The 223,490-nt window shown below is 43.6% G+C and overlaps 1 protein-coding gene and 1 long non-coding RNA gene across 5 annotated transcripts; one reads left to right on the top strand and one right to left on the bottom strand.

Moving 5' to 3' along the window:
• Positions 1–62,821: 62,821 nt before the first annotated feature.
• Positions 62,822–65,859, bottom strand: LOC140591008 (uncharacterized). Of its 2 annotated transcripts, none has more exons than XR_011991893.1 (5): positions 65,328–65,859; positions 65,134–65,175; positions 64,690–64,827; positions 63,714–63,777; positions 62,822–63,306 (listed from the first exon to the last, which is right to left on the bottom strand). It is a non-coding gene; the product is annotated as an uncharacterized lncRNA (long non-coding RNA). The 2 variants fall into 2 exon arrangements; XR_011991894.1 differs by having other exon boundaries at positions 64,690–64,762.
• Positions 65,860–97,378: 31,519 nt separating this feature from the next.
• On the top strand, positions 97,379–222,792 carry plxdc1 (plexin domain containing 1). 3 transcript variants are annotated; one of them, XM_023800365.2, is made up of 15 exons: positions 97,380–97,807; positions 168,915–169,057; positions 179,415–179,584; positions 190,493–190,636; positions 195,168–195,237; positions 197,280–197,402; positions 197,506–197,624; positions 198,978–199,077; positions 199,165–199,260; positions 199,427–199,508; positions 217,376–217,433; positions 217,514–217,640; positions 218,673–218,708; positions 220,930–221,090; positions 221,415–222,792. In XM_023800365.2, exons 2-15 carry the CDS (start codon positions 168,937–168,939, stop codon positions 221,535–221,537), a joined length of 1,530 nt encoding a protein of 509 aa, XP_023656133.1. In that variant the 5' UTR covers positions 97,380–97,807; positions 168,915–168,936; the 3' UTR covers positions 221,538–222,792. The 3 variants fall into 3 exon arrangements, with proteins under 3 accessions (XP_023656134.1, XP_023656133.1, XP_023656135.1); XM_023800366.2 differs by lacking the exon at positions 218,673–218,708 and having other exon boundaries at positions 97,379–97,807; XM_023800367.2 differs by lacking the exon at positions 168,915–169,057 and having other exon boundaries at positions 97,381–97,807.
• Positions 222,793–223,490: the final 698 nt, after the last annotated feature.

Here is a 223,490-nt window from a genome sequence, read left to right as displayed (position 1 = left end):
TCTGCTGGCCAAACTTAATATTGTGTTACGAGCAGAGGTGGATTGTTCAAGTCCAGAAAGTAAAAATCCAAGATTTTGTTTCAACGAACCATCTGAACACTCTGTGCCAATAGCTCTTTATACTCATCTGGTTAGTTGAAATAAAATCTTAGTCTGGATTTTTATTTTCTAGACCTGCACGATCCACCTCTGATTACGAGCATGTTGCTTGACAGTAAATGACAACTCTTAAGTGGTGAATGAGCTGACAAAGTCCTTTGTCCACCAATACAGAACTTCTTCATGAAGACAGTATGTAATCCGAAATAACAATAATAATAATAATAATAATGAGAGTAATGTATTGCTCAGCAGTTGTGACAGAAAACCACAATCTTGATTCTGGTTGAACAAACCATTATTCATATTTTACTCAGAATCGTGCAGTAAGTCCTACTGGACTGCATCTAGTGTCTACCCTTGGCCAGCTCAGTCAGTATTTAACCCTATGGAGTGAACCAGGGGCCCCTTGCATGGGGGGGCATTTCTTCCCTCTTTGGAATAATTACCTTATAACTTCAGATATAAAAGTCACAGACACATGCCTGATACCTAAAATCAAAGTTGACCCCTTTACAATTGATTGTAGGAAGTTCAATAACGAAATGAATAACCTGTGTATAATTTATGGACATGCGAATATAACAAAAACAGCTGGAAAAATACAAAATCTGTCTTTGTGTCTTGGATTTTTCTAAATATTTCAAAAACTACATGATGGAATAGGTCCAATTTGAAAAATCTGGTTCCCAAACTTGTTTTCTACATGTGTGCCCAATTTCATATCATTTGATGCAGCCCAACAGGTTTTACGGAGGAAAGAGCAAATGGTGCAACTGGGAGCCTTTCCTATCCAAAACCTAACCCAAACTAATCTGAAACCTATCCAAAATGGCAATAGTGTAACTAGCAGTGTTTTTTGAGGTAGCAACTTTCTTTCTAAATGCATTACCACTTATAGGTCATAAGTAACAATTTGTCACACATCATCAAATCTATATTTTATTCACACGACTTGTGCCAAACCTATCCAAAACCTATCCAAACTGGCCACAGTGTAACTAGCATTGTTTTTGGGGTAGCGTCTTTCTTTCTAAATGCATTACCACTTATGGGTCATAAGAAACATTTTGTTTCTAACCCTAACCCTGCATAACTGTGCCCAAACAAAGCCCGACAAGTGCCCCGCATAACTGTGCCCAAACAAAGCCCGACAAGTGCCCCGCATAACTGTGCCCAAACAAAGCCCGACAAGTGCCCCGCATAACTGTGCCCAAACAAAGCCCGACAAGTGCCCCACCTAACTGTGCCCAAACAAAGCCCGACAAGTGCCCCGCCTAACTGTGCCCAAACAAAGCCCGACAAGTGCCCCGCATAACTTTGCCCAAACAAAGCCGACAAGTGCCCCGCATAACTTTGCCCAAACAAAGCCGACAAGTACCGTACATAATGTTGCCCAAACAAAGCCGACAAGTACTGTACTGTACATAACTTTGCTCAAACAAGGCCGACAAGTGCCCCGCATAACTTTGCCCAAACAAAGCCCCGCGTAACTTTGCCCAAGTGAAAGCCAAAAGCGCTACATTACTTTGCACACTTCAAAGCTTGACAAAGGCGATGCGGAACTTTTCCCAATGTACCACAATACAAGTGTTACCAAAGCAAATGTTAATTGTAATTTGCTGAATCACGGAATTATAAAAATCTATAGAATAAAAGAGTAAAATGTAAACTGTAAATAAATGTACTTATGTCGAGCGTTGCATCCTCTCCGCGCAAAAAAGCGTCCTCCTCCATCGAATCAATGGATAAAAGCGACACTTTCTTCCCCCGAACCACTCTTCAAAATCATCTTCTGTGCTTTCTCAACAGTGAAAGTCATCCGAGCCATTTTTCTTCAGTCAAAAAAGTTATTGTCCGAAAATAACTGGGTAAACTCACGGAGACTATTCGTGCATTCCATTTGCCTCGGATTCCGATTTTCGGAATCCGAGATTACGTCATATCCGGTAAAAACTCGGAAAAACCGAGTTGGATACATTCCATTTGCCAAAGAAGTAGCAATACCATCGACCCATATGAAAAAGCAAGATTTTTTGCTTAGCCGGACAACTTGTCGGATTTAAGGTACCTCAGTTTAAATGGCCTTTATTTTCGTTCACTTACAATTAGCCCGAACTACCTTAAATCCGACAAATAATCCGACTAATCATGAAATCCAATTCTAGACCGGTTAATTGGTAGCCATTGTTAGCCATATCACTTGATAACACATTACGCGCGGTGCTTCACGTATAAAACTCCGTAGCAACACGTCCACAGATAAGTTGGACGGTATAGTGTGTGCGACCGATTTAATGAGCCAGAAATGAGAAGTAGTGCTTAAACAGGATAAAACTACAACTTTCCCTTCTGTTGATAAAGGGCGCAGCCATCTTCGATTCTGAACTCGGGATCCTCTGCGTTATCCGAGATCATTCTCGGATCTCCGAGAAACGGGAGCGCGCATGTCGTCACTTCCGGCTTTGAAACTCGGAATCCAACTCGGAATCCGAGTTCCCAGGGCAAATGGAACGCACCATATGTGCGCAATGCGTACTCGAGACACTCCCACAAATACTGCACCTGCAGAGAATAAGTTGCGCATTCACGTCCCCAGCGCGAAAAACAATGCCCAATCAGCACATCCCATACCATTTTCCAAACCTTAGACACACCTCTATTGGATGAAGCAAATGACACTGTAATTTGATGTTCATGTAAAAAGTTTATTATGGTGAAACATAACCATGGGCAAAGGTTCAGTGCGTAAAAAATAATGTGCTAGCAGGGAAGCAGAGCATATATCTGAAAAAATACTTGACAATGAAGGATTACAGTGATTGATTTATGTACATAAGAGATTAAGCTTTCAAATTTTATTCTAAAACTCCGAAGATAAAAAACATTGCACGAATGTACAGAATGCCGACTTACGTACATTTTTCCGCGATGAGTGAGCAAGCTATTTGAGAGCATTACAGTCATATTTATGGAAAAATGCGTGTTTTGTCTTAATACTGAGCGACGCGTAGCAGTGACGATATTCTCAATGGATTACGTTCCTCGCGATTGGACCTGCCGTTTTGCAAGCGAACCACTTAGCGGGCTAATTTCGTCGTTACCGCCCATTTCTATGGACGTGGCGAATTTGCATATGTTCTCAACATTTAGAGGCTACATTTAACATTTATATTTAACATTTAGATATAAGTTAACATTTATATTTAACATTTACATTTAACATTTAGATTTATATTTACATTTAACTTTTACATTTAACATTTAGATTTATATTTACATTTAACATTTAGATTTATATTTACATTTAACTTTTACATTTAACATTTAGATATGTTAACATTTAACATTTATATTTAACATTTATATTTACATTTAACTTTAATATTTACATTTAACTTTTATATTTACGTTTACATTTAACATTTATATTTGAAATTTACTTTTAATATTTATATATAGACATACCATTTATATTTACATATGATGAACAATTGTGAAAATAATCTACACAGCAAAAAATATGATGATCCACAACACCATTGACTTCTAGCTAAATGTCAGAAAATTGCACTAAATGTTGAAAAAGTGGCAAGTACAAAAATGTTTCGTAACTTTACAAACGGCACCCCATACACTGACAGGTACATAGCAGATAAGACAGTGAGACATTTCAGGAGAGTACAAAGATTTCATTAAGGCTGGTAATAAGCTGACAATTTGAGATTTTGATGGGCTGTTTATCTGATATTGTACTGAATACTGAGGCATTGTTATAGTTTTATTTCATAGGATTTTTTTATATAGAAGATTATCACACCTCCATCAGTCTGGCAATCTGAAAATCTTCATCAGGTCATTTCATTTTTTCTATTCTGCTACCTTGGAGAACAGGAGAGCTCAAGATCAACCTGGAAATCCTTATTTGCCAACCCAGACCTGTTTTTTGAGGTCTGACTGGTTCTTGGTGTGCTTGTGTAATTTTCTGGCAGTTTTCTAGGTCGATTATATTTGAGTCTACTGCCATCCCTGCCAACAGCAACACTTTCCTGTGTATCTCTGTGGAGAGAGCACAGACTCTACCATTAACATCCACCTCAATTCTTGAAAGCCAATCTTTTCTCTGTGCTGACAATAGGTATCAGCAAAATAGCCAGCTAGCTAGCACGTGTGATTGGCCCTACAGTGTCTCATATAGCCTAAAACACACTGGGTTTCTAGCACTATAAACAGACTATTCCTAAGTGAGCAAATAAAAAAGAAAGTGAGATTAGCACTACATATGCACCTGATTCCAAGGCTGACACTGGTGCGCAGTGCTTCACTCAATAAAACTATTAATGTGGCTCACTATGAAGCTGCCAAAAACACCCCAAGGAGCACTTATCCAGGAACACTTACAAGCATTCATATTCATGTCTATACAAACAGAGACATTCTTATGTCTTTGGACACTTATGAGTTCATCAATAGGGCAGCAGATACCTGTGACTTCCTAAAGAGGCTACACTTGTTTTAGGTACATATATTTGATATTCTTAAGTTTTCATGACAACACAGTACCAATACTGATTATCATATTAGTAAGGAACATACATTTTCAGTTGATTTGGAAATTGTGTGCAGTTAAGGATGCTTAAAGGATAATTAATTAAAGGATTCTTTTACTGGACGTTTCCATGATTTGCTACCAATAGGAATCTGTGGTGTAATTTAATATTTTGAATTCCATTTTCTGGAACTAAAATACATTTTCAGCTTATTTAGTAGTGTCTGCATCATGTCACTTCGGGGCCCTTGCTCTCATCCTTGTCCCTATTATTGGTGTTCCCCTTTTCACTCCACCCCAACTAAGCTACAGCATTTTCACCATATAAAGCAACCAATAGGACTGACAGGATGTAAATAATCATGTTAAATGTTAAACAGTGCTGTTGCTCTTTTAATCCAGGGGAAACTCCACAAAATACTGGTCACTACCTTCCAAAATCTAAGGATGCCCAACCTGTGAACCAGCAACAAGGTCATAGGTGCTGAGGTTCACTGATGCACATGGAGAACGAAGGTTAGCCCATTAAGTCCAATCCCACTGGTGAGGTATTTTAGCACAAACTGCTGAAAAAGGTAATGCTGGCTATCGTATAAAGCTGTCAGTATACACAGTGCATCGCAGTTTGCTGTGTATGGGGCTGCACAGCTGCAGACCAGTGAGAGTCCCCATGCTGACCCCTGTCCACTGCCATAAGCGTCAGAGACCATGGAGCAATGGAAGAAGGTGGCCTGGTCTGATGAGTAGGGTTGGGTACCGAAAACCGGTGCCAATACGGCAGTGGTACCTATATAACCGGTATGTACCGGACCGAAACAAAACGCGAATTTCGGTGCCACTTAGATGCCTGAACTGTCGATTGAAATATTTGTTCTCTGGGGCTTTGATGACACAGTTGTAATAAGCATAAGATTCATCAACACACACGTGACATCATCAGGAAATGAGACCATCCGAGATGTGCGTGAATGCAGCAACTAACGTTACACTTGCTCTGACGGCAGCAGGTGGTCTACTGCTATCTTAGCTTGCTAAATTAAACAACTTTTGTTAAAATGCCTAAAACTAAACGGTCGAAAGTGTGGCTATATTTCACAAGAAAGGATTCCAACACCGCGGCGTGCAGCAAATGTTTTACAGCAGTTGCGTGTAAAGGGGGAAACACGTCAAATCTAATGAAACATTTGAGGGTACACGGAATAAACTTAAAAGCAGAGGGATGCACCGTGCTTGACAGCTTGCGGACAACAGCTGGCACGATCGGTGTGGATAACCCCAGCCCCAGTCATACCAACCGTAGCAAAAAGGAGTCCACCGATTATGATGACGACAGCAACCTTTCCGCAGGTTAGTAGTAGGCTAATGTAATGTTAAATTAACATTACATAGGTGGCTTATGTTTTGTTGTTGTTTTTTGTATTTACATATATATTCATATATACTTTAAACTTTTAAGATATTGTTAAATTTTAAGCATTCAATTTTTTGTTCAATAAAAATGTATTTTGAGTCATCCACAATCATTTTGTGGCTTTTGTAAAGTATCGGTTCAGGCACCGTTTTGGCATCGGTACCGTTTTAAAAGTATCGATTTGGCACCGGTATCGAAAAAAACCCAAACGATACCCAACCCTACTGATGAGTCACCTTTTCTGTTACATCACATGGATGGCTCGGTGTGTGTGAGTCATTTACCTCGGGCAGAGATGGGACCAGGATTCACTATGGGATGAAGGTAAGCTGGTGGAGGCAGAGTGATGCTCTGGGAAATGTTCTGCTGGGAAACCTTGGGTCCTGGCATTCATGTGGATGTTATTTTGACACATACCATCTACCTAAATATTGTTGCAGACCATGTACTCCTTATTTCCCAATTGCAGTGGCCTCATTCAGCAAGATAATGTGCCCTGTCATACTGCAAAAATTGTGCAGCAATGGTTTGAGGAACATGAAAAAGAGTTCAAGGTGTTGACTTGGCCTCCAAATTCCCCAGATCTCAATCTGATCAAGTATCTCTGGGATGTGCTGACAACAAGTTCGATCATGGAAGCCCCACCTCATGGCTTAAAGGATCTGCTACTAATTTCTTGGTGCCAGATACCACAGGACACTTTGAGAGGTCTTGTGAAGTCCATGTCTTGATGAGTCAGGGCTGTGTTTGTGGCACAATGGGAACTTATACAATATTAAGTAGGTGATTTTAATTTTATGGCTGAACAATAAGCATTATCAACCCTCACATAAGCCCAAGGGAATGGGGGAGATCTAACAAAAACACTGGTTCATTTTTTATCTCCTGATCCCCATATATGCTGAACACATAGTCCATACACAGGTGCTTCTCTGGCCACAGGAAAACCAGCCTGTGATATGATGCGTCCCCTGATCCTCAAAGTCATCCTGTCACGGGGCTTCCTGAAAACTCTCTTCTTCCAAAGCAATTGCAAAACTACTTTCTAAAGAATTCAAGGAGATGCATTGAAAGTTAAACTTCTGTTTACAATATTTCTGGCAAAGTTCCACATTGCAAAATGTGTACAGCACAAAGGCAAAATTCTCAAAACAAAAAAAATGATGAAAACTCCTGCACATCTAACACAGTCCTGGAGGTACAAAAACTTAATCTAATTCCCCCAAGACAACTTAAGTAGGGAAACTAAGCATAGTGTTACGCACTCTTTATTAATTAGGCAATCAAATTGGTATGCTGGTAAACCGAAACAACAAAATCTGAAGTTGCTTTCCAGCACACATCCCTACACACATCAGGGGGCACACCTTAGACCTGGTCATCACAAACTCTGCTTCTCTCACCAACCTGCAGGTGTATGACCTAGGTGTCTCCGACCACAAGGTCATTTCTATGGAGTTGCTATCCCCTTCTAGCCTCTCCAAGCCTAAACGCAATATCTGCTTTAGAAACGTCAAAAACATGAATCCAGAACACTTGGCAGCAGACTTTCAGCATCTTTCCACACATTTCTCATCAGCCGATGACGTATGTGGACTACTACAACAGCCATCTGAGTAGCCTCCTGGACCACCATGCCCCTGTTTAAACCAGAGCTGTGACCTTCTCACACTCAGTGTCCTGGTTCACAGATGGGCATCAGAAAATGAAGACAGCAGGTCGGGTCTGTCACGATTGGCCGGTAGGCGAACCAGGAAGCAGGCGAGCTGAGCCAAACTTACGGGTAGAAGGGAGTTTATTTAGCGAAAGACAGACAGGCACGGACATCTACGGACAATACAATGACAAGTCTGGGGAAGACTGACTCAGACGAGGACTAAATACACAAGACAAGCTAGACTTAACAGGACACAGGTGATCACAATTAGGGCTGAACACGAGGTAACGAGGTGGGTGTGGCACACATCGGGAGCGGACGGAGCGGGGCGTGACATAACCCCCCCCCAAAGGCGCGCACACCGGGCGCGCCCGAGAGGAGGCGACGGACGAGACGGAACCGGGGAACAGGACCTGGAAGACAAAGCAAAACATCAACCAGAAACAGGGAACAAGACAGAGACACAAAACAGGAACAGGGACGAGACGAAGGACAGAACCCGACAAAGAACAGGGAAAGCGGACAGACAGACCTGGAAGGGAGAGACAGAAGGGGAGAAAGGCGGAACAAAAGGGCCAGGAGTGAACGGAGGAGGAACAAAGGGACGAGGAGCAGAGACAGGCGGGACAAAGGGAAAGGGAGGAGGAAAAAGGGGAGCACGAGGGAGCCCAGGCGGGCGACGGGCAGCGGCCGGAGGGGCCGCAGGGGAGAGGGAGGAGGGAGCAGGAGGGGACCACCCAGGGGCCAAGGGAACGGGACGAGGGAGTGACGGAGGGGACACGGAGGGAGCAGGAGGGAACACCAGCGAAGGCAGGCAGGAGGGGGAAGCCGCGGCAGGCGGAGGCACAGCCGGAGCCGGCGAAGGCGCCGTCCGACGCCCAGCCGGAGCAGGGGGGCCCGGAGGCGGCCGACACGGACCCGGAGGCGGGACCGAGGACCGGCACCGAGGATCCAGGGGGGGACCCGGAGGCGACCACCGACCCCGAGCCGGAGGACCCGCAGGCAGCCACCGAGCCACAGCCAGGGGCCGAACGGGCGAGCCAGGGGGCAGGGCGGGCGGGACCCGGGCCCGACGCCTATGTCCCCGTCCCTTACGGGACACCAAAAGGCGGGGTCCTGGGGGGCGTCGGCCTTGCCGGGGTAAGGGCGAGGGAGTCAGGAGGGAGGCAACTGCAGGCGTGCGACCAGCAGGGGCCGCCTGGGCAGGCGCCTCAGGCGTACGGTCAGCAGAGGGCGCCTCAGCGAGCGCCGCCAGCACGCGACCAGCAGGGAGCGCCACAGCGGGCGCCGCCATCATGCGGCCAGCAGGGGGCGCCACCGCGGCCACCCCAGGCAGTTCAGGAGCCGGCAGGACAGGCGAGACAGGCAGTTCAGGAGCCGGCAGGACAGGCAGGTCAAGAGCCGGCAGGACAGGCAGGTCAAGAGCCGGCAGGACAGGCGAGACAGGTAGGTCAAGAGCCGGCAGGACAGGCGAGACAGGCAGGTCAAGAGCCGGCAGGATGGGCGCCGCCATCACGTGGCCAGCAGGGGGCGCCGTCGCGGGCACCTCCATCGTGCGACCAGCAGGGGGCGCCGTCGCGGGCGCCGCCATCGTGCGGCCAGCAGGGGGCGCCGTCGCGGGCGCCGCCATCACGCGGCCAGCAGGGGGCGCCGCGGCGGGTGCCGCAGCCAGAGTGGTGGCAGCTGCAGGGACTGCAGGCAGAGCAGGCAGGACAGGCAGAGCAGGCAGGACAGGCGGGTCAGGCGGTGCTGCTGGCATCGCGGCAGCAGCAACAGGCGGTGCCGCGGGCAGAGCGGCGGTGGCAGCAGGCAGCGCAGCCGCGGGCAGAGTGGCGGCAGCAGCAGGCAGCGCAGCCGCGGGCAGATCGGCGGCGGCAGCAGGCAGCGCAGCCGTGGGCAGATTGGCGGCGGCAGCAGCAGGCGGTGCCGCGGGCAGATCGGCGGCAGCAGCAGGCAGCGCAGCCGCGGGCAGATCCGGAACATGCAGGTAGGTCAAGAGCCGGCAGGACAGGCGAGACAGGCAGGTCAAGAGCCGGCAGGACAGGCGAGACAGGCAGGTCAAGAGCCGGCAGGATGGGCACCTCCATCGTGCGACCAGCAGGGGGCGCCGTCGCGGGCGCCGCCATCGTGCGGCCAGCAGGGGGCGCCGTCGCGGGCGCCGCCATCACGCGGCCAGCAGGGGGCGCCGCGGCGGGTGCCGCAGCCAGAGTGGTGGCAGCTGCAGGGACTGCAGGCAGAGCAGGCAGGACAGGCAGAGCAGGCAGGACAGGCGGGTCAGGCGGTGCTGCTGGCATCGCGGCAGCAGCAACAGGCGGTGCCGCGGGCAGAGCGGCGGTGGCAGCAGGCAGCGCAGCCGCGGGCAGAGTGGCGGCAGCAGCAGGCAGCGCAGCCGCGGGCAGATCGGCGGCGGCAGCAGGCAGCGCAGCCGCGGGCAGATTGGCGGCGGCAGCAGCAGGCGGTGCCGCGGGCAGATCGGCGGCAGCAGCAGGCAGCGCAGCCGCGGGCAGATCCGGAACATGCAGGTCCGGAGCAGGCAGTGCGGCCGGTAGGTTCTGCACGGGCGGCAGGAGGGGCGCTTGAAGCTCAGTCTTGCGCTGGTTAGTGGAGGTTGGAGCCCTTGCCGTCTGGCTAGCGACGGGGAAGGAGGCAGGTGGCGAGTCGGGGGGCGGCTCCCAGGAGGCGTATCCCAGGGGGGACAGCCAGGCTGCCGCTCTCTCCCTCAGCTGCTGTAGGCATCTTCCCACCTTCACCTGCAGCTGCTCCTCACCGATCTCGTCCCTCTTTCTCAGGAGCCTCCAACATTTCTCCACTAACGGGCGGGCCACTGGATCCCCCTGAAGTTCCAGCATGTTGGTCCAGTGGATCACCTCTTTGTCGGTCGAGAGGTCCCTCCCGACAGCGCTGAGCTTGGTTGGGAGACTTGTCATTCTGTCACGATTGGCCGGTAGGCGAACCAGGAAGCAGGCGAGCTGAGCCAAACTTACGGGTAGAAGGGAGTTTATTTAGCGAAAGACAGACAGGCACGGACATCTACGGACAATACAATGACAAGTCTGGGGAAGACTGACTCAGACGAGGACTAAATACACAAGACAAGCTAGACTTAACAGGACACAGGCGATCACAATTAGGGCTGAACACGAGGTAACGAGGTGGGTGTGGCACACATCGGGAGCGGATGGAGTGGGGCGTGACAGGGTCCTTGAGCGGCGCTATAAAACATCTGGCCTTACTGTTCACAAGCAAGCCTACCGGGAGCATCAACAAAAATATTCAAAGTCTCTTATCCTCCTGAGACCCAAGGAAAAAAGTGTCCTTCAATTTTAGGTTATTTGTCTTTGGAGGAAATAAGACATCTTAAAATTTAGATTTTTTAAAATTTATTGTTATTTTTAATTTTACAGCATGTCCTCTTTAGTGTACAACAGGAATAAATACGTTTCCTTACATCAGTGAAAAGATAGATGCAAAAATAAAATGTCCACTACAATGGACATAAATGAATGGATGGGGTCTCAGGAGGTTATAAAGGCAAGGTCGCAATTTTTCTCTGATGCCATCAGAAATAGTTTGGAAAATTCCAAACAGCTTTTCTCTACTGTTAACCATCTTCTCAGACCACAACCCCTCCTCCCACTTACTGGCACCACAGCAGAGCAGTGCAATCGTTTCATGGATTATTTCACATCCAAGATTACACACATTCGCTCTGCCCTTTTTCTGGTCCTCAGATCCAAACCGTTACCTCAACATGTGCTATCTCTCAGCCCCTAAACTGCTTTTCTCTGGCTTCATCAGAAGAGGTGCAGAACATCATCAGGAAGATGAAACCCTCCACCTTTTCCAACCTCCTTGATGCAGACCCATATCACTATCTTAAGTCCCCTTATAGTTATAAATCACTCTCTTCAAACTGGTCACAGCCCTTCTGTCTTAAAGAAAGCCATTATGACCACTTCTAAAAAAACACAACCTTGACCCAGAAGTCCTTTCCTATTATAGGCCCATCTCCAATCTCCCCTTCATATCCAATGTGCTTGAGAAAGTAGTTGCCATCCAGTTGCAGAACCACCTAAAACTCAACAACCTCTGTGAAAAATTCCAGTCTGGTTTCCGGTCAACTCACAGCACAGAAACTGCACTCATAAGAGTCACAAATGATCTCCTGATGTCATCCAATGCTGGGTCTCCCTCCTTGCTTATCCTCCTGGACATATGTGCTGCATTTGATACAGTTTACCATGACATCTTATTAAACTGGCTCCATTTCACCTTTGGACTCACTGATGTTGCCCCGAGTTGGTTCCAGTCATACCTCACAAACCGGATAGAATACATTTCTATGGGTGACTCCACCTCAAATCCACACACAGGCTCCAGTGGCGTTCCCCAGGGGTCAGTTCTTGGCCCCATGCTCTTCATCCTCTACCTTACTCCGCTCGGTCAGGTCATCAGCCGCCATGGATTTTTCTTCCACTGCTACACTGATGACACACAGCTCTATGTAAATGCCACAGCTGGAACACCATTCTCATCATCCCCATCATCCCCGTCTCAACTCACCATCTGTCTGGAGGAGATAAAGGCATGGATGAAACACAATTTCCTTCAACTCAACAGCTCCAAAACCGATGCCATCCTGGTCGGCACTCCTCATCAGACCAAATCATCACCCATAACCAGCATCATCATTTCTGGCTCCAATATCTCTCTCTCATCAATAGTCATCAATAGGTGTAAAAATGGATACCTAACTCACCTTTGAATCCCATATCAACCACCTCTTTAAGACCTCCTTCTACCACCTCCGGAACATTTCCAAACTCTGCCCCATTCTTTCCCTATCAGATACCGAAAAGCTGGTCCATGTCTTTATCTCCTCTAGACTGGACTACTGTACTGCACTTCTCTTTGGGATTCCTAGCAAGAGCCTGCAGAGGCTCCAATACATACAAAACAGCAGCTAGGATCCTGATGAGAGTGCGAAAACATGAGAACATCACTCCCATCCTCCACTCACTTTATTAGCTTCCCGTCTCCGCCATGATTGAATATAAGGTTTCCCTACTTACATATCATTGCATCCATGGACATGCCTCACCCCTTCCTCAAAGAACTTATCAACCCACAATGCACAAACCGCTCCGTCCGTTCTACGCACTCAAACCTCCTCCACATACCCAGAACCAATCTGAAGACTATGGGAGATGGGGCTCTCTGTGTTGCTGCTCCGCGCCTGTGGAATGCCCTCCCTGCCTTCCTGAGGGCACCACAACCCACTGACTGTTTTAAAAAGCGTCTTAAGACATTTCTTTTTAACAAAACCTTTGGTTCCCCCACTTAGAGGTTTTAAATTTGTTTACTTTTAAATTGTTTGCTTTGTTTCTTTTTAATGTGTAGCCCTGTAGATCCTGTGATGTAAAGGGCACTATAAATAAAATGTATTATTATTATTATAACACCCTCTGGTGGCCATGTTGGGACAAGGACACTACCACATGGAGGTTTCTCACAGCAGGGGGAGGCTTGGTATAATTTGCTGACCCAGGTTATAGTATACTGCTGCAAATTTTACGTGATAAAAGCAGTGGGGGGTGGGTAGCTTGGTAAGTTTGGCAGTGGACCCCCTACTGTTAATGAGTCCGGGGATGGTTGGATGCCCCTCCACCCCATTCCAACCCCACCTCCTCTGCTACTAGTCTGCACATCATCTTAGAAGGTAATTCATTATATAATCCTTCTTCCATAACTTCAAAGCAGAACCAGTAGGTATGAGGTTATACTGCTACCCACTGAGCCACTCTTGCAATGATTTTCCATCCATCCATCCATCCACTGATTTATCTATCAATAATTCATCCAGGACAGAGTTTGTGGAGGCGGCCTATTTAATGATATTATAGATGTTATTTCCTGGATGCTCTGTAGGCTTCATGTTTCTGTGCCTATTAAGGAGGAGTTGATGCGTAATTAGTAAAAATTAGACCAATAACTGTCAGCTTTTACCAACTTCTATAAAGAAGCTTATAGTAGCATATATGGCTGCCCTCTCTGCCCCCCCCTGCCAGCAACAAAACTAATATATCAGAAACCTGTCGCTTATTTGAGAAATTAAGTGCCAAAGTAGAGCAAATATCCTGGATCTTACACACATACACCTAATTACATTTGATTAATCACAACCAATGCAGACATCCGAGAAAACGATTAATAATTAAATCAACAACAATATATTCATGTTGGGGTGCAGTTAATACATTAACTGAACTAATTTCAAATTCTAGTGCACAACAAATTGCACAAGTAATTATAAAAACCTTGTAAGAATTTGCTATTAATTATAATATTTTTCTTTGTAAAGAGTAATTCATCATGTTTATATCTGATTTCACTTCTCTCTGCCTGACCTGGGTGCTGAAAAGGATCCATCAGCACAGATAATAATAAGGGTAATACTAAGGCATTGTTTTCAATACTCAACAATATCACCCGACCCCAGGATTTTTTACCATCCCATCTTTATTCAACAGATTTTTGTTCCCTTATGTCCTTCTTTAACGAAAAAATACAGAGGATCCATTGGGACCTTGGGTCAGCCTCCATTAGTAGCTCATTTGAACTCTACTCCCCTACTCTTACATTTTCATCCTTTCAGCTTCCCACCCTTTCAGAAATTTCAGATATTATATGTAAGTCCAAGTCATCCACCTGTCAGTTAGACCCTCTACCCACAGATCTGTTAAAAGCCTGTCTCCCTTCTCTGGTTCCCCTCATTTCTTCTATCATTTACTCATCTCTCACCACTGGAACTGTTCCTCCATCGTTCAAAACTGCTGTAATAACTCCAATACTGAAACAACCCGGTGCTGATCCAACCGACTTCAATAACTTCCGTCCAATATCAAACTTACCATTTATATCTAAAATTCTTGAAAAAATAGTAGCTATTCAACTTCATTCTCACTTATCACACAATCATTTGTATGAACAGTTCCAGTCTGGCTTTCGCCCTCTTCATAGCACAGAAACAGCACTCATAAAAATCACTAATGACCTACTTATGGCAGCTGACTCTGGTTTACTAACTATTCTCATTCTTCTTGACCTGAGTGTGGCCTTTGATACCATTTGTCACAACACTCTCATAGATAGATTATCCTCCATTGGTATCAGGCACACTCCGTTACACTGGATCAAATCTTATCTCTCCGGCCGTACTCAGTTCATTCAGCTCAAATCCTTCACATCTCAGCTTTCCACTGTCACTTCAGGTGTGCCACAGGGCTCTGTCCTGGGGCCCCTCCTCTTTATTATCTACCTCCTTCCCCTTGGCAATATCTTTCGCAAGTACAGTATCAATTTCCACTGTTATGCGGATGATACCCAGCTCTACTTCAGTAGCAAACCCAATTCATCCAGTTTAACTTCCACCCTCACTGATTGTTTTGCAGAAATTAAGTCCTGGTTCTCTTTAAATTTTCTCAAATTAAATAAAGACAAAACTGAGGTTCTTCTAGTTGGAACTAAATCAGCACTGTCCATCACTGACAGTATTTCTCTAGTAATTGATAACTCATCTGTCCTCCCCTCCCCCCAGGTTAAGAGTCTGGGTGTCATCCTCGACAGCACCTTATCCTTCCTGTCACGATCCGCTCCGTCCGATCCCGATGTGTGCCACGCCCCCTCATTATCCACGTGTGCTTCCCCGATCGTGCCCAGCTGTTCCTTGTTATTTTGGCTTGTCTTCTGTATTTAGTCCGTGTCTGAGTACGTTACCCCAGATCCGTCATTGACGTTTGTTTGATGTGCTTTCCCCAGTCCTGTCCTCCGAATAAACCCCTGTTTTATTCGACTTCCTGGTCAGCTTGTCTGCTTTCCTGCTCGCCTGCAGCACTGATCGAAACACTTCCAGTATCACATTTTTTTTTTTTTTTTTTTTTAAATGTGTCCTGTCCGGCAGCTTTAGCAAGAAGAATAATGGTCTGAATGCACTGCTGTGTCAGACATATTTGCTTTGCCATGAGGGGCTCTATAGACTCTGTATAGGCCCTTCATGTTGGTCAATTTCTTTTTATTTGTATATTTATTGTATTTTATTTTTAACACATGTAAAATATTCCAGTTGCCGAGCTGTCCGGAAGGGAGTGATAGTGAAGAAAAGGGGTAGGGAGAGAGATTAAAAAGGATGCGAGAGAGGAGAAGAAAAAAAAAAAAAAACAAAACACGGACAAAGGGGGAGACAACAGTGGGAGAGAGGCTAAGAAAGACAAGAGTAACGTAAAAAGCACATATCAAGGAAAAAAAAAAAAAACCAGCATTTGAAATACAACCAAAAATGGACAAATACAAAGACACAACCAGAATTAAAGAAAATAAAACAGATATACAGACATCCAAAATTGTTGCATGTGCTTGGAAGGGAGTGTGGAAGTGGGTTTGCATGTGTGTTCTTCTGTGTGGGGGATGTGTGTGAACATGTATACGTGTGTTGGGTGCGTGTGAATTTCTCCATGGAATGTACTTGATAGCAAGGGCGGGGGGCCGCAACCCCACCCCACAAGAGCCAGAGGCCAGCGGAGACAGGCCCAGGAGACCCAAGGCGTCCACAGCCCCCCAAGAGCACAGAAGAGCCAAGGTCCCACGTTCCCACGACAGCCGCGTCCCCACCCTAGCAGGAGGAGGAGGGGGGAGACCCCAGGCGCAGCCCCCCGCAGCCAAAAGGGCACGAGCCCCAGAGAACCAGAGGCAACAGGCAGCCGACCCCGCGAGGTGGACGGCCGCTCCCGCACGGGTCAGAGCCAGGGCCCCAGGACCCCAGGCGGCCGGGAGCCGACCGGCCCCCGGTAGAGAGCCCCACCCACGCCGGAGAGGCCCGAGCCCCCCCCAGGCCACCACCCGGGGAGGAGGGCCAGCAACCATGCCAAGGAGGCAGCCGCGGCCAGGAAGGAGCAGCTAGCCTCGGACCCAGACCCACACTGCCCACACAGACACCTCGCAGACACACCTCTCAGCCATACACATAGACCATACACCCACTCACACAACAGACACATACACAGAGACAAAAAGACATAAGCCCATCCACTCCGGACCGCCCTCCGCCATGCGAGGGAACAGACGCCACCCCCCAGCGCCAGCCGCAACCCCAGGGCACCGCCAGCCGGACAACCGCCCGAGTGCCCCCCCACCATCGCGGGCAGGGAGCGGGGGTGTAGGAAGACCCGCCCACTCTCCTCCCCCACGCACCTGTGTGAGAGGTGGAGTGTTGGATGCATGTGTTGGTGAGTGTATCTGGTGTAAGGAGTGAGTGAGTATGACTGTTGAGAAAGTTAAGATGGAGTTAAAATTGACGGGGGGAAGCGCGGAGGAAAACTGCTTGCAAACAACTCTCCTCCTCATCACCCCCCCACCAAAACCCTCAATGTATACGGTGTAAGTAAAATTGAGGGGCGGGCAGCAGTGAAGAGGTGAGTGAGACCACCTCAGCGGCCCCACCCACCAACCTCTAGGTAGTGCCCCCACCCCCCAAGGCCCTGTGTGTATACTGATATGTGATGACTAAAGTGCAATTAAAACAAGGGGAGGCAGAGGGCCGCGCAGCACAGCGAGTTAGGCCATATGCATGGCCCCCCTCACTGCAGCGTGCGCGGCACATTCCCACCCCGAGATCCTACATGTGTGCGTAGCATGTTATGTGAGTGAGGGGGGAGAGGGGCTGGGATTCATGATACCAGGGGGGAGATCACTACCCCCTGGCAGAAGAGAGCAAGCTGACTCATTAGGCACCCCAGCTCCCCACCGCGGCACGGGATGGAGCGGACCCGGGGGGCCCCCGGCGACAACACCCCGGGGCAGTGCCGACGCCAAGAGCTAGCCCCCACCCCCCCCCCCCCTCCCCGAAGGACAGTCCGCACTCAGTCACCCACTCATTCGACGACAAAAAGTGGCAGACTAGCCCGGGCTCGAGACACGCCACCCCCCAAACAGCGCAGGCCGGCCCCCCAGACATGGACCGTCCCACCCCCCCCAGCGGCGCCCAGGCCACCCCCGCGCAAGAAGGCGCCCACCGAGGAAACGGCCAGGCCCCGGGCACCAGAGCCCCAGACCCCCACCCAAGCCCGCACCGAAGAGGCCAACCACCCATCCCAGGGCCAGCCCCCGCCACCACCGGCACCCTAGACCCCACACCCCATGACCGCCAGGCAGCACCTGCCCAAGGCCCACCCCACCACCACCAGCCAGGGCAGACACCCAGACATCACAGGACGGCAGCCACAGCCCCCCCCAGCTCCAAGAGGCCACTAGTCGCCCACAGCCCGGGGGCCCAACCCCGCCACCCGCCAGAACCCCAAGGGGACGAGACCACAGCCGACCACCCCCCCCACGTAATGGAATTGGCCAGAATGGACCAGAGAGGATCCAATCTGCCCAATTGATTTTTTTGGAGGGAATTAGACATTCTCTCCAGAGAATTAAATTTCTATACTGAGTAATACATAAATTATTTTTTGATTTCCAGTTCATGAAGATAGTTTTCTTTGCAATGCCTAAGGCAGTAAGGATCATGTGCGCTTTATTTTCTTCCATATCTAATATACTTGCATCACCTAAAATGCACAATGTAGGTGAGGTTGGGATATAGCAATTAAACCAAATTGATAGATCCTCACAAATCCTTTGCCAGAACTTCTGAACTGGGGTGCAGTACCATATGGCGTGCATGTAGTTCTCTACAAAGTCACCTGAGCAGTGGGTGCATAGGTTGAGTGGATAAGGCCCATTTGGAACATCCTTTGTCCTGTATAATGAGTTCTATGCAGAGTTTTGTATTGTATAAGCTGTAAGTTCGGGTTTTTAGTCATTTTGAAGATGTTTAAACATATTTTTTTCCAAAAGTTTTGATCTGAATCAATGGATAGATCTTGCTCCCATTTTGAGATTGGAAGGGAAATTGAGTCATCCATTTTTGACAATACCTTATACATTTTTGACAGTAATTTGGGGCTAGAAAGATTTAAAAATTCTAGCACACATGGAGGTATTTCCAAGTTAAACTTTTTAAGATTGAACCTTGCCTGAATAATGGACTTCAGTTTCTGGTACTCAAGAAATTTACTGTTGCTAATTCCGTATTTTGAGACTAGTTCGTCAAACGAAATAAATTTCCTGTTTTGAATAACATGTTCAAGATTTCTAATCCCTTTGTCATGCCATAAGGGAAAGTTCAATGTTATCTTTTTTCGGCAAATATCTGGATTGTTCCAAATGGGTGTCAATTCACAAGGGATAAGTGGAGACAACAATAATTTCCAGTATCACATTAATAACATCACCCGGTCTTCATATTTCCACCTACGTAATATTAATCGCCTACGTCCTTCCCTTACCCCACATTCCACTGCTATTCTTGTTAACATGTAACAGTCTTGTTACCACTCGCTTGGATTATTGCAATTCTCTTCTCTTTGGTCTCTCTAAGAAATCCCTTTATAAGCTACAAATGGTACAAAATTCCGCTGCCCGTATTATCACCCGAACCCCCTCCGTCCACCACATCACTCCCATTTTGCAGGAGCTTCACTGGCTGCCAATTAGGTTCCGTATTGACTTTAAGATCTTGCTGTTAACATTTAAGGCCATCCACAACCTTGCCCCTCCATACCTGTCTGACCTACAAGTTGCCACTCCCGCTCGCACCCTCAGATCGTCGTCCTCCATCCATTTCACTATCCCCTTCGCTCGTCTGGCTACCATGGGGAACAGAGCTTTCAGTCACTCAGCACCTCGACTCTGGAATGCATTACCATCGGAGCTCAGAAACATTGACTCACTTCCATTGTTCAAATCGAAACTTAAAACCCACCTGTTCAAGCTGGCTTTCTCTCTGTGAATTCAGTTGCTTTGTTTAATTTAACTTGTGTTTTTAATCTTGTATTTTGCATTATCATGGTTTTATATTGTTCTTTGCATTCACTGTACGGTGTCCTTGAGTGTTTAGAAAGGCGCCTATAAATAAAATGTATTATTATTATTATTATTAGAAACATCCACTGCCATTTTTTTGCATTTTTTTAAATGTCTGTAATAATTTATTTACATAAAGACATTAAAACCTTTTTTTTCTAACTGAAACTACAAATCCCTTACTGTACTTAACCCCACATACATACATAGACACTCATATATTATTTTTAAGACCTCAATGGCAAAAAAAGTACCTAGTTTTATCTCTGTAATAGTACATAGACAGTAGAGTAAACAAGACAATTCAAATATGTTGCATTACGAAAGAAATTTTGTAATATAAATATGCTTTGTATGTACTTTTAATAAACTGTGAATGGACTGAAATGGGACTGATTATGCTTGAAGGAACAGAAAATGATTTATGTAAAGAGATTATTTTCCCTAGCTTTACTAACATACAGACAAGCGAAAACAGTAGGTGGTGCCATTGTAAGCACTGGTATGTAGTAATAAGGAGACCTTTTACAGAGCCAACAAAGTGATAGTTATTAATCACTAGCTTTTTGTGTTTCTTTTAGGAAATTACTGTCCATGTTTTTATTGTTACTGGGAAATTACAAGCTCCCTGCCATATTTTTCACATAATTTATTGAAAGAAGCTGGAACTTATGCTCTGGAAGTTTCCACAAGTGGAAAATCTGAAGCCAGTCATGATTATACTAAAATATATATACAAATGACAAATGTTACATATTTACAAATTCAATATCAAAAGGTACTGTATATACATCCTGCTCATGGGACATATAGACAAATATAACCTTTATCAAAAATTATGCTACCATTTTTACTGAGATATTTTCAAATGTACATCCTATTTACAGAATAAAGATAGATCACTAAGCAACTTTTTAAGGCTGGCATATCCATCTTGTGGGGTTTTGATGGTATGCAAACTTCTTCCTAAAACAAAATGTCAGAAGTTAGTAATACAGTCAAACACAAATACTTTATGGATGACACAAGCCAGACACAAACACTCATTATATGATGTTGTAGGTAATTGTCATGAAGGTATGAATGCTTCCACATTGTTTATGCTCATTGCAAGCTATATTCTACATTACATTTTTCAATGTTTGTAGACCCTCATGATCATACCAATGTTAAAATGCAAAAGATACGGTCTGATAAGACCTACATTTTGCATTTTAACGTTGATATGGTCATGAAGGTCTACATTTTGCATTTCAACCCTGATATGACCATGAAGGTCTACATTGTCCATGGAGGTCTACATGATTCCTGAAGGTCTGCCTCATTCACCAAGGTAGTAAGGTAATGGAGTCACTCACTGTCTGTGCTGTTGGCCAGCATCGCTGCGGCACAGCAGTCCCTCCTCACAGGGGCAGATCTGGTTGATGCTGAAGGCCAGGCCCCCATCGGGCACGAAGCAGAGCTCTCCCTCTGCCAGGCGGCGCTTGCAGACATGCTCGCCATGGTGACGCGCACAGCACATGGAGGGGTTGCAGTCCCTGTCTGCCCTGCACCTGGCACCTGCAGGCGGACAGGCCACACATGCGTTGCTCACCTTGCTTAGTGTCAAACGTCCCAAAACCTGAAGGCAGTCTGATCATAAACTCAGTATTGCTCTAATAAAGTGTAAAGACTATGAGATATGTCTTTAAAAATATCTTTAAAAAGAGTTACACTTTCACATGAAAAGGTGTTTGATTTTTTAACTCATCCCTCTTCTACAGAGGTAGTAAAACCCAGGCCTCTTTACCTTCCTGTCCCTCGGGGGCCCTGTGGTGACACTTCCCAAACATGCAGCTGAGGCCGTGCATACACTGCGCGTCCTGCCGGCAGTACTGGCCGAACTGCCTGAGGGGCACACACAGCCCGAAGTGCTGGTCACAGGAGAATCCCTCTGCACAGGCACCGTCATGGACACATGCCATCTGGGTTCAGGAAAGACAAGGCCCACGTCAGCTGTGGCACATTCCATTTCACTGGTGCAATCTGCAGGCTGCCACACCCCCTTTATTTTTGGTGATATGGAGCACAAGGGGGCACTGTCTGCTGGAGTCACTGGGGCAGACAAATGGCCACAATTAATCCTGCACTGTTTATTCTGTGTAATGTCTTACACTTTTAATGTTTATCTCCTCTGCTTGGCTGTTGATTATGGGGATGGTTAAATTTGCACCTTGAGCTGAGTAAACAAAAGTTTCAAAACTTGTTTCCTGAAAAAAAAAATGTTTTCATACTGTTTCTACTGGGTCAAACCCTTGCAGTAATTAGCAAAGACTCACTACTATAACTTAAGAGTGTGAGAGGTGTGAGCAAATATACACGATATTGTAATCTGAGTCGTCATTAACTTGATAAACTGACTGCCTTATTTCAAAACTGGACAACGTTAACTCTGGGTAGCAGGCAGGATGGTGGCACGGGCTGTGGACTTCACCAGTTCAATTTCCTGGAGATACTTTTTAAAGTATCCACTTATTCAAACTGATTAAATAGTGATGCACCACTTTAGATTAAAGGGTCAAACTATGCAGTGAGGTAATTGAAGTTGTTAACACAGAATACCATAAATCGGACCTGGAGGATCAAGTAAGTAAATTCAGGTAAATTTAATATGCAAGTAAAGGAATGTGAAGTTGGTTTCTTGCATAAGGTATTAATAAACACAGAAGGACTATTATTAACAGAGATAGAGTATTAATAAACTCACCTTGGATCCTGGTGCTTTGTCGGGGGCTGCTGTATTTCGGTGCTCCATGGTGCCCTCTTCAGAAGAACTATAAGGAATAGAGAGCATCCAGGCCCAGATATGGGCCTGAGCATGTGGCAGGGCCAGACCCAGACAGAACAGTGCCAGGGTCCTACTCATTTCGGACAATTCCATACACAAATCTAAAAAAGAAATCTGCAAGAGGCAAGGGGATTCTACCCAGAAGAGGACAGGTGAAGGACACAGAATGTGGCCAGAGCTCAATCAAATGCAGCCCTGGACAGAAATCTAGGAAAGCGTGCAAGGAAACCTACAACAGGAAAGCTGATGAGGGAAGAAAACCGGCAGCAGCAAGTTCTGGCTGAAGAAAATGGCTCGTGTGAAGGTCTCTTCGCATATCCTGTCTTTTATATATGGGCTTGGCTTCTCCCTTTTCCACAGTGCTGTTTGCCTAAGCCGTGGTGTAGGAGGAGACAATTAGTGGTTAATGGATTATCTTAATTGGACGTTCTACCCCCTGGGAGAAAATTGAGGGATTGGGGGAGACCTAGGCTTGCGTAAGTTGTGGGCAAACAAGTCTGTCTTAATGAGAAACAAAGGCAGGGTAACAGGTTGCTTGTATTGGCAGGTTAGGAGCATCCATGGTCCAAGGTGGCTGACCCACCAACTTTCATGAAAGAATTGTCATGATCAATTTCTTTGCCTTCCTTGTTTTTGAATTATTGTGTGCAATGGATGTACTGATGGTATTGCACCCATATATAGCACCTTGTGGCGACTCTGTTGTGAAAGGCACTATATTAAAATAAACTGAATTGTACAAAATTGAATCCTGCCTCATACTGCGGGGTGCTCCCTGTGTGATTGTAGGCTCTCACTAAACATACAGTGGGGAAAATAAGTATTTGATATACTGACAATTTTTCAAGTTTTCCCACTTACAAAGAAGGGAGAGATCTGTCATTTTCATTTTCATAATTTTCACCTCAACTGTGAGAGACAGAATCTTAAAAAAAATCCAGAAAATCACATTGTATGATTTTTAAATAATTAATTTGCATTTTATTGCATGAAATAAATATTTGATAGAAAAATAGAACTTATAATTTTGGTACAGAAACCTTTGTTTACAATTACAGAGGTCAGACATTTCCTGTAGTTCTTGACCAGGTTTAGCACACACTGCAGCAGGGATTTTTTTTAGATTCTGTCTCTCACAGTTGAGGTGTACGTATACGATGAAAATTATAGCTCTCTCCATTCTTTGTAAGTTGGAAAACTTGAACAATCGGCAGTGTATCAAATACTTATTTTCCCCACTGTAGTTATCATGAATTATCTCCCAGTGGATACAGACAAATGGAGGTGGGCGGTGATACTGACAGATAGTTATGAAGTAATGGATGAGTCCTTTTTACTCATCCGCTGAAACTGAGTAGACGTCTTTCAAGATGTTATTGCATATGTGAGATATTGGTCCACTGGACCAATCTCACGGGACAACATGTGAACATGTGAAAAATAACCAGTGACATCAAACACAACCCATTAGACCTTACTGAGTCTGTGTCCCTAAAGTAGAATTCTATTTCAGGGATTAATCACGCTAATAAGAATTAATGCCTGTGCAGGTCACATTATTAACCATAAATCTCATAAATCTCGTAGTTTAAAAATCATACCAAACATGAGACTGATTTGCTTAATGACAAGATCCCCTGTGCAATCAAAAGCAAAATGTACATAATAAAAAAAAAGATTCAATTATATGCCTCAGCTCTGGATCGAGACATTTTCTTTTATATCTGAAGCAGCTGGGAGTCAGACAGATGAATGGAAGCCATTTAGGATTCGCTACATACTGTAATGGTTTCATTGTTGGTATCTTCAATAAAGTATGACAAGAAAGCCCTGATGTGCGAGAAGGGCCAGGCTGGCAGGTCCTGAGACGGGCATCTCATGGGTTTGTGTCTCACCAGGTGAGAACCTCTGCTTGTCAGCTTCCTTCAGCAACTAGAAGGGATGATCAGACTGCATCAGTCCACATAAGAACATAAGAACTATACAAACGAGAGGAGGCCATTCGGCCCATCGAGCTCGCTTGGGGAGAACTTAACTAATAGCTCAGAGTTGTTAAAATCTTATCTAGCTCTGATTTAAAGGAACCCAAGGATTCAGCTTGCACTACGTTATCAGGAAGACTATTCCATACTCTGACTACACGCTGTGTAAAGAAGTGCTTCCTTAAATCCAGTTTGAAATGTTCTCCCGCTAATTTCCACCTATGGCCACGAGTTCTTGTATTTGAACTAATGCTGAAGTAACTATTCGGTTGAACAGCATCCAAACCTGTTAGAATCTTATAGACCTGGATCATGTCCCCCCTCAGTCTCCTGGCATGAACATCTATTTGTACTGTGCTGCACTCTCTCTTTTAAGAGACAGCTAATTTATCAGTTGCAAGAATTTGTTATTAGTTGTGTCCAACCTGCTTGCCACACTGCCACCATCACTCTCACCAGGAGAAGTGGTGTGAAGATGAGATGCGATGAGCTGTGGAATAAAGCTACCCTTATTTAGGTTGTCTGCTGTACTGACACACAAAAAAAGGTTTATCTTGTAACAGCAAACATATAACATACTGGTCTACTAAACACAAAGAGGTACATTACCTGAAAAAGATGCCAATACATGATAAATAATAAAAATATACATAAAAGTATAATATAAAATTATTTGCAAAAAATGTTCCTTAAAAATGAGCTCATTGGAACTAAAGATATTTGGTGTAATCTCACAATGTAATCTTTTTAGGATGTGACAACTCTAATGGACTGGCCTTGTTTGGGGATGTTAATTAAGCCTAGGGTAATTACACCAGAATGCATAACACCTGCAGATCCTTGACACTGTTTGTTCACAGAGATAACATGACAAAGATAATGCTAATGTAACATCCATCCATTATCTGCACCTGCTTATCTTGTGCAGGGTAAGCCTATCCTAGAAGCTATAGGCACAAGGCAGGGAATAAGCCAGCCAACCCACTGGAGGGCGAACGCACACAATTCACTAGTCAACTCCAATTAATTTCACCTTAGCATGGTAGACTGTAAGGGGGCCCAGAGAACCCAAAGAAAACTCTACACACATGGAGCCAGGTCAGAGACTTGAACCCTAGTCTTCAAGGCGCGAGGCAACAGGGCTAAACACTGCACTATCACACCGCCCCCCTAATGTAACATCTATGTAGTAAATAACAAATATCCAGCAGCCCACCCTCCCCCCTCCATTCACAAAGCTGTATACAGCAAGACCCTGGAAGCACCTTCATCATGAACAACAAGCAGATAGCGTTTTGAAATTACATGCAGCTAAGTGCAAGGTATCAGCTCTGAGATGCTTCCTGCATAGTAGAGTGAAGTGGCATAGGACAGCCCACATCATATCTGTCTGTCGCCCGTCCCCATCGAGATTCAATTAAGCCCATAATCTGTTGCCAGCACAGAGATGATAATGTGGTGAGAGAAAGGGGGCAGAGAGCATCAGAAAACTTTTGGGACCTGCTAGGCCAATACCCCAAAGGCACTACTGCTCCCCTGGATGCCTCATCCTATGGAAACACTCGGCTAGAAGTGAAATAAGGACCAACTTGTGTGCTTGTTCTTTTGATGACTTCATCACCAATGTCCCACACTTTTCAAACTATGGAAGGTCACCCAGTTTCAGCTCTCATGGGAGTTCAACTTTCACAAGAAAACAGGATTTACAAGCAGTCGTTGCTACTTTGGGGAAATCGGGATGCACATGCACACTGGTTTTATTCATTTACAGGAACAGCAGGGCACAGTGGCTTTACTGCATTGCACCACCAGAGCTGTAGACTTGAATCCTTTCTGTGGACACTCTGGTTCTGCTTTCCCTCAATCCAAAGACATGTGGCTAGGTGAATAGGTGTTTCTAAACTGCCTTGTTTACCTGTGATGCTTTAATAGCCTGTCCTGGGTGTGCCCTATGCTACCTGGAATTTGGAATTTTGGGTGCTTTTGCATTCTAGCGACTGTCACCATCACTCTCATCATCACTTTGTTTGGGCATTTAATGATTCTTAGATAACATGCAAGAAATCCTTAACACAAATCTTGTAAACACTAAGAAGCATAAATCTGGTTATTAATAATTATCTGTTATTCTCCTGACAACACTATGGCACCCACTGTTGCTATTAATGGTAAGAAAACACATTGTCCTACCATTGTTGATTCAACAGAACAGGACCCCTTGAGGCAATGTATAAACTTTCCAACAGAGTACAAATTGGAGTGACTGTGTTGTGATAACAGGCACTATCACACCCCTGACATGTTCCCCCATTATAACGGCTTGTCTACATAGTGAGATAGGAAAGTCACATCCACAGTTGAACCTTCTAGTTAAGTATCTATAAATTAGATTTTTTGGAGCTGAGAAGTTCCTGGTTTAAAATAGGAACGACCTCAAGCAAAGAGTTCCTGATACCAGGCCTGATTCCAGCTCTCTGTAACTGGGTGGGCCGAGAAGAGTTTAGGGGGTTGGAAATTATATAAATATATATTAAGAAGAATATAGATTCTGAGGTTGTATACACAAATACACACGTGTGTGTGTGTGTGTGTGTCAGATATACATTACATTGTGGGGACCAAATGCCCCCACAGTGTGGTAAAAACCTGTTATTTTGACATTGTGGGGACCAATTTTTTGGTCCCCAGAAGGGGAAATTCAATTTTATAAATTGCCAAATTGCCAAAAGACTTTGTTTAGGTTACTTATGGTTAAGGTTAAGGCTGGGTAGGGGTTAATGTTGTCATAGCTGGCATTAGGGTTTTGCCCATAAAGATGAATGCACATTCCCCACAAAGATATGAGTACAGGCCTCTGTGTGTGTGTATGTATGTGTGTGTGTGTGTGTGTGTGTGTGTGTACACACACGTAATAACAGATAATTATTATTATTATTATTATTTTTTTTTTATTGCCCACCACCACCCCACCTCTTCGGAGGACAACTTTATTTTACATTACATTCAAGAGCAAAGAGTGTGGCCGCTCCGAACTCACCCGTCCCGTGGAAAAAGGAAAAAAAAAGAAAAAAGAAAAACAGGGGGGGATACAGGTAACAGATAATTATTAATGACCATATTATATATATGACATATATTGTCACAATGATGATATATATATATATATATACACACTCACCTAAAGGATTATTAGGAACACCATACTAATACAGTGTTTGACCACCTTTCGCCTTCAGAACTGCCTTAATTCTACATGGCATTGATTTGTGACTCTTATGAGTGCAGTTTCTGTGCTGTGAGTTGACTGGAAACCAGACTGGAATTTTTCACAGAGGTTGTTGAGTTTTAGGTGGTTCTGCAACTGGATGGCAACTACTTTCTCAAGCACTTTGGATATGAAGGGGAGATTGGAGATGGGCCTATAATAGTAAAGGACTTCTGGGTCAAGGTTGTGTTTTTTTAGAAGTGGTCATAATGGCTTTCTTTAAGACAGAAGGGCTGTGACCAGTTTGAAGAGAGTGATTTATAACTATAAGGGGACTTAAGATAGTGATATGGGTCTGCATCAAGGAGGTTGGAAAAGGTGGAGGGTTTCATCTTCCTGATGATGTTCTGCACCTCTTCTGATGAAGCCAGAGAAAAGCAGTTTAGGGGCTGAGAGATAGCACATGTTGAGGTAACGGTTTGGATCTGAGGACCAGAAAAAGGGCAGAGCGAATGTGTGTAATCTTGGAAGTGAAATAATCCATGAAACGATTGCACTGCTCTGCTGTGGTGCCAGTAAGTGGGAGGAGGGGTTGTGGTCTGAGAAGATGGTTAACAGTAGAGAAAAGCTGTTTGGAATTTTCCAAACTATTTCTGATGGCATCAGAGAAAAATTGTGACCTTGCCTTTATAACCTCCTGAGACCCCATCCATTCATTTATGTCCATTGTAGTGGACATTTTATTTTTGCATCTATCTTTTCACTGATGTAAGGAAACGTATTTATTCCTGTTGTACACTAAAGAGGACATGCTGTGAAATTAAAAATAACAATAAATTTTAAAAAATCTAAATTGTAAGATGTCTTATTTCCTCCAAAGACAAATAACCTAAAATTGAAGGACACTTTTTTCCTTGGGTCTCAGGAGGATAAGAGACTTTGAATATTTTTGTTGATGATCCCGGTAGGCTTGCTTGTGAACAGTAAGGCCAGATGTTTTATAGCGCCGCTCAAGGACCCGCCCTGCTGTCTTCATTTTCTGATGCCCATCTGTGAACCAGGACACTGAGCGTGAGAAGGTCACAGCTCTGGTTTAAACAGGGGCATGGTGGTCCAGGAGGCTACTCAGATGGCTGTTGTAGTAGTCCACATACTTCATCGGCTGATGAGAAAGTCTGCTGCCAAGTGTTCTGGATTCATGTTTTTGACGTTTCTAAAGCAGATATTGCGTTTAGGCTTGGAGAGGCTAGAAGGGGATGGCAACTCCATAGAAATGACCTTGTGGTCGGAGACACCTAGGTCATACACCTGCAGGTTGGTGAGAGAAGCAGAGTTTGTGATGACCAGGTCTAAGGTGTGCCCCCTGATGTGTGTAGGGATGTGTGCTGGAAAGCAACTTCAGATTTTGTTGTTTCGGTTTACCAGCATACCAATTTGATTGCCTAAGCAGCACTGGACTGTTGCTCAGTGGTCCAAAGTACTTTTTTCGGATGAAAGCAAATTTTGCATGTCATTCGGAAATCAAGGTGCCAGAGTCTGGAGGAAGACTGGGGAGAGGGAAATGCCAAAATGCCTGAAGTCCAGTGTCAAGTACCCACAGTCAGTGATGGTCTGGGGTGCCATGTCAGCTGCTGGTGTTGGTCCACTGTGTTTTATCAAGGGCAGGGTCAATGCAGCTAGCTATCAGGAGATTTTGGAGCACTTCATGCTTCCATCTGCTGAAAAGCTTTATGGAGATGAAGATTTCATTTTTCAGCACGACCTGGCACCTGCTCACAGTGCCAAAACCACTGGTAAATGGTTTACTGACCATGGTATTACTGTGCTCAATTGGCCTGCCAACTCTCCTGACCTGAACCCCATAGAGAATCTGTGGGATATTGTGAAGAGAAAGTTGAGAGACGCAAGACCCAACACTCTGGATGAGCTTAAGGCCGCTATCGAAGCATCCTGGGCCTCCATAACACCTCAGCAGTGCCACAGGCTGATTGCCTCCATGCCACGCCGCATTGAAGCAGTCATTTCTGCAAAAGGATTCCCGATCAAGTATTGAGTGCATAACTGAACATAATTATTTGAAGGTTGACTTTTTTTGTATTAAAAACACTTTCCTTTTATTGGTCGGATGAAATATGCTAATTTTTTTTTTGCCAAAATCATCAATATTAAAACAATAAAAGGCTTGAACTACTTCAGTTGTGTGTAATGAATCTAACATATATGAAAGTCTAATGTTTATCAGTCCATTACAGAAAATAATGAACTTTATCACAATATGCTAATTTTTTGAGAAGGACCTGTATGTCCAAAAATGTTACAGCCTGTAAATTCTGGCAGACTTACAGTACTATGAATCCTTCTTTAAAGTCTTAAAAATGTTCTCAAGCAGAAATAAAATCAGTTTTCCTAAACTAAACTTTAATATACTCATGCATTCTTATTAAAGTATCAATATAGCCTGAAAATGACATCTCTCAAATATTTTGGGTGGTAGCAAAATTCTGAGTGTATTTCCGAAATCATAGTTTAAAAGTACATGGAAGACTGATCTGTGGCAAAATCTTTGTTGACCAGTGTTATGTTATCTTTAAAATAAAGGAACAGACAGAGAGCATCCATAGATGGTATGTCATAACCCACAATATGGTTTCCATTGCTCAAGTAGTTTTTCCATGCAACATGCCAGTGGCTTCTTACATTGTACTTAGAACCAGCCTGATATGTGTTATCACTTCCAAGGTAGATCCACATTTCCAGGCAAATTGATTTAGTTGATGGTTGGCTATTCTATGTTGTTTAGGTTAATATAATGAATTGTTAGAAAAACAATGAATGCATTTACCCATTGTTAAACATAGGGCTCCCTGGTGTGCCCTCTAGCACTTTGTATTTAACAATGTGCACATTTGCATTGACCATTATTTACTGAGGTGAGAAAAGGCCATTGTTGACATTGTGGTCTGAGTTATAATCTCAATTTGTAGGCCTTCATCCATTGAAAGTTATACTCACTTTACAACATCATCACCATAGAACCAGTCCAGCTTCCAAGGCAGGGACATTCCAGGAAAAGTTAATGAATTATTATCTTTGTCAGTGAACACAAACCTCAGATGTCCATGTCAAAATTAGATATATGCATCCAAATTCCAAACCATTAATTGTTCCATCATAATCAGACTTTGCCTCAATGAAACATGCAGGAACTCAAAGTCATAGACAATGATGATTAATCATAACCCATTAGAAAGAAAAATACACAACAGTACAACAAAATCATCTGACACAAGTATTGGTTTTCACAATGTTTGCCACTTCAGTGTTTGTAGATCTTTTTGTCAGATGTTTCTATGGTATACTGAAGCATAATTACAAACATTTCATACGTGTTAAAAGCATTACTGACAATTACATAAAATTTATGGAAAGAGTCAATATTTGCAGTATTGGCCATTCTTTTTCAAGACCTCTGCAATTCACCCTGGCATACTGTCAATCAACTTATGGGCCAAATCAAACTGATGGCAGCCCGTTCTTGCATAATCAACGCTTGGAGTTTGTCAGAATTTTTGGGTTTTTGTTTGTCCACCTGTCTCTTGAGGATTGAGTACAAGTTCTTAATGGGATTAAGGTCTGGGGAGTTTCCTGGCCATGGACCCAATATGTCGATGTTTTGTTCCCCGAGCCACTTAGTTATTACTTTTGCCTTATGGCACGGTGCTCCATCATGCTGGAAAAGGCATTGTTCATCACGAAACTCTTCTTCGATGGTTAGGAGAATTTGCTCTCAGAAGATGTTTTGGTATCATCCCTTATTCATGGCTGTGTTCTTAGGCAAAAATGTGAGTGGGCCCTCTCCCTTGACTGAGAAGCAACCCCACACGAATGGTCTCAGAATACTTTACTGTTTACATGACACTGGACTGTTGATAGCACTCACTTTTTCTTCTCCAGACAATCTTTCTTCTTTCAAACAATTGAAAAGGGGATGCATCAGAGAAATTGACTTTACCCCAGTCCTCAGCAGTCCAATCTCTGTACGTTTTGCAGAATATCAGTCTGCCTGATGTTTTTCTTGGAGAGAAGTGGCTTCTTTGCTGCCCTTACACTTCCAGGGTTCTCAGACTGAGCAGAGGCTCCCTGCAGGGCTGTGTGCTTAGCCCACTGCTGTTCACTCTGCTGACACATGGCTGTGCTGCTCAGTACAGTTCAGATCACATCATAAAGTTTGCAGATGACACAGCAGTAGTAGGTCTCATCACCAATAATGATGAGTCTGCATACAGAGAGGAGGTAAAACACCTGGTGGACTTGTGTCAAAATAACAACCTGTCTCTTAATGTTCAGAACACTAAAGAGATGGTTGTTAACTTCAGGAAGAGCCCGGCAGCCGACAACGATTCCGCTGTCGAAATATTCAGCAGTGTGAAGGCCCTGGGTGAGCACATGGCAGACGACCTTTCCTGGAACCTGAACACCACCACCATCACAAAGAAAGTCCAACAACGTCTTCACATCCTTCAAAAGCTGAAGAAGGCCAGCCTCCCTCCTCCCATCCTCACGTCATTCTACCAGGGGACCATCGAGAGTGTTCTCTGCTGCTACATCACTGTCTGGTATGGAAACTGCACCGCCACTGAAAAGAAGTCCCTGCAGCAGATAGTGAGGACAGCAGAGAGTATCATCGGGTTTCCTCTCCCAGCCATCTCCCACCTGTACGAAAAGCACATCATCCGTTGTGCAAACAGCATAGGGAAGGACACTTCCCACCCCTTCCGTCTGGTAGACGGTTCCGCAGCATCAGAACTGTAACTGCTAGACACTGCAAAAGCTTCTTTCCTCAAGCAGTCAGAGCACTCAACTCACTGCCACCAAAGGAATGTGTTGAAACCCACAACACAAACACTACAAACTAGACTTTCACACTATACCAAATTTGCACTTGTTATAACGGCACATCTTTGTCTTGTCTTGACAAAAATATCCTGACCATACTTGAACCTGGTATTTTAAATGCTACCTGCACACTTGACTCTAATTGCACATGACCACTTTGTACTGTCTCTGTCCTGTTTACTGTACATAGATAGTTAGTTAGAACTAGTTTCTATTCTTAAAAATTTAGTTAGATTTATGTGAAATTTCTGTTTTATATTTTTTTGGTATATTTTTTATCTTTATAATGCACCGTGGGGGACCTGTGTGGAACAACATTTCAATACACTGTATACTGTGTATATTGTTGTATTGACAATAAACCAATCACAATTTTATCTTAATCTTAATCTTCTTGACACCAGGCCATCCTCCAAAAGTCTTTGCTTCACTGTGCGTGCAGATGCACTCACACCAGCCTGCTGCCATTCCTGAACAAGCTCTGTACTGGTGGTGCCCCGATTCCGCAGCTGAATCAACTGGAGACTGCACTGCTGCTTGCTGGACTTTCTTGGGCGCCCCGAAGCCTTCATCACAACAACTGAACCTCTCTCCTCAAAGTTCTTGATGATCCAATAAATGGTTGATTGATCTTACTAGAAGCTATATCCTTGCCTGTGAAGCACTTTTTGTGCAACGCAATGATGACTGCATGTTTTTCCTGCAGGTAACCATAGCTAACAGAGGAAGAACAATAATTTCAAGCACCACCCTCCTTTTAAAGCATCCAGGCTGCTATTCTAACTCAATTAGCATGACAGAGTGATCCCCAGCTTTGTCCTCTTCAACATTCTCAGCTGCGTTAATGAGAGAATCACTGAAATGATGTCAGCAGGTCCTTTTGTGGCAGTGGAGAAATGCAGTGCAAATGGGTTTTTTGGGATTAAGTTCATATACACATACACACACACACACACACACATCCACATCATTGTTTCAAAATGAAGTATAGTCAGTATGATAATATACAGTAATTACCGTAAATAACCTTTTAGGTTATATCTGACATCACTTTCAGCCTCAACAGCCTCTCTGGGTCCTATTTTCCACCCTCACAAAGTGCAATTCAAATTGGTTTTGATAGTTTCCTAATAGCTCATTGTTAATTTTCACACCATGCGTCCCATTGTCAAAATAGTAAATGATTTTGGCCTGCTTTACACTCGGAGGAGTGCTATTTTTTAAATGAGGCGTGGCTGGGTTCATTGTTGGTGCATTGCTTTTTTAAGTCAGCAAAATGATGTTGCGCTTTTGACCAACAAAAACCACACAAATGTCATCTGTATCACATAAAACATTTGCCCTTACTAGACAGCGTAACGCTGTCTAGTATGCCAGGAGCTTCACCCTCAAAAAGAATAAAACAGATGGCAGCAGTGTTGACAGTACTGAAAGTTGTGGTTTAATAGTTCAGTAATCAAGCATCTGGCATGCATACATCCATCCATTTTCCAAACCACTTATACTTCTGGGTCGTGGGGTGTCTGGAACCTATCCTGGAAGCTACGGGCATGAAGCGGGGAACAACCCAGGACGGGGAGCCAGCCCATTGCAGGGCATACATACATATAATACCTAAATGCTGGATAATTCAGGGACTAGCTCAGTCTGTAGTGTCACTGTTAACGGAGTTACATACAAAGTGTTGTTACATACAAAGTGTACAACCCCTAAAACTTGTTCACTTTGGCATATGTGCCTTCTCCAAGTCCCACTTCTTCTCTTACAGTTTTTTACAAGTACTGAAACAAATCTGTAATTACATCACCGTTTCTGAACACCTTGAACATCCATCTAAAACCTTGATTTCCTCCAAAATGCATCTGTCAGTGAAAACCCAGCAGATCGATTTGGAACACGGTTAACATTGCACAAATTGAAACTTTGTTGTCAAAACACACACATACACTATATTTCCAAAAGTATTGGGACAACTGGGAACAACAGCAACTCAGCCACGAAGTGGCAGACCACATAAAATCACAAAGTGGGGACAACACATGCTGAGGCGCAAAGAGTGCAGAAGTCACCAACTATCTGCAGAGTCAATAGCTACAGACCTTCGTGTGGCCTTCAGATTGGCTCAAGAACAGTGTGTATCAGAATCAGAATCAGAATCAGAAAAACTTTATTTATCCCGGAGGAAATTGCTCATGTTACTACAGACGGTCACACAGAGACACAGGACAAGAACATAAAAGAAAAGAATATCAGATATAAGAATAAGAACTAAAAATAAAGTTATAAGAGACTCTGCGCTATGTACACCATGATAAATACAGAAGCAGAAATACAATATATATAAATAGAATAAATACTGTTAAGTGGTAATTTACACAGGTAAATTACTGTGTGAACATTGCACATCCGAATAGCAGCAGGTTTCTTGCCCAGGCTGTGGTATGGTATGTAAGGTAGGTATGGTGTGTGGCGGGATGGAGTTTATTTATTTATTTTAGCGTCTGAGGCTGGGTGTGAGATCATTTTAACGAGTTATATAGTCTGATGGCCGTAGGTAGGAAAGATCTTCTGTAGCGTTCAGTGGAGCACTTAAAGCTAGTCAGCCTGTAGCTAAAAGTGCTTCTCTGATCAGCCACCACATTGTGGAGCGGGTGATCAGCATTGTCCATGATAGACTGAAGTTGGAACAATATCCTCCGTTCAGCCACCATTTCCAAGCTGTCAAGTTCCTCACCCACTACAGAAGCCGCTTTCCTAATAAGCTTGTTCAGCCTCTTGGCCTCTGCCACTTTCATGCTGCCACCCCAGCTTGCTACAGAGAAGAAAATGGCGCTGGCCACCACAGCCTCATAAAACATCCGCAGCATGGTGTTGCAGACTCTAAAAGACCTGAGTCTCCTTAGGAAGTACATCCTACTTTGACCCTTCTTGTAGGTAGCCAGTGAATGCTTTGACCAGTCCAGCTTATTGTCCAGGTGGACGCCGAGGTACTTGTAGTCCTGAACGATCTCCACATCCACCCCCTTAATGGACAGGGGAGTAGCAGGAGACCGTAATCTTTTTAAATCAACCACCAGTTCCTTGGTCTTGTTGATGTTGAGTTGCAGTTGGCTCAGCTCACACCATTCCACAAACCTGTCCACCGCCTTCCTGTATTCCGAGTCGTCTCCATTCCTGATGCATCCAACTATAGCTGAGTCATCTGAGAATTTCTGCAGATGGCAGCCCTCCGTGTTGTATTTGAAGTCGGATGTATACATGGTGAAGAGAAACGGTGACAGAACTGTTCCCTGAGGAGCTCCAGTGCTACACATTACTGTGTCTGAGACACAGCCCTGCAGCCTCACGTATTGTGGCCTTCCTGTTAGATAGTCCATAATCCATGAGACTAAGGGGGAGGGAACCTGCATAGCAGACAACTTACTCCCCAGTCGGGCAGGCTGAATGGTGTTAAAGGCACTGGTGAAATCAAAGAATGTGATCCTCAGGGATCTTCCAGGTTTCTCCAGGTGGCTGTAGGCACGGTGCAGCAGGTAAATAATGGCATCACCCACTCCAACCTTTGTCCGATAAGCAAATTGAAGTTGATCGAGTGCTGGTAGAACTACTGGGTGGAGTGAGACGAGGACCAGTTTCTCAAAGACTTTCATGCAGTGAGAAGTGAGTGCAACTGGCCTGTAGTCTGATGGGGCACAGGGTCGTGCCTTTTTCGGGACAGGGACTAGACATGATGTCTTCCACAGCACCGGAACCTTCATGATATTAAACGGGAGTGTAGAGAACTTCATGGAATGGCTTTCCATGGCTGAGCAGCTGCAATCAAGCCTTACATCACCAAGTGCGATGCAAAGCATTGGATGAAGTGGTGTGAAGTAGAGACCTGCGCGGGACGGATTTTTCAGTCCCGCTCCTGCCCGCTCCCGCAATATTCTGTCTCGCTCCCGCCCGCTCCCGCAAAAAAATATATATTATTCAGTATTCAAGTTTTGTCCCGCTCCCGCCCGCAAAATCCCGCAGGTAAACATATAAGTAGTTTTATTTTTACCGCTTTTTCCCGCTACTCTGTTATTTGTCACTTGCTTTCCTTTTGAGTATATATAAAAAAGAAACGGAAAATAAACAAATATGTTTATTTGAGTTTAATTAAATGGAATGATGAACATGGACACGAACGAGGAGCTTTTCAGAAAATGCCATCCCGTCCAAGCACCAGGCTGATTCCTTCTTAGGGTGTCCGGTTACGTCCCCCGGCACTCAGACCGCGGCAATTGTAGTTTCTGTAGACGATTCGCCTGTAAATTGTTATTATTTTAATTTAGTCGTTCTTGTTGCTTTTGTGCAGTAGATAAATTATTGTTTTTAATAAATTAATTTTAAGATAATTCCATTTTGCGGGAGTCCCGCGATTAATTCTATTCTTCCGCAACCCGCACGTACATGAGGACCTTACCGCCCGCACCCGCATCCACCCATCAAATCTTGTCCTGCGCCGCACTCGGTGCGTTGGGTCCCGCGGTACTCCCGTGGGAGTGCAGGTCTCTAGTGTGAAGCATGCCACCACTGGATTCTAGAGCAGTGGAGACGTGTTCTCTGGAGTGAGAAATCACGTTTCTCTGTCTGGCAATCCGATGGTCGAGTCTGGGTTTGATGGTTGCCAGAAGGGTATTTGCCTGAATGCATTGTGCCAAGTGTAAAGTTTGGTGGAGGGGGGATTATGGTGTGGGGTTGTTTTTCATGGGTTGGCCCCTTAGTTCCAGTGAAAGCAACTCTTAATGCTGCAGCATTCAAAGCCATTTTGGACAATTTCATGCTCCTAACTTTGTAGGAACAGTTTGGGGATGGCCCCTTCCTGTTTCAACATGACTGCACACCAGTGCACAATGCAAGGTCCATAAGGACAAGGATGAGCGAGTCTGGTGTGGAGGAACTTGAGCCAGACCTTCTCATCCAACATCAGTGCCTGACCTCACAAATGCTCTCCGGGAAGAATGGTCAAAAATTCCCATAAACACACTCCTGAACCTTGTGGACAGCCTTCCCAGAAGAGTTGAAGCTGTTATAGCTGCAACGGGTGGGCCAACTCCATATTGAAGCATATGTATTAAGAATGGAATGTCATTAAAATTCATGTGTTTGTAAAGGCAGTTGTCCCAATACTTTTGGCAATATAGTTTATCAAATATATATACACTATTTCTGTCACTATAACAATGGCACAATCAGCTGAAAACAATGTGGCAAAGCAACGATGCTGATGAATTGATTAAACCTGTACAAGGAAGTCTACATGTGTACAGTATGTCTATTGTGAATGTAGAAGGAATGCAAATAAGCCAAATCTTGCTTCAGTCAGTTATGAGTTTTCTTGAACACATACAGAACTAAACTTCCCAAAAAAAAAATACATGCCATAAAACAAAGACTGTGAAATGGTTATACATTTACTACTACAAAATAATAGCACAAAGAATTCACTCTACATTCTGTTGCTGGGCTTGCTCAGGCCAAAGGGCTTCATCAACATCATATGCTATGCCTGCCTATCTAGATGTCAGATGCCTTATTGTCATTGTTGTTTCCACAGCAACAACATTTAAAAGTTCATCCTCTCCAGTGTCACAACATCAAAACAATAGACAAATTAATAACAATAAAACAAAATAAATACAATAAATAAGCATTAAACAAACAAACAAACAGACCTGGGGGGTGTTTTTCGTATGTGGATTACTCGTTTAGCCTGATGAAATTGTTAACGATTTGACATGATCCAGGTTTTGTCACTTTTTTCTAAACTCTTGCTAGATGTGTTGTCATAGCAGCACATCCTAATCGTCAAACCTACTCGGAGCAGGTTTCGCAAATAAGGATTAGCTCACACACTTAATCAGCCTCTAAAAGGTGATTTTGAAATACGTTCTATAACAGGGTGTAGTTCTATCATAAGCACAAATAGCAGACTTAAGCTGCAGATATAAGAAGAATGATGTACCAGGTATATGAAAGTGTTGACATACTGTAGCTCCTGAAAGCTTGCAATGCCATTAGGACCCCAAATGTCACCCAGTGTAAAGATACCTTTAGAGGACCAAGATTATTGATTATGCCATAGACATATGTGAATATGCCTGGGCTGCTTATATTTAATATTCTTAAATTAGCCAGAGTGTAGGAAATAATTGGACCAAACCTAAGCCTTGATTTACTAATAGAAATATTAAAAAATAATAAATCTTGCATCCTCATTGGAGTTAAAATACCTTCATCTATCTCTCACCAAGAAGTTAGTGCCATTTGATTCATCCATGTTGAAAGAGACTGAAGTTGAAAACACTGATGGTATAATTTAAAATTTGGCAGTGAAAGTTGCAGGGCTGTGGAGTCGGTAGATAAATGCTCCGACTCCGACTCCTCAGTTTCTAAATCTTCCGACTCCGACTCCCCGACTCCGACTCCTCTGTATGTATATACTATGCTAATGTATTTTCTACATCCATTGAAGGAAAGGAAGGCAACATACATGTCATTTCACCACAGAACTACTGGCTAGGAAGCCAACACTCTACTATAATGCCAGATTAAAGACAAACACAATGAAAACAAGGTTTCAAGGGTAGCGCATAGCGAAGGGGAGCCGACGGAGCTGAGAACACACCAGGTGATTTTTCAGGCGTTTGACGCATGATGACTCGTTAAACGGCCAAAAAATCGGCAGTGCATCTGTAAATGTATGGGGGGCTTTAGGCTAGGTTCACAGTTCCCTGTAACAGTGGAACACGACACAATGGAAATCGGTGCCGCACCTTACCTGTGCATTACATCCCATATACAGGGCTAGACATAAGGATTTAGGAGGGCACAGCCACTTTGGCCTTGGCTATTCATATTTTTTCTAGGGCACAAGGCCATTAAGCCTGGGCACAAGGCCAAAATCTGGAGTAAATCCAGGGCACCAAGGCCACATATCCGAGGCTCGCAGACTATGTAGTAATTTGACAATTTCCAAAGCTTACATTAATTAAGTATTTGGACCATCTAATTTCTTGGTACAAAGAAATATGATGAAATTCTAGACCCCACCTAGAATACTGTGTGCAGGTTTGGTCACCATACCTCAAGAAGGACATTGCTGCCTTAGAAAAGGTGCAACGAAGAGCTACGAGAATGATTCCTGGTCTTAGAGGAATGTCTTACGAGGAGAGGTTAGCGGAACTGAATCTGTTCAGCCTTGAGCAAAGGAGACTAAGGGGGAATATGATTCAGGTCTATAAGATTCTAACGGGTCTGGATGCTGTTTCACCAAATGACTATTTCAATATTAGTCTAAATACTAGAACTCGTGGCCATAAGTGGAAATTAGCGAAAGAACATTTTAAAACAAATTTGAGGAAGCACTTCTTTACACAGCGTGTAGTCAGAGTATGGAATAGTCTTCCTGCTATTGTAGTGGAAGCTAAAACCATGGGTTCCTTTAAATCAGAGCTAGATAAGATTTTAACAACTCTGAGCTATTAGCTAAGTTCTCCCCAAACGAGCTTGATGGGCCGAATGGCCTCCTCTCGTTTGTAAATTTCTTATGTTCTTATGAGTCACTGGGTATCTTTTCCTAGTGCACTGCACCACCAATTCAAATTAGAGCTTTGGTCATAAATCTTTTTCTCGAATTTTGATCATAAATTTTATTAGCTAGTGTGCAGTGGTATTGTTTTTTGTGAAGTCATTGACAAATTAAAAATTTTAATTTGAAAAAATGTTTTTTTCATTTATTTAAATTTCATAGGACACCTCGGGCCTTGTGGAGGAATTTTATTTCCATAAAGGATGCATTTTTTTATTTTCAAAAAAGCAGAAACTTTCCAAAAAGGCATTGGGCCAATACTGAGTCACTAATTACCAATTACTGTAATTACCAAGTTTAGACAACCTACGCAATACGACCTTCGATTTGAGACAGAATATATATATATATATATATATATATATATATATATATATATATATATATATATATATATATATATAGATATATATAGCTTTATTTCAAAAAACAAAATCCAACAATAAAGGAGCCGTCAATATTTTTGTATTTGTTTGCTCAGAACACCCGTATTCTTTTAGTGTACATGACAATTGACTTGACGTTCGTTTTTTGCACACTGCACGCTACCAGTCCTATATCCTCCCAGCAGAGCTTGGTACTTCTCTGAGTGAAATCTTCTCTGCCTCGGCAAATGTTTTTTTACAACACCATCTGACACTTACCTGAACAAAGTAGATAATTTGCAACATTTTGCGGCAGTAGCTGCGAGTTCAGCTTGCTTTCTTTTACGTTCTCGATCTTTGCGAGGCATGGTGACAGCATAAGCAGCAGACGACAACTACACGATACTTACCGAAGAGGACCTATCTGTTATTCGGGGATGGCGACGGACGAGACGAGGGAACAGGACCTGGAAGACAAAACCAAAACATGAATGGGGCACCGGAAACAGAACAGACAAGCATATTGAACACAAAAGCCAGGACAGGACCTGACACAAGACAGGGAACACGGACAGACAGAACAGGAAGGGTGACACAGGGGGAACACCGACAGGCGGAACAAAAGGGCCAGGAGTGAACGGAGGGACAACAGGGGGAGCAGGAGCAGGAACTGGAGGAACAAAGGGACGAGGAGCAGACAAGGGAGACCAGACAGGAACGGACGGGGGACAAAAGGGAAACCGAGGGAGCCCAGATGGGCGACAGGCGGTGGCCGGAGGGGCAGCAGGCTAGAGGGAGGCAGGAACAGCAGGGGACCACACAGGGGCCAAGGAGATGGGCTGAGGGAGTGACGGAGGGGACACTGAGGGAGTCGGAGGGACCACCGTCGCAGGCTGGCAGGAGGGGGAAGCCGCGCCGAGGGCGAGCCAGGGGGCAGGGCGGGGCGGGACCCGACCCCTGTGCATGTGTCCTCTTCCCTTTCGGGACACCAAAAGGTGGGGACCTGGTCGGGATCCACCGTGCTGGGGCAATGGTGGAGGTTACTCCCCTGTTGGAGTCCATTGGGGCCATCAGTGAAATCCCTGAGGGATCCCATTCGAGCTCCTTCTCCCCCAAGGGGGAAGGAGCGGTGTTCTGACAGTCTGGGACCTGATGGTGCGGGCCGGGGCTGGGACATCGGGCATGGGCGGAGCCTGGGGCGCAGCACAGGCAGGGCAGCACAGGCAGGGCAGGCTTGGTGGGCAGAACAGGCAGGTCAGGCACACAAAGAATAGGTTCCCTGGAGGGAGGCGCATAGACCGGCAGTGCAGCAGGGACCTCGGGAGGCGGTGTAGGAACCGCCAGCTCAGGACCAGCAGGGGGAGCCGCAGGAACCGCCGGCTCTGGACCAGCAGGGGGCGCCGCAGCTGCCAGAACAGGGACCCAGCTGGGAGATGGAGATGGAGCTAGGTTGAGTCTGACTTTTTCGGGAAAGTCTGCTTTTCTTTAGCTACTTTCATGGAATACCCCCCAGGATCAGGTATTTAAATTGCAGAGGGCTAACAAGCTAATGCAGAACAGATGAGAACAATCAACAAGGGCTGGCACAAGAAAACTGGCAACAGGTGGAATTAATAATAATTAAACACGGAAAGTAGAAAGCTTAACAAATACCAAAAACTAGAAAACATGAACTGGAAATAAAACACTAGGGACAGAAAACAAGGACAATTAAACTGAACCAGAAAGGAAGAAAACGGAACATAAGCAGGGAAAAACCTAGGACAAGAAATTTAATAAATACAAAACAGAGGAGACTGGACTTGAACACATGGCTAAAAGATTAGTAGCCACAGCCATAGCACCATGCAGCAATTCAGGGAGCTGGGGAAACACATGAAGGAGAGAACAGGATGGCCAGCAACACCTGCTGGCCAAATGTGTAGGAGATATGAAGGCTGGGACAGATGGGTGCTGACCCTGACAATAAGATTCTAACAGTCTGGATGCTGATCAGCTAAATAGTTACTTCAATATTAATACTAGAACTCGTGGCCATAGGTGGAAATTAGCAGGAGAGCATTCTAAAATGGATTTGAGAAAGCACTTCTTTACACAGTGTGTAGTTAGAGTATGATATACAGTAGGCTGTTAGTGTAGTGCAAGCTAAAACCTTGGGTTCCTTTTAATCAGAGCTAGATAAGATTTTAACAACTCCGAGCTATTAGTTCTCCCCAAATGAGCTTGATGGGCCGAATGGCCTATCGTTTGTAAATTTCTTGTGTTTTTATGTAAAGACTCCTCACAAACTGCTAATGTACTGTTCATCCCCCTCCCCTCAGGAAGAAGGCTGTGCAGAATTAGAGGCAGATCAACTAGACTGGTGCTGCCTCCCCTGATGGCATTAGATGCCAGCATATCCAATGACAAATCAGGTCACACCTACACTTGCACATGCATACAAGAATGGTTGAGCGATCAATTAATATCATTATTATTATTACTTTTTAGGGTATGTTATAGATTGAAATATACATATATAACGGTACGATCACGTGTGTGTATGCTACATATATATTATACCGATTTGTCACATTATTAATTATTATTATTATCACTGATGTTGTTTTCTTGTTGTTTGACGAGTGTTATGTTTCTTATGGTTGTTTGTATTCTGTATTCCCCTATACTTAATTTTTTTTCCATCCCACCTACATTATTAGTGTTATTATTTCTGTATACTTTTTTTTTTTTTTCTTCTCTCTCCCCCTCTCCCCATGTTGATTGATGCCTGTTATTGTTACGCTTGTTGTTTCTGTATCCCCCCGTTTTTCTTTTTTTTTTTTTTCCTTTTTCCACGGTACTGGTGAGTTCGGAGCGGCCACACTCTTTGCTCTTGAATGTAATGTAAAATAAAGTTGTCCTCCGAAGAGGGGGGGTGGTGGTGGGCAATAAAAATAAATAAATAAAAAAATGTTCACCTGCACTTTAAATCATTTGTAACCATTTTTTCCCCTAGAAGTGAATGTCTATTTTAAACTATAGTGCGGTACCTAATATTGTTCCCTAACATGCTACCCCTATGTCCTCAGAATGACAATACATCTTCTTGACTTTTGAATCTTGAACAAAGCACTGACCTGCAATGTTATTCCTGAACAGGTCTCATTTGGACCTTCTCAAGCTGAATGTGCAGCAGCTTGTCCAGAATAAACAATTTCAGGAAATCATTGGAAAGCCTGTTACGGATTTGATTGTGGGAGATGATGCATTTATATTTGGCTACCAAGGTGACAAATGGGAATTTAGATGGATACTCACAAACACAGGTCCTTCGACATATACAGTGGATGTAGGAGATCATGTCTGCAGATGTCATGTTGACCACATTGTCAGGGGAAAGGTGCAGAAGACTCCTACTTGTATTTCATGGGATATCTGATGTCTCTGATACGCCTGTCATCACTGACCAGTCGGAAATGCAAGTTACAATTGCTGTGGCTATACCATCGACGACAGCTCAGTCTAATGTTCCTCATAATTTTCGAGAACGGCATAGACGCTACTCTAAAAAAAGGGGTTCCCACACAATGATTGGACCTGTAGTAGGTTTCACCCCTGCATATGTCTGGCTGCAGCAGTTCATGGGGTGGTAGCCCTCAGAGGCAGCGGTGGATGGTCACCCCACAACAGTCATATTTTATTGGTTTCACCTTTGTCCTGGCCAGTGTTAATTTTCTTGACAAATTTTTTTTGTCATAGTTATAGTCAACGACCTTTATTTTCAGACTAAAATGAGACAATAACTAAGTAAAAATGATTTCACTAGGTCTAAGACTGAGAGGAGGACAGGCGGAATAATCAGCAGTTGCTGTTGAGGCTGCTGGGATTGCTGTACTGTGCGGGAGTGGTGTAGTCGCTGTGTGCACTTGTGTTGTGTTGTGCGCCTGTTGAAGCGGTTGATTTGATTTGAATTATACTTTAAAGCATATTTGAGTGTTTGTGTGCCAGCACGGTTACGTGGGTGGTTGTTGTTTCATTTTTAACTTTTATTTTTACGTGAGTACTTGTCTGTCCTTGTTAATTGACAGCGTGAGTGTTACCGACAGCTGCGGGTGCGAGCGGCGTTTCTGTCTGCGTCCTTCGCATCAAACACCCACGGGTAATATTATCGAACATCGGTAACATTAACTCTAAAAGGACAGTTGCTCCGGAGCTTTGCTCGGTCTCCGGTCGGGGCCGGGAGGACATTTTCCACTTTTTTTTCCTGATCCGGCAGTAGCCAGCTTTGAGAGGGTTTTTTGTGGTTTTTTGGCCTCCCTAGAGCAACTTCGCTTTAGTTTAGCTAAACGTGGTTCAGCAGGAAGTTAATCTCGGGTAAGTAATTGTTAATTTGGTTATTTTAAAAGTTTAATTTAAAGGTTGTTATCGCTGACGCTGCCGGATAATTTATAATAAAGTACCGATTTAACGCAAGTGATAATTTAGTGTTTTAGTGTACTCGGCACTTTGTTTTAACTATACGTTAATTAGATCAACTAAAAGTTTAAATACTCTATATTAATATACTGGGCTGGGAGTAAAGGACGGGGACATAGTGAGTTAGGTAATTATGGGGCCAGCTCAGTGTTGTGTTTGCAAGATGTTTGCCCTTCTGGATGCTTGCGTCCAGTCGGACTTCGTCTGCGAGCGATGTAGGTTAGTTGACTCACTCATGGTCCAGGTTCGTGACCTAGAGGAGCGACTGGCTCTCATCCAACATAACAATGAGTTAAAGGAGAGAGTTAATACGCCTTCTAGGGAGACTGTGTGTACGTCACAAGCGGGGAGGGGGGAGAATGATGAACAGGTAGGTCGAGAGAGCTGGGTGAACGTAGGTCGTAGACGTAGAAAAGGGCGTACACAATTCACAGAGGCGGCATCACCTGAAGTAACGGTGTCTAACCGCTTTCAGGTGCTTCCAGCTTTAGAGCCGGAAGAGACTGGGGAGGCAGGTGGGCCCTTGGGCACCAAGGAGCCACCTAACCCCAGTAGGAGGGAGGTTGTGGTAATAGGGGATTCAATTATAAGAGGTGTAGATAGTTATGTGTGCACCCGTGATAGAGGGTCCCGTACGGTTTCTTGCCTGCCTGGTGCCCAGGTAGGGCACCTTCCAGATCGAGTGGACAGGCTTTTGGCCCCAGCCGGGGTGGATCCAGTGGTCGTGGTGCATGTTGGTACCAATGACATATAGCAATAATGCATATATAATGCAAGTTACGGAACTCGCGAAGTCGCGGATAAGCTTAGAAGCAGAACATCCACGATGGTATTCTCTGGAATACTTCCCGTGCCACGTGCAAGTCAGGCAAAGTTAGCTGAGATAAGGGGATTAAATGCGTGGCTGAAATAGTGGTGTAGGAAAGAGGGGTTCAGGTTTATGGGGCACTGGAAGACCTTCTGGAACAGATGGGACCTGTTCAAGCCGGACGAGTTGCATCTGAACCATAGGGGAACCAGTGTATTGGGGAGGCGTATTTGCAGAATAGTTGAGGAATGTTTAAACTAGGGACTGGGGGGGCAGGGAGGTCAGTTAAGAATTTATGTGGGGAGAGATGGAAAGCCCAAATAAATATTAAAATTAGACACTGTAAAAGGCCTACCATTAGTGGTCTGTATTTGAATGCTAGGAGTATTAGAAACAAAATTAATGACTTAGAGGCTTTAATTTCTTCAGACAATTACGACATTATAGGAATAACTGAAACATGGATGAGTGACAATGATGGTGATGAATATAATATGGATGGTTATACGTTGTTCCGTAGAGACCGGATAGGCAAGAAGGGAGGTGGTGTTGCAGTATACGTAAAAGAAAACTTGCAGGCAAGGGATCTCACTGATAAAAATAAAAATTCAGAAGCTGTATGGATAAAACTTGATGCTAAAGATTCAAATGGCCTAATTGTCGGGGTTTGTTATAGAGCACCTAATGTAGCTGTAGAGGAAAGCAGAATGTTATATGATGATATCAGGATTATGAGTAATAAAAATGATGTGGTGGTTATGGGTGATTTTAATTTACCTGGGATACAGTGGGACACAGTCTCTGGCTCTTCTGTAAATGAACTTGAGATGGTGGAATTAGTACAGGATTGTTTTTTTACTCAGTTTGTTAATACTCCTACCAGGGGAGAAGCCCTTCTTGATCTGGTTTTCTGTAATAACCAGGATAGGATTGGAAAATTAGAGGTTTTAGACCCATTGTACGGTAGTGATCATAACATGGTTAAATTCAAGGTTAATTTTAGTGTCCGAAGAGCAAAGTCGAAATTAAAAGTGTACAATGTTAGGAAGGCTAACTTTAATGGTATGAGACAGAAATTAGAAACTGCAAACTGGACAGAGTTAAATAGCAAAACAGTTGAAGAGGCATGGGAATTTTTCAAAAGCACATTGTTGCAAGTGCAAGAGGACTTCATACCTGTTTCCAGCAAAACTAAATCTAGGAAACGACAACCAAGGTGGTTTACTAAGGAAATTAAGGATAAAGTCAGGAGGAAAAGGGCTCTGTTCCACAATTGGAAAATAACTAATGATTTCAAAATTAAGCAGGAGTATCTAAGTCTACAGGCAGAGTTAAAAAATGACATTAGGCTTTCCAAGAGGGATGTAGAAAGAAAAATTGCATTGGAGGCTAAGCATGACAGTAAAGGTTTCTTCCAATATTTTAACTCCAAGAGAGCACTAAAAGCTGAAATCACTAATTTGCAAGATAGTGAGGGACTTATAATTGATAACGAAATTGATATAGTAAATGAGTTTAATGATTATTTTTCAAGGGTGTTCACAATAGAGAACACAAGTAACTTACCACCAATTAATACGAATACAGCATCATCTATGACCAATATATGTGTAACTGAGGTTGATGTGATACTAAGCCTAGCTAAACTCAAAATAAATCAATCGCAGGGGCCTGATGGCATCTTACCTATAGTTTTAAAAGAGATGAGGGATATTATTAGCCAACCTTTAACTTTAATATTCCAGAAATCGTTATCTGCGGGTGTGGTACCATCAGATTGGAAGCATGCTAATATAACACCCATATTCAAAAAAGGGGATAGAAGTAATCCAGCAAACTATAGGCCAATCAGTTTAACTAGCATTACTGGAAAAATAATGGAAGCTATAATTCAAGTGAAAATGGTAGATTACCTAGATGCAAATAACATTATAAAGGATAGCCAACATGGATTTAGGAGAGGTAGATCCTGCTTAACGAATCTACTTGAGTTCTTTGAGGAAGCTACAAGTGAAACTGATCACAACAAGGCCTATGATGTGATTTACTTAGATTTCCAGAAGGCCTTTAATGTTGTCCCCCACAAACGGCTCTTGCTAAAGCTTAAAGCTGCAGGGATTTTAGGAACTGTGGCAGCTTGGATCAGAAACTGGCTAACTGACAGGAAGCAGCGAGTAGTTATTAGAGGCACAATGTCACAGTGGGCCTCCGTTCATAGTGGGGTACCGCAGGGTTCAATTTTAGGACCACTATTGTTCCTAATTTACATGAATGATATTGACACAAATACATACAGTAAACTGGTTAAATTTGCAGATGACACCAAGGTGGGTGGTGTAGCAGATACTGATCTAGCAGCAGAGAGGCTTCAACGGGATCTGGATTTAATTAGCGAATGGGCTGATACTTGGCAGATGAAATTTAACACAGATAAATGTAAGGTAATCCATGCAGGGAGCAGAAATATAAAGTACAGATATTTTATGGGTTCCACTGAAATAAAGGTAGCTGATTACGAGAAAGATCTCGGTATGTATGTTGATGCTTCCATGTCCCACTCTCGCCAGTGTGGGAAGCAATAAAAAAGGCGAACAAAATGTTGGGTTATATCTCTAGGTGTGTGGAGTTTAAGTCAAGGGAGGTGATGTTACACTTATACAATTCCTTGGTAAGACCCCACCTAGAATACTGTGTTCAGGTTTGGTCACCATACCTCAAGAAGGACATTGCTGCCTTAGAAAAGGTGCAACGAAGAGCTACGAGAATGATTCCTGGTCTTAGAGGAATGTCTTATGAGGAGAGGTTAGCGGAACTGAATCTGTTTAGCCTTGAGCAAAGGAGACTAAGGGGGGATATGATTCAGGTCTATAAGATTCTAATGGGTCTGGATGCTGTTCACCCAAATGACTATTTCAATATTAGTCTAAATACTAGAACTCGTGGCCATAAGTGGAAATTAGCGGGAGAACATTTTAAAACAAATTTGAGGAAGCACTTCTTTACACAGCGTGTAGTTAGAGTGTGGAATAGTCTTCCTGCTAGTGTAGTGGAAGCTAAAACCATGGGTTCCTTTAAATCAGAGCTAGATAAGATTTTAACAACTCTGAGCTATTTGTTAAGTTCTCCCCAAACGAGCTTGATGGGCCGAATGGCCTCCTCTCGTTTGTAAATTTCTTATGTTTTTAAGACTATGACAAAATGTATTGACAAATTTTATCAACGAATAAAAACGAGACGAAAATGAGACGAGATCCAATCAGAACTAATGTAGTTCGCGTCAGGGGTATTCAACTAAAATTTAAGTTAGAAATAATTTCTTGAAGCAAAGGTCCAGAAGATCATAATATCTTGTAACTATTTAGTGTGATATACACTCACCTAAAGGATTATTAGGTACACCTGTTCAATTTCTCATTAATGCAATTATCTAATCAACCAATCACATGGCAGTTGCTTCAATGCATTTAGGGGTGTGGTCCTGGTCAAGACAATCTCCTGAACTCCAAACTGAATGTCAGAATGGGAAAGAAAGGTGATTTAAGCAATTTTGAGCGTGGCATGGTTGTTGGTGCCAGACGGGCCGGTCTGAGTATTTCACAATCTGCTCAGTTACTGGGATTTTCACACACAACCATTTCTAGGGTTTACAGAGAATGGTGTGCAAAGGGAAAAACATCCAGTATGCGGCAGTCCTGTGGGCGAAAATGCCTTGTTGATGCTAGAGGTCAGAGGAGAATGGGCCGACTGATTCAAGCTGATAGAAGAGCAACTTTGACTGAAATAACCACTCGTTACAACCGAGGTATGCAGCAAAGCATTTGTGAAGCCACAACACGCACAACCTTGAGGCGGATGGGCTACAACAGCAGAAGACCCCACCGGGTACCACTCATCTCCACTACAAATAGGAAAAAGAGGCTACAATTTGCACGAGCTCACCAAAATTGGACAGTTGAAGACTGGAAAAATGTTGCCTGGTCTGATGAGTCTCGATTTCTGTTGAGACATTCAAATGGTAGAGTCAGAATTTGGCGTAAACAGAATGAGAACATGGATCCATCATGCCTTGTTACCACTGTGCAGGCTGGTGGTGGTGGTGTAATGGTGTGGGGATGTTTTCTTGGCACACTTTAGGCCCCTTAGTGCCAATTGGGCATCGTTTAAATGCCACGGCCTACCTGAGCATTGTTTCTGACCATGTCCATCCCTTTATGACCACCATGTACCCATCCTCTGATGGCTACTTCCAGCAGGATAATGCACCATGTCACAAAACTCGAATCATTTCAAATTGGTTTCTTGAACATGACAATGAGTTCACTGTACTACAATGGCCCCCACAGTCACCAGATCTCAACCCAATAGAGCATCTTTGGGATGTGGTGGAACGGGAGCTTCGTGCCCTGGATGTGCATCCCACAAATCTCCATCAATTGCAAGATGCTATCCTATCAATATGGGCCAACATTTCTAAAGAATGCTTTCAGCATCTTGTTCAATCAATGCCACGTAGAATTAAGGCAGTTCTGAAGGCGAAAGGGGGTCAAACACCGTATTAGTATGGTGTTACTAATAATCCTTTAGGTGAGTGTATATTTAAGTAGCCTATTTGTCATCACCTGCTCGTCCGAGCCTCCTGTGTGCCACGCCCCCCTCGTTACCTCTTGTTAATTCCCGATTGTGATCACCTGTTGCCTGTTATTTTCGGCTTGTCCTGTGTATTTAGTCCGCGTCTGAGTCCGTTTTCCCCAGGTCTGTCAATAATGTGAGTTTGTCGTGTGCTTCCCAGTGTCCTGCCTGCCTTGAATAAACCCCGTTCTACCCGCATTTATGGCTCTCTCGCCTGCTTCTCCGTTCGCCGCACGACCAGTCATCACACAGTTCACACTATTAGTTGTATCAACATTGCATGTAATCAATACCTGACTGTCAAATCAAATTAATTCAGTACAATTCAAAAACTTTTTGAGTATATTTATTGTCACGTGACAGAACTGAACATATATGTACGACTGCTGATATATAATGATTTCTCATTTACTAAATAAAAGTAGGGCTGCATTTCAAAATAAGAGAAAATAAATAAAATGTGAAAATTGTGCATGTTTAAATAAAGTGCTTAACTTAAGTCGTAAAATAATACAGTCGTGTTTATGTCATGTATTTTAGTGCTCATGGATTTAAGTATTGGTTTCAATAATCCCACATCGGTAATAAAATTAAAGTCTCGTTTTAATATAAATACATACGAACCTGGTTCCATGAGTCACTTTAATCGCTATTAGAGTAGGATATGGGTGGTCTTATTATTTTGAAAACATAAAACGTGACATGTTGTGTTTTTCTCATATTCATTTTATATTTGTCAGAGTAACAACGCAAACGGAACACTGTAAAAATTTTTTTGTGAATTTACAATAAATAATTGGATAAATTTTGCATGACTTTCACAGTAAGGATTACAGCAATGTAATGTGAAATATACTCACAGTAATTTACTTTAATTTTATATCTGTGATATTACAATGCATTGTTGTAAAAGCACAACTGTATACTGTAACTCCACAGCTTCAATGACAAAGCAATTACTGTGATATTACAGTATATTACTGGGGAATTACAACCTTTTGCTGTACATCATTACAACAAGGCCCTGTACTTTTACAGTGTGCACTGTGAAAGTAATGTACAAGTTGACAATAATTTACTGTGAATTTACAATGTACACTGTGGAAGTCATGCTAAAATTGTCCAGTAACTTACTGTAAAAGTAATGCAGATGAAGCTTCCATTTACTGTGAATTTACAATCATTGTACAATTAACCCCCTCCCCCCAAAAAACAACTCTGAGGTAAAGTCAATGTTAGCCCAATGGCATATTTATTAAAAAATACATATTTTTCAATGTACAGGTACATTACAGTACACGTACTTAAAATGCAGAAAATGCAGAGAAATTGTGCAAACTTGCAATTCAACTACCTGTGTCACAATAACAGTAATGGACAGGATGGGAATGAGGCCTTCATGGCAAGATAAGAGAGCAAGGGAGAGAGCGATGAAGGAATGTCGTAAAGGGGTCAGGCGCTCCTCTCAGTCTCAAACATTATAATGAGTCCACACGCAACAGCATTGTGTAAAAATCTTGTAGTGCAAAGTTGTCTTGAAAAATTACAAAAAGAACAAGGCTACTCAAAACTGAGCCTGACAACTACCGCTGCAAAAAAAAAAAAAAACTATGAAACCACTCAAAGTCAATAACTTTCCTCAAAAGGGTGCTCACATGAGGATTCATTGTTGTCCGCTTCTCGGTCTTACTCTCACCATACTTTTTTTTAGCCAAGGTGCCTCAGGTTAGGTTTGCCTGAGGCAAAGTGGTTGATTTTCTACTATGAGAGGCTATATCAACGTGCAACGCCACTGAAATGCGTCTTCACGCAATTGGCCAGTTGATAAATTAAAACCAAACCCTGTTGAAACTATGACAAACATCCTTTTCAATTAAGGGCCTGAGAGCATTTTGTTCTGCTTTTAAAGAAAATTTCATCTACTTCATTCAATACATTCGCATTTCGCAATAGACGTTTCAAAATCATCATCACATCAATCATCATACAACAGCCTAGAAACCCAGACTGATCTGCAGAGCGAAATTGAATGAGTTCGCGAGATCAGGATGGTCTCACCAGGCTAACCTCAGGTACCTCGTTTGTCAGCATTTTAAACCTCAAGACAATCATTGAGTTGGAAGCCTGTACTATAATGTGAATTACAAGATTAAATGTGATCTTTATAAAATACCTTTGAATGAACTCCAGCGTTGACGATCCAGCGGCAGGATACTCAAGGTTGAAGACGTAATAGCTGCTGAAGAAAGCAGCTACTCCGTGTAAAAAGAAAGGGTGTGGGCCCATCACGACATGTCCCTCGATGGATAAAAGCCATCCAGAGGGCTTCATCATGTCACCTGAAATGAACAGATACAACATTATGTGTTATGAGCACTTTGTGATCTGCTTAAGATACAAAGGGCTATACAAATGTAATTCTTATTATAATTATAATTATTTATTGTGGTCATATAGATTTCTAGAATGAAAACAAAATAATGAGTTAGAAATGTCGATACTAGATCAAAGTAACATTACCTTGAATGATCAAGCAGGGGGTGCTGGGGAGTTCTGCAGTATTGACGTCCACAGCAGTGGCACATGGCTGTAACATAGTAAATAGCATGGATAAAGGATAAATATTGTTCATTGGTCAGAGGTAGTAATTCATGCAAGGTAAATGTTAATAATGCAATCACTCATTTTGCATTTTAAATATTTGAATAAAAATCTTACATCAACTTCAAGCATCAAACTCTCTTTTGGCTCTTTGAAGTACAACATTAGGAGCAGCAGGATGCAGGCAACCTTGTCAGAGTCTGGATCATAGCAGGCCAGAACATCACGGATCTTGGGGTTGTCCAGTGTTGCACAGTAATCCAGGATGGTCTGTCCTCGTTGACTAATTGCCTCCTGTAGCTTCTGAAGGACATCGACGTCCATCAGGAGGCCAAAGTGTGAGAAAAGGCATTTCTGAGAGAAGAGAAGGCCATTCCTGTTTGATCTCAGACATCGCTGCAGCAGGCACTTTGTTAAGGTATTTCCGCAGGATGACGTATGTCTTTTCCATCATTGGTTCTGCTCTCTCTGCCCCACTCATTCCTTCCTCTGTGTTTACAGACATACAAATGTATTGTTAGTGCCCAAGTAACAATTTGGTCTTGTAGCCACCCAACACACACAGATCTTGACCAATTACTAAAGTCTAAACAAAATTACTTAAAAAGACAGTAGATGGCATGCCTGAGTAGATGTTCAGCAGATCCCTCTTCATATTCTCCAACGTTGCCTCGGTCTCCCCCTCTGGCAAATCTGCTGGGCCCCACCGGATACACCTAGGAGCGGGCATCACAGGGTAACAATACTATTGGGGACGGTTATAGCTCAGAAGATGGAGCAAGTCGTCTCATGACTGAAGGGTCAGCAGTTTGATTCCCTGTTGTGACTGTTTAAATAGTCCCATTCCACAGAAGTTATGTTACAGTGTAATAGTGTTGTAAACACAGGTGTATTTTATCAAACTAATTAAGGTCAAGGTATTTAGTGTACCACAACCATGCATGCCAGAGAGCCACTATGCACAATATCAGCGCCCTGTCTCAGCTAAATCCTAAATGGAACAAGGCCATAATCACAGTTAATTACACCTGTGTTTACTACACTATTAACATCGCAACATGCTTGCTGTGAAAAGGGTCCATGTCAAAGTGTCAATAAAGTAGTCAAGAGAAAAGTATGTTTTGTCCTGTTTCAGGGTTATTCATGGTCATATACAATGCTTTTGAACAAATATTGACAGACTTTACATGTATATTGTCACATACCCCTATTGGTCAACAGGGCCTCTTGCCAGTCTGGCCTCTCCTGCCATTCCCGTGTGCGGTCTTCTTTCTCTGCGGCGTTGAGCAAGAGTGTTATTCCTATTTTTGTACTCCACTCTTGTTTTTACTTGTTGCAGAAGAGAGTGACATCCATCTCCAGCAATATCACCGTGCTTGCCAATGTCGCTTCTAAATATACATATATCGCTTCTAAATTAAACACATGAAACAAATAAAATGTCATTTCTATGACATTACATGTCACTTACGCTAACACGGTTATGTTATTAGTTTTTAACACCAGCTCACCTGTAGAAAAATACAAAATAGTAGATGACAACGAACATTCACGGCTTACCTCAACAAAAAACTCAGTTAATCTACTACGTCCCTGCTAAGATTCTCGTGAATACAGACTGATTCCACAGCGCGCGGCTGGTGTACTCAATAACTAAATACAACCAGAGAATGTCTAATGATACAACCCAAACTCTTGAACAAACACCACATCCCTGTTATCTTTCTTCTCAAATCACTTACATCGAACTGAGGGCACTACATATGCAGCAAAACACTTACATGTACCGCCGCAGGCTCTCACTCTAGAGCAGACTAGACCCCGCAAACAAACATGAATACAACAGGTAGTACTGAGTCCGGAACGAGAACACATCCAGCGGCTAACTGACCAGCATCCTCCAGTTCAGCTTCAAATCAAACAGGGGCTACATGGCCTAACCATATAACACATTGAAAAATACACGTCGCGACAATAAACACTAGCTCAGTCATGTTGTAACTAGGATATCCGCTGGAATTTTTTTTTATGGACCGTTTGAATCACTAAGTTATTAAAGTTAAACCGGTAACGGTTAGCCCTGCTAATCTATGATAACCTTGACTAATTACAGAAATGTGCACACATAAATAGTAATGTTTGTCCCATCATTGGTTTTATAAACTTTACAAACACCAGATTTGTCTAAACGGTGATAGTCAGTGACATGAAAAATTATTAGCGAAACTGTCGTCATTACTAACTACTATTAGCAAATGCTGTGAGAGAACTTTCAACAATTCCGGGCACTTGCTAACAAAATGTGAACTGTGTCATGCGATAAACGTTCATTTGAAAGTAAATTATCATATTAAAATAGCATGGGTGTAAGTGCTGCAAACATGCATGCTTCTCACCTTCTCCATTCAGCCCAGAAGAGAAGAGGGACACGACGGCGCCTTCAGTTTAAAACAGTTCGGTTATGTCATGTGACTTCCCAGGGCATATTTCTATACAATATTTCACTGTAATAATACTGTTTAATGCTGTGAAATCCTTAATTTTTTTCATTGTGTTGCTGTGATATTACCGACCTTGTTGTGATATAACAGCAAGTTATTGCAAGATTTTACTGTAAAATAAGAGTTAAATGCTGTAAAATCCAAGGATACTGTAGTTTTTACAGGTATTCATTGGGATATTACAGGGAAATTTAATTACAACAAGTTACTGTAAAATAATACTGTTTTATTGTGAATTATTGTGAAATGCTGGTAATTTCTAACAGTGAATGACAAGACATTTCAGGTAAAACAGTGCATTTTACTTTTCATTTCAAACAAAACGCGGGGTTGCCAACTTCGGCCAGCTGGCTGGAGTGAGATTTTCAGTTTGAGATGTCTGCACACATATGTAGCAGTTCTTACCTTGTAAATAGTCTGCTTTTGTATTTAATCGTGTAAATACACTTTTGGCGTAGCTAATTTTAGATTTATAATGGTATAATATAGATTTGCCATAGGATTTCCTGCGTGAGTCTGAAAGCGTGAGTTTAATTTGTAACACTGAGTTTGTCATGTTATGTAGCCCAGATGGAGAACGGTGTGGTGCTAATAACACAATGTAACACAATTTTTGTTCCTGGCTTCCAAGTGTTATATTTCAACTGCTTATGTCTAAAGCCTATCGAAAAATTACTACATTCAGCACAAACTTTGATTTTATGACCACAGCCCAGAAAAATGTATTTATTGTGACAAAACAAGGAAATTTTTATATTTGCGTTCATGTGGTCTGGAAAAAAAAAAACACTTGCATGATAAATAGACAAAGAAAAAGGTTCAGAAATTAGTAGGTTTTCTAGATTTGCGAGTGTACTGCAAATCGCTTTCTCAAAGAAGCCCCCAAATGTAGTCCCCCATCATGTTTTCGTTATACTGTCCATGGTAACGACGTTCAAAGTCCAATATATCTTGATGAAAGCGCTCGCCTTGCTCCTCTGAGTAAGCTCCCATGTTCTCCTTGAATTTGTCAAGATGAGCGTCAAGGACATGGACTTTGAGAGACATTCTTCATCCCATTTTGGTGTAATTCTTTATGAGAGTCTGAACGAACTGCACATAGTTCTCAGCCTTGTGATTTCCCAGGAAGCCATGAACAACTGCAACGAAACTGTTCCAAGCCATTTTCTCCGTCCTGTTTAGCAGCTTGGCGAACTCGTCACATTGTATGATCTTCTTGATCTGCGGTCCGACAAAGATACCAGCATTGACCTTAGCTTCGGACAGCTTTGGAAAAAGATCTTGGAGGTACTTGAAAGCTGCTGACTCTTTGTCAAGAGCAGTGACAAATTGCTTGATGAGGCCTAACCTGATGTGCAGTGGCGGCATCAGCACCTTCTGAGGTTCTATCAGCGGCTCCCACTTGACGTTGCTCTTCCCCACAGAGAACTCGGTCCGTTGTGGCCAGTCCTTTCTGTGATAGTGCGCCTTAGTGTCACGGCTGTCCCAGAGGCAAAGGAAACAAGGAAATTTCGTGAAACCGCCTTGAAGGAGCATCAGGAATGACACCATTTTGAAGTCTCCGATGACCTCCCATCCATAGTCGTAATACTTCAAGGCACTCAGCAACATCTTGACACTGGTGTAGTCCTCTTTGAGATGCACAGAGTGAGCCATAGGGAGAGACGGGTAGTTGTTTCCATTGTGAAGCAGCACAGCTTTGAGGCTCTGGGATGAACTGTCTATGAATAGGCGCCATTCACTCGGGTTACAGGTAACTATGATTCGTTATTCTCTTACTCAGCAATAACATAAACCGAAATGTTGGTTCGAGTCACCTGTGCTTTTATACTTGTATGACTACTATTGGACAGTCCAAGAACATTCTAGAAAGTTCTAAAAGTTTCTTGAAAGTTCTAGATAATTCTGGACACTTCTAGCAGTTCAAGAATATTCTAGAAGACTACTCAGTATTAATGCGAATCGAGAATTTTCTCGAAAACAGACGAATTTCAAAATATCATTATCCTGATCACAGAAGCAAAGTTTTTGTGGAACAATAGCTATTTTCTGTTTGTTTTAGGCATAACGGGTTAGGAAAACACACTTTGTACCCAGGAACAAAATAAAAATAAAAATTTGTTACATAGTGTAATGCACGGGAGATGAGAAGATGGCGTACTTTCCCGAGTTTTATAAACCGCCTCAAGCGCTGGCACACTCGTCCACATACATGGGGAGTGAGTGAGGAGAAGGGGAAAAAGAATGTACATAAACACTCCGCTCAGGTCACAAACAGAAGAACCAAATAAAAGAAAGGGTACAGAAAATAATGTTGTCGGTAGAGCAAGTTATCTCGTCACCTCGTACTGACTCGCAGTATGCCCGGCCCAGTTGTCAATCATTCACAAAATTACCATAAATGCCCTAGTGGCCGTTACAGAGTCCCCCCTGGAAGAAACTGGCTGTCCTCAGCCGACAACATTGTGAAAACCTAGGACATAAACAACCTCATACATGAATAGTTGTAAATACTCCCTTCAAAAAGAAAAGCAATGGTACATGATGAGAAAGTCCATCATACATGATAGTTTTTACCTCACCAAACCCATTTTGTTCGAAAATATATAAAGGAAATATTAGAAGCAAACAGAAAAGAAAATAGGCATTTTAAAACCCGTGGTAAAATACATTTTACAGGATACAGTTTGTTTTTATACGAACAAAGCATAACAGCGTTGGTTAACCTAGAAACAGTCAACAAAACCCAATTTTAATGTAAACATTTACAGTAAGGACATCTGTCTCTAAGCAGAAAAAAACAGATCCAAGAATAAGCATTCACTGGGGAAAAAACAATTCCTATCAACGGAAAGACGTGAACTATCTGAGGGATCGGTCTGAAGCCACCTGCAAAAGGGCGCGGTAGGACAGGGGCCTAAAAGCGGTCACAACCAAGGCAGGAAAAAACAAAAACACCGCGTACCCTAGACCCCCCGGCAGAACATCTAAAAGACGCGGTACCCCCCATAATGCGCTCCTGATTGTCAGATGGCAAAAAAAACCTTAAAAAAAAAAAATCGCAAAACTGGGCCCATGTGGAAACATGAGAACTCAAGACAACGAACCATTCCTTTGGTTCATTGGAAAGGAAACGCGGGAGCTCCAGTAAAATCTGGGAGTCAGTAAGATCTAGGGAAGACCTGTATATATCGACAGACTGAAGCCAGTCATCTGGACTCACCGTTCCTTCACCATCAAAGATGAGAGGTTCAAGGCGTGATTGATGAAGGACAGAAGCCAAGACCCTAGACGTAACTGACAAATCAGCTGAGGCCGTTTGAGCCGCCCCGGGCACACATACATTAGGCAAATTTGTGGAACCTGACCTTGTAACGCCTGGAGGAGGCTGCCCTCAAACAAACGGCGTAGAAGTGGCCAAAGGGTTAGATTGTGGTCGAGGCCTAACAGGAACTGTACCATCACCAGGACCCATACAATCAATCACACTCCTTTGCAGGTCCAGCGAGTCACGGAGACACCGCTGCAGTACAGCAACCTCATCCTGCAGGAGCCGCAGCCGAGACCGCAAGTCTCTATCCCCACTTGAAGATGTATCCTGTCCAGTCAAAGAACGTGTCAGTAAATCAAGCAGTTCACGATTTGTGGCCATCTTATCCCCCCTTTAGTAGAACAATTTAGAAATATCAAAACAAATATAAAACAAAATTATTCACAGATATACCCAATTTACAATTGGTTAACCAGTAAATAAGCAAAATAAACAACAACCCTGCTTGTTCCCTTTAAAATATGTACAGGCTTCCCACTGTATACTAAAATACAAACAAACTAGAGTAGATAATTTGCACAAAAAAACAAATACAACCTGAAAAAGAAAAGAAAAAAATAAAAATAATATATATATTTTTTTGTTCTCCTATAATCTGCGTTCCCTTTTCAAATGGCAATCCACGTGAAATGAGTTGAAAAACGCCGCTACAACTAGTACTACATCATTGAATCAAAAATGTCCAATCTGGCAAAAAACAAATATCCGTTTGTAATCCAAAGAGAAAGAAGAGACAAAAACAACAATATCTTCCAAGTGTCCTTTCCTTCTTAGTTTGTCTCAATGTGTCCTTTCCCCCCCCCCCCCAAAGTTCAATAGTTATAGAACAACGAACTGCTTCCCTTAATGAAAAAAAAGAGGAAAAAAAAATAAAAATCAGTCCAACTAGATGAAACAACACAAAATTCACCTTCACTATGCTGTCCACGCACCTCCCGTCGATCCAGAACAAGTCGTCGAAAAAACAGCAGAAAATCCACAGAACACCATACACAGCTCCTTTCCGGGATCCGCGCGGCCTCTCTAACCTGCTAGCGATCTTTCTTTAATCACGTTACCCTGCAGTACCACGATCACGATCGCCGATAACCAGCAGCCATCAGGAGGGACAGAGAAAAGAGATAACCTTGGTAGATCCAAACTGTTTGGGCGACACTTTGTAACACTGAGTTTGTAATGTTATGTAGCCCAGATGGAGAACGGTGTGGTGCTAATAATGCACGGGAGACGAGAAGATGGCGTACTTTCCCGAGTTTTATAAACCGCCTCAAGCGCTGGCACACTCGTCCACATACATGGGGAGTGAGTGAGGAGAAGGGGAAAAAGAATGTACATAAACACTCCGCTCAGGTCACAAACAGAAAAGAACCAAATAAAAGAAAGGGTACAGAAAATTTATTGATTTATACCATTTATTGATACTGAAATGCATGTAAAACTACATTAAAAAAAAAACAGAATTAGTAACACTAAGTTAAACACTGTTCAGTCTTTGATTATGTAAAACTTCTCAAAGTGTAAATGAGCAGCTGTGACAAAAACCATGACACTTTTCTCCCTTTTTCTATGACAAAAAAATAAAGCAAGCAATTGTAAACAAAACTAAGCAGCGATAAGTCAAATATTAATAAAAGATTGTTCTTAACAACCTTGTTAAACTGGAGGTAGATAGATAAACCTAAATAAGCAAATAATGGAACTCTAATGCAGCATATCTCTCCACGAATGAGGTAGATGCCCATTGTTGTTCCTGCAATTCCTGACAGCCTCTGCACATTCACAGTCCTAGAGCAAAAGTAAAGAACAATGAGCTGTGCTGATGTGCAAGGCACAGTTTTGCAAACACTGATATTTCAGATACATAGAATAATTGAAATGCAAACAATACTATATGTAAACAAATACATGATTTGAACAAACAAAAAAGAAACACCCTTAAACTGAACAGCCATTTCTATTTAACCAAAAATGCCAATCGAGTTCACATGCACGTGGATAGTTCAAAAATATATTTTGTCGATCTCAACTCACCCCTGATGCCTACTAAGTTGCCAGCAGTAAGAAGGGGAATTTTGCCCACAATTAGTTAATACTTTGGTAAATTATGAAACAAACAATGGACAGTGCTATTTTAGATTTAACCCTTTGAAGTAATTTACAAATTTCACATTAATTTTGGTACTGGAACATCCTACACAAAAAGTTAAACTGTAAAGTCATTTTATCACTCAGAAACAAGTATCATATCATTTTCTTCAGGAGAACTTCAGTTTTCTTTCATTTTAAATTATTAGGAGGCATCCTCTTGGTGTGGCATCCTATGATTTAGTAAAAATCTTTGATCCTTACCATGTATTCTTTGACAATTGTATCCATGTCTTCATTGAGGTAGACACTTATGCTCTTCAGGATACAGTCATGTTTGAGATCCATCCATCCATTGTCCAACCCGCTTATCCTACTGGGTCGCGGGGGGTCCGGAGCCTATCCCGGAAGCAATGGGCACGAGGCAGGGAACAACCCTGGATGGGGGGCCAGCCCATCGCAGGGCACACTCACACACCATTCACTCACACATGCACACCTAAGGGCAATTTAGCAATGTCAATTAACCTCAGCATGTCTTTAGACTGTGGGGGGAAACCGGAGTACCCGGAGGAAACCCCACGACGACACGGGGAGAACATGCAAACTCCACACACATGTAACCCAGGTCCCAGAGGTGCGAGGCAACATTGCTAACCACTGCACCACCATGCCGCCCCTTGTTTGAGATTTATATCTTCATTCTAATACAGACATGCCAAAAACATTCACTTTACTCAGTTAAGTAATGCGGAAATAAAATGTATAAAGCAGTAATAACCTGTCTCTAGAAACCAGGCATGTACTTGATGGAAATATTTGTAACCACATTATCCTGTGCTCCATGAAATTACTGTAAGCCTGCAAATCTAACTTTTACTAAAGAAAGGAGACAAAATGAGGAGAAGGAGAAAAAAGTCATAGGAATTCCATCAGCTTGCTACTTGACACATTAAATAAATAATAAATTCAAACATACTTACTATAGCTGTCAATGCCATTATTGAGTGGATTTTCTGTCCTGCAGATTCTCCTTTGGCATGAAAAACCTTTAACAGGCTGTTAGTAAATTTATCCAACTGCCCAAAGAATTTTGAAATTAAGGGAACAGTTGTTATACGCATGAACTCCATATTGATCTGAGTCATTCCATGAGAATGGTTAAAATTGGACTTGGATATTTTCACATTTTTTACCAAAATGTATTATTTGTATGTATATCCCACATCATTAAGGATATATTTAACTATCAGAAAAATGCATTTTCCCATCTCAGGCATTAGTTTTCTTTTATTATTGATCATATTTTCAAGATGTGGTGACTGTAATTCTTCAACCCCATTATGGACACTTTGGAGGCTCTCTGAATATTATCATAAAATGTATTTCTAAAGAAATCAATATGTTTACATTAATTAGATGTCCCCCATACTAATTCAATAATTTTAATAGAAAAATGACATAAAATCACACATTTTTACTCTTAAATCCTGAAATGTAACTAATAAGTGAAAGCAATCTTGTCATTTTTCATCAAAAATTTAATTTAACTAAGAATTGTAATCAAAATCAATGATCATATGATAGCGCTCAATATTTTAGACACAAATCAGCAAACATGAAATAATATTTTCAACATTTTAAGAAAATAATATATGAAAATGTAGGTGTGACGGGGTTGAGACTAGCATAACAGGGTTGAAGATGGTAACGGGGTTGAAGAGACAAATACAGCTTTACATATAAACAGTTGTTTACTCTCAAATTCAATGTATAGGACTTTCCATTAGCATTATATCTCACTTTGTAACCATAGGAAGGACACCAGATACAAATTGCAGTAGAATTAAGTTTTATTAATCTAAAGTAAAAACAACCACAACAGCATTTTAACAACTAACAAACATTGTAAAGTGAATTGCTCAAATGTAACATAATGTGTGTGTGTGTGTGTGAGGGTGGGTGGGTGTGTGTGTCTAGGCATGAGAGCCTCATGAGGTGTGCTAAAAGTCACCTCATCCTTGCTCCGATAACATACAATTAAACTTGATGAACTGGTTGAGCTAATAACAATAATAATCAGTTAACGATTTCAATGTGCCTGTCTGTATCTGTGCCTGTGTCCATGTCAGAGTGTTTTTGCATGTGTGTGCCTGCATCAGTGTGTGTGTCTGTATATATGCAGTTCATTAATTGCTTTCTTCTACCCTGCCTCTACATTCTTTCTCCATCTCTCCCTTCTTTCAGGATCAGCTTTAAGGCATTCCCGATACTTCCTTTGCCTTTCTGCTGCTGTTGTTGGTGCCATCTTACTCGCATTCTTAACATGGAACATAAATCACATTCAGCATGCATGCAGTATAAGAATGTTGATTGAATATAATAATAATTAATTTAAATAATTGGATAACTTAACCAAAGTATTAAAATCTCAACCCCATCACAATCTCACAACCCCGTTACAATCAAAAACATAACGGGTTGAGTGTGACGGGGTTGAGATTTTTGCACAAACTGGCCACTGCTCAATGTAGTGAATACCAGACAGAGAGCACATGGCATGCATGAAATTCAAAATCACCATATATTCATGAAATAACAAAAAACTTTCATAAGTAATAGTTTTCTATCTTTTTTTCATGTTACGGTGTTGAGTCATTGAGTTTGACGACCACAATATCACAAGATAAAATGACTAAAATAAAGGAAAAGATGGGAGCAACTTGCTTGTCTCTGTGGTCCTGTTGTCCAAAAGACTTCAGTGATGTCACTTCCTGATGTATATGGAATTCTGGATCACACCATTGTATTTATGGGGGTGGGATCATTCATGTAACGGGGTTGAGGGGTTACTCAGGTACAGAAATAATTGTGATTTTAATTAATAATTAACAATTACATTTGAAAAAAAGAAACATTACCAGCAAAAGAGCACAAATAGATGTTTAGGTTGATATCAAAATTTATTGACTTTTTAAATAGTTTTATTTGGTATTTTCAAAGTAAACTTTCATCAAGGCCATGAGGGACATGACAAAATAGGTGGTGTCAAATGAAAAAACTGTATTATTTCTCATAAAAAGATAAGTTCAGTTTTTTAACACTGTATTAAAGGGTGCATTTCAATATATATGTAAAGCTGTTTAAATATAAAGTTTGGTGACCCAATAGATGAAATACACCATAAGAGGTGAGAGGGACTCAAATTGTGCCATTTTCATGGAATGACAGGAGAGAAAAGACATACTTTTCTATAATAAACATTACATTTAACACTGAACGTAATTAGCATCAAGATTGGCATCTATATTTCAAACTATTCTCTAACTAAACTGGACGGCACATTTGTGTAAGTGTTAGCACTCATGCCACTCATTGCAGTTGCTGGATGAAATCCCATCTGGGTAGAATTTCAATGTGCTTGTGTAGGTTTACTCTGGGTACTGCTGTTTCCTCATCCCATATTTTCTTCCACAGTCTCAGGTCTACATACATAGAGATCAGGTGCATTGGCTATGTGAAATTGTGTCTGTGTGTATGATGTACAGCTGTTGAACTTGTCTATCTGTATTTGTACCCTATGATGTGTTTGTGCCTTGTCCAGGGTGTCACCCTTCCCGGCACTGGAAACGGGCACCAGTTCGCTGTGACCCAGAAATCTGAAATAAGCTGGTAGTGAAAATGTGAAAGTTACTAAACTTACTTCACCAACTTCAAACATTGCAGGCCATCCGTTTCGAATCTCTGAAACCATTGGCTCCTGAAGAACTTGTCTTCTGTAGGAGAAAGTTCTGTGCATCTTTTCCTTGATCAGTGCCTCCTTACTTCTTTTTACAATATGCTTAAGAAATACGATACTTTTTAACTTGACATAAAAAGATTTGATGGCAATGAATAGTTTTAGAAAATGCTATTTCCCTTACTTTTTATATCACGCACATTTTAATATGGAAAAACACGCTGTACACGCAGTTGTACCGTTTGAAAAACATATTCGAATAAAACCGAAACTGCCGCTTGTGACTTCATTGTTAAAACTTTGCATATGAACAACATAGTTATTTTATGTAAAACAGACAGAATCGTAATTCAACGTAAAGACGATTATTTAACACACCTCTTGTATGAACAACATTAACTGACTTACCGGTGATCTGAAAATGGCGTGGTCAAGTGAAACCTACGAAACCTTCGAAGGGCGAAAAAACAACTGAATTATATAGACAATGGAAACCCCCAAACACTAAAACAATTTAAATCTTAAATATAGTTCACATATAGTAAACGTATGAATTACGATAAATACACACAATATATAAAAGGTAAATAAATTATTTATACCGTAGTTTAGGGTGACCAGATAATCCATGTCAGGGAGGACACTTTGAGCTACTTCAGGTTTTACAAACTACTTTCAAATTGAAAGGCTCCTGTGCTCGGCTAAATAGTTCAGCTCTTCTTGTGCTTTGACTGGTTTGTTTCGTTGACTGAAAGACTCATCCAGCTGTTTCACATTAGCATTAGTGACACATGCATGATTATAGGAGACTGACCAATCAGCACAAAGCAAGAGCTCAGTGCTCAAGTGAAATTCGGGTCCTTTTAATTGAAATGGTAATTTACAATTCCTGTCCTAGCTCAGAGTGTCCTCCCTGACATGGATTATCTGGTCACCCTACCGTAGTTCGATGCTTACTAGGATCTGCACTCTTGCTGGTTGGATGAACGATGCCTTAACGGCTCACTGCGAAAATCAAAGCGAAACTTGAAATTGTCAATTTATGTTGATTAAGAAAAATTTATAACTGCAATTTCAGTAAATCACAGACAGATAAGTAAAGGAACACGATAATAAGTGTGCTATATATTTTTGTGTGTGCCATTCTGATATCTACCGTTTCGGCGGTGCATACCCAAACGACTTTTTCCGTCATGAAACTTTACAATATCTTCTGGTTGATCGGAAGTAACCCATTCAAACGACAAAAGAACAAATATTGCATTCGGGAATTTTATGTGTGCAGAATAGAAATGACAGAGTAACAATACGAAACCTCCTAATTATAGACCTCCAATTACTCAACGTTAAAACTGTTGTAGGAAGGGGACAGTAAAAAAAAGTTCTACCTGTTGATGCCAGGGAGGGTCAGCACTGTATGTTTTATTCTTTAACTGCTTCTGAAAAGCCTGCATGTGCATGAATCACACACTGCTTGTCAGAAGTCAAAAAGCCTGGTTATCGATAGTTATATCGATACAGTTATCAGATTCGTTTTCTCTTGCAAATCGATCTTTAATGCACTCGATAGTTTCTCTACAAGTCATTCAATATACTGTACCGAAAAGCACCACATTACTTGCATCCAACGCCATAAACAGTTTTTAATTAGTCATTAACAATCTGATTTTTCTGCCCCGCAAAAATGTGGCGCATATGGTAAAAATAGTTGACATTATCTTGACGCGGAAACTCCGCTGTCTATTTCATTACTTACTTGTTTATTACTTAATTATTACTCGTTATAAATTATAATACGTGTAGTGTTGGTAATTAAAAATAACGAAATGTTTAACGATAGCTGATGTATTAGAACTGTGTGACGAATAGACAAAAATCTTCATATATTAAATTTAAGAGTAAGCACATTGATATAAGTATTACATCCTAAATTAACTGCACGAAAACATACATGTACAAATAATAATCTATTAAATACGAGAGAGATAGATAGATAGATAAATAAATAGATAGATAGGGCTGAAATCTGCCGATCACTCTAATGTGAGATGGCAGGAAGAATTCTGACGACATTTCCGCTTTGAAACGTGTCAATTTCCAAAATATAAACACTCACCTAAAGGATTATTAGGAACACCTGTTCAATTTCTCATTAATGCAATTATCTAATCAACCAATCACATGGCAGTTGCTTCAATGCATTTAGGGGTGTGGTCCTGGTCAAGACAATCTCTTGAACTCCAAACTGAATGTCAGAATGGGAAAGAAAGGTGATTTAAGCAATTTTGAGCGTGGCATGGTTGTTGGTGCTAGACGGGCCGGTCTGAGTATTTCACAATCTGCTCAGTTACTGGGATTTTCACGCACAACCATTTCTAGGGTTTACAAAGAATGGTGTGCAAAGGGAAAAACATCCAGTATGCGGCAGTCCTATGGGCGAAAATGCCTTGTTGATGCTAGAGGTCAGAGGAGAATGGGTCGACTGATTCAAGCTGATAGAAGAGCAACTTTGACTGAAATAACCACTCGTTACAACCGAGGTATGCAGCAAAGCATTTGTGAAGCCACAACACGCACAACCTTGAGGCGGATGGGCTACAACAGCAGAAGACCCCACCGGGTACCACTCATCTCCACTACAAATAGGAAAAAGAGGCTACAATTTGCACGAGCTCACCAAAATTGGACAGTTGAAGACTAGAAAAATGTCGCCTGGTCTGATGAGTCTCGATTTCTGTTGAGACATTCAAATGGTAGAGTCAGAATTTGGCGTAAACAGAATGAGAACATGGATCCATCATGCCTTGTTACCACTGTGCAGGCTGGTGGTGGTGGTGTAATGGTGTGGGGGATGTTTTCTTGGCACACTTTAGGCCCCTTAGTGCCAATTGGGCATCGTTTAAATGCCACGGCCTACCTGAGCATTGTTTCTGACCATGTCCATCCCTTTATGACCACCGTGTACCCATCCTCTGATGGCTACTTCCAGCAGGATAATGCACCATGTCACAAAGCTCGAATCATTTCAAATTGGTTTCTTGAACATGACAATGAGTTCACTGTACTAAAATGGCCCCCACAGTCACCAGATCTCAACCCAATAGAGCATCTTTGGGATGTGGTGGAACGGGAGCTTCGTGCCCTGGATGTGCATCCCACAAATCTCCATCAACTGCAAGATGCTATCCTATCAATAAGGGCCAACATTTCTAAAGAATGCTTTCAGCACCTTGTTGAATCAATGCCACGTAGAATTAAGGCAGTTCTGAAGGCGAAAGGGAGTCAAACACCGTATTAGTATGGTGTTCCTAATAATCCTTTAGGTGAGTGTATGCAATCCAATCTCATGCATTTCATTAAACTTAATCTTCAGTTATAACTACTTGCAATATTTAAACCATTTACATGAGTTTTAATTGATTAAATTGAATTGTTCACAGAGTAAAGAGATTTATGTTTATTCTAATGAATTTTAATAATATGATGTTTAAATAAAATCAAATAGATGCAAATACTTAATAATAAATTATGCCACTGTGGAAGTAAAATTGGACATTAGTAGGCCCGGGAGGGGAGGCATATTGGGTCTGTTATGTCTTAGGCCTTAGGCCAGAAGAGATTGTTTTGAATACTATGTGACCTCGCTTTGTGATAGCTGCCTGCAGTTGGCTCCGCAGAAGCTCGGACCTTGGAGGTGCAGACAGTGGAGCAAAGGGGGGGAGAAACCACTTGCAGGAAGAGACTCGAAGCCACCCCAACTGGTGCACAAAGAGTTATAGCTTAATAGAATAGTAGTAGTCAATATATATGTTAATCATACTAATCATATGTTAACCATGTATTTTCAGTGATTCAGGGACAATATGTCAATGTGTTAATCATTAATCAATGGAACACCCAAACATTAAAAGTGATTCAATGTCATATAATTAATATCTATATACATATCACATGTAGAGTCTAGAAGCCGAGGCTGTCTCCAGTAAGTTCTGTACAATGGGTGGATTTTACCTTGCTACCAAAGTGAACCAATAGAGCGGGAGAATCGTGTTTGTTATACGTTTCAGCTTAGTTTGTTGATGTTTCATGACCAATCAGGCCTTAGAAGGCCTGGTAGTTATGTTTTATCTACTGGTTGCTGTGAGGGTGTCGGTAGGGAACCAAGATGGACACTGGCGCGGGACACTGGCGCGGAATCCGGTGCGAGGAATTTTAATAAAGCAAGACAAAGGCAAAGTCCAAAAACCGAGAGGTCTGCCGGCGAACGAATCGCTCGGAAACGAGGCAAGGAGCAGGCTGAATCGATGTCGTGGGACGGGCTGGGGTCGGGCGATGTGCGGAATCGGTCTTGGGGCTGGGCTGGTCTCGAAGTCGGTGAACAGGCGAAGGTCAGGCGATCGGCGTCGGGCATCCAGGGGTTAGGGCAGAAACTCGGGGTCTAAAAGGCAGAGCAACAATGGTCAGGAAACACGGAGAAGCAGAAAACCGGTAAACGCTTGAACTCTGGAATATTCCTAGAAGATCTCGCATCAGGGTGCAAGAGCGGACGGCTGATATAGTCCCTCCTTTCCAGACATAAGCAGCCACAGCTGGTGGTGGGTGGACGTATCGAGGACCGGGGAAACCGGACTGTCCGGTATAGTGGCATCTGACAGAAAGATCGAAACAACGGGGAGGGCAGGAGTGAGGAATCCCCTACGGCGTGGCTGTCGTGACGTCAGTTGGGAATTCCCCGGGGTTGATCCGTGACAGGTTGCTCTGTGTGCCGGGTGTGACTTGGTACCAAGTGCCAGAGTGTGATGGAAGCGCTTTGCTGAACTTGCTGGAATAAAAGAGATTTTCTTTACTCACCAAACTAAGAGGTCCAGACTTTTATTCTAAGTCCTTGATTTATAATTTTTCTACCACAGTTTGGCGCCCAACGTGGGGCAGCTGAGTTCTTTGTTTGTTCCAGACGATGGGATCCTGCGAGAGAAGTAGGTAAGGCGTAGAGCCTGATGGGATCAGATCCAGATGAGATTGAGGATTGGCCCAGTCCCTCGTCAAGGAATAACGGAGACCACGCTGTCCCAGACCTGAACATTCCTGAGACTGATTTGGCCGGACCTGTTTTGGTGAGATAGAGGCTTCTCTGTTTATTCATTCTTGCTGCTGCTTTGCTTGTTGCTGAAGGTTATGTGTTTGGTAGTGTTTGAGTGTGTTATGTGAAAGTCCGCCGTGACTGAGGGGATCCAAGCACGGGGAAGCGCTGACCACGATTAGAAAGGCCGGTGGGAGAGCGCTCATCCACCTGTAGTAGGGAAAGGGTGCTGTCCAAGTGGAGACCTGAGTGACCTATTACGTGGAAGAGGTGGATGCATGAGACCTTTGGGAAAGTCTGTGATTTTGGTGGCGCCACTGTATATTTGTGTGACGGGGCACAAGGAAGGCGGCAGGGAAGTCGTCACCCGCAGGGGGTCCAGACACGACGGTGATAAGGCTTGGTGCAGCAGGGGCTGAGGGCAGGGTGGTGTGTGCTCTGCGTGGTGCGGCATTGTGTGGTGAAGGCTGGACAGTGAATGCATTGCATGCAGTAGCACAGCACTGCATAACAGGCCAAGGACGGGTAAGATTCCTGTGTGAGGACAGGAACAACCTAAGACAGGCGCTGTCGTAGACCCCTGGCACTGGGCTGAGGCACTGTTCGGGGTTTGGCCCACTCTCGGTCCCACGGGAGTATAAAGGTGTTTGTTGATAGGGTATATGGGTTTTGGAGAATGCGTACGTGGTAAAGGGTGTGGGGTCTCCCAGGTGCAGTATCCTCAGTGGGATAAACAATACATGAAGTTGATTTGCTCCACACTGTCGCATGCAGGTGCTAACATTTAATGGAATGGTGGAATAGCCCTGTGGACTAATACAGCAAAAAGTGTCTGGGGAATCATGTTGGACCTGAGATATACTGGGATAGGCTTGTTAATTTGCTTTTAGGACACTAAATGTTTGGAATAACACTTAGTTCTTTTTGATTCTGTCGTCACCCAGTAACAAAATGTCTTGTTTAGTTTAGTGACCACCCAGCAGCTGCCTTGAGAAGGGGAGTTTGTAGGATATCAGGGTCAGAACAGATATTTCATAGGTCTTATGTTCAACGCCATTTGTTAAAGGGTAGATATGGGGAGTGCGTCAAGTAAACATTCGCACCCTCCTGAAAGGGACTCAGAGATCGAGGGAGAGATAATGAGGAAATGTAATAAAGGGGATAAGGGGAAACAGTCCCCAAGGCAGATAATGGAACGGGTTACTGGCCTGAGACTAAAGAAGGCTTGTAGAAATTGGAACTGTCAGACTGGGGGTAGATGGCCAAAGGAGGGCACTCTAAACATATGGGAAATAGAATGTTGTGAAACATTGCTGGAAAGGAGAGGACATGGTTGTTGTAACAGGGGAATGTACAGGCCAGAATATTATTTTCGGTGGAAGTCTGTGGCCTTGTTGAGAGCTAGGAAACCTAGGGAACAGTTAAGTGTTAAGGAAAGCCGTGTAATGTTTAGCAGAGAGGAAAGGGGGGGCGATCCGACTGCTGCTGTTTCTCCGCCTGAAGCTGGTGCTGAGAAGAGGAAAAAGCCTAATTCAGATATCTGGTCCTGCCTGAAGTGTCCCCTCCTCCACTGCCATCACCTGCACCTCGTCCTCCTGCCTATGTTCCTCCTCCTTTTTGGAGAGCTGAGCCTTCTGCCCCTGATGCTGAAGAAGGGGGGGCAGTGGGACTGATGCCACAGCATTCTGTGAAACAGGAAGACTTTCTCTACGCCGAGAATGAAGGTGGAAATGGGGGAAGACGGTTTCACAGTGACCTCAGAGGTTTTGGGTCTGTTTTGCTTATCGGAGAAGGATAACTTTGCCACTTGGTGGCTAGTGGATGATACAATCCTAAGAGACTGTATCCCTGAAGGACAAGATCAGCCTGACAGATTGCATTGCACTGCTCAGTTTTCTGGACAAGGAGGATTTTGAGACTGTTGTGCTTGATTACCTCTATGTGGCAGAAGACAGGTCTGCTGCATCTGTCCGTTTGTCAGTCGGCCAGGAACAGTGGTACGTGGGAGGTTCGGTCCCCCATGTATCATATGGGAAAAAGGGGTCGCTAGAATGGAAGGATTTAGGACCCTGGGTCGCTGAGTGTGAGAAAAGGACTGAGTGGGTACGTGTGAAGGAAGGTAGGTGGATGAGTGGAGATGGTCAGGTGCAAAGGTATAAAATAGACCAGTGCGTAGAGGTACAGAGAAAAGGGGATGTAGAAGAAGATAAGGAGAAAGGTGTTGATCCTCTGCCATACTGGTTAGGGGATGTACCAGATTGCTTGTGGGCAAAAGGGAAAAATTATGGTCGAGTGGTGTCAGCTGAGCCTTTGGTGGTCCACCCCAAGTCTGACTTTCGGCCTCACAAGGCCCAGTATCCCTTATCTAGAGAAGCAGAGGAGGGAGTGAGAGAAGTGCATGCGGATCTGGTGAAAAGGGGGGCTATTAAGGAAATAGCCTATTCTCCATTTAATTCTCCTATCTTACCTGTGAAAAAGGCAAATGGTACTTGGAGATTTGTACAGGATTTGAGGGGTGTCAATGCAGCCATACACCCCAGAGCTCCTATCGTACCTAATCCAATCACGATTCTGGCTTCCATACCAGCGGAGGCTAAATGGTTCTCTATCATTGACTTAGCTAATGCTTTCTTTTCTATCCCAGTAGATCCAGATTCCTAGTACTGGTTCGCCTTCACCTTTCAGAGGAAGAGGTGAACTTGGACAGTGATGCCCCAGGGCTACACAGAGGCACCTAGTGTGTATGGGCAGGAGCTGGGAAAAAATTTGGAGGGGTTTACTGTGCCTGGGGGTAGCACACTGGTACAGTATGTGGATGATTTGTTGCTTTGCTCTCACACTCGTGAGTCCTGTAAACAGGACACCATAGCTATGTTAGACTTCCTGGCAATAAAAAATGGGCACAAAGCCTCAAAAGAAAAGCTGCAGCTGGTGTCACAAAGGGTTAAATACCTTGGACACGTGTTAACAAGCGAGGGAAGGTCATTAGGACCGGACCGAGTGGCATCCATACAGGAGATGCCCAAACCAAAGACTAAACAGCAATTGCTTTCAGTCCTAGGCATGATTGCACAGAGGTCACAGCCCTTGGTTGATTTTACAATTGGACTAGGACTGACAGACAGACTGACGTGGACGCCTGAAGCCGAAGACGCCCTAATTGACTTAAAGCAGGCATTAATGTCAGCCCCAGCTTTGGGGGTGCCTGACTATCAAAAGCCATTTGTGCAATATGTGGACGAAAAAAAAGGGTTCATGACTTCAGCCCTGACTCAGTATCACAGGGGGAGGTGCAAACCGGTTGCATATTACTCAAATCGTTTGGACTCGGTGGCTCGACCATTACCACCTTGCCTTCGAGCGGTGGCTGCAGCAGCTGAGGCAGTGATGGCAAGCGCAGATCAAGTGCAGCTGCATCCACTGACACTTTGAGTTCCCCATGCGGTGCATGCGATCCTGACACAGGCCAGGACATCTCATTTGACGCCGGCGCAATCAGTGCATTATCTGAATGTTTTGCTAACACTGGAAAATGTGACTGTGGAAAGGTGCTCTACTTTGAATCCAGCGACCCTCCTTCCCACAGGGGTGGACGGGGGATTGTTTGCAGGTCATCAACTGTGGGTGCAGACCTAGGCCAGGTCTGACTGACATCCCACTGGAAGGAGGAAACGTCCTGTTTGTTGATGGGAGTTCTTTGTGGCTGGAGGATGGATCGCCAGCGACCTCCTATGCTGTGGTGCAAGATGGATCACTTGTGGACAGAGGGCAGCTGCCTAGACATTGGTCCGCACAGGCGGCTGAGCTGTTTGCACTGCAACAGGCCTGCAAACTGGCTGAAAAACAGAAAGTCACTATCTACACAGACTCAAGATACGCCTTCGGGGTGTGTCACAATCATGGTGCATTGTGGAAGCAGAGAGGTTTTCGCACCAGCACTGGAAAACCCATTTAGCATCATCAATTAGTGGAGCAATTGTTGGACGCTCTCATGCTACCCGAACAGGTGGCAATAGTGAAGTGCCTGGCCCACACAAAGCGGACTGATGAAATCAGTCAGGGGAATGATCTCGCAGACCAGTGGGCTAAAAGTTTAGCTAAAGACTCCACTGGGTTTGGGAATAAGGTTTTGCTAGCAAAGGATGTTGATAAACTATGCACTGATAATGACCTTGTTTTGATTCAAACAGGTGCTACAGAGGGTGAGCTCCGCGGATGGAAACGTAGCAGTGCACGGTGTGATGGGAAAGGGACTAACCGACTAACCGACCTTATCTTCCTAGATCTGCATATCCAGGAATGGCCAAAGCCGTTCATGGCCTGGATCATGTGTTTCGTGACGGGATGGTGGCAGCTGTGACTCGGGTGTGGCATGCCCCTGGGTTTGCCGCAGCTACTGCCCAATTCTGTGGGAAGTGTATGGTGTGCATGAAATTCAATGTGGGGAAGGGCATTCCAACCGACCCGGCAGTGACCCCGAGGCCCCAAAGCCCGTTCGATCACCTGCAGATGGATTTCATTGAGCTAACGCCTTGTAGGGGATACAAGTATTGTTTGGTGATTGTAGATCTGTTTTCCAGGTGGGTGGAGGCATTCCCTTTGCCGTCGCCCTGATGCTCTGAGTGTGGCTAAATGTCTGCTAAAGAGGTGATTCCGCGGTGGGGCATCCCATCTAAAATCACCACAGACAATGGTCCTGCGTTTGTTGCAGAGACCCTGGCTAAATTGTCCCATTGGATGCAAGTCGATTTGAAACATTATTGCGCCTATCACCCCTTGAGTGGGGGGATGGTGGAGAGGGCGAATCAAACTCTGAAACTGAAATTGGCAAAAATTTCAGAGACGACTGGCCTGCCCTGGGTTGATGCCCTGCCCCTGGCTTTGTTATTCATGAGAGCCAGGACACACCGCCAAACAGGGTTGGCTCCTTTTGAAGTGTTGACAGGAAGGCCAATGCGTGTTTTGTCTCCCTCGCGATATGTCACACTGGAAACTGTGGATGGGGACTTGCTGACTTATCTTACAGGTTTGCGGCAAGCGATAGGTGCAGCCTGGGACCAGGTTCGTGCCCATTGGAGGACTCCAGAGGGAGAACCACTACGAGCTGTGACACTGCTTGACCCAGGGAGCTGGGTATTGGTTCGTGACCTGAGGAGAAAGAGATGGAACACGCCGAGATGGAGGGGACCACATCAGGTGCTGATGGTGACCCCTCACGCAGTGAAAGTGGAGGGAATCGACGCCTGGGTCCATCGGGTCCAGGCGTGTTAACTTCTCTGTCCTTGGTGATGTCTTGCTAGTGGCACCACCATGTTCAGTGTTTGTCTGTGGTCGCAAGGACTCTTAAGGGTTACATTGTTTTGTCTCTTTCGACAGCGAAGGTTGGTTGGTATTGTTATCTGGCTTATCTTGTTCCTCCTATTCGCGTGGTGCCCAAGGAGCAGATGTCTTTGGCTGTGCGTGCATATTCACGCAGCAAGCGGTCGCTGAGTCGGACTGAACAATGGTTTGGGATGTTTATTCCATCCCATGGAGTGTCAGACCTTCAGACTGAGGTGGCTGCCCTGCAGACTGCAGTAGAGAAGGTGGCCAATCAGACACTTGAAACTGTACAGGCCGTGCAGGGTGAATTGTCTGCGGTTAAGCAGGTGGCTCTGCAAAACCGTATGGCGTTGGATATTCTGTTAGCTGAGAAAGGTGGTGTTTGTGCTATAGTGGGGAGAGAATGTTGCACGTACATCCCTGATTCCTCTCAGGCTGTGCAGAATCTGGAAGATGTGGTGCACAAACAGATGTCCGCGATACATAAGGAGCATGGCCTGTTTGAGTACAGCTGGGACAATTGGTTCTCCTCACTCATTCCGGGTTTATCTAGGGTGTTCAGACCTTTAGTTTTTGGTATATTGCTTTTGCTTGTAGTGTTGCTGCTAATCATTTTGCTGTTTAGGTGTTGCTCTAGTGTTCTGTCTTCCCAGGTGAGCTCTGTCATGTTCCAGCAAACTTCCCCTTATCCATACGGGGATGATCCTCTCCTCCCGGCCTGGATCTTCGACCCACAGCCCCAGGTCGTCATCAATATGACCAGCAACGCCAACTCTGCTGGTGACTCGTGGTCCAGCCAACCGCCGCCAGCGCCCATCGCCCCGCTGCGCTATTGTCTGGAGTTTTACTTTGCTGTGAACTGATTCTGTGTGAACAGCGCGGATTTCGCGTGTTCAAAAGGGGGGAGTGTGGAAGTAAAATTGGACATTAGTAGGCCTGGGAGGGGAGGCATATTGGGTCTGTTATGTCTTAGGCCTTAGGCCAGAAGAGATTGTTTTGAATACTATGTGACCTCGCTTTGTGATAGCTGCCTGCAGATGGCTCCGCAGAAGCTCGGACCTTGGAGGGGCAGACAGTGGAGCAAAGGGGGGGAGAAACCACTTGCAGGAAGAGACTCGAAGCCACCCCAACTGGTGCACAAAGAGTTATAGCTTAATAGAATAGTAGTAGTCAATATATATGTTAATCATACTAATCATATGTTAACCATGTATTTTCAGTGATTCAGGGACAATATGTCAATGTGTTAATCATTAATCAATGGAACACCCAAACATTAAAAGTGATTCAATGTCATATAATTAATATCTATATACATATCACATGTAGAGTCTAGAAGCCGAGGCTGTCTCCAGTAAGTTCCGTACAATGGGTGGATTTTACCTTGCTACCAAAGTGAACCAATGGAGCGGGAGAATCGTGTTTGTTATACGTTTCAGCTTAGTTTGTTGATGTTTCATGACCAATCAGGCCTTAGAAGGCCTGGTAGTTATGTTTTATCTACTGGTTGCTCTGTGTGCCGGGTGTGACTTGGTACCAAGTGCCAGAGTGTAATGGGAGCGCTTTGCTGAACTTGCTGGAATAAAAGAGATTTTCTTTACTCACCAAACTAAGAGGTCCAGACTTTTATTGTAAGTCCTTGATTTATAATTTTTCTACCACACCACAATTCATTTTTTTGAGTGTATTGGTGACAGAGCATGTGAGCGGAGCGGAGCGTGAGCGAGGAGCGGAGCGTGAGCGAGGAGCGGAGCGTGAGCGAGGAGCGGAGCGTGAGCGAGGAGCGGAGCGGTTTTTTAATTAAGGCTGGAGCGGTCGCTTTGTCTCGCTCCAATTTCGCTCCGATACCGCTCACACTACAATTCTGAGGCGTGCCCAAATCTACCCAGAATTCATCTGTACAATTATCAAGACTGTTACACAAATTGGCCGAGATGGAATTCGCAAAGTATTTCACAAAGGAAACTGATAAATCATACAAGTGTACTATTCTTATCAAACGTATAGATGACAAGAATGTACAGCAAGAACAACAATGTGGTGAAACTGTTTCAGTCAGTAAAGATTCACTTTGGAATCACTTTTCTCAGAAACATGAGTGTGCTACGCGAACAAGCGGAAGCCAGAGCAAAACGCGTGCAAGTTTTATATGGTTGTAGCATATCAAGTCTATAAAGTAAATTAAAGTATAAAAGCCTATAAAGTAAATATTGGTAATCAAATAAATTCGTTTTGTCATTCAAAGTAGGTCTAATAAGATTTTTTTTAATTTCACGTAACGTAAAATTTTATTTTAGAGAAATAACAGAAAAATGAGGAATTTAAAACGTGTCTGTATATTCTTTAGGCTATTAAACCCACTGATTCCTTTATTTTTAAGCCTATTTTTGTGTGGAATGCCATTTCCAAACCTGTCCGTTGTTGCCGATAGGTTGCTTAAAAATAAATATTTTCTGTTCTGACTGGCAATGTTGCCGTTGCTCATATTTCTTTATGACATAAGGCTTCGGTTTAAGGTGACATTTGTTAGGCATGCAGATTATTTGTCCCTCTTTTAAATTGGAGCGAGCGTGGAGCGATTTGACTGGAGCGGGAGGACATTTTAGTGGAGCGAGGAGCGGTGTTGAGCGGAGCGGCTTAGTGCGAATTAGAGCGGAGGAGCGGGCTGAGCCAACAGCCTCGTGAGCGAGGAGCGGAAATTCTCACCGCTCCGCTCCGCTTACATGCTCTGATTGGTGACAGTGTTGTTGTGCTTTCTTAAGTTGATGCACACTCTAAGTGTTCCAAGTTTTTTGAGAGCCTTTTGCAGAGCTGTGATGCTGTTTTAGGAAATGCATTAACTGTTTTGAGAAATGCTTTCTCAGTTGTGAGAATGGTGTTTTTGATGTGATAAATATGTAATTTGAGAAAATCTGTAATTGGTTTCGGTGAATTACGGAATTTTGCGCCTTGACGATACTGTGCTATATGAGTAAACTGTTTTGAGAAATTCTCTTATAGTCGTAAGGATCCTAAGTTTCATTAAATGCGCCAAGGCAATTGATAAAAACTGTAAATTGTTATTATATTGATAAAAAGGTCAATGCAATTAAGATTGAGGCAATTATGTATCAAACACATGCACTGCAATTTCTTCTAACTTTTAATAGGAGCCACTAAATGGATTTGCCAGCTGTAGTCATCAGTGATGATTATGGTAATACTGGCCATAATCAGGTAAAATCAGTCTAGCAGATTAGTAGTAGTACCTAGTGCTGTCCATGTTTAATCTGTATCAGTGTGACTGAGAGGGGTGCATAAGGAGCAATTAAAAGCTGGTCCATTGAACCATGGACGGTTTATGGGTGAAACAAAGGGAAGTCATTGCAAACGTCTCCATTTCTGGATACCCACTAAGGTTATGTGTGGTTGATCCAGTTGCATGTTAAGCACTTTTTGATTCGGAACAGTGAACCCAGCACGCCGCATTCACTTCCAGCATGACCTGATGATGACTGAAGAACTTGAGGACCAGTTGTTACTGTGAGGGATTTGCAATGGTCCGAAAAATGAGGTAAATTGCTGGTGTACAGCAAATGTGAATGGCCTTTCTGGTAATCCAATTAGGTAAAACTGAAAAGAGGGAAAGCTTAAGGGAAAGAGCCTTAAAGCTTAAAATGCCCAGAGTAAAAAAAGAGTAAAATGTTCAGAACTTGGGCTTTGCTGGAAGATCTAAGAACGGTCTGGTCAAAAAGTTTAACTGTTCCAGTGAATCTTATTCAGCATGTAGAGCCTGGGGCCTGGAGCAATTTGTTACCTTCCAGCCCCATATGTCACCTGGTCAATCTGGCTTTTTTCCTCTGTTCAAGACAGCAGATCTTCCTGTCATACACCTTTCACACACATTTCTCAAGAAGCTCAGGATTTCAGTGGTACCAGACCTGTTCAGAGTTCATTGCTCTTTTGTCTGTAGAATTAGTCTCACCCAGAGTCTTTTCTTCAGTATTTATGTCTCAGTGCAGGGTTGGACCATTTTCCTGGTGCCTGGTGGTAAAGTGTGTTGGCTAATAGGTCCACCAATGGTCAGGCCTTATCTCTATCTAAAGATTCCTCCAGACTAGGGCTGTCAAAATTAACGGGTTAACGCGGATTAATCCATCATCATGATTAATCTGATAAAATTTTTTAACGCAATTAACCCATCTGCAGCGCAGAATGATTCAAAATTCCTGAAATGTCTCTGTCAACCCATTTCGGGCAGTTTTAGTGCGTTCCATTTGCCCTCAGAACTCATATTCCGAGTCGGATTCCAGAGTTTTGAAGCCGGAAGTGACGACATGCGCTCCCGTTTCTCGGAGATCCGAGAAATATCTCGGAGCAGCACAGAGGATCCCGAGTTCAGAATCCAAGATGGCTGCGCCCTTTATCAACAGAAGGGAAAGTTGTAGTTTTATACTGTTTAAGCACTACTTCTCATTTGTGGCTCATTAAATCGGTCGCACACGCTATACCGTCCAACTTATCTGTGGATGTGTTGCTACGGAGTTTTATATGTAAAGCACTGCACGTAATGTGTTATCAACTGATATTACTAACAATGGCAATTAACCGGGCTAGAATTGAACTTCATGATTAGTTGGATTATTTGTCGGATTTACGGTAGTTCGTGCTAATTGTAAGCGAACGAAGATAAAGACCATTTAAACTGAGGTACCTTAAATCCGACAAGTTGTCCGGCTAAGCAAAAAATCTTGCTTTTTGATATGGGTCCATGGTATTGCACTTCTGTGGCAGATGGAATGCATCCGACTCATGTTCAAGATGTTCAATAAACATGTTAAGTGCATATATATTTCCTTTTTTCTTGAGTCTGTTTGCTCATGTAAAATTAAATGTGATTAATATAGATTAAAAATGAATTATATTTAATCGTGATTAATCGAAATTAATCCACAGCAACCCTGTGATTAATCTGATTAAAAATTTTAATCGTTTGACAGCACTACTCCAGACCTACAGTATATCCTAACCCAGCCCCTTGGCTTGGAGCTCCCTCCACCACGAGAGAAGTGCCACTGCAGATGGTTCTCGTGTGGTTCCCCAGTGGTGGAATGAGCTGCTGAACCACATCTGGTCATCAGATTCTCTCTCTCCACCATCAAGAACCAAATAAGACTCATCTGTTTCATGAATTTCTCTACTAGCCTGATGTCCCTTTTATGTTTTATGTTCCTAAATGTTTCTATGTTGCACTTCTAGTCCTTGAATCTTCTCATTAGGGGGTGGTGTGTGGCTCAGCAGGCTAAGCCTCTGTGTCTGTGAAGGGAAGGTCACCCGTTAAAGCCCAGTCTCATCAGAACCATTACATGTCTGAGGGCCCTTGAGCAAGACCGTTAACCCCCAGCTTCCTGGGTACCAGAAGGTGGCTGACCCTAAGCTTGCTCCCACTTGTAGATATGTCTGTGTCTCATGGAGTGCAAGATGGGGTAAAGTGAAATTCCCCACACTGGCACATGTTTTGTTCTGCTTCCCATTTATAAATCTGGACTGCAGTCTGGTTCTAAGTTTATCCCAGAAAACACAAAAAAGCAGGGAACAACAGGGACAGGACACAGGACAGAGACACATACACCATGTACAACACACAAGAATCAATTAACTGGACCCCATTTTTCAGATTACATGAGGAAACCCATACCAAAAAGAACATCCAAAATCTGCACAGAGAACTGCGTGCTGGAGTTAAACTCCCAGCACTGGAATTGTGAGGTAACAGTGGTGCCCACAGTGCCCCTACACCATAAGCAGAAATGCAGCTTTCATTCTTACCACAGCTCTCCATTTCTGTGAAAGATACCTGCTCAATCCAAACCATACCGATCTGAGTTCAGTCAGTTCAACATTTTTATGTCATGGTGTCAGAAAAAGTGAATGAATGACAAATATGTGCAACAAATCCAAATATCTACTTTATGGTTACTGGATCATTATTTCTGTCATTTTCTGTATGCTGAGCTTCCTGAGCCCCTCAGTCGTATAAATCATGAATGCAGTTGTTAAACTGATGTAATATCAAAATAAGAAATTTATATGAATATTTCAAGAAATCTCAGAGTGCTACAGCTGCAGATATAATCTACTGTTAATCTCTCTATGTGATCCACATATAATCACATCCAAAAGTCCTGCAATCTTCTCATAGTGCAATTCTTCTCCAGATTTTTTTAGTTGCGATAGAAAGTACATGGTAGCAGAAATGTAGTTTAAATGTGAAAACCTCCTGTGTATTTATGCCACTGGCATTATTTGCCTTGCTTTTAAAGTTCAGGCTGTTTCATTGGCTTCCTACCCCTTTGTTTAACTACACTATTTCTCACAGGACCCATAGGTACCCTGAGCAAGGTACCGTCCCCAAGCACTGTTCCCCGGGCGCTGAATTACTGTAGCTGCCCCCTGCTATGTCACGAAAGTCACATATGGGTCAAATGCAGAGGCCACATTTCGTTGTTGCGCACTGTGTGCTGTGGTGTGTTGACAATGACCACTGATAACTTAATTCTAAATTAATTCTAAATTCTAATGATGGCTTCAATTTAACTTAAAGAAAAAAATTCCTTGTCACCACATCCACAATTGAGGGAAGTTGGGATGAAGATAAAATATCAGGGAGGACACTCATTTCTAAAAAAGGGAAAGGAAGTGAAAAAAGAAAGGGAGGGAATGAGAGAGAGTTAAGGAGAAAACAGCTCAGTTCTGAGGGAGATCAAGTGGTATGGTGGGTTGTGGCCTGTATTGGCACAAGGAGGGTAAGTACATTACAGCGATTCCAGCCACATCAGAAATAAACCAAAACAGCCCGGAAGAAGGCATATGAATCCAAAACTTTTTTAAAATCTGTGAAATGTCTCTTAATTTCTTACCAGACATATTGTTGTTTATAACACTTGTCCACATGGACACAGGTATTATTAAATGTGTATCTTTTTCTATGCATTTTGGCCTTTGGTCCACACGTAAATCTTGTTTTACATTACTGAAAACTGAGGTTTTGTAAATCCCCGTCCAGGGAGAAGATTTTCAGAAACTCCATTTTCAGTGTTGACATGTAGACAAGGAAAACTGAGTTTTTGGCTTGTAACGGCACACTGATAAAAATGATGCAGGGGATTTGTAAAGTCAACTAAGAAACAATATGTGATTTAAACAAACAAATTTTAAGTTTCTAGTCTACATCATTATGTTATTAGCACTGGTAAATCTATTTTGTTCACCTTATGTGATTTAAGAAATATCTTTTCATAACACACAAAACTGCCTAATATTAACGTAATTTTATTGTTGTTACCATGTTAGGTATATCTGTTACGTTGCGCTTGAACCACGCTCTCATCAGAACAACCACTATTTTCACAACGACTGATGTGCAGACCTGCTTTACACTCCACCAGAAACTGACGGTTCTATCCAACTTAGCTGTTAAGTTTTAATCAGTTGCTGAAACAAAGCCAATTGTTTTATTGGTTGGAGATACGTATAAACATAACGCAGTACGATATTGTGTGTTTTGTCCTTGTAAATAATCTTTTATATTTGTCGTGTATGCTACCAACCGATCAATAGCAAAAAAATTTAATGCGTTCATTTTTTTTCAACAGTTGCTGTGCCGTTTGAGAGCTGTTGCAGTGTAAAGGTAAGGTGAATTATTAGCCTAACTTACGTAACTTAGCAAAATTAGCAAAAGTAGGAATAACCGTTAGAGTACTAGAAACGTTTCTTTACGTTTTCCGGTGTTACGCAATGGACTGGAGAAGTAAAGTGTGCAGCACAATTACTTCTAAAAGGACATCTTTATTGAAGCACTACAGGAAAAAGCATGGACACAATAAGGTGTTTCCCTGCGTGCACTTCACTTGCCCGTGCTCTTTTAAAACCTGGAGTGCCCTATAATCTCATTTGTCTAGACATCATGCAGTGGATAGTTCAGCAAGGACTGGTGAAATTCTTTCTTTTAGTTGTGATCTCTGTAGTACTTGCAGTTTTTCTTGTGAAAAGAGTTTTTTTCAACATCTTGGAGTCCATCTAAAAAAACATGAGCGAGTAGTCTGTGTGTATGAAAACTGCGATTTTAGCACTAATGTATATGGAACATTTGCTGCTCATAGGACCCGAAAACATGTTCACATTTTAAACCAGCAGTACACTAAGAAAATTTGTGGGTCAGATAGATGATGCTTTACAGGAAGAGGATATTGATGTAGAAAAGGAAGCTGAACCTTTGGGGGAAGTGATTTTACAGAAATTGGGGCACCTTTTATTAAAACTGGAGAGTATTTATAATGTTCCAAGTAAGTGCATAACAGAAGTTGTGGAGGAACTCCATTTCATATTGTCCTCAGCTTCAGGTCCAGTCATTGCAGATATTATTACATCATGTTTAAAGAAGCATGACTGTGTTCTTCATGATGATGCCATTAAAGATTTGGTCAAAGAAATCAGTAAGTCAAACCCAATAAGTTCATCTTTAAGCACAGACGGACCGCTTAGTACACATTATAAAAGACAGGAGTATTTAAAGAGAAACTTTAACATTGTTCAACCAGTGGAATACTTACTTGATGAAAAAGAAGGAAGAACATTCCAATATGTTCCTATTTTGCCATCACTATAGCACATTTTAAGTAGAAAGGAAATTCAGGAGAAGGCACTTATGTCTACCCATTGTGTCGTTTTATGATGGGGCATATTACAAAGCAAATCAGTGTTTATCTGTGAACAAGAACTCACTCTCTCTAATTTTGTACACTGATGAATTTGAAGTTTGTAATCCATTAGGAACATCACGCACTAAGCACAAGATAACTGCTATATATTGGGTACTAGGCAACATACCACCACAGTTTCGGTCTACATTACCATCAATTTACTTGCCAATTCTTTGTAAGGCTGTAGATGTGAAAAACTATGGGTACAGTGCAGTGTTAGAGCCTCTCTTGAAAGATTTGGCACAGTTGGAAGACGAAGGACTTTTCATCCCTTCCTTGGGAGAAAGTCTAAGAGGAACTGTGTTTTGTGTATCAGCTGATAATTTAGGAGCCCATTCCATTGGTGGGTTTATGGAGAGCTTTTCAGCATCCCATATCTGCAGATTCTGCTTAATTCAACACAGTGAGATTTAGTTAAAAGAAGTGATATCTGAACAGATTTTACCAAGAACAAAAGAAGTGCATTCTTTACACATTCAGCAAGCTCTGGAAAATCCTTCCCACTCACATTGTTTTGGTGTGAAAAGGCTGTGTGCAATTACAGAGAAACTCAAATATTTTCATGTTTTGTCTGGATATCCTCCAGATTTGCTTCATGATTTATTTGAAGGAATTAGCACTCTGCTTAAATGTGTTCATCCAGAAGAGCTACCTCAAGCTAGCACAATTTAACAACATAATCAGAACATTTCCTTTTAAGTGGAGTGACAAAACAGACAGCCCACAACCAGTGCCTGTGAATTTTGCCACTCGAAAGAGTGTAGGAGGAAATGCACATGAAAACTGGTGCCTTCTACGCATGCTTCCATTCTTGATTGGAACAAAGGTACCACCTAATGAGCCTACATGGCAGCTTCTTATGGATCTCAAAGATCTAGTTGAGCTTGTTGTGTCCCCATGTCATACAGAAGAAACAATTTGTTACCTTGATTCCAAAATATCTGAACACAGGCACAGGTTCCTGCAGGCTTTTCCTCAAGAAAGGCTCATCCCAAAGCACCACTGTGTTGAACATTATCCACAGCTCATCAGAGCATTTGGACCACTTGTAGCTTTGTGGACTATGCGGTTTGAAGCGAAACACCGTTTTTTAAGCGTGTAGTTCGTCAGACAAATAGCTTCTGAAACATTTTACGAACTCTGGCTCTAAAGCATCAGTTGATGCTTGCATACCATCTATACAGTACAGACATTGTGAAACCTGCCTTATCAGTCACAAAACTCTCAGCTGTGCTATTAGAGGTGCTAAAATGTGATGTGCAAGAGACAGTTAATCAAAAGTATCCTGCTGAAACATGTGTTCATGTAACAAACACTGTTACTTGTTATGGGACCATCTATGCACCTATGGATCTACTGGAGGACTTCCAGATTTTGTAGAGATAAAGCTCATCATTATTATTCAGGGCAGGCCTGCATTCATAGTCAAGTGTCTAAATGCTTGGTATGATGAGCATTTTCGCAGTTTTGAAGTTGTACCTTCTGGAAGAACTTTGGTTCTTGAGCAGCACGAACTTGCAGACCCTTATCCTCTTGCAGCTTACACCATTGGGTCCAGACAGACGGTCACACTAAAGCATTACATTCTTTGTACTAATTAGCTGTTATGATATTAGAATATATAAACCAATTTTTTTATACTTTTTCACTTTTTATTTTCCTTGTGTATTTTGGACATTACAAAACAGATTTTAAAACATGTAAGACAGTAGCTGTTCTCTAGGCAGGTGGGCAAAACATTAATTACTTTTTTAAATTTAAATTTATCATTGTACAGAATCTTCACATTTAAATCATAAGCATATGTTATAATTGTTTCAATCATTTTCCTTGGATTTTACAGAAAATGTCTGCCAAGCTACGAGTCATCATTGATGAGAGAATTTGCAAGCTTGCCTTGCCGTCAGGAATACCTGGAACAGTTGAGGAACTAAAAAGAGTCATACAAGAAACATTTAGACTTGACAGAGATTTCAGTCTTCAATACATGGATGCAGAATTTGATGGGCAGTTTTTCACTTTGCTAGCAACCTCTGACATTAATGACAAAGACACTGTTAAAGTAGTTTTTGTAGACCCAGTCCCCCATATGACCATAACCCTACAAGAATGCCTCAGTACACATGGGACAGATGTCTCTGAACTTTATGAAAGTAGTGGTAGTTTGCAGTCAGAATTGGCATCAGTTGAATCTTGTGATACAGTGCTGGTTTCCTCATCAGACAGTTCCTCTTCCCTCCGCTGTCATCCTTGGCCATCCAAATTTGAGATACCATGCTTTTCCTATGACACCGAGCTAATTATTGCAGCAGGCAATGAAGCTTTTAAAAGAGACGGAACACTGCTGAATAATCCTTCTGTAAAGTCAGACATTTTAGAAAAACTGGCAGACAATATCTTTGAATACACAGCTGGCCAAAGAGAACAGGTGGCTGAAGCCTTAGTAGAGAAACACCCCTGTTTGAGGGAGCCTGGATCCTTCAATGGTTTGTATGGATGGCACAACAGTCTGAAATACAAGATGGGAAATTTCAGAGCAAAGGTGAGAACTATTTGATGCCCAGAACTTGACATAAATAGTCTAAAGAGGAAATCTGCTGATGAGAGAGCACCAGCCAAGAATGTGAAAAAGCCTAAGAAGGCAGAAGTCAACTACCTTCCACCTAACCCTTGAGGTGAAACAGATGAGTCATTGGAAAAGGATCGTGTTGAGCTTCTTTATGAGGAGAAAAAGAGGGCCAACAGTCAACTTGTCAATTAGAAAAAGACAAAGACTTTCTCATATCGTCGAAAAGACATCATTCTTCGAAGTCCTCCTGTTACTGAGCTCAAAGCTTGATGGCCTGGTCTTTTCAATCCCTCCCAGGTATGTGCACATTTTGAGTCAGTTCTGTATGTCTCTCTTTTCTTTTACTCCTTGTAATCTAATGCTGACTATTATTCACCCAGATTGAGGAAGAATTTAGAAGGATAACCACCATTAAGCTGCTGTCAACATTCATGGACAAGTTGGACCACTTTACACCACAGTTACTAAGTCTTTTCAAAAAGAAAGGAGGTGCTGCCGGTGTAAAATATCTCAGGATCTGGAAAGACTCTATGAGGTAAATATTTATTATCTACAAACAGCACAGGCATCATGCATCTTGTAGTGATTATGCCAGACTTTATTTGCCTTTTTTGGCATTTATTGAACATACAGAAACAAGTGATAGTCACTAAAATATTAGATGGTAAGTCTTGTATACAAGAGCATACAGTATATTAGTGGGCAAAGGTGACAGACAGGAAACACAAAAGAATTCTCACTAGTAGCACAAATCATAATCACACTGACAGTGAGATTGCTAACTAGACACAGACATACAGACATTAACTAAGCAGGAGAATGAGGGATTACATGGCTATGCATACATTTTTGCATAGTCACTATGTATGAATATGTAAAAAAATGGCTATGTGTGACATATTCACTGATACTACAGTATTTTTTTAATGTACTGCAACATGTGTTGTTGTCTCATGACAGAACAACACCAGTGAAAGCAAAAGGGACACAGTGATCCAAGTAGCTAAATATAGTTCTGGTTTCATTCTTTAGGTTGTTGATGATGACGATCTCCCGCTCATCAAAGATGATCTCTCCACATTGACCATAAAGATATTTGTGATGAATAAAGTCACAGAAAGCAGCACTACAGTTGGCATTGTCATTGATGGGGAAGATATCCTCACTGGTATGTGCAGTATAGCAGAGGCATGTGCAATTCTTATGGGACTCATGTATGCCTTAAACTTAAGCTATCCCAAACAATTAAAATATACAATTGAGGTGTTTCAAAAGCTGTTTTTGGAACTGGATGTGGGCAAGACCTCCTCTAAAGTCCAAGCTCTCAAGATCAAGTTGCTTGCTAAATAATGTCCAGTTTAAGAAAATGATCCTTTGCGATTACGATTCTAGAAAATGCACATTTTCTGAACTGTAGCACTTGTATTTCTAGTTAACTCAGGTATCAGTCATTAGATCACCCTTTTGCCTCATCTTTTTGGGCCAAGCATTTGTTGTCAAATGTCATCACTCTGTGTATTGGTAATATTTAATATGTAGTTGGCTGTATCTTTTAACAATTTTATTTTATTTTATTCACATTAAAAATTCCAAATTTGATTACACTTCTGTTGATCTTGTTTTAACCTTTATCTGTGTTTATTTTCACATATTTGTTGTAAGTTGATCATTGAGAATTTACTTATCACAGTCCAGATCTATTCAATCTTGAGCTTGCTCTTTTCGACCTGTTGCTTAATCCTAAGCATTTATATGAGAAAAATATATTTTATTTATGTTTTTGTAACAAAAATATTTTTGAAATAATTTTTTTTGTAAAGAGAAAAAGTGTTGATGTGTTTGAAAGCAAAAACAATTTTCTTAAATTTGACTATTTTTGTTAGTCTATTTTTGGTGGATGTAAGTCATGTGAGCACACAATAAAGTTTGATTTGGTGGACTCCATCTTGTGTACTAAATGTTTATTTAATAGATTTTAGACATTTAATGGTTTAAGTATGCTTTAAGTAACAAAATCATTTTTCAGCTTAAATAATTTTCTTAAAGTGAACTAATATATAACACTTCACTGATAATTAAAATTAGGTAAATCACACCTAAAAATGTTATTTATTCAATTAAAAAATCAAGTAGATTCAACTAAAATCTTGACAGTTGACAAAAAAATGTAATTAAGTTGGCACAGCTGCTTTAATTTAATATTGAACAGAAATAATTGAGTATGTGATGAAAAGAAACAATAATGCTAGAGATACTTACAAGGCTGATGCAAATAGTTGCCTCATTTTTTTTTAAGTAGAGCAGGCTTAAATTTTTTACAGTGCAGATTGTGCGCTTTTGTCCTCTTTGTTGGATGGGAGAGTGTGCACCATTTGCTGTTTACATTAGCTGTTTTCAGCCTAGCAGAACTGGTAATAAGGCTTCTGATTGGCCAATATGGTAGTAGCACAAATCATAATCACACTGACAGTGAGATTGCTAACTAGACACAGACATACAGACATTAACTAAGCAGGAGAATACTGTCTTCATTAGTCCAAAAAAGTTACATAGGTTTGCGCATAACACAAATTTTTTTAAGTACTCTGCAAAAAAACCTTAAAGGCTGTATCTTTTCAAAGATAAAAAAAACTGTTAATTTTAATTCATTTGAAGATGAAATCAAAAGAACTGAAAAAAATAATTGATAAAATGAAATGTTAGTTCTACTCAAGGCAAATGGCAAATGGCAAAGAGGAAGGGGAATGAGAATGAAAATGGTTAGAGAACAGGAGCTCAAAAGAAACACAGAAAAGAAAAATAAGCATCAAATCAAGGAATCAAGGAAAAGACTACAATAATAGATGAAACAGAATACAATCCTTGGAATAAGGCATAGCTGAAGTGAATGAACAGGCTCATCATCATGACCGCACCCTGCCCTGGGGAGTCCATCCAAACCATTCAATGATAAAGAACAAAGAATCTAGCTGTAAGTGCAAGGTAATGCTTGAAAGTTAGTAAATCCTTTAACAACTCTGAGCTATTAGTTAAGTTCTCCCCAAACGAGCTTGATGGACCGAATGGCCTCCTCTCGTTTGTAAATTTCTTATGTTCTTATGTTCTAAGGCTATTGCAACAGGTCTTCAGCTAGCTTTCAAGTAACTTGAGGTTCTGAGTGTGGCAATGCCAACTCGTTTACAGAAAAATGGTGAATTCCTCATAATCCTGCCTGAAAAAGAAGCTAGGCCCCCAAGAGATGCATAAATGATAAATAATTTGGCTGTCATATGGATGAGCCAAACGGGAGCATGATGAACACCATTCTACACTGCTCAAAAAAATTAAAGGAACAGTTTTTAATCAGAGTGTTATGAAGTTAATTAAACTTCTTGGATATTGATCTGGTCAGTTAAGTACCAGAAGAGGTTGTTAATCAGTTTCGGCTGCTTTGGTGTTAATGAAATTAACAACAGGTGCACTAGAGGGGCAGAAATGAGACGACCCCCAAAACAAGAATGAGCACATGTTATTGATGTGAAAGGGTCTGGAGAAGCTGTGGAGAACATTATGCTGCTTTTAACATTGTTCAGCATGACCAGGTTGCTGGTGGGTCAATGATGGTCTGGGGAGGCATATCCATGGAGGGACGCACAGACCTCTACAGGCTAGACAATGGCACCTTGACTGCCATTAGATATCAGATGAAATCCTTGGACTCATTGTCAGACCCTACGCTGGTGCAGTGGGACCTTGGTTCCTCCTGGTACACGACTATGCCTGGACTCATGTGGTGAGAGTATGCAGGCAGTTCCTGTAGGATGAAGGAACTAATAGCATTGACTGGCCCCCACGCTCGCCTGACCTAAATCCAACAGAACACCTCTGGGATATTATGTTTTGGTCCATCTGACGCTGCCATGTTGCACCTCTGTCTGTCTGTCTGACTGTCCAGGAGCTTGGTGATGCCCTGGTCCAGATCTGGGAGGAGATGCCACAGGACACCATCTGTCATCTCATTAGGAGCATGCCCTGATGTTGTCAGGCATGCATACAAGCATGTGGGGGCCATACAAACTACTGAGTACGAGTTGCTGCAATGAAATTTCGGCAAAATGGACTAGCCTGCCACATCAGTTTTTCACTTTGATTTTTGGGGTGTTTTTGAATTCAGCCCTCTGTTGGTTGACCATTTTTATTTCCATCAAAAGATGTGGCATCCTTTCATTCCTAACACATTACCCAGTCCATATCAGTATACATATCCAGCATGATTTTTTTTCCCATTGAGATCTGATGTGTTTTCAAAGTGTTCCTTTTATTTTGTTAAGCAATGTAGTAGAATAGCATGGTGTTGGCATCAGGGTTTGGATGGAGTTTGCCAACAGAGGGCAATCTCACTCTTCCTTCTCACCTCCACCCGCTTTGAATCAAGGGGTTTCTCAGCCCCCCTAGCTGCCTGACCCCTCCTCAACCCTCCCACTTCTCATCTGTGCTCTTTTATCACTGTGCTTCTGTTGCATCAGAAAGAATGATTATGTTCTGATGGGGTAGCACCACAGACACATGGTCTCCATATGAGGGCTAGGACATCAGGCAGTGTCTGTGCTGCCAAAGAGCTCTGCACACACATCTTCTAGCTGTGATATTCTGTGATTTATCAACAAAGCAGTTGTTTTGGAAGGGTTTTGCAAAGAGTCATTGACACACCAGAAGACAGCCATTTTCCTGTCCTATTGCCCAGAAAACAGAGACATTAATCTTGGCTTATCACATGCCATGCCCTGTGATATATGTATAGCATTGGACTCAGAGACACCCATTTGCTTCCTTTTGTTCCAATACTTTTATGCAGAGACATTTGATCTAAACCTGTTTCCAATTGGAATGAATGAGTTAAGTGCAGTTCCTGCTTTAATTGGAAGCAGTTAGAGTCTCATCTGCTGCCAGGTGGGGGGAGCAGAGTGGGAAAGGGTCTGGAGCAAAGATCATAAAGCCCACTCACCATAGAGGTCATGCAGTGTACAAGCAAGCTTCCCACATGTTATGGAAAGTCTGACCTTCTCCCTCAGAATACTGAGTGTGGAGTTTTGCTTGGACAGTGGAGAGATTCTGTGTGTAACTCAGGGATCCAGGTGTGGGGCAGGCAAAAAACCCATACACAAAGCCAAAGTCACCATCAGGAGCAAAAACAGGGAGTGAATAGGCAGAAGATCTGTCTGTGGGTGCAGTGTATGGCAGGCACACCTGTGGACATGGAGGAAGCTGGGAACAAGACTGACACTTATGGGGAGCTAGGCAGATGTAGTACACCTATGGAAAAAACCACATTCTTTACTAACTCTTTTTCAGCAAATTAGCTGTAGCTTTTTTATTTCCTACCTCATCATCCTACCTCATCTAAGGCAAATACATAGTATTTGGCTTACACAAATAAATGTAATCTCAGTAGAATAGAATAAATGGAATTAATAAAAATAATAATTAAATTGCATCCCATTTAACATTTTTAGATTTCTTTTCCCACATCAAGCCACAGGTTGACGGTATTAATTATTGGCATCCTTGTGGTCATTTTGGTATGCTACCTGCAGTTCCCTGCTTTACAGTGGATGTTGCCTTTTCCCAATTTGTCCAAAATGTTGCGTGTTGTCCTGGGTATGTGCCAGGGTCAGTTCCTGTTGTCAGTCTTTGTGTTTTCCTCAGCTCCTTGTCGGCCACAAGGTGCAACTTGTTGAGCATGTGGTTGTCTGTGAACCCCTCTGTCTTGTGCTCAAATCCCACCCCCTCTGTTTTTGTATTGTTTCATTGGTTTCATCAGGGGGGTATTTTCCGTACCTCACTTAAATCATCCGAGATCAGATGCCTCATCCTGGATGAGTTAATGCCAGTGAGACTCATAAGTCGGTTTTTCAAACGCAGCTGTGTAGTAGATTAGTCTAGCTGGATCCAGTCATCAGAGATGATTGCGCGCGCCCGTGCTGCTTGAAAAGCCCATATGTATCGAGTCTAGAAAACATGAGCGGCAAGTCTTTCATAGGCTGGTAGAAAATAACGAAAGAACGTGCGCATTTTCCCACCCCAGCAGCGCAGGACCTTTTGCTCGAAGAATACGAAGAATTACAAGATTTAATACGCACAAGGGGTAACACGTCAAAAGCAGCCCTAACCAGAAAAGACGGCTGCCAAAAAGTGGCCGACAAATTAAACCCGGAAATAGTGTTCATTGTGTTTCCTGAAAGCAGCGTTTCATTTCCTATGTGTCAGATTAATTATTATTTAATACAGTAAAATCCAGCTATAATGGACTTCAAGCGACCTGGCAAAACAATCCGTTATATCCAAAGTCCGTTATATCCAGAGTTGCTGTATGCCCAGAATACAACTACAGGACACCATTAACTCATGCCACACCCCAGCAGACACACTTGTGGTATAGATTATTATATTATACATGTAGTAAACCAATGTTACCTGACCAGATACGTGACTATTAATCCCAACTACGTATCTGTGCTGGATATCACCGGCAGGTCACGCGCCTTGTAGGCGGAGCCTGCATGTCTGTTATAGCCGAACAAAACTACAGCTAAATGCGGCCCTGGGTACCAAATTGTTTGTTCGTTATAAGCGAAATTCTGTTATATGCGAGTACACTATAACAGGATTTTACTGTATGTCATAATTCCAGATCAAACATAAGCACAATGAGAACATGGGAACAGGTTAAAGTACAAGAATATACTTCAAACTGGTAAATAACTATTTAAAGAATTGTTGACATAAAAAAATCATATACAGTGGTACCTCAGAACTCGAACTTAATCCGCTCAGAACTCCGGATCGAATCCTAAAAATTTCGAGTTCTGATCGAATTTTCCCCATAAGAAATAATGGAAAACCAATTAATTAATTGGTTCCCGGCCCCAAAAAATTACACCGAAATATGTTTTTTTTAGCATTTAAACACAAAATGAACTGGATAAAACAAGAAGAGCATATACTGTACTAAACACATCTAAGCACATTTTTCAAAACAGTAATTTTTAAAGTAAGAAAATAAATGTATCCAAACAATGTGTCCTGCCCTGATCGTCCGCTCCTTCCGTGTGCCACGCCCCCTCGTTTACCGCGTGTGTAATCCCCGTGTGATCAGCTGTTTCTGGTTGTTGATATTAGTCCTTTGCATTTAGTCCGCGTCTCAGTTTGTTTCCCCAGTCCGGTCATTGTATTGTCCATCTGCGTTTTGCCTGCCTTACCTGTAATTAAACCCCGTATTCCCCGATACCCTGACGTCTGTGCCTTTGTCTCCATTCCGTCCCCGCTGGGTACGACAATATTATTATAATTAAATGTATTAATGGTTTATTATTAGTATTAAAATAATGAATAAGAAATCTTTATTTTTAAAATGTATTTTATTATAAGTTATCTTAGGTCGGCGTTCACGGTTTGACTTCTGAGATTCAGATCGAGCTCTAGGTAATTTTTTTTCGATCAGTCTCAAAACTGATCCGAGCAGTTTTTGTTCTTGGCTAAGTTGAGGTTTCTGTGTAAGCCAGCCATATATGAGCACCGCCCCTCCAACTACAATTTCTCCTCAGACAATGCCGGTATACCAGGATAATCCGTAGGACATTGGCGCGCGAATCGTGAGGGGCTCTCTCTGTTAATATGTATGAAATGAAGCAATGGCATATAATATGCATACAATGTATTAATTAATAACTGTTACAGAGAAAGTTATTCTGAAAACCCAAGGGGTGTGCATAGTTCCCTGTTGTCCACTGATCAAAGCACACTTCACTAGAAGTGCCTGTCTTGTCTAGTTTAAAAGTTATTAACCCATTCATGTATTGTCCCATTGCACAGTATACGGATACATTCGAACATTCAAAAATTAATTAAAATTCATATGTAAAGCAATCTGGGAAACAAAGCGGTGTGCAACAGTCGCCATGAGCCCAAAATACTAAACCACCATGTCATTACAGCTGACAGCACCTATAATAATAGCTATTAACACGATTTTGCACAAATCACGAAATGGTTTGAAGCGCAAATATAATTGGTGTGCATCGTTGCCTGTGTACTGGACAACACGATTCTGTCATTAAAAACGCCCCACCTTACTTCCGTGAAAAGTTATTAAAGCTAGAAAAATGAATATTGAATATCAGGCTAACTTGACTCACAACTTCTCTTGGTGGTTGATGGGTGCCAGCGGGGTGACTCTGCTTATGAGTGACTTCAGTCAGACCACTAGCACTGACAGGGCTTGTTATGAGGATTGTGTTGGTCGCCATGGGTCTGGAGACCGGGGAAGAGTGGGTCCATGATCCTTGACTTTGTGAAAGATCAGGGGCTGTGGGTCGCTGGATCCTGGTTCCAATGCCCTGAGCCGCAACATTGGAATTGGTACTCCGGTACTGGTAGTGCGGCAAAGGAGATTAATCGCATCCTTGGGAACAGATTCTGAGAGTTTTGTTTGTGTTGCCAGTGTTCCCAGAAGGAGGTTTTTCATCTCGCAGGGCACCATGGATATTATCGAGAGGAGTCACAGCACAAGACTTGGTGGCAACTTCAGTCTGTAGTGGGAACGTAAGAGCACGGCTGTGAGGGCTCTGAGGGCAGATAAGGAGGTGTTTGTTAAATGAATCTGTGAGCATTTGACACACCATCTGTGGTCTAGTGACCCACGTCCTGCTTACAGAGGAATCAAAACATTATGTACATCTGAATCTGTTCCTCTGAGACTTGCAGTCTGGGCAGGTGATTGAACATCCCTTACAGATGACACTATTGTTCTGACCCACTGGGCCGACTCCTTTGAGCAGTTGTTTATAGCTCTGGCTAGGACATTGGACATCTCTTGGTCCATGGTTCTTGAGGCTGATCCTCCAAGCAGCTGCAAACCACCCAATCTCACTAAGATTGCATGGGTGGGTTAACTTCTCCAGGCTGGTGGTAAGGCTGTCCTCCTGGCATTGCAGGCAAACTCTGCTTCCATTTGGGAGTCAGGCATCATCCCAACAGACTGGAAAATGGGACTTGTAATCCCTATCTGGAAAGGTAAGAGTGATCGCCTTGCGACAACTACAGGGGGATTACACTGCTCTCAGTGCTGGGTAAGGTCCTTGCTAGGGTCATCCTTATCATGATCCATGATCATTTGCTTGCCTACCAGTGACCAGAGCAATCTGGTTTTATGCCTAAGAAGTCTACCATCGAGTTCATCCTGGAACTGAGGGTTCTTATTGAGTGCCAAGTAGAGGGAGAACCTATGCATTCTTCCCAGTTGATTCTAGGGTTTGCCAGGGGTGTGTTCTTGCTCCTACTCTGTTCAATGCTTGCATGGCCTGGATGTTGAGCAAGGTCATGGGGTCCAGCAGCTGTGGGGCATCTGTTGATGAAGAAAGATTTACTTATCTTGACTTTGCTGATGATACTGTGATCTTCACAGAGTCAATACAAGCTCTGCTCAGGGCTCTCAAGAGACTGAGCGAGGGATTGCAAGTGGCTTGGATAAAAACCAAGATCCAGGCATTTAATGACTTCTTAGGCACAGCCATCAGTAGTGTGCCCGTCTGCGGAGAGAATGTCCACTTCATCAAGATATTTGTTTACCTTTGGCAGTGACATGTCTCTAAGATACAGATAAAATTAATCAGCATGACTCTGACCACCTAACATGGTTAAAGGCCACATCTCCTCATACAGTATATGCATTAGTGTCCTCTGGTTTCTGTATCTATTATTTACAAGCAGTGTTTGGTGTCTATAGGTGCATACACAAGATGGTGCTTTAAGCAAGAAGGCCCAGTAAAGACTTTCAGTTGTGTGGATGCAGTGCTGGTAAAAGCCAGCGTGTGGTGCTCTAGCAAGCTTCTCTATTAATTGCCCCCCCCTCAGTAAATGTCACCTCTCAGTTTCACTTTGTCTTGGATTGTGTTTGCTAGGATGGATACATGGATATGGATATTGTTTCTTTGTACCTTTGTTGTGTTGAGAGCCATAAACTGTTTACGTTTTGATAATTAAGGTCAAAAACACTGAAGTTAATGTAAATTCCATTTAAAACTCTGTTTACTGCTTGAACTCCAGTCTGCTCGGTAGTGATGTGACTATGACAGACATGCAGATTTTTTTCTCTTTTTTCAACTATTGATTCTTATTATAGTGTTTGTGCCTGCTTTGTTACCCTTTGTTAGCCCCTATGAATCATTTAATTGTGTTCAAAACATTGAAAATCACCACCACTATAAATCATTATAGTAATTCAGAAATGATCATATATGCAACTTCAAGAACTGAAAATTGTTTCACTTTGGAAATATCGATTGGCTTAAGAAAAAAATGGCTGAATTGTTCAACATCTGTTGCTGGAAAGACATTTAATTGTCCATTGTTGATGTCAGTTAACATTCAGCCCAACTGTTGCTTAAGGGGTTTTCATGTTTGCTTCCAGACTGTTTGTATGTTCCTTCTTCTGAAATTATGCCTGTATACAGACAAATGAGTGCATATGTGAGCAAAAAACTGAATCAGCAAGGAATAAGTGGGGCACTTTAGGGGTAAATGGGGCAATTTAGCCCTGGGGTGTTGCCCCCTGTAGCTCAGACCCCTAGTCACCCCCCCCCCCCCGTATTTGCTTAGGATGCCCTGGTACATCTCAGCCCCGAAAAAGGAAAAAAAAAAAAAAAAAACCTGATTGTGCTGCAGTTTCCGGGCATTAAAAGTAAATGTTTTGTTAATTATTGATCGTTGTCATCCAGCTCTTTATAACATTTGGTACTAATTATATCCCTGCAACATTGTTCGGACAGCATTCAGCACTTAGCCTCATGTTAACTTTGAATCCCCTTTGTAAATTCATATCCACAGGGGGGCACCATATCATCTCCTTACTACAAAAGGAGAAGTTGTGAGGAAAAAGAGGAGAAATATATAAATATATCTAAGTCTCAGCCTTCATTCGATTCTACAGCAAGGCACCAAAGACCCTGGAGAAAAAGAGAGGAAGACTAGAAGAGAGAGAGTGTGTGGCAGAAGCTGAGAGAGAGAGGACCGAAGTAAGTGGGACGAGACAAAAGCTGCGATATGAGAGGGGAGCGACTTTCATTTCAGCCTCATTGCCACATCAGCTGTTCCTAAAGTCTTGCATTGCCATGGAAACAAAAGAACATCACTGAAAAACAAGAAGAAGAAAAAGAAAGCAGAACAAAGAAAGAGAGTGGAAGAGAGGGTGGGTTACCACAAGAAACCACTGACTTTGAGAAGTGAAGGAAGAAGAGGGCAGAACCTGGCTCCTGAACATGGGTCTTTGTGCTGTTCTGCTACTCTGTCTCTCTCAAGCAGAGCTGGGGAGAGTTTGGGCTCGGGAGCAGACAGGTAAAAAATCGATGTGCAGCCCTGGATGCAGAATGGGGATCTCTGGGCTGGGCCATCACTTTGCATGCTAGTATCTACATGCAGTCATGATATATCTGCCAGAGCTCTGCAACTGTGTGCTAAGTATCTGCTCTTTATACTATGCATGAAATAAATAGTAAGTATCAGTTAAGTGTTGCATTTCCCACTTCTTACACCATTTCTACTTTTAATCTTGAATATTTATGGAGCTTTTATTTTTGGGGAGTGTTGTGCTTCTAGGTGGGTTCATGCACACTTCTGTGCAAAGAGAGACTTGTGGTGTTGATCATTCCCGGGTTGCCCCACCTGGCCTGGAAATGTTTCCCACAGAATTCGATTGAAATGGGGTCAGGCTGTGGGGGTGGGGGTAGGATGTGTGATGGTTTTAACAGTCTCATTCAGTTGAATCTTGATATGGGCAGGAATGACTTTAGAAGCCCAAGTCATATCCTGACTGAATTGTATGGTTTTCAGATGAGGTACTTCAGTCATTTTAAACTCTGGCAAGATTGATATTTTACAGCCGAGGTCAGATAATAAATGGGATTGGATTTGTTTTGAAATAACATAAGAACATAAGAAAAGTTTCTTTTATATATACCTGTAAAACCTTTCTGGTGACTCAGACAAAGCTGCCTCACAGGACTGAGTGTGTTTTGTTTGCATTTTAGCCATACAGGAAGACACAACTGCTTTTCCTCCAGAAGTGGTGTGTCTGCTGCATGGTGCACAGCTCGTACAAGAAATGTGTGTGTGCTTATGCATGTGTGTCTGCGGGTGTGTATGTGCAGGTGTGTTTATCTGGGAGCTCATACCTGGAAAATTAGGGTGTGCATTTTTAAGTCGTGTTTGGGTACATCAGAGTCTAGTCCAGAATCTAGTAGGCTATGTCCCTTGTGGTAGGACAGCCTTCCATATGCAAACTTTGCCCAGTGACAGTGAGATCTGCAGCATGCAGTTGTCTCTGCAGTGTCGTGGTTCAGAATAAACAACGTGGTATTCAGACAGGATGGAAAGCTCCTCCCAATCCGTCTCCAAGTTCCAAGCAGTTCCCATGTGGCATATGAATCCTGAACTTGGATTGCTAGCAGTACTAAACACATTAATGCAGCTTACCACCTCTCAGGATCCAGCATAGTAAGGTCTACTGCAGGGAAGATGGACGGGGTCTTTGAGATGGTGGAGAAATTCCTTCTAGATCCACATAAACAGAGCAGAGAAGAACATCCCCTCCACATCCTTAGTAGCCATGCTGAGGCCAACACCTGTTTTCCATCGACATGTGTTGTTTAAGCTCAGTGATATCTGAGGCGTTACCATAAAAATAGTTAGCTAACAAGTTCACAACAAAGAGCACAGTGAGAATAGGAGTGGGCAAACTTCTATCCCAGTTTGTAATCATTCATCTCTGATTTGAAGCTGACTCAAGAAAGAAGACAGATTCCCTGCCTATTAAAGAACGTGGACTACGTCCACCCTGGACCTCAGTATCAGCACCAAAGCTGACCTTCTTGTGAGAACATTGGTGAACACTACAGCTTTATCTGGCACTGGTGAAGCACATCATTGTCCTAGATAGATCCTGACGGATTCTTCTCTATGATGATGCTGGCTGGCCGCTGGGAGCTGGAGGGATTACAGGCACATTGGAGAGCTCATGGCCCCGTCTCGTCGCTCCAGAGATCTCCCAGATTGGAAAAACACATTAAAGAGGGACTCTAATTTTGGCAGCAGCAGCCCTTGACAGCTTCCTCTGCGTACAGCTCTGGCCTCTTTGTCCCACATCTGCCTGCTTTGCTGGTGTGATGCTGCTGAAGGAAGAACTTAATCTATCAGCTGCTGGTGGATTGTCCATTGGGACTAGGCTGGTCTGAATAGAAAATATGAGTTTAATAGAATCATGCTGCATACCCCACAAGACTGCTGTAGACGGCTTCTTATTTGTTTTCATGCTTTTAATTCCATTTGGGTAATTATGAGGGTTCTCTGTCTATCTAAGTCACCAGTGACTTACTGCATTGATAGAGAAATAATGTGAAGGATTCTGAGAAAACACAGCTGCATATTCCAAGATGAAGTTCAATGATGTTTTGTGTCAGTGCTGCAAATTTATCCTGTGTTTTGTATCACCACTCTCTGAGTACTGCTATTAAGTGGGAATACACCAACAGCTTCTTTAACTTTTGGCAAATTAAAAAAGGGCCAGTATAACAGGGTGAGTATTGAGCAGACATGGGCCTGGTGGTGCGTGTTGGTTGTAAGCTCATACCTGCTTTCTTAAATTTGAAAGCAGTGGTAGAACAGCTGCCAGACTGGGGGGAAGCTGACTAAGTGGATGGGTTCTTTTGTTGCCCCCACACAGATGTTCCTATGATAAGAGAGATTAGGCCTCTGCTGTTAGTCTACCTAAATACACTATTCTAATCTGGGACATATTTGTAGGGGCAGCTGATGGCAGTTTATAGACACCCAAAAATGTTCTATTTCACTATTTCACAATTATTTTCTCTCCATAGTGATGATGTTTTTTGCACAGGGATGCCATAATACACGGTGTTCTGCCATGCAGACTAACAGCATGTGTACGTCAAAGGCGCTGACCTCATGGCTCTGGAGCGGTACCCCGTTGTAATAGCTACTACACTCTTTCCATTCTGACGAAACATATAAAGGAATTATTTAATGAGGACATATTTGTTATGCAGTTCCTTTTTACTTTTTTCAAGCAAAGAAATATTGCCATATTTCAGAACTTTAAAAAGTCATTTATGTTAATTTACAAGTAAAAAAACACCTCATTAAAAAGAATGTCAGATTGAATCATATCTGCCTAAACTATACTTTTTGATGCTTTACTAGTACTGTAGCTAAAGAACTGGCACCATTGGAATAATCTCTATTTCCTCCATGGAGGTGACTTCAGAGTAATGTGGCCTCTTCTTAAAAAGATGTAGCACACATCCATGTACCTCCATTTCACCAGAATAAGTGAGTAATTTAAGAGATTTGCCGGATTGTAATTCCTTGGGCCACACATAAGGAAAGTGCTTATTTTGCTCACAGAGGTGGACTAACTTCTCTAGGGCCCTAGGCTGACATGGGTAGGGTGCCCCCTAAGTGGGCCACCTGAACTATTTTTTGGAGTGAAAAGAAAAACAAGAGGGAATTACAAATGATGGAACATCACTAATATGCTAATCAAAGCACGATGTGCTAGTAGTAAAACTTGCTGATTACGATGAGGGTGGGAGTGCTGTCAGTAAAATTCACTGATCCGGAATGGGGGTTTCGCACTGGTGGTCTGATCGGTCAAATTTAAAAAGTTTAACCATTTGCTCTTTTGCCATGGTCCTAGGTTGTAACCTAGGATAGCTTATGCATTACTCCGCCCCTTAGGCTAAGGTTGGTGTTGAATTTTTGCATGTCTGTTTAATTGTGTTTTCTCCACATATTTTCACAGTGTTTATACTGCTCTAGTAGGTTTTGCTGCTTATTGGGCATTGGTTTATAGGCTACTTACTTTTAATGTGAAACATGGGCTTGTTTGGTTACACATAATGAAGGGATTCTGGCTGGTACTGATGAGAGGCAAACCTGGAGTTCCACTTCCATGGTTCTCAGTTTCTCTTTTTGCTTTCAATAAGCAAAAGGCTTGAAATGCTTAGCTTGCACAAGTAGGTAGTAGAAAAGGGGATGAAAATTGCAACTGCTCTGTCTGAGATGACTGGATATTCAGCTGTGCTTAACCAAAAACTATCTACGGGGCTGTCACTGAAAAGCAATTTCATACTATGGTCCTCAATGGGCTTTCAGTGAGCTGTTCTTGCCTTTGCAAAGATAAGTCTTTTCAAGTGTTTGTCCATTGTCGATTACTTTTAGCTAGGAATGTCAGTACGCTAATAGCAGACAACTGTAGGCTATATTTGTTGTTACTTTTGAATGCATTTATGTTGTGCTTTGTGTAATTTGCTGTTAGTTGGACACAATTGCAATAGGCTGTCTGATGATTGTCTGATAAAGATGGTGTCAGATTAATGAAAGTGCAACAGTTTTTTCGGTAACACTTTACTTGATGAGCAGTCATCATAATGCATTATAGATACCATCACAATAACTTATAATGCTTCTAAAGTATTATAAACACGGCTAACTATTTATAAGGCATCACATATTATAGCCATGTGTATTATGTATTATGAATGCTCTATGAAGCTCTCATTTATAACTACAGATACCCACGTAATGCATCAGAATGGTCAGTATAAGCCATGATAATGCAATAGGAACGTATTTATAGTGCTCATTTTATTTTATATCCAGAAATGTAACTCCTGGAAATTCTGTCTTCATGGGGTCTACCCTTGCCTGATCAGTAAGTGGCCAAGACACAGGGAGAGCAGCAGTTGCTCCTAGTGAGGGTTTCATTGCAATAAGAGCTATGGGTTGTGCTGTAGCTGAATTGTTTGGGGCATTACTTGTGGTGTTCCCACTGCAGGAACCGCCATTCATACATCCCCCATACCCAGTGTATCCTTGCATAGCTTTCATTCTGAAATGATCAGTACACAAATATTGCTGGTCCTAATATCATGAGCAATTTGCTGCTGTACCTTTAAGAAACTGACTGAAAGATACCTAAAATAGCTATTTAAGTGGGTAATGTATTTGAGGGGCTGACGGGTATGGCTGTCTCGGGGGGGCGGTCAGGTGATCGCGGCTATTCCTGTTGATTTGTTCCGCCTTTCACTTGTTCAGTAGATGTAAAAATTGGTGTGCTCTCCTGTGTCTTGCATCTAGTAAACTAAGGCAGGCCCAGATGCTAGACCTGATTCTCATGGTTTATTTTGTTTTCCTCAATGCATATGGCTGAGTTATTTTTTTCTCCTTGTCTTTTCACATTTTCTCTCTGTATTTGCAACCCTGAAATGCCCAGTCACTACATCACATGCTTCTGCTTGGGGCAATTCTGACACATATTAACAACTTTGACAATCATGTTGTCAAGCACCTGAAAGCACCTACCTACTATGAAGATGGCAGACTAACCCTCCCATTAAGGCAGCTGGTGCAGATGCAGGACATTCCTCCTGTATGTCTACTCAGGCTGCCTTCATAAGCGCAGTCTGCACCAGGCAACCACACTAGACTTCCGCTCCAAAAATATCTGTGCCCTATTTGCGAGGATTTGCGAGATCCCCACTGTGAGACATGTGACATGCATGTGCAGGAACATGTGGGATAGGATCTGGGTTTCCCGGTCGGATGCGGTGCTGCTGCTGTGTCTGTTGCTGTATCTTGGATCTTGGGCCACGTTGTTTGTCAGCTGCTGGTATTCATCATCCTCTAAGGAGAGCTCAGTAGCAGGCAGCCCCAAACTGCCATTCCGGTGTGCCCTATTTTTTGCCACCTCTCTGCGGCTGTTTTTCTGTCGCAGTGCAGTCCTCACCAGAGGAGCTGGCCTGGTGGCTCTCGCTTGTAAGCAGGCCCGGTGCACATGTGATAGACATGCCACAGGTTGGGTCTGGCAATGGTGAGGGAGGATGTGGGCGGTGCCTCCCGTAGCTGCCTGAGTGTAGTTTGCCCAGGGCAGGTGTGTGGCTGGATTGCCTCAGGCTAGCTGTCTGCTCACCCACAGGAGGGGGCTGGCCATGAGTTACAAATAAAGAGTGAAGTAATCCAGGAAACCAAAATGGGCCTGGCTCTAGTGTTGCAGATGAACATCTAAAGCTAATTCATTTTATGGATTTTTTTTCAATCTTAAAATTTACATTTCAGCTTTTTTCTTTCACTTCTACTAATGATGCCTGCATTTATTAATTAGATCATGTAAAATGGTACCACATTTGCATTAGAGTGAGCTGTGGAAGGCTGTGGTATCAGCAATGAAGATGCTTACCCATCCAGAACAGAAAACTGTTGCCCCCTGATTAAAAACCTATGATGCTGTGGAGTTAATTAACAAACAGGGTTAATTAATCGATCCATTCCATCCATCCATTTTCTCAAACCACTTGTCCTATTCAGGGACGTGGGTGGGTCCAGAGCCTATCCTAATGCAAGGCAGAATAAGTAAATCTAAAGCTATAAAAAAATTGAAATAAAATAAGATATGGAATAGGCTGGTAATTAAAATGAAAATCTGAAAATGCTAATTCTCAGCCCCTATTTTTAATTTACTATTAACTCAGGATTTCTTTCATCATTTTTCAAGCATGTTTAGAGGTTGCTCAAGCAGCTTGAATGGCAAAATCCTATATTAGTCATCCCCTGTAGGTAAAACTTATTAGTCTCTTGGGTCATTCACTTGACTGTTATTTTCTGGTACTCATTCTATTTTCTTGATTGCTATAACTGTATTCCTTAACTTTTGGTTCATCCATCCATCCATTTTCTGTAACTGCGTCAGGGTTGTGGAGCTTCTGGAGCTTATGGGTGCAAGGCAAGGAACAACCCATGATGCCAACATATTTCAGGGCACACTCACACACCATTCACTCATCCAAGCACACCTATGGACAATTTGGTAACTCGACTTAACCTCAGCATGCTTTTGGATTGTGATGACAGGAAACCCCATGATGACATGGGAAAAACATGGAAATTCCATACACATGGAGCCATGGCAGTGTGAGTGTGAGACTAAAATCCTGGGTCCCAGAAATGTGAGGCAACAGTGGTGACCAAAACACCACCATGCCCCCCACATTTGCTTTATTTAAATTAAAAATAGGCCATGAAAAATATCTTTACCATTTAAAAATCCAGCTAGCAGCAATGCAATAAGGAGTAATGCCTTTCATTGTTCTTAACTTTTGTCACATATTTAAGTTTCATATATTTTAAAAATTCATTTGGTCAGATTTTATGATTCTCGATTTTTTTAGTTAAACTGACCAAATGTTAAGAAATATGGTAGAGCATCCTTGATGCTAAACTGCAAAAAAAAAATGTTTTTTTCTGACAATCAAATAAATGACCCGAGAGATTACTGGGTATTACCAACAGTGGATGACTAAACTAGGCTTTAGTCACTCCACTTTGTTTTGTTCTTACTAATTTATGGAATTCTTTTTTTTTTTTTTTTGTATGTAAATAAATAAATATTCCATGCTGCTGTTGCTGTAGCAATTTTGTTTTCAGCACAGTTTGGCTGTAATTTAGTATATTTGATAATTTACAGTTATAGACTTTGATCTTGTTGAGATCAAACATCAATAAAACTATGAAACATTTTGTCAGGAATACTTTCTTATAATGTATCACAAGATAAAAAGTAGAACGCGTGGAAAAACTGACATTTTAAAATTTGACTCATAGCTAAGGACCACCCTAATATGGAAATAAAATAAAAAACAACTAAGAAAAAAATAGAAATTTGGTTGTGAAATTAATTGAAATGAAATAAAAACAAACACTAAATACTTTGTTACTGGAAGTATTATATTAAAATGATGATTTGTTTAGTTTTAATTACCATTAATGATACGTGTAACATGTTTTGCCCATTTTGAGGATGTTAGTACATAATTTGCACTGTGTTATCATGCACAATTCACTAAAGATCAGACACATAAAACAGGTCTACAACTTCCAGTCCTAGACTAGAAATATAATTACTAGAACTTAAACTGAAACTAAACTAAATGAAAACTAAATAAAAAAATATCTCTAAAATAAAAACTGATTAAAGCACACTGAAAACTAAAACTAAAGTGGAATTTAAATGAAATTTAATTTAAAAAATGCAAACAATTAAAAAAATCTAAACAATACTAACACTAGCTAATATTAAAATTGCCAAATGGTGATATTTGCTCAAGCCTTAGTGTGATATTTCTTCATATTTATTTTTGTTCAGAAGTTTCCAAAATTTTTGTTCTCTTTGGATCCACTGAAGTTCTTGATCATTTATTTTGGTCATCTGGTCATGAAACATGCACATTTCTTCCCTCCAAGTGTCTGACATACCTGTTCAAGTTGCAGTCAGCATGGATTATATGAAATTATGATTGAACAACAGTGCAACTGCTTCACTGTCCACACAGCTGACCCTCTAAAATGTCAAAAGTCTGTTTGGTCTTAAAAAAAAGGGCCAGCTAGATTTCATTAATTGGCCTGTGGACCTGTGGGCATTAGGGTGGTGATGAGATGTTGAGGACACTCCATAGTGTAACAAGATACTTTGGGGACGGGGAACCCAAATGCAGAGACGAACAGGAAACCAAAGCGTCAGGCAAAAATTGTAGCCAGGAGCGGAAAGCAAAGTTCATAATGTCGGATGGTCTGTGTTGGGGCTGAGGGGCTAGGCAGGCACACATGCAGACATGGGAGAATGGGTACACTCTCGTGGTGAGATGGGGGTTGGGGCAGACACTCAGCCAGCAGGATAACGGGAGAAACACACTCGCAGCAAGATGGGGGTCGGGGCAGACGCTCAACAGGCAGGGTAATGGGAGAAACATACCTGTTAAACTACATGGAAGTTGAATAAATCACTTGGGGAAAAGCAAGGATGTGAGACACTCAGTAAGCAGACATTTGTGAACAATTCCTACTAGACCGGTTAAATATTCTAGTTAATTAACAAAACTGAAACCAAACTCAGACACGCCTGTCAGTACTCTGGAAAGGGATCCTCTGTTGGATCCTTTTTCCCCATGAATTTATTTTTCTACATATTACAGTTCCGAGAGAGCGTGTAAACCAAGGGGAGGGAACCATGCACAGAAGTGGAAAAGGACACTGATAGTGAAATCAGCAGAAAATGTGGTCTGAAAATTATTTTATTCAAGCCGAAACAGTATGCAGTAAATTTATTGGTCTCTTTCAGACATGAGTTTTATCCAAAAAATAAAAATAACTGCAAATGAGGAACTGCAAACCATAGCTGTTTTATATGCTCTGAGTACAGCTGCACTCGGCTTCCAAACTCTTGTTTGCTTTTCACGTTTCCACATGATGATCTCAAGCTGAGAAGTGGGTCACGGGTGATTAGAGTGATGACATAACGCAGAGCAGAACTGAGTTCACAGCTTTAGGACTCTACATGGCCGGAGCCTAAAGTGGAGGAAGTGGCCATAGTGGAGGACAAGGACCCCAAGCTACCATATAGCTGCTTCAGCATCCAGCGGGCTGTGCCATCTCCCCCAAACCCTACGTGACCCCTATACTCACTCCTCCTGCTGTGCTTGGCAGCCAAATCAGAAGAAAAACAAGGGCTGCGGCTGTACGGCTGCAGGAACAATGCTAGCCTCCAGCCGTAAGGCCCAACAAAGCCTGCAGTTAAACACTGCTCCCCCCAATCACCTTACCCCATTTAGTGACCCATTCTAGTCCCTCTCACTGCCTTGATGTCATTGTCATGCTTTGAAATCTTATTCATATGCCTCAGGGCTCTGATAGAGCTCTCCTGCATGCTGACATATTTGGGCTTGGTTCCTGTCATCTTTGGTGGACCACAATGGGAAATTTCAAAGCTACTCTCTGTCCTGTTCTATACCTGCATTGCACCCTGTTTCCTTCTGCTAAATTTTAAATATGCAGGTCTTTTTGGATATATATATCAGTTTTTGTGGTATTTCAGCAGAAGGGCAGCAGAAGCAGTAACCCAAAAAGTACAGAGTAGAGAGAGGTTTTCTTCTCTGCCAATCATTCTACTTATTCTCTTTGATTGGCTGATCGGGTTAACAAAAGTCCACATTTTTCCACATCTGCATGTTGCAACAACTGTTGGATTAAGTAACCAGCATTAACAGCCGAATAGTTATTAGTAGGGCTGCAGCCTTTTACCTTGTTTATCCAAAATATCTCATCTTTTAACTACTGAGCTGTCCCTTTCTTCACCGCCACTTCAATGCTTATTGCTTCAATGATTTACCAATACAGTAGCACATGTTGTGCCCTGCTAACCGAATTTAATAATGCATATCAGTAAAGTGAAATTGCAAATATCAACTTATCAAGGTGTCTTGACTTGTGGGGTCAGAGCGGGAACAGAGGAGCATAAGTCCAGAGAGTCAGGGAAATGAGGGCTTTATTTGGGGACAAAGGACTGACGTCAATGACCGCACTGTGGAAAAAATACCTAACACAGACTTGAATACATTGAACTAATGACAGCAACAATAAACAGCTGATCACACGGGGATTCCACATGAGGTTAACGACGGGGCGTGGCACACGGGAGGATCGGACAAGCGGGGCAGGACAGGACAGGAGCCCCCCCCCAAAGGTGCGCACTCTGGGCACAGGCACAAGAGTAACAATTCGAACAACAAGTGACAAACCATGGGGAACGCAGACAGACATAGGGGCACCAGAAAAGGAAATGCAGGACTCGGGAACAGGCAGTGGGTGCAAGCTCAGGTGAAGTGGCAACGGTGACGTCGAGAGCTTCTTCTTCCTTCCTGCAGCTGGTGGGGGAGTCTGGGGCACCTCTGGTAGCTTGGCTACCCGCCACATCATGGACTCTGCCACCCCACTTTGTATTCGCCGTATGTTTTCGCATACCTCATTTGCAAGGTGTGCGTCCTCGGACAGGGACATCTCCTCTAAGGTGTCATTTGTCTGGAAGGCAATGGCTCGAGCCGCGGGATCATCCTGTACCTTGGGCTGATCGAGCCAATACATCACTTCATCCACCAAAGCGAGGTATTCCTCCTCAGTGATGCAAAGTGTTTTCTTCGTGAGTCCGGTCATTCTATCAGACTTAAATACATTGAACTAATGACAGGAACAAGAAACAGCTGATCACATGGGGATTCCACACAAGGTTAACGAGGGGGCATGACACACAGGAGGATCGGATGAGTGGGACAGGACAAAGGTAATGACTATTAAAATTATGCCAGTATACCCAACATGTTTTTACAAAACTAAACATAAAGTTATAATAAAACGTATCACTATTGAGCTAAATAATAAAACTTTATTTTAAACATACACAGGGTTATACTATAGTAATTTGGAAAAATATGTCATATGTTTTATTATAAATTTGAATTTTTGCAACAATATGCCCCATAAAATTATTCACTGCACCCCCAGTCAAGCTAAATTCAGCCCTGAGCAGAAGTGGCTACTGAAGGGGTAACTTTCTGATGGGGGGAGGGTGGTTGTCATTACAAAGCTTTAAGTCTCTTTCTGGCTTTAGTCAAATTCCAAAACACTGGACAGTGAATTACACATTTCCAGCACTGTTTCCTTTTTGGCTTCATCATACAGGCAAATTATGGATTGTGTTTTATTGAGACTTTTGTTAATTGTTTATTGTTAATGTTAATTGTATTACTGCTAGTGGGTAAACAACTGATAAAAGTGAAATTTATTCCCAGTTTTATTCCTGCCCTGGGCTGTGTGTGTGGGATTCCTTCCACAGGTTTAGAGCGATTGTTGCAATTCTTGTCGTATGTATCCCATACAGGGCATGCATCCCACTCACTGCATGGTGCCATTTGGTGCCTTGGATAGGGTGCCAGCTCACTATGACAATGTGTTTGATAAGAAGTAAGGGCAATTAGATTGATGTGCACAAAATAATGGAAAAACAAAGACAAGTCATACTGGGCCCAATTTTACACCCAGTGCAAACCGGTGCCTGGCACGACACAGGTGTCTTTGCTAGCATGAGCCTGATACAGTTGCCTTTTTCCAGTCCAGCACTCACATTATTTAAATAGCAAATGTACCTGCACCCATCTTAGCACCCATAGAAATGTATATGTCATAATGATGAGTCGTAATATTTATCAAAATCAGCTGTTTGCAGTAATGACAGCAGGCTAATTATTATTAATAACTATTACAGTGGGACCCCCCCTGTAGGTTTCCTGATACAATTTTCTTCATTGTAAAATGTGTAACAGTAGTCTATGTTTCTTCAATATTCCTTCATCCTTTAAGGGGTATAAAAAATATGATTTTCATGATGGTCAATTCATCATTTTTAGCCATCACTTGATACCAATTTTTTCAGCTACATCCTCTCTTGAGAATTAGGCTAAAACATCTGAATACCTTTCATTCGAAAGCATACAATACTGTACCAACCAGTTAAAAAAAAATTACCCAGAACTCGATCTGAATCTCAGAAGTCAAACCGTGAACGGCGACCTAAGATAACTTGTACGCGCGGGGAAATGAGTCACGCGGCATGTCTCTTAGCGGAAACAAAGGGTAACGCTTCAGTCTCAGCCTCACATTCGCTGTAATAGCATTGTGCATGTTTACACTTGCTGAATACATATATTTAGACAGTAAAAATACATTTAGACAATGATAGACAGTAACAGTAATTATGATTATATAATAAATACATTTTAAAGTAAAGATTTCTTTTTAATTATTTTCATATTAATAATAAACTATTCATATATTTAATAATAATAATATTGTCGTGCTCAGTGGGGACGGAACGGAGACAAAGGCGCAGACGTCAGGGTATCGGGGAATACGGGGTTTAATTACAGGTAAGGCAGGCAAAATGCAGACGGAAAATACAATGACCGGACTGGGGCTAACAAACTGAAACGCGGACTAAATACTGAGGACTAATGACAACAACCAGAAACAGCTGATTGGGGATTCCACACGGGGTTAACGAGGGGGCGTGTCACACGGAAGGAGCAGACAATCGGGGGAGGACACATTGTTTGGATACATTTATTTTCTTACTTTAAAAATGACGGTTTTGATAAATGTGCTTAGATGTGTTTAGTACAGTATATGCTCTTCTTGTTTTATCTGGTTCATTTTATGTTTAAATGTGCTAGAAAAACATATTTTGGTGTAATTTTTTGGGGCTGGGAACCAATTAATTGGTTTTGCATTATTTCTTATTTGATTAGAACTTGAACTTTATAGGATTCGATCCGGAGTTCTGAACGGATTAAGTTCGAGTTAAGGGTTAGAAACAGCTTTTGCACAAAGTGTCTGCTTTGAAATAAATGAAACAGATGTTTCTTTGGCAGGTTATACTTGACTGATAGGAATGTGAATGTTACAAAGACAATAGTTACAATAGTGGTGAGCCAATTTTTTCTCCATTTAAGAAAGGCAGTAAAGTTTTTTATACCTTTAAACATGAACAAAAACAGTTAATGTGATTTGTTTAAAATTTACAAGTCTATTTCTGTATGTTTTTTCACAATAAGTTAGTGAAGCACTACGTTAGTGTGCATTGGGGTTTGGATACGCATCGCGATCCTACTTTCACAGACCTAAAGTTGAACTCTAAAGCCCCCGACCTCTGGGGTGTGTGTTTGTGCACATGAGTGTGAACAAACATTTATTGAAAAAACATGTTTATTAAAATAACTAAGTTATTTTAATAACTTCTGTCAAAGTTTTTTAAAAATAAGGACCAGTGGTTAAATGGTGCGTTTTAATTACTCTGTAGGCTCACTGCATAGTGGATGACCGCTGACACTATTGAATTTGGACTATGTTTCATTAACTATCAAGCAGGCTGCAGCTCAGTTACCATTGCCAACTTAACATGCTACTCCAGCAAGCATCTCAAATCAAGCTTGTAGATGATATAAGCAGGGGCCGTGGGGACACCTTGTAGGATGTCTGACATTTAATGAAGAATGTCTTTATTAAAATAACTAAGGCATTATTCTTTAAAGTTTTTAATGTGTATTTGATGCATGATGCTAAATGCAGCTTACTAGTTCCTATTAAATGTAATTAAATAATCATGTCCAACTTTTTTAAAATAGCAAAAATATATCCTAAATTCTTACCCCTTGCCTGATTACATAGTTCCTACCCCCATTTATGTGTCACCCCCAGCATTCCATGGCTTGTGCGATAAGAAAACACACTTCTGCCTGCCTGGTCGGTCATTTCTAGCCGCTATTTAGGTTCTTCCTCAATTCTTGTTGCCTAAATGATTTATATCACACTCATACTCATTTAAAATTTCACTATAACAAGACGATCCTTATACATTTTAAGAAAAACGTAAACTATATATCTGCTGTTTTTTGATTGAGTTTGATTATCATGTGCACGCTTGTGCACATGTCCGGGGCTTTACTGTGTGTGTGTGTGTGTATGTGTATAAAATAACACATTTTTGTTTGCATATTTAACAAATACATCTAAAGTTTTTATACCTTCAAACATTAACAAAAGCCGTTAATGTCTTTTCTTTAAAATGTACAAGTCTATTTCTGTCTGTTTTTTCATGGTAAGTTAATGAACGACTAAGTTAGTGTGCTTTGGGGCTTGGATACACATCGCAATCCTACTTTCACTGACCTAAAGTTAAACTCTAAAGCCCCTGACCTTCAGGGTGTGTGTTTGTGCACATAAACGTGAACAAACCTTTACTGAAAAAAAGTGTTTATTAAAATAAGGCTTTATTCTGTTAAAGTTTTAAAAAATATGTTTTTGATGCTTGTTGCTAAATGCTGCTTACTATCCGGGCCTACTCCCCCCAGAGACAGCAGGCAAGGCCGGGAATAATCTCCTGACATAATCATGTTCAGAGAATAAGTTACTCCGAGCCCAATGCTTACACTGTCTCGCCGGCTTGCGTTGTGACCATGTGGGGTTTAGCTGTGTTAAGTTGATCGGTGGAGGTTCCGATGAGTCGGTCGAACTCCTTGTAGGTACTGTTTGTGTGAAGTCTGCAAAAATAAGGAGCGTGGGGCGGGTCGCTAGGTTCTGTAATACCATCTTGTTAGGGACCACATACTGTCAGATAGAGAGAATTACAACAGATTCGCAGACATTAAATTATCAAACTATGAAGGCCAGTCCTTGGGTGCGCGCTTGTGCGCATGTCTGGGACTTTGCTGTGTGTATGTTTGTGCGTGTGCGGGCATGCATGAGTGTGAACGCAAGTGTTAATTTAGTGTTTTATTGTACTCGGCACTTTATTGTTTTAACTATACGTTAATTAGATCAACTAAAAGTTTAAATATGCTATATTAATATACTGGGCTGGGAGTAAAGGACGGGGCCATAGTGAATTAGGTAATTATGGGGCCAGCTCAGTGTTGTGTTTGCAAGATGTTTACCCTTCTGGATTTTTGTGTCAAGTCGGACTTCATCTGCGTGCGATGTAAGTTAGTCGACTCACTCATGGTCAAGGTTCATTTCATCCAACACAACAATGAGTTAGAGGAGAGAGCTAATACACCTTTTAGGGAGACTGTATGTATGTCACAAGCGGGGAGGGGGGAGAATGATGAACAGGTTGGTCGAGAGAGCTGGGTGAACGTAGGTCGTAGACGTAGAAAAAGGCATACACAGTTCACAGAGGCGGCATCAAGTGAAATGATGGTGTTTAACCGCTTTCAGGTGCTTCCAGCTTTAGAACCGGAAGAGACTGGGGAGGCAGGTGGACTCTTGGGCACCAAGGAACCGCCCACCCCCAGGAGGAGGGAGGTTGTGGTAGTAGAGGATTCAATTATTAGAGGTGTAGATAGTTATGTGTGCACCTGTGATAGAGGCTCCCGTACGGTGTCTTGCCTGCCTGGTTCCCAGGTAGGGGACCTTTCGAATCGTGTGGACAGGCTTTTGGCTCCATCCGGGGTGGATCCAATGGTCATGGTGCATGTTGGCACCAACGACATAGGAAAGGGAAGGAGGGTTGTTCTGCAGGATAAATTTATAGAAGTTGTGGATAAGCTTAGAAGCTGAACATTCACGGTTATATTCTCTGTAATACTTCCCGTGCCACGTGCAAGCCAGACTAAGTTAGCTGAGATAAGGGGATTAAATGCGTGGCTAAAATGGTGGTGTAGGAAAGAGGGGTTTAGGTTTATGGGGCACTGGAAGACTTTCTGGAACAGGTGGGACCTGTTTAAGCCAGAAGGGTTGCACCTGAACCAGAGGGGAACCAGTGTATTGGGGAGGCGTATGTGTAGAGTAGTTGAGGAATGTTTAAACTAGGGACTGGGGGGGCAGGGAGGTTAGTTAAGAATTTAGGTGGGGAGAGAAAGAAAGCCCCAATAAATATTAAAAGTGGGCACTGTAAAAGGCCTACCCTTTGTGGTCTATATTTAAATGCTAGGAGTATTAGAAACAAAATTCATGATTTAGAGGCTTTAATTTCATTGGACACTTACGACATTATAGGAATAACTGAAACATGGATGAGTGACAATGATAGTGAAGAATATAATATGGATGGTTATATATTGTTCCATAGAGACCGGATAGGCAAGAAGAGAGGTGGTATACGTAAAAGAAAACTTGCAGGCAAGGGAGCTCACTGATAAAAGTACAGAAGCTGTATGAATAAAATTAGATGCTAAAAACTCAAATGGCCTAATTGTCGGTGTTTGCTATAGAGCACCTAATGTAGCTGTAGAGGAAAGCAGAATGTTATGAAACGGGGTTTATTTGGAGACGACAGGGCAGACAGGCACGAACTTGCACGAGACACAACATCAATGACCGATCTGGGAGATATTGGGAGACGCGGACTAATATACACAGGACAAGTCAAAAGGAACAGGAAACAGGTGATGACAATCAGGGATTAACACGAGGGCATGGCACACACGAGGATCGGACGGAGCTGGGCGTGACATATAGTAAATAAGTTTAATGATTATTTTACACGGGGGTTCACAGTAGAGGACACGAGTAACTTACCACCTCTTGTTACATCAATGTCATCTATGACCAATATATGTACGGTATATACAGTAACTGAGGCTGATATGGTACAAAGCCTAGCTAAGCTGAAAATTAATAAATCGCAGAGCCCTGATGGCATCTTACCTATAGTTTTAAAAGAGATGAGGGATCTTATTAGCCAACCTTTTACTTTATTATTCCAGATATCGTTATCTGCAGGTGTGGTACCTTCAGATCGGAAGCATGCTAATATAACGCCCATATTCAAAAAATGGGATTTAAGTAATCCAGCAAACTATAGGCTAATCAGTTTAACTAGCATTACTGGAAAAATAGTGGAAGCTATAATCCAAGTGAAAATGGTAGATTACCTGGATGCAAATAACATTCTGAGGGATAGCCAACATGGATTTAGGAGAGGTAGATCCTGTTTAACAAATCTACTTGAGTTCTTTGAGGAAGCTACAAGAGAAATTGATCACAAAGAGGCCTACAATGTGATCTACTTAGATTTCCAGAAGGCCTTTGATGTTGTCCCCCACAAACGACTCTTGCTTAAGTTCAAAGCTGCAGGGATTTTAGGAACTGTAGCAGCTTGGATCAAAAACTGGTTAACTGACAGGATGCAGTGAGTAGTTTTTAGAGGCACAATGTCACAGTGGGCCTGCGTTCATAGTGGGGTACCGCAGGGTTCAATTTTAGGACCACTATTGTACCTAATTTACATTAATGATATTGACAACAATACATACAGTAAACTGGTTAAATTTGCAGACGACACCAAGGTGGGTGGTGTAGCACATACTGATCTAGCAGCAGAGAGGCTACAACAGGATCTGGATTTAATTAGCGACTGGGCAGATACCTAGCAGATTAAATTTAACATAGATAAATGTAAGGTAATCCATGCAGGGAGCAGAAATATAAAGTACAGATATTTTATGGGTTCCACTGAAATAAAGGTAGCTGATTACGAGAAAGATCTCGGTGTGTATGTTGATGCTTCCATGTCCCACTCTCGCCAGTGTGGGGAAGACAAGGGAGGTGATGCTAGGATTATATAATTCCTTGGTAAGACCCCACGTAGAATATTGTGTGCATGGTTGGTCAGCATACCTTAAGAAGGACATTGCTGCCTTAGAAAATGTGCAACAGAGGGCTATGAGAATGATTCCTAGTCTTAGAGGAATGTCTTATGAGGAGTGTCAAAATGTACGCGCCCGGAGCACAGACAAAAAGCAGGAGGCCAGGAATCGGGGAACACGGGGTTTAATCAGACGTAAAGGTAGGCAATAAAAGATCGACAATACAATGACCGGACTGGGGAAACAAACGGAAACGCAGACTAAATACAATGAACTAATGACAACAATCAGAAACAGCCGGAAAACACTGGGAATCCACATGAGGTTAAAGAGGGGGGCGTGGCACAGAAGGATCGGCACGATCGGGGTGTGACAAGGAGAGGTTAGCTGAGCTGAATCTGTTTAGCCTCAAGCAAAGGAGACTAAGGGGGGACATGATCCAGGTATATAAGATTCTAACAGGTCTGGATGCTGTTCAGCGAAATGGCTATTTCAATATTAGTTTAAATACTAGAACTCGTGGCCATAAGTGGAAATTAGCGGGAGAACATTTTAAAATGAATTTGAGGAAGCACTTCTTTACACAGCGTGTAGTTAGAGTATGGAATAGTCTTTCTGCTAGTGTAGCGCAAGCTAAAACCCTGGGTTCCTTTAAATCAGAGCTAGATAAGATTTTAACAACTCTGAGCTATTAGTTAAGTTCTCCCCAAAGGAGCTTGATGGGCCGAATGGCCTCCTCTCGTTTGTAAATTTCTTATGTTCATTATATTTAACCAACGTGTTTAAAGAATACTACTTTAGCAGTATTTACCAATGTTTTATTTCAGTATAAGTTTGAAGAAAGCATTTAACCAGCAAACATTAAGGAGGAATTTATCTTCGGTCCGACACCAGAGGTGGTTGAAGTGGAAATGAGCGCTCCACCCAGAATGCACTCGATCAGCCTGTAGTGCATGCTCACAGCGGGACATGACAGAAGCCCCCCCCCAAAGGCGCACACCCCAGGTGCGCCTAAGGGGAGCGAAGAATGAGACCAGGAACACGACGAAACCTGGGAAAACAAAAGCGAGACCATTAACAAGGCACGGGGAACAAGACTGACACACAAAACAGGCACAAAAAGAACAACCGACACAGGACAGGGAACGCTGACAAACACAGGGTCACCAACGATGGAAGCACAGGACCCGGGATCATGAAAGGGGACAACAGAGGAACAACACCAGGGGCCACACCCACAGGAGGCACGAAGGGACTGAAAGAGAACAAAGGCATAGAAGGACGGGGAACAAACACAGGTGGCACAAAGGGACCAGAAGGGAACAAAGGCACAGGGAGGAAACACAGGGGGCACAAAGGCAGGGAGCAAAGAAGCAAAGGGCGCGGGGAAACGGGGAGCCGAAGGGAACCCTGGTGGGCGAGAGGCAAAAGCCACAGGCGCCCTGGACCAATCAGAAGAAAGGGATATGCCCCCTCCCACCTATGACATCATAAATGGACCCCTACTAAGCTCCGCCCAAAGTGCCACATAATCTCTCTATGGGGACTTAATTATGCTTGTGTTTATTTTAATTTTGCATCTGCAGTTTGCAAAATATAAATAAAAGTGTAATCTTTATCCAAACAAAACACAACCTACAGTTTTTAAGATGTTTTAAAATGTTCAAATAGAAGGCAACAGGGCTCTTATTTTTCTACATCTCATAATTTAGATTCCTTACAAGGCTACAGACAATTCAGCTCTTCTGCTAGCTGATCCCTCCTTGTCCATGCTGCTGTTGGCGTACACTCCTTTGCTGGCCAGCATCACACCTTCTAAAGACTCTAATGTGTTCTCATTTATGTCCAACATCATGCATGGCAGTGTTAACCAACATACAGCATACCACAAAGAATGCCACAACCTTCTGTTGGCTGTATTGTAATGTTCCACCTGACTTATCTAAAAATCTGAAATGGATTTCCAGCAATCCAATTGTTCTTTCAATTCCTGTACTTGCTTAATTCTGACAACGAACTTGAAAGATCTAATTAATGCGCTGCTTAAATACCGTTTAACAAGGCACCTCTGACTTTAGTTGTGGTATTTGTTTGTCAAAAGCGCAATGTTATTTCGCTGCCTTAAAATAGCAATGCGCCGATAATGCAGCCAGCCACACCTCATTAAAAAAAAACACCTCTACGAGCAGAAAGCAGGTGCAAAATCATTTGCTATTTTGATGACGTGCGCACACGGCGTGAAAATGAGCAACGCACTGGTACAAAACTAGCAAAAAAATATAGCCAAAAAGAGAGGCAACCAGGGCCATGGGCTGGTTCCATTAGTACTGTTGTGGAATGTGGAGATGAAACAGAAGAATCAAAGACAGTGATTCTAATCATCCAGAGCATTAAGTGAACCTCCTTCAGTTAAACACCAACCACTCACATTAGGAATTCATAATAATAAATGCACAAGTAGAGAAGATACCTAGTTGGTGTGGGTATTCAGGTGAGACACCAAAAATAGCATGTGAAGGATTTGACTAAAATATTCTGTACGTGTCACAAATGCCTCTTTAAGATATGCACTGCCACTCTGAACTGTATGTGTGAATGCAAATGCCGTACCAGACTTTAAATGGACTTTGCTAGCTCCCTAGTACAAAGTCTAGGTGAAATGGACTACCAGCAACTGAGGGCAAAGAAGGAGGGCAATGTACACGAAGACCTTAATGAACATGACTAACTGGAGAGACAATGAAATTTGGGACCTTCTGTCAACAACTTCTCTCACCATCTGCGATGTGCTGTAAAAAACACTACGAATTCCGCAGCATACTTTTTGTATTATGTCCTGCCTCCTGCATGCTCTTTCCAAGCACTACCCCTCATCAAAACCAATTGGAGTATTTCTAGTAGGTGTGAACGCACATGACGCAGACAGGGGAATGGGCAACACGTGCTGACTGGCATAAGGTAGGGTCCTGGACTCCCTGCAGCTAAACAGTAAAGCCACCAGTACCTCCATTTCCACTACTGATAAGATTAAAAAAGAGAAAGCAATCCAACAGTCCACACACAAATAGGCATGTTTCACAGTCTCTGTCACTTGGATGCATGGAAAACTTTAGCAGGTACTGGCACAAACCCGACTGCACAATTTTTATTGTCAAGTATGTACAATTTCCAAGCAGAAGTGGATAACACAAGGTGTTTACACAAGAATTTTCCCTACTGTCCCCATGTATATTTGTTGTGGTAAATGTGAATATGAAATGGATCTTTGAGAGCCATATTTGAATTTAAATCAAAGATTATATTTATACTTGTGGGTAAACTATCAGTATACAACTGAAGTTCCCTTCCTGGTATCTGAACAGCAGCTGAACATTTGTAGAGTATTCTGGACTCATGCATTACAAAGAAAGGCCTTAGCAGGACCACACTGCTGCCATGGAGGAATGGCTCAAGTTCTTTTACTGTAACAAGCTGGCCTGAATCATGCAGTTTGCTCCACTTGCAATAAATGTCAAGCACAGAAGTGACCAGAGCATCACAGTAATTAGGTTTGTCTTTGGGGAAATGACTTGGCTGGCATATATCCTTGTTATAGCAGTTTAACTGTGAAAAAAGAACAGGCTCAGGTGCGCTAGATGTTAGAATCAGCATGCTAAGTAAGAATTAAGTCATGTAATAAGCTGTTAGTCATAGGTTCCAGGAAAATATAATTGGTGTTTATTTGAATTATTGGTGAATTAATTGATCTATCAATCAATCAATTATTTGAAGCCCTGGAGAAACAGAGCTTAAAACAGAAGACTACTGTTCAACAGCCCAAATCCAAATGAACTAGTGTACTCATCTATCTATCTTCCATAACCACCTAAATAGTGCACAGTCATGGTGAGCCTCAGCAAGAACTGGGACACCCTTAGTGAGACGCTAGTGCATGGCTGAGGAGACTCCTGCACACAGTCACACATCGAGAGGGACCAATTTGCTCAGCCATATGGTTTTGGGCTACAAGAGGAAACCAGAATACCATGAGGAAACACATGGAATTGCAGGAAAATAATGTAAACTCCACACACACACAGCCAGGGAATGGAATCCAACTGCAAGCCAGCAGGGGTGAGGCTACACTGCAAGCCAGTGCATTATTTCCACTACAACACTGTTGCAGTTATCAAATTCTTTCCCTCACAAAATGCCCACTGTGTACTCAGAATGACCATCCCTGTTGAATCATTCTGAGCTTCGACAGGAATTGTAAATTACCATTTCAATTAAAAGGACCTGGATTTCACTTGACCACTGAGTTCTTGCTGTGTGCTGATTGGTCAGTCTCCTATAATCATGCATGTGTCACTAATGCTAATGTGAAACAGCTGGATGAGCCTTTCAATCAAGGAAACAAACCAGTCAAAGCACAAGAAGAGCTGAACTATTTAGCCGAGCACAGGAAAGTAGTTTGTAAAACCCGAAGTAGCTCAAAGTGTCCTCCCTGACATGGATTATCTGGTCACCCTAGATAAAATGACACTTTTACACTGAAATGATACTGTGACGGCCCTGCCGGTCTGTCAGTCAGGCCCACTTCCTACCTGTGTTCTTGTCCCTGTTTTTTTGAGTAGGTGATCAGGCGCAGGTGTGCCGTGTGAAGTGTTAATTGAGAGGGGTATGAAGGGACCTGAATTCTACACTGGGGGGGACCTTTCCTCCTCTGGCATTTTGCTTTTGGACATCCTTAGACATACTTTGCACCACTTGTGCTTTACTTACATATCACTAACTTTGCATACACTTATTATTCCTTCTCTAAATAAATACTTTAATTGATTTATTTGATTGTGTGTGGTTTCCTTTTATGTTGCTCTGCCGTTGAGCCAGGAGGTCGTAACATAATTGGGGGCTCGTCCGGGATCCCCTTGGGTATGTAACTTATTTTTTTTTTCCACTTACCACTGAGAGTAGTGGATGTTAAATAAGTACATTTAGGGGGGCAATTGTGTAATTGGCGTTGTATTTCAGTGCTGACGGGTGTAAACACCTTAGTCAGTTTAGTCGAAGTTTGTTTGGAAACCCATGCAAAATTTGTTTGTTTTGTGCGTTGATTTTTGGTTTATTTTGGTTTGCCAAAGAGAGGGGGAACCATTTTTGTGTTCAGCATAATTTTTTTGGTGTGCTGAATAGTTTTGTAGGTCAGACCAGGGTGCAGGTGTCTTTGTATGTGCGGGTTAGACTCCGTCAGAGCAGAGTCCTGCACGGGTCCACTTTTGGAGACCCGCCCGCTCCCACACAGTACAGCACCACACCCGCCCGTGAACCCGTTATTATTTCAAAGTTAAATCTGCACCCGCCCGGGCCCGTTAACATTCCGCCCGTACCCGTGATAAATTACACACAATTATTTTTTCTATGCACCTCTCAACGTGACAAGCGCTAGGCCTACATGAGTTTTGAATTGAAACGAAAAAGTCCGTTTAAAACAAAATCAAATCAGATAGATCTAAGCTATCCATACTGTGACGAGCGTGACAGAGAGAACACGACGACACGCTTCAGCAAGGACTCAGATGTGTATGTGAATGTTTGTTGAGGTGGTTATCTAATGGTGCGTTCGTTTTTCTCTCGGAAATTCCGAGTTGAGTGATATCACGTCCGACAATCTCCCGTTCGAGCTACCACATCTCGGAACAAACATGGCTGCCTCCATGAACACGCTGCTGTGTGTTGTTGCTTTATACTTTAGCAGATTTGGAGTGAGATTTTTTTCCGAGAGACAAACAAGAAACACGAACTAGTCAAACCACATGAAAAGCTTTATAAAATATTTTAGCACATTCATAGCAATATTCTTTTTTCGAGAGGCAAACAAACTACAAACAAACCAGCAAGTCTGGTAAAAATCTTATATTGCATGATAGGATACTGTTTATGGTCATGATATGGTATTCTCTAAACTGAACGTGTGCAGTTACATTTATAACTATTAATACATTTAACAAAATAATTTTTTTTAAAGATTTATAAAATAGAATTACTGTTGAGTGTGTAAGCCGCCATGTTTAAATTACATCACAGGGGCGACTCGGACAACAAAATCTTGTCCGACATCAACGTCATAAAAGAGGCTTGTTTCCGACGGTAAGTGACGTTTTTCGTGACGTTTTCCGAGTTCCGACTTGGAGAGAAACCATCGAAAGCACCATAAGGTACCCCCGACATACTGAACACACTGTGATGATGACAATTTGTACATGATAGTCTAATACATAGATATTTTTGCTTATATGTTATTTTTGCAGGCTACAATACTGTTTTGATTAACCTGCTACCCGCCCGTGTGTAATGAATTACCCGCCCGTAAAATTCCAGAACATTAAAATCCGGCCGTTTCAGCAACTATCCGCGGGTACCCGACCCGGTGTTCTGTCGAAAAATACTACCTATCGAGACGTACTATCGAGCCATTCTGCGCATGTGCAGTTCCACCGTCTTGGGATTAGGGTTAGGTTTTAGGGGTTAGGGTTAAGGTAAGGGTTTTAGGGGTTTTGGGGGGTTAGGGTTAGGGTAAGAGTTAGGGTTAGGGCTATCGATTATCACTACGGTAGCATTTTTCGACAAGGCAGCATACTGTACAGTATATCGACAGAACACCGGCGCTATGTGAATCCCTGCCGCAGGTAAAAGCGCTTAACGCTGTTTGTTTTGTTGCCTTTTTTATTTTAGTTTGTTGTTTTTGATGTGTCGAACACGAGGGGGGCTGCTTGCAGTTCAGTCATATGGGGACACATTGAAGACTAGTTTGGAAATAAGTAGGGCCTCTAGCTGAAGGTAGATGCGGGGCAGCTCATTGTTAGTTTGTTTCTCCCGTAGCATGCGGAGATTACCTGCATCGGCAATTATTGGCTGATTAATGATTGGTGTTTTGTGAGAACTTTCTGGTTAGCGTTGTGAACTTCCACTAGACATACTTTGCACCACTTTTGCTTTACTTACAAATTACTGACTTTGCATACACTTATTATTCCTTCTTTAAATAAATACTTTAATTGATTATTTGATTGCGTGTGGTTTCCTTTTATGTTGCTCTGCCGTTGAGCCAGGCTGTTGTAACAATACAAACTGGAATAGTATAGGTTCTTAACTTGTGTTACAGCCTGTACAACATTCCAGGTTTCGATTTTATTTGCCTGGAAATCCATCTGACTTGGCATTCCTTCAAAACACTTCCTTCAATCCCTGTTTTATTATTCCTCATTCTCTCGTTCATTTTCTCCTTTTATCAACTCTATATTCTGTATCATATTGGTATTAATTTTTCTTACATTCCTGTCATCTTTCATCTCTTCTGAATCACAAGTAGCAATTGTATTTTCTATGACATCATTGTTCCCTGTAATATAAAAGATCTATCAGGGTCTTGCTGTGCCACTTAATTTTAGTCTAAGCTAACACTGGCCTCCGTGCTGTGGTTGGGACCTGTCTTACTTAAAGGAAAGGCAGACACTGAGTTCCCTGTGAATAAAGCATTTTATGGTGTGCAGTGATGTGTACAGTGTGAAGAACTGTGTGTAGGAGTGCCTAGGTCAAAGGAGAGACTGGATGTGTATTAGGGTTGGATAATATAGAAAAGTATTTTATCATGACTTTTTTTCATATTAAACAATATTAATAATTATCATGATATATTTAATATAATATTTATTTCAGTGCTCCATTTTTGCTTAAAACTCTCTTTGAATTGCCTTTAAACAGATTCAGCACATACAACCATTTCCAGAAAAGTTGGGACACTATGTAAAATGTAAATTAAAACAGAATGCAATGATTTGCAAATTTGATTGAAAATAGAACAAAAATAACTTATCAAATGTTGAAACTAAGAAATTGTAATATTTAAATATATGCTGAATTTGAATTTGATGCAAGCAACAGGCTTCAAAAACACTGGGATAAGGGCAAGAAAGGATTGGGAAAATTGTGTGATGCTGAAACAAAACACATGGGTGAATATCTCGCAACTAATTAGGTAAATTGGCAACAGGTCTGTAAGTTGCAAAACACAAAAAAAGAAAAGAAAACCCTACCCTTAGTTCATAAGAAGTACAAACAACTTGCCTACCTCCCAACTAAGGTCCAGAAGCACACAAACAAACTTACTAACTAAACCTAAACCAAAAGTGCAAAAAAATTCAGCAACCCATCAAAGATCAACATATCCATAAAGGTAACTTAACAATAAACAATACCAAAACTAGTATAAAAAAAAGGGTGCCAGTATGTCAGCCTGGGGTAAAGCCAAGGTGAGAGAGAGCCATCTTGAAATAAGGGTGGTCTTTATGGGCAGGAAGACTGGCCTCAGCCATTATGTAATCCATCACTGTCCAAACGCCACCTACAGGACAAACTCAAACATATACCAAAAAAAAAAAAAAACGCTCAACCCTGTAACAGGTATAAAAAGAGCCTCCCAGAGAGGCAGAATCTCTGTGTGAAGATGGAGAGAGTTTCACCACTGTGAAAGACTGCATGGGCAAATATTGCAACAATTTAAGAATAATGGTCAAGTAATATTGCAAAGAATTTGGGAATTTAATCATCTGCAGCACATGATCTCATTCAGAGAATGTGGAAAAATCTGTGCGCAATGCACAAGGTCAAAAAACAATATCTTCCGGTCCTCGGGCGGCACTGCATTAAAAAGACACAATTCTGTAGTGGAAATCACTGCATGGGCTCAAGTACACTTCTGAAAACCATTGCCTGTTCACACAGTTTGTTGCTGCATCCACAAATGCAGGATGAAACTCTACCTTGCAAAGAAGAAATCATATCAAATATGATCCAGAAATGCTGCAGACTTCTCTGGGCCCAAGCTCATTTAAGATAGACTGAAGCAAAATGGAAAACTGTCCTGTGGTTTGACGAATCAAAATTTTACATTCTTTTTGGAAATCATGGACGCTGCGTCGTCCAAGCTAAAGAGGAGAGGGACCATCCAGCTTTAAAGCACATGGCTTGGGGAGCTTGCACTCTGTGGTGCATCTAGAAAGGCACCATTAATGCTGAATGATATATACAGGTGTTGGACCTGCATATGCTGCTATCCAGACAACATCTTTTTCATGTATATTAGGGCTGGGCGATATCATATCAATATTCTATCGCGCATGCGCAATAATCAGCAGGACTTCAGATGACAAACGAAGCATTTGCCAGCTTTTCAGTGAAATACGGACATTAATTTACGCCCATAATTTGGTAAAAGGATTAGTAGTATGGCTAAAATATTAAAGAGATGCGTTTTGTGATACCCAAAACTTAGTAATCTGTATAAACTTTGTTTCTTAAATTCGATTAGCGGAGCACCCCACATAATAATACTGTTTTGGTATACTACGGTTTGGTATATCTCAGTGCAATATGCACTGTAGTTGCAGTGAAGAAGAGCAGCCACAACATCTTTTAGAAGAGGAGATCTTGTAGATAAACAAGGTACAAAGACGTCGGCGGTGTGACTGTACTTTTTGTAGTTCAAAGTCTGACACATTTATGAAACAAGGATATGCCGTATTTATACTAATAATGACTTTTGGACGTCACACAAAGCCTCATTAATATTTTAGCCATACTACTAAACTGCTTAAATTGTGGGCGTAAATAAATGTCCGTATTTCACCGAAAAGCTGGTGCATGACCAAATGCTTCGTCTGTCATCTGAAGCCCTGGTGATTATTGCGCATGTGCGATATAATATCGATATGATATCGCCCAGCCCTAATGTATATTTCAACCAAATGGTCTCCTCTCATTTGTAAATTTATTTCTTAAGACAATTCCAAACTGCATTCTGCATGAATTACAACAGCATGGCCCCATAGTAGTAGAACGCGGATGCTAGACTGGCCTGCCTCCAGTCCAGACCTGTCACCATCTGAAAACATTGACTTGAGGGGGCATAAATAATGCAGTAGTACACCCTTACTTAATGTATTAATTAACCAAAAGCTAAGTTGAAGGTTCAAAGTACTTTATTGTCATCAGCAGTTATTTATATGTACATAGTGTGATTATGACTTATTGTCCCGGAGAATGCATGCAGTGCTCATGCAAAAGCAGCGGAGGCAAACTTTAAACTGATTTTTAAACAAGTACTAGATCATTTGTGGGATTAATAAAGTCAATCTTATCTTATCTTATCTTAATCTTGAAAGGAAATAATTAAAATTGGAAAGCTAGCTAAGTCTTTCCCTGTGCCAGAGTAAATATGTTTTAGCAAGACTTAAACTCCCTGTGCTATAATATCTATCTAGAATGAAGGTAATAAAGAGCCTGATCTTAATCTAGCTGACTAGTGATATAAGAACTGCATGTGCATAACATGGGATGCTGGTATTAATATCGCATATTGTCCAGCCCTATAATATACTACAGTCATTTTTCAAATTCAGTATGAAATACCCGCCTTGAGTTGTAATATCATTTGGTGCCAGTACCAGATTTATGCCAATGGAAAACTAACACCTTGAATTACGATACTTTTGGTTTGTTTTTGAAGTACCAAAAGTACCCCAGATAGCAGCAGACTGCGGGGCGGATCCGCCCTCAAGTCGGCAGATCCGCCCGACAGTCGCATTCATTTTTATTAACCTGCCAGAGTGAGGCCCCGCCCACAGAAAACACCCAGTCCAAACACGGACTCGTTACAGAGGCTGGGCGGATCAACACACCTAACGCGCGTTTTTCATTTTGAAGCTTCGCTGAAGATTCATCTGCAGGCACAAACACAGTGAAGTAAATGCCGTTAAATATACTTAAAGTTACTTAATTATTACTTAAATAACTTTAAACGTAACATCAACTTCATTCAAATACATTTTAAAAGCTCAAATTGGTAAACGGGCTGCTACATTATCAGACAGGTACGTTAACGCTAACATAATTGGCTAAGGGGGGGTAGCTGAATCTCTGTGAGGAGGAATTGGGTATCGTGACCGCTCCGAAACTGCATGGGATCAGCCACAGATTGTGGCGGTAATAATTAAACAACTGAACGCGACTTTTTGCTTTAAAATTTGTTTAAAAATGTAAGTTAATTTACGTACAGTGTGGTAAACTGGTCGTGATTTAGCACATTAGCCTGAAATATATCAAACGGTGCTGCCAGCATTCCTTGACGTACAACATGAACATGTCTTTTGTGTTGTATTTCTTTTAGATAAAATGAATAGGAAGACTGTGCCTGTGTCCCGCTCCACATTAAGACGAAGGACCCGTATAGACGTAGATAAACGACTTAAACAAATTAGGGGTGACTGCGCAAATTTGACTAACGTCCAAAAGACTATGGAGATTTCAAGGCATGCCATAAGATGGTTTAACCTTGCTGCTGATAGGAGCACCGGGAGGCGTGGCAGCGTTCCTCAAAATGTCTGAGTGCCCAGTGATTGTTTTTGTTGTTAAAATAAAGCTATGTTATATAAGTTTAAATATGAAGTTCTGATTCTTAAATAAATTATGTTTCTACAATTTGAAGTCTCATTTTTTAAATGAATCAATATATTGGCGGATATGGGGCGAGTCTGTACCGGATCCGGTTTGAATCCGTGACTTTTAGCTGTTCCGGATCCGTCCCGTTGTGCAAGTGGACTCTGTTCCGGACCTGTTGTGCGGATCTGTTCCGGAGCTCGTGATACGTCTGGCGCGGATCCGGCGCGGAGTCATTTTGCTATCTGGGACGGTACTTTGTGGAGTGGAAAAGCGCCCTTAAGTTGAGCGGTGAATTGGACAGGTTTATAGCACCGTACATTTCATATGTGCTTTACGTCCTCTGCTATGCGCCATGCTTCTTCTGTCACTTCCGGGTCAAAGCTCAGCGGGGGAAACTGGAGCATGTGCAGAGCGCCTAGGCTAGTTTGAGTATGATTGAACATTTACATACAGGAGAAAATCGACTCCCAGATGCATTATCTTGGTGTCTTAGTCTGACTAAGAGAAATTTGATTTAGTATGATTTCAGTCAGACTAACATCTTTACATGTACTGTAAAAGTCTGTTTTTAGTAACTAACTCAACAATTCGATTTTCTTAGTGTGCATATCAACATACTCACTGATGCAGCTGGACAGGAGGCTTTCAATAGTTACCCTATAGAAAGTGGTGAGGATTAGAGAGGGGAGCCTTGGTCTCTGTAGTTTCTTTAAGAAATGTAGATGCTGCCATGATCTCTTGGCAATGGAAGCTATATTTAGAGACTAAGTAAGATTGTACGTGATGTGGACACTCAGGAACTTGGTAATTTTGATCCTCGCTACAGCAGTGAGAGCTGGGTGGACCTGTCTTCACGACAGTAAGAGTGAGGTTATTACACTTACACCAGGCAGCAAGTCTTACCACTTCCTTTGTGTATGATGAAACATAATTATTGGCAATGAAGCTCATCACTGTCGTGTCCGCTGCAAATTTAATAATGTGGTTGGACCTGAGATTTGTTGTGCAATCATGGGTGAGTAGTGTAAAGAGTAGAGATGGCAATTTTGAATCATCAAAACAATTTCGAAACATTGGAAACAATGTTTTGAAATGGTTAGAAAAGTTTCGAAACACTAGTTGTACATAGCTTGCTGGCAAAAACCAGAACTGCAGCTACAGCAAATACGGCAGAATAAAAACCTATTGCTGCAAGTTTCAAATGTCACGAAGCTGTCAAAAATGTGCATAATACAATATACAGTGGTACCTCAGTTCTTGAACTCATTAGAACTCGAATTTCTTAAACTTCAAACCAACAAGTTTGAAAAAAAATGACCTAGAACTCGATCTGAATCTCAGAAGTCAAACCGTGAACCCCGACCTAAGATAAGCTGTATGCGTGGGGATGAGTCATACGGCACGTCTTTCCGTGGAAACAAAGAGTAACGCTTCAGTCTCAGCCTCGCATTCACTGTGATAGCATCGTGCATGTTTACACTAGCTGAATACATCTAAACTCACCTAAAGGATTATTAGGAACACCATACTAATACGGTGTTTGACCCCCTTTCGCCTTCAGAACTGCCTTAATTCTACGTGGCATTGATTCAACAAGGTGTTAAAATCATTCTTTAGAAATGTTGGCCCATATTGATAGGATAGCATCTTGCAGTTGATGGAGATTTGTGGGATGCACATCCAGGGCACGAAGCTCCCATTCCACCACATCCCAAAGATGCTCTATTGGGTTGAGATCTGGTGACTGTGGGGGCCATTTTAGTACAGTGAACTCATTGTCATGTTCAAGAAACCAATTTGAAATGATTCGAGCTTTGTGACATGGTGCATTATCCTGCTGGAAGTAGCCATCAGAGGATGGGTACATGGTGGTCATAAAGGGATGGACATGGTCAGAAACAATGCTCAGGTAGGCCGTGGCATTTAAACGATGCCCAATTGGCACTAAGGGGCCTAAAGTGTGCCAAGAAAACATCCCCCACACCATTACACCACCACCACCAGCCTGCACAGTGGTAACAAGGCATGATGGATCCATGTTCTCATTCTGTTTACACCAAATTCTGACTCTACCATTTGAATGTCTCAACAGAAATCGAGACTCATCAGACCAGGCAACATTTTTCCAGTCTTCAACTGTCCAATTTTGGTGAGCTTGTGCAAATTGTAACCTCTTTTTCCTATTTGTAGTGGAGATGAGTGGTACCCGGTGGGGTCTTCTGCTGTTGTAGCCCATCCGCCTCAAGGTTGTGCGTGTTGTGGCTTCACAAATGCTTTGCTGCATACCTCGGTTGTAACGAGTGGTTATTTCAGTCAAAGTTGCTCTTCTATCAGCTTGAATCGGTCGGCCCATTATCCTCTGACCTCTAGCATCAACAAGGCATTTTCGCCCACAGGACTGCCGCATACTGGATGTTTTTCCCTTTGCACACCATTCTTTGTAAACCCTAGAAATGGTTGTGCGTGAAAATCCCAGTAACTGAGCAGATTGTGAAATACTCAGACCGGCCCGTCTGGCACCAACAACCATGCCAACTTACTTATGACATGATGGCAGCTTGCGGTTCCCAGTCGAGAGCCAGACCCTCTGCCCCACATGATACACGCTTGCACCTTCGTGCGGGTAGACTGAGCGGTGAGAGCACGCTGGGTTCGGTGCCATACCTCCTTGGCAGTCTGGAACCACTCCTTCACCTTTAGGTATGTTTCCAGGGTTCGAATCCCATGGGAAAAGCTGTGGATGGTAACCCAAAACACACTGGAAAGGGGATAGGTTAGTGACGAGGTTTACACAAACGTTTAAAGCATATTCTGCCCACAGGAGGTGAGAAGCCCACTCTGCGGGTTTGTCCCGACATAACAGCTGTAGCGCTTTGGAAACCTCCTGGTAAGTTCTCTCTGCTAACCCATTGGATTGGGGGTGATATGCGGAAGATAGGCTCAGAGAAATATTTAGCTTGGAGCAGAAGGCACGGAAGACTTGCAAGGTGAATTGGGGACCCCGATCGGATACTATGTCCTCGGGGATGCCATAGTAACGAAAGACCCAGGTTAATAACAGCCAACAACCAAATCTATTGCCGTAGGGACCTTAGGGAGAGCAATCAGATGGCACATTTTGGAGAAGCGGTCCACTACTGTCAGAATGACGGAGTTCCCCTTTGAGAGCGGAAGGTCAGTAATAAAATCCATTGCCAAATGCGACCAGGGACGTGTCCGGATTGGCAGGGGGTGAAGGAGCCCCACGGGTGACTGGTGTGATATTTTAAGCTGGGTACATTTCGGGCAGGAAGCAACGTATTGCTTTATGTCTTTCCTCCATCCTGGCCACCAGTACCGTCGTGCCACCAGTCGGAGGGTCGTGGAGATTCCCAGGTGTCTGGTTCTACGTGAGGTATGGACCCACTGGAGGACTGCGGAATGATGCGAGAGAGGCACATACCATCGTCCAGGTGGGCATCCGGTAGGGGCTGGTGTACGTTCGTTAATGGCTCGGAGGGTCTCCTCTAGGGACCAGGAGATGGTGGCAGCAAAGCACGATGGTGTCAGACTCGGCGTTGCTTGGTCGGTCGTCATAGGCGGATCATACTGCCGGGAAAGTGCATCTACCTTAGTGTTCTTGGAGCCTGGAAGGTACGTAACTACGATGTTAAATCGCGTGAAGAACATAGCCCAGCGGGCTTGACGAGGTTTCAATCTCTGCATTTTGCAGATATTGGAGGTTGCAGTGGTCGGTGAGTACATGGAATGGGTGGCGTGCCCCCTCCAACCAGTGTCTTCAATGCTAGCTTGATTGCTAGGAGTTCCCTGTCGCCGATGTCGTAATTGCGCACCGTGGAAGTGAGTTTTTTAGAAAAGTAAGCACAGGGGTGGTGATGGCCGGTTACCGGGTCTCTTTGGATGAACACACCTCCAACTCCATTGTCCGAAACATCCACCTCGACTTCGAATGGCTTGTCAGGACGTGGTTGCTGGAGAATGGGCGCAGAACAGAAAGCATCTTTCAGCTTCTGAAAGGCACGGTCAGCCTCCGGGGTCCACTGAAACTTTGTGCCTTTCCCACGAGTACAGGAGGTAAGTGGGGCGGCCACCTGGCTAAAGCCTCATACAAACCTACGATAGAAATTAGCTAATCCCAGAAATCACTGTAATTCTTTCACCGTACGGGGTCACAGCCAGTCCTTGATCGCGGTCACCTTCCGTTCATCCATGGTCACTGCTCCGGGGCACTCGCATTTCTCTCCTTTCACGAACAGCTGGTAGTCGCGTAGCCTCTGGAACACCTGACGAACATGGGTTATGTGTTGAGAGGAGAGAGGAGTAGATCAGAATGTCATCGATGTACACAAACACAAACCGGTTAATCATGTCCCTGAATACGGTGTACATGAACGACTGGAAAATAGAGGGGCTGTTTGCAAGACCATAAGGCATAACCCGATATTCATATTCATACCGGTGTGTGTTACAAACAAAGTCTTCCATTCATCTCCTCTCCTGATACGAATCAAGTTATAGGCGCTGTGGAGATCAAGCTTAGTAAAGATTGTCGCTAGAACCCGGGGGTGGTAGGTGATGTCGACAGTCGGATTATACCTTGTGCCAGAGCCTCATGGACATACTCCTCCATAGCTGCTTCCTCGGTGATGGGTAAGGGATAGAGTCTCCCTTTTGGGAGTGGGACTCCCTCGATGAGGTTTATTGCACAATCACAGTCACAATGCGGTGGTAGTTGGAAGGCCAGGAACTTGCTGGAGATGTCATGGAAATCCGCGTATTCTTCGGGAATAGAGGTAAGGTCCTCTGGAGCTAGGCTTTCCACTAAAGAAGCACAACAGGGCACAGCAAAAACAACAAGAATAGTATTGGGGAGACCAGGACACGAGTTCCCCAGAGGACCAGCAGATTCGGGGATCGTGGTCTTGCAGCCACGGGAGGCCCAGGATGATGTGGTCTTTGGTACTGGGAAGAATCAAAAAGGTTAGATTCTCGGTATGGAGTACACCCACCCACAGAGTGATGGAGCACGTGCGATGGATAATCCTTCCCTGGGGTAAGGGTTCCCCGTTAACTCCCAACACCGAAATTGGACTGGCGAGGGATTGTAAGGGAAGTAGTTAGACTACTGAACTCTCAGGGACTGATCTGATACCACACACACATATATACACACACACACACAGACACAAACACACACATTAACACTATTATTTAACTACTATTTACTATCTTATTGTAACCATGTTCACAATGACTTTCTAATATTATTGCTACCTCATTGCACACCCAAACTCCACCTTATAAGTACAGTTGTCCCTCCGACTTCGCGCTTCGACTTTCGTGTCTTTACTCTATTGCGTTTTTTTGTATATTCATTAAAAAGTTGATCGAGATAGTGAAAATGATACATCGCTACGCATCGGAAGCATCTTTGCTCTTCGTAATTAAATGTACAATAATAATAATATGACATTTGTAACGTCTAATATGTCTTATTTTCTCTAATTTTGTCTAATATACAGTATTAGGTAATACGAGTGTTATTGTCATGACCTGCCTGTACAATCCTCTTGTGTGCCACGCCTCCTTATTAACCACGTGTGCAACCCCGATTGTGACCAGCTGTTTTCTTTCAGTTTGATTCATCCGGTGTATTTAAGTCCACGTCAGACTCTGTAACCCCAGGTCTGTCATTGACGTTTTCATGTTACATGTTCCTATGTCCTGCATTTGGAGTGATTCCAAATAAACCCTTCGATCCTAATTCCTTGTCTCCCTGTTCCTGCTTCCGTGTCCAGCAATCATAACTTTGCGGAAATTCACTTATCGCGGTAGTCTGGAACTGATTAACCACGATAAACGAGGGCCGACTGTATTGGGTTTACTGTGCTGTTTGTACTCATTGGTGTCAGTTTCTGCACACTATGCATTCTACAGTAGGTTGCAAGACTGCTATGTGTTAGTCTTGTGTTCATTTATGTAGCACCTTGGTTTGAGAGATATGCTGTTTCGTTTTTACCTGTGTACTTTATTCAACTGTTTATTGTTAAAAATGACTGTCATGTTTGCGGGTGGCTCGGGCACGGGAACGAGGCATAGTGCAGGCACAAAAAAAAGGGTGGACGACCTACTTGCGGCTCAAAGAACAAAACAGGGTTTATTTAACTCAATTAAGAAAAACACAAGGAAGGGCTAACAAAATAAAAGGACCACGAGGGGTCAAAAACTAAAAAGGGATTAATTAACAAAACTAAATAACAAAACCTAAATACACAACTAATACTGGGAATCTCTGAAACAACAACCATGAAACACAAGCAATACAAACCGACTAACACACAATCACGATCAACGAACCACTAGAGAACAGAACAGAAGCAGGGACTTAAATACAGAAACCAAAACTGGGTAATAAGACTAACACAGGACAGGTGAGACTAACAGACCAGGACAACAGGTGAAACTAATAAACTCAAAGGAACAAAACAGGGAAACTAAGAACTAACCAAGGAAACAGGGAAACAGAAACCAATACTAGGAACTTTAAACAGATAAAGACACAAGCAGAGGCACAAGGAACAAAACCAAAAACCATATACAAAATCACATAACTAGACAAATGCAACTGAAACACTAGGGAGCAAAATAAAACAGGAGGTGGGATTCAAACACAGGACAGAAGGTACAAAGACAACCAGACACTCAAGACATTGAGCCACATGATCAGACAGGTAACAGGGGAGAACAAAGACTAACATATGGAACGGGATGACCAGCGATGCCTGCTGGCCAAACGGGGAAGGGACACGGTAGGACCACAGCAGGGGCTGACCCTGACAATGACATTAAAGACCTACTTGAGTTGTTATTGTAACTCGCCCCACCTGTTGCTTGTCGCTTTGTCTTGGTTGATTGGTTAATTGGCATGTTCCACACCTGCCCTCTCAGTCGTTGGGCTGAGAAACCTGTTTCTATATAAGTGCTTGTATAAGTGCTTGTGTCTTCTCTGTTCTTTAGTTAGTCATTGAATGTATATTCATGCTGCTGTGTGTTTCAGACTCTGCTTTTTTTTTTTTTTTTTTTTTTTATTTAATTTAATTTTATTTTATTATTAATTATTCCTGCTCCTGATGTTACCCTGTTTCCTTGTTAGGTTACTTTAGGATTCTTTTGCTCTTGTTTTCCCTGTTTGCTTTTTGACCCTTCGTAGTCCTTTTTTTGTGCCTTTCTCAGATTTATGTTAATAAACCTGTTTTTTCATGGAGCCGCCAGTGGATTGTCACCTTTTTCCCGCCTGTGCCATGCAGTGCCATAACACGTGATCAGTTGCTGAGGGAGGGGAATGCTTTGTAAACATTCATAACGTTGGTGGACCTGATATGAGCAGTTTTCAGCTCTCATGGCAGAGTTTACATGCTGGTGAAATCTGGTCAGAACTGATTTCAGGTTTGTGTGATTGAAGTTGCCTTCAGGGTGAGTTATTTACGGCATCATATAGTTCTGCTAGTGCCTCAATTGCAGACAGACTAAATGCCCAAGTTATGTAAATGTTACAAGTGCCTAGTACAGTGGGACGGTGGTACAGTGGTTTATGCTGTTGCCTTACACCACGAAAGTTCCTGGTTCAATCCCCATAGCCAATGGGGAACCCTCTGGGTTGAGTTCATGTGTGATTCTTACTGTAAAATGCTATTCTGTATTTGATCTACATAAAATACTTTCAATCGCATCCGTGTGAAATGTTCTGCATAAGTAACCCTATATTGTCTTTGCTTTTTACTAATAAACTTTCAAAGTAGACTGTAACTAAAAATATATCTTCCTGTTCATATTATTTTAATGGATTTTTTTTTCCATTTTATGTTTGACCTTCGTAATATGGGTACGCTTTTATTTTAATTATTTTGGAATTAATTGGAACGCTGAGATTTGATTTTTATAGGCTTTATTATATTGATTGTTTGCCCTTCTGGATGTTTGCGTCCAGTTGGACTTCATCTGCGAGCGATATAAGTTAGTGGACTCACTCATGGTCAAGGTTCGTGACCTCAAGGAGCAATTGGCTGTCATCCAACACAAGGAGTTAAAGGAAACAGTTAATATGCCTTTTAGGGAGACTGTGTGTGCGTCACAAGCGGGGTCATAGACATAGAAAAGGGGGTATACAGTTTACAGAGGTGGCATCACCTGAACTGACAGTGTCTAACCGCTTTCAGGTGCTTCCAGTTTTAGAGCCAGAAGAGACTGGGGAGGCAAATGGGCCCTTGGGCACCAAGGAGCCACCTACCCCCAGGAGGAGGGAGGTTGTGGTAGTAGGGAATTCAATTATTAGTGGTGTAGATAGTTATGTTTAATTGAAGGTTCCATACGGTGTCTTGGCTGCCTAGTGCCCATGTAGGGGACCTTCCAAATTGTGTGGACAGGCTTGTGACCTCAGCTGGGGTGGATCCGTGGTCATGGTGCATGTGGGCACCAACGACATAGGCAAGGGCAGGAGGGCTGTTCTGCAGGATAAATTTATAGAAGTAGCAGATAAGCTTAGAAGCAGAACATCCATGGTGGTATTCTCTGGAATACTTCCCGTGCCATGTGCAAGCCAGGCTAAGTTAGCTGCGATAAGGAGATTAAACACGTGGCTAAAAGGGTGGTGTAGGAAAGAGGGGTTTAGGTTTATGGGGCACTGGAAGACCTTCTGGAACAGGTGGGACCTGTTCAAGCCGGATGGGTTGCATCTGAACCAGAGGGGAACCAGTGTATTGGGGAGGTGTATGTGTAGAGTAGTTGAGGAATGTTTAAACTAGGAACTGGGGGAGCAGGTGTCAGCATCGGGCTCCGGTGATCCGAGAAGCAGGGAGACGGAGTCAGGAAGTCGAGTGCAAACGGGGTTTAATGCTCGAGAGACAGACAGGCAGGGACACCGACGGACACTACAATGACAAGTCTGGCATACATGGGGAGACGCGGACTCATATACACAAGACTAGGCAAACGAAACAGGAAACAGCTGGGCACAATCAGGAAAGCACACGTGGATAATGAGGGGGCGTGGCACACATCGGGAGCGGACGGAGCGGGGCGTGACAGAACCCCCCCCCAAAGGCGCGCACACCGGGCGCGCCCGAGAGGAGGCGACGGACGGGACCGGGGAACAGGACCTGGAAGACAAGAACAAAACCATCAACGAGACCAGGGAAACAGGACAGAGACACAGAACAGGAACAAAGACGAGAAAAAGGACAAGACATGACAAAGGACAGGAAACGCAGACAAGCAAACAGAGAAGAGGGACACATCGGGGACACCCACAGGCGACACGAAGGGGCCAGGAGTGTACAGAGGAGGAACAAAGGGACGAGGAACAGACACAGGCGGGACGAAGAGAGAAGGAGCAGACAGGGGAGACCAGACAGGAACGGAAGGGGGACAAAGGGGAGCCCGAGGGAGCCCAAGCGGGCGACGGGCAGCGGCCGGAGGGGCCGCAGGGGAGAGGGAGGAGGGAGCAGGAGGGGACCACCCAGGGGCCAAGGGAACGGGACGAGGGAGTGACGGAGGGGACACGGAGGGAGCAGGAGGGAACACCAGTGCAGGCGGGCAGGAGGGGGAAGCCGCGGCAGGCGGAGGCGCAGCCGGAGCCGGCGAAGGCGCCGTCCGACGCCCAGCCGGAGCAGGGGGGCCCGGAGGCGACCGACATGGAGCCGGAGGAGGGACCGAGGACCGGCACCGAGGATCCAGGGGGGGACCCAGAGGCGACCGCCGACCCCGAGCCGGAGGACCCGCAGGCAGCCACCGAGCCACAGCCAGGGGCCTAACGGGCGAGCCAGGGGGCAGGGCGGGCGGGACCCGGGCCCGACGCCTGTGTCCCCGTCCCTTACGGGAAACTGACAGGCGGGGTCCTGGGGGGTGTCGGCCTTGCCGGGGTAAGGGAGAGGGAGTCAGGAGGGAGGCCAAGTCTGGGCAGACAAGTGTCATGGCCTCTAAAGAGGCAACAGGCGGGGCAGCCGGAGCCTCGGGCGTGGCCGCAGGCGGGGCAGCCAGAGCCGCGGGCGTGGCCGCAGGCGGGGCAGCCAGAGCCGCGGGCGTGGCCGTAGGCGGGGCAGCCAGAGCCGCGGGCGTGGCCGCAGGCGGGGCAGCCAGAGGCAAGACGGGTGAGACGGGCAAGTCAGGTACGTGGCCAGCAGAGGGTGCTGCAGGCAGAGCAGGGACCACTGCAGGCGCCTCGGGCGTACGGTCAGCAGGGGGCGCCTCAGCGGCCGCCGCCAGTACGCGACCAGCAGGGAGTGCCGCAGCGGGCGTCACCATCACGCGGCCAGCAGGGGGCGCCGCAGCGGGCAGGACGGGAGAGGCGGCCTCAGACAGGGCCGCGGGCAGGACGGGAGAGGCGGCCTCAGACAGGGCCGCGGGCAGGACGGGAGAGGCGGCCTCAGACAGGGCCGCAGGCAGGTGGCCGGCAGGGGGCGCCTCCGTGGCCACCTCAGGCAGTTCAGGTGCCGGCCGGACAGGCAAGACGGGCAATTCCGGTGCCGGCAGGACAGGCGAGACGGGCAGTTCAGGTGCCGGCAGGACAGGCAAGACAGGCAGTTCCAGTGCCGGCAGGACGGGCGAGACAGGCAGTTCCGGTGCCGGCAGGACAGGCACCGCTGTCCCGTGGTCAGCAGGGGGCGCCGCCCCCACGCGGCCAGCAGGGGGCGCAGCAGCGGGCGCCGCCCCCACGCGGCCAGCAGGGGGCGCAGCAGCGGGCGCAGCCACCACGCGGCCAGCAGGGGGCGCCGTAGCGGGCGCAGCCACCACGCGGCCAGCAGGGGGCGCCGTAGCGGGCGCAACCTCCACGCGGCCAGCAGGGGGCGCCGCAGCGGGCGCACCCTCCACGCGGCCAGCAGGGGGCGCCGCAGCGGGCGCAACCTCCACGCGGCCAGCAGGGGGCGCCGCAGCGGGCGCCGCCATCACGCGGCCAGCAGGGGGCGCATCCGCAGCTAGTGCAGCAGGCCGAACGGGGCCAGCCACCGGGACTGCAGGCAAGTCAGGCAGGACAGGCGGGACAGGCGGGTCAGGCAGGACAGGCGGGTCAGGCTGGACCGGCGGGTCAGGCTGGACCGGCGGGTCAGGCGGTGCTGCTGGCATATCGGCGGCGGCAGCAGCAACAGGCGGTGCCGCGGGCAGATCGGCGGCGGCAGCAGCAACAGGCGGTGCCGCGGGCAGATCGGCGGCGGCAGCAGCAGACAGCGCAGCCGCGGGCAGGTCGGCGGCGGCAGCAGCAACAGGCGGTGCCGCGGGCAGATCGGCGGCGGCAGCAGGCAGCGCAGCCGCGGGCAGATCGGCGGCGGCAGCAGCAGACAGCGCAGCCGCGGGCAGATCGGCGGCGGCAGCAGCAACAGGCGGTGCCGCGGGCAGATCGGCGGCGGCAGCAGCAGCAGCTGCAGGCGGTGCTGCGGGCCAATCCGGATCATGCAGCTCCGGAGCCGGAAGGAGGGGTGCCGAGTGCATCGGCGCTGCCCCTTTAAGGGCTCTCGGGACCCGGGAAATAGCGTCTCTTGCGGCGCGAATGCCCCCGTGCCCCAGACGCTCCGGCCGATACCTAGAAGCCTCGACTGTAGGCGGCTGCTCTGCGGGGACGCTGGCTATGTCATCCCGGGCGGGTGGTGAGCCCTCGTACTCCCCCGCTGGGAGCAAAGTGCAGGCTCCCAAGCGGAGCGTTGGGATCGCCTCCCGTCGCTCGGCGAGCCGGTTCTGCAGGCGGCGGAGGCACTTCCGGGCTTTGGTCAGCGGGTATGCCTGCCCCGACGGGCGCTCCTTCTTGAGCAGGTCCCGGCCCCGGCTAGCCAGTTCCAGGGCTACCGGGTCCTCCTGGACCTCAGGCTGGGATTGCCAATACACGAAGGTTTGCAGCAGTCCGAGCCGTTGGTGCTCGGACTGCTGCTTCGTGCTTTCGCGGAGACTTGTCATTCTGTCAGCATCGGGCTCCGGTGATCCGAGAAGCAGGGAGACGGAGTCAGGAAGTCGAGTGCAAACGGGGTTTAATGCTCGAGAGACAGACAGGCAGGGACACCGACGGACACTACAATGACAAGTCTGGCATACATGGGGAGACGCGGACTCATATACACAAGACTAGGCAAACGAAACAGGAAACAGCTGGGCACAATCAGGAAAGCACACGTGGATAATGAGGGGGCGTGGCACACATCGGGAGCGGACGGAGCGGGGCGTGACAGCAGGGAGGTTAGTTAAGAATATAGGTGGGAAGAGACAGAAAGCCCCAATTAATATTAAAAGTGGGCACTGTAAAAGGCCTACCCTTTGTAGTCTGTATTTAAACGCTAGGAATATTAGAAACAAAATTCATAATTTAAAGGCCTTAATTTCATCAGACACTTATGACTTTATAGGAATAACAGAAACATGGATGAGTGACAATGAAGGAGAAGAATATAATATGAATGGTTACACGTTGTTCCGTAGGGACCGGATAGGCAAGAAGGGAGGTGGTGTTGTAGTATATTTAAAAGAAAACTTGCAGGCAAGGGAGCTCACTGATAAAAATAAAAGTACAGGAGCTGTATGGATAAAACTAGATGCTAAAAACTGAGATGGCCTAATTGTCGGTGTTTGTTATAGACCACCTAATGTAGCTGCAGAGGAAAGCAGAATGTTATATGACGATATCAGGATTATGTGTAATAAAAATGATGTGGTGATTATGGGTGATTTTAATTTACCTGGGATACAGTGGGACACAGTCTCTGGCTCTTCTGTAAATGAACTTAACCCTCTTATTTTGCTCATTTCATGTTAATCAATTTTGTGTTCCTGGTCAAACATGACCGTTCCATTAAGACTCATCATAAAAACTGTAATAATACATATATTATCACTAATTATTCTGTTAGATTTTTTTTACCAACTTAATTTCTTGTGAACATGACATGTTTTGAACTTCTATTTGTAATTTTTGGCCTTTATGGCTCATTGATCTGACCTTATATATTTTGAATTTGAGTTCTAAAAAACATAATTTCTGGATTATTTTGACTACAAGACATAATCAGATAAAACATAGCATACTGTTTATCACAGACTACTTTGGTCAAAATTACCAAGGACATTTGTTATGAAACCATTTTTAATTTTTAAACAGTCACATAAAATACCACCTGTTGTGTTCCTGGTCAAATGTGACCGGGAATATTTTATTTGCGTACAAAGGAAATTATCCCAAAACTACACTTGACAATATTCCAAGATCAATGTCTTAATATGTTAAAGAACAAATATCAAGAACAATAACATTACAATGTTCATAATTCTATCAGATGTGTTTTTGCCTGATAACAGAAAAAAACTGAAAACTGATAACAAAACCAGGCTTCTAAACTTGGTGGAGTGAATTAACTCAAATTTTACTGGTGTTTTTTCTCATGCACATGTGGGACAATATGTGCAGGTTGTTGCATGTCTCTTGCAAATATATGCATTGCATTTAAGGCATACAATGCTTGTTTTTACATCTCTTGGTGCACATAGACTGCACCTCTTCCTCTTGTCACCTCTCTTTCTTGCAGCAAGTGAACTTGCTTCTCGGCCTTGTATCTCTGTCACCAATGCTGCAGAGGCTGGTGTTCGGGGAAGGTGTTGGCGTTGTTGAATGTGGGGTGCCAGCATGGCTTTCCCCAACTCCTCCAGGAATAGCCTCCTCTTGAAAAATTTTCCCTGCTTCCATCCTGGATTCACCTCCATCCACACCACAAATGCATTATAAGCTGACACATCTAAGATGTTGAAAAATAACACCATGGGCCATCGTGCTGTCTTCCTCTGACAAGAGTATGTGCCAGTAACCTGCAAAAGTGTGAAAAGTAGATAAAATCTTGAGTACATACAAATAATCTCTCATGTTTTGTGTGATGCATCAAGGCATCGTTTTAACGGATCACATCTACAACATGTTTGCATCTTCAAATGGATAGAACTGACTCAGTGTTGTTCATAGATTTAATGTGTACTCCACCAAAACCAAGTCTTACTTTTATAGTGCAGTGCAAACAATCTGATGATAGAGATGAAGTACATGATAAATAAAAATCAACATACCTTATCAAGGTTATCCACTCCGCCTTTGTTCCTGTTGTAATCCAGGATGGCATTGGGTTTCTTGTCCTCCCTAGTGCTCACAGCTGCATCCCTGTGCAGAGTTGTCATCAGGAGCACATTTTTCCTTTTCTTTGGACAGTAGGACACAAGAGTGTGAGTGTCGGTGAAGGCAAATCTGGAAGAAAAACGATCCCTGTCCTGGGTAGCAAGTAAGGCGGGAGGCAGCTCAGGCTTGTTTCTTCTGATCGTTCCCAACATGGTCAATTTTTTTTGGAGCAGCTCCTGACCAAGAGCATAGGAGGTGAAGAAATTATCACATGTTATGTTGTGTCCCTTGAGACCTGCAGTCATCTCCAGGACCACACGCTTCCCTTGGTTCTTTTCAGGAACACCACCCGGAGGTTTCCCAGTATAAACCTGCATGTTCCAGGCATAACTTGTCCTGGCATCACATGCTGCCCATATCTTTATGCCATATTTAGACGGCTTGCTTGGCATATACTGTTTAAAAGGGCAGCGTCCCCTAAAAGCAACCAGACGCTCATCCACCGTGACATTTGGACTTGGGTTATAGATGAGTGGCAGGCGCTCCACCCACTTGTCCCAAACCTCTCTGATCGCTGCCAGTTTGTCTTGTTGACGACGGCATGGTCTTGTATCACGGTTGTCAAAGCGAATCACCCGTGACAACATGTGAAATTTCTGGAGTGACATGGTGGCCCGAAAAATTGCCCGACCAGACTCTGCATCCCATAAACTGCTGGTAGATTCATTTCTGGATCTGTACACACCAGTTAAAATCAAAATACCCATGTATGCCTTGATGTCTGTCTGGTTTACCTCCTTCCAATTGTCTTTGAAAATCCGTTTTCCCTCCAAGTTGGTCATGTTTATCACTATGGTTACGATGGACTCAGTCAGGAACAATTCAAAGCAGGATTGGATGTCATCAATTCGGGATATGGCATATCTTGTAGGTCCTGGGGCCATCCTGATGACATTTTCAGCTGAAAGCCTACCTTGATTCTCAGGTGGGGATGAAGACCAGGATAAGTTCCCATTCTTTGACTTCAATGTGGCAGCAGCCTCAGCATGACCATGCTCTTCATCACTGGATTCCTCCTCATCTGTTATTTCTTGGTCTGGGTTATATTCTGTGTCGTCTTCAGCTTCTGACACTACCTCCTCTAATCCATCCTCACTGTCAGTTTCCTGGCCTCTCTCCTCCTCACCAGTGTGGTAATCAAATATGTAATCAAGAGCCTCACTTACGGTATATCGACCTGCCATGGTGCTGCCACACAACGAACTGTGAGCAAGGCCTCAAAAAAGCATTATATACCAAATCTACGGGAAAAGTTCAATGTTATTGAAACACTGTTGCAACTTCCTGCGAGAACTGCTAACACAGGTGTTGTTCCCGTGGGAAAGAGTTTTTTTACTGTTGTCTCCCCCATTCTGCCCGTTTCTGACCGGTACACTAAGAGTATATAAAAGTTGAATAAAACACAAAACAATTTATGTAAAACAATACAATTTATTTTGTGTGTAGAAATCCTCTTCATGGACAAAGTCATGGAATCATAGGTCAGTCTGATCAAGTTAACAACATTTTTCAGAGATAAAACTTTTAAAACGGTCAAGTTTGACCGGAACACAGCAAGAGGGTTAAGATGGTGGAATTAGTACAGGATTGTTTTTTTACTCCGTTTGTTAATACCCCTATCAGGGGAGAAGCCCTTCTTGATCTTGTTTTCTCTAATAAATTAAACAGGATAGGATTGGAAAATTATAGGTTTTTGAACCACTGGACGGTAGTGATCATAACATGGTTAAATTTTAGGTTAATTTTAGTGTCCAAAGAGAAAAGTCCATGAAAAACTATACAATGTTAGGAAGGCTAACTTTAATGGTACTAAAAACTAGAAACTGTAAACTAGATGGAGTTAAATAGCAAAACGGTTGAAGAGGCATGGGAATTTTTTAAAAGCACATTGTTGCAAGTGCAAGAAGACTTCATACCTTTTTCCAGAAAAACTAAATCTAGGAAACTGCAACCAAGGTGGTTTAATTAAAAATAAAGTCAGGAGGAAAAGGGCTGTGTTCCACAAATGGAAAATAACTAATGATTTCAAAATAAAGCAGGAGTATCTAAGTAATGCAGGTTGAGTTAAAAAAATAACATTAGACTCGCTAAGAGGAATGTAGAAAGGAAGATTGCAATGGAGGCTAAGGATGCCATTAAAAGTCTCTTCCAATATTTTAACTCCAAAAGACCTCTAAAAGCTGAAATCACTAATCTGCAGGATAGTAAGGGCCTTATAATTGAAAATGAAATTGACGTAGTAAATGAGTTTAATGATTATTTTACACGGGGGTTCACAGTAGAGGACACGAGTAACTTACCACCTCTTATTACATCTATGTCGTCTATGACCAATATATGTATATACAGTAACTGAGGCTGATGTGGTACAAAGCCTAGCTAAGGTCAAAATAAATAAATCTCAGGGCCCTGATGGCATCTTACCTATAGTTTTAAAAGAGATGAGGGATATTATTAGCCAATCTTTAACTTTACTACTCCAGAAATCGTTATCTGCTGGTGTGGTACCTTCTGATTGGAAGCATGCTAATATAACACCCATATTCAAAAAAGGGGATAGAAGTAATTCAGCAAACTATAGGCCAATCAGTTTAACTTGCATAACTGGAAAGGTAATGGAAGCTATAATCCAAGTGAAAATGGTAGATTACCTGGATTCAAATAACATTCTGAGGGATAGCCAACATGGATGTAGGAGAGGTAGATCCTTCTTAACTAATCTACTTGAGTTCTTTGAGAAAGCTGCAAGAGAAATTGATCACAGAGGCCTACGATGTGATCTACTTAGATTTCCACATTTATCAGAACAGCAATTTGTAAAGTAAGAAAATAAATGTATCCAAACAATGTGTCCTGCCCCGATTGTCTGCTCCTTCTGTGTGCCACGCCCCCTTGTTATCCCCGTTTGTGCTGCTTACTGTTTTGATAAATGTACTTAGATGTGTTTAGTACAGTATATGCTCTTCTTGTTTTATCCGGTACATTTTGTGTTTAAATGCTATAAAAAAAAAACCAACATATTTCGGTGTAATTTTTTGGGGCCGGGAACCAATTAATTGTTTCTCATTATTTCTTACGGGGAACATTCGATCAGAACTCAAACCTTTTAGGATTCGATCCGCAGTTCTGAACGGATTAAGTTCGAGTTATGAGGAACCACTGTGTGTGTGTGTATGTATATATATATATATATATATATATATATATATATATATATATATATATATATATATATATATACACTCACCTAAAGGATTATTAGGAACACCTGTTCAATTTCTCATTAATGCAATTATCTAATCAACCAATCACATGGCAGTTGCTTCAATGCATTTAGGGGTGTGGTCCTGGTCAAGACAATCTCCTGAACTCCAAACTGAATGTCAGAATGGGAAAGAAAGGTGATTTATGCAATTTTGAGCGTGGCATGGTTGTTGGTGCTAGACGGGCCGGTCTGAGTATTTCACAATCTGCTCAGTTACTGGGATTTTCACGCACAACCATTTCTAGGGTTTACAAAGAATGGTGTGCAAAGGGAAAAACATCCAGTATGCGGCAGTCCTGTGGGCGAAAATGCCTTGTTGATGCTAGAGGTCAGAGGATAATGGGCCGACTGATTCAAGCTGATAAAAGAGCAACTTTGACTAAAATAACCACTCGTTACAACCGAGGTATGCAGCAAAGCATTTGTGAAGCCACAACACGCACAACCTTGAGGCGGATGGGCTACAACAGCAGAAGACCCCACCGGGTACCACTCATCTCCACTACAAATAGGAAAAAGAGGCTACAATTTGCATGAGCTCACCAAAATTGGACAGTTGAAGACTGGAAAAATGTTGCCTGGTCTGATGAGTCTCGATTTTTCTTGAGACATTCAAAACTTGTTTATTCTGTCGTATTTTTTCATTCATATAGAGAATAAAGGAGGGAATATGTTTTCACTTGGAGTGTAGTTTCAGGTAGCCCGTCGGGGCATCAGGCTACTGATTTTGCAAGTCCTGCACTCCTAGTCAAAATGTACTTTTGCTGAGCTCCAGTCGTTCATTGTTAACAGGAGTCTTTAGCCATGGCTATTGGGGATACCCACCATCACCTTAAACATAAGCAAAACATATATGAGAACTATAGCATGTTGACAAATATGATGTGTGCTGCTTATTGTAAATGTTTGGAACACTAGTGTAGGAATTATTAGCTCAGGTAAATTTTAACATCTCCACCAATGTACAGTATAAGGAAATTAAGTTTTAATTAATTAGTATTTAATGACGATTATTAACTGATCGTTATGCGGAATGGCTGGTTCCTCCAGACTCAATTGCAGAATCCCAGTGAGTTGGTGAGACTTCAATGGGAATCACTAATTACCAGTATCGCTTAGTAACCTGGGTCAGAATGCTCATCCACTGAGCTCCATCACCAGGTAATGTAAACGATGGTAGTGAAGCTCCGCTCTCGGCCATTGAGAGAGAGTCTCGCGATATTTCAGGCGAGTTTGAGGTTTCTGAGCTTAGTAGCCAGATTGCTCAGAGGCAGTGACTATTGTGAACATGCAATGAACAGAGGCTGAAGTTGTATAAAAGACATGCATTCATTCCTAACTAACACTACAACTAACAAAAGACTGACATTACACTTAACACAAACAAAAAACACGAAATAATGGAATAGAAACAAACAAAATGTAATTATGGAAATGCAATGACCAGATTTAAATGGGCAACCTTAAAAGGCAAATACTGTTCTGCAAAGCATGCAGTTTGTGGAAACACGACCTAAAGTCATATAGCAAGTTAACAGAACAACTTCACATAACAACAAAGGTTGTTAGAATGAAAGGAAGTTGGTTTACTTGGTTGCAGAGTGGGGGTGGGGGGGGTCTTGGCAGTTGCAGAGGTTGATATGATGACGGGATGATGGCACTTAAGAAGGCGCAGCGATTGGAGCGGTTGTTAGAACATAAGAACATATGAACTATACAAACGAGAGGAGGCCATTCGGCCCATCAAGCTCGCTTGGGGAGAACTTAACTAATAGCTCAGAGTTGTTAAAATCTTATCTAGCTCTGATTTAAAGGAACCCAAGGATTCAGCTTGCACTATGTTATCAGGAAGACTATTCCATACTATGACTACACGCTGTGTAAAGAAGTGCTTCCTTAAATCCAGTTTGAAATGTTCTCCCGCTAATTTCCATCTATGGCCACAAGTTCTTGTATTTGAACTAATGCTGAAGTAACTATTCGGTTGAACAGTGGCCCTATGCTGCACCTTTTCTAAGGCTGCAATGTCCTTTTTAAGATATGGTGACCAAACCTGCACACAATATTCTAGGTGAGGTCTAACCAAGGAATTGTATAATCTTAGCATTACCTCCCTTGACTTAAACTCCACACACCTGGAGATATACCCCAACATCCTATTGGCCTTTTTTATTGCTTCCCCGCACTGGCGAGAATGAGACATGGAAGCATCAACATACACACCAAGGTCTTTCTCATAATCAGCTACTTTTATTTCAATAGGTCCCATAAAATACCTGTACTTTATATTTCTGCTCCCTACATGGAGTACCTTACATTTGTCTATGTTAAATTTCATCTGCCAGGTGTCGGCCCAGTCACTAATTAAATTAAGATCCCGCTGTAGCTGCTGAGCCGCTAGTTCAGTATCTGCTACACCACCCACCTTGGTGTCATCTGCAAATGTCACCAGTTTACTGTATATATTGGTGTCTATATCATTGATGTAAATTAGGAACAATAGTGTTCCTAAAATTGAACCCTGCGGTACCCCACTATGAACGCAGGCCCACTGTGACATTGTGCCTCTTATAACTACTCGCTGCTTCCTATCCGTTAACCAGTTATTAATCCAGGTCGCTACAGTTCCTAAAATACCTGTCGCTTTGAGTTTAAGTGAGAGCCTCTTGTGGGGTCAACATCAAAAGCCTTTTGGAAATCTAAGTAGATGACATCATAGGCCTTCTTATCATCAACTTCCTGAGTAGCTTCCTCAAAAAACTCCAACAGATTTGTTAAACAGGATCTACCTCTCCGAAATCCATGCTGGCTATCCCTTAAAATGTTATTTGAGTCCAGGTAATCTACCATTTTCTCTTTGATTATAGCCTCCATAACTTTACCAGTTATACAAGTTAGACTGATTGGCCTATAGTTTGACAAATTACTTCTATCCCCTTTTTTGAAAATGGGCGTTATGTTGGCATGCTTCCAATCAGAAGGTACCACACCTTCAGATAAGTATTTTTGAAACAGTAAAGTTAAGGGTCGGCAAATAATATCCCTCATCTCTTTTAACACTATAGGTAAGATGCCATCAGGGCCCTGTGATTTATTTATTTTGAGCTTAGCTAGGCTTTGCAAAACATCAGCTTCAGTTATATATATATTAGTTATAAACGATGTTGGATTAGTAATAAGAGCTGGTAAGTTACTATAGTTTCTTCAACAGTGAATATCCGTGCAAAACTATCATTGAACTCATTTACTATATCAATGTCGTTTTCAATTATAAGACCCTTACTATCCTGCAGATTAGTAATTTCAGCTTTTAGAGCTCTTTTAGAGTTAAAATACTGGAAGAAACTTTTAAAGTCATCCTTAGCCTCCAATGCGATCTTCCTTTCGACATTCCTTTTAGCTCGTCTAATGTCATTTTTTAATTCAGCCTGTAGATTTAGATACTCTTGCTTTATTCTGTCATCATCAGTTATTTTCCATTTCTGGAACAAAGCCCTTTTCCTCCTTACTTTATACTTTCTTTCCCTAGTAAACCACCTAGGTTGCAATTTCCTAATTCTTGCTGGAAACAGGTATGAAGTCCTCTTGCACTTGCAATAATGTGCTTTTAAAAAATTTCCATGCCTCTTCACCAGTTTTATTTAACTCCATCCAGTTCACAGTTTCTAGTTTTAATCTCATACAATTGAAGTTAGCCTTCTTAACATTATATATTTTTGATTTGGACTTTGCTCTTCGGGCACTAAACTTAACCTCAAATTTAACCATGTTATGATCGCTACTGTCAAGTGGTTCTAAAACGTCTAATTTACCAATCTTGCCCTGGTTATTAGAGAAAACAAGATCAAGAATGGCATCTCTGTCAGGGTGCGTGGAGTGGGCAAGCGGAGAAGCAGGCAAGCAGAGACAGTGATGCGGGTAAACAGGGGTTTTACTGAGCAGGTTAAGGCAGACATCCACGAACAACAGGACAACGCAATGACGGATCTGACGAGACATACTCAGATGCGGACTAAATACATAAGACTAGCCAGAAATAACAGGACACAGGTGATCACAACTAGGAATTGACACGAGGTAATGAGGGGGCGTGGCACACACGAGGATCGAACGGAGCTGGGTGTGACAGAACCCCCCCCCCAAAGGCGCGCACTCCGGGCGTGCCTCAGGGGAGGCGACGGATGAGACAAGACCGGGAAAACAGGACCTGGAAAACAAGAGCAAAACATCAACGAGGGACCGGAAACAGGACAGAGGCACAGAACAGGAACAAGGACCAATAGAAAGACAGGACCTGACAAAGAAAAAGGAAACGCAGACAGGCAGACAGAGAAAGGAGACACAGAGGGAACACCCACAGGCGACACGAAGGGGCCAGGAGTGAACAAAGGAGGAACAGAAGGACGAGGAGCAGAGACAGGCGGAACGAAGGGAGGAGGAGCAGACAGGGGAGACCAGACAGGAACGGAAGGGGGACAAAAGGGAGCCAGAGGGAGCCCAGGCTGGCGACGGGCAGCAGCCGGAGGGGCTGCAGGTGGACGGGAGAAGGGAGCAGGAGGGAGCCACACAGGGGCCAAGGGAACGGGACGAGGGAGAGACGGAGGGGACATGGAGGGAGACGGAGGGAACACCGGCTGAGGCAGGCACAAGGGGGAAGCCGGAGTAGGCGAAGGCGCCGTCCGACGCCCCGCCGAAGTAGGGGGGCCCGGAGGCGGCTGACACGGAGCCGGAGGAGAGGCCGAGGACCGGCACCGAGGAACCGGGGGAGGGCCCGGAGGCGACCGCTGAGCCGACGGCGCAGGCCCCGCAGGCAGCCACCGAGCCACAGCCAGGGGCCGAACGGGCGACCCAGGGGGCAGGGTGGGCGGGACCCGGGCCCGACACTTGTGTTCCCTTCCTTTACGGGACACAGGAAGGTGGGGTCCTGGGGGGTGTCGGCTTCGCCGAGGCAAGGGCGAGGGAGTCATGAGGGAGGTCCCCGAGGGGTCCCTCTCGAGCTCCTCCCCTTCCAGGGAGGAAGGAGCGGTAGTTGGATTGTCTGGGACCTCCTCGGGGACTGGGACCAGGGCTTGGGGAACTGGAGTCCGGGCCTCCAATGAGGCAACAGGCGTGGCCGCAGGCAGTGCAGCCAGAGCCGTGGGCGCGGCAGCAGGCGGTGCACCCGGAGAGGCAGTCAGGGCGGGCGAGCCGGGCTGGACGGGCAGGACAGAAGAGCTGGCCTCAGGCAGGGCCGCGAGCAGAGAGGTGGCCTCAGGCAGGGCCGCGGGCAGAGAAGCGGCCTCAGGCAGGGCCGCGGGCGTGTGGCCTGCAGGGGGCGCCTCGGCGGGCAAGTCCAGAGCAGGCAGGTCAGAAATGGGCGCCAGGAGTGGCGCCGAGTATGCAGGCGCTGCCCCTTTAAGGGCCTTGGGGATCCGGGGAATCGCATCCCAGACGGCCCTGACGCCTTTAAGGGCTAGCTGCGTTCTCCGGAAGGGGAAAGCTGCCTGTGAAGGTACCTTCGAGGTGACGGTGATGTCCGATGCAATCAGGGACTCTCCCTGACTACTGGCTGGAGAAAAAGGAGAGAGAGAGAGGCGGCTCCCAGGAGGACGGTTAGCTCCTCCTCTGGTCTCTTCTCCCTTCGCTTCTTCTTCTTCCTCAGGCTTGTGGCGGAAGCTGAGCCGTTTCTGTAGGGACAGGAGACGGTACAGCAGCCCCAGCGCAGCACAACGCGACTCACTGGGCTCTCCGATCTGTAATCCGCTGTATTAGCAGCCGCAGATTCTCACGTACCTCCTGCAGGGGGTACGTGTTTCCGGGTGGGCGTGCCTCACTCAGGAGGTCTCCGCTCCGGCTGGCCATGTCCTGGGCTACGGGGTCTTCCTGGACCTCGGGTTGGGACAGCCAGTAAATCACCTCTTGCAGCAAGCCGATCCGCTGGCTTTCGGCTTGCTGCGGTGAGTTGTTTCGGAGATCTGTCATTCTGTCAGGGTGCGTGGAGCGGGCAAGCGGAGAAGCAGGCAAGCAGAGACGGTGATGCAGGTAAACAGGGGTTTTACTGAGCAGGGTAAAGCAGACATCCACGAACAACAGGACAACGCAATGACGGATCTGACGAGACATACTCAGACGCGGACTAAATACATAAGACTAGCCAGAAATAACAGGACACAGGTGATCACAACCAGGAATTGACACGAGGTAATGAGGGGGCGTGGCACACACGAGGATCGAACGGAGCTGGGCGTGACAATCTCCCCTGGTAGGGGTGTTAACAAACTGAGTAAAAAAAACAATCCTGTACTAATTCCACCATCTCCAGTTCATTTTCAGAAGAGCCAGCAACAATGTCCCACTGCATCCCCGGTAGATTAATATCACCCATAACTACCACATAATTTTTATTGCTCATAATCCTAATATCACTGTATAACAATCTGCTTTCCTCAGCAGCTACATTAGGTGCTCTGTAACAAACACCGACAATTAGGCTATTTGAGTTTTTAGCATCTAATTTTACCCATATAGCTTCCGTACTTTTACTTATATCAGTAAGCTCCCTTGCCTGCAAGTTTTCCTTTACATATACTGCAACACCACCTCCCTTCTTACCTATACGGTCTTTACGGAACAACGTGTAACCATCCATATTATATTCTTGTCCATCCTTTTCTCTCAACCACATTTCAGTTATTGCTATAATATCATAAGAGTCCGATGAGATAAGAGCCTCAAAATCATGAATTTTATTCCTAATACTCCTGGCGTTTAAATACAGACAACAAAGGGTAGGCCTATTACGGTGCCTACTTATAATATGATTTTTTGGGGCTTTCCGTTTCCCTCCAGTTACATATTTAACTAACCTCCCTGCCCCCCCACAGAGTGGAGCCCCTTGGATTCTCTCTCCTTGTGAAGCTTTAAGGTGAAAGGCTTTGTCTTGGTTGCAGTTCTTTGTTGGGTAGCAGGCCTTCACCGGCAGGCTTCAGGAGGGCTTCTTGCAGGCTTCTCTTCTCCTTTGTTCTGAGGTGCCAGGTTTTATGGTCTAAAGTTCATGAATCGGGATGACCAGGAATTCGACACCCGAACCAATGGCTGACCATCCAATTGGCGTGCTTTCGGAGGGGTGTCTGTGGCAGTCCTTTTGTGATTCATAACCAGACTGATTACCCTTTATTGATGATTTTCATTAAACTGGTGTAAGTTTGATACATACAGTTTCATGGTAACCACTGACCAGATTTGGAATTAGGAGTGATTTTCCATCAGTTTGACACCAAACATGCCATACCAGCCTGGTGGTTCACACCTCATACCATCTGTATTAATTAATTAACAATTACTTATATTATGTATGTTACTGACTCACATCAGTATACCGTATAGGTGTTTTGAGTTGCACCTCAACAGATGTTACACTTTGGGTAAATTGTACAGACATTACATTGCATATTCACATTCAAACAGCACATCTTACCCTTAGATAGGCGTGGCCGTTAGTTTGTGGCAATACCAATTTAATATACGTGCATGTTGTATGCGTGTATAAAAGAAACATCTGGGAACAATATATTTTGGTTGGTGTGGCTTATCCCAATTGATTTGCTGCCCAGAATGGATAATGCACACCTTAATTCAGTTCTTTTAATGCAGAATACTAGGACAAAGAAATGCTAATGGACCACAAAGATCAGATAAGGGCCACAGAGGAATGTGGAAGAAAAGGGGGGGGTTGTTAAAGAAAGAACCTCTGATAGTTAGGACACACTAAAATACCTGGTTACACTCCTTAACACTCTGGAGTCGACGGAATCGTCGGCGATGCCGCGTATCTTTCTCGTGTATTTCAGTTCATAACTTGCTGAAATCTTATTATAGAAACATGAAAAAACACTGACTAAATCTGTAATCTGTCTTCTTTTCAAAACGTCTATTGTCGGAAGTATTAAAGTTTTTAAAATTAGGTTAAATCTGCGAAAAACTAAACCATGTCACCTTACTTTGTTTTACCTGCATCGGGGGCGTGTATTACTGCTGTTAACCGAAGATCGCTATTCACATTCCAAATAGCCACATTAGCGCGATCCAGATACATCCCCATCAGCACCATAAAAGGGGGTGGGGGGGATGTGGCCAGGTGTCAATGGCTCATTCATACACATGAAAGTTGCTACATATTCAATGAAAGGAGCCAGAAATAGTGACATGAGTTAGGTTTTTCTTATTTATTTAACCAACTGAATGTTGCAACTACACCATTTAGTCATCTTCATGTAGCCAAAACTTTGGTGATCAGATATCTGGGATCAAAACAAACTTCCACCATTGCTTACTATGTACTTTTATAATGTTTCTGCAAGTGTTCCAAACTGCATTTTGCAATATCTATACTTTGATGTCAAATTACAAACTTCACATAAATCTGACATATTTACAAAGTACACTAAGATTAAGATGAGTTTGTTGCCAAACCAAATATATAAAATATTTTTTTGCCATGAATTAAGTTTATGATATTGAATGAAATGTGTGACCATATCCCAGGCAGTGAAAGTGTTTCCCCTACCCCTAGACTCGAGAGGGTTAATTTCCAAAGATTCTTCTGGTATAACCGTGAGAACATATATGCAGTGGTAGCTATACATATTTATTTATTCAAATTTATATAAGTGTTCAAGCGTGAGGGGTAAAATAGGTGATACTTCATGAACATGGTTATAAGGGTGGCACACAAAACACTATGATTGTCTAAGGACACACACAAACATAACTGGATATTGAAACTAGCAATCAAGACTAAAGAAATATACAGGGTATACAAAAGCCGAACTTAAAAGGAACTTTCTTTAGGGTGTTGGGTGAGTCCGTGGTAGGTTACAACAGGATAGCCGGGCAGGGGGTTGCAAGCCAAGTCAAGGGACCCCTGTCCTTGCGGTCCATTCTGCTGTCCGTAGGTTCCTAAATCTTTGGGCCATAACAGATGGAATGCTGGCCTCCCTTGTTATGTGTGTGGGTGTGTATATGTGTGGGATTATTAACCCCCCTTTTGTGCTGAGGCCAATGAGTACCTCTCGTACCAGGCTAGGCCTTGTCTCAGGGTCCTGGAATTTTGGGCCTGTCGTCTGCGTATGTGTGATCCTACACTAGTTGAAATGGAGCTCATGGACAAAAATGTGCCATTAATTTGTTGTGAATTAAATAAAAATAATGCTTAAAAGCCCTGTTGCTTAATCTGTGGCAGTATTTTGGAATATGAAGCTGTGTTAAATGAGAGGGTACAGCATGTGTTATCTGTGGACTGGCTAAGGTGCTGTTTAAGTTACGCTCTCTAACATACGTATATCTCCCCCTCAGTTTTCAGAAACAATACTTGATGTCCAAACAGGCTAACTGGAGTCAATATCTCCCTTGGACAAAACTCCCTGGTTCATACTTCTGTATGCCTCACCCTTTTCCAATGTGTTCTATGCTAGCAATCTCTGCTATTCTCCACGGAGAATCAGGGAATACAGGGTTTATTAGGAATCAATCCTAATACAGGACACCGAAATATGTAACGTTAATGACTGAACTGGGGAAACATACTCGAACACGGACTGAAATAAACAAGACTAATGGCAGGAAACGTAGAACAGCTGGTAAATGTAGGGATCCCACACGGGGTTAACGAGGGGGCATGACACACAAGAGGATCAGACGATCGGGCGTGACAGAACCCCCCCCCCCAAAGGTGCACACACCAGGCTCGCCTAAGGGGAGCGAAGGGCAGGAACCACAGGGGCAGGAGTCACAGGGGGCGAAGCAGGAACATAGGGGAGCGGTGTAGTAAGAACCTCGGGTGGCAGCGCAGCAGGAACCGCCGGTACAGGAACCTCGGGTGCAGCAGGAACTGCCGGTACAGGAACCTCGGACACAGCAGGAACCACTGATACAAGAACTGTGGGCACTGGCGCTGGGGATTGCGCCTCAGTAATAATAATAATAATAATACATTTTATTTTTAAGGCGCCTTTCAGGTCACCCAAGGACACCGTACATGAAATAAAGTAGCAAGCGTGGTCCCTTTAAGGACCTTAGGGACCCGTGGGATGGCATCTCATACTGACCTAGCCCCTTTAAGGAGCAGATGCGTCCTAGAAAAGGGGTGTGCTGCTGATGCTGGCAGCGAAGCCACAGGCTAACACTCCGGGGTGGCTGAAGCGGCTTCCGGGGCAAGCACCACCTGGTTTAAAATCAGGAGGGGCTCCTCCCGACACCCGGTGGGGAAAGAAGGGGCGATGGAGACAGCCCCCAGGAATATTATTGGCTCATCCACCTGCTTCTGCTTTCCCGCTTCATTTTCCAGTTGGCTGCTTTTGACGGAGTTCGGAGGGTTTTGGGGAGGTCTAACTACTATGGTGAGGTGCGCATCTTCAACCGGGGACATCCCCTCAAGAATGTCCCGGTTCTGGCGGGCCAGAGCCTAAGCCTCAGGATACCCTTGGACTTCAGGCTGGGCGAGCCAGTAAGTTACCTCATCAACCAGACTGAGGTAGCGAACTTTTCTTCAAGTCCAGTCATTCTGTCACAATCAAGGCGTGAGCACAGACCGGGGAATCAGGAGCGGGGACACGGAGAATCAGGGAATATGGGGTTTAATAGGAATCAATCCTAATACTGGACACCGAAACATGTAACATTAATGACTGGACTGGGGAAACATACTTGAAACATACTTGAACACGGACTGAAATACACAAGACTAATGGCAGGAAATATAGAACAGCTGGTAAATGTAGGGATTCCACACGGGGTTAACGAGGGGGCACGGCACACAGGAGGATTGGACGATTGGGCGTGACACCAGGGAATAAGGCCCACATTCAGCTTCATGTTCAGAGAGCTGTTAAGATGCAAAGGTGATTGCCATCATTGCCCTGCTAGTTGATTCAAACCCTGGACAATGGATTTGATTGTCCATCAGGACAAGCTCCTTCTCTTGTACAAAAAGCGTAACCCTCAGTATACTAGTCTATTTAGGACTATAAAACAAAAATGACTTATCAGCTGCCAGCATGATATTGGATTGTACTGTACCTGCATTCCACAACTCTTTGCTCACACTTGAATAGTCCAATGAACCTGCCTTCTGCCTCTGCTGAACTTCCACCACTCATGTTGATAAGGAATGTGTCCACTCTGCCCTTTATCACTGATGCCATGCTGGTGCTGGTACCCAGGGTATATACAGAAATCCAGAGGTTAAATTTAACAGTTTTTAATACCTTTTTTAATACTTTCTCAATATTTTTTAAAACCCGCACGGCATTGAGTTGCAACCGTTTTTAAACAAGTTTCAAACTGATTTAAAGATTTATAATGTTACACAATTTTGGCCTGTACAACAGAATTTAAATAGGGGTCAACAGAATAAATTTAGTGACTGTGATTTTGAAAACATCTTGCATTTAACTTCTTCAGTCACAAGTCCATATCTTTATCCACTAGACTATTCATGGCAAGTGCCTTAATTGTTTGGCTTTTTCTTCAATGAGTTTGTCGATTTGCACCAGTTGACTAACTGCTCTCATCCATGCATTCCTGATTTATGAGTTGTGCATCGCATATGCATTTCAGCCATATACACAGTATACAGTGAAACTTAACATGGTTCCTCCAGGGCCAAGGTGCACAAAAAAAGGACAGAAACAACACAGGACTACACAAGTGCAATATACAGCACAAGAGAATATACAGGGCAGTTGACAGTAGTAACTGTGTTGGTCTGAAATGGATATTTGAATAAATAGGGTAATTGCAGATAGTTTTTATGATTTATACTGTATTTTAGCAGTAAGACAGCAATAAATAGTGAAAATAAAAGTGCAAACAATAGTAGCAGCAGGACAGAGAGTGTGCAGTATATAATAAATTAAATTGTATATGAAATCGTTTGTAATTCAGTTTTTATTCCAGAGTCTAACTCTCAGGGAAGAAACTGTTTCTCATCCTGGCAGTGAAGACCCGTATGCTACTGAACCTTTTGCCAGATGGAAGGAGGAAGAAGAGGGTGTGGGAGGGGTGTGTGGGGTCATCCACAATGCTGGTGGCTTTGCAGATGCAGCATGACGTGTAAATGTCTGTTATAGAGGGGAGAGAGACGCTGATAATCTTTTCCACTATCCTCACTATACTCTGTTGGGTCTTGGGGTCTGCGGTGGAGCAATTCCCATACCAAGTCGCGATGCAGCTACTCGGGGTACTCTCTATAGTCCCTCTGTAGAACATGGTGAGGATTGGGAGGGGAGGTGCAATCTTCTCAGTCTCCGGCAGGAAATAGAGACACTGCTGGGGTTTTTGGCAATGGAGCTGGTGTTCAGGGTCCACGTGAGGTTCTCCGCGATGTGAACACCAAGGAACTTGGTGCTCTGGACAATCTCCGCCGGCAATCTGTAGATGTTCAGTGGAGAGTGGCCATGGTGTGGCCTCCTGAAATCAACAACCAAAGGTCCCGGTCTTTGTCTAGATGGTCTCTGGCAAACTTCAGTGTTGCCCAGATATTTTTTGACAGCAAGGATTTCCTCCTTGCACAGCACCCATGTAAATCAAACTTGTGCAGTCTCTTTCTGATGGTAGATGCATGTACCTTTACATCAACTGTGGCAAGCGCCTCCTGTATCACCCGTGATGAGATTTTATTTTCCGGACAGTGGAATGACTGATTCCAAACTCTTGAACATAAGAACATAAGAAATTTACAAATGAGAGGGGTCCATTCGGCCCATCAAGCTCGTTTGAGGAGAACTTAACTAATAGCTTAGAGTTGTTAAAATCTTATCTAGCTCTGATTTAAAGGAACCCAGGGTTTTAGCTTCTACTACACTAGCAGGAAGACTATTCCATACTCTAACTACACGCTGTGTAAAGAAGTGCTTCCTTAAATTTGTTTTAAAATGTTCTGCTAATTTCCACTTATGGCCACGAGTTCTAGTATTTAAACTAATATTGAAATAGCCATTTGGCTGAACAACATCCAGACCCGTTAGAATCTTATAGACCTGGATCATGTCCCCCCTTAGTCTCCTTTGCTCAAGGTTAAACAGATTCAGCTCAGCTAACCTCTCCTCATAAGACATTCCTCTAAGACCAGGAATCATTCTCGTAGCCCTCCGTTGCACCTTTTCTAAGGCAGCAATGTCCTTCTTAAGGTATGGTGACCAAACCTGCACACAATATTCTAGGTGGGGTCTTACCAAGGAATTATATAAATGTAATATATAACTATAGTCTCCCCTACTTTGACTAATTGCATTTATTTCCCCTACTTCTCCTGGGGGGAGCTGCCTGGAGACCTCAATCTATCAATATGTCCAGCACACCCTGCAACATCCACTACCAATGACGTCCGTGCATCCAGCTCGCCGTTCTGCCTGTGTCATCTTCCTTGTATGAAACGCTCCCTGCCTTCTGGCTGCCTGGCGATTGGAGGGAGCGGTGGCACCGGCTTGTCATCTCCCCCCTGCTCCCCGTTTGTGTTTCAGATTTAACTGTATTTGATAGGGGTGTAACGATACACCAAAGGCACGATTCGGTTCGGTTCACGGTTTTGGAGCCGGGTTAGGGTTGATGTCATCTTAACAGCAATGCTAAGGAACAATAGATTCACTTAATAACAAGAACAACTAAACTTTTTCTTTATTAACTTTGCCATCACATTTTTAGTACAGTCAGGATACCTGAGTAAACAACAAAAATTTAATAAATACCTCCAATATAGACTAGTCAGAAAAAAACAATTCTAATACTAACTTTAGAATATAATATTTATAACAAAATTTAGAACAAAAGCTCATCATTACTAATATAATTTAATCAAATGTGATAAAATAAAGATGTGTTTAAATTGGTTAAATTAGTTAGAGACAAGTGATGTCAACCTCAACAATGGGCAGCAGGGGGCGTGAGAGTACCGCGGTACGCCACGAGAGTTTCGCGATACGTATCATGGTTGGTGTATCGCGATATTTCGGTTCGGTTTGTAATATCGTTACACCCCTAGTATTTGACTCTCCCTGCTGGCCCCTGGAGGATGGGCTCCCCCTTTGAGTCTGGTCTCTCCCAAGGTTTCTTCCTTCTAGGGAGTTTTTCCTTGCCACTGTCGCCTATGGCTTACTCACTGGGGGCTTTGGGTGGGGATGCTGTAAAGCGCTTTGGGACAATGTAATGTTGTGATAATGCGCTATACAAAAATAAATTTGTTGTTGTTGTAATACCACCTCCCTTGACTTAACTCTCTGGGGTCGAGTATGTCGTCGGCGACATCGCGTACTTTTCGCGTCTATTTCAGTTTATATCTCGCTGAAATCTTAATGCAGAATCATAAAAAAAACGCTGGATAAATCCGTAATCTGTCTTCTTTTCAAAACGTCCATTGTCGGAAGTATTAAAGTTTTTTGAATTAGGTTAAATCGGCAAAAAAGTAAACCATGTCATCTTACTTTGTTTTACCTGCATCGGGGACGTGTATACCGCTCTCACCTGAAGATCGGTATTCACATTCTAAATAGCCGCATTAGCGCGTATTCAAATCGCATTCGCATGGTAATTTGATTAACAGCGCAACGGTGAAACGCGATCCAGATACATCCCCTTCAGCGCCATAAAAGGGGGTTGGGGACGTGGCCAGGTAACAATGGCTCATTCATACACATGAAAGTTGCTACATATTCAATGAAAGGAGCCAGAAATAGTGACATGAGTTAGGTTTTTCTTATTTATTTATCCAAATGAATGTTGCATCTACACTATTTAGTCATCTTCATGTAGCCAAGACTTTGGTGATCAGATATCTGGGATCAAAACAAACTGCCAGCATTGCTTACTATGTACTTTTATAATGTTTCTGCAAGTGTTCCAAACTGCATTTTGCAATGTCTATACTCTGATGTCAAATTTCAAACTTAACAAAAATCTGACATATTTACAATATATATTAAAATAAAGATGAGTGTAATGGCAAAACAAATATATAAGAAATAATTTATTTGCCATGAATTAAGTTTATGATATTTGAAGAAATGTGTGATCATGCCCCAGTGAGTGAAAGAGTGTTTCCTACCCCTAGACCCCAGAGGGTTAAACTCCACACACCTAGAGATATAACCCAACATTCTATTGGCCTTTTTTATTGCTTACCCACACTGGTGAGAGTGGGACATGGAAGCATCAACATACACACAGAGACCTTTCTCGTAATCAGCTACCTTTATTTCAGTAGGTCCCATAAAGTATCTGTACTTTATATTTCTGCTCCCTGCATGGATTACCTTACTTTTCTCTGTGTTAAATTTCATCTGTCAAATATCAGCCTAGTCGCTAATTAAATCCAGATCCTGTTGTAGCCTCTCTGCTGCTAGATCAGTATCTGCTACACCACCTACCTTGGTGTCGTTTGCAAATTTAACAAGTTTACTGTATGTATTGGTGTCAATATCATTAATGTAAATTAGGAACAATAGTGCCCCTCCTGGAGCCGACACCTTATCGTGGTGGAGGGGTTTGCGTGTTCCAGTGATCCCAGGAGCTAAGTTGCCCAGGGCTTTATGCCCCTGGTAGAGTCACCCAAGGCAAACAGGTCCGGGGTGAGGAACCAGACAAAGTTCGGCTCAAAAGACCCCATATGATGAAAAAAATATTGGGAACACGTTTTCCCTTGCCCGGACGCGGGTCACCGGGACCCCCCCCTGGAGCCAGGCCTGGGGGTGGGGCTTGATGGCGAGCGCCTGGTGGCCAGGCCTATACCCATGGGGCCTGGTCGGGCACAGCCCGAACAAGGCACGTGGGTCCCCCTTCCAATGGGCTCACCACCCGTAGGAGGGGCCATAGGGGTCGGGTGCATTGTGAGCTGGGCAGTGGCCAAAGGCGGGGACTTTGGCGGTCCGATCCTCGGCTGCAGAAGCTAGCTCTTGGGACATGGAATGTCACCTCTCTGATGGGGAAGGAGCCTGAGCTGGTGCGCGAGGTTGTGAAATTCCGGCTAGATATAGTCGGGCTCACCTCGACGCACGGCTTGGGCTGTGGAACCAGTCTCCTTGAAGGGGGTTGGACCCTTTTCCACTCTGGAGTTGCCTGCGGGGAGAGGCGCCGAGCGGGGGTGGGCATATTTATTGCCCCCTGACTGGGCGCCTGTACATTGGGGTTCACTGCAGTGGACAAGAGGGTAGCCTCCCTTCGCCTTCGGGTCGGGGGACGGGTTCTGACTGTTGTGTGCGCTTATGCGCCGAGCGGCAGCTCAGAGTACCCACCCTTTTTAGAGTCTCTGGAAGGGGTGTTGGAGAGCATTCCATCTAGGAATTCTCTTGTTCTGCTGGGGGACTTCAATGCTCACGTGGGCAATGACAGTGAGACCTGGAGTGGCGTGATTGGGAGGAACGGCCCCCCTGATCTGAACCCAAGTGGTGTTCTGTTGTTGGACTTCTGTGCTCGTCATGGATTGTCCATAATGAACACCATGTTCAGGCATAAGGGTGTTCATATGTGCACTTGGCACCAGGACACCCTAGGCCGCAGTTCGATGATCGACTTTGTAGTCGTGTCGTCGGACTTGCGGCCGCATGTCTTGGACACTCGGGTGAAGAGAGGGGCGGAGCTGTCAACTGATCACTACCTGGTGGTGGGTTGGCTCCGCTGGTGGGGGAGGAAGCCGGCCAGGCCTGGCAGGCCCAAGCATATAGTGAGGGTCTGCTGGGAACGTCTGGCTGAACCTCCTGTCAGGAGGAGTTTCAACTCCTACCTCCGGCAGAACTTTTCCCATGTCCCGGGGGAGGCGGGGGACATTGAGTCCGAATGGGCCATGTTCCGCGCCTCCATTGTGGAGGCGGCTGACCGGAGCTGTGGCCGTAAGGTAGTCGGTGCCTGTCGCGGCGGCAATCTGCGAACCCGCTGGTAGACACCAGTGGTGAGGGATGCCGTCAAGCTGAAGAAGGAGTCCTATCGGGCCTATTTAGCCTGTGGGACTCCAGAGGCAGCTGACGGGTACCGGCAGGCCAAGCGGGATGCGGCTTCGGCGGTCGCTGAGGCAAAAACTCTGGTTTGGGAGGAGTTTGGCGAGGCCATGTAAAACGACTTCCGGATGGCTTCGAGGCGATTCTGGTCCACCATCCGGCGGCTTCGGGTGGGAAAGCGGTGCAACATCAACACTGTTTATGGTGGGGATGGGGTGCTGCTGACCTCAACCCGGGACGTTTTGGGTCGGTGGAAGGAGTACTTCGAAGACCTCCTCAATCCCACCAACACGCCTTCCGATGTGGAAGCAGAGTATGGGGATTTGGGTGTAGACTCCCCTATCTCGGGGGCGGAGGTCGCTGAGGTGGTTAAAAAGCTCCTCGGTGGCCGAGCCCCGGGGGTGGATGAGATCCGCCCAGAGTTCCTGAAGGCTCTGGATGCTGTGGGGCTGTCTTGGTTAACACGCATCTGCAGCATCGCGTGGACATCGGGGGCAGTGCCTCTGGACTGGCAGACCAGGGTGGTGGTCCCCCTCTTCAAGAAAGGGGACCAGAGGGTGTGCTCCAACTACAGGGGGATCACACTCCTCAGCCTCCCTGGTAAGGTCTATTCGGGGGTTCTGGAGAGGAGGGTCCGCCGGATTGTCGAACCTCGGATTCAGGAGGAGCAGTGTGGTTTTCGTCCCGGCCGTGGAACAGTGGACCAGCTCTATACTCTCCGCAGGGTTCTGGAGGGTTCATGGGAGTTTGCCCAACCAGTCTACATGTGTTTTGTGGACTTGGAGAAGGCATTCGACTGTGTCCCTCGGGGAGTCCTGTGGGGAGTGCTCCGGGAGTATGGGGTGCTGGGCTTCCTTTTAAGGGCTGTTCGGTCCCTGTATGCCCGGTGCCAGAGTCTGGTCTGCATGAGCGGCAATAAGTCTGACTTGTTTCCGGTGAGGGTTGGACTCCGTTAGGGCTGTCCTTTGTCACCGATTCTGTTCATAACTTTTATGGCGCATTTCTAGGCGCAGCCAGGGCGTTGAGGGTGTCCGGTTTGGTGACCTCAGGATTAGGTCTCTGCTTTTTGCAGATGATGTGGTCCTGTTATCCTCATCGGACCGTGACCTTCAGCTCTCGCTGGAACAGTTCGCAGCCGAGTGTGAAGCGGCTGGGATGAGAATCAGCACCTCCAAATCCGAGACCATGGTCCTCAGCCGGAAAAGGGTAGAATGCTCTCTCCGGGTCGGGGATGGGATCCTTCCCCAAGTGGAGGAGTTTAAGTATCTCGGGGTCTTGTTCACGAGTGGGGGGACGATGGAGCGGGAGGTCGACAGGCGGATCGATGCGGCGTCCGCAGTGATGCGGGCGCTGCATCGGTCTGTCATGGTGAAGAAGGAGCTGAGCTAAAAGGCGAAGCTCTCGATTTACCAGTCGATCTACGTTCCTACCCTCACCTATGGTCACGAGCTGTGGGTAGTGACCGAAAGAACGAGATCGCGAGTGCAGGCGGCCGAAATGAGTTTCCTCCGCAGGGTGGCTGGGCTCTCCCTTAGAGATAGGGTGAGGAGCTCGGTCATTCGGGAGGGACTCAGAGTAGAGCCGCTGCTCCTCCGCATTGAGAGGAGTCAGATGAGGTGGCTCGGGCATCTGATTAGGATGCCTCCTGGACGCCTCCCTGGTGAGGTGTTCCGGGCATGTCCCACTGGGAGGAGGCCCCGGGGAAGACCCAGGACACGCTGGAGGGACTATGTCTCTCGGCTGGCCTGGGAACGCCTCGGGATTCCCCCAGAGGAGCTGGATGAACTGGCCGGGAAGAGGGAAGTCTGGGTTTCCCTGCCGAGACTGCTGCCCCTGCGACCCGACCTCGGATAAGCGGGAGAAAATGGATGTATGGATGGAGGAACAATAGTGGTCCTAAAATTGAACCCTGTGGTACCCCACTGTGACATTGTGCCTCTAATAACTACTCGCTGCTTCCTGTCAGTTAACCAGTTTTCGATCCAAGCTGCCACAGTTCCTAAAATCCCAGCAGCTTTGAGCTTTAGTAAGAGCCATTTGTGGGGGACAACATCAAAGGCCTTCTGGAAATCTAAGTAGATCACATCGTAGGCCTTTTTGTGATCAATTTCACTTGTAGCTTCCTCAAAGAACTCAAGTAGATTCGTTAAACAGGATCTACCTCTCCTAAATCCATGTTGGCTATCCCTCAGAATGTTATTTACATCCAGGTAATCTACCATTTTCACTTGGATAATAGCTTCCATTATTTTTCCAGTAATGCTAGTTAAACTGATTGGCCTATAGTTTGCTGCATTACTTCTATTCCCTTTTTTGAATGTGGGTGTTATATTAGCATGCTTCCAATCTGAAGGTACCACACCCGCAGATAACGATTTCTGGAATATTAAAGTTAAAGGTTGGCTAATAATATTCCTCATCTCTTTTAAAACTATAGGTAAGATGCCATCAGGGCCCTGGGATTTATTTATTTTGAGTTTAGCTATGCTTAGTACCACATCAGCCTCAGTTATACACATATCGGTCATAGACGATGCTGTATTCGTACTAATTGGTGTTAGTTTACTCGTGTTCTCTACTGTGAACACCCGTGAAAAATAATCATTAAACTCATTTACTATATCAGTTTCATTTTCAATTATAAGGCCCTTACTATCCCGCAAATTAGTGATCTTTTTATATCCTTCCCAGACTCATATGCATCTACAAGCTTCTTTCTGAAGACCTCAGAGGGCTCTTTGGATCTCACTATGGTGATACCACTCATTTCAACAATCAAAGGCAAACTAAATGCCTGTGGTTTAAATAAGGCAGGCTCCACCAAAAAGCTCTGTAACGATGTTCTAATCATTTTCGCCTGATATGGTGCACCTGAATCTAATTCTAGGAATGTTAAATAGTGATGAATGGGAAATTAGCACCTTAGTGAATTTGTTTCTTGTTTTTGCATTGATGATGCAATTACATCACCTTTATCTACAAATATAATTTGAAAGAAGATTTAATTCTGATATTTTAATATTTCTTAATAAGATTAGAGTTAAGATAAGATAAGGTTTTCATCTACTTCAGAACAGGCATCACACGTCTGACAAGAGGTCTGCTGGGATCAGTAGCTGAGGTGGGGGCGGGGCTCGGCACAGTATGCATGTTTGTATAAACACAGCCAAGAATGTTCGTCCCCCTGCTTGCAAAGTCCACATACTGATGAAATTTAGGGAAAACTGACTTGATTTACATGGTTAAAATCACTGGCTACAATAAACAGTCCATCGGGGTGTGTTTTGGAGCTTGCTGGTGGCATTACAAAGTTCAGCCTGCGCATTGTCAGCATTAGTGCTGGGTGGGATATATAACTGTGAGCACGGTAGTGAATTTGCGTGGCAAGTAAAATGGTATGCATCTGCATTCCAGCTTACAGTTCTCTGCTGAAACGCTCTCCACTGGTCCAGAGAGAGATCACAGTGTGGCCCGAGGGAGCCGTATCAGCCTTTCAAGACTGCCTCGAATGCATAGACTGGTCTGTGTTCAGAGAGGCTGCTACCTACGAGGACGGTATTGATGTAGAGGAATACACCGCAGCTGTGACTGGCTACATTAAGAAATGCACTGAGGGTCATCACAAGAGCAAATCATGACTACTGAGGTCCGAAAAATGCTGAAAGCGCAGGATGCTGCCTTCAGATCCAGTGACAAGGTTACCCTCAGAACCAGTCTGTCCAAAGCAATTAAAAAAGCCAAGTTTGCATATGCCTAAAATATCCAAAGCCACTTTCAAAACACCAGAGACACTCATAGTATGTGGAAGGGTATGCAAGCTATTACGGACTATAAACCATCACCTACCCTCTGTGACAGCAATGCTACTCTCCCAGACACCCTGAACTCCTCCTATGCACGTTTTGATGCACTAAACTGCGAACCCATAAGGAAATCTGCTCCTTTCCCTGATGAGCAGGTAATCTGCCTGATCACAGCCACAGTGAAACACACTCTATCCAGAGTGAACCCAACGAAAGCTGCTGGGTCAGACGACAGGCCATTGTTCCAGCGTGCTTCAAAACCACAACTATCATAGCAGTCCCAAAGAAATCAGCGGTGACCTGCCTCAATGACTACCACCCTGTGGCCTTCACTCCGGTCATCATGAAGTGCTTTGAAAGACTGGTCATGAGCTATATCAAAGCTGCCCTACCCAGCACTCTGGACCCCCTCTAGTTTGCCTAATGCCCTAATCTATCAACTGATGATGCAGTATCCACTGCACTTAACCTGTCGTTAACGTGCCTGGAAAAGAGAGATTCTTACGTAAGGACGCTGTTCATCGACTTTAGCTCAGCTTTTAACACCATCATCCCTCAGACTGTCTCTCAAACTGAGTGGGCTGGGCCTCAGCACCACCCTGGTGAAATGGATACTAGATTTCCTGACTGACAGGCCACAGTCAGTCAGAATCGGCACCAATACCATCACCCTCAGCACAGTTGCACCACAGGGCTGTGTCCTCAGTCCACTGTGTCCTCTGTGGTGGGCCTCATCAAGTCCAATGACATTTCTGCATACATGGAAGCGGTAGCGAGAGTGGCTCAGTGGTGTAAGAGCCACAACCTCTCTCTAAATGTAGACAAGACCATAGAAATGATCATCGATTTCAGAAGATCCAACACTGTTGAAGAACACCAAGTTCCTGGGTGTCCACTTCGCTGAGGACCTCTCCTGGTCCCTCAACTCCACCTCCATAGCCAAGAGGGCTCGACAGCATCTGCACTTCTTGCGAAGGCTGAAGAAAGCGAGCCTCCCCCGACCGATCCTCACCACACTCTACACCTGCACCATCGAAAGTCTGCTCCGGAGCTGCATCACTGTCTGGTATGGGACCGTAACACGCTTCAGCGGATAGTGACAGCAGCTGAGAAGATCATCGGTTTGCCCCTACCCCCCCTAAAAGACATTTTCCAGACCCACTGCTACAACAGACCCGTACACATTTCAAAGGACCCTTCCCACCGGCGACATGGACTCTTTTCTCTCCTACCGTCTGGAAAATGGTATCGAAGCTTCCGCTCTGCCTCTACCAGGCTGTGCAACAGCTTCATACCACAAGCCATCAGACCTCTGAACACACACTAATATCTGGACTGTCTCTCTCTAAATACCTCTAAACTGCATATACAAAAACTACCTCTAAATTGCAACTGCACTTTACTTACCTACATAGTTTCTGCACTACTTATTACCTTTGCACTATTTGCTGCCTGTTTGCACACCCTGTTACTGTAATGTTAAGTTTTAGAATTTAGTGGTTGTCATTGTTGACACACCACAGCACACAACGAAATGTGTTCTCTGCATTTAACCCATATGTGACATAGCAGGGGGCAGCTAATTCAGCACCGGGGGAGCAGTGCTAGGGGATGGTACCTTGCTCAGGGTACCTCAGTGGTGTCTTGTTGGTCAGGGATTCGAACCTGCAATTTATCAATTACAAATGCGCGGCCCTAACCATTAAGCCACCACTGCCCATGTGTACTATATGTTGCACCGGGGCCATGGAGAAACGTTGTTTCATCACTCTTTGTACATGTATGAAGCTGCTGATGACAATAAAGTAACCTTGACTTATGTAGATACATAAGCCCCCTCCTCGGGTCTTACCAGACAGAGCTTAATTTTTTTCCAAACAGAATGCTAGCAAGCCGGAGATTTATTAATTATTACACTGTGTCTATTCACCGCCAGTAACTGTACATAAGCAAGATAGCTGAGCTATTGAAGTGCACTCACAAACTTGGAAATATTAATCAAAATTCACCCGTAAACAAACAGGGAACCTAAGAAACTGACAGAGAAACAAGGAAACAGAATCTAACACTGGGGAACAACAACGACAGGTAAAACACAAGCAAAGCAAAAACCAAAACAGAAAACAAACCAAAAACTCCCAGGAACTAGAAACTGATAAATGAAACACTAGGGAACAAAATACAAAAAATAGGCAGGATTTGAGCACACAACTGAGGGGATTACAAGTAGCCACATGCTCATTCAGTTATGTGGCCATCTAGGGAGCAGAGGAAACACAATAAAGACTGACAATGGGGAGGACAGGATGGCTAGCGACACCTGCTGGCAAAACGTGGAGCAGAAGTCACAAAAGACTCAGAACAGATGGGTGCTGACTCTTACAACTTAACTCCAAGACCTCGGCGAAGTTAGCTTTATATGCAGTTTTCCGGCTGTAAGATCTTTCAATGTAATATATTTCAATGTTTGTGTGTGCACTTCAAGCTCAGTAGCCCAGCTGGCAGTGAATGGGCACAGTGCAATTATTAATAAGTACACATTATTACACATCATATTAAAGTTACATGGTGTACATTTTCCCCCATAGTTTAATGCTTAAAGCATGCTTTACAGGACATGTCTGTATTATTTAGGCTTCTTGCCATCACACTGCAGCAAATAGTAAGTGGGCAAGTGTAGTGGGATCGTAAAACCTTTGCGAGGGAACACAAAAGTATTGCGATGGATTGCAAAAGTATTACGAGGGAACGCAAAACTATTGAGAAGGAACACAATGCTATTTCATAAAATATTTTCCCACCCCGACCTCTTAGGGGCTCCGTAATAACAGACCTGTCTGGGATCGAGTCCTTAATGTGTCCCAGCACCAGTCTCTCAAAGCACTCCATTGCCATGGAGGTTAGTGTTACAGGGCGGTAGTCTTGGGTACTGGAACAATGGTGGTGTTTTTGAAGCAGATGGGGACAATTGGGCTCTACAAAGAAGTGGTAAATATGTCTGTGAAGACAGCAGACAATTGCTTACTGCATGTTTCTTAAAACACAACCTGAGATTCCGTCCGGATCAGCAGCTTTGCAGGTGTTGATCCTGTTAAAACTCCTTTTCACATCCACAGCAGACACGCTGAAACTGACATCATGCAGTACTGTGAGGCTCGCACTGGTGGATCTGGGTTTGTCAGATCAAATCTTGTGACGGATCTCTAGCACCACGAGCGGGGCAGGAGATGTGCTGGTGGTATGTACGGTAAACAGTTCTCAAATTGCCTTGTTGAAGTCACCAGAAACAATAAACAGTCCGTTTAGATGTGCATTTTCTTTGCTGGTGATGACCCGGTAGAATTCGTCCACAGCACGCTGTGTGTTACTCTGCGGTGGGATGTACACTGTCATCATAAACACAGCACTGCACTCTCTGGGGAAGTAGAATGGCCGGCACTTAATCAGTAGAAACTTGAGGTCCGGGTGCAGTTCTGTGAAAGTACTTCCATGCCTGTGCACCATGATTTGTATATGAGAAAGCATACACCACCTTCTCTTTTCTTCCTGAATGATTCTGTCCGATTGGTGAGGTAAATTTTAGATCCCTAAACTGCGTGGTCCGGCGTGCTTGTGGTCATTTGCGTGAAGCAGAATACACAAAAATTCCACAACTCTCTTTGGAATTTAAGTCTTCCTCAGAGATGGTCCACTTTGTTTTCCAGAGACTGGACATTGGCCAAGAAGATGGAGGGCATCGGAGGTTGTAGCCTGCGGCATTTTTTTCTGACTTGCTGGCCAGCCCCATCTCTGAGCGCGCGTTCTGTGGGTGCTACAAGCTGTGTTGCGACGGCCATGATGGTCGCGGGTGAGCAATACTATTAACTCCGGGTCTAAAACACTAACTATTGCATCTTGTTGCACTGTTTCCCATATTTTTTGAAGTGTCTGTCATAGGTAATTAATTAACACCACAGGAACATTTAAGAAAAGCCTTCAAAGTGGGACATCGCTAACAAAAGACAGCACTTAGCATATTAGCAAGCTTTATCAGGTTTTTACATGCTTTTTACGTAGCTTGCTGGTTTTAGTCAAAAACTCCATGATACCACTTTAATGTTATTATGCTGTTTAGCTAGATATATAGTAATTGCATAAAGAACAGTGTACAATGCACTGATGCCTGAAAAGTTAGCTGTTGCCTTATATACCAAGCTAACATTACCTATTTAGATATCTAGTCATTTATTGCCTGAAAAAACACTAGTATGTCCTGCTTTCACTGATTTTTAACAAATTTTTCTTTCATTTCTGACCTCCACTGACTAAAATAAAAAAACTGCCAGACTACAGTCACTGCATATAAAGACATGCTAGGTACAGCCAAGTGTATTTATGGGGAGGGGGACACACACTTCTGTTTTCCTCAACAAAGCGAAGTAAACTGAAAATAAACAAGTAATAAAAGATCAAATCCGTTGAGAGGGATGATAAAAAGACACATTTAACATGATTGGTATTTTTGGCATTTTCTCAGTATTGGGGGGACCCACCCCCCTCAGAAAATACAGTAGAATGTGTGGTTGCGCCCATGGTGAACAGGATACCAATTTAATCTTATTATTCTGTTTTCTGTATTTAATCTTTGATGAGTCCTCTATCCACGAAAATATGTGCATATACTTAAGACAGATATCTCCAAAATTGAATCAATAGTGTTAGGTGGCAGTAGAGGACGGCAAGGGAGAATGTAGAAGTTGTTGTGCAAGCAGTGTATGTCTGAGTTGGGATCCAATGGATCAAGCCTCCAAAGATCATTGTAGAGATCAGCGGTTCTCAAGCTGTGGGACATAAGATGATTTTCAATATATTCTAAAATAAAGTTTATATTTTGTTGTCATTGCCAGTTTTTTTTGTCACTTAACTTCACTTTAACTTGTTCCCATGTCCTGCCTGGTTGTGCTTGCATTTGATCTGTAATTATGACAATAACATAATAATGAAACATTGGAAACGTAATACTACATTCAAGTGATAAATACAATAACTAAAAACTACTTACACATTTAACTTGACAGACATTTTTTGCCAGCCGTCTTTTCTGGTTTGGGCCGCTTTTGATGTGTTTCCTTTAGTACATATTAAATCTTTGAATTCATCATACCCCTCTAATAAAAGGTCCTGCTTGGATTGCGTAAAAACTTGTGCCCTGGTTTTTGACATTTCGTGGAAGCCAATGAGAGACTTGCCGATCAAGATTTCTAGACTTGATACATATGGGCTTTTCAAGCAGTGCGGGCGAGTGCAATCATGTCGGATGAATGAATCCAGCTTGACTAATCTACTACACAGTTGCGTTTGAAAGACCGACTTATCCCGAATGAGTTTCACTGGCATTAACTCATCCAAGATGAGGCATCTGATCTCGGATGATTTAAGCGACGTACAGAAAATACCTGCCTTGTATGATAACCAATAGTTGATTAATAAAAGGATAAGTGAAATGGTGGAATTTAATCGTTATTTAAGTGTTATTTAAGTTTCATAAAGATTATCTTATTTGATTGTGAAAACTGCAACTAGCTTGGTTAGTTAACAGCAAAGCACAAAGAGCAACGTGGTACGTAGCATTTGCATCAGTTACAAGTCTCATTGGAAAATGCCATAAAATTCCATAAAATGCCATTTTGCTTTATATATTGGAATTATAACAGCAATAGTTTACAAAAACTGCATACAACACAGCTACAGAATCACCTTATATGGCGATGTGACATCACATCTCTGACCCCAATATACCTATACCCCCAATGTTAATATGAAACCTAAATTCTTTTGGGGCAAATAAGTACAACTAAGCCAGTAACTGGTTAAATATTCCTTGTTATAATTTTGTTGTATTTGCCCGTGTTTTATGGAGCCAACATGGAAAAGTTGAATTTATGACTATTGTAAACTGTTGCACATAAAAGCAAGCTCTCTTTCATGTCTGTGAAAGGGGAGGAATTGCCAACTCAAACTTATGTGTTAAATTTTGACAAATTTAAGTAAAAAGTGTTTTTTAAGATTTTTTAAAAGATTTTATTTTGTTATTTAAGTCACATTTACCTCTAGACTGTATTCACTATCATGCATCTCTCCCATCATACTGCACTTCCTCCTGGGTCAGAACACCTGACATCAGACTGTCACCACTGTTAATGCCACTGTGCCGCACCTGGGCCTGCACTTCCCTCGCCATACCATGTGACATCACCAACATCCCAGACTAGAATACCCCAAGAAGCCCTCTGCCTTTAAATTTAGAAATGTGCAACAATAATTTTTTACAGTGGTACCTCAGTTCTCGAACTCATTAGAACTCGAAGTTTGAAGAAAAAAAAATAATTACCTAGAACTCGATCTGAATCTCAGAAGTCAAACTGTGAACGCTGACCTAAGACAACTTGTATGCGCACATTTCTCAGCGGAAACAAAGGCTAAAGCTTCAGTCTCAGCCTCGCATTAGCTGTGATAGCATCATGCATGTTTACACTAGCTAAATACATATATTTAGACTGTAAAAATACATTTAGACAATGATAGATGCAGTAACAGTAATTATTATTATATAAAAAAATACATTTAAAAATAAAAAATTCTTATTCATTATTTTAATATTAATAATAAACCATTAATGCATTTAATTATAATAATATTGTCCTGCTGAGCGGGAACAGAACGGAGACAAAGGCGCAGACGTCAGGGTATTGTGGAATACGGGGTTTCATCACAGGTAAGGCAAGAGCAAAACGCAGACGGGACAGTGCAATGACCGGACTGGGGAAACAAACCGAAACGTGGACTAAACACAGAGGACTAATGACAACCCGAAACATCTGATCACACTGGGATTCCACACGGGTTAATGAGGAGGCGTGGCTCACTGATGGAGCGGACGATCGGGGAGAAGGGGTTACAGTACAAAGTGTACTGTACTGTTACGTTTTCCATGGCAGTGTCACGCACGTACAGGCAGTGTCTCGTGACTACGCCGATGTTCTGTCATAAAATACTACCTATCGAGCCTTTCTGCGCATGTGCAGTTCCAGCGTCTTGGGATTAGGGTTAGGTTTTAGGGGTTAGGGTTAGGGTTAAGGTAAAGGTTTTAGGGGTTTTGGAGGGTTAGGGTTAGGGTAAGAGTTAGGGTTAGGGCTAGGGCTATCGATTAGCACTACGGTAGCATTTTACGACAAGGCAGCATATATCGACAGAACACCGGCACTGTCACGGGACAGCGCATAACTGTACTGTTACGTCTGGCATGCACGTACTGTATTGGCAATATCTCGTAGTGCAGTCTGACTTGGCGGATTGTGCCGTTGCAGCACGTTCAGTGCCACTGAAGGTATATTCGTCCAAAACAAATCAATATTCAATCATTAGCAATTTAAGTCTCAGTGGAAGTTCTGTTCTTAATCATCACTTTGTCGTATTTATTAGGCTATATTAATGGAAACATAACACGTGGGAACATGTGAACGTGATTCCTACTGTTACTTAATGACAAAACAAAGAAGTTATGGCAATGAAATGCTATTGTTTTTTGGAATATCTATGATAGCTTTCGTTACAAATCAGGTTTTCAATCGTTTTTTTAATCAATGAACGGTCGATATTGCATTCACGTTCTATCAGCAGTGTAATGCTTACAGCGTTGTGAAAAATACGCTTATACAAAGCGTTGGATTATGAGTGCGCTTCCAGACGTCGTATTTCCCCTGCAGCGTGACTATCTGAAGTAACTGGCATGTACCACTAGGGGTAACGTCTTTGGATGAAAAACAATAGCATTTCATTGCCATAACTTCTTTGTTTTGTCATTTGTCATTGCTAATGATTGAATATTGATTTTTGGACGAATATACCTTCAGTGGCACTCAACGTGCTGCAATGGGACAAACCGCCAAGTCAGACTGCACTACGAGACACTGCCAATACTTGCATGCCAGACGTAATAGTACAGTTCTGCGCTGTCCCGTGACAGTGGCGTAGTCACGAGACATAGCCTTTATGTGCGTGATACTGTCATGGAAAACGTAACAGTACAGTACACTTTGAGCTGTAACCCCTTTATTTATTTTCTTACTTTACAAATTACTGTTTTGATAAATGTGCTTAGATGTGTTTAGTACAGTATATGCTCTTCTTGTTTTATCCTGTTCATTTTGTGTTTAAATGCTAAAAAAACGTATTTAGGTGTAATTTTTTGGGGCCGGGAACCAATTAATTGGTTTTCCATTATTTCTTATGGGGAAAATTAATGAACTTTTTAGGATTCGATCCGGAGTTCTGAACAGATTGAATTCTGAGGTACCACTGTATTTAGGTTGATCTCCCCTCTTTAAACTGTTTCTCAAATGCATTCTCTCATCTCCAGTTCTCCACTGCACATTCAGGTCTCACGGGAGATGGAGGCATGTCATATGATGCACGTTAGTTAATGCCATGGGCCATTTCAAAAAGTAAAAGAAAGTATGGTTGAGTCTGTACTGTGATTTTGTTGCCATGGTAATTGCCACCACCCCACACACACACAGACACACACTGTTTTTTCTGGCTCTGCAATTGCTCAGAGCATTCAGGTAAAAAAAAAACACATTTATCACATTTCCAGTTGATTCATCCAGTTAATCAAGAAATTGTAGGGGTTGGGGCTGTGTGAGGAGTAGGGATTAGATGGGGGGGGGGGGGAGTTGTTAGGACTGTCTGCATATTTTCTAATATCTGTAGTCTCCATGGATGGGGACCAGAGCATGTGAGCGGAGCCGAGCGGTGAGAATTTCCGCTCCTCGCTCACGAGGCTGTTGGCTCCGCCCGCTCCTCCGCTCTAATTCGCACTAAGCCGCTCCGCTCAACACAGCTCCTCGCTCCACTCAACACCGCTCCTCGCTCCACTAAAATGTCCTCCCGCTCCAGTCAAATCGCTCCACGCTCGCTCCAATTTAAAAGAGGAACAAATAATCTGCATGCCTAACAAATGTCACCTTAAACCGAAGCCTTATGTCATAAAGAAATATGAGCAACGGCAACATTGCCAGTCAGAACAGAAAATATTTATTTTTAAGCAACCTATCGGCAACAACGGACAGGTTTGGAAATGGCATTCCACACAAAAATAGGCTTAAAAATAAAGGAATCAGTGGGTTTAATAGCCTAAAGAATATACAGACACGTTTTAAATTCCTCATTTTTCTGTTATTTCTCTAAAATAAAATTTTACGTTACGTGAAATTAAAAAAAATCTTATTAGACCTACTTTGAATGACAAAACGAATTTATTTGATTACCAATATTTACTTTATAGGCTTTTATACTTTAATTTACTTTATAGACTTGATATATGCTACAACCATATAAAACTTGCACGCGTTTTGCTCTGGCTTCCGCTTGTTCGCGTAGCACACTCATGTTTCTGAGAAAAGTGATTCCAAAGTGAATCTTTACTGACTGAAACAGTTTCACCACATTGTTGTTCTTGCTGTACATTCTTGTCATCTATACGTTTGATAAGAATAGTACACTTGTATGATTTATCAGTTTCCTTTGTGAAATACTTTGCGAATTCCATCTCGGCCAATTTGTGTAACAGTCTTGATAATTGTACAGATGAATTCTGGGTAGATTTGGGCACGCCTCAGAATTGTAGTGTGAGCGGTATCGGAGCGAAATTGGAGCGAGACAAAACCCGCTCCGCGCTCTGACCAAATTCCGCCCGCTCCGCTCCTCGCTCACGCTCCGCTCCGCTCCGCTCACATGCTCTGATGGGGACAGAGGTCAGTGGCTCTCTGCACCACTAGCTCTTTCACTCTCTTGACATTCAGCTGCAGTTCTTTTTACACAAATAACTCAAAGGAGGAACATACTTTTGGTCATACTGTAATAATAATTAAAAAAACGTATTATATAACTTTATAAATATTATATATTATATAAGTTACATTACATTCTAAATCTCAGTGTGAGTGCATAGTAGGGGTGTGCAAAGCAGCCGGTATTTGTATCTGTATTTGTATTTGTTGAGGGGGGAAAAGTATTTGTATTTGTATTCGTATTCGAGTAAAATTCAAAATAGGCGTAAAAATCCAGTTTTTTCTTACAGTTGCACTTCTAATTTACGTTATAGTGTAAGTATTCTTTAATTATAATCATGGATATGCAGTAGACAGAGTAACTTAAACGTACCATATACTGTAACTCCTACAAGTGCATACAATTCGACACAACTACACAAGCATTGTTTTAACCTTTTTAACCAAACGTTAACGTTACTCTGTCAACAGCCTATTGTCTAAATTACCGAGCTAACAGAGCTACGTAAACAGAGCGAACATGAGAGCACCTGACTGCAGACGTCAATAATGCAGCGTAATGGAATAATCTCCCGATCAAACTCCGCTTCCCGAAAGTTATAAACTGCCTCCGGAACCCAGTTAAGGTACAAAAATCTATTCAACAAAAATAGTGATACAGTTAAGTCTTTTTTTCGCTCAGCCAAGCCTTCTCTGTTGCTGTGTGGAGCAGCCTGTGTCAGTCACCTCTTTTACTCCCCTCCCCGACTCCTGAACTCACTCACTCACTCATCCGGGCATGCACTGCGGTCTCAAGAGGAAACGCAGCTTTTTAATATAAAGTTTTTCTTGTTTCCGAATACAAATATTTTTTAAAGTATTTGTTCGAAATAAGTATTCGTAAAAAACACATTATTTGTGCCTTTCCGAATACCGTATTCGGGTTCGGCTCCACCCCTAGTGCATAGTGTGTATAAGTGAAAACTATTATGTTCTTTGTATAACCAAAGACAATGACATACTGTGTTTAACTCAAAGTAGGGCTATATTTAAACATAAATGAAAATTGTCATATGATATTCATTTTAAAACTGAGCTTTGATAAGGTGACTTATATAAGTAGTAAAAATCTATGATGCAGAGTATGCAGTCCAGTTTATGCAACTCAGATTGTTAGATGTCCAGAGGAGCAATAAACTTAAATGTAACAGAGCTGTGGAGAAAGAACTGCCTAGGAAATTATAAAATTAAAAAGTAATTATAAAGAAAATTATCTGAGATAATTGAGGACTAACTAAACACACACAAACATACAACACAAGTTGGTGACTTTTTCAGAATGTGTTAAAGAAGAAATTAGGATCAAAGGCACAGTGCATATTAAGGGCTTATCATTTCTTTTGGCAGCTACTGTATGGCTGAACCGCCAACTATGCTGTATAATGAATACATTCATAGTACAAATGTCTCTGGCCTCGAGGTGACAGTAGTCCCATTTATGGGTGGGTATAAAGAGCTTTGCCATATATAATATACACAGGACAAAATCGGTGCTCTGACATCTGCCTCTATTCATGATTTTATTATTTTTTTCTAAAAAAGGCTTCAGTGTGTTTTGGTTTAATGGCCATGTGTTATCCAGATGTTCAAAGTAACTTGTGAGTCTCCATTTCTATATTTAAATGTGAGGCACCGTTTTTGGGTAAAAGTCAGCCAGAAGGTGATGATGGTTGCGAGGAGGAGCATGAGAATGTATTTGCAAGATCAGAATCGCATTTGTGAAATGTTTGCTAAAGAATACCCTCCTGTACTAGAGATACTGTGAAATGGATGTTCGAAAGGCACAAGTTCAAACTGAGAGGTCACCATTTCAGCAGGGGAACGCTAGGACTCTGCTTAAGAGTGAGGATGGCCTTCAGGGAGACTCATTCCATGTCACTGGAAAAAATGAGACAGCAGACTGCATAGCGCTTGAAGGTCTTTCACGTTTGTTTTTCAGCCGTCTGTTTCTAAACAGCTATTAAACTGTGAAGTATGATTTAATATATTTTCCAGTATTCTGCGTTAAGTCACTGCTACCAGAACTACACTGTTTCTGGCCCTTGGCTTTGTCTATTTCATGTAGGTTTACAGCTCCAGAGAAAAAGGGTGAGGAAGCTCCAACTGGACACCAGTGCCTGCCTGTGTTTTTGTGTTAATGACAGTGAATGAGTCCCAGCCTGAAAGAGGGCAACAGGAGCAGTTCTGTTAGATAATCAGTTTAAATTAAAGAAATCTTGCTCTGAATTAAGGCAGGAAGCTATTTCTTGAGTCCACAGTGGCTTCCTGCTCCTCTAAACATCCAAGTGTGACACAAAACATGATAGCATGGGTGAACTATAGAGAACTTGTTCAGAATGTTGTCAATCCTTTCTCCTTTGTACCAGACAAACACACAATAAATCTTTAATAACTGGTGAAATACAAATAGACATTGATTGTTTTTGTTTTCAGCAGCAATTCACCTGGCAACCAGCATGAGCATCTAGGGCACATAGTACGCTGGCAAATGTTTATCCCTGGCTCACTGACATTCTTCCGACATGCTTCCAACACGATTCCAAACATGATTATCAATGTTACTCATGAGAGGGGACAAGGACTGAATGACTTCAAGCAGGACAAAGAAGTGAAGTTCAGTAAACCCAGTACGTTCAGATACAGGAATGGTAGCTTCTCACCCCCCAGCTCCTTGTTCAGGTTGGCCAGCCTCTGCTGATGTGCTTAGGCCCTTGCATCAGAGACACTCTGTTGTGGCCACACTTCCTCCAGCTTCCTGTACTGCTAGACCACCTCAGGGAACAGGGTGCTTATTTCTTGGAAAAACTCTAACCCACAGGAGCTCAGCAGGTAGATGGGTGGCCTTCATACCACATGCCGTTTTAAGCCCTACAGTAAGTAGGCAGTCCCATATCTGCTGCAGCATACTTTTCTGTTCACTGAACAGATGTCATATTAGCCTCTTATGTGTGGAATATGTTGTGTAGCTCCTGCTTCGGTACTGCTTACGCTTGTACCCATGGGCGTAAATTTCATTTAACAGTAGGGGGGGACAATAAATATAAAATTTCTCATGAGCAATTTTTGAAGGGGACACAAATAATTCAGTCAAATTGTACTTATGAAGATATGTCCCCACAATAAAAAAACTTTGCTTCTATCATTATCATTGTAGCATGGAGACTGTGTCATTATGGTTATTTTCAAAGGTTTTCTCAGGTTCAATGACAAAGCAGATTTTTCTTCAAAACTATTTATTGCATTGTTTGTTATGTTGTTTACAGTCAAGCCATCAACATACAATAAAATTTAAACATGACTTTAAATGCATAATAGAAATTGATTATACAAAAAAATACAGTGGGGTCAGTTCGGACGTAGCACAGTGCTCATTTAGTAAATGCACAGCTAAACAATATGCTAATTGTGGCCGTTAATGTTAAGTTAACATTATGCCAAGTCGTCACAAATAAAACAATGCATGGGAAACGGCTTTGGCGTGTTAGTTGCAGTGCACTATGCAACAAGCTCTTGTAAACAAGCTAACGTTAACTAGATAAGTAATATTTTAATCGCTAATATAGCAGATTCATGGAAAATTACATTGGTAATCAGCATTTTTGCCGCAACTAATTTATGAATGAGTCTGCATCAACTACATTAAAGAGAATCGCTTTATTTAAAGTGAATAAAATACCCTACTTACTGGAGTTCAACATTAATTGAGCCACACCCCTGACTCGTGTGCGTGGAGTAGGCGATATGAACTGGGAAAGCAGGCAGTTGGCCAAACCAGTGTGAGGAAGGGGAGGGGGAACTTAACTGTTTCTAAATGCATTTTTTGCGTTTGTTTTTTTTTCTACTTACAGAATTATTTTAGATATACATACATATATTTTTCACAATAGATAGTGCGATTTTTTAAATATATATATATATATATTTTTTGGGGGGGGACAACCCTTGGATAGGGGGGGACATGTCCCCTCCGTCCCCCCCGGGATTTACGCCCATGCTTGTACCTGGGAATTCAGTGAAAGCTCAACCTAGCTGCATTTATGCCTGGTCAACTCCTTGACAGCCATAGGATTGAAATGTACTATTTGCCTTGCTTGTATGTCGCTTTGGACAAACAAATGTAAAAGTAAGTCCTGTAGACCTTGCATTCTGGGAAATGATGCCCAGTTCCATTTGAAAATTGAGTGGTATATTTACCAGTATACCATATGCCAAATATATGAGACTGGGATGATCTGGGTTTTTGTGGATTACTGGGGATTATTTTCAAATACTTTCTCCTCCTCTCTGTATGCTTGCTGTCGCATGCCCTCCTCACTACTGGCCTGTTTTTCACAGAGGGGCTTAATGCCTCATCAATATGGAGAGACCGGAGCACACCAGAGCTTCACAGGACCCGCAGGGATCAGCAGCTGAGCCCTGGGTCGGGCCAGATCAGAACAGCCCAGGAGGTCAATGGTGGGAGCTTGACCATCGACACGCTCCCTGATAACATGACCCACATTGTGGTGAGTGGCACAGGAGGTAGTGGCAGGAGCTAACATGTGTGTGTGTACATATGTATGTGTGGGAGGAGCAGGTATGCATATGTGGCTATGTACGTACATCTGCCTGGGAGGAGGCATGTGTGTGTTTGTGTGTGTGTATGTAAAATATGTATGTATGGGAAGGGCAGGCATTCATATGCGTGAGAGAAGCAGGCTTACATGTGCATGAATGTACGTATGTGTGGGAGGAGCAGACGTGTGTATGCATGTGTGTGTATATATGTATTTGTAAGAGGAGCAGGCGTGTGGGAGCAGAAGGTGTACGTTTTCGTATATGTGTAAATACGTATGTGTGGGAGGAGCAGGCGTGTGTGTGTGTAAATTCGTATGTATGCGAAGAGCAGGCATGCATATGTGTGGGAGGAGCAGGTGTGTGTGTGTAAATATGTATATATGGGAGGAGCAGCCATGCATATATGTGGGAGGAGCAAGATTGCGTGTTCGTGTGTATGTACGTATGTGTGGGAGGAGCAGGTGAGCAGGTATACCTTATTTTACTGTTTTTTTCTTTATTTAAAAAAAACTCCTAATACGCTCTCCCTTCACTTGCCTTTGCTCCCCTTCTTATTGACCATTATCTACCTGGGACCCTGTGTGTGTGTGTGTGTGTGTGTGTGTGTGAGCGGGTATACCTTACCTTATGGGGACACAATGTCCCCACAACGTGATGAATACGTTTCCTGGTCCCCATAAGTGGAAACCCAATTTAATAAAAATCTGTGACTGCAATGAAAAAACTAAAAATGCAAAAACTCTTGTATTTTGCTTGGTTACTTATGGTTATGGTTAGGGCTGCGTAGTTAGTGTTAGCATTTCTACTATAGAAATGAATGTGCGGTTCCCGTAAAGATATGTTTACCTGTGAGTGTGTGTGTGTGTGTGTGTGTAAATTTGTATGTATGGGAAGACCTGGCATGCAAATGTGTGAGAGGAGCAACTTTACCAGTGCATGTATTTACATATCTGTGGGAGTAGGCGTGTGCATGTGGGAGCAGCAGATGTACGTATGCATGTATGTGTAAATACGTATATGTGGGAGGAGCAGGCTTGCATGTGCATGTGTGTATATGTCATGGAACAGACCAGGGAAGCAGGGGTAGGGAGACGAAGAATCAGGAAAAAAGAGATTTATTCAGGATACGATGAAGGAACACTGGTAGCATACAATGACACAACGTTAATGACCGGACTGGGGAAACATTAAATGCAGACACAGGACTAATGACAGCAACTCGAAACAGCTGATAACACGGGGATTCCAAACGAGGTAGTGAGGGGGCGTGGCACACGGGAAGATCGGACGAGCGGGGCATGCCACTATGTATGTATGTGTTAGAGGAGCAGGTTTGCTCATACATATGTGTTTATGCACGAATGTGTATGTATGGGAGGAGCAGGTGCATGTGTGTGTTTATATATGTGTGTATGGGAGGAGCAACCATGCATATCTGTGGGAGGTGCAAGATTGCGTGTTCATGTGTGTATGTACGTTTGTGTGGGAGGAGCAGGTGTTTGCGTGTGTATGTGTGTAAATCTGTATGTATGGGAAGAGCAGGCGTGTGTGTGTGTGTGTGTGTGCACATGGCTGAAATAGAGATCTCAAAAATGGAGTAGCATGTTCTGATGAATATCAACAACAAAAGTCTTTGGGGTGATTCATTATAATTGCACCCCCCGCCCCATCCCCCCCCCCACCAAGCAGAGCTCTTCTCATGATTCTCCTCCCTGTCCCACTTTTCCATCGTTTCCCAGAAGACTCACCTTACTGCAATCCATTCAGCAGGTGCTAAAAGCGACAGCTATTTCTTGCATTAACATCCCTTCATAAGCCCTCTGATCGTGTATGGTTCAGTAACTTGCATCCCGATTAAGAGTCACAAACCACTTGTCATTGGTTCAGCTTGATGCATTAAATAGAGCCCTATTCTTCCACATGTAGCCAACTTTTGACTTTCTTTCTATGCCTTTTTACTGTGCAAACAGAAAATGAAGGTTGCAGTGAGGCAGTATTGAGATTTTTTGCACTGAATGTTCTATCTGGGAAGTACTAGCTATGTGTCAATGCACACAGAAGGCAACCCCTCTGTTTTTACAATTACTTTTAGAGACTCTATGTTTCTTGGGCTCAATGATGACATGCATTATAATAGGATACTCATTTGGAACTTCATTGATCTGCTGGTTTCATCTGAACCCCACAGAATACATCAATCTGTAAATAGGATAGTGATTTGTGTCTGGGGAATATGTTTTCACTGGAATTAGGCTGGGGCATCCATCACACAGTGTTGCTGAGGTGAGATCGTGGAGATGGTGTGCATTTGCGGGCAGGATCAATTTACTGCACTACAGTATTAATCTTAAAATTTATACAGTCAAAAAGCAGAAGTTACAATTCCATATAGGAAAATCAACCCCCCACTTGCAAATTTGGCAGTGTTAATCTAACAGAAAATGTTTATTTACTACCTATAGGATAATATACACTACAGTCAACTTAACATCTGCAGAATTGTGCTGTACCCAGCATTTTGCCCCCACCATGAGTCCTGGGGCTTAGCTGCCTTTGACTGACTAACACCCCCTGTGCGTCCATAACACCCTGCATGGCTGTCTCCCTCCTTGCACACATCGCTGTCATTACCTTGCTGCATATCGAGCACGAGGCAGAGAAGTGGGGCCAGAATTACTGGGACACTCTGGAATTTGCTGGCCAAGTCTCATTGTAAACTCCTAGAAGGGGGAATAATGGAGTGCAAGCAGCAAGGACCAGTGAAATCTGCAGGAATTTCTTGCCCCTCCCTGCTCCAGGGTTGCTGTGGTCGTGATTGGTCTGGTTAGAATGAGGTTGCTACCACTCTATCCTCTCTTCTGAAATACAGAACCCTGCATGGAAGCAAATTTACACAAGCAAATGCTAAATCCAGTAGCGTTTGATGCTTACATAAGATGTTGATTCTCACAGACTTGCTAGCAGAAAATAAATGCATAGTAAATTAGTGTGAACAGTAATTAAGCTTCTCTTCAGTTTTACGTCACTGTTGCTTCCCAAACCCCGCAATGGCTTTACCAAGCAGACCCTCCTGCAGTGGAAAACCGATGCAAGCTGGAACTGCACTGGAACTACGTTCTAACTAGTCTCTCTTACCAGTAAAACTCAGGTATGGTTCAGTTCCTATATGCTAGCAGAACATATATTGATAAGATCCGGCTTCCCCACTAGTGGCATTGTGCCAATCAATTTAGGTAGGCATGTGCCTACCCAATAATATTTTGTAAAAATGTAACATATAAATTAATAATTTAGTCAACCAATAATGTGCCTGCATTGACTGTGAATAACACGTTGATAATCATGCAGCAAATTTGTAGTCAGGATAATTGGGCCAGTGAGTAAGCTTCCGCTGTCAAGTCACATCTCTTAATCCCCTCCCCCTCCCCTCATCAATCCCATCTACTGATAACTACCATCATCAATGAGTTACATCACAATATTCATGACTTACATCTCAGTGGCAGTAAACACAGTTAGCTGGACTTGTTTGAATGTATAATAGTTACATAAAGTTTTAACATTAATGCATTAACATTAATGTATGTGTACTTTTTATGTTGTGTGTGGTTTTGAAATGGTGCCTACCCACACATTTGGTTTGCACAACGCCTCTGCCCCTCCACAGTCCAAAAACAGGTTAATTGAAGATTGTGAATTTCCTGTAGGTGAGAATGTGTGTATGAACTGTGAGTGAGCCCTGCAATGGATTGGTGACCCAAAGGTTGTTCCCTGCCTTGCACCCCTTACTTCTGGAATAAACTCTGGACCCCTGCAACCTTGATTAGGACAAGAGGGTATGGATGGATGAATGAATGGATGGATGGACAGACATTGATAAAACACTTATACCCTACAAGTGCACACAAGCTGGTGATAAAGACTGCACAGCTGTAAAAGGAGCTGCACAAAGAGCACCATCACTGAACTTGCAAAGGCTACCCACATTCACACAATGATATTATTAGCATGAGGGAATGATATAACAGCTATGAGGGAAGGAACAGGGGGTGAGAGGAGCCAAAGGCCACAGTATATCATCTCATGTATGTCTGGCGTTTAGCTAATACTGTTTGCCTTTCATTCAGGAGCTAGCCTACAGCCGAAACCTCTTTTACAAAAACAAAAATACTTGGTGATTTACTGGCTCACGTCTGACATTGCCTGATACTACAGGTTTGCATTTACTATATTGAAAAGAGCATTTACATAGATGCAAGAGAAAATGTCAAAGGGAAGGCAGGAGTTTTCACTCTTCTGATATCCCTTTTTGGCCAGGGAACACGCGATGTTGATGGATACCCAACAATGAGAACCAGGCATAATACACAGTCAGTTTTTCTATATGCAGGGCTGTAAATTAAGCTCACCCAGTTGCCTCAGGTGAGTCATTTAGATGAACGGCGTGTAAAAAAAACATTGCATCTAGGACTACATTTTAGTCGCCCCGTTGGCAGTAGCAAAAATTCTTAAGTTCCACCCCGATGATATATAACTGTTTTGATCCTCCCCAGCACTCTATTATTATTGGATAAGTGTATTGGTTTCACGTAGATGCTACATTCTCATGGTTAGTTACTTGTATTGTTGGATTGAGTGAATTGTAATTGATATTGTATTACTGATGACAAAAAACACAATAATAATAATAATAATAATAATATGTGCATGAACAGTGTGTGTGCCCTGCGATGGGTTGTTCCCTATCTTGTGCCCTTAGCTTCCGCAAGAGGCTCCAGACTGCAGTGACCCTGACTAGGAAATGAGTGTATAGAAAATCGATGGATAGATAATAATAATAATAATAATAATAACAAACAGACTAGTGTGTGAGTGTGCCCTGCGATGGGTTGATCCTGCGTTGGTCCCTGCCATGCACACATACCCTCCAGGATAGGCTCTGGACCCCCCGCAACCCTGATTAGGACAGGTGGTTTCAGAAAATGGATGTATTGATAACAATATACACTCATCTGTATGTTCTCCCCGTGTTTCCACTGGCTTCTTCCCAGTATTTTCCATAGTTGTTTATCTAGTACTGTAATCCTACTGAGAGGATCCCCTGCCCAGTGCCATGCGCTTGCTCAGATAGGCTCCAGGCTGATGTCTACACTACACTGTATTTGGATCAGACAGCCTCATCTCTGTGTGACCTTCTAACTCCTAATACGCTCTCCCTTTACTTGCCTTTGCTCCCCTTCTTATTGACCAATATCTATCTGGGACCCTGTGTGTGTGTGTGTGTGTGTGTGTGAGCGAGAGGGTATTGTTGTGATGGGGTGAGCGAGCGAACCGGGAAGCAGGCGAAGCAAGCCGAGAATGCAGGCAAACGGGGTTTATTCGGAAGGACAGGACAGAGACACTAACAAACATCAATGACGGATCTGGGGTAACATACTCAGACGCGGACTAAACACAGAAGACAAGCCAAACTAACAAGGAACAGCTGGGCACGATCGGGGAAGCACACGTGGATAATGAGGGGGCGTGGCACACATCGGGAGCGGACGGAGCAGGGCGTGACAGGACCCCCCCCCAAAGGTGCGCACTCTGGGCGCGCCTGAGAGGAGGCGACGGACGGGACGAGGGAACAGGACCTGAAAGACAAAAAGCAAGACCATCAACCAAAAACAGGGAGCAGAACAGAGACACAGAACAGGCCAAGAGACCAGAAGAAAGACAAGACACGACACAGGACAGGAAAAGCAGACAAACAGACCGAAACAGGAGACACAGGGGGACCAGAGAACGGAGGAACAACAGGGCGAGGAGCGAACAGAGGAGACAGAGAGGGACGAGGAACAAAGGCAGGAGGGACAGACGGGAACGGAGGAGGGACAAAGGGACGAGGAGACGGAACAAAGGGAGGAGGACAACGGGGAGCCCAAGGGAACCCCGGCGGGCGAGGGAAGGCAGCCGCAGGGGCCACAGGCGGACGGGAGGCCGGAGCCGGAGGGGACCACATAGGGGACAAGGAGACAGATGGAGGGACCGACAAATGAAACGAGGAGGGAGCAGAAGGGAACACCGGCGCAGGCAGGCAGGAGGGGGAAGCCGCAACAGGCGGAGGCGCAGCCAGAGCCAGGGCAGGCGCCGTCCGACGCCCAACCGAAGTGGGGGGGCCCGGAGGCGGCCGACGAGGCGCCGGAGGGGGACCCGGAGGCGACGGCCGAACAGGAGCCGCAGGACCCGCAGGCAGCCACCGAGCCACGGCCAGGGGGCGCACGGGCGAGCCAGGGGGCAGGGCGGGCGGGACCCGGGCCCGACGCCTGTGTCCCCGTCCTCTACCGGACACTGAAAGGCAGGGTCCTGGGGGGTGTCGGCCTCGCTGGGGTAAGGGCGAGGATGTCAAGCGGGTGGTGCCCGAAGGTGTAGGCTTGGGCAGAGCAGGGGGCGTGGCTGCAGGTGGTGCAGCTGAAGCTGCGGCCAGGACAGGAGAGTCGGGCTGGACGGGAGAGGATTTGAGAGGCGGCCTCAGGCAGGGCCACGAGCGTGTGGCCAGCAGGGGGCGCCTCTGCGGACACCTCGGGCAGTTCAGGTGCCGGCAGGACAGGCGAGACAGACAGTTCAGGCGTCGGCTGGACAGGCGAGACAGACAGTTCAGGCGCCGGCAGGACAGGCGAGACAGGCAGAACAGGCGCCGGCATGACAGGCAGAACAGGCGCCGGCACGACAGGCAGAACAGGAGGGGGCGCCTCTGCAGGCACCTCGGGCAGTTCAGGTGCCGGCAGGACAGGCGAGACAGATAGTTCAGGCGTCGGCTGGACAGGCGAGACAGACAGTTCAGGCGCCGGCAGGACAGGCGAGACAGGCAGTTCAGGCGCCGGCAGGACAGGCGAGACAGGCAGAACAGGCGCCGGCATGACAGGCAGAACAGGCGCCGGCACGACAGGCAGAACAGGAGGGGGCGCCTCTGCAGGCACCTTGGGCGCCTCAGTCACTTGGCCAGTAGGGGCCGCCTCGGCGGGCGCCGCAGTCACTTGGCCAGTAGGGGCCGCCTCGGCGGGCGCCGCAGTCACTCGGCCAGCAGGGGGCGCCTCGGCAGGCGCCTTGGGCGTTCGACCAGCAGGGGGCGCCGCAGCAGGCGCCGCCGTCACGCGGCCAGCAGGGGGCGCCGCAGCGGGCGCCGCCATCACGTGGCCAGCAGGGGGCGCCGCCATCACGAGGGCAGCAGGGGGCGCCGCCATCACGCAGGCAGCAGGGGGTGCCGCAGCGGGCGCCACCATCACGTGGCCAGCAGGGGGCGCCGCCATCACGTGGCCAGCAGGGGGCGCCGCAGCGGGTGCCGCCCTCACGCGGCCAACAGGGGGCGCCGCAGCGGGCACCTCGGGCAAGTGGCCAGCTGCAGGCGGTGCTGCAGGCGGTGCTGCAGGCAGAGCGGCGACAGCAGCTGCAGGCAGAGCGGCAATGGCAGTCGAGGGCGTGGCTGCAGTGCCGACAGGCGAGCCGGGCTGGACCGGCGAGACGGGCAGGGCCGGCGAGCAGAGCAGGACGGGCAGGTCAGGCGAGCTGGGCAGGACGGGCAGGTCAGGCGAGCAGGGCAGGACGGGCAGGTCAGGCGAGCAGGGCAGGACTGGCAGGTCAGGCGAGACGGTTGAGCGACCAGCAGGGACCGCCCCAGCGGGTACCTTGGGCAGAGCGGCGACGGCCGGAGCGGTCAGCAGGGGGCGCCCTGGAGGGCGCTTTGGGCATGCCGTCAGCTGCAGGGACCACAGGCTGGACAGGCGGGTCCGGCTGGACAGGCGGGTCCGGCTGGACAGGCGGGTCAGGCGGGTCAGGCGTCGCAGCCGGCAGCGCAGCCGCGGGCAGATCGGCGGCAGCAGCAGGCAGCGCAGCCGCGCGCAGAACGCCGGCAGCAGCAGGCAGTGCAGCCGCGCGCAGATCGGCGGCAGCAGCAGGCGGTGCCGCTGGCAAAGCGGCAGAAGCTGCAGCAAGCGGTGCCGCGGGCAGAGCGGCCGAAGCTGCAGCAGGCAGGACAGGCAGTTCAGGCGCCGGCAGGGAGGCGGCAGCTGCAGCAGGCGGTGCCGCGGGCAGAGAGGCGGCAGCTGCAGCAAGCGGTGCCGCGGACAGAGAGGCGGCAGCTGCAGGCAGAGCAGCCGCGGGCAGAGAGGCGGCAGCTGCAGGCAGAGCAGCCGCGGGCAGAGAGGCGGCAGCTGCAGGCAGAGCAGCCGCGGGCAGAGAGGCGGCAGCTGCAGGCAGTGCAGCCACCGCGGGCAGGGCGGCGGCAGCAGCAGGCGGTACCGCGGGCAGTGCGGCGTCAGCAGCCGCTGTTGCTGCAGGCGGTGCAGCCGCGGTGTCATCCCAGGCGGGGAGTAAGGAGCAGGCCCCCAAGAAGAGCGTCGGGGCGGCTGCTTCCCCTTTCCCCCTCCGCTTCTTCCTTTTCTTGCGGCTGGGGCATGTCGATGGCGGCGGGGTCACCTCGGAGAGGGCGAGCGGCTGAAGCCGCTTCTCCGTAATCCTGTTGACGAGCTGCCGGAGGTTCTCGCGCACTTCCGCGATTACCTGCGCTGCCGTGAGCGGGGTTACCTCCTGAAGGAGGGTCCCGCTCTGGCTGGCTAAATCCAGTAGTCCGGAGTCCTCCCGGACCTCCGGCTGGTGGAGCCAGTAGAGCACCTCGCGGAGCAGATCGACGCGTTGGTCATCGACCGGCGGAGGTGCGTTGGGGAGATCCGTCATTCTGTTGTGATGGGGTGAGCGAGCGAACCGGGAAGCAGGCGAAGCAAGCCGAGAATGCAGGCAAACGGGGTTTATTCGGAAGGACAGGACAGAGACACCAACAAACATCAATGACGGATCTGGGGTAACATACTCAGACGCGGACTAAATACAGAAGACAAGCCAAACTAACAAGGAACAGCTGGGCACGATCGGGGAAGCACACGTGGATAATGAGGGGGCGTGGCACACATCGGGAGCGGACGGAGCAGGGCGTGACAGGTATACCTTACCTTATGGGGACACAATGTCCCTACAATGTGATGAATACCCTTTTCCTGGTCCCCATAAGGGAAAACTCAATTTAATAAAAATCTGTGACAGCAATGAAAAAATTAAAAATGCAAAAACTCTTGTATTTTGCTTGTGTTACCTATGGTTAAGGTTAGGGCTGGGTAGGGGTTAAGTTGTCATAGTTAGCGTTAGCATTTTTCCCATAGAAATAAAAGAGCAGCCCCCATAAAGATATGTTTACCTGACGTGTGTGTGTGTGTGTGTGTGTGTGTGAGTGCAAGGGCATATATACCACACTTGGGCAGCATCATTATTATTTCCAAAAAAATAAGTGAATTTCTCTTTCCAGGCTTTGGAAGCGGGGGGTGGGAGGGCTACGTGTGTTCATGTGTGCCCAGAGGTTTGTGAATGAGCCATCGCATGTGGGTAGGTGGCGTGGGGCTGGGTGGAGGCAGACAAGGCCTTCAGAATGGCTCCCCCTACCCAAGGACTGGAGATTCCCTTGAATGGGGGTGGACGGGATCTGGGTCATCGGTGCCACGTGGCACAGCACTGCAGCGAGGCCGGACGCATTTAGCTGCTCCACTTTCCTGTCACCTGCTCCCCCCAGCAGCGCCCCCCATGGTCATTGCTCACTGTCACCTTGAAGCTAAGTGAATGCAGCCCAGAGAATTCTGCCTTCCTTCAGGTTCACACCCAAGTATGTCAAATAGATACTCGGAAGCCCTAATCTCAAAATACCTTTGTCCTGTTTGATAATAATAGCGCACTCCCTGATCAGTCGGTATCTATCTGTCAGCATGGCTACAGCTCTGAGTGGTTTCTCTTCTACCCATCAGTGTGACATCAATGGGCTCTATGCAGATACAGTATTAATACATGTCGCTTCACAAAATATTAGCCTGCTATTCATTGATTTTCATCAAATGCCACTGTGGTAGACCCACCTTCCGGGGTTTGCATCAAAAACAAGCATCTCCAATTACATATAGTATATTGTAGCACAAAGGATCCTGTTTACTAATAGTGTACCTTTACTCATATTTAAAACATTTATTGGAGCTGACAGACTCCTCCTTTCATATGGTGGGATGGTCTGTGTCAGACCTAAATTTTATTCAGATACAATGTTTGCATGTAAATATTTACCAAAGGAAAGGACTGCATGTTGCCTGCAGCTTAGGATGAGCACTGAGGCTAGAACGTATTCTGTCACTGAAGAGTCTATATCAGGGGTGGGCAATCTTATTCAGAAAGGGCTGCTGTGTATGCAGGTTTTTGCTGCAACTACCTAATTAGATTACACCTGGGTTTGAACAGCTGACCTAAAGGTTATCCCAAAAACCTGCATAAACAACGGCCCTTTGTGGATAAGATTGCCCACCCCTGGTCTACATCGAAACTAAAGACATCCTGGTTCCTTAGTTTTACCATCTAAGACTATGCACCTCCCCCTCTGATGCCAGCAGGGGCTGCAAAAAGATGTCTAATTTGTCTAAATTGTCTAAATTGGTGGGCAGGATGAGAAGGGGGCATGGCCCCCAACCTGCTCACGGAGAGAGTTCGCTGATGGGCTTTGCTCGTTGATTGGATCCATGTTCTCTACAAAGTGAGTAAGCTGTCACGTTCTACTTCATCTCACCCTCAATAACCCAGATACTAGTTTGACGCCTGTACCAGAGCTTGTACCCTTGTCCCCCGAGGTCTGCCCTTCCCCAGCATTGAGTGCCTTTATTTCCTTTGTCCTCATATGTGATCCAATTTGTATAGCTACCTCTCACTCAAGGACACTGTAGCAAGGAACATAACTCAGTACCCTTAAGAGTAGGAGGGACTTAAACTTAATTGACTGCTTCCAACTCCTGCAGGAGGACGCCCAAAGGTACTACACCTGGCAGGGCTTCGGCCCAGGAGAGATCCAGACAGAGGAGCTGTGGGTGGACCTGGGAGCCCTGCAGCACAACCAAGCGAGAGTGCATGGCATCCTTTCCAACAGGCACCGACAGGCTGCGGTGAGTGAGGCACAGACACACACCCTGACACTGACACATGGAATCCTGTATAACAGGCACTGGCAAGCTGCAGTGAGAGAGGCTCAGACAGACACACTGAAACTGACACACAGTATGCTGTCCAACAAGCCCAAAAGGTTGCAGTGAGGCACAGATAAACACACTGACACATAGCATCCTGTCCAATAAGCACCGGCAGGCTACAATAAGTGAGGCACAGATACACACTGACACTGACTCACGGTATTCTGTCCAACAGGCACTGGAAGGCTGCAGTGAGAGAGGCACAGACACAAACTGACACTAACACACAGCATCCTGTCCAACAGGTACACACGGTATCCTGTCTAAGAGGCACCGGCAGGTTGCACTGACTGAGGCACCGACACACATACACACTGACACATGGGATCCTGTCCAACAGGCACCGGCAGGCTGCGGTGAGTGAGGCGCAGGCAGACACACTGACACACAGCATCCTGTCCAACAGGGGCCAACAGGCTGCGGTGAGTGAGACACAAACAAACATTGACACACAGCATCCTGTTCAACAGGCACAGACCAGTGAGAGAAGCACAGACACACACTGACACTGACACACAGGTTCCTGTCTAACAGGCACTGGCAGGCTGTGGTGAGTGAGACATAGACACACATGTTGATACTGGCACACAGCATCCTGTCCAACAGGAACCGACAGGCTGCAGTGAGTGAGGCAGACACACACGCTGACACTGACACATGGCATTCTGTCCAACAGGCATTGGTAGGCTGCGGTGAGTGAGTCACAGACACACACAGTGACACACAGCATCTTGTCCAATAGGCACTAGCAGGCTGTGGTGAATGAGGCACCGACACACACACTGACACTGAAACACGCTATCCCATCCAACAGGCACTGGCAGGCTGCAGTGACTGAGGCACGATACACATACTGACATTGAAACATGGCATCCTGTCCAACAGGCACCTACAAGCTGCAGTGAAGCACAAACGCACACACACTGATCCTGACACGTCATCCTGTCCAACAGGCACCAGCAGGAAGCGATGCTTGAGGCACAGACACACACTGTCACTGACACACAGCATCCTGTCCAACAGACACTGGCAGGCTGCGGTGAGTGCTGCACAGACACATATTGACACTGGCACACAACATCCTATCCAACAGGAACCAGCAGTCTGTGGTGAGGGAGGAATAGACACAGAGTGACACATGGCATTCTATCCAACAGGCACCAAAAAGATACAATGAGAGAAGCACAGATACACATTGACACTGACACACGGCATCCTGTCTAACAGACATCAGCAGGCTGTAGTTAGTGAGACACAGATACACATGCTGACACTGACACACAGCATCCTGTCCAGCATGCTCCAGTAGTCTGCTGCGAGTCAGCCACAGACACTGAGGCACGGCATTGTGTCCAAAAGGCACTAGCAGGCTGCGGTTAGTGCGGCACAGACACACACTGACACTGGCACACAACATCCTATCCAACAGGAACCAGCAGTCTGTGGTGAGGGAGGAATAGACACAGAGTGACACATGGCATTCTATCCAACAGGCACCAAAAAGATACAATGAGAGAAGCACAGATACACATTGACACTGACACACGGCATCCTGTCTAACAGACATCAGCAGGCTGTAGTTAGTGAGACACAGATACACATGCTGACACTGACACACAGCATCCTGTCCAGCATGCTCCAGTAGTCTGCTGCGAGGCAGCCACAGACACTGAGGCACGGCATTGTGTCCAAAAGGCACTAGCAGGCTGCGGTGAGTGCGGCACAGACACACACTGACACTGGCACACGGCATCCTGTCCAACAGGAACCAGCAGGCTGCGGTGAGGGAGGCATAGACACACACTGACAGTGACACACGGCATCTTGTCCAACAGGCACTGGCAGGCTGCGGTAAGTGCTGCACAGACACACACTGGCACTGGCACTGGCACATGGCATCCTGTCCAACAGGAACCAGCAGTCTGTGGTGAGGGAAGCATAGACACACATCCTGACACTGGCACAGGGTATCCGGTAGCATGATATCGTTGTGTTTGTGTTGATTCTACAGCATCATAATTAACTGCAATCGATCAATCATGTTGTTATTTTTGGGAAAAAAGGTTTGCTGTCATACTGCTCATTGATCACACATATAAGTTTAAATGAGAAATATTTAGCTAGCTATTATTAACTAATTCTAACTTTGGCCTGTTTGTGTACTAGTTGTAATTTTTGCCTACATTAGCTGGCTCATTTACAGAGAAAAGCAAACCTTAGCTTCTAACAGATACAGTGGGATTCCCCATACCATGTTTTAGTAACCATGATTTCAGTTACACTACCACATGGAAATTTCGATCAGAACTCGAACTTTTTAGGATTCGAACCCAAGTTCTGAACGGATTAAGTTCGAGTTCTAAGGTACCACTGTATATGGAAATTTACATATGTATATGGAATCGGTATCGGCAGTTTTGTTGTTTGGAACTGAAAAAATGCACATATGCTTGTGTCAGCTGTCATGTCAATCGTTTGCTCAATGATGGGCCAGGTCTGTACCCTGTAGTATGATGTCTTTATTATTTGTATTTCTTTGAATGATAAATCTGTTATAAGCCTTAAAAGAACAACCTCAATATAAGAACAAGCCTAAAAGCAAATCGCAACTCAATAAAATTATAAGCGACTTATAAAAAAGTCGTTTATAATAAGTGGACTTTGCACCACTGTTTGCTAGTATTTTTCCCTCGAGTAGCAAAACTGTGACATCACAACAATGCCATTGATCAGTTGCAATGATCGTCCTGGCACAACATTAATTATGATGTTGTAGAACAACACCAACACAACGATATCAGATCATGCATTGTCCAACAGGCACTAAGAGTTTGTGGTGAGGGAGGTGCAGATACACTGACACTGCATTCTTTCCAACAGGCACTGGATGCAGTGAGTGAAGCACAGACACACACACTGGACACTGACACAGGGTATCCTATCCAACAGGGACAAGTAGGCTGTGGTGAGGGAGGCACAGACACACACTGACACACCCGCTCACGTCGTTATAGCACACAAACATGGCCCTGGCAGACTGTTTTATACTGTCACAACACATGCACACACACACACACACACACACAACTACTGCAGAGCACATGCATATATATATATATATATATATATATATAATATATGGAAAAAAGTATTGGGACATGCCTCTTAATCATTCAATTCCAGTGTTTCATTCAAACCTATTCCCACAGGTATATGAAATCCAGCATCTAGCCATGCACGCAGGTTTACAAACATTTGTGGAAGATTCGGTCATTCTGAAGAGCTCAGTGAATTCAAGCATAGTAATGTCATAGAATGCCATCTTTGCAATAGGTCAGTTCCTGAAATGTCTTCCCTGCTAGATATTCCACAGTCAACTGCAAGTGGTATTATTGCAAAGTGGAAGTGTTTAGGAACAACAGAAACTCAGCCACAAAGTGGCAGACTACATAAAGTAACAGAGTGGGGTCGCAGAGTGCTGAGGCACATAGTGCGTAAAAGTCGCCAGTGCTCTGTAGAGTAACTGTATAGTTCTAAACTTTCTCTCACCTTAACCCTAGCACAAAAACTGTGCTTCGGGAACTTCATGGAATGGTGGAATGGGCTTTCATGGCTGAGCAGCTGCATGCAAGCCTCACATCACCAAGCACAATGCCAGCCGTTGGATGGTTTGGTGTAAGGCACACTGCCACTGGAATCTGGAACAGTGTTCTGTGGAGTGCTGAATCGTGATTCTCTTTTCGGCAGTCTGGTGGATGCATTTCAGTTTGGCAGATGCCAGGAAAATGTTACCAGCTTGGCTGCATTGTGCCAGCTGTAAAGTTTGGTGGAGGAGGGATGACGATATGGGGTTGTGTTTCAGGGCATGGGCTAGTCCCCTTAGTTCCAATGAAGGAAACTCTAGATCTTAATGTTGCAGCATTTTCGACATTTTACACTTCACACTTTGTAGGAACAGTTTGGGGAAGGCCCTCTTCTGTTCCAGCATGACTGTGCTCAAGTGCACAAAGCAAGGTCCATAAAGATATGGCTGGGTGAGTTTGGTCACTTTGGTGTGGAAGAACTTGACTGGCTCCACAGTGCCCTGACCTCAACCCCATCGAACACCTCACAAATGCTCTTCTAGATGAAGGGCAAAAATTCCCGCAGACACACTCCAAAATCTTGTGGAAATCTTTCTGGAACAGTGGCAGCTGTTATTAGCTGCAAAGGGGGGACAAACTCCATATTGATGCCTATGAATTTAGCATGGGATGTCATAAAATTTCCTGTAGGTATAATGGCCCAGTACTTTTGCCCACATGTTGTACTTCTTTGTACAGCACAAACAAAAACTCTCAAGCATTCAAACACACTATAACCCTAAGGGTTATAAACCTCAAATATCCTGAGAACACAACATTTTGAATATCAGTTGATACGTTCTCCTTGTTGCTTTCTCCCCCAGAGAGTGGCGCTGTCCTTCGATTTCCCCTTCTATGGCCATTCACTGAGGCAAATCACCATAGCAACAGGAGGTACTGTAATTTTGCCCCATACACTCCAATACCATGTCCCCATTGTTAGAAATGTTACTTAAAGTACAGTGTGTCAAACTGCAGTTGGGCCACCTATTTTAGGCAAGCAGAAGAACTGTGAGTAACAGAGTGTTTCTGTAAGACACAGAGTCTTATTCTTATTTTGTTTATTTATTGATGAATGTTTCAAGGAGAATACTTAATGCATTGACCTTTCCACCTTTTACACTCCTCACAAGAGGAAAGTAGTGAATGTAACATTTAAAGACCTGGGGCTGGTTGCACAGATCACCTTAAGTTTTCCCCTTAAGTGTGACACTTAACATATAATTTCTCCTTAGCTAAGGGATTTATTTAAGGGTGTTTCACAGAATCCCTTAAAAGGTTTCCTTAGTTAAGGAAAAATTGTAAGAGATTTACAGCATTGAATTTTATGGCAGTATAATTGTAGTTTCCATGGAGACTGTTTCTTTGCTTGCACTTATGTCTGTTTGTGATAACTGTTGACACCTCCAGTGTTAATTTTGTTGACGAATATATGGATTGACGAAGGGTTTTTGCGCAACGATAACTGAAAGACGTGACTAAAGTGTGTGGTGATAAAAATTATGAAATTAAACATATTATTCGTATGATGATCATAAATTAAAAAAAAAAAACTGATTTTGTCACCATTGCATCTTTATCTGATAAAAAATGTAGACTGTTTCCTAAGGTGTATTGTGTTAACTGAGAGTATGCACTTTTTGCTCAAAGAAGAACTAGCCTACTGAGTGGGGCATATAGCGATAAACTTTGCTGAATTGTTGACAACAAGCACCAATGCTAACTTGTAAGATACGTGGAAGTGCAAGGAAAAGAGATATTAGTAGTGGAACAAACATTGAGCAAGTGGAATTATTTTTGTATCTCAGTTATATTATATGCATTTAATGAATACCTTTTTGAATTCTTTTTCAAATTTCTGCATTGGAAAATCCAATTTGTCACGATCCGCTCCGTTCGATCCCGATGTGTGCCACGCCCACCTCGTTACCTCGTGTGATTCCCTGATTATTCTCACCTGTTGCCTGTTCCGTTTGCCTAGTCTTTTGTATTTAGTCCGAGTCTCAGTCCATCTTCCCCAGATCCGTCATTGTATTGTCAGTGTAGTTAAAACCAGTTTGCCTGTCTCACCGGCTGGACTCTCCTGCTTCACCGCTCGCCCGCCGGCAACCGTGACACAATTGATAACTGACATAATTCTTTCTGTCTTTTTGCCAGCTCTTGTTAGCAGAATAACGCTCTTTTATTCTGTGGAAAACTAAAGATAGATATGTTGGCCAGGTTTAATCATGAATTATAAGCATGTTGCAGCGCGTAAAAATCAAATTATAACTCGACTACCAGTCAAATCTATAATATAAAAATCAGTTGCTGGTCATTAATCATATCCACTGGGTTCTCCCAGTCATGAAACTCTCTTCTCCGTATGCATTAATTTTCTTTATTCATCACCATAAACTCGGCCGTGTTAGAGTTAAGGTCCAGTCAAAGTTTTTTCTGTAATTTGGTTGTCAAGTTTTTTGTGCAACCGTTAAGGGAACTTTAAGGGATTCCTTAAGTACAAGATCAAGATAAGGGGAAAAACTTCAATATTTAAGTGAACATTTTAAGGAAATGACTGACTTTATTTTAAGGAAACCTTGACTCTTACTTTAAGGAAAATCTTAACTTGAGGTGTTTTGTGCAACCGCCCCCTGGACTCTTGGTTAAATGTGTACCAGTGGTCTTCGGACAGACTTGCCGCTGTACCTTTGCAGAGGTTATTAACACTTATAAAAATCTTTTGGTAACACTAAAGGCATGTTTTTAGTAATTTATAAATACATTCATAACAAATAGTCATGCTTTCATAAAGCATTATAAACATGGCTATATATATATATATCAAAAGGCATAATACATTGTAACCGTATGTATTGATTATGAATACTGATTATGAATTATCATTATGAATGCTTTATGATGGATGTGACCTTTTGACTCCCCCTCCCCCTCAGGGTTCATTTTCACAGGGGAGGTCACGCATCGCATGCTGACAGCCACTCAGTACATTGCACCCCTCATGGCCAACTTCGACCCCAGTTATTCAAAGAACTCCACTGTGCAGTACTTGGACAACGGTGAGGCCCTATCGGAGAAGGGGGAAATCAGGCCTCCATGGTGACAGTCAATTTTTCTGAGATCTTCACCAACCCCCCCCCCCCCCCCCAATTACCCTTGTAGGTGAAATGTTTGTGGTGCAGTGGGACAGGGTGCGGCTCCAAGGGCGGGAGGCAGAGGGTGCCTTCACCTTCCAGGTTGTTCTGCGCCGCACCGGGACAATTATCTTCAACTATAGAGACGTGAGTCTGGGCCCCCAGCATGCTGCACTCCAAATTTCCCACCATTCACAAAAAACACACGCACACACACATATACATACACACAGGTTTGTATTCATATCTCTGTAGGGACTGTCCATTCATTTCTATGGGAAATGACTATAATACCAACAATGACAACTCTAACCTCATTTTTAGTTTTTTGATTACAGATTTCTATAAAATTCAGTTCCCCCTTGTGGGGACCAAAACTTTTCTTGTTTCTACAATGTAATATATGCATAACCCACACACACACAACAGTGGTGGTGACTAATATAATGGTAATTTAAAGTGACTGCTTGCAATTGTATCTGTGGCTATGGCGTCACATTACAGTCAAAACTCATACATAGTGTGCGGAATAGCTTAAGAGGAGGAACGGGTTCCAAAAAAAGTTCTACTTTGGTTATGTGGAAACAGTTTGCATTTCTGATATCCATTGTACTGTAATTTGCAAACTTTGCAAAGATACTGTTCGTACAACAGGAAGTGACACAACCAATTAACGTACAATGTATACAGCTCAAACAACATGCGGGATGTCTGGCAATGTATTTATATGCGAGCACATTGTTGTCAGCCGCAAAGTCTTCCACACATTCTGTAGTAACAAAAAAGAAGCAAATACTTCTTACTGAGTGAAGTATGCCATATGATTGCTCAAGAAAATGCTGGAAAGAGCTGACAGATGCAGTCACTTTTTACCTAGCTAGAGAAATGCCCCCAATCAAAACAGTTGGATCCCTGGAATTCAAAACACTCATTCAAAGGGCTGATTCATATTATGACATACCCAACCATAAATATTTTTCAGATATTGCTATTCCATGCCAGTACACATCAAATCGAGAAAATGTTGCATGTCACATTCAAAATGTATATGTACAGTATTTGACATACCTCCTTAATTAAGTTATTATAATGGTACAAGCAGTGTTTCATGTAAGGATAGAATTACTGGCTAAGTGGTTAAATGTTTAATTAACATTACTAAAAAAACAAAATCACAGTGGATTGTGATTCTAACCAAAAATATATGTATGATATGACATATTGGTGATATTGCCAACCCCTACACAGCAGTATCCTTATTAGTGAAAAGGCTTGCCTTTTCTTGCTCTCTGGTAATGCCACCTCCAGCCCGATGCCGGTGACAGTGAGTTACAGCAATGATTTCACGCTTGTCCTTTCACTCACAGTGCCTTGTTATGTATTCATCATGAGAAACTGCTGTAAGCCTCTGTCATTTACTGTTTTTGTCTCCTTTGCCTCTGGAACACACTGTTTTTCTCCATCCATGTGTTTTCTTCATTCCTTGCATCATGCATGCAGGTCCCGTTACCTGTAGTGGAGATTAACTCGACGGAACACCCTGTTAAGGTGGGCTTATCAGATGCTTTCATGGCTCTCCTCAACTCTCCCCGAACCCCAGGTGAGACTCTGGGTAGGATCCCCAAAGTCACCAACTAAATGATGACCACGAAGTTTCTTCACACTCATGCTCTTTATTTACCCGCAGAATCACGTCGCCGGACAATCTATGAGTATCACAGGGTGGAGGTGGACACCACCAAGATCACCAACCACTCCGCCTTTGAATTCTCCCCCCTTCCCAGTGAGTAGAGCCCCTTATTTCAGTGTTGAATGTGGATACTGTGGGCCCTCCACCATTCCTGGCATTCTCAGCATGCTTGAAACAGGAGAGCCCCTTTCAGAAGACAATGACCAAGGACCCTCACTAAAGTATGGCACACATCTTGCTTTGTTCCTTTCTCCCCTAGCCTGTCTCCAGCACAAAAACTGTGAGCTTTGCCTCTCCTCCAGTCTGACCTCCGGTTGTAAATGGTGCAACATCCTCCAGAGGTGAGGGACAGGATGGGGGTGGGGGGGGGGGTTCCTAAAGGGTGAAAATCTCACCTCTGCAGGTGTGCGAGTGAGTGTGTGTGTATGCACATCTGCACATATATAGCCATGGAAATGATTAAGAGACCACAGCACAATTCTTTGTTTCACTCATTTTCCAATTTTTGGATGCACGTTTGTGAATAATATATATTGTTTTTGCAAACTGCAGCCTGGTTCTTCTCTGTTTCTCATTAATGAAGGGCTTCTTCCTTGCTTTATGGGACTTCAGTCCTGGTTCTAGGAGCCTGATACGAACTGTCCTAGCAGTGCACCTCACATCTGCACTTACTGTTTCCCATTCCTCCTGAAGGTCACTTATGTCATCCTATGATTCATGAGAAGTTAACGGCCATCTCTGGCATTATATGATCGCTTCTGCCCTTTACCTGGTGGATTTCTGGTTGTCCCCAGTGTCTCGTGCTTCACCTTAGTCTTGTGTACTGCTGTCTTAGAAATTTTGAACCTGGAAGCAACCTGCTGCTCAGTGTAGCCTTCTGCCAGCAGAACCACGATTAAACCAGGATTTAAAAATGCAGATTTGTTTAAAAATGTAGAGTAGTCTCTTAATGTTTCCCATGGCTGTATGTAGATGTTTGCTTCACGGGAACTGGGAGGGTTGGGGGCCAAAGTGAGTTCTGTCAGAAAGAAGCCGAGAAACAGAAGTTGAAACAGCTTGAGGTGAGTAATCCTTCCTCTTTGTCCTATATTAAAATATTCCAGTGGGGGCGTGCACACTCCTCTGTTCCATTGTATTCAGTTCGAAAAGCATCTCATTGTCTTATCAACAGTTTAATGATAGCAGTCTAAACATCTCCCCTCTGAGGGTCCAGATCTTGACCACCGGTCATTCTGCCTTTCCTTGTACCCTGTAGATAAACAGTTAGGCACACATTGCAATAATATTGGCTTTATTACTATTTTATCAGGTGTGGCACAGTGGTTAGCACTGTTGTCTCATACCTCTGGGACCAGGGTTTGAGTCTCCGCCATGGCTCCATATGTGTGGAGTAAGCTTGTGGTCATGGAGTTGGATTGGAATTACCAAATTGCCCAAAGGTTTGCATATGTCAGTGAATGGCGCCATGCAATTGGTTGGGTACCCTCTCCTGGATTGTTCCCTGCCTTGCTCTTGTAGTCTCCAGGATAAACTTGGGATACCCTGAATAAGGTAAACAGTTACAAAAAATGGATTAATGGATGGATGGATACTATTGTATCTTTATATTCTTTTATATTCTCTGTAGTTTTTTAGAATGACTGAAGGCCTAGAAATTGTGTCATACTCATTTTGTCTGTCACCTGATCATTTTCCTGTATTTCCAAAGAAACATGGACAGCATGACAGTGAACATATATTTACAAAAAAATAATCATTTTTTGGCATTCTGGGTAACATTTCAGTTGATTGGCATTGGAATTAGATAGAAAATAACTGTGACAGGCATAACTACAGGGCCATAGTACAAGGTGATTGGAGTTTTGATGAGAAATCATATAAAGGAAGAAAACCCACAGGCCGGTTGGGGCAAATGGCTGCATGAACACTAAAATATGAGAGGGGCAGGTGAGCAGATCATGTCAGATCGCTGTGAGAAATTATAACCTAAATGCACTAACTAAATGTAATTTTATAATTTTTAAGGTAGCAAACAAGCCCAGAACACAATATACAACTCACAATATACAAAATACAGCCCAGAGACATGAAAAAAACGAGAGACATCTGTGAAAATTACTAAAGTAGAATGGTGCGGCCCTCTAGAGTGTGGATGGACAGTTTTTACAGTTAGATGTCTAATCTCTATGTCAAAACCAGCCATGTATTCATGATCGTATTCCAGGAGCTCATATTATTAAGCTTGTGATGGCAACAGTTTTTTGGGGTACAATACTACTAGCCATTCTTCACAGAATTATTCACCCCATACACTTGAAGTCGGTTATAACGGATTTTTACCGTATGTCTAGAATAATCACTCTATACAATAGGGCACTGAAAATGAGCATGTTAGAGAGAGCTCAGTACGTTGCCCTAACTGGGGATCATTGGACATCTGTAAGTAATGACAACTACTTTGGTGTCACCGTACAATTTATTGATGAAGAGTGGAATCTATTGTTATTTGCAACTGTGAGCAAAACTACTGTACGTAAAAGTAAAATGGTGACTGTTCAGAATTACAATAGCTGATCTGATGAGAGTTTTAAGTTTCAACTGCTATGTTTATGGAAACGAATTTAATTGTGTGTTTTGATCGGTAATACAATGGCATCTCTTCTCAGTGAAGTCTGTTTATCTAGTTATAACTCAGCTTGATACTTCTTTGCAACAAGTGTAAGTAAAGAATTTTAGTTTTTTCACAGGTTAATTCATTAAATTGTAAAATCTAAAATGTGATGCTCCTGGGTTTATGTTACAGAAAATTTATATATTATTCAATTGTTATTGTGTAACTTTACATTTGTAAATGTTAAGAATTTTATGCGATTAACCACGATTAAATCCAGAAAACTCTATGATTAATTAGTTAATTTTTTTTAAATCGATGCATGGCCATATATATATATATATATATATATATATATATATGTTAGTGCTGTCAAATGATTAAAATTTTTAATCGGATTGATCACAGGGTTGCTGTGGATTAATTTTGATTAATCTCGATTAAATATCATTCATTTTTAATCTATTATTCACATTTAATTTTGTATGAGCGAGCAAACTCAAGAAAAAAGGGAATATATATGCACTTAACATGTTTATTAAACATCTTGAACACGAGTCGGACGCATTCCATCTGCCACAGAAGTGCAATACCATGGACCCATATCAAAAAGCAAGACTTTTTTGCTGAGTCGGACAACTTGTCGGATTTAAGATACCTCAGTTTAAATGGTCTTTATCTTCGTTCACTTACAATTAGGCCGAACTACCGTAAATCCGACAATCCGACTAATCATGAAATCCAATTCTAGGCCAGTTAACTGCCATTGTTAGCAATATCAGTTGATAACACATTACGCACGGTGCTTTATGTATAAAACTCCGTAGCAACATGTCCACAGATAAGTTGGACGGTATAGTGTGTGCAACCGATTTAGTGAGCCACAGATGAGAAGTAGTGCTTAAACAGTAAAAAACTACAACTTTCCCTTCTGTTGATAAAAGGCGCAGCCATCTTGGATTCTAAACTCGGGATCCTCTATGCTGCTCCTAGATATTTCTCGGATCTCCGAGAAAAGGGAGCGTGCATGCCGTCACTTCCGGCTTCAAAACTCGGAATCCGACTCGCAATACAAGTTCCCAGGGAAATGGAACACACCAAAACTGCCCGAAATAGGTTGACAGAGACATTTCAGGGATTTTGAGTCATTCTGCGCTTAAAACTTAAATTTTTTTATCAGATTAATCATGATGATGGATTAATCCGCGTTAATCCGTTAATTTTAAGTTTAATTTTGGGAATTTAACGCGCTAATTGCGATTAATTAATTTGAAAAAAATAACGTGTTAAAAAAAATAACGCATTTAACCCTCTGGAGTCGGCTATCCCCCCGGTGGGATCTGACAGAAATTTCGCCAAACCATTTAAATAACTCTGCGAGTTTTTGTCATATACACATTTTAAAAGCACCCTCAGAAACCTTGGACGGTCTACTTTTCATATAGGTAGAAACTAAATATATTTTTACAGCTTCGTGATACGAATAGAAATAACAATAGTGACTTACTTAAGCGTCTGCGTCTCGACGCAGCTCTGATCGCCCACCCATTTGCAAATCGCGCTATTTGCAAGATAATAAAATGATAATCCAACAGTTAGTATTGGGTAAAGAAATTTGTGAATATTGTGTTTGAAATAAACAAGAGCACATGTCCTGGGGGGTATTCCAGAAAGCAGGTTATGTGACATACCCGGGTAAGTTTAAGGGTAAGTTAGTGGATAACCTCAACTTTCGGTTCCAAAAACGGAGGTTAACTTTCTGGGTATGTACGTAACCATAGCAGCTTACTCTCTGAAGATAACCTGCTACTGAGCATGTTATGTTCCAGGGTAAGTTTGTTGCAGAAGGTTACTGAGCATGGCGTGCTCTTTTGATGACGATCCTGTGAACGTGGAGGCATAAATTATACAAGGTTTTTTTCGCCGGGAGAGAGTTATAAGACCACGTATTGATGTCTTGTCATTTCCTAATGATTATTTGAAAAAGCGTTATCAGTTTTCAAAAGAATCGTTCATTTACTTAACATCTCTTGAAACCGCATATTGCAAATGTCACAAACCCAAACCGCGGGTCTGCGCTTAGCACAGAAAACATTCTGTGCATAGCACTAAGGTTTTTTGCGTCAGGGCATTTTTTGTACAATATGGGCGACGCAGAGCATATAGGAAAGGCAACTGTGTGTAGAGCCGTTCGCACAGTATGTCTGGTACTTAACGCTTCTTACACACGTTTATACAGTTCCCTGTCCATAAATCTCTGCGTGTTATTAAAGAGGAATTCCACAGAGTGGTAGGTTTGTCCTTTGTAGTAAAATCTATGATGCATATTTAATATATAGTCATACTATTTATATCTATAGCCTACATGTATTCATCCTGCACACACACACACTTGATACTTCCCTATATGACTTTCTATTTCAGGGTTTCCAAATGTAATTTGGAATACATGTAATACATGTATAGTGACAATAAAAGGCATTCATTCATTCATTCATAATTGGGTGCATTGATGGCACCTACATTCCTATTAAAGCTCCTTTAATAAATGAGGGAGACTATGTTAATAGATAGATAGATAGATAGATAGATAGATAGATAGATGTCTTTATTGTCACTATACAAGTACAGCGAGATAGCGGAGGAAATCTATTCATAGTATCAATGTGCAGGTAACTTGATTTTGTATCCTTAATTTTTTGCCTTGTTAAAATCATCAAACTCATTACTTTTTTCCACTAACTATAGGTAATCATTACAGGACAGTACAATGCTGGTTACCACTGGTTGCCCTCAGATGGGGTGAGGGGAGGTGGTGGTGGGCTCCCGCCAGTTAGACGGGCTTCAGCCTTTTTTCTATTAGCTACATGACAGAAAGAATATACTAAATCGTGTTTAATAAATAGTTAAGTGATCGTGTAATCAATTACCTTTTTGCAGAATGTTTTTGTGTTTCATTTTGACTTGGCTCAAAGTTCTTCTGTCTCCAGAAGGATTACACCTTATTAAATAAGAAACCATATATTCCTAGTCGATATACACATTGTTATTTTAACCTAAAGAAATGAATGGCAGGAAAAGTAAATGCTTTCATAGTGATTTAACAGTAAAAAGGATGCGGAAGGGTTGTGTTTAATTATTTTGCATTATAATAAAAGGGGAGGCGATGTCAAATTTGCAATTTAATACACACGCATTTATTCTGTCCTTTATTTTTTGCCAAGCCAACTCTTTCTTTAGCCGATGCAGCCGTATTGCTTTTTTTCATTATTATTGGCTTGAATTCCTCATATGCGTGCATTAAAACTTCCAACTCCGCCTCTGTGAAGTATGCCGCTCTCTTTTTTTCACTTTGATTTTCCATTCTGACTCGTGAAATCGGCGATCAATTGAAAACGTCTTTATGTATGCACGGTGCACGCGCATTAACTCTGGGTAACCAATAGGAGGTTGATTGAACTTACTCTTCTCAGGTGTTTTGGAACCGACATACTCATGGTATGCGGGTTTGGGGTATATCAACCCAGAGGTTAAGATTTACCAAATGGTAAGTTAACCAAGCTTTCTGGAATACCCCCCTGGTAGTGTTTACACTGATCGGCTACAAAATGGCACACGGATATGTCTCTGCCGCTGAAGCTTTGCGCCAGTGTTGCCACTTTCAGCAGCAATTCTCATACCTGTGTTCATGGCTCAGTGGGCTATGCCTGTAATCGTACAGTCGGCAATTCAAACCCAGCCTATTTAGAACGTGAATAGCGATCTTCAGCTGAGAGCGGTACTATACGCCCCCGATGCAGATAAAACAAAGAAAAGTGACGTGGTTTGCTTTTTTGCCGATTTAACCTAATTTAAAAAACTTTAATACTTCCGACAATGGAAATTTTGAAAAGAAGATAGATTATGGATTTAGTCAGTGTTTTTTTCATGATTCCACATAATGATTACAGTGAGATATAAACTGAAATACACGCGGATCGTACGATCCTCCTGTGCCATGCCCCCCTCGTTACCTCATGTTAATTCCCGATTGTGATCACCTGTTGCCTGTTATTTTTGGCTTGTCCTGTGTATTTAGTCCACGTCTGAGTCTGTTTTCCCCAGGTCTGTCTTTGATGTTCGTTGCCATATGCTCCTGGGCTGCGTTTCCTGATAACGATTGGCCTTAGCGCTTAAGAACTTTTTCTATGAGTCATTTTGCGAACGTTTGTTATTGTTTCACGTGTGTTTCCCAAAAATGCACTTAATACAATTGCACATTTCAATGAGGCTCACCGTGTTGCCCGAAGTATTGTGGAGCGCACTTTAGAAAAGTGCACCTGATTCCACTTGCGGCTGAACACATCCAATTTCCAGCATCAAGACAGGCCATGTCAAACATTCAGGAGTATTTTTTAACACATTACCATATACCACAAGTCATTGGAGTCATTGATGGTACTTTGATTCCCATCAGTACGCCTTATGTGGATGGCCATACATATATATGCCGCAATGGATATCCAGCAATCAACTGCCAAGTAATCTCTGATCATAAGTGTTTAATCACAGACATTGTTGCAAGGTGGCCTGGGAGCACACATGACTCCTATATCTAGGCGAACAGAATGTTGGGTTATATCTCTAGATGTGTGGAGTTTAAGTCAAGGGAGGTGATGTTACACTTATATAATTCCTTGGTAAGACCCCACCTAGAATACTGTGTGCAGGTTTGGTCACCATACCTCAAGAAGGACATTGCTGCCTTAGAAAAGGTGCAACGAAGAGCTACGAGAATTATTCCTGGTCTTAGAGGAATGTCTTACGAGGAGAGGTTAGCGGAACTGAATCTGTTCAGCCTTGAGCAAAGGAGACTAAGGGGGGGATATGATTCAGGTCTATAAGATTCTAACGGGTCTGGATGCTGTTCAGCCAAATGACTATTTCAATATTAGTCTAAATACTAGAACTCGTGGTCATAAGTGGAAATTAGCGGGAGAACATTTTAAAACAAATTTGAGGAAGCACTTCTTTACACAGCGTGTAGTTAGAGTATGGAATAGTCTTCCTGTTATTGTAGTGGAAGCTAAAACCATGGGTTCCTTTAAATCAGAGCTAGATAAGATTTTAACAACTCTGAGCTATTAGCTAAGTTCTCCCCAAACGAGCTTGATGGGCCGAATGGCCTCTCGTTTGTAAATTTCTTATGTTCTTATCTTTACCAACTCATCTGTGGGTCAAGAGGTCCAAAACTCAAAAGGACAGTGGAGGCTGCTTGGTGACAGCGGATATCCATTGAGGCCATATCTGTTCACCCCTGTTTCTAATCCTGTCAGTAACAGTGAGGCACATTTCAATGAGGCTCACCGTGTTGCCCGAAGTATTGTGGAGCGCACTTTAGGAAGGTGGAAGCTACGCTTTCGGGCTATTCACAAGTCCAGTGGTGGTCTTCTCTTTGTGCCACAAAAGTGCTGTGCTGTAATAACAGTAACAGCCATGTTGCACAGCATTGCAGTGAGGGCAAGAGTGCCCTTGGACATCAGGGAGGAAGAGAATGAAGTTGAGATGAGACTTCATGATGATCCACCAAGACATGTTCAATACATGGCTAGGTTTCATGCACGCCAGCAAGTCATTCACACATTTTTTTGAGTTCGTCCTTTATTTTTGTCATCTTTAAAGCACATTAAATATTTTATTGTAAATACATTTGTACTACCCTCGAAATGTCCATTTACAACAGTGTACTTTTTTTTCATTCTAACATTTATGTCATTTTTATTTTATTTCTTTATTCGTTGTTATTTCTATATTGAATTGTGTAATGAGTAGAAAATAGAAATGAATAAAAATTTGAAGAGAAGTAAATTTTAGGTGCAATTTGCCGGTTGTCCAGCAGGTGCCCTCATAACTCTGTCTCCTTACGATGCACTTAAGGCTTTACGATTACTCCAGAGCACTCGTAGATCTACGAAGATTTTCAAGTGCTACTTAAGTTACGATGTTTTTGGGAAACAGACCCTAATATAAAAATCAGTCATACGATCATTTTTACAAACTTCTTAGGCTTACGATGCTTTTGGGAAACGTAGCCCTGGTTCGTTCTGTCCACCTTAAATAAATCCCGTTTACCCACATTTACGGCTCTCTCGCTTGCTTCCCCGCTCGCCCGCACACCGCTCACAACACCTCGTCTCCAGAGCGTTAATAACAGTTAAATATTTTATTTCCGTCAACTCTGCATAAGCACTGCATCATATTTATATGGTCACAGTTTTTAAGTTTTCATTCCATCTACCAATAAACTGTGAAAAGGATTTTATTGTTGCTACTTTTCTTGCGTTTCAAACTACCTTTCTAAAGTGATAGGTGTGGGGTGCAGTGACATTCCAGACTGATGGGCCATTGACAGTATGCAAACTACTACAGGTGTGGGGACAGCTATCCCATCAATATTCATTGTGCTGGCCACTGACTTTGAGAAAAAGAGTGTCACTCTAAAGTTCTAACACTTTAGTAATCAAACCACATAAAATTTCAGAATGTCTCTTTCACCTATGTGTAGTAGGGATGGCACGGTTCATGAAAAAAAACCGAACCGTTCGGTTGGCTTGTCTCGGTTCGGAGCATGCATGCGTCGCACGGTTCGACGGTTCATGACATGCGCAATGTAGCCTCGTGCCCCGTATCCTAGGTTACCCGCATTCCCCCGATCCTAGGTCTCCTCGCCTCTGCTTCCCCGGTCAGCGTTGTAACAGTGAGCCTGCTTCCATGCTGCAATGTGAACATTTGCCATGTTCCTAAAAATTCTGTTTATTGCACAGTGTCTGACCACACAGACCTACAGGCTATTGCCAGATGATCATACTAGACATATCAACTGGACATATTTTGCACTATTACAGATTGATGTCTTGTACATACACAGAAACTGATTTTATCGATTACTCAAGAACATTCAATATAATTCCATCCATCCATCCATCATCTGCCGCTTGTCCGGGGTTCGGGTCGTGGGGGTAGTAGCTTCAGTAGAGGCACCCAGACCTCCCTCTCCCCAGCTAACCCCACCAGCTCCTCGGGGGGGACACCGAGGCGTTCCCAGGCCAGCCGAGAGATATAATCCCTCCAGCGAGTCCTGGGCCTGCCTCGGGGCCTCCTCCCTGTAGGACAGGCACGGAAAACCTCTCCGGGTAGCCGCCCAGGAGGCATCCGCACCAGATGTCCAAACCACCTCAACTGGCTCCTTTCGACGTGAAGAAGCAGCGGTTCTACTCTGAGGCCCTCCCGGATATCCGAACTTCTCACCCTATCCCTAAGGGAGAGCCCAGACACCCTGCGGAGAAACCTCATTTCGGCCGCTTGTATTCGCGATCTCGTTCTTTCGGTCATTACCCATAGCTCATGACCATAGGTGAGGCTAGGGACAAAGATGGACCAATAGATCGAGAGCTTGGCTTTTTGGCTCAGTTCTTTCTTAGCCACGACGGACCGGTTAAGCGCCTGCAGAACTGCAGACGCCGCTCCGATCCGTCTATCCAGCTCCCGATCTCGCCTACCCTCACTCCTGAACAAGACCCCGAGATACTTAAACTCCTCCACTTGAGGCAGTACGTCTTCCCCAACCCGAAGAGGGCAAACCACCCGTTTCCGGCTGAGAACCATGGTCTCGGACTTGGAGGTGCTAATCCTCATCCCTGCCGCTTCGCACTCGGCTGCGAACCGCCCCAGTGCCTGCTGGAGATCCCCAGCAGATGAAGCCAACAGGACGACATCGTCTGCAAAAAGCAGCGAGGCAATCCTGAGGTCACCAAACTGGACACCCTCGACGCCTTGGCTGCGCCTAGAAATCCTGTCCATAAATATGATAAACAGGACCGATGACAAAGGGCAGCCCTGGCGGAGCCCAACACGCACCTGGAACCCGTCCGACTTATTGCCGGCAATGCGGACCAAGCTTCTGCTCCGTTCGTACAGGGACCGGATCGCCCACAACAGTGGACCCCGGACCCCATACTCTCGAAGCACCCCCCACAGAGCACCTCGGGGAACCCGGTCGTAAGCCTTTTCCAAATCCACAAAACACATGTAGACTGGATAGGCAAACTCCCAGGCCCCCTCCAGTACCCCTGCAAGGGTATAAAGCTGGTCCAGTGTTCCACGACCAGGACGAAAACCGCATTGTTCCTCCTGAATCCGAGATTCGACTATCGATCTCACCCTCCTCTCCAGTACCCTGGAATAGACCTTCCCAGGGAGGCTGAGAAGTGTGATCCCCCTGTAGTTGGAACACACCCTCCGGTCCCCTTTCTTAAATAAGGGGACCACCACCCCGGTCTGCCAATCCAGCGGCACTGTCCCTGACCTCCACGCACTGTTGAGAAGGCGTGTCAGCCACGACAGCCCCACAACATCCAGAGCCTTCAGGTACTCCGGGCGGATCTCGTCCACCCCCGGGGCCCGGCCACCACGGAGTTGTTTAACCGCCGCGGCCACCTCAGCCTCAGTGATGGGCAAGCCCCCCCCAGCACCCTCGGGCTCTGTGCCCTCAGATGTCTCAAAGGCAGTGTGCGTAGATGTATCTGAGGCAGGGTTGAGGAGGTCCTCAAAGTATTCCTTCCACCTCCGGATGATGTCCCCAGGTGAGGTCAACAGCCCCCCCCCCCCACTATAAATAGTAGGAACCAGTAGCTGCTTCCCCCTCCTGATACTCCGTATGGTTTGCCAGAACCTTTTTGAGGCCGACCGAAAGTCACTTTCCATGGCCTCACCGAACTCCTCCCACGCCCGGGTTTTTGCTTCTGCGACCACCCAAGCCGCGTTCCACCTGGCTTCCGGTACCCGTCAGCTGCCTCCGGAGACCCCCGGGCTAATAATTCCCGGTAAGCCTCCTTCTTCAGCTTCACGGCCCCCCTCACCTCTGGTGTCCACCATCGGGTACGGGGGTTACCGCCACGACAGGCACCGACCACCCTGCAGCCACAGCTCCGTACGGCCGCTTCCACAATGGAGGTCCGGAACAGTGTCCATTCAGACTCAATGTCCCCTACCTCCCCCGGCATGCAGTCGGAATTCTGCCGGAGGCACGAGTTAAAGCTCCAGCGAACAGGAGCCTCTGCCAGACGTTCCCAGCAGACCCTCACTATGCGCTTGGGCCTACCAGGTCTGACCGGCTTCCTCCCCCGCCACCTGAGCCAACTCATCACCAGGTGGTGATCAGTTGACAGCTCTGCCCCTCTCTTTACCCGAGTGTCCAAGACGGAGGGCCACAGATCAGTTGATACGATTATAAAATCGATCATCGACCTGTAGCCCCGGGCATGTTCGTACCATGTCCACTTATGGACACCCTTATGCTCGAACATGGTGTTCGTTATGGACAAACCATGCATTGCACAGAAGTCCAATAACAGAACACCACTCGGATTCAGATCAGGGAGGCCGTTCCTCCCAATCACCCCCTTCCAGGTCACACTGTCATTGCCCACGTAAGCGTTGAAGTCCCCCAGCAAAACGATGGAATCCCCCCGCGGCACGCCAAATAGCATACCGCTAAGGGAATCCAAGAAGGCCGGGTACTCCGAACTGACATTCGGCGCATAAGCGCAGATGACAGTCAGAGACCTATCCCCGACCCGAAGGCGCAGGGAAACAGCCCTCTCGTTCACCGGGGTAAACTCCGGTGTTAATGCACAGAGCTGTGGGGCCACCAATAGCCCTACCCCAGCCCGGCGTCGCTCATCCGCCGCAACTCCAGAGTAAAAGAGCGTCCAGCCCCTCTCCAGGAGATTGGTTCCAGAACCCAAGCTATGCGTTGAGGTGAGCCCGACTATATCTAGTCGATACCTCTCAACCTCACGCACAAGCTCAGGCTCCTTCCCCACCAGAGAGGTGACATTCCATGTCCTGAAAGCCAGTTTTGTCAGCCGGGGATCGGACCGCCAGGGCCTCCCTTGGCCGCCACCCGATCCACAATGCACCGAACCCCTGACATTCCCCTTGCGGGTGGTGGGCCCACCTGGGGACAGTCCCGCGTGCCTCTTTCGGGCTGTGCCCGGCCGGGCCCCATGGGCCAAGGCCCGGCCACCAGGCGCTCCAGGGTGGGGCCCCGGTGACCCTAGTCCGGGCGAGGGAAACGGGACTTTGATTTTTAACTTTTTCATGGGGTTCTTTCGGATTGCTCTTTGTCTGGCCCCTCCCCTGGGACCTTTTTGCCTTGGGAGACCCTACCAGGGGCTATTGCCCCCGAAAACCTAGCCCCCAGGTTCACGGAGGCACGCAAACCCCTCCACCACGATAAGGTGGCAATCCAAGGAGGAGTTCAATATAATTAATACCAATTTTTTTTCACGTATTTTTTTCAATATATATATATATAACGAACAGAATCAGGCTTAATCAAGATAGGTGATCTATCATTTTAACGATCCCCAATTAAATTAACCCCGTGGACCGGACAAATAAAAAACGAATGATTAAACATTATATGCGTCTCTTTTTGTATTTTTTCTAAATAAGACCGCGTGCCCATACCCAACTGTAATAGCGATTAAAGCGATCTATTCTTTTAGCATTTATGTTAAGGCAAGACTTTTATTTTATTACTGTTCTGGGATTAATAATGTTTAATAATTTTAATAATGTGCTTTAAGTCAACTCAAATTCAGTTTATGCATGATTACATGATATAACTTTTTTAATACTGTATCCTAAATTGTGGATAATTAAGCTATATATCATATGCTGAAGTACATTTCTGAAGTGTTAAAGATTAAAAGAAAAAATAACAAGAACCGTACAGAACCGAAAACCGTGACCCTAAAACCGTGATACAAACCGAACCGTGGGTTTTGTGAACCGTGCCACCCCTAATGTGTAGCCAACCCCTGTGTCTATAAGCTCCAAAGTTCAAAAGTCTTGGCTAGAAATGTCTATAATGTGATTTTTTTACAATTTCTCAGTATGTCTGAAAATAGGTTTTTGAAAAGCATATTTAAAAAAAACATTTGCGCTTTGGGGCAAATTTTCTTGTGTGATTAAATGCGATTAATCAAGATTAATTAATTACAAAGCCTCTAATTAATTAGATTATAAAGTCCCACCCCTAATATATATCCTCCTGAGACCCAAGGGAAAAAAGTATCCTTCAATTTTAGGTTATTTGTGATTTTCTATGTCTTTGGAGGAAATAACACATCTTACAATTTAGATTTTTTCAAGTTTATTTTTATTTTATTTTTCACAGCATGTCCTCTTTAGTGGACAACAGGACATGTTTTAATGTGAAGATACCATTGAAACTGGAAGTAGAAAAATTGAAGGATTTATAACCGACGGAATAGTTTAAATCACAGGTGTCAGACTCCAGTCCTGGAGGGTCGGAGCCCTGCACATTTTTGGGTTTCCCCATCGTTTAACACACCTGATTCAGCTCCTTGTGCTAATTACCACACAGCTCTTGAGCTGAATCATTTATGGTGGAACAGGGAAAGAACTAAGCTACACAGGGCTCCGGCCCTCCAGGACTAATCATCAAATGGTTCCAATAATGGCAAAATTAATTTTTATTTTAACGATGATAATCCAGGAAGCAGTGTCTCAATTTTGTAATACAAAGGAACATCTTACATTTAGTGCATCTCATGTAGGTTTTGTTCTTGCAGCCCTTGTTTCTGCACCTTTCTGCATGCTTGCAGTTCACCATCTCAGGCATGTGCATAGCTCCAGATTTACACAAGGATGTCTCTGGTTGTGGAATTCTCACTTTCATTGGTAGATTATACTCATCACTTTCTTCTCTTGCACTGCTGTCAAGGTCCAGGTCACCCACCAGCTCTTCAGCTAGGCTCAATTTAAATTTCCAAAAACTGTTTGGTGTCCTTTGCACGTCGGTTTAGCGCTTTACTGTCATATTTGTACTGGATCCAGGAGTTTGCAATAGCAACATCAAAAAAGTGACCAATCACTCGTGCAGTCCACTTTTTGGTCCTGCTTGACATTCTATAAAAGCTCATCATGCGGTCACACAAGTCCACCCCACCCATGTTGTTGTTGTATTCTTTGATAACTGCTGGTCTTCTAACCTGGACATATGTTTTGTTTTTATTGGACCATCTTCTGCAGACATCTTCTGGCTCTTTTCCATGTATGGTAGAAACCAGCAGCACTGGCTTGTTGTCATACCATTTTGTGATAGCCAGTTCTGGATGCCTTCTCACCAGCATCATAGATGCTCTCCTCCCTTCTTGTTGTAATTGTTTGTCACTAATTAGCTGGCATGGCTTAGGTACCCTGTTTTTCATTACTGTACCAGTTGCATGAAGGCCCGTTTCAAGCAAAGTGTCCATGACCTTGATTGATGTAAAGAACAGGTGACTTCCCATTTGAACAGATTCAACCATTCGTAGAGCTGCTGCAGCACCAATTCCATGTCCATTGTCACTGAATGTATTTTTTCCTTGGTACACTTCAAAGTCCAACATCAGACCATCAGGAGAAGCAAAAACAAATACCTTTAGGCCAGTAGGCCCTATTATTCAAATCGTGGTCCTTAAGGTCCGAGCATTGCTGGTTTTCCAGCCTTTCTTTACCTGTGAGCCAGGTGTGATGCCTCTGACCAATCAGAATCAGTAATTATTAAACTAACTACCTGGAAGAACTGAAAACAAGGCCTGGATTTGGAATCGAGGTCCAGATTTGCAGAACCCTGCAGTAGGGTATGGCTTGCCTGGAACAAACTGCCTAACTGGACAGTGGCCTGTGAATGGAATGATTTTTTCATTGATACAGAGTTTTGCTGGTTTTGGAAGGCTAAGACAGCCGTGCCTCAACAACAACAACAACAAATTTATTTTTGTATAGCGCATTATCACAACATTACATCGTCTCAAAGCACTTTACAGCATCCCCACCCAAAGCCCCCACTCTCACTCTGTAAAGGAGTGGCCTGACTTTCCAGAGGATGTCTTTCTTTTTTGTTTCTTCACTCACATCTAAATCATTGACAATTTTCAGAGATTTTCTCAGTTTTAAGTACCTATCTCTTATGTTGTTTTTTATTATTGGTACTTTTGTTTTATTGGCACAAAATATCTTTATTCTGGGATAGCCAAGACAGGCCATGTGGACTGATATGCCAAAGAACACCTTTATTTCTTCTGGTGTCATATTCGGAGACACTCCTTTGATCTGAAGCTCCCTTTCATTAGTAAATCTTGCCAGATCATCAAAAATTTTATTGTCAATGTATTGGTTAAAATAATGAATCGGAATCCAGTGTGCACGAGTTGAAGGGTCATTCCTGTATTCAGGAGACCTAGGTAGCACGGGTGTGAATCTGTTATGGGAAAATATTGAGCAATTTTACTAAATTACATTAATGCAATTTGTGTTTTAACGGAATATATTTTTTCACCACCAGCTTTCTATGATGAAATTTAGTTATTTGTATTATTTACTATAAAATATATTTTATACTGACCAGAAATTAATATCAACAGTAACAAATTAATCAATTATACGGAGTATTAACTTTTTTATATTCATCCTGCAACACAGTACAATAACATACATGCTTGTCCTGGCCCACAAAGAACGACGACTTTCATCATCATCATCTGTCTGCTCATCTGATGAGCCTGTCCCTTCTTCACAACTTCCTATTACTTCCTCAGTATGTTCAAACTCATCTTCTTCCTTTTCTTCATCTGACAAATCTACATCTGAATCTCCCTCATTTTTTCTGTACAAAATTTGCTCTGCTTCTGTTCTGTCTCCTACAACAAAGTGGTAATTTGAAAGACATCAAAATAATCCTGGTGTCCATTATAGAGGACATTAATAAATGGCTTAGTAATTCAACACCAAAATAATGAAACTGCTTTCACACCTTACTAAACAATACCTGACATGTTCTTGAACAATGAAATATACAAATATTACAATAAAAAAATACAACCGGTACATCTTTTAAAACTTACTCTTTCTCTTTCCATAAAATGTGCTTGTTGATATGGCAGCCATTTTGTGCAGATACATCACATAAAATAAGATTAAGAAACATTTTAATTCCAGGTTGTGTGGCAAAAAAACATGAAAAATGCCAAGGGGGTGAATACTTTTGTAAGGCACTGTATGAAGTATTATAATCAATATTATAATGCCTTATAACTGTCAATAGGAGATGATGTAATGCTTTACTAATTTTTATACTGACCATTTTAATGCATCATGAAAGCATTTATAATGCATTGTAGATGACAGCTTTAAGCTAAATGCTACCAAATGGCTTCAAGGTTAACTTGTTTGAGACCAGTTTTCGTGATCTTTAGAAAGGTAAAAATGTTTTGAAAACAAGAATGGCCACCATATTTTTGGCTGACCATTAATATGCAAAATGTTGCATATTTCTGTCCATACAGTAAAGGTCCTATGAGTAAAAAAGGTCATATTTTCATCACACCTGTTACCTTTAACAACACAGAACGAGTACCCGCATTTGTGACAGTGTGCTGATATACATACCAGAACATATGTACTAGGGTTATGACTACAAATTTTTTTTCAAAACTTGAATTTTCCTGATGTTGCATTTGATGAACTTTTACCCATAGATCACTTTTTTGAAGTTAATTTTATTGGATCATGGAAAAACCTCCCGCACCTAGCACCCCATCTGGCATTTCTTAATCATGTGTGGGTAGTCAGAGAGACTACCAATTTAAGAAGATTGTGGCTCCATTGAGAGTACAAAACTGTCTAGAAATATTGGCTCTGCAGTGGACAATCTGATTGTAATCAAGCTATTAAGATTTCAAGAAGTCTATGGATCCATGGAAAATTCCGGAACTTCTAGAATTGTTCCAGTAGACATTTTACCTGGATAACGTTTGGAACAAACCGGATTTGTGAAAAGTGGACTTTCACATTTAATTGGCCAAAGACTGTAAGTAGTTCAATTATCATCGCACTGCATATTATTATTTGTAAGGTAATTGCTACATGGTCGCGGGTCTGGTTTTCTAACCAACACTACTCAGAGATGGATTATGAAGACCTGCTGTCAGCAATATCCAAACTTCAGTGTCCCAAAGCTGTAAAATGCTTCTCTACTCACTGGAAAAATGAACCATCAGTGCTTGATGTGCCTCGCTCCAACATAGTAGCTGAGAGAGCTGTAAAGTTGATGGAGGAGGTTCATTCTACTTGCAAAACTGACAAATATCTTAACAGCAAATTTATCAACACTAATACACAAATCTGAAACACTATTAAAAACACTAAAAATGCTATATGTACTCATTTCCATGTATTCCTCATGTGTATTGTATGTAAAACTTACATGTTATAATAAAGAGTGTTTGAGCCGCTAGGTGTTTCAATGTGAAATATGAAACTGTCTTAGATGCGGGAGGTTTTTTCATGTTCTGGCAAAACCAAAGTCATTTTTGTGAGTTTTAGGTAAAAGTTCATCAACTACAACCCCAGGCTAGTAAATTTGAGATTTGTCATAACCCTAATATGTACCCACCATCTGCCTATGAGTGTCCTCAGTGGGTGGGAATGTGCATCCATGTCTTCAGCCCTGCTTCTCCAGGTGTGTGTGTTCCTCTGTTTCAGGTGCTCAGACGGTATAGACCGTCACAGACAGGAGTGGCTGGACTACGGCTGTTCAGAGGTATGAGCTGCTGACTCTGTAGCCCAGCGCTGGTGCTCTATATCTACTGCAATTTATTTTACACAGCACCCTCCTTATAGGCCACAGAAAGCACGTGTGAGGACTACACCCCCGGGAGCCCAGACACTTCAGCGGGGCCCTTCAGCCCATCTGGCATCCAGCCCTCACCCTCCCCGGAGCTGAGAGCTGATACTCCAGTGACTGAAGGCAAGCCTTGCCTCACCCACAGGCCTACTTATCATGCCCATTCTGGACTGAAGTATTGCTCTTCTTACAGAAGAGCTTGAAAGTCTAAATGGTGGCATATCAATTTTCATTTTACATGATGGTCTCCATTTTAACGATGTAACGCATACGGTCATAATGACTCATCTGCCGGCCCCTGGAGGATGGGCTCCCCCTTTGGGTCTGGTTCCTCCCAAGGTTTCTTCCTCTTAGGGAGTTTTTCCTTGCCACCGTTGCCTTTGGCTTACTCACTGGGGGGTCCTTACATGGCAGAAATGTAAAGCGCATTGAGACAATGTAATGTTGTGATAATGCGCTATATAAATAAAATTGCAAAATTGCACTGCATAATGCAGATCCTTTTAGGATGTGGCCAACCTACCTTTGGGAGTTTAATGGCGGACAGACAGTCACTGCGCCTGCCACATGGTTCAAAGGGGCTGTACTAAGTCTCATAATTAGACATGGGGGTGTTTGGGGCATAATATGCTATAAACCAGAGTCATCTCCCATTCCCTATAAAAGCCATAATAGTGGATCGCTATTATAAGCAAAATGGTCTGGAGAACGCTTCTCAGCAGAGGAAACTGGTATGCTCACGCGTGAGGTGAAAGCACGTGAGCAGAGCATCTATGGCAACAAAAGGATTCCATGAAAGTGGAGGTCTATATTCTTGTGGGACCCATGGCACTCGATTGTGGGACAGGACAAATTTTCATTTTGGGCGGGAGCAGGAGAGAAGTGACTGATATGTTTTTGAGAGTGGGAAAAAAGAATTTAAATAAATAAGCATTGCTCAAGTATGTTTTTAGTTATTTTTATCAAACTATTATTTATGTTCATGAGTGAATACAAATAAGGATTTTCCCAGAAGGTATCTGGTCATTCATTGTTGTCTTTTACCTGCATCTTCATCTCTGTCTGCTGCATGAGTGTGTGTTGAAGGAAGGGCTGCTCCGCACTTTCACTTCTGTCTCCGTGACATTGCACAACAATCCTTTTCTTCATCCACAGATGACACCAAACTTCTCATTCACTACAATGGGAATGGTGAGTTGGCCAGCAGTTAGCTATGTATGCATTTCCTGTGTGGAGTCTGGCTGGTTAACTTCTATTACTGCAGTTGCAGATTCCTTTAGCTTCACTGCAGCACCAGCCAAGTTTCTGTTTTAATCAGCTATGTGTGAATTTAGTGTACCCCTGGACAACTGACCATGACCTGTGGAGTTTTATCTGTGAACCAGTGTGTTTGTGTGTATGTGTGTGTGTGTGTGTGTGTGTGTTGGGAGGGGGGGGGTGGGGTTATTGCCTGAAACCTAAAACCTGAAACTTGCTTACTTCTGGGGACATTTTTCAGTTCCCCATTTAGATAACCTCATTTTTATAAAAATCTTTGAATGCAATCAAAAAGGTAAAATTGCCAGAAGTCTTCTATTTTGTTTGGTTATTTATGTGTAGCCCTCTCATGTCCCGCGTACTCATCCAATGGCTTGGGAGTAACCAGCGAGAGCTACGAAAGAGTGACCATTTAAATAATTTGACTAGCTCGATCTAGGGTTTACCACATTCACAAAAAAAATAAATAAATACACCCGTAGTTCCAGAAAACAGCTTGCTACTCCCCGGCACCAATGGACTAACCTCTTCTCCTACACTGTTCATTAAACTGCCACAACGTACAGGCGCAAAGCAAAACTGCAGGTTAAAAAACCAGGAGATACACCAGTAAACGACTTACTATTTTTTCTACATTTACAATTAGACTGGCCAAAATCAAACATAAAGCCCAGCTTTCTTTTACTGCATCATTTATTACACCAACATAAGATAAACAAAATAAAAATGATAAAACACAACTGAAAGTTGACGAAGCCGGTCGCTTCGTATGTGCTCAACCAATTAACAGTCTAGGCAGCTGCTGTTGCATTGGCGCCCGTTGGAGCTCGTTTCAGTCCGAAAGCGAGGAAGACCAAAACAATCCCCCAATCCACTATCGAACAATAGACAGACAATATATTTAACCAATTACAAACCATCTCACCAACACATCACATACAATGATGTTTTTTTTTTACCATAGCAGAAAGAAATTAACAGATCACATAAACCAAAATACATTAATTAACCATAAGAACATATTTTGCCACTCACCGCACACGTCAGTGCTTATGCACTAGGGGTGCTACAGTACATATATGGTTAAGGTTAGGGCAGGATAGACATTTAGGTCGTCATGTTCGGATTTTGAATGGAGATTCCCCACAAAGATATAATTATAAACCTGTTTGTGTGTGTGTGTGTGTGTGTGTGAATGCACCATTGGATGGATGGGCTCGTCCCTTTGCATGTATTCCTGTGTGACATGCCACTATATACTGTATATGTGTGTGTGTGTGTGTGTGTGTGTGTATGTCAGAAAAAGACAGCAATCAGTCAGCAAACTGTATTTAGAAAAGCAGACTCTAGTAGAGGATGGGTGTGGCTTCCTACAAAAAAAGATTTTGCGTTAGCAATTGGGTCACTTAGAAGCCTTTCATCTTAGTGATGGTGACCTTACAATGCCTTTAACCATCAAATGAAAATTCAGCTGTTAGTTACTGATTAAATTGGCCAATTAACAATAAAGGCAGCCACATGATGGTCACTACCTGATTAAGCTAAGGCATTGTGGTGGTTATTATGTCCACTTTTGGACTACTCTCTGTAGATACCACACTCCAGCCACGTGAGTGGACAGTCCATTGCATAGGTCAGAGTTCCCAAATTCTAGTCCTGGAGGCCAGTCTGCAACGCATTTTGCAGATTTCCCTGCAGTGCTGACTGGGGGTGATAAGTGGCTCAGTTTCTAAGTTCTAAGTTTCTGTGCCTGTGATCAGAAGGTTGCTGGTTTGCGCTCCATCCTCAGCAGAACAGTTTGACATCCATGGGCCTTTGTGTAAAGCCCTTAACCCCCAGTTCCAGGGACGCTGCACATTAGCTGACCCTGTGCTGTGACCCCCAAGTTATAGTGAGCAAGGTAGGGTCAGCAAAGAGAAGCATTCCAATGTACTTATGAAAATAAAGCATGTTTTGTTTTTGACCCTCCAGGGCCAGAATAAGGGAACCCTGGCATAGGTTAATGAAAGTAAAGGATTCCTTGTACCAGTATCTTGCACTTGTTCTCCCCCGGGGAGAACTGTGTTGTTATATGAAGAATATAACACAGAGAAGGTAACAGATCTGTGCTGTGCAGCATTCTTCATCATCCTTCACTTCCCAATCTCCTCCACAGACTTTCAGACAGGTCCTCCAAGGCAGCAGGGGGCACCACAACACACGGGAATCATTGCAGGGGTGGCAGCTGCTGTGGTTCTGCTGGTGGTCCTGACACTGTTGGCTCTTTACTACATTAACACACATCCCACTGTTGCCCCTCCATTCTACCTCATGCAGGTGATTTTTTTAACCTCTGTCCTTCTGCACAACAGTGTTTGACAGCATGGCCTCAATAGGTCTAAGATGTACCTAAAACACTGATTTATACCTAGAGTGTTAAATTTATCTTTAAGGAAAGAATAAATAAAATCAATATGACAAAAACCTAGGGACTGGGATTATTCTTCTTATTACCATTTATCTTGACATTAGTGAAATTCTTAAAGAGTAATATATTGCCTTACTCCACAGACAATCCATAAGACAAATGCATAATTTTATTAATTACACACAGACACGGCTCACCAATTTTTCATTCTTTACCCTGTATTGCTCCCCCAGCGACGTACCAACAACTACTGGCCATCCATGAAGTTCCGGAACCAGGGCTGCCACAACAGTTATGCTGAGGTGGAGGTTGGAGGTCACGAGAAGGAGGGCTTCATTGAGGCAGAGCAGTGCTGAGCAGACTGGATGTATGTGTCAAAGACAGGGCTGGACAGAAGTGTTGAATGGGAGCAGAATGGAATGGTCATGGATCGATGATGTCATTTTCACATTGTTAAGCCATGCCAGGATGTACAGCGAAAATTTGTTTTTCCATTATCTGTTGTGTGACAAACCATGAAAATTTATAATCCTTCCTTAATATTTTTCGTTTGGCATTTGAATGTCATGTTGTGAGTATTGTTAATGCCTCAATAAGGAATCTTTTTACTCTAGTATAGATCTGTGACCATTGCTGTTTTCTCCTATGTCAGCACTTCACCCTCAACGCCCCTGTCTGCATTCCTATTTGTAATGGAAAAACAAATAAATCCAGCCTGGTTCAGCCTGATTCAGCCCGGTTTGGCCTGGTTTGGTCTCTTTCATTTGTGCCTGGTGTGGATAAATGGCATAAAACAGTTAATGCAATGGGAACGGGAATGCTCAATTTTAGTGTGGTAAAGGGTGACATGTCCATGGGTCTGTGTGTTAGTCCATTTCTCTGCATTCCCATATCCTCTATAAAATGTATTTAAAAAAAACACCTCCATCGGGGAAATTAGAGCAAAGAAAACACACTGTGGGATTGTAGGAATCATATTTTTAGGCATTAAACTGACTACATGGATCAACTATCGAAGGAAGATGATGACATTTAAAAATGAAGTGTTTGACCATTATTACTGCAATTAATGTAATTATTCATTTTTCACTTTCAGTTTTTCAACTTTTTGTTTTTAAAGAAAAACAAATGTGTATTTTATAAAGTGTCTTGTTGACCAATGACAAAGAATTTCAAATTAATATTCTTTCTTTATTCACATGGACTTTAACTGCATTATAGCTCATGGAATGATTAGTTATAATAGGCATCATGATAACCAAGACACAAAAATCAACTTAATGAAATTTCTTCGTTTAAATTTATCATCATCGAGTGGTGGGTTAAGCATCAACGATATACGTTATATGTTAGACATCAGGATAAACCAGTAAACACCCTCAGCTGTATGCAAAGGATAATAGTAGGAACATCTGAATGTCACTGTAAAACAGTCAGTGGTCAGACAGTCAGTTAAAATGTAATGTATATGTTATTACTCCCACTACTGTATTTCTTCAGAATCCCAGATCCAACTACCATGTACAGATGAGCTAATTACACTATAAGGAACTGTGTAAAAGAGAAAATATATGATAAATAAATCAATAAATGATTTTATTGTTTGAATGAGCCATTCATATTGTTTGTTTATTTTAACATATATTACACATTTAATGGGGAGTGCAAGCATTGAGGCAGAGCGCAAGGGTCTGAACCAGAGCAACAATAGGAATCAAAATCATGAAGCGAAAGTCATTAGGACAGGAGAAGGGTCAAGCGATGGAGAATTTGGGGAGTGGTTCAACTAAACAGGGTGCCAAGGTAAAGGTGTTTGGCGAGCTATAAAGAGGGTGGCAATCACACTATAACCCTGAATGCAACACCAATAAAAATTGCCAAAACATAGGAAGCATTGCAGGTCCTTCTGGGAAGGGGGCTGCAGCCATTCTGCCACTGCTTTTATCTTCAAGGGATCTATTTGGACCGAACCCTCCAACAAGACAAAGCCCAAGAACGAGATGATGCACTGGTGGAACATACATTTTCCACCTTGATGAATTGGTTGTTTGAAAGGGCCAATGTAAGACGGACATATTGCACATGATCCAGTTCATTGAGAGAGAAAAAAACAAGATATTGTCAAGATGAAAACAAATCTGTTTAACACGTCACAGAGGACATCATTGATCTGGTCCTGAAATATTGTCAATGTGTTAGACAAGATACTCATAATGACCTCCTGAATTCTAATCAGGTGACTGGTGTTTTATAGATAACTTGGTAAAAATCCTGCCCCGTTGAAGCTGATCTAACACTGAATACAACAA

This window comes from Paramormyrops kingsleyae, chromosome 5 (genome assembly GCF_048594095.1).
Source record: "Paramormyrops kingsleyae isolate MSU_618 chromosome 5, PKINGS_0.4, whole genome shotgun sequence".
Classification (NCBI taxonomy): domain Eukaryota; kingdom Metazoa; phylum Chordata; class Actinopteri; order Osteoglossiformes; family Mormyridae; genus Paramormyrops; species Paramormyrops kingsleyae.
This window is presented reverse-complemented; position numbering and strand designations above follow the sequence as displayed.

What these genes read in the sequence shown, in the direction of transcription:
- plxdc1 (XM_023800365.2), top strand. Translation starts at nt 168,937, where the DNA reads ATGGAGGGCATCGGAGGTTGTAGCCTGCGGCATTTTTTTCTGACTTGC. An exon ending in TTATCTTCAACTATAGAGAC is followed by an intron (nt 197,625 to 198,977) that starts GTGAGTCTGGGC and finishes TCATGCATGCAG; the next exon opens with GTCCCGTTACCTGTAGTGGA. An exon ending in TGAATTCTCCCCCCTTCCCA is followed by an intron (nt 199,261 to 199,426) that starts GTGAGTAGAGCC and finishes TTTCTCCCCTAG; the next exon opens with CCTGTCTCCAGCACAAAAAC.